This window comes from Lithobates pipiens, unplaced genomic scaffold, assembly GCF_037356315.1.
Source record: "Lithobates pipiens isolate NorthernLeopardFrog02 unplaced genomic scaffold, aLitPip1_a1.2 Scaffold_22, whole genome shotgun sequence".
In the NCBI taxonomy this organism is placed as follows: Eukaryota; Metazoa; Chordata; class Amphibia; order Anura; family Ranidae; genus Lithobates; species Lithobates pipiens.
The window spans coordinates 327,547,409-327,824,706 of record NW_027507784.1 but is presented as its reverse complement, the minus strand read 5'-3'; the positions used below and the strand labels follow the sequence as shown (position 1 = coordinate 327,824,706).

At 44.4% G+C, this 277,298-nt stretch overlaps 6 protein-coding genes and 1 long non-coding RNA gene across 12 annotated transcripts; 1 reads left to right on the top strand and 6 right to left on the bottom strand.

The window, feature by feature from the left end:
* Nucleotides 1-19,179: 19,179 nt before the first annotated feature.
* Nucleotides 19,180-47,226, top strand: LOC143925046 (uncharacterized). 3 transcript variants are annotated; one of them, XM_077449627.1, is made up of 10 exons: nt 19,180-19,297; nt 20,773-20,857; nt 22,577-22,698; nt 25,180-25,390; nt 30,478-30,584; nt 33,347-33,563; nt 35,704-35,808; nt 39,547-39,613; nt 42,844-42,924; nt 44,488-47,226. In XM_077449627.1, the coding sequence occupies exons 4-10, from the start codon at nt 25,198-25,200 to the stop codon at nt 44,663-44,665; spliced, it is 948 nt and encodes a 315-aa protein (XP_077305753.1). In that variant the 5' UTR covers nt 19,180-19,297; nt 20,773-20,857; nt 22,577-22,698; nt 25,180-25,197; the 3' UTR covers nt 44,666-47,226. The 3 variants fall into 3 exon arrangements, with proteins under 3 accessions (XP_077305753.1, XP_077305752.1, XP_077305751.1); XM_077449626.1 differs by lacking the exon at nt 22,577-22,698 and having other exon boundaries at nt 19,185-19,297; XM_077449625.1 differs by lacking the exons at nt 19,180-19,297; nt 20,773-20,857; nt 22,577-22,698 and adding an exon at nt 21,736-21,829.
* A 21,736-nt stretch (nt 47,227-68,962) lies between these two features.
* LOC143925043 (uncharacterized) lies at nt 68,963-82,461 on the bottom strand. Of its 2 annotated transcripts, none has more exons than XM_077449623.1 (5): nt 82,335-82,461; nt 76,372-76,707; nt 74,754-74,871; nt 72,217-72,290; nt 68,963-69,797 (listed from the first exon to the last, which is right to left on the bottom strand). In XM_077449623.1, exons 2-5 carry the CDS (start codon nt 76,667-76,669, stop codon nt 69,202-69,204), a joined length of 1,086 nt encoding a protein of 361 aa, XP_077305749.1. In that variant the 5' UTR covers nt 76,670-76,707; nt 82,335-82,461; the 3' UTR covers nt 68,963-69,201. The 2 variants fall into 2 exon arrangements, with proteins under 2 accessions (XP_077305749.1, XP_077305750.1); XM_077449624.1 differs by lacking the exon at nt 82,335-82,461 and adding an exon at nt 77,185-79,526.
* A 24,622-nt stretch (nt 82,462-107,083) lies between these two features.
* Nucleotides 107,084-126,086, bottom strand: LOC143925042 (uncharacterized). The gene is made up of 4 exons (XM_077449622.1): nt 125,637-126,086; nt 117,353-117,476; nt 113,047-113,120; nt 107,084-110,402 (listed from the first exon to the last, which is right to left on the bottom strand). Exons 1-4 carry the CDS (start codon nt 125,959-125,961, stop codon nt 110,062-110,064), a joined length of 864 nt encoding a protein of 287 aa, XP_077305748.1. The 5' UTR covers nt 125,962-126,086; the 3' UTR covers nt 107,084-110,061.
* A 19,643-nt stretch (nt 126,087-145,729) lies between these two features.
* LOC143925041 (uncharacterized) lies at nt 145,730-153,583 on the bottom strand. The gene is made up of 2 exons (XR_013261928.1): nt 152,356-153,583; nt 145,730-146,234 (listed from the first exon to the last, which is right to left on the bottom strand). It is a non-coding gene; the product is annotated as an uncharacterized LOC143925041 (long non-coding RNA).
* A 1,968-nt stretch (nt 153,584-155,551) lies between these two features.
* On the bottom strand, nt 155,552-204,046 carry LOC143925040 (uncharacterized). Of its 3 annotated transcripts, none has more exons than XM_077449621.1 (6): nt 203,966-204,046; nt 180,771-180,909; nt 176,388-176,735; nt 171,382-171,499; nt 166,044-166,117; nt 155,552-161,653 (listed from the first exon to the last, which is right to left on the bottom strand). In XM_077449621.1, the coding sequence occupies exons 3-6, from the start codon at nt 176,695-176,697 to the stop codon at nt 161,178-161,180; spliced, it is 978 nt and encodes a 325-aa protein (XP_077305747.1). In that variant the 5' UTR covers nt 176,698-176,735; nt 180,771-180,909; nt 203,966-204,046; the 3' UTR covers nt 155,552-161,177. The 3 variants fall into 3 exon arrangements, with proteins under 3 accessions (XP_077305747.1, XP_077305746.1, XP_077305745.1); XM_077449620.1 differs by lacking the exons at nt 180,771-180,909; nt 203,966-204,046 and adding exons at nt 177,001-177,137; nt 180,963-181,025; XM_077449619.1 differs by lacking the exons at nt 180,771-180,909; nt 203,966-204,046 and adding an exon at nt 180,963-181,061.
* Nucleotides 204,047-207,313: 3,267 nt separating this feature from the next.
* Nucleotides 207,314-224,346, bottom strand: LOC143925039 (uncharacterized). Its single transcript, XM_077449618.1, has 4 exons — nt 223,921-224,346; nt 220,300-220,444; nt 211,589-211,662; nt 207,314-209,654 (listed from the first exon to the last, which is right to left on the bottom strand). The coding sequence occupies exons 1-4, from the start codon at nt 224,225-224,227 to the stop codon at nt 209,335-209,337; spliced, it is 846 nt and encodes a 281-aa protein (XP_077305744.1). The 5' UTR covers nt 224,228-224,346; the 3' UTR covers nt 207,314-209,334.
* A 16,143-nt stretch (nt 224,347-240,489) lies between these two features.
* LOC143925038 (uncharacterized) lies at nt 240,490-271,423 on the bottom strand. Its single transcript, XM_077449617.1, has 4 exons — nt 270,787-271,423; nt 255,491-255,611; nt 247,584-247,657; nt 240,490-242,386 (listed from the first exon to the last, which is right to left on the bottom strand). Exons 1-4 carry the CDS (start codon nt 271,109-271,111, stop codon nt 241,968-241,970), a joined length of 939 nt encoding a protein of 312 aa, XP_077305743.1. The 5' UTR covers nt 271,112-271,423; the 3' UTR covers nt 240,490-241,967.
* Between the last annotated feature and the right edge of the window lie 5,875 nt (nt 271,424-277,298).

Sequence of the window (277,298 nt, the reverse complement as noted above, 5' to 3'; positions counted from 1 at the left end):
GAGGGGGGATGTCCATTCCCTTCAATCAGCTCTCAGAGCTCTCCTCACTAAGCTCTGTAGAGTGTAACTTCAGTTCTCTGCCCACTTTTTTCTGACAGCTTTGACAAGCTTTATAAATTCTGGATTTTGAATGGATGTACTGTACTTTAGACAAGAGAAGACCGCAGATAAACACCTTACACCGTACAACTTATGTAGGAGGATTTGTTTAATCTCTGTGTATCACCTGAGGCCTTTCACTTCACTGGGTGCAGGGGTTTACAACCACTTTAAGAAGTGATTGAGGGATTGGGGGTAACAAGGATGTTGTCTAATGATTGTGGATGGAGCTAATAGTGCGCTAATGGTGAAAGTTCTAGTAAGAGTATTAACGTAGTTGTCCCTTCTGAAGAAAGGGTTTCAGTTATGTCCTCTGATGGTGATAACATCAGTTGGTTTGTTGTTGGGGGTCTCCCTGAATGGAGAACTGATTGGATGTTTCTTGAGTATTATTGCTATTGCTGATGTTAAACTGGTAGACTTTTTGAAATTGAAAAATGTTTTATAATCGAGAAGAATTAAAAAAATTTTTTTTTAAGAAACTAGAACTCAATAGGCTATGTACAAGTAAAGACAAGGCCCTGGAAATACAAAAGAGCCATTAAAAATATGAAATACAAGGAACCTGGCCACCAGTCTAACATCAGCATTAATAATAATAATCAGATAAACATCCAATTGGTTCTCCATTTGGAAAGACCCTTTGTGAGAACTATGTTAATACCCTTATTCCTCTTTCACATGGGCTGTCTGATCGGGTCCGCCTGTCTGTTTTTCAGGCTAACCTGATCGGACACTGCATTGTCCTCTATGGAGCGGCAGATGTCAGCAGACACCTAACCGCTGACACCTGCAGCCATCTGATTCCGATCCTGTCCACCAAAAACAGATGGATGGTGGTCCTATTTTCTATCCCTCTGGTGGATCGGATTGATTGGCATCAGATAGAAACAGACAGGCGGTCCATTTCCATCCAATTCCCCTATAGAAGAGAGCGGGACTATGTCTGTGTCTGCTCTGCATAGCGGAGTGGACAAGAACCTGTCACCCGCCTGCTCAGTGGGGATCAGCAGAGAGATTCCCCGCTGAGCCAGCGGATTCCACATTGCGGAGGCGCCCGTGTAAATGGGCCTAAACAGAACTTTTACAAATAGCACACTATCACCTCCATCCACAATCAAGAGACAAAATCTCTGCTACACAAACAAGTCCACAATCACAAACAGTATTAAAAGTAAAAACAATGGGAACATTGCAATCCCACCCTCAGTGGATACAACTAAGGAAAATTACGACATTCTCTTCTCCAATCGGAACCAGTAACAAACTTCATAACAAATTCATGTGACCGCAGTGATTGGCTGTGTCTGCATTTCAGTACGCAAAAAATGCAGCGTCTCAGCGGGTGGGCCTTGGCGCCAAGCAGCTGTATATCTGCGTACCACAATGCAGACACATCTGTGGAGAGAGCGTGTTCCCTGCGCGCTCCCATCGCAGTTACTGGCAGATAAAAGAAAGCTTTGGATCACTGCTTGTAATTCTGTGTGCTGCCTTTCAGTGCCCATCAGTGCCTGCCCATCAGTGCTGTCCATCCATGCCGCCTATCAGTGCTCATCAGTGTAACCTATTGGTGCCACCTATCAGTGCCCATCAGTGCCACCTATCAGTGCTCATCAGTGCTGCCTATCAGTGCTCATCTGTGCTGCATATCATTGCCACCTATCAGTGTCCGTGAGTGCTGCATATTAGTGCCTCCTCATTGGTGCCACCCCATCAGTGCCGCTTCGTCAGTGCCCATCAGTACAGCATATCAGTGATCATCAGTGTCACCTCATCAGTGCAGATTATCAGTGCCCATTAGTAGGGGTGCAACGGATCAAAAAACTCACGGATCGGATTTCGGATCAGAGTCACGGATCGGATAATTTTTCGGATCAGCAAATAATAATTTAATTTGCAAAAACCTGTGAAAATTCCACCACCATATAGTCCCCACTGTAATATCCACAATCTCCCCCACTGTAATATTGGCTGAGTATGGCTGGGTACGGCTGAGCATAGCTGGGTACGGCTGAGTATGGCTGGGTACGGCTGGGTACAGCTGAGTACGGCTGGGTACGGCTGAGCATAGCTGGGTACAGCTGAGTATGGCTGGGTATGGCTGAGTACGGCTGGGTATGGCTGAGTATGGCTGGGTATGGCTGAGTTTGGCTGGGTACGGCTGAGTATGGCTGGGTACGGCTGGGTATCGCAGAGTATGGCTGGGTATCGCAGAGCATGGCTGGGTATCGCAGAGTATGGCTGGGTATTGCTAGAGTATTGGCAGGCAAGGTATCGCCGAGTATTGCAGGGTATCGCTGAGTATTAGCAGGCAGGGTATTGGCTGAGTATTGGCAGGCAGGGTATTGGCTGAGTATTGCAGAGTATTGGGGTATTGCTAGAGTATTGGTAGGGTATTGCAGAGTATTGCTAGAGTATTGCAGAGTATTGCTAGAGTATTGACAGGGTATTGCAGAGTATTGCTAGAGTATTGGCAGAGTATTGCTAGAGTATAGGCAGGGTATTGCAGAGTATTGCAGAGTATTGCAGAGTATTGCTAGAGTATAGGCAGGGAATTGAAGAGTATTGCTAGAGTATTGGCAGGGTATTGCAGAGTATTGCTAGAGTATTGGCAGTGTATTGCAGAGTATTGCTAGAGTATTGGCAGTGTATTGCAGAGTATTGCAAGGGTATTGCAGAGCATTGCAGAGTATTGCTAAACTATAGGCAGGGTATTGAAGAGTATTGCTAGAGTATTGGCAGGGTATTGCAGAGTATTGCTAGAGTATTGGCAGTGTATTGCAGAGTATTGCTAGAGTATTGGCAGTGTATTGCAGAGTATTGCTAGGGTATTGCAGAGTATTGCTAGAGTATAGGCAGGGTATTGCAAAGTATTGCAGAGTATTGCTAGAGTATAGGCAGAGTATTGCAAAAGTATTGCTAGAGTATTGGCAGGGAATTGCAGAGTATTGCTAGAGTATAGGCAGGGTATTGCTAGAGTATAGGCAGGGTATTGCAGAGTATTGGCAGGGATGGCTGCTTCCATCTCAGGATCTCTCCCCTCCACTGTACAGATTAGTACAGAGAGGGGAGAGAGGAACCGGCGTCGGAGCGATCACAGTGTAAACAGCCTGGGTGTAGAAAGATGGCCGCCGCTTCGGAGCTAGGCCGAAGCCGCGGCCTTTCCAAAGGCCGAGACCGCGGAGCGCTCCACGGATCACGGCATGTGCCAATCCGAGCGGGGTGACCCGTTCGGATCACGAATCGGTGACGATCCGTTGCACCCCTACCCATCAGTGCAGCCTCATCAGCACACATTAGATAAGTAGAAAAATTACTTATTTACAAAATATTCTGACAGAAACTAAGGAAAACTTATTTTGTTTCAAAATGTTTGGTCTATTTTCGTTTTTTTTAAGGGAAAACTAAAAAACCCAGCGGTGATTAAATACCACCAAAGGAAAGCTCTATTTGTGGGAAGAAAATTATAAAAAAAATGATTTGGGTAATGAGTTGCATGACCGCACAATTGTCATTCAAAGTTTGACAGCACTGAAAACTGGTCTGGGCAGAAAGGGGGTGAAACTGCCCTGTATTGAGGTAGTTAAAGTGGTAGTGTGCCATATTTATATATATATTGTTAGTATAGTGCCATGAAAAAGTATTCCCACCCCTTGAAATTTCCCACATTTTGTCATGTTACAACCAAAAACCTAAATGTATTTTATTGGGGTTTTATGTGATTGACCAACACAAAGTGTCACATAATTGTGAAGTGGAAGGAAAATGATAAATGTTTTTCACATTTTTTTACAAATAAATATGCGAAAAGTGTGGCGTGCATTTGTATTCAGCCCCCCCTAAGTCAATACTTTGTAGAACCACCTTTCTCTGCAAATTAAAGCTGCAAGTCTTTTTGGGAATGTCTCTACCAGCTTTGCACATCTAGAGAGTGAAATGTTTGGCCAATCTTCTCTGCAAAATAGCTCAAGCTCTGTCAGATTGGAAGGAGAGAATCGGTGAACAGCAATTTTCAAGTCTTGCCACAGATTCTCAATTGGATTTAGGTCTGAACTTTGACTGGACCCTTGTAACACATGAATATGCTTTGATTGAAACCATTGCATTGTAGCTCTGGCTGTATGTTTAGGGTCATTGTCCTGCTGGAAGGTGAACCTCCTCCCCAGTCTCATGTCTTTTGTAGACTCTAACAGGTTTTCTTCTAAGATTGACCTGTATTTGGCTCCATCCATCTTCCCATCAACTCTGACCAGCTTCCCTGTTCCTGCTGAAGAAAAGCATCCCCCCAACATGATGCTGCCACCACCATGTTTCACGATGGGGATAACGTTTTCAGGGTGATGTGCACTGTTTTCCCCCACACATAGCATTTTGCTTTTAGGCCAAAAAGTTAAATTTTGGTCTCATCTGACCAGAGCACCTTCTTCCAGATGTTTGCTGTGTCCCCCACATGGCTGACTGCGAATGGGACTTCTTATGGCTTTCTTTCAACAATGGCTTTCTTCTTGCTACTCTTCTATAAAGGCCAGATCTGTGGAGAGCACCACTAATAGTTGTCCTGTGGACAGATTCTCCCACCTGAGCTGTGGATCTCTGCACTCTTCCAGAGTTACCATGGGCCTCTTGGCTGCCTCTCTGATTAATGCTCTCCTTTCCTGGCTTGTCAGTTTAGGTGGACGGCCATGTCTTGGTAGGTTTGTGGTTGTGCCATACTCTTTCCATTTTCAGATGATGGATGGAACAGAGCCCAGTGAGATGTTCAAAGCTTGGGATATTTTTTTATAACCTAACCCTTCCTTAAACTTGTCCACAACTTTATCCCTGACTTGCCTGGTGTGTTCCTTGGCCTTCGTGATGCTGTTTGTTCACTAAGGTTCTCTAACAAACCTCTTGAGGGCTTCGCAGAACTGATGTATTTATACTGAGATTAAATTATACACAGGTGGAATATATTTACTAAGTTGGTGACTTCTGAAGGCAATTGGTTCCACTGGATTTTAGTTAGGGGTATCAGAGTAAAGGGGGCTGAATACAAATGCATGCCACACTTTTCACATATTTATTTGTAAAAAAAATGTTGAAAAGCATTTATCATTTTCCTTCTACTTCACAATTATGTGCCACTTTGTGTTGGTCTGTCACATAAAATCCCAATAATATACAATAACATTTTAGGTTGTAATATGACAAAATGTTGAAAATTTCAAGAGCTATGAATACTTTTTCAAGGCGCTATATGTGGTGCATACTAACACATTATGGCCAAACACTGTGGGGGGGGGGTTGTTGTTTCCATCTTTTGGGTGGAGTTTTCAAACACTTTAGAGCTACATTCATCACTCCTATAAGATCTAAATTCTTTAAAGACTGAAGATGAAAGGTGCCTACAAGGAATGAAGAAAACTGAGTGATGCTCCTCCTTAGTGTTTACAAATCTAGATTAAACATGCATAATTGTACTCTGGGAGTGTTTTAGTCTGATCCAGCAATTTACTATCAGATTTGGGAATGTTTATGTCTAACAGCCTTTCTCAACCTTTTTACTCCTGGGGAACCTTTGAAACAATTGTCAGGTCTTGAGGAGCCCCTTCTAAAAAAGGATTATACCTAGAGTTCATGCTATATTAACGTGATCAGAAGAAAGTTTAACCACTTGCTGCTAAATCATATATATATGTACAAGATTGGCTTCAACTGGTTATACCGGGTTTATGGCTACACCTGTATGCCATATCCTAGGTTGTTTTTTTTTTAAGCCAACGATGCTCTTTCATCTCATTACATAGACCCCAGATGTCTCTATAGAGAGGACCTGTCATGCTTTATTTCTATTACAGGGAATGTTTAAATTTCTTATGATAGAATTAAAAGTGATAAATAAGTAAAGGGACAATCTAAAAAAAAAAAAAAAGTAATAAAATAAATAATAATAATAAAAAATCTTTAACCACTTTCAGACCGGACCGATTTGCTGGTCAAAGACCAGACCACTTTTTGCGATTCGGCACTGCGTCGCTTTAACTGACAATTGCGCGGTCGTGCGACATGGCTCCCAAACAAGATTGACGTCCTTTTTTTCCCACAAATAGAGCTTTCTTTTGGTGGTAATTGATCACCCCTGCGGTTTTTATTTTTTGCGCTATAAACAAAAATAGAGCGCCAATTTTGAAAAAAAACGCATTATTTTTTACTTTTTGTTATAATAAATATCCCCCAAAAATATATAAAAAAACATTTTTTTCCCTCAGTTTAGGCCGATACGTATTCTTCTACATATTTTTGGTAAAAAAAATCGCAATAAGCGATTATTGATTGGTTTGCGCAAAAGTTATAGCGTTTTCAAAATAGGGATAGTTTTATAGCATTTTTATTAATAATTTTTTATTATTTTTTTTTTTACTAGTAATGGCGGCGATCAGCGATTTTTATTGTGACTGCGACATTGTGGGGGACCCATCGGACATTTTTGACACATTTTTGGGACCATTGTCATTTATACAGTAATCACTGCTATATAAATGCAGTGATTCCTGTGTAAATGACACTGGCAGTGAAGGGGTTAACCAGTGGGTGGCAGTGTAGGGGTTAAGTGTTCCTAGGGGTGTGTTACTAACTGTGGGGGGGTTGGGCTTTCATTTAGTGAACACTGATCTCTGCTCCAATCACATGAAGCAGAGATCAGCGTCACTAGTTGCTAGGCAGAATGGAGAAATGCTGTTTACTCGGCATTTCCTCCATTCGGCCGCTCCGTGAGACGATCGCGGGGATGCCCGCGGCGATCGTGTCCGCGGGTCCCGCGACCGGACTCACGGGGGTCCCGACCAGCGCAGCAGCGCGCCGCCGGCGGCGCGCTCCCGATGGCAGGGCGGCATTGAATATTGGATGTACCTGTACGCCAATATGCCTGCCCGTGCCATTCTGTTGACGTACATCGTCGTGCGCTGGTCGGGAAGTGGTTAAAGAGCCCCCGTCTATGCAGAGGCAATACGTAAGTTACTCACGCATATGTAAATGTACAGAAAAAAGGATGGACCCCTAACTGGACTTTTAGGTCCCTCAAATATGTGTAAGTAGAAAAATTTAAATATTTTACTGATAAGTACATATAGAAATACAGAATAAAAATGGCGGAATGTTAGACAGATATGCATTTGAACTGAAACAGTCAACACAATAATTGATGATATTATCTTATAATTCACCCAACGTGTTTCAGAGTTTTCATCTCCTTCTTCGGGGGTTTGTAAGCGAATCAATTATGTGTCTAAAATGTATTAACAAATAGTTTAGATATATATGCAAGAATAGTAACATACATTAATGATGTAAATATGCATATGACACATGTACTTACACGATTGCTGAGACTGTCATATGCAACACGTTCCACTTAGAATATTAAACGCCCCCTTTTCTTTCAGAAAAGTAAAATCTATAAAAGACAAACTCATTACGAGTGAATATAAGGGGGAAGCTCGACCGGACCCCTGTAAATACAAGAGAACCTATATGTGCAGTACCTGCAGGTATTGCAAGTACATGTACATCACTAGGAATCCCACACTCCCTAACGGCCAAGTATTTCGCCCAAAACATTTTGTGAATTGTAGAACTATCGGTGTCATTTATATGCTACATTGTGATTGCAGTTGCTTCTATATAGGCAAAACGAAGCTTGAGTTTTGGAAACATGGCTATAGACACATTAGAAGCATTCAAACAAATGACCCTGAGCTACCTCTGCGCCGCCATACACAAATAGTGCAAGGACTAGATTCCCAAGGATAAAATTTCTTATCCTGGATCGAGTCCACCCCAACCCCAGAGATGGTGATTGGAAGAAAACACTTCTCCAGCTTGAATTGAGGTGGATTTGTCTCCTTAAAGCCACCCAACCTCCCGGCCTCAATGAAGCTGTATGCTTCAAGCCATTCTTGGAAGTATTTTCATCTGGTGGCATGTAAAGACAGATCTACTAATCATTACTATACTTTCTATGATGGAGGGAATTCCTCTCCCCTCCTCCTTTTACAACTTCCCTTCCATTTTTTCCTTTGTCTTGAAAACATATTATTTTCCTATTTTAGGGATATTCATGCACCTTATTCCCATTATAATTTGTTGAGTATGATTTGACTCTGATTTCTATATTTAGCCTATATTTGGCTGAGGTAATTTTAGGACTAACAAAGAATCCAGTATATACCTACTAGCCTTTTAAATTTTGTAAGATCATATTGTCTCTCTTTTCTGTAATACTTTGTTAGTCTTATATATTTTATTCTCCTATATTAAATCATATATACCTTATTTGGATGTGTATGTTGTTTACTGAATACATTTTCGGAGCGAGGAAATCACTTTGTTTCTCATATTGAGAATCAAGGTGCCCCTTTGTGGTGAGCCCACCCGGGTCTCAAACCTAATCTGCCCGACACAAAAGCAACCCGGATTTGGCAATCCGTGGCGGCTTTTGATGACTGGCCGTTCAGACGGCTCGCTGTCCTTCCGCCCACCATCTTGCTTCTCTGGCATGCATTCGTTGTACGCCGTTGAAGCCAATGTGCCGGTGGGCCATGGGTGCAGGCCGTCATTCTGCAGCGCGGGACTCGCACATGTGCGGTCGGGATGGGGGCGTTGCATGCTCGGCTCAGGAAGCCGATGAGTGATGCGATGGCCCTGCACCTCCCACCCAGATTTCGGTCGCAGCTGATATCAATCGGCTGCGTCCGTGATTGGTGTGGGAGGCATTATAAATAAGAGGCTCTGGTTAGCACAAACCAACACTCACTATTGGGTTGAGTGCCGGAGTGTGCTCCTCCCACATGATTGCCCGTCTGGTTCAAGGTATGTTTTTGCCTATTTATCTGGCTCTCCTCCTGACTCTCCTCCTGACTGTACTGCTTGTCCATGGATGTCTTGGATGTCTCTTGATCCTCTCCAGCCGTGGCATCAGGAATTAACTTCAGTCAGATTATATATTTTCTCTCAAAGTATACATATTTAATAGTTCATGCAAACTCATTTAATAATTTTATTAATCCCAGTTTTAGTACGAGCAATCAACACTATTCATGATTATTTTTTCTTAAAGTGCATATATTTACATAATAGCTTGCTCAAATTTATCTATTAATCCCCCCTTTGATTGCTAATCACATATATGCCACCTTGTGGACATGAATTATATTGCAAACATATAGATTCACACCACTATTTTCTACTTAGATCTATGTTCACCAGATGTTTTTCCATGTGGTTAATCTATTGAAATTATCAAGCCGTGAGTGTCACGACTGTTTGGAGGACTGATTGTCTATATCCATTGACTTATCCTGGACATTCAGGCAATCTTAATTAATCATATGGCCATCACATTTACACACTTCCTACTTTTTATATTATATTTTTCAGTGGCCATTTATTTCTGAGCCTTTTATACCTACCTGCAAATTAATAAACATTAATTCACCATCATGAGGTACGATGCTGGAATAAAATATCTTATGTCTGGAAATATATATTATTTTTGGATAAATTATAACAATTATACATACCTCTTTATTGCCTTTACCTGCAGGGCTCTGCCTTACCTTGACTTCAGCAACATTGGGTGTTGACGTTTTCCCGGGTCTTTTAGGCCGCCTTTCAGCAAATAACTTTACACTTAAAGGCTAGCCATTATAGACAGGCATATCCGGGACATACCTCTGCTCCATTTTCTTGTTTTTAATATTCTAAGTGGAATGTGTTGCATATGACAGTCTCAGCAATCTTGTAAGTAGATGTGTCATACGCAAATTTACATCATTAATGTAAATTACTATTCTTGCATATATATCTAAACTATTGGTTAATACATTTTAGACACATAATTGATTCTCTTACATACCTTCGAAGAAGATGAAAACTCTGAAATGAGTTAGATGATTTATAAGATAATATCATCAATTATTGTGTTGACTGTTTCAATTCATAAGCATATCTTTCTAACATTGCGCCCTTTTTATTCTGTATTTTTTGCTACATGTACTTAAAAATAAATAATAAAATATTTTATTTTTCTACTTACACATATTTGAGTGCCTTAAAAGTCCAGTTAGGGGTCCATCCTTTTTTCTGTCTAGCTATTTTGGATGTGGCACATTTCAGAGACATCTTCCGACAACAATACATTGCATATGTAAATGGTGTTTGCACCATACATGTGAGGTATCGCTGCAAACATTAGAGGGAGTGCAATAATTCTAGCGCTAGAACTTCTCTGTAACTCGACACAGGTATCGTGCTAAAAAAATTAAGGCGTGGCCTACGGATATTTTTAAGTATCGTAGTTTGCTGCCATTCCACAAGCATGCACCAATTTAAAGCGTGACATGTTAGGAACCTATTTACTCAGCGTAACATCTTTTATGTTACCAAAAATGGTGTGTTCTGCATGCGGGTGCCAAAGAATAGTCAATATTACCTCAAATGCAGATTGTAAATGCAGTGTGTTTACAGGCACCAAATGGTCCTGCAGTACTGTGCAGTTTGGTGCAGTGCGCTTTGAAAAAGTAGTGCCTACACTACTTTTTCATTGCTCCAGTGCATTTTGCAACAAACTGCAAGGAAACTGCATAGGAACGGGTACGTTCTGGTGTGACCCGGCCATTACACAATCTTTTACATAATACATTATTAAAACATACCTGCTTCACCAAGAACTAAGGCCCCTTTCACACGAGATGGATCCCTTGATCCCTGCTGAGCCAGCGGATGACAGGGCGGTCCCTGCATGCAGGGACCGCCCTGTCAGATCTCTGCTCTCCTCTATGGGGGATCGGATGAACACGGACCGACTTTCCGTGTTCATCTGATCCGCTCTGCAGACGGATATAAAAATAGGATTTTCCTCCGTCTGCAGAATCGGACCATATCGGGGACGGGTGATATCAGGTGTCAGCGGATATTCATCCGCTGACACCCGCTATCCCATAGGGATACATGTATGTCCATATTTCATCCGAACACGGATGGATGTAATACGGACATATGGTCCACATGTGTGAAAGGGGCCTAAGGATCCATAATTCTGAAGAAAAGGCTATGTAGGTTTTAAAACAAACCAGATAAAAGCAAAACAAATCTTGCAAAGATAAACAAGGGCAACACAAGGTTTTAGGGCCACTTCAAACCACAATTTCTGCGTTCCGGATACATTTCAACATGCATTCCTCTTCTCAAAATGAAACGTTTGTGGAAAAGTACCGTACCTGTACATGCAGATAAACACTGTTTCCCGAAGCCATTGCCATTTACCCAACCACAGTTGTGTACAGAAATGTACCTGTATTGGTGACTGTACAGGGCACGTGTGGCTCCCTGGCCGGTCTGCGTGCACGAGGCTTTGTTATGTAAATGATTGTTGTTCCATAAAGAACTTGTATATACAGTATCTCACAAAAGTGAGTACACTCCTCACATTTTTGTAAATATTTTATTATATCTTTTCATGTGACAACACTGAAGAAATGACACTTTGCTACAATGTAAAGTGGTGAGTGTACAGCGTGTATAACAGTGTACATTTGCTGTCCTCTCAAAATAACTCACACACCCTCCCTCTTTGCTATTTCTCTTATACTCTTCCTTCTATTTCTCTTTCTTCTAGATATATTTCATCTCCCTGCTCAGACATTATGTGAAGATATGTGGTCAGGGCCTCTCGGGGCACTTTCCACAGTCATTGCTCTCCTTTGTAAATAATTGTACTATAATTGCCTGTACCACCTGTGTCAGATGGGAGTTTATTCTCCCCTACACTTCCTCTAATTATGATGTAATGTTATCACCCGGTTAACATGTACGACGGCTCACTGTTCTACATTCTCATTGTCTCTCATGCAATGTTTGTTATTATCTATCTACCTATAATATATAAAAAAAATATTGAACAAAAATAACTCAACACAGCCATTAATGTCTAAACCGCTGGCAACAAAAGTGAGTACACCTCTAAGTGAAAATGTCCAAATTGGGTCCAATTAGCCATTTTCCCTCCCCGATGTCATGTGAATTGTTAGTGTTACAAGGTCTCAGGTGTGAATGTGGAGCCGGTATGTTCAATTTGGTGTTATCGCTTTCACTCACTCATACTGGAAGTTCAACATGGCACCTCATGGCAAAGAACTCTGAGGATCTGAAAAAAGAATTGTTTCTCTACATAAAGAGGAGGGCCACCTTAAAAAAAAAATATTAAAAGTCAGCAGTTACAAATACTGCAGCTACTGACTTTTAATAAATGGACACTTACCTGTCCAGGGTGCCCGCGATGTCGGCAGCAGATGACGAGCAATCGCTCCTCACTCGGCTGCCCCCGCCGCCATCTTCTGTCAGGGAATCAGGAAGTGAAGCATTTGCGATGTCATTTTTTTTGTAGCTGCTGACTTTTAATAAACAGAAAAATAAGTGGAACTCCGCTTTAAGTGCTTGTGCCGGAAGTGACAAAAACATTCCATTGTTGGTAATGCATTCCTATGGGCAAAAATACACTGTAGATCCAAGTGCCCTAACAACAGACGTATTTTTACACTATATGCCCATACGCTGTTCTTTATGGCCCTGTGCAAGAGGCATAAGAAGTGATAATGGGACCCCAACCCCCCCCCCCCGACAGGAAAGTTTACCAAGCTTACCTCGTTAACATGAATGTTAATGGCTGACAGACTAATGTACTAAATTTACCTCATACACATGAATATTAATGGTGGTAAGGACTCTCTGATAAAGACAAATGTACCACAATAACCCCATAACAATGAATATAAATGGTGGTAAGGGCTCTCTGACACAAATATATACCCGGTTTACCTCATAAATATAAATGGTGGTAAGGACCGTCTGACAGAAAAATGTGCCAAATTTACTTCATAAATATAAATGGTGGTAAGGACTCTCTGACAGAAAAATATACCAAATTTACCTCATAAATATAAATGGCGGTAAGCACTCTGACAGAAAAATGTGCGAAATTTACCTCATAAATATAAATGGCGGTAAGGACCCTCTGACAGAAAAATGTGCGAAATTTACCTCATAAATATAAATGGTGGTAAGGACTCTCTGACAGAAAAATTTGCCAAATTTACCTCATAAATATAAATGGTGGTAAGGACTCTCTGACAGGAAAATATACCAAATTTGACTCATAAATATAAATGGTGGTAGGGACTCTGACAGAAAAATATACCAAATTTACCTCATAAATATAAATGATGGTAAGGACTCTCTGACAGGAAAATATACCAAATTTACCTCATAAATATAAATGGCAGTAAGCACTCTGACAGAAAAATGTGCCAAATTTACCTCATAAATATAAATGGTGGTAAGGACTTTCTGACAGAAAAATTTGCCAAATTTACCTCATAAATATAAATGGTGGTAGGGACTCTCTGACAGAAAAATATACCAAATTTACCTCATAAATATAAATGGTAGTAGGGACTCTCTGACAGAAAAATGTGCCAAATTTACTTCATAAATATAAATGGTGGTAGGTAGGGATGCACCAAATGGGTTTTTTGGTACCGAACCCGATACCGGAAATGAAAAATACACTAGGCCGAAAAACCAAAACCGATACCGAAACAGCACCGATACCGAAAATGACTGTTTTTAAAAAATATTTTTATACAGGAGGTGGTCAGAGACTGGGGACATGGTACAGGAGGTGGTCAGAGACTGGGGACATGGTATAGGAGATGGTCAGAGACTGGGAATATGGTACAGGAGGTGGTCAGAGACTGGGGACATGGTACAGGAGATGGTCAGAGACTGAGGACATGGTACAGGAGATGGTCAGAGACTGAGGACATGGTACAGGAGATGGTCAGAGACTGGGGACATGGTACAGGAGGTGGTCAGAGACTGGAGACATGGTACAGGAGATGGTCAGAGACTGGCCACTTGGTACAGGAGGTGGTCAGAGACTGGCGACATGGTACAGGAGGTGGTCAGAGACTGGCGACATGGTACAGGAGGTGGTCAGAGACTGGCGACATGGTACAGGAGGTGGTCAGAGACTGGCGACATGGTACAGGAGGTGGTCAGAGACTGGCGACATGGTACAAGAGGTGGTCAGAGACTGGCGACATGGTACAGGAGGTGGTCAGAGACTGCATGCATGGTACAGGAGGTGGTCAGAGACTGCATGCATGGTACAGGAGGTGGTCAGAGACTGGGGACATGGTACAGGAGATGGTCAGAGACAGGGGACACGGTACAGGAGATGGTCAGACTGGGGACACGGTATAGGAGATGGTCAGAGACAGAGAACGTGGTACAGGAGATGGTCAGAGACTGGGGATATGCTACAGAAGATGGTCAGACTGGGGACATGGTACAGGAGATGGTCAGAGACAGAGGACGTGGTACAGGAGGCATCCCCCATTGCAGGCCAGTGTCCCCCATCGCAGCCAGTGGCCCCCATCGCAGCCAGTGTGCCTGTGCCCCACTGCAGCCAGTGTGCCCCATTGCAGCCAGTGTGCCCCATTGCAGCCCATTGCAGCCAGTGTGTCCCATTGCAGCCCATTGCAGCCAGTGTGTCCCATTGTAGCCTGTGTGCCATTTTGCAGCCAGCCTGTGCAGGGAAGAGAGCCGCCTCCGCCGCCTGTTTGATCACAGCGCCGGGAACATCACAGCTTTCATTTCAATAGCTGTGTGTTCCCGGCCGCGCGCCGTCACACACAGCCCCTCCCCCTTGTCCGGGCACTTTGATAGACAGATCATCCGTCCAATACTGCGGATGATCTGTCTATCTAAGTGCCTGGACAAGGGGGAGGGGCTGTGTGTGACGGCGCGCGGCCGGGAACACACAGCTATTGAAATGAAAGCTGTGATGTACCTGGCGCTGTGATCAAACAGGCGGCGGAGGCAGCTCTCCTGCGCTATACACCCCCATGATGGGCGTCACCAGGGGCGGGGCCCGCCCCCACCCAGGCCACGCCCCATTTCGGCTCCATTATCGGACGTTTTTCTCTTTCGGCAAATTGCCGAAAAGGGCATTTTCGGCCGATATGTTTCGGCGGCCGAAATTTCGGGGCATCACTAGTGGTAGGGACTCTCTGACAGAAAAATATACCAAATTTACCTCATAAATATAAATGGTGGTAAGTACTCTCTGACAGAAAAATGTGCCAAATTTACTTCATAAATATAAATGGTGGTAAGGACTTTCTGACAGAAAAATGTGCCAAATTTACTTCATAAATATAAATGGTGGTAGGGACTCTCTGACAGAAAAATATACCAAATTTACCTCATAAAAATAAATGGTGGTAAGGACTCTCTGACAGAAAAATATACCAAAATTACCTCATAAATATAAATGGTGGTAAGGACTCTCTGACAAAAAAAATGCCAAATTGACCTCATCAGTCTCAGTTCACACGTGTGCGATACGGGAACCAGCGCGATTTCAGTGCGGTTTCCCACATCGCACCTGATTCACTGGCGGTTCATGCTACCCTCTGCAAACCGCTGTGGGTGTTAATACAAAGGTAATGACACCCCCAAATTGGTTCACAGATCACAGTGCATACTGTGAAATGCTGCAGGAATTGGATTGCATACATGTGAACACCGATGCGATTTGATTCCAGTGTGGATGGAAAAAAAGGATCCTGCACCATTTTGGTGCGAATGCGATGCGATTTCAGCCATACAGTTTGTGTAGCTGAATTTGCATCGCACAGACATCGCATGTGATCCGCACAGCAAAGCCGTGCCAATGATATACAATGTCTGACCATTGCACAAGTGGGAACCGGAACTCAATATGAATATTATTGTTGATAAGGACTCTTTGACAGAGAAATGTACAAAATTTACCTCATAAATATGAATATTAATGGTTGATCGAATGATGTACTAAATCTACTTCATAAATATTATTATTATTATTATTATTCAGGATTTATATAGCGCCAACAGTTTGCGCAGCGCTTTACAATATGAGGGCAGACAGTACACTTACAATACAAATCGATACAGGAGGGATCAGAGGGCCCTGCTCGTTAGAGCTTACAATCTAGAAGGGAGGGTCAAGTTGAAACAAAAGGTTTTAACTGTGGGGGAATGAGCTGATGGAGAAAATGAAAATACAGTTAGGTGTGGGAGGGGTAGGCTTCTCTGAATAGAAGTGTTTTCAGGGATCGTCTAAAAGCTAATAAAGTAGGAGATAAGCGGACAGATTGGGGTAGGGCATTCCATAGGATTGGGGAGGCTTTGGAAAAGTCCTGGAGGCGAGTATGGGAGGAGGTGATGAGGGAGCTAGAGAGCAGGAGGTCTTGAGAGGAACGAAGAGGACGAGTAGGTTGGTATTTAGAGACTAAGCCAGTGATGTAGCTGGGGGCAGAGTTGTGGATGGCTTTGTATGTAATTGTTAGTATTTTGAATTTAATTCTTTGGCTGAGTAGAAGCCAGTGGAGCGATTGACAGAGAGGGGTAGCAGACACCGAGCGATTGGTAAGGTGGATGAGTCTGGCAGCGGCATTCATAATGGATTGAAGAGGTGCTAGACTATGTAGAGGTAAGCCAATGAGGAGGGAGTTGCAGTAGTCAAGGCGAGAGATGACCAGCGAGTGAATTAAGAGCTTTGTTGTCTCATTGGTTAGAAAGGGGCGTATTTTGGAGATGTTGCGGAGGTTGAGGCGGCAAGATTTGGACAGTGATTGGATGTGTTGCTTGAAGGAGAGTTCAGAGTCCAAGACTACACCTAGAATCTTGGCATGAGGGGATGGGCTTATGGTTGTGCCATCAATTTTGACAGTGAGATCAGGGGAAGGGGCATATGGGGGAGGAAAAATTATAAGTTCGGTTTTGGATAGATTGATTTTGAGGAAGTGGTGTGACATCCAGACTGATATTTCTGATAGTAAATTAGTGATACGTGAGGAGACAGAGGGAGTGAGCTGAGGGGTAGAGAGATAGATTTGGGTGTCGTCAGCATAGAGGTGGTATTGGAAGCCATGGGAGGCTATCAGTTGACCCAGGGAGGAGGTATAGATTGAAAATAGGAGTGGTCCAAGGACAGAACCTTGGGGGACCCCAACAGAGAAAGGAAGAGGAGAGGAGGAAGTAGAGTTGTAAGAAACGCTAAAGGTAAATATGAATATTAATGGTGGTAAGGACTCCATGATAAGACAAATATACTCATAACAATGAATATTAACCCCTTCCCGCCGAGCGTACGCAGATCTGCGTACTCGGTTTCCGGGGGGTATACCGGGATGATGCCCGCACCTGCAGGCATCATCCCGGTACCGTTTTTTACAGCGGGCGATTGGCTTTCCAGCCATAACAACCGATGCGGCTAAAAGCGGGAGGGGACGTCCCCCCTCCCGCCGCCTCTCGCCGCTGTTACCGGTGCTCCCGCTCGATCGGGAGCAACGATTAGCGATCCGTCGGCTCTGGCTGCTGGGAAGGAACTGGAACAAAGCCGTAATCGGCTTCGTTCCAGTCTCCTCATCGTAAACACGGAAGCGACGTCATGACGTCACTTCCCGTTTACTCGGCTGCCAATGGCGCCGGTTTTAAAAAAATATCCGGTATTCAGAATCGCCGTTTTCGGCGATCTGAATACATTGAAGTGTAAAGGAGGGGTGGGGGGTCTTTTAGACCCCCGATCCCTCCATAAAGAGTACCTGTCACCACCTATTACTGTCACAAGGGATGTTTACATTCCTTGTGACAGCAATAAAAGTTATCAAATTTTTATTTATTTTTTTAAAACAATTTAGTCATTTTAAAATAAATAAAATAAATAAAAAAATAAAAATAAAAATTTTCAAAGCGCCCGCCGTCCCCGCGAGCTCGCGAAGCAAAGAAAACGCAAACGGAAGTCGCGCCCGCGTATGTAAACGGTGTTCAAATCACACATGTGAGGTATCGCCGCGATCGTCAGAGCGAGAGCAATAATTCTAGCAGTAGACCTCCTCTGTAACGCTAACCTGGTAACCGTAAAAAAAATTTAAAGCGTCGCCTATTGAGATTTTTAGGTACCGTACTTTGTCGTCAATCTACAAGTGCGCGCAATTATAAAGTGTGACATGTTTGGTATCTATTTACTCGGCGTAACATTATCTTTCACATTACGCAAAAAAAATGGGCTAATTTTACTGTTTTTTTTTTTTATTCATTAAAGTGTCCCTTTTCCCAAAAAGTTGCGTTTAAAACACCACTGCGCAAATACCGTGTGACATAAAATATTGCAACAATCGCCGTTTTATTCTCTAGAGCCTCTGCTAAAAAAATATATATAATGTTTGGGGGTTCCAAGTAATTTTCTAGCAAAAAATATGGATTTTAACTTGTAAACACCAAATTCCAAAAATAGGCTTAGTCATGAAAGGGTTAATGGCTGACAGACTAATGTACTCATAAACATGAATATATTAGCGGTAAGGATTCACCAACAGGAAAATGTGATAAATTTACCTCATAAATAGAAATATAAATGGTGGTAAGGGCTCTGACATACAAATTTACCTCATAGACATAAATATAAATGGGGGACAGACAAATGTACCTGATCAAGTTGAATGGATGTCCTGTGAGAGGAGAATCTCCTCAGATGAGTGCAGGCCGTGATAGAGAACAGAGGCCATAGCTGGGAATGAGACATGACGATGAGATCACACAGGGGACAGGAGAGGTCAGTACTGGGTCATATACTGAATATGGGAAATGATGGGACACCTCAGGTGACAGGAAAGTACCCGAGGATGTCACTGGAAATGCCCTTAGAGCTCTTAGTAATAAACAATACATGTATAAGGGGCTCACACACTGGACACATACCTCTGAGGGGCGGGGACAGCTCTGTCTGTAGGCGGTGACAATTCTGAGGGGCGGTGACATGGCGCTCTATGGTTATCACCGCCCAGCCCGCCAATTCCTTCCTCACTTTCTCCTCCGCGGGGCTAGATGGGCGGGGCTACACGCAGTGAAGGAGAGTCACATGAGCAGCTTCTCCTCACACTTGTGGGTCAGCAGTGCGCGACACATATAGACCACTCACATTGTCTATTGGTTAGGGCTTGTCTTCAAGGTAGCAGAGCCCGCCTCCCAGACTTAGCTCAGCTGAGTTGCCCCGCCCTTTTCTCTTCTCAGTCTGGACTGTCACTGTTGTAGGTAGGAAGGTGGAGAGGTGAAGGTGAGTTTATAGGGGCGAGAAGGGGGATGGGGGGTTCTGGTTATATACAGGTGGTATAGTGTGGGGAGCTGGGGTCCTGGTTATAGTACAGTGTGGGGGGCTAGGGTCCTAGGTATAATACAGTGTGGGGGGCTTGGCTCCTGGTTATAGTACAGTGTGGGGGGCGGGGCTCCTGGTTATAGTACAGTGTGGGGGGCTGGGGTCCTGGTTATAGTACAGTGTGGGGGGCTGGGGTCCTGGTTATAGTACAGTGTGGGGGGTTGGTTCTGGTTATAGTACAGTGTGGGGAGCTTGGCTCCTGGTTATAGTACAGTGTGGGGGGCTGGGGTCCTAGGTATAATACAGTGTGGGGGCTGGGGTCCTAGGTATAATACAGTGTGGGGGGCTGGGGTCCTAGGTATAATACAGTGTGGGGGGCTGGGGTCCTGGTTATAATACAGTGTGGGGTTCTGGTTATAGTACAGTGTTGCGGGGGGGTTGGTTCTGGTTATAGCACAGTGTGGGGGAGGGGCGTCCTTGTTATAGTATAGTGGGGGGTGGGTTCTGGTTATAGTACAGTGTGGGGGGCTGGGGTTCTGGTTATTGTACAGTTTGGGGGGCTGGGGTCCTGGTTAGAGTACAATGTGTGGGGGGCTGGGGTTCTGGTTATAGTACAGTGTGGGGGGCTGGGGTTCTGGTTATCGTACAGTGTGAGGGGCTGGGGTTCTGGTTATTGTACAGTGTGTGTGTGGAGGGGGGGTCCTGGTTATAGTACAGTGTGGGGGCTGGGGTTCTGATTATAATACAGTGTGGGGGGGGGGGGTTCTGATTATAGTACAGTGTGGAGGCGGCTGGGGTTCTGGTTATTGTACAGTGTGGGGGGCTGGGGTTCTGGTTATTGTACAGTGTGTGTGTGGAGGGGGGGTCCTGGTTATAGTACAGTGTGGGGGCTGGGGTTCTGATTATAATACAGTGTGGGGGGGGGGGTTCTGATTATAGTACAGTGTGGAGGCGGCTGGGGTTCTGGTTATTGTACAGTGTGGGGGGCTGGGGTCCTGGTTATAGTACAGTGTGGGGGGCTGGGGTCCTGGTTATAGTACAGTGTGGGGGGCTGGGGTCCTGGTTATAGTACAGTGTGGGGGGCTGGGATTCTAATTATAGTACAGTGTGGGGGCTGGGGTTCTGATTATAGTAGTGTGGGGGCTGGGCTTCTGGTTATGGTACAGTGTGGGGGGCTGGGGTTCTGATTATAGTACAGTGTGGGGGGGGGGGGTTCTGGTTATAGAACAGTGTGGGAGGGGGGTCCTTGTTATAGTATAGTGTGGGAGGTGGTCCTGGTTATAGTACAGTGGGGGGGGGGGGGGTGGGTTCTGGTTATAGCACAGTGTGGGGTGGGGGGGTTCCTGGTTATAGTACAGGTGGAATGGTGTAAAAGTTTATCACATTTCTATGGCACTGTGTCTTTAAATTGAACGGGAGTTACCTCTGTGTTTTAGTGACTCACAAGGAAGTCCCCATCCCAGTTATTCACATTGCAGCAGACACTGGAGGCAGCCGGGTCCTCTCTGACACAGAAGCCCTGTAAGTACAATTTATTTATTATAATCATTGTGTGTGTGTATTGATGTGTGTGTGTGTGTTGATGTGTGTGTGTATTGGTATTGATGTTTGTGTATTGATGTGTGTATTGATGTGTGTTTGTATTGATGTGTGTGTATTGATGTGTGTGTTTATTGATGTGTGTTTGTATTGATGTGTGTGTGTATTGATGTGTGTTTGTATAGATGTGTGTGTTTTCTTACCAGAGAGACAAGCTGCACTTATGTCCAACTAGCAGTCCCATTGACCAGATAGCAGCACACAGCTTCTATGGGACGTTCCAGTACTCTCAGTGTGCAACTAGCAGCAAACAACCAGTATGGAACTACCAGTCCCAGCAGTCCCATAGCAGCATGCAGCCAATGTAGAACTACAAGTCCAAGTATGCAGAAAGCAACATGCAGTCCATATGGGACTATAAGTCCCAGCAGTTCTAAACCACTTCTTTAAAACTCCTAGTCTCCTGCTGGTGTGCCCCTTTAACTATGGGTTCCTCTTGTACTCTGTGACTCTGTGTGAGCACAGGACTGTTGTGTTGTATTGGGAGTTCAGTAATCAGAGATCGGAGCCCCAGGTGTGGAGGTGTCAGTCCCAGTACAGGATATGAAGAGACCTGTGTCCCCCCACACCCCTATGTATACACAGGAACCCATTTATCAGCCATGTAGGTACACTAACTGATTTACACTCTGACTGGATTTTTTTGTAACATTTGTTATCTAGAGGCAGCTGATTTGACTTTAACATATAATGCAGATCTATGTCCCATCATCGACCATTAACAGATTCCTGGAAATGAAAGTAATTCTCATGTGACAGAAATGAAAGTGAAAGCAGTTGATGTCAAAGGGGTGTGGATCTACATGTATCTCTTCACGCACACTTATTTGTTATTTAGTCATCCGAAAAATTCCCTTCCATAAAGAAATGAGTAGCAGAGATTGGGTGATTTCTGTGAGTAGGGTCCAGCTCGATGGGGGGGCTATTTGTCTTCATACCAAAGACACACACAGTATGTGCCTTTTTGTAAGCTCTATTGTTGGGTACACTATATTACCAAAAGTATTAGGATGTCTGAAATTGTCCAAAATGTCTTGGTATGCGGGAACCTTAAGGGTTCCCTTCACTGGAATTAAGGGGCAAAGCCCAACCCCTGAAAAACAACCCCACACCATAATCCCCCCTCCACCAAATGATTTTGACCAGTGCACAAAGAAAGGACCATAAAGACATGGATGAGCGAGTTTGGGTCGGAGGAACTTGACTGCACACAGTCCTGACTTCAACCCGACAGGATGAATTAGAGCGGAGACTGCGAGTCAGGCCTTCTCGTCCAACATCAGTGCCTGACCTCACAAATGCGCTTCTGGAAGAATGATAAAACATTCCCAGAGACACACTCCTAAACCTTGTGGACGGCCTTCCCAGAAGAGTTGACGTTGTTATAGATGCAAAGGGTGGGCCAACTCAATATTGAACCCTACGGACTAAGACTGGGATGGCATCAAAGTTCTTGTAAAGGCAGGTGTCCCAATACTTTTGGTAATATAGTGTATTTGCGTAAAAGTGTGTTGGGGGTTTTTTTTTGTTTGTTTGTTACAATACAAAAAAAACATTTATTTATAGAGGTACATTGGGTGTTTACAAACACACATTCAATGATTACAGAGAAACATTTGTTATCTAAATATCATTTTTAAGGAAGTAGAAAAGTATGTCAGTGGAGAAAAATGGTTCCAGAATGACCGGTTTCTAACTTCTTGGAAGGATACTGATGGCTTCTTCCAGGCCTTAGCAGTCGTCTGCTTAGCTGCTAAGAAAAGGTACATGGCCAGTTTCTGATGATGAGAAGATAGTCTGAGGTGAAGTAGAACCAATTTAGCATCTGTACGGTCTATCAAATGGAAAAGGGTCTGAAGTAGCCCAAAGGTTCTAGACCAAAACGCCAATGGTTTTGGACAAAACCACTATGTATGGAGATCATCACCCCGCTGTCCACAACGCCTAAAGCAGTGGTTCTCAACCTTTCTAGTGCCCTGACCCTTTGATAAAATTTCCCAAGTTGTGGGGACCTCTAACAATAAAATTATTTTCGTAGCGTTGGTTGTCAGCACCCAAGACAAGTAATTTGCACCCCTAACCCACGGACACTTAGCGCTCCTTAAGTCCCTTCCACTCCCCATTTTAGGATGTACCACTCTTTCTCTTTGTTCTCCTATCTTTCCCTTTTATCCCTCTCTATCCTAAATTCTTGTTTTTTGTTCCCCCATCCCTCTCTCTAGCCGTTTTTTTTTTTGTTCTTTCTCTTATTCTTTCTCTCCCTTTTTCTTTGTTACTCTCCCTTCCATGTATTCTCTCTTTTTATTCCTTCTCTTACTCCTTGTTGGGGACGGGGGGGGACGGTGGGATGAGTGGCAATGAGGGGTGCAATGAGTGGCGGTGCTGGTGGGGGGGGGTGGGATGAGGGGCAGTGCTGGCGGGAGTTCTAATCACTTAACTATTGATCAAGGCCATTTTCTACTCAAAGAACTGTAGTGGAGACTTTTAATGGCAACTATAATCACAGGTAGTCTTACTCACTGTTTCAGCAGTGACACCTATGTTGAAATCAGGAGATGGGGTCTCCTCCAGCCCCTCTCACATCACTTTTTTCCCTGGTCAGCTGACCTGTAGTCTCCGCCCCCCAGCCATCCCGTGAACTGAATGGGCGGCTGCGAAGAGGCTCAGTGGGCAGTCGTGGGTTCCAGAAACAGCCCAGCTGAGGGGGGGGGGGGGGCACAGGCTCCAGGGACAGCCCTGCTGGGTGGCCGCAAAAAGGCTGGGAGAGCTGCATGTGCTTCAGGAACAGCCCAGGATTTAGTCACCCATGGCAAATCGTCATTCGACCCCCAGGTTGAGAACCATTGCTCTAAAGCCTCAATCATCGTAGGCAGGGTTTGCGTGAGTTATGAATGCAGGAACCCAGTATCACCTAAAGAGGGCGTTGTAAGAATCTTCTAGGCTGGTTGTATTGAAGGAACATTTAGCTATTGATGAGCAGGCCTTGCTCTAATCCTCCAGGCCCAGGTACTAGTAAAATTTTTATGCCTTTAGTCTTTAGTCTCTTTAGTACATTATGAGTTTACAATTGGGATGTTAGCACTCAAGTGCTGAATTTTTCTAACTGTATTAAAACAGTAGTAAACTGCTGGTGGTTAAAAAAATAAAATAAATTCCTGCAAGGCAATGTCATAATGTGCTACTATACATAATATACTAGCACATTATACGAAACTTACCTTAGAACTAAGCCCTCCTGGGCCGCAATGTCATTGCTGAGATGGCTGACATTTTCCCCCGGTCTTCCTTCTGGGTTTGCCGCCTCTGGGTACATGGGCAAAAGCCACCGTTTCCGGCACAGGTTCTGAAGGTCCAGCACTGTAAGCCGGACCTTCAGAGAGCATGCGCCCATGATGTCATTGGCTGCTTGCACTAAGAATATCTCCTAAACTGCACAAGTTTAGGAGATATTCACAGTACCTACAGGTAAGCCTTATTATAGGCATAAAAGTGTAACTTCCGCTCGTTGTACTCCTTCCTCCCTCAGGTGCCACATTTGGCACCCTTTGGGGGGGAGGGGGAGCAGGATACCTGTCTTTCACAGGTACCCTGTTCCCACTTCCGGGAGTCTCAGTCGCGGGTATTGACATCACCGCCCGGGCTTTCTCCTCCTTCCCCGGCCGCCGGGCCAGTAGGAGAGAGAAGCGGAGCCACGCACATGCGCAGTAGGGTTCCTGACATGAAGTCGTAAGGCTTCACTGTCGGGTTCCCTTACTCACAATGGAGGCAGCATGCACCTGACAGCTGATGGAAACATCGGCTGGAAACATCAGCTGCGGTGCCAACATCGCTGGACTCCAGAACAGGTAAGTGTCCGATTATTAAAAGCCAGCAGCTGATTGGTTCCCACTGTGTCCAATGATAGTGGGAGCGGGTTGCCGGCGGCGCGCACGCCCGAGGCCCTGAAGAAGATACAACATACAAGTACATAGTTAAACGCAGCTGGGCCTCCCTGCCGCAGTAAATTTGCAGTGGGTGGTCCGGAAGTGGTTAATTTTTGGTAGCATAATTATTATTGTGGAATGTATGTTCCATTCTAAAGAACATTATTTTTAACAAGTTGTTATGGGTAAAATTCCACTTTAAACAATACCCTTTTAACTTCCATTATCCAGTCTGCTGTGGAAGAATGAAAGTGAAAAGGTGATTCATTGTAGGCAGCTTTCAGTTACAAGGCCCTAATGTTCATTATATCTGTGTTGCAGCTGCATTTGCTGGAAATCATGGAGCCCTTGCTATCGAACCCCACGTGCAGGTGCCTCTACGAGGAGCTGGTCATCTTGTTCCACCATCACCAGTGTGAAGAATGTGAAGAGACAGCTAATGTAATACGGTACATCACTCTGCCTTTGTGCCGCAGTGTGCAGGCAATGTTGAGTCATATCAAGTATTGCAGAGCTGGGATGTCCTGCAAAAGTAAGATACCAGAAACTGCACTGACATAATAATGATATTCATAGAGAACTAGATATATTACTGTGTGCTTGAACATATGATCCCTGCGATGTGTTTGCAGTCTTGGAGGATGATAAACTGGTGACTGAGCATAGATTCAATGCCTTTGGAGTACAGGAGAGGTTTGTCACCCGTATTGCCTGTGGTCTCCCTGCAGCAGATCCCTCCACCATTACAGATTTACTATCCCTTTTTCTGCACTATATCTCTTGTAAGGGGGCAGGCTCAACTGATATATAATAATAATAATAACAATAAACAATGCATGGAGCAGTCCAAAAAGGTTTGTCCTGCACTTTTATTCAGCAAGGCAGCCAGCAAGAGTACATAGTATAAAACAAACAAAGCTCAAAGCCACTAACTAAACTCATGTCAGTTCCTAAATAACAGTACCACCTAATGGCTTCCCTAAACAAAAAGAAAGCACTTGCACCTTTTCTGTCAGCAGTAAGCCTTTTCACCCAGCATCAAGCTGTTAGCCCCCGTACACACGGTCGGACATTCCGATGGGAAATGTCCGATTGGACCGTGTTGTCGGATAATCCGACTGTGTGTGGGCTCCATCTGACTTTTTCCATCGGAATGTCCAACCAACAAAGTTTGAGAGCTGGATATCAAATTTTCTGACAACATTATCCGATCGGACTTTGTCTGATCGTTTGTAGAGAATTCCGATCGGACAAAGTGCTACGCATGCTCAGATCAAATTACGAGACCAAAGCTATTGGCTACTAGCCTGAACGTAGTCCCGTCATAATGAACAAATGTCATCACATTATGAACGATCGGATTTTCCGACAACTTTGTCTAACTGTGTGTATGCAACACCAGTTTTGGACAAAATCCGTCTGAAAAAATCAGACGGATTTTGTGGTCGGAATGTCCGACCATGTGTACAGGGGCTTAGAGCAAGAGAGAGCCCTGCACACCAGCCAGCCCACTTTTATAAAGGTCTTTTGCACAGCTTGGACAACATGGATGCACACCTCCCAACATTTTGAGATGGGAATGAGGGACACCTATCAGCAAAAGTATGCAGGCATAGGACACACCCCTTGACACGCCTCCTTAAAGGAGATTTGTACAAAAAAAAACAAGAGTGGTTAAACCCACAAGTGCTTTTTTTACCACAACTATTCCTTCATATTGGCTTTTGGAATTTACAAATGCAGCAATTTAGATGAAAGGTTTAGTGCTGGAAAACACTTTAAGATAGATAAAAAGTGCATTTTATATACAACTATATAGATCAGACCAAAATGAGGGACAATTGAGGAGGGATGAGGGACAGAGGGACATTGCTCCAAATCAGGGACAGTTGGGAGGTATGTATGTAGGAATGGAGACTTTTCCCAGCCTAAGTTCTACAAAGTCTTCTGGCTCCAGGATACAGAACAGCACTTACCAAGATTCTGAAAAAAAAAAAAAAAAGTTTTGTTTTATCCATATGAGATACAAACCTAGGAGCCCCTAATAATATGTAGGTGAGAATCCTAGGTGACACATGCAGTATACACCGTCCACAATCCTGCCAAGCAGTGCCTCACAATCTGTTTGGAGGCAGCTTTTTGGTACAGGGCTTAGTTTTCACATGTCTTGGCTGCCCCCTTATCACTGGTAATCTTATGACCAATAAGCATAATGATAAAGAAAGAAAGGCGAAGAAAGCAACTATCCACAAAATGAAAGAAGCAGGATGGTTCTAGCACTGCAGGTCCTCAGGTACAGCTTTGTCTCCAGTAACAAGCACAGTGAACAGCACGGTAATGACATCTCAAAATCTCACTCCAAATCTGGTGGGACTAGCAGTCCAACATGAAGATGATGGACACAACAAAGAAAATATATATTTTATTTTTTTCTGCCAAGATGTAATTGGGGAGATTTACTAAAACTGGTGTGTACAGCAGTGTTAATTTAGTTGACTAAAATATTTTTGTCAACTAAATTAGTACAAATTCAGTCGCCTAAAAATAAAACAATTGCGATGACTGAAATACAACTAAACCTAAAATGGCATTTTAGTCATAAGACTATAACTAAAAGAAATTGAAATTTGACGTCAAAATTAACACTGCACTACCACATAAAAATATGTAGGGTGCATCTACTAAGCTTCTAAAAGGGAAAAAAAAATTAAGAAAAGGGCTTTTCTTATTTTTTTACGTAATATTTAATGTTGGTAATATATTAACCACTTTCAGACCGGACCATTTTGCTAGTCAAAGACCAGACCACTTTTTGCGATTCGCCACTGCGTCGCTTTAACTGACAATTGCGCGGTCGTGCGACATGGCTCCCAAACAAAATTGACGTCCTTTTTTCCCCACAAATAGAGCTTTCTTTTGGTGGTATTTGATCACCCCTGCGGTTTTTATTTTTTGCGCTATAAACAAAAATAGAGCGACAATTTTGAAAAAAACGCATTATTTTTTACTTTTTGTTATAATAAATATCCCCCAAAAATATATAAAAAAACTTTTTTTTCCCTCAGTTTAGACCGATACGTATTCTTCTACATATTTGTGGTAAAAAAAAACGCAATAAGCGATTATTGATTGGTTTGCGCAAAAGTTATAGTGTTTACAAAATAGGGATAGTTTTATAGCATTTTATTAATACTTTTTTATAATTTTTTTTTTACTAGTAATGGCGGCGATCAGCGATTTTTATTGTGACTGCAACATTGTGGGGGACCCATCAGACATTTTTGACACATTTTTGGGACCATTGTCATTTATACAGTAATCACTGCTATATAAATGCAGTGATTCCTGTGTAAATGACACTGGCAGTGAAGGGGTTAACCAGTGGGTGGCAGTGTAGGGGTTAAGTGTTCCTAGGGGTGTGTTACTAACTGTGGGGGGGTTGGGCTTTCATTTAGTGAACACTGATCTCTGCTCCAATCACATGGAGCAGAGATCAGCGTCACTAGTTGCTAGGCAGAATGGAGAAATGCTGTTTACACGGCATTTCCTCCATTCAGCCGTTCCGTGAGACGATCGTGGGTATGCCCGCGGCGATCGAGTCCGCGGGTCCCGTGACCGGACTCACGGGGGTCCCGACCAGCGCAGATGGCAGGGCGGCATTGAAGATTGGACGTACATGTACGCCAATATGCCTGCCCGTGCCATTCTGTCGACGTACATCGTCGTGCGCTGGTCGGGAAGTGGTTAAGGTAATATGTGCAATGGCATTACAGCCAATAGTTTACAGTTTTCTCAAAAAGCAATATATTTGTTTGTTTATAAAACGTGGTTTTATTTATCGTGCAATTATAAAGGTAGTGGTGCTTGATGTGCTTATACAATTAATGAAATCAATAAATAAAACTAATATCCCAAAAAATATGAATACGTAGCAGGCAGTCATGGATAAAAATCATTGACATAATACGCAAAAATAAATTCTATAGGTGATAGATCCCTACACCAAACGAGTTGCTCCTATATATGGGTAACTACTAGTTCTTTTACCACAGGTGCTCAGGGGAAAGGTGGCAACTCACCAGAGGTGTTTGACCCCTTTTTACAGGATGGTCAAAAAACGCATTTGGAAGGCCAAGTAAAAATGACTCCACAAGAGACATGTAAAAAGTCTCATAGCGTAGTAAGTTTATTGATTAGTATAGAAAGCAATAGGCAAATATTGCAGTCACATGTATATGTGCCTGTTTCCTGGCACTAGGTGTATACAACATGTGCAGATATGGCTGTTTCCTCCATCTATAGTGTGCAGTGCAAGCATCTCTCTAGATGGTAAAGCCAGATGGGTATCTCGCAGGACCCGGAAGTGATGGATTCTTCGTATGCACGTTTCGCCATGCTTGGCGTCATCAGGAGGTGCTTCCCACTTCCTGACGCAATATTTACCTATTGCTTTCATACCAATCAGTAAACTTACTACACTATGGGGTTGATGTACTAAAGGCAAATCCACTCTGCACTGCAGATGCACTTGCAAGTGCAGTCGCTGTGGATCTGAGAGGAAGCTCTGAAATTAGGGGAAGCTCCGCTGATTTTATCATCCAATAATGTGCAAGCAAAAATGCTGTTTTTTATTTTCCTTGCACATCCCCCTCAGATCTACACCGACTGCACTTCCAAGTGCACTTGTAGTGCATAGTGGAGTTGCCTTTAGTAAATAAACCCCTATGAGACTTTTTACATGTCTTCTGTGGAGTCATTTTTACATCCTAGTTCTATCTATATTTTTGGGATATTAGGTTTATTTATTGATTTAATTATTTGTATGAGCACATCAAGCTTAAAATTAGGTGATCAATTCACTCTTAAAAGAGCAGCTACAGCATCGCTCCCTATTTTATATAGGGTGCCAGTCTTTGGTAATTGACACATACAGTACATTGGTTTTATTTAAAAAGACGTTATATATCACAATGGCTAAATCTGTGTCTGAAGTCCATGTTCAAACCTTAATACCATAAATAATAATATCTTATTCGATTTTTACACCAGGAGTATATAATGAATTTGTCAATTCTAAGGAAATGCTGAAATAATGCATTAAAATTTAACTAAACTCATTTGATTTTAATCGACTAAAATGTACTGGAGATTTTAGTGGACTAAAATACGACTAAAACTAAAACAATTCAAATGACTAAAATACGACTAAAACTAAAATGGCATTTTAGTTAAAAGGCTATAACTAAAAGGAATTCGAAATTTCATGTCAAAATTAGCACTGGTGCACAGAATCCAGTACATCTGTGCATAGTGCCCAATCAGCTTCTAAATTCAGCTTGTTCAATTAAGCTTTGCAAAAAAAACCTGGAACCTGATTGGTTACTATGCACAGCTGCTCCAGATTCTGTGTGCACCAGTTTTAGCAAATCACCCCCAATGCTTATTTTTATAGAAAAAAATCATTCACATATCAAGTGGTCGATTGCTGGAATATACACTCCATTAAAACAGTCATTATACTGAACAGTCATTTGGATGTGTGTATGGTTACCATTATCATGAGTTCTTTATTGAAATATATTTTTACTTACTCGTTCTGTTTTATAATGTCATGGTCAGTTGCCAGCTGCCGTGATTCTCGAATAATCGTGTCACATGGAATAACCTGCAAGAAGACTTGCCTCGTGGCTCTCAGCCTTAGCCCCAGACGCATGGAGTGGACTCGGGTAAGGAGGCTTTGTTCATGGATCAGTAACCCTCATTACAAAAATGTACTTTGTATGAAATTTGTGGTGTATTTGCTTTGTTGTGTAGCCCGTTGCAAGGTGCAGTTAAGTGGATACCAATGAATAAGCTGTAACATAGATACTTTAAAATTGTATATGGAGCGTTGTGTAGGTTGTGGACCGGGGGGGAGGGGGTAGATGTTTTAATTTGGGGAGTCTTAAGAATGGAAGTCCAGGTTAAACCTAAATCGAATCTTAAACCTGCTCCCACCCCCATGCTAAGTCCCACACTATCTAGCCTGGCCGTAGAGTAATGATGTCTATACTTATATATTCTCAGAGCGCTCCTGTCCAGTCACATGATCAGCTCCCAGCGCCGGCTCAAGCGGAGAGGAGGGACGGCCGACAACGGATGCCCCATAGTAAGTCTATGGGGGACATAAACATCCACACGTTGCAGTCGTTGTTGACAATCTCTCCTCTCCAGTGAAGCCAGCCGCTTGGCGGGAGATCTTATGACCGGACTGGAACGCTCTGAGAATAGGTAAGTATAGACATCCTTGCTTCCTCTACAGCAGTGGTCTGCAAACTGGCTCATGGGCCAAATGTGGCCCTTTACTTGTCTGTATGTGGCACTTGAGGCACAATTCCTTCCACTAACACAAATGATGGGCTTAATTCCATCCGCTGACACCAATGATGGCCTCGTTTCCTTCCACTGACACCATAAATGGGGCACTTTTCCTTCTACTGACACCAATGATGGGGCACTACTCCTTCCACTGACACTAGCATTGGGGCACTAGTCCCCGCACTGACACCTATGATGGGACACCAGTTCCCCCTTCCCCAACACCAATGATGGGGCACTAGTCCCCCCCCCGACACCAACAATGGGGCGCTATTCCCCCCCACTGACACAAAAAATGGGGCACTAGTCCCCCCTCCACTGACAATAACAATGGGGCACTAGTTGTCATGGTGTCCTTCCCGCTGATGCTAACAATGGGGCACCAGTGCCTCCAATAACATTTTTGATGGGCTGAATCTCCCACTGACACCAATTATGGGGCATTGATCCTCCCACTGATATCAATGATGGAGCACCATTCCTCCTACTGACCAAGCGCTACATAATTTTTTTTACTCCCACTGACCACCAAGCCAGAGATATTATCTACACTCACAGACACTAGACTAGGTGTATTGAATTCAATTTTACAGCCAAATTTTATGCCAGAAGTCTCCTTCACATCACCAACTCCCACCTCACATCACATATCCACCCCCCCTCCCCCCCACACACACACACACACACACAGTAGTGTGCTCTGCCGCCCTTCACATCACCTGCCCCACCCCCCTCCACATCACACCCCCCTCTGCCCTGCCCTTCTGCACATCATCTCCCCACATCACCAGCCCCCTTCACATCAACCCCTCACACAAACACATCACTGCCCCCTCACATCACAAATTCTGCTCGTTACATCACCCTTACATCACAAATCCCCTGTCCCCCAGTAATATGCTCTTCCCTGGTCACTCCCCTACAGTATGACCCCCTCTCAAATCACAATCCCGCCTCTTCACAGCCCCCCCCCACCGCACTGTCTACTTTCACAATCCCCCACAGCACTAACACCCCCCCCTTTTACCCCCCATTAGTGGACTTTGCCCTCTGGATATCCAGCCAGCCGGCCTTCCCCCTCCAGCACTGCCTCCTTTCACAGTGGCCGAGGCTGGGGAAGAGAAGCGGCTCCTAAATTACGAGACTGCAGGTCCAGGTGGGACAGTGCCTCGGTCCGGATCCAGCCCGGGCTCCACAATTCAGTGATACCTGCTCTAGACAGTATATCAGCCCTTTTTATAGAAAGTTTGTGGAGACCCCTGCTCTACAGGGTAGTTAGTATAATAGTTAGAAAGGGAGTGGGGGCAGGTTTAAGATTAGCCCGCTCTTCCACTTTAAAGTAGAGTTCCACCCAAAAAAATAAAAAAAGGCATTACTGTGCATGTAATAATATGAAAAAAAAACATTTGGACATTTTTCTTTTTCTTTTAGGAGATGTGTTTTTTTTACTCACCTCTTAATGCCTGTTGCTATGTGGTCCCTTAAAATCCTCCTCCTTCCTGACCGCGGCTCCTTGCGTCACTTCCCTCGGCGCCTCCGCTCGCTACTGCTCCTGGGAGATGTGTGTCATCATTTCTCAGGAGTCAGTGGGAAAAGCCGAGGGCTTCGTTGCCATCACAACGGGGTGGGCACTTCCGACGCCGCCGCCCGTTCTGATGGCAACCTGATTAGATGACGGTGTCCTGTCGAGAAATGCCTGCCCGGTACTACGCATGCGTAGCACTTGCACAGTACGGAGCCGCCAAACATTGGATTCCACTGTTTGGTGGCTTTCGCCGGCTCCATACTACGCAATTGCTGCACATGCGCAGTACAGGGCATTATTCGTCAGGGGGCATTTCTCGTCAGAGTGACGAGAACGGGCACCGTATCCCGAAACAGGATGCTTGTGGGCTTCACATGCCCACAATCAAAATGAAAACGGCCAGAACACCTTCATCAAAGTTCTTTTTACAGATAAAACCGAACATCGGGGGACAAATTTTAAAGAAGACGTGAGTGTTACAATGCCATTTGAAATGCTTGTGAAAGGTTAAATATAAAAATAAAATGATTGATTGTATTTGGAACTCCGCTTTAAGTCTACTATGATTTTCCTGTTTGACTCATACATATGCCTTGTTAATTCCAGGCACTGTTACAGAAGATTGGCAGGTGCCCCCCAAGCTCCGAAATTCATGGTTTGGATGTGGGAAACACTCGGCAGTTCTTGTTTGTCTTGTTCCACACCTGGACATGTATGGCATTCCACAATGAACCCAACAGCCTTTGTACTCTGCCTCAGTGCCACACCATGGTGAAAATTCTGGGCCACTTACAGTCATGTACAGACCTCACAGGATGCCTATGTAAGTTTTGGAACTTTAGGCAAAATTAAAAATAACATACAGTATATGCTTCAGTCTGTCACTCTCGGTAAAGTGTTTCTAAAGATAAACTTTTTATTTAGTTGTGGATGAAGAAGGATTGAATACGTACTCCGGCATTCCCTTCAGTCTTGCATGGTTGTACAGACTCCTCTCCTGGACTGAAATGGCTTACTCTGATTTCACTTCACACTGTGGGCTTCTCACAATATTCAGACGTTGTCTTTTGGAAGTAGACGTATGAGTGCTGCCAGCATTGCTGCAGAGGTTGAAGGGGTGGGGGGGGTCAGCCTGTCAGTGCTCAGACCATTAAAGCACCTTTAAAGCCAAACTCTGGGCACAATTACCATAAAGGATTTAGAGAAGTCAAACATCCCTGTTCCCGAGAAATCATTGCCATCATGCAGGCTTACTTCTACTGTATGTCCTGCAAATCAGTTAGTTTATATGTTGGGATTCATAGAGCTCCCACTGTACTTCCTGGCTGCTCGTAAGTGCTGCAGCTCTCATAGACCCCAGCACTGTGGTCCTGTCTCCACCCCTCTCCTCCTTACCATTCACAAGCACATGGCCTTAGGTTCCATTTTGTGAATGATGAGAGGGGGCAGAGACCCAACCACAGTACTGCAGTCAATGGGACCTGCAGCACTAACATCTTTAGTGGCCATGTCACATACTTGGTTGAGGCCGAGTTGACAAAGAGACTTCCCTTACACCTCCTGCCCAGTACAGCCTACAGCTGAAGACAGGGTGTAGCAAGGCGAGTAGTGGCAAATGCAGCAGAAGACAGTCAGGGATCTGCTATGCTGCTGGAAATACTTGGACTTGGTCTAGGCAGGGAGCTGGCAAACAGGTTAGGCACAGGAGCTTGCAGATGCGAGGAGAAATGTCATAGTCGGGACAAGCAGGGTCAGCAGCAGTCAGGCTGCAGCAGTACTAATTCAGAAGTAGGAGCAGAACCCAAGTCTAGACCAAGGTCATTAACAGATGAGCAACACTGGTACTAAGACAGCAGGTAGAAGGTGTACTCAGGAAACAAGGTCAGCAACAGGGAATCTACATGCAGCAGTCTTAAAAGGTAAGAAACACAAGGGTTGACCACCCCTCAGAAGCCTTCTTCCCCTGCGGTGTGCTTTAAATAGGCCAAGGCTAGTGCTTGACATGCATGCTCATTCATGCTAATGCACACACTTATGAGCACGCGGCTTAGCGTGTTCACCAGCAGATGTACGCACAGCTGTGACTCTTTGCAGTAGACCATGGGCAGTATTATGCAAACATGCAGATCTCTGGGCACATGCGTACACCCAAACTTCCTGATAGGCCCTTAGTACATCAGGATTATTCTAATCCCTGCATGTAAACTAAATGATTTGCAGGGATACATGTATGCCTGTGATGATGGCTATTGGTATTTGAGGAACAGGAATGTTTGTCTGCTGTAAGCCCAGAGGAGGTCATTCTGATCTGGTGAACTGCAGTCAGGTGGGTACTAGGATTGCACTGGGAAATCTCTAATAATAAACTTTAACATGTTAAAGCAGAACTATGCTCATCTTGGCTCCAGCGATGCAATGTACTGGAGCTCCCCACCAGCCACTGACACCAGACATCTTCAGACGAGCAGTTTCTGTGTTGATTTCATTGATCACTGGCTGCATGCATGGGAGTGCTGTCAGCGTCGGCATTGCTGAATTTTTACGGTGAGCTGCACGAGCGCAACTCACTGTACAGGGAGCGGACAGGCAGGTAAGTATTTTTTTTTTAATGTTTTTATTACCAGACAGTAAGGGTTACATACACAGGTGTGTAACTTTAATGCTTGTTAGCCCATTTTTATTTGTTAACATAACGTTCCAGTTTAATTTGTTTTCATGCTGTTTTAAAACTGCAGCTTTCATTTTCAGTGTCGCCGTCGTATTTATTAGTATGTTGAGAGCACAACACCATGAGGTTGATGTACTAAAGGAGTTGAAAAAATACCCAATCGTGTGCAGATGAAATAAATAATCGCAAATTTGCTTTTTACATGATTGAAGTGAATCTTCACAAAGACAAAAATGTCTTTACTGTATTCTTTTAACCATTAGTAATGGGATAAAATGTTCTCTGTTTATTTTAGATGCCGGGTGTTCTACTTTGCGATTCCTCCTCCAGCACTGTCACAACTGTAAGGGGAAGACCTGTATGATCTGTCACCCCCTCTGGACATTGGTGAAACAGCTGTGTATGTAGCTTTGTTTGCAAGACTTACTACAAAAGGGATATACTCTGAGATTAGTGCTAAGCACTCCAACTCAACTGATCCATTTCAGTCCATTTTTGAACTTGTGCTTAGTTGTACAGCAATCCTCAAGGTTACTGGGAAACTCTGAACAAGGAGAATCCATATCTAGTCAAACTTACAATCTGCTTTATTTGTGTTCCCCGGAAGCAGATGCCACCGGCCACATCCTTAGTGGGCTCACCCCTTCCTATCGTCTGTAAAAGTCGTCTGTAAAAAATCACATCTACATAACAGAGATTTGCCGGCTGAACATTTTGATACCGGGATTGTATCACAGCGGCAAGCTAAAATAGTTCATAAGCCCCCCACAGTGCCCACAGCTCACAAGTCTTATTTTTACGTTAAAATATTGCCACTATATTCCTTTTTGGATGATCTGTATACCACGGTCAGTGATAAACTGCACAGTTTCTCCAGTGCTGAGAGTTCAGGTGGGAGGAGATTTCCACTACAGCCTGTATGCACGCCCACATGTGTGATGTCAATATTATGTGACCTGGCTAGCTCTGAGAACAAGTTAATGTTCTCTCCAGTATAAGACACAACTGAGCATGTGCAGGTTGGCTACTGCCTGCGTGTTAGCTGGCTTTCCCAAGTTAGACAATGCAAGAAAGGAAGGATCTGTGCATACAGGGTAAAACAGCCTTTTTTTACACAATGCAGAGGATTAACCCCTTAAGTTCCACAGATAGTATAACAAGCATAATTTACTGCATATACAGACTGATTTTACTGTTGTGGGTTTGGTAACACTTTACTATGGAGCCTCCTTCAAGAGGAAATAAACCCTGATGGGTTTACTTCCTCTTTGTCTCCCTGCAAAGGTAAAGCATAATGGGCTACTATGCATCGCAGCCGTGCCTGTCTGTTAATATCTCCTAAACCGTGTAGGTTTAGGAGATATTTCTTGGACCTACAGGTAAGCCTTAATCTAGGCTTACTGTAGGTCAAAGTGGTTTGTAAGGGTTTACAACCACTTTCATATGGGTGATTACATGCATTCAACAAAACTCCAGTGTCAAAATATCAGCAGATTCTTGCAGCTGGAAAGACTGGTGTTTGTTAACTACTGTGTAATCACCTGTGAGAAAGAATCCTAACCTTTAATCATTTATACTGGAGATATTTGCCCACAGTTCCCAAACTTTGTACTGTTCCACCACAAGAGGGCAGCACAGTTCACATCCACCAAGCTGACTTTCATAAAGGAGAGCTATGTATGTGAGTCATGCAGACATATTTCAGAATACTTTCACTTTCACCTTCTCACGATTAAAGTAGTGATAAACCGTCAGCGTTTTTAGCATAATACAGAAACACATTTTTAGCTTGAGCACAATAAAATAAACATTGCTCAGTAAACTATTTGTTAAAATGTCTACTCCAGCACTTACATTTTACAACTTTTAGTGCTGCTGGCTCCTGCTCTCCTAGTGCTGTTTTCAGAATTGTATACACCATAAAATTGTGATCTGGTGTTCAGCGATGCCACACCCCCATCACCTAGCATTACATACTCAAAGCAAAAACATTTTACATGGGACTTTAAATAAGGCATAACATTTGCATTAAAAATACATTCATTAATTGTGTATTATTGGAGGGAGGTGCTCCAGGCGATAGTTAAGATTTCTAAGACTAGTATCCCTTATGACCTAAATATTGTCTGCTGGTGGAGCAAATGCCGATCCTCAGAGCTAGGAAGATACTCATATCCCTGTTATTGTATTATGCGCACAAGGCCATCACTATGAACTGGAAACAATCGACCCCCCCCCCCCCCCTCAAGTTTTGGAAAAACCTGGTGAATGCCAGTTTGCCCCTTTATAAAGCCACCTACTCGGGCAGGGGATGCCCGCAAAAATTTGACAAGGTGTGGTCCTGCTGGTTAGATGATGACACTACGGCAACGGATGCAGTAAACAACCCCTAGTTTAACATTGCGATTTTAATATGCGGATAGACTGACCCAAATACTCTTATGTCACATTATCCTGTCATTTTAACATTGAGCACAGAATCTCCTGAGCTAACCTCTCCCCACATTGGGGTATAGATAGGTAAGGTTAAGCTTGTGTTGCTCTGCCCTGTTGCGGTCTGTTGCTGCCTCAGATGTAGATTGTTTGTTAAATTATGTGCCCTGTTGGGTAATGTTTGGCCCACCTGTGGGCAGTTTGTATGCCAATGAAAAACTCAATAAAAAATATTTTACAAAAAAAAAAAATACATTCATTGCACAATAGATGAAAATCTTATACATAAACAACAGCATTAGTAAAAATAAAAAAAGCGTATTCATTACCACTATCATATATTGCAGAGCTGGGGAGCCACAGGCAAGAGTTTTTAGGCGGGGCTGCGGCTTGGGCCTAGTCCGCGGCGTCCGGCCTCGCGCACTAGGCCGAAGCTGCGGCCTCGCCTAAAAACTCCTGCCCGCAGCACCTCAGGACCGGCGTGGTGTCAGCGCCGGTCCTGGTGAAAATAAAAAAAATAAAAAATAAATGTTATCATAATATTGAATGAACATAGGATGATGGAGTTCCTGTTTGCGAAGGCAAATATGAACTTGGGTAAATTTTATGCATCTTGGCAATGTTGGATACAGGACTCTAGAGCTCAGTTACGCTCTTGATCTTAATATTTTCACTCAAGCTCCTCCACCAATGTTTTCTTCCGGGCGGGAGGGGGAAATTCATCTGACCCCTATAAGTGACGGGACTGAGCCTTCTGCGGTGTGCTTGCTAATAGCGTATAAGTATTTATTTATTTTTATTTTTTTCTTTTATTTTTGTTGGATAGATAGTCTTACAGTCTTTCTCAGGCCGGCGCTATCTAACCAACCTACTCTACACTAATGACATATTCATCTGTTTCTCCACTCTTCCTCCACCTTTTCTTTACTCTTCTTTGGATGTTCTGAGGGGGAGAGAATTGAGGCAGTCTCTCCCCGCCAGTTATGCTCTTTTTACTAGAGTATCATGCTCTACTGCCTGACACCTTTATATTCTATTCTTCTTTCTCTATAATTTGCTGCGCAGAATTACTCCTATGATATGTTAAGATTGATGGCATTGACAATACATTGTTTCTCACAACTCTTATGTGATTTGAGCTGTACATGCTGTTTTGTGTTCAATAAAACTTTAAAACTTAAAAAGAAAAAAAAAAAAAATTACAAAAAAAAACGATTTGCTGAAATTTTGAATCGATTTGACCTCTCAACTCAATTCAAGATTTAAATCGATTTTTTTTCCAGCCCTAGTATATTGGCATACAATCTACATCATATTCATATAATAATTAATGTTTATGTTCCACACTTCCAATTTCTTATAATAATAATCTTATAAAGCAACGCGTTATGTGAATATAGCTTTACTTCTTCAGGACTAGATGGTGAAAGCAGAATACCCTGTGTGCACAAATCTACCACAAAGTAGAAAACAGAATTATAAAATGCAATATTTAACAGTTGCTAATGTGCTATTGTGTAGGTTGGGGATCCCTAACAACAAGAAGCTCGGTCCCAAATGAAGGGGAACCTCCCTCCACCCGTTACCTGAATTTATCCTAGAAAGGGGAACGAAGCCCCCCCCCCCTCCCAGCACCATGTGGACCCACAGATGTAAGGTCTGTTTCCAGAATTACCTTGTCACACACGTGTGTCTCTTATTTCAGATTTGCGGCATAACACAAATACCTCTGATCTGCAGAACATCCAAGTGACTGTCCGGATCCCTACCAGGTAAGATAAAAGGGTTACAAACCAGAAGGTGATTTCAGAACAGCTTTTTGCTTTTACTTAATTACTATTTATGGGAGACTGTCTAAAAGTGGAATTTTACGCAAAACAACTGAATAAAAGTAATGTTTTTTTTTAGTAAGAAACATAAATTCCACACTAATAATTACCAAAATGAGTGTGTGCTGTAAATTGCCACCAGCATTGCAGGAGGCTGCCATTTTGCTGAAGCCCAGTGCCCCTGAGCAACAGTAAATTTTTAGGCTGTCAGCAGATCAGCTTCTACAAGTTCAGCACAGTGCCTAAAAATATAGAGCGACTGAGCATGTGCAGAGCAGGGGGAGACTGTGTATTACTGGATTTAAAAAAAAGTATAGGCACTTATACTTTTTTTACATAGCTATACCTGCAAAAGGGGCCAGCCTGGAGTAATCTAGCAGGACTTCATTTTCTGACTGAAGTTCCAGTTTAACGATAATACAGATTGTGGCTTTCTGTTTGCCAGCTGCTGCAGTCTGCACAACGTGCTGTACATTACATACTCCTAACTATTGCGTTCTGCATAATACGCTGCATACAACATAACCTGGATGTCTTCACTTATCTTCAATTATGTTGCATGTTGCATAGCTGCAGAATGTACACTACTTTGAATGTTACATAAAGTAAACTATTGCCATTGTACATTATGCCTGAAGTCCAGACTGCTGCGTTCTGTACACTTTTCTATATAATGCATACTGTGGGCTACTATAATCTGTTTTCTGTACTATGCAATATACTGTATGCCTCAAACTGTTGTACTGTGTACACTGGCTGTACATTACATTTCCCAGACCACAGAACTCCCCAGGATAGGTATGCTGTAATGTACATTCTTGTCTCTAGAAACTTATTTTAAAATGTGGTGTGTTACATTCAAAGAATAGCACAATTTGCTAGTTAAAGTGATTGTAAACCTCAGACATGAAATATGAACAAAACCTATCCCTCTACAGTGTGTACTTGTCTCAATTTAGAGTACTAAGCGTCATTTCTGTCTGCTGCTTCATTCCTCTGCTATCAGCATGAATCAGCACTGACAAGTCTTCCCCACACCAAGAGCTAAAAAGATGGCAGGGGATGGAGCTCCAGTTGATTGACAACCTCAGCTCTATTCCTGTGTGCTGTGTGAAGGGGGGGGGGGGGCGTGTCTCTTCCCTCCAATCAACTCTCAGAGCTCCCTTCATTGAGCCATGCAGAGTGTAACTTCAGCTCTCCACCCCCTTTTTTCTGACATTTCAGATAAGCTTATAAATTCAGTAATTGAGTGGATGTAGAGAAGAGAAGATTGCAGATAAACAGTTACAACTTATGTAGGAGGATTTGTTTAATCTCTGTGTATCACCTGAGTCCAGTCACTTATTCACTTGGGTTTACAAACACTTTATTAAAAAAAAAAAAAAAATCACAGCCTGTAAACTGTTGTTACCTGACAGGATTTCTAGCACTGTTTAGTTTACCAATTTATTCATGTCTTTGTGTAAATCGGTGGTTGCCTACTCTTTTCTCTTGGGAGTCGTGTATTGAATGTTGCCTCTCACATCACAAAAGGGCCACAAATACTATGAAGTGAAAGTAATTGTACATAAACTGCAGACAGTAGATGGTCAGAGACTATGGACCTGCTACAAGAGATGGTCAGAGGGTGCAGACAGGCTGCAGGACATAGGAGCTGGTAAAGACAGACTTCAGAAGACAGTCATAGACTGCGTACACATTACATGGGACTTTAATAGGGAAACGTGGACTACTGCCTGCAGGGGCCATGAAAAAAGTACCAGAGGGTGCCAATTTGGGCACCAAGGGTGTAGATGGTTTTCTGCAATGCCAGACCTAAATATCCACATCCACTATTGAGAAAGTGTACAGTAGAGTACTGTCATATGGTCTCAACTCAGACAAAGAGACCCCCAATCAGTTGTGAACTGGGCTCACAACTTACCATTACAAAAGAAGAATTTAGATCATTTTTGATCTTATATTATTCTTATTCTTATCTTATATTATTTGAAATGTAGGCATAATTGGGTTTGTTTGCTAAAACTTGAGAGTGCAAAATCCGATGCAGTTGTGCATGGTAGCCAATCAGCTTCTAACTTCAGATTGTTCACTTAAGCTTTCACATTAAAACCTGGAAGCTGATTTGTTACTATGCAGAGCTGCACCAGATTTTGCACTCACCAGTTTTATTAAATCAACCCCACTTTCCTGTGAACCCCTACTATTCTGTCCAGTACCCTGTAAATTGTTAAAATGTATGTCAGGGCAAAAAAAAGAAATGCATTTAATCTCTGTAATATGTGCCCAAGTCCCTACATTTTATAAATAATGCAAGTATAGAAATATATTGTGAATATGCCAGAACTTAAAGTGTTTGTTGTTAACCCAAAAAAAAAATCCCTTAAATGTCCCTTAAAGCTTGTTATACAGCACAGTGCTTGTGCTGTGTAATTTGGCCCCTTCTATCGCCTGAAAAACTTGACTGATCCTGCCTGGCTATACCCTCCCCCCTGTAAACTGACCATGATAAGCAGGACCGCTGAGCCCTGACACCATGGTCAGAGTACGTGCCCCTGTCTTCCGCAGCCTATATCCGCAGTACCTATATAAGTGCAGCTCCCGGCGCTCAGCTGAATGTTGGCTCACGCTCTCTCTCCTCTCTCCTCCTCATCCCCGGCTGATGTCGGCAGAGGTGCTCAGCCCTGCCCACTGCATCTATGAACCAGAGAGAGAATATAGCTGACAAGTCAGCTGAGCGCCGTGACCCAAGCTCATATATGTACAGATCGGCAGATTGTTTACATTATACAGACACAGGGACACTTGTTATTATGGTACAGAGGGGATTACAGGATTTAGTAAAAGTGGGCTAACGACCACTTTAAGTGAGCTACTGACTTCCTGTAGTGAACTGACAACTCTGCCTGTGCTGCACTGAAATGCCAAGCAGTGTTGGTACCCCTGTCTCTCCCCTGCTGAACTACAGAAAAACCTTCCCCTTGCAGTAAGGAGGAACAAAGAGATAAAAATGAAAGGGCAGAATAGATGTCTACAGACAGGTAGGAAACTAGTAAACAAGTAGATCAATAGGCTTTGGCGTATTTCAGCAAGGCACAAGATCTAGATTGAGGATTTGATACCAGAAATGCTGACAAAATCTATAGTTCATTTCTGCTTTGTTTTCATTCCAGTTTTTTACCCAATTGTCCAGGAGTGCCTAACACCCCAGACCCCAGCGCTATTGCCTTACAACTCTCTGCTGCCAGAATGAGGTAATATAGCAACACAGCATAATTCTTGATTGGGAGTGGGACTTTTCAGTATAAACACAACTTAGCTGTTTCTTTTAAAGGACAACTTCACGTTTAGGGATGAAACACTCCTTTGCGGTGCATTGTGGTAAGGCCCACGTTACTCCAACACTTATTATCAATGATACCTCAATGCACCGAGGCAATGCAGCTCTGACCTGCTTGTTGTTGCATACTGGGGTTGTTTTCCTAAAGCTGAAGAGTGCAAAATCTTGCAGCTTCCAGTTTTTTTTTTTTCCGTCAAAGCATAATTGAACAAGCTGAAGTTAGAAGCTGATTGGCTACTATTCTCAGCGGCACCAGATTTTGCACTCTCCAGTTTTAGTAAATCAACCCCACAGTGACAGAAAAAATGGTGCATGGTTTTTGGGCCATTCTTTTGCATGTACAGGCATACCCCACTTTTAAGTACACAATGGGGTTTATTTACTAAAGCTGGAAAGTTTCAAAATCAGGCTCATTTCTGCATAGAAACCAATGAGCTTCCAGGTTTCATTACCAAAGCTTAATTGAACAAGCTGGGGTTGGAAGCTCAGTGGTTTCTATGCAGAAGTGAGCCTGATTTTGCACTTTTCAGCTCGTTACCTCAAGTGGGGTATGCCTGTATTAGCAGAATGTACACGATCAAGCAGGTATGAATGGGCACTCATGGAAGTTGTCCTTTTAACATACACCCTACTCCCCTCAGTGTAGCCCGCCTATTATATTACCTACCTTCATCCCCACTCCAGAGTTCTTCATTGTTCAGCCCTGCACAGTCTTTGCAAGAAAAATGGCTGGGGATGCCGCCATGAATATGGCCATCCATAGGACTTTGCACTAGGCAGAGGACCCGAACTGAAAGTTCTTCTAGCATAGGCTGTGCAGCACTGGTCAGGGCCACTTAGTGACTAGGGATGAAGGTACGGTATTTAGTGAAGCAGCTACACAAAGTCCTATACTAATAACCTGTAGGAGCAGAGGGGACTTGACCCCCACCTACTCACTGCCCTGTTTCAGACAGAACTGCTCCTTCATCTTTACTAGCCCAACCCTGCTGGAACCATGCTATATCCCAAGTGTGCATAAAAGTACCACATAAAAAAGCATAAAGAACCTCCAGGAGGTGACATCTAAGATAGCCAAAAGAAGATGTTGGCCAATCGGTACGGAAAGTACTTTGGAACTAAGGTTTCATATTGGCCAAACAGATGTATGTTGCCCTTTTCTGGAAATCTTGTGTAATCCAGTTCATACCCTTAACCATATGAGTACAAAGGTTCCAGTATCCCCAACCAGCATCAAAATGCGGGATTTAGAAAGGTGCAGGGTTAAATATTTGCAAGCAAAGGACCATATAAATCATAATGTTTTCTATTATTTACAAATTGAAACTGTTGTTAATGTAAATTTAGATCTGACGTAAGAAAGGGTTTTATAGTTACAGATAGCAGTAGTGAATGCTGAGGAAGCTCCAGCTGCCATATATGAAGCAATTTTGCTTGCAGTCTGCAGTTCACCACTGACTCTTCTACATTCATGCAGAAATTCCCAAACAAAAAATTGGAGGAAAAAGTCAAGGAAAAGTTGGAGAAGTTGGAAAAGATGTGAAGGTCTCTGGATAAGAAGACATCCCTATAGAAACCTTGAGTCCAGATCCCGACCAGCACAACAGCAGCACCGACCCAAAGGAGGCATCTTGCAAGTCCCCTCTTCTCTGTAACTGATTAGAAGCTTGAAGTGACCCATGCCGGTCCTTTTGCTGTTGCATCTTATGGCACATGTGTATAGAGGCTGGTGAAGCCTCTTTATTGCTCTCCTTTTAATGTTACAGCTTTCTAGTTTTCCCTATATAGCAGCTGTAAAAACTCTGTGTAAAAATAGACTTTACCTCCTTTCCCTTGACCTTCCTGTATTCTTCCTTTCCTCATTGGCAGTAATTATTATTAATATTTTTTCATATTTGGTTGATATCAGCCAATAGCAAAAAAATAATTCCAGGCAATTGTGAAAGGAGAGATTATGATATTCTGTCCAGGAAAACTGAATGCAGAGGGGTTGATTTACTAAAGCGGGAGACTGCAAAATCTGGTGCAGCTGTGCATGGTAGGCAATCAGTTTCTAACTTCAGTTTGCTCAATTAAGCTTTGACCACCCAAAAAAAAAGCTGGAAGCTGATGCTATTCAGAGCTGCACCAGATTTGGTACTTTCCCGTTTTAATAAATCAATCCCAGAGATTGCTAATCACAATTGTAAAGGTATTATTGATTTTTGCAAAGATTTTTACAGCTACCAAGAAGAGATGTGTAGAGAGCTGTTTCATGACAGAGGACAAAAGCTTACAGCGGACTTTATGTATAGGGGCTGTTAGATGTGATAGCAAGAGAAGCTGTGTGATGTTAAGGGGAAATTATAAAAGTTTTGTTCAGTTAAGATTTAACATTTGTTTATCAGAAAAGGTTAATTAAAAAATAATCATTGCACTCTTTCCAGGTTCAAAATAACATACTCCAACAAATTCTAAGTCCAAATGCAGAGCTGTCTTTCCGGACAATGAGAATGAAAGCAAAAACCTGACTGGTTATTAGTAATGTACTTCAGTCATTGATGGAAAAAATCAGCAGACAATCTGATAGTGTGTATGGGGCTTAATACTTGCAAGTAAACTGACAGCGGGAAATAAAATGCAACCAATTTAAATACCATAAGGGACTTGGAAGCCCGAAACACATTCATGCATATACCAAGTTCTGCTCTAAAAGTTGACCTATGGCCCACCTCTAGTGTCCATCAACATACTCATCAAGTCAGGATTTGCATATCTAACAAGCTTTATTGCAAGCGGTGCAAACTCACAAAGCCAGACTGAGGCCCATCTCACCGCCATGACCTTGATGACTGAGCCCCTTTTGGAGAGAAACATGTTGAAGGAGTAGGAGAGGGCCTGGCGGTGCGTGATGTGTCAGTTTGGTTTTGTGAGTTTGCAACAAAGCTTGTTGGATAGCAAAGGTTAAAAACAGTGGAAGTGTAGCCTGTTTGTGCCTGGATACTGCAGGGAGAAAAGGATACCTGTAAGTTTCCCCCCCATAGCTGGCGAATGATCTGTATGACGGCCTAGAGTGGTAACATATGTATCTGTACTTGGGATTTGTATAGCTCAGTGCTGTTTCAAGTTTGTTCTTTTATTTGCTGTAACTTTACTACAGATACAATTTCTGTAAATATCTTTGTTTTTTTGGAATGGTGCCAATTTGAATTGTTTAAATAATTATTTGAATTATTTGGCTTAATTTATGCCTTTAGTACAAATGACAAAAGCTCTTTGAGTGTTCTTTATCCCTGTTGCACTATTTCATTTTCTTTCCCCATGATAGAGCCATGCAGCGAGACAGTAGGAAATGTCAGGTCGATGAAGTTGGGAGCTCACTGCTTGAGTACATAGGGTTCCCTTTACACTATGCTATTCTGTTATAGTGCACTACTGCATCCACAATAACATGCTACGTTTTTGCTTTTTAACCTGCGTTGTATGAAGGTAAACCATTAATTTAGAAGGGGTTGAGAATACATGGCAAAGGAACAAAAAACAGATCTAAACTTTTTTTATTTTTATGTTTTTCTTTTAATATTTACCGCAATGCGTGTTATGTGTATATAGTGCATTGCATTGCTAGAACGTCCCTATAAAATCCATTGGGATTTGGAAAAATGTGTACTTTACTGCAACTCATAGTTGAGAAACCAGCCTTAAAAAGATTTAAAAAAAAAAACACCAGTGATGCAGACCTTTCATAGTCACTCAAAGATGACATATCATTTAAGGCTCGGTTCACACATTTGTGTGTGGCTTTAGGTGCGGTAATTTCATCTGTTCCCGCATTGGCAGCCACCCGCAGCTAAATTGCACTTCTGGTGAGAGATGCGCATTCATTCTGAATGACACCCCCATGCTTCCTGCACCCGCATATGAGCTGCGTGCTGAGAACAGCAAGAAAATCACATGGTCAAAAAGACCATGCGATTTCCCTACGTCCACGTTTTTGAAAAGGTGCATGCACCATATTTTAGCGGAAACACAGGCACACCAGCCCGTTCATTTGAATAGGCTGCGGTGCCCATGCAAACACGGAAGTGTGGAGGATTAAGGTGGAACTCCCTCTTTAAAAGATCTTTGTGTGCAACTACACAATGACACATATATGTAGCATTCTGACATAATGATTTATATGATGCATATGGAACCAATGTGATTTCAGTAGATGTGTAAAAGTAAGGCTTATATATATGTAGGAAGGCCAGTATGGTGGCCTGAATTTATGGGAGGAGCCCGGGGGGTATTTAACCAGCCCGTTCGCCTGTGGTGGTTGTCGGTTTCCGGTGCGCAATACCACGTCACTAGGCCGACAGCTCGTGTTGATCACCATTTGATTACCATTCAGACAAACGTCTCCCTTCTTGGAAGTCTCGTAGTTTTCGTGTTCCGTCCGGTTTTGTACAAATCTCGCCGGCTCGACTGCCGCAGGTAGGGGTCTCGATTGACCTTCATTTCTATTCATTTCTACTTTATTTGAGTGTCGTAAACCCTAAAAAATGTCACATCGTTCGGGTTGATACCGGGTTGTTATCACTCATGTCGCACTTGCCCGCACACGCCCTTCATTTCACGGGCGTCGTTCGGTAGGTTGTCTGTGATACTTTGTTAGCTACCGGTTGCATAATCTTGTTCGTCATGTTCCGCAGTCATATCGTTGTCAGTCGTATCTTGCGGCACAACGACCCATGCCTCTGCCACAAACTGGCTCACGTAGGCCATTTCTTCATTTCACCTGTCACTTACTACGCTCCGATTCGAATCCAGTTGCATCACCTAAATGCGCCGATTCGTCCCGGGGTGCCCCTAGGTATTCGGCCTCATTTCGGTACATGCTCCAGAGTCCGCTCGTACCAACCGTCCGGGTCTCTGTCATGGGTTCATTTCACGTCACCTACTACGTTCGAATCGATACCAGTCGTTTGCCAAAAAATAAAAAATAAAAAACGCACAGGTTCGATTAAACGTGTCCCAAATAGCTTGGCCTCATTTCGGTACATGCTCCAGAGCCCGTGCGTTACCATTTCAACCCGGGCCCTGTCATGGGATTCATTTCACGTCACCACTACGTTTGAACCAATACCAGTCGTTTAAAAAAAAAAAAAAAAAACGCACAGGTTTGGTCGACGTGTCCCAGTTGTCGTTGGCCTCATTTCAGTACATGCGCTAGAGCCCGTTCGTTGACGGTTGCGAGTCGCGCCCTCTCCGAGTCGCAGCTCTACCATGGGAAAACATTTCATCCTCATCTAGTTCGCCCGGGTCGAATCCGGTCGCATTTCGTTTGCATCGATTCGCCCGGACGGTCCCACATTTTGTAGCTTTTTCGGCCTCATTTCAGTGCATGCTCCAGAAATCCGGGTTGGTTCCAGCCTCACTTTGGGGCCGGCCATCCCAGGCCTCTGTCATGACAGTAGTCCTTCATTCATTTCACTGTCACATTCCGCGCTCCGGTTCGAATCCAGTCGCACGATCGGATGCACCGATTCGTTCCGGTTCGCCCCCAGGTTGTTGCCCTCATTTCAGTACGTGCTCCAGAGTCCGTTCTGCTGTCAGTTGTACTAACGACACGACCAGTTTGTGCCTCTGTCACGGCAAATCGTGCTTCATTTCATGGTCACTTATAGCGCTCCGATCCGAATCCAGTAGCATCTATGATGCATCGATACGGTTCGGCGTGCCCCAGAGGGAACAGCCACATTTCATTTATTTTTTCCACAGGTTGTCTGGCGCTGGGCCAAAAAAAAAAAAAAAAAAAAAAAAAAAAAACGGAATCTCAAAAGGATAACAGAAACAATGAGGGAATAACGGCGTGATGGTTTAGGAATCATGGCGCAGAAATATCTACTCACCGGTGCACTTCAGTTGTGTTAGCCAACTACTTACGTCACATGCCAGTTTTCCTTGTTAGGCTCCTTCAAACAAATGTCATCTGTTGTTTCTCTCTCCAGGTCAGTCAAAGCTTAGTAGGTCCACCCTGCACCAGCTTGGACGTCGTCTCCCAGGTAAAAAAAAAAAAAAAAAAAGAAGGGCTAGGAGTGGAAAAGGCGTCAGCAAGACGGACCGGTACACATATGTATGTAGGCGAAGGAACGTCAGTATATATGTGTATTCGCGTTCGCTTCCGCCTTAGTACCCAAGCAACAGGTGGGCTCACTTGGAAAATAGAGAAACAGTCTTGACTTTGTCATCCTCTATAGGTTCCGGTCGTCCATCTATCTTCCCCAAAAGAGATAGGACATCACTCCCGGGGCTCGATCCATCAGGAACCATGTCCCAGACCAGCAGTGAAGACCTTACTGCCCCCCTGTCACCTCGCCCGCCTTCAGTGGGCGACAGCATTCAGTCTTTCAGGGGCTGGACTATCCCTAGGCTGTCAGCGGAGCTCAGACGCAGGGGCATTCCCTTCCCAGCCACAGCTAGGAAGGCAGAGCTGTTCAGGCTCCTCTCTGCCCCCCCAGCTACCGCCGGGCCTAGTACCCCGCCTCAGGCTACGCTGCAGTCCATCTCTTCGGCCATAGGTCAACTGCATACCATGGTGTCGTCTCTGGCCAGCTCGGTCACGGATGTTCAAACCAGGGTGACCCTCTTAGAAACACCTCCAGCTACAGCCACCACTGTTCCGGATGCAGTCCCGTCTCTTCTACCAACAGGTACCGAAGGCACATGTCCCGTGGTCTGTCCAGCACATCTTGTGCCGGCCAGCATTAGGAAGGACATCTTGGACGGCAAGGATGTTAACCTTGCCTCCTTGCTCATTTCGGTGCATGACCTGGCAGAGAACAAGGCTTACACCTGGGGGGATGTATCCGTAGTTCTCAAAGCTAAGGACCCCAGGCTAAACCGGAAGCTATCCATCCCCGAGTTTACCCTAGCCTTCGGCATGCTCAGAGATGTCGTTTGCTCAGCCTCTCCTGCCAGGAGGGTTGAATTAGATTTGTATCTCCACACGGTGGTGGACCTGGGGTACAAATATGGTGGCTTTGCATTCTACGACTACCATCGTTCCTTCTCAGCGAAAGCAGCCGCCAAACTGGCACAGTTCCAGTCTCTCACAGACTGGAGCCTGATGGACACGGAACTATTCTGCCGGCATTTTGCCGGCCTTCGTTCACCCCTGTGTGCCGTCTGCCAGTCCTCCACCCATACCGCTCCCTGGTGCGCCAACATACCGGCTACTCGCCCGATAGAATTTCCCTCCACCTCTGCCGCAGCCCCAGGCCCATCAGGCTCGGCACCAAAAAACCAGGTGGACAAGTTTGGACGCACGGTCCAAACCATTGGGGGCGCGGCCATCTGCAATAACTTCAACTACGGTTCTTGTAATTACAGCCAGTGCCGTCTACTGCATATCTGCGTTATATGCCACAGGGCGCACCCCAGGAATTTGTGCGAGGTCAAAGCGCACAAAGGTTCATGACTGAGCCGTATAGACATACTTTGCCTGGGCTTCTACCTCAACACGCACCCCACTCCTTCACTAACCACCTTCCTCATAGGCGGCTTCACCGCAGGTTTTCACACCGGCCTCATCTCCCTACCTCACCAAACCCACGAGTGCAGAAACCTCCGCTCAGCAGCCTCTGACGAACAGGCCATCGACCTGCTGCTGCAGAACGAGGTGGATCGAGGCTTCGTTATAGGCCCCTTCACTCAGCCCCCCTTCAATATGTGGAGAGTTAGCCCTATTGGGCTTGTCAAGGGCAAGTTTTCCAATAAAAGTCGTTTAGTGTATGACCTGTCTGCGCCTCATTTTTCTCACATCCCTAGCTTAAACTCATTGATCCCTTCTGAAGAATTCTCCTTAAAATATTCCTCAGTGGACATGGCAATCCAGGCCATCCTTAAAGTAGGCACAGGCGCATGGCTGGCGAAAGCGGACATATCCGACGCCTTTAAACTGTTACCTATCCACCCGTCCCTCTGGTGCTGGCACGGGATTAAGTGGAAGGATCAATACTACTTCGCCACGAAGTTGACGTTCGGCTCCAAAAGCAGCCCGTGGCTGTTCGACATATTTGCCCAATCTCTCGAGTGGATTCTCTTACACAAGGTCGGCTGTCAGCAAGTTATCCACTACTTAGATGATTTTTTATTGATAGAACGGCCAGGCGCACCTCCCAGAGATCTTGACAAGTTAAGGACCGTTTTCGGGAACCTCAATGTTCCCATCGCTGAACATAAGGTGGACGGACCCGCACATTCAATCACCTTCCTGGGTGTTATTTTAGACGCCGGCTCCATGAAAGCCAGCCTGCCCCTTGACAAACTAACCCGCATCAGGGCGGCACTTCACGAGTTCACTCGGACCAGGGGATGTACTAGGAGACAGCTGCAGTCACTGTTGGGCATGCTCAATTATGCCATGCGCATTATCCCACAAGGCCGTTCCTTTATCTCACGACTGTTGGTCTACCTGTCTCAGGCTCAAGACCCGGATCATATCCTTTGCCTAGACACCGCAGCTTTAGCAGACCTGGCAATGTGGGACGAGTTCCTGTCCAACTGGAATGGCATCTCCCTTTTCATCCCGTGCATTTCACCTCTCTCACCACAGGTAGTCACAGACGCCGCGGCCTCTACAGGGTTCGCAGCAATTTTTGGCCACCATTGGTTCGCCGGACCCTGGCCTTCTCAGATACTTAGCATCCCGGGCTTTAGTCAATCCTCTTCACTCTTCGAGCTCTACCCCATGGTTGCAGCCGCCCAGCTCTGGGGCCCTACCTGGTCCGGACAAACGGTAGGCTTCACCACCGACAATCAGGCCACAGCCGAAATTGTCAATAAAGGCAGGTCTAAATCCCCCTCCGTGATGTCCTTCCTACGCAGGCTGGTGCAGCTGTCACTACAGCACCAATTTAACGTCATCTGCATGTTTATCCCAGGGAAATATAACCGGGCAGCTGACGCCCTCTCCCGCTTTAATTTCCGGTCCTTCTTTCTACAGGTTCCCAGTGCAGATGCCGCATCAGCGCCTATCCCGCATTGGTCGCAGTTGACCCTGGACTAGAGCCGCATTTACTAGGAGCCACGCAGCTCATCAACCGTTCGTTATCGGACAATACTCTCAAAGCCTACCAGGTAGCCTGGAGAACCTTCAACGCATTTCTGGTCACCTCCTCAGTAGGCACCCCCACAGATACTAGACACATTCTAGCCTTCATCTCGTACTGCCACAACCAACTGGCCTTGTCTTTTAACACCATTCGCTTATACTTAGCTGGTGTTCAGCACTTCCTTTCAATCCAGGATCCTACCAAACCCTCTGTTTTCTCGTCCCACGCTGTCCGAGCCATATTACGCGGCATCCAAAAGCAACAGCCGCCAGTAAAAGTCAAGCGGCTCCCCATCACCAGTGCCATCTTCAGGGACATGTCCACCATACTCAACAGCTACCCCTTTGGTGTTCTCCCCAGTCTGGTCATACAGGCAGCCATTTACCTAGCCTTCTATGGCTTCCTTCGGCCCGGTGAGTTTACTCACAACAGCCTACACGGCCCAGTCCTCCGCAGATGTCATCTGCTCCGTCACCAGGACCATTTCATCCTCCACCTCCCGGTAACCAAGACCCAGCAGACAGGCACCGGCGTAGACATCCACCTCTACAAAACCAACAATGCTGCCCGAGCTCCCGGACTCTAGCCCACTTTTGCCCTTCCCGGTGAAACCACTAACTAACCAACAATTTGTTAAGCATATCAGGATTCTCCTCCGCAACCTGCTCCTCAATCCTAGTGAGTATTCCGGCCACTCCTTTCGCATTGGAGCAGCTTCATCCGCATCCCGGCATGGGGTCCCGGACCACGTCATCAAAAGGTTGGGCAGGTGGAAGTCGGCCTGCTTCACTCGGTACATCCCTAACCCACAGGTGGAGATGTCTCGAGCATTCACTCAACTGGCTCAATAAAATTAACCAGGAAACAATAAAACTCTCTTATCCCTACCTGACTGTTTTGCCCCCTTATTTTGGTATACCGTCCATTAGACCAGGGCACACTTTCAGGTCCATTTCATAAAAGGTGTCTCATGATAAGCTTGTTTTGTTCAGATACGTATCGGCCATAGGGCTCCAGCCATAAGTAGGAAGGCCAGTATGGTGGCCTGAATTTATGGGAGGAGCCCGGGGGGTATTTAACCAGCCCGTTCGCCTGTGGTGGTTGTCGGTTTCCGGTGCGCAATACCCTCCCTCCCATCCCCTTTTTAGGGCATTTATCAAAAAACATTTCTCTTCAATCATATTCATTCTGATTACTGGGTATGCCCCCTTATTTTGGTATACCGTCCATTAGACCAGGGCACACTTTCAGGTCCATTTCATAAAAGGTGTCTCATGATAAGCTTGTTTTGTTCAGATACGTATCGGCCATAGGGCTCCAGCCATAAATATATATATATATATATATATATATATATATATATATATATATATATATCAATAAGTTGTCTCGTAATTATAAAAAAAAAGTATTTCTCTTCTAAACTGAGTTCTGTTTAGGGAATCTGTTACTTTTTTCCATATGGTATGAGCAGCTTATCCCTTGGTCCTCATTCACTTGGGGCATACTAATGCGTACTACCCTGAAGGGCCATATTTACCTGCACAGAGATGCACAGGGGTCCTGTGCAGGCAGTCCCATTGGTGTTAAAGAGGAAGTAAACCCTCATGGGTTTACTTCCTCTTTCATTCCCTGCAAAGGCAAAGCATAATGGACTACTATGCATCGCATAGGAGTCCATTATGTGTCACTTACCTGACACAGGAGCCAACGATGTCACCGCTGTCCCCTGTAGTCCGGCGCATCCATCTTCTCGGTGGGGTCTCGCAGCTCCGCCGCTGTCATTCGGCGAAGCCGCGATGACGTCACTCCAGCGCATGCACACGGGAGCCGACACGCGCAGCATCTTCGTCGTTGACAGCGGTGCCTGTCTTCGGGCAATTATCTCCTAAACCGTATAGGTTTAGGAGATATTTCTTGGACCTACAGGTAAGCCTTAATCTGGGCTTACCTGTAGGTCAAAGTGTGTTGTAAGGGTTTACAACCACTTTAAATGATACGCAGCAGGTGCATGGACACAGACGCTGCTTCTAATCTGACATTTGTGCGAGTGAACGGCCCCGGGTACAGTGTATGTTTTGGGCCGTGCACCCACACAGATGTCTTTTTGGGAGACGTGTCTCTACCCATGCAGCCGCTGTGTCCCAGTTGACATGAGTGGGACTGCCTACAAGGAGATGCATGGGACACCAGTGCATCCCCATGCGGGTAAACACATCCCTCCAGGAGCGTACGCTTTAGTACACCCCATGTGAATGAGGCTTTGGTAACACTTTGTATTTTCTGGATGGTCGCAGGCTTGTGTTTGTTGTTTCTCTTTACATTATTGTTACTGTTGTTAATTTGTTATTCTTGTTGATTCATAACAAATAAATGTGTGTTTCATAAATATTAATGACTCTTATTTATCCTTCCTAGCAGTATTCCCGAGTGTGGCTCGGGGTGAGTTTTCTTTACCAAAAGCGGTAACCCGGAGCTACACTCGGGATCGCATCGCAGTATTCTGGTAAAGTTACTTGTCCCCAGGATCCAGCGATGTCCCCCCCGCTGTGTCTGCGGGCTGTGTCCTCCGCTCGATGTACTGTGTGCCGGGCTCGGCTCCCTGCAAGTATTGCGACGCATTGGGGCAGAGCCCGGTGGCAAATTCAAAAAAGTGAAAAATACATAACACGTATAACACACTGTAATCTGTAGATTACATTACTGTATCAAATCATTTAACATCCCTTTTGTCCCTAGTGCTTTGTCCAGTGCCCTGCCTGCACTTTTATATTATATATATATACTGTTCATTCTGCCTGGAAACTTTAGAAAGTCCATGACATCCAAAAAGTGTCCCTTTACGTCACAAGTGGTTTTAGACCAGCTAGAAAACGGCGATAGTGAATTAGAAAACTTGCAGAATTGAGCGATAGTGATTTGTGGGGAAATTCGTCATCAAACACTGAAAGTGACGACAGCGACAATTCTGCGACTGAGCAAATGTCTGTGTTTTTAATTTGATTACATTATTGAATACATTTTATTATTATTATATTATTATTTGTTTTAATTATTTATAGTTATTATATTATAATTTATGATTTCATGTTTCAAACTTTATCATACCTGGGCTGTCTACTAGACTATTGTTTGGACAGATTTAAGTGAGTTATTGCTAATGCTGCGTACACGCGATCAGAAATTGGGCCAGCAAATGACCGATGAGAGCTTTTGGTCAGAAAATGTGATTGTGTGTATGCTCCATCGGACTTTTGCTGGCCGAATTTCGGGCAGCAAAAGATTGAGAGCATGTTCTCAATTTTTCGGTCTGAAAAAGTTCCTATCCGTTTGTGTGTATGCAATTCCGACGCGCAAAAACTCCTGCATGCTCAGATTCAACTACGAAGAAGACGGAAGCTATTGGCTACTGGCTATTGAACTTCCTTTTTCTAGTCCCGTCATACGTGTTATACATCAATGCATTCTTGACGGTCAGAATTTGGTGTGACCGTGTGTATGCAAGACAGCTTGAGCGAAATTCCGTCGGGAAAACCATCAGAACCTTTTTCGACCAAAATTCTGATCGGGTGTACGTGGAATAAGAATTATAGGCCTACAATATAAACCGCCAAATTTCCATGCAAAATAATGTACTGCTTTGAGATTCAAAAATCCGACATACTCATACTGCCAGGGAGGTTAACAGCAATAAAAAAAAATAAGTATTTTTTTTTTCGATTTTAGTTTTGGATAGAGTGAGAAAAATGTGGTAAAATAATGCATGTGGTAAATCAGTTGTGAAAGTTCAATTCACTAAGAATTTAGCGTTAAATTACGAATGCGGTATTTTTTCAATTGTTCTGTAACTGCCTTATTTTCTAATGCGGTAATTTATTGCACGTGTCGGTGGTTAAGGGTGTCTACAAGCCCACTCTGTGTCATTACGCCTTCTGAATTTTCCATGTGATCAAGTTTTTGGAGATATCTCATTGAAGCTTATTTACTCAACCTTGTTGTAAGGTTACTCAACCTTTTCAACTTTCAAATAAATTCGTTATCAAGACAGCATCCGGCATACAACTAATAGTTGCAGCATTTTGAGCCCTGAAAGTACTTACCTCTGCAGGGGGACCACAGCTTTCACACAGAGAGCAAGGGTTATTTAAGGTCAATTCCTTATAACATTTTATGTTATTACATGTTTGTTTGTTTTTTTCTTTTGCAAAATCAATTTATTAATCTAATATTTTTTACAGTCTAAATTGTTAGATACCTCAAAATTAAATGGGATATTTTTTACAGTAATCTGTCTTTGGAGGCATTGAAATTGAACTACCTTCTCCAATTCATGTCTCCTGATGCTTGGTAATCCAAGCTTTGTCTTTTTCATGGGAATCTGTTACCTGCAAATAGCTGTGCTGTGTTGCACTCCTTTACTAAATCCATCGTGCCATAAATTCGTAAAAATTAGTTTTTTGTAAATGTGTGGCCTACTAGGGCTGTTGAAAGTGCTCTTTACTAGATTGTTCTATGTTTTTGGCCCAATTCTGTGCTGCTGCCTATAGTTATATTGTGGAAACAAAAGAAAACTTGACTATATTTTTTAATGATTTTTTTTTAAACATCTTTAATTTTATTTATTTATTTTTCATGTTCCTATCCAAGTTTAACTTGTTGTAATGGTATATAACCAAAAGTATCATAGTTTTGGTTATATTATAGGTCACTTCTAGCTGGAGTTTTCAGGGAACTCTTAAAGGTGGATAGGGTAGGGACTGAGTGGACAGACTGGGGCAGGGAGTTCCAAAGGATGGGAGAGGCTCTGGAGAAGTCTTGAAGGCGAGCATGAGAGGAGGTAACAAGGGAGCTAGAAAGCATATATATATATTTTATTTATTTTTTTTAGTTCTTGATGTTACATTTTAGCCAATGTTTGCATTTAGTTTGCACTGCACATAATGCCTTTTTGATTTAATAAAGAATAAAAATATTTGTGTACTTGGGATGTATAATGCCACATTTTTGTGTGACCCCTGGCTGGTGGAGTAGTGTTAACTATCTGTGGGTGGAATTAGGCTCTCTGTGGTTGGAATGCCCCTTTCTGAGGGCTTGAATAGGCCCTTCTTTCTGGTACAGAAATGATTAACCGCCACAAAACAGGTGGTGTTAAATATCGCACATTATTTTAGTTCCTGCTTCGTTTGTGAATTGGATTTAACAGATTACCGCATGATTTTTTGCAATATTTACTGCCAATTTTTTTTTTTTTTTTTGGACTTTATTTACCGCATGCAATAATTTATGCAAATGATTAACATAATACTCTTATTGCATGTGGTAAAGCTTAGTGATTTGACCCCTTTGTCCTGTTGGGAACATTTCCCTTCACCTCCTGTCTCATGTCTTCTCTTCCTGTTCCATGCTGAGAGTGAGAGCGATAACACCAAATTTAACACACCTGCTCCCCATTTACACCTGAGACCTTGTAACACTAACGAGTCACGTGACACCGGGGAGGGAAAATGGCTAATTGGGTCCAATTTGGATATTTTCACTTAGGGGTGTACTCACTTTTGTTGCCAGTGGTTTAGACATTAATGGCTGTGTGTTGAGTTATTTTGAGGGGACAATAAATTTACACTGTTATACAAGCTGTACACTCACTACTTTACATTGTAGCAAAGTGTAATTTCTTCAGTGTTGACACATAAAAAGATATAAAAATATTTACAAAAATGTGAGGGGTGTTCTCACTTTTGTGAGATACTGTGTGTATATAAGTCAGAGTAGCGCACCAAAAATGATTGCAATACAAAGTATTTTAATGTGAATAAAACCCAAAAGCAATAAATACATAAATGAATGTATAAAGTCCTCTGTGAATTGATTCTTCTAAATTTCTCCATCAACAATCCTTCACTATATCCAGTGACTGGCCAAAAAAAACAATGTGATAATCCTCCACCAGATAAAGTGACTACTCACCTCCGTGTAAAGAAAAATCGGCCAATGTCTCTTCACACCCCGATCAAGCGGCTCCACTCCTCGTTTCCTCATTAATGGGATAATAGATCACGCCCTCGCCTAGCTCTGTGTGAATAAGCAGGCTGGTGTCTCCTCATTAACAGAACCGACAGCTCCAATCCTTCTCTCCCATTTCTTATGATAGATGATCCTGTACTCAACTCTCATCGGATTATATGGATAAAGTAGGACAAACACAGTGTGCTCTGTATATGTATTTATTGCCAAACCCCGCTATGCAATAACACTTACAAGAATAAAAGAAATAACCAGTTCGGCTCACCACCTCACTAGGTGAGTCTTCGATACACTTCACTGAACTCTTTTCCTCCCCTAAACGTGTGTCACCACGTGATAGGCTTCCGCAGTAGGTGTGTGTGTGTGTATATATATATATATATATATATATATATTACCAAAAGTATTGGGGCACCTGCCTTTACACGTGCATGAATCAAAATTGAGTTGGACCACCCTTTGCAACTCTAATCACTTCAATTCTTCTGAGAAGGCTGTCCACAAGGCTTAGGAGTGTGGGAATGTTTGACCATTCTTCCAGAAATGCATTTGTGAGGTCAGACACAGATGTTGGAGAGAAAGCCTGGTCTGTGCTCTAATTCATCCCAAAGGGGTTCTGTTGGGTTCAGGCCAGGCCAGTCAAGTTCCTTCACCCCAAACTCGCTCATCCATGTCTTTATGGACCTTGTTTGTGCACTGGTGCGCAGTCATGTTGGAACAGGAAGAGGCCATCCCCAAACTGTTCCCAGAAATTTGGGAGCATGAAATTGTCCAAAATGTCTTGGTATGCTGACGACTTAAGAGTTCCCTTCACTGGAACTAAGGAGCCAAGCCCAACCCCTGAAAAACAACCTCACACTATAATCCCCCATCCACCAAATGATTTGGACCAGTGCACAAAGCAAGTTCCAAAAAGACATGGATGAGTGAGTTTGAGGTGGAGGAACTTGACTGGCCTGCTCAACCCTTAAAAGACCTTTGGTATAAATTAAAGTGGAGACTGAAAGCCGGTCCTTCTCTTCAATATCATTCATTAATAACCCTCTGGAATAACTGCCGAGTGACTGTTTCATACCTATTTGGGAATGTAACTTTTTGGTGCTAATTTAACTTGCGTTAATGTAATAAATATGCAAAATATATGTACCAGTATGTACACCTTTGAGATTAGTCTGGACCCCAGGAAGATACATTACCCTATGGTAACAGGTATTGTACCGAATAAAAACACAAAGTGGTAAGCTTAATTTCCAAATGTTCCAAATAGAAATAAAGAACTTTGCCTCTGTGAGGAGCTACAGTAGATTAAAGTCTGTTACATTCCTGTCTGGGAGTGGCAGAGAGTGATACAGGCAAATTGCAACAGTGGCTCCTGTGAATAGAGCATATTTCCCTTAAAACACTTGACCACTGCTACTGTGTGTCCCACAGGATGAGACTGAATGTATAATTGTCACCTTCTGGTGGCAGCTAAAGTATCCCACTAAATTGCAGTAAAGTTGCACGGAGGCTGGGTTCACACTAGTGCAAATTGGATGTGGGTTTCCCGGATTTCTCATGAGTGCATTACTTTTGGATTAAATCTTGTTATATTCATTGCTACACTCAGATTGGTGCTGCTCTTTGTCTCTTTATATGATTTATCTGTGTAGCCCTACACCCATCAGGTTTTTATTGCTGTCTGTCTCCCCATTGGGGAGATTAATCCTCCCTATTTGTTCTGGTGACTGCTATTATTGAGAGTAAAAGTGAAAGAAAATCCCAAATTTTGAGCTGTCACCAGAACAGGAGTAGGGACATTGGGGGGGATTTTCTCTCACTTCTTGTTGTGGCTATGGGACAGGAAGTGAAGGGAAATCTCCTCAGTGGGACATAGATGCCATTAAAACTGACAGGGGTTATAACCTTCCCTTTCTCTATCCAGAATATAAAAAAAAATGTTTTAGCTTAAAGTGTTACTAAACCCAGGAGCCTGCATTCACTATATCTGGTCTCCCTGTCATGGACGTACTGCACATGGCTCTGCAACTGCTCGCGGAAGCACGGGGCCATTGGGATATGTTCCAGCCCACAGGCATTCAGCAGGGAATAGACGTGCGCCAGTGCGCAGATCACAGACGCAGTAACGCAGCTTTGGTGCCCAGTGATCTTTAAAAGGGGCCTCTTCAGAATGCATCCTTGCTGTCTGATCTGCAGCTAATCCTGTACCCGATCCTGAACCTGCATCTGCTCCAGTGTTACCCAGCTTTCCTGACCTCGCTGCTGTCTCCATTTCTGACCCCTTGGCTTGCCTTTGACTTGCTCTGTGTTCCTGTTTGTCTGATCTCCCATTGCTGATCCTGCCTGAATTTGACCATTCTCTGCTGCTTCTGTCTGACTGATCTGCTGCTGTGACCTGGCTTGTCTGACCCTGCACCTGCCTACAAGTCCTGCATCCGTGCGCACCTGCCTACAAGTCCTGCATCTGTGTGCATCTGCCTACAAGTCCTGCATCCGTGCGCACCTGTCTGCGAGTCCTGCATCCGTGCGCATCTGTCTGCGAGTCCTGCATCTGTGCACACCTGCCTGCTACTTCACTGCATTCCTGCATCCGCAGCAATCAAGCCTGTTCCTGTCTCTGCCAAGTGGATACCATCTTCAGCCAAGCAAGCCCTGCATGCTCTCCTACCCGCTGTGCTCCGAGGGTCACTGTTCCCACTCCAGTGAACCCGGAAACCAGAGCCGTATGAGAGGTCTCTCTCTGCACGTCAGGCTCACCTCCAAGGTACATGTCACTCCCATAGTACACAGACCATGTAAATGCAATATTTTCCTAAATATAAACTGCTATCATCAGCAGTATATAGCAGTCTTGTGACTTCTATCAGTGTTTGGTTAAAGCTTTTAGGAGGAGTTTTTATTTTCCTCCGACTGTTCTATGAGGCTGCATGACCCCTGACCTGCTATCTGGACAGTGCTGATTGGCCCTGTGCTGATCATATGCACCCTCTCAAGAAAAAAAAATCTCTCTAGCAATACACACCAAACTGAGCACGTGTAAAGTGACTCCAAAGGCTCTGTTGTTTTAGGAGGTTGGGGACAGTGGAAGAATGGGAGGATCAGATAAGACAGGACCTAACAGCCTTTTTACACAATGCAGAGGATTAACCCCTTAAGTTCCGCAGTGAGGGTAACAAGCATGCTTTACAGACTGATTTTACTGTTGTGGGTTTAGTAACACTTTAAGTTCTAACTGAATTAGTTTGTTCATTATGATATTTTTAAGGAACACTTCACTGAGAGAATCACAAAGGCTTTTGAAAATGGTGGCCCTCTGGTTAGCTTCGCCCTAAACTGTTTTGGAGTCACTGACCTGGCACAAACATGCAGGCTAGAACATTTTGAAAGAGAAATTTCCCTTTAAAGGGTATCCAAACCTTAAAACATTTTTTTTTGCAGCTTACCAGTCCTTAAGATGTGGTGGCTGCATTAGATTTCTTTTTTTCGGTACAGAAAAATATCTGTTGATCCTACTACAATTTTATTGTCCTTGTAACTTTTCGCACACTGAATTGATATCTCAAAAAAACAAAAAAAAACAGCTATCCTCTTCTTGAATTGGACAACAAGACACCACCCCTATGTAATTGAGATAAGGATAGGGGATGTTTTTGTTTTCCAAATCAAGAAACAGTGAAGGGTGGCACTGAATACACCGCTCCTAAAGCGCCCCTTCCCATTGAAGTCAATGGGAAGCGCCTGCAAAGCGCTTTTGGCAGTGGCGTTTTGTGGGCGCTTTTAACCCTTTATTTGGCCACGAGCAGGGGTTAAAAGCGCTCCAATAACGCTTGAAAAACGCTGGTAAAGCGCTGCTAGTTTAAGCGTTTTTCGGGCGCTGACATTGTGAAAGGGCTCTTAGATCCCTTTCACACTGGGGCGTTTTTCAGGCGTTTTTCATGCGCTTTAGCGTTAAAAAAAGCACCTGAAAGAAGCTGCAACTGCAATCCCAATGTAAAAGCCCGAGTGCTTTCACACCAAGATCCCTTTCACACTGGGGCGTTTTTCAGGCGCTTTAGCGTTAAAAAAAGCGCCTGAAAGAAGCTGCAACTGCAATCCCAATGTAAAAGCCCGAGTGCTTTCACACTGAGGCGCTGCGCTGGCGGAGCGTCAAAAAAAAGTCCTGCAAGCAGCTTCTTTGCAGCGCTTTTGGAGCGGTGAATACAATGCTCCTAAAACAGCCCTTCCCATTGAAATCAATGGGAAGCGCTTGTAAAACGCCTGAAAAACGTTACTGGCAGCAGCATTTTGTGGGCACTTTTAACCCTTTATTTGGCCACTAGCAGGGGTTAAAAGCTCCCCATTTACGCTTGAAAAACGCTGGTAAAGCGCTGCTAGTTTAAGCGGCGCTTTACGAGCGTTTTTCGGGCGCTGACATTTCACATTGGGACTGCAGATGAGGCTTCTTTCAAGTGCTTTGCAGGCGCTTTTTTTAACGCTAAAGCGCTTGAAAAACGCCTGAAAAACGCCCCAGTGTGAAAGGGGTCTTAAAGCACTTGGGCATTCACATTGGGATTGCAGATGAGGCTTCTTTCAAGCGCTTTACAGGTGCTTATTTTAACGCTAAAGCGCCTGAAAAACTCCTGAAAAATGCCCCAGTGTAAAAGGGGTCATACAGTTAAAACTATACGAACCCTGGTCAGCAAAAAGTAAAAAAGTATGTAAATATATTTATTTATGTATATATATATATATATATATATCTATATATATATATATATATATAGATATATATAGATATATATATATATATATATATATATATATACACACAGACACACGTGTGTTTGAGCTTTGGTTTGAGGTGCACACCCTGATGCAATAGGCTGCGCACGCCTATGATTGTCACCTTAGGATAGAAGTTGTGCTATTGGCCGAATCACAGGGTGAAAATACAGCAACAAAAAAAAAATAGACCTAACTCAGTCACCACATTTAAAGAGGAACTGCAGTCTGCTCACATAATTTGTAATAAAAACATCTTAGCCATTCTGAAGCTTCCCTCCAACCACTTTGCATATAATTTTATATATGTTGCGATTCTATACTTGCCAAATATGCTGTAGAAATCTCCCTCCACTCAGTTTGGCTGCAATCAATTTAACTGTGGATAGCTGAAGCTGCTGCCTGTTCACTTCCTGGATTTACACAGAGGCACACTACCAGCTCTGCAGCCCTGCAGCTCTCATTGACCCTCTTATGACTCATCCCCCCTCCCTTCCTGGCAAACTCTCACCAGGGTGAGAGAAAGAGCTGTGTATGATGTCATAAGCCTAGGCTAATGGCCAGAGAAGAAAGAGGAAGTGAGCTGTATAAGGGATTTACTGGCAGAAAAAAAATGTTTTACTATCCAAAGTTAAAGCAACAAAGGCAGAGGATTTAATAGATGGAAAGCTGAAAAAATGACTGAAAGCGGAGGTCCATCCTAAAAACAAATTTAACATTAAAAGACTCCTTTAAATTTTTTAAAAAAACATTTAAAAACATTTTTTTTTTTACTTACCCGAAATGGCTGTTGCTAGGCAGTCTTCCTAATCTGCCACTTCCTATTCCTTCCGTGGTGTTCCGTGTCTCGTCCTTGTCCTCGCGTTGCCTCCTGGGAAATAGGGCGCGCTGTCTTCTGGGACCTCTGTGACAGCCGCCCATTCACAAAGCACCACGTGACTCGCGCATGCGCAGTAGGAAACGGACAGTGAAGCCACAAGGCTCCGCTGCCTGTTTCCCTTCATTAGGATGGCGGCGCCGACACCCGGGGGGGGGTGGCGACATCACGGGCTCTCTGGACAGGTAAGTGTCCTTATTAAAAGTCAGCAGCTACTGTGTTTGTAGCTGTTGACTTTAAAAAAAAAAAACGGCCGGACCTCCCCTTGAAGGTCTGCTTTAAGGACTGGTAAGCTGCAATATTTAAAATTTTTGTTATCATGTTTAGGTACACTATGGGGGTTATTTACTAAAGGCAAATCCACTTTGCACTACAAGTGCACTTGGAAGTGCAGTCGCTGTAGATCTGAGGGGGGCATGCAAGGAATATAAAAAAAACAGCATTTTTGCTTGCACATGATTGGATGATAAAATCAGCAGAGCTTCCCCTAATTTCAGAGCTTCCCCTCGGATCTACAGCTGTCTACAGCGACTGCAATTACAAGTGCACTTGTAGTGAATCAACCCCTATGTTTCTCCCATATTAATATTTACCATGTCAATTAAGTTAAAAGTATCAAAGTTTCACAAGGAAAATAAGTAGCAGGATTAGTACAGGGCTGTCCGATCAAGTTTTTATGTTAGTTTAAGCACAGCATTGTTTGGGTTTTCTAAAAACAGAACATGTCTGCTTTTTCAAAAGCTACCTTCCATATCCATGGGCTCCTTGAGGGTAGGGACCGATGTGAGTGTGCAATGTACAGGGATAGGGACAATTGTAGATACTCACTCAGGCTGAACTGGATGGACTGGTGTCTTTATTCAACCTTACTAACTATGTAACTATATATTCTTAGTTTCACTGTACCGTAAATCGTCTGACAGAGCTGTTTCATTGAAGCCAAAAATTGTTCCACCATTTTTTACGGTGCAATCTTTCGATCATTAAATTATTACTAGTGTAGAAAGAAAACTTTTTCCAATAAATCAAAAAAAGGGCAGTTTATTCTTAGTTTTCAGGGCATTTCTTTTTTTTTTTTTTAAAGCACAAGTTTATTGATAATAAAAGGTACATATATACAAACAATATGGTTACAGTACATTTCTTGAAGTATGGCAACAAGAACAGGGCATTTCTTTTTACATTTTTTTTTTTTTTTTTATTTCACAAAAGTTACATTTTTCACACACATGCTTTATAAAATCAGAAATCTTATTATTTCCAATAATTCTATTATTTTTTTTTTAAAGGCAAAGACCCTGTAGAATAAAAAGTGAGCAGTTGTGATGTTATCAAACACATCTTTTCAGAAAAAAATATAGTAAAATGATTTTAATTCAAACAAACACAATATAATACCCAATATTTGTAAAAAAATAAATAAAAAAATGGGATTGTGTCGAGTAAATACTATAGATACCAAACGTGCCTAGCCTTTACATTTAAAAAAACTAGGGTATCCAAAAAACCTTTCAACTCACACCAGAAACTACTCATTTACTGTGTGTTTTTGCATGCACAGTGATGTGCATTGTTTACACTTTTCACACTTTTTACATTTTCACATTTTACGTTTTCAAATTTTTCAAACCCTTTCCAAAGCTTGCATTTCTTCTGATTCACGTCTGTCTTCTTTGAGCTTTTATGTGCACTTCACTGCGTTACAGTGCATTTTTGTGTATTTACATGCATTTCTGTGCCTTTCTTTGCATTTGCAGTGCAGTAAAAAAAAAGGCATGTGCTTTTTTTCACTGCACTGTAATAATGTGAACTATGCGGATAGGAAAACCTGGATTTTGGACTATTTCCGCAGTTGGAGTACAGTCAAAAATGCATTCTACTCTATCTGGTGTTATTGAGCCCTTACAGGTCATCAGTTTAACCACTTCCATACTGAGTCTATTCTGGCACTCCTCTCCTACATGTAAAAATAAGACACCCTAGGGAATAAAATGGCGGTCGTTGCAACTTTTTATCTCACACAGTATTTGTGCAACAATTTTTCAAACGCGTTTATTTTGGAAAAAAAACAGTTTCAGGATTTAAAAAAAATAACAAAACAGTAAAGTTAGCCAATTTGTTTGTATAATGTGAAAGATGATGTTACGACGAGTAAACAGATACCCAACATGTCACGCTTTAAAATTGCACACACTCATGGAATGACACCAAATTTCAGTAATTAAAAATCTCCATAGGCGACGCTTTACATTTTTTTTACAGGTTACGTCTAGCGCTAGAATTGCTGCTCATGCTCTAACGCATGCGAAGATACATGTGTGGTTTGAGCAGCATTTACATATGTGGGCGGGACTTACGTGTGCGTTCACTTCTGAACGTAAGCTACCGGGAACAGGGGCGTTCTAAAAAAAATTGTTGTTTTTACTTTATTTAAATTTTTTTACACTTTCTCTTACATTTTTTTTTTTTGATCACTTTTATTCCTATTACAAGGAATGTAAACATCGTTTGTGACAGGTCCTCTTTATGGAGAGATACGCGGTCAGTAAGACCCCACATCTCTCCTCCAGGCTGGAAAGCATGAGATTGGAAAAAAATCCACAATCTAATGCTTACCAGCTGCGATCGTGGCTTTGTTTACATCCGCGGCCCAGACGTGACATAAAGTTGCGCTCGGGCCTCCGACAGTCATAGAGATGACTGGTGACCATCTGGCCACCGGAAATCTCTATAGTCATCATCTGGCGGTGGCCGATTCTTTCTCCAGGTTCCCAATGGCACGGGAGAGCCCGGCGAAGCACCGGATGGCGGCGGGAGGGGAGATGTCCCCTCCCGTCGCCTGTAAGAACGTTCAAGCGGTGGAACTACTGCTATGATCATTCTTATGGTGCACAGAATCGCCGTCTGAAAACAAGGTTATCTGAATGATGCCTGTAGTTGCAGGCATCATTCAGATATTCCCACTGAAAGTCAGACGTCATATGATGTCTTTGAGCGGGAAATTCCCCTTCACTTTCTGTCCCGTAGCCAAACAGGAAGTGAAAGGAAAGCCCTGCAAATTAAGGGGAATCTCTTGGGGACCCCCAGGTCACCTAAACTAGTGTCCCATTGGAAGATTTCTCTTTTAGAGAAGGGGAATCTCCTTAACGGGGCACAGACAGCAATAAACACTGACAGGTGTTCTCATCCGACTCCCCTCTATCCAAAACTAAAAAAAAAGTTTTGCCTTTAGTTATACTTTAACTTTATTGCTATCACAAGGAGGCTAACAAGCATTGCTATAGCATGTGATGGCTTTGGCAGGTGATATGTCCTCTTTATGGAGACACATGGGTCTATTAGACCCCCAATGCTTCCCCTACCCTCCAGTGCAGATAATCAAATGCATTGTTGACATTGCCAGCTTGCTTGGTGGAATAAGCTCTTGTCAAAACTGTTGAAAACACAAAGCATATTCCTCCTTGTCATGTCCCTCCAATCCTAACCCCAGCTGTCTCTGGCACACAATATAGAATGGGAATCCGCAGCAACGGTGGAGGTGATGAAACCTCTAGTGACCTCTTGTGGAACCCCAGTTGAGAAACCCCAATCTAATATGTCATTGATTCATCATTCTTTGATTTAAAAAAAAGAGTCTAGTCTAAGATAAAATCCTCTTATTTCCTCTTTTTTTACTCTTTTATATATTCTATTGAAAATATTTTGGTATATCTACTTAACCACTTAAACCCTTACAACACACTTTGACCTACAGGTAAGCCTAGATTAAGGCTTACCTGTAGGTCCAAGAAATATCTCCTAAACCTACACGGTTTAGGAGATATTTGCCGAAATACAGGCACCGCTGTATACGGCGCATGCGCCGTAGACAGCGGCGCACTGAGCGTGCCGCGGTCAACGGCGATATGCCGCGAGTGGCGGCTCCCGTGCGCATGCGCGGGAGTGACGTCATCGCGGCTCCGCCGAATGACAGCTGCGGGGCAGCGAGACCCACCGAGAAGATGGATGCGGCGGACTACAGGGGACATCGCTGACTTCGCTGGCTCCTGTGTCAGGTAAGTGACACATAATGGACTACTATGCGATGCATAGTAGTCCATTATGCTTTACCTTTGCAGGGAATTAAAGAGGAAGTAAACTCATCAGGGTTTACTTCCTCTTTAAGCCCCGGACCATTTTGCAGCTAAAGGACCAAGCCCCTTTTTGCGATTCGGCACTGCGCCGCTTTAACTGGCAATTGCGCAGTCATGCGACGGGACTCCCAAACAAAATTGGCATCCTTTTTTTCTCACAAATAGAGCTTTCTTTTTGGTGGTATTTGATCACCTCTGCGTTTTTTATTTTTTATGCTATAAACAAAAATAGAACGAAAATTTTGAAAAAAAAAGCAATATTTTTAACTTTTTGCTATAATGAATATCACAGTGATCTGTCCCAATGTTTTCATTCTCTCTGAATGGAGGTAGAGGTACATTGTGTCTCACTCTCTTTGCAAGGAGAAAGAAGTAAATAGACAAAAGTGTGTAGAAAAAACTAAATAAAGCTAAAGAAAAATTGAAGAAAAAAATTGCTAGATCAATGTTTGATCTAGGTCAGTGCTGGGGTTAATGTTTGGGTCAAATAAGGGTTAAAGGTCATGGCCAGACTCAAAGGTCATGCTCAGTCTATTTTGGCAGGATTTAAAAAAAAAATGTGTACCAGTGTCAGTGTGTTTTAGGTAGGATAAAAAAGTGAAATGCACACCATTGTTTCTGGGCTGTACTATGGGTACAAACAACAACTAACATACACATATGTGGCAATAAAAAGAAAACAAAAATAGGAGATATCCGTTACCATTTACCACCAAAAGAAAATCCAATTTGTCCTGAAAAAAACAAGGCATAATGCATCTGGATGCACAACGTAGTTGTGATATGTACAATTGTACTAACACATGTCAAAGTTTCAAAATTGTGTTCAAGTATTAACATTTGTTTTACCCTTAGTCACTAAGGGGTTAAGGAGAGTAATTTGACTTTCAATTCTTGTCTTAGGACTGCAAAATGAATAATCTTTACATTATGCAGATGACAGAGTGGGTGGGCATGAGTAGTTTAGCAAAAGAAAACCGGACAGGGCTGACACTCCTTGGCCCACAAAAATTCTGTGTTGGATCAACGGGTATTTTTCCTGTACTTGCAGGGTCTTTAAAGGGATGGAGCATAGGAAACTGTGCCCTGACAGGCACTTTAGCTACTGGCTGCCAGATACAGTCCCTAGCACAGATTCACAACTAACCTTTTTCAAAATATGTTGTTGCTGGTCATGCTATTACATATAGACTTCTAGATCCTGATGAAGGGTGGTGCAGCCTAGCCCCTGAAACATGCTGGCTTACTGATCCTTGGATTAAAATGACGTGCCCCTTTGATTCACCCCCTGATTCCTAGATAGTGAGCTCCGAACTGGCTTACATCAAGCTGCAGCGTGAGCTTTTTCTACGCTCTTTGTACTTTCTGGCCTGATTCTGTTCCCTCAGTTCTTGATTCTCTTTAATCTTCTGTTGAAGTTCCTCTTGCATTCTTTGATACGCAGCCTCATGTTGTACCTCCACATTCACAATCTGTTTAACTTGAATAATTTCCTTCTCTTTGACCTGATTCTGTTCCCTCAGTTCTTCAATCTCTCTAATCTTCTCGTCAAGTTCCTCTTGCATTCTTTGATATGCAGCCTCAAGTTTTACCCCAACTCTCTCAATCTGTGTAACTTTGTTTTCAAGTTCTATCATCATTTTGCTCTCAATAACATACATTGCATTCTTTAGATACTCTTGGTGAAGATCTTTCATCCGATTTTCTGATATCTGTCTATCTGCCTCTTGCAGGCATGTGTCCAGGAGTACCAGAATTCTGCTCTTTGTCTCTGGGTTCCTCTCATAGGTTTCCATTGTGTAATTCTCTATCTGAAAGATGTGTTTTGCTCCAAGTTCTTTAAATTTTCTGTGAAGGATTGCTGATTCTGTACCGACATTTTGAACCTTGGTCAGAACAATAATTGGATAGATGCCTAGAAGATAAAACGATAAGCAACTGTTAATGACCTCTATAGGCCTAATATTACAGAAGGTAAATGAAAGCGAAACCTGACACAATCTTAAAAACTTCACGTAAAAGCACAGAGAAATCAGGAACTTCCCTTTATAAGCACTCCTCGCCCCCCTTACATGCCACATTTGGCATGTAATTTTTCTTGGGAGGAGTAGAGGGTTCATTAGGAGTGGGACTTCCTGTCCCACTTCCTTCTTCCGCCCAGGGACCGCCAAGACGCCTTAGGCGGCCCCTCCCTCTAGGCCAGCCTTTCTCAACCTTTACAACAAAGAGGAACCCTTGAAATAATTCTTCAGTTCGGGGAACCCCTGCTAAAAAGAAATCTTAGAAATCTTAGAAATCTACAACTCATGATACATTAGTGTGACGGTCAGTGGGAAGAATGGTCCTTAGGCCGCGTACACACGAGAGGATTGTCCGTCCAACTTAGTCCGCTGAAACGTGTTTCAGCGGACAGTCCGCTCGTGTGTGGGCTTCAGCGGACTTTTTCAGCGGACAGTCTGGCGGACTAAGTCTTTCGGAATTTCCGTAATACAGTCCGTCCAATTTTGGTTTCAGCGGACAGTCCGCTCGTGAGTAGGCTAGTTGGATGGACTAAGTATGGCGCATGCTCAGAAAGGATTTACACGGCCGAAGGTTGCATTGCAGTGTATTGGACGTCGTATTTCTAGTCCCGTCGTACGTGCTGTACACGTCATCGCGCAAGCTTTCAACGGACTGTCTGTTCATCGTGTGTGGTCAAGTCCGTTCATTCAAAAGTAGGACGGACTGTCTGTCGGATTGTCTGACGGACTTAGTTGGACGGACAATCCTCTCGTGTGTACGCGGCCTTACACTTGTGGTCATTGGGAAGAATTACCTCCTCACAGATAGCTAAAAACATCAATGGTGTGAGTGGAAACTTATCTGAGAGGCAGAAATGGCCCAATGCTGAAGGAACCCCTAGCAACCACTGGAGGAACCCTAGTGTTTCACGGAACCCTGGTTGAGAATCACTGCTCTAGGCGATCTCCTGGGACACGTGACAGGTCCCAGGAGACCACCTGTCCACTCTGGGAGCACAGCGTGACTCGCGCATGCACCGTGCGTGCCCGGCCGTGAAGCCAAAACAGAATGGCAATGGAGGCGACGGTGGAGAGGAGGGGAAGAGGAGCGATGCTCCGTTCGGCCGCATCGCTGGACCATGGAACAGGCAAGTGTCTGTTTACTCTACACTTTTTGTAGCTGCTGACTTTTAATAAACATAAAAAGCCTGGAACTTCACTTTAAGTTCTTGCATTTTTTTTCTTTCAGTAAACTATGTTTTATTCCCTTGCAAATCTTCTCTTGAGCTTGCTTGAAAATATGACCATTCAAGAGAGAGTCATTCCCCTAGCACAGACTCTCTTTCCTTGCACATGATAGCCCTGATCTCTTTTGGGAGGGTATAATTATTCTCTGTGATGGCCCAGCTACTTAAACTGTTTTTTTACATATCTCCAGTTACTTCTTGTTTTCTTGGCCTAGGAAAATTATGTCAAACATCCCAGGAGACTTCAGGAGGGGGGCGAGGGGCTAAACCTACCCTCCTGCCTGCATGCATGAGCTAAGGGCAGATGGACTTCACTAAGCAAATGCTACATAAATCATCTGCTCTTATTCAAAATGTCCAGGGCCGGAAATGCTAGAGGGGTGTTTTTCAAAGTGATTTCTCAGCAAAATAAAGCATGGAGACATGGATGGATAGGTGAATTTGCTTTAAATATAAAAAATTAACTAAATAGCATATTTGGTTTGTGGTGCTCAGATGCAGTGTAGTTCCACTTTAACCTCTCCAAAATAAGGTTAACCCCTTCTTAGACAATTGTCACCAAAACAAGTGCCCCCTTCTTTCTATTCCAGTGATAACTCTAAATTGTATATCTTTGTAAGTTTTGGAGTTATTTGACACCAGGACACACACCGAGGGTGAATCTTCCCACTAGGGACACAGCCAGCAATTAAAAACATGACCGAGGTTCTAACTCTTCCACATTCTATACAAAAGCTGAGTAAAAATGTTTTGGATACATTTTAATGAGTGTCTGGAAGTTACTCTCTGAAGGATTGTTATGTTTTCCCATTGTGGACTGTTGCTTTCTTTCAAGGTTCTAGAATATGCCACTTCTGAGTTTTTCTAGTGTCTGCTAAGACTACTTTTAAAATCTTTGTGTGCCTTCTATGAGATCTTTTACCAGAGAAAAACAGACAGAGGCCTGCAGTAATGTTGTCAGTAGTCATTACTACCATCAGCATCCTTCTGCAATTTACACCTCCTAACCAGGGCCTCTGTCCTGACCCCAAGTCTTCCTGGCAACTAGAAAACGGAAAGGTTTCTTGCTAATGGCTTGACACTTTACCCGTGATTCTGTGGGCGTCTCTGATGAATGGTTCCAACTCTGTGTATCGTTCTGGTGTAACCAAATTCTCAGCACTGGGGCAATCAGAAGAGAGGAACAAGTTAGAAAGACTTCCTAACATTGCAGTAATGCTCATCTGACACATGTAAAAACTGTGGCAAAAAATACATTTTCAAGGTTTTTTTTCCTAGCCTGGATTACAGAATTTAAGCGTGTTTGGTTGTTGTGATCAGCAGTTCAATAATCCTTCTTTTTCAGTTTTCACATCTCAGTTGTGTCATGTCCAAATGTTCCCTAGTGTGGGCCACAGATAGTAGAGCGAACTAGCTGAACTAAAGCCGCGTACACACAGGCGGACTGTATGGCCAACTTAGTCCGTCAGACAATCCGACGGACAGTCCGTCCTACTTTCGAATGAACGGACTTGACCACACACGGATGGACAAACAGTCCGTCGAAAGCTTGCGCGATGACGTGTACAGCACGTACGACGGGACTAGAAATAGGAAGTCCAATACACAGCAATGCAACCTTTCGCCGTGTAAATCCTTTCTGAGCATGCGCCATACTTAGTCCATCGAACTAGCCTACTCACGAGCGGATTGTCCGCTGAAACCAAAGTACGACGGACAATATTACGGAAATTCCAAAATACTTAGTCCGCCAGACTGCACGCTGAAAAAGTCCGCTGAAGCCCACACACGAGCGGACTGTCCGCTGAAATGTGTTTCGACGGACTAAGTTGGCCAGACAGTCCGCCCGTGTGTACGCGGCTTAAGAATTGTAACTCATGTGGATTGATTTGTTGTCCCCTATAGACATACCCCTCCTGGCCAACAAACCTGACAATTCCAGGTTGTTGGCAAGCGTGTAAGTGTTGAAACAGCTAAAGAACATTTTCTGTGTAGGTATCTTGGCATCTGATGCCTGAGTGATAATTTTTCTCCGGGACCCCCTATCATAATTCCTGGTTCCCCTTATCATCCATCTATATAAGACTTAGCAATTGTGTTTGTGGTGGGGATGATGTAAGACAACCTAGATCAGGGGTGCCCAACCTTTTGAAGAGCAAGGGCAACTTTAGCAGCTTGGTAGCTGTTCGCGGACCACAGTGAGCAGAGCGGGCAGATGTCAGGTCCGTGTCTGCTCGGCATATGCAAAGCGGATACCTACACAGCCCACTCTACTCTAAGGGTCCTCCTATACTATCCACACAGACGGAAGGGGACGGATCCCCTTCTGTTCATTTTAGCAGATCGGATCAGGGGTAGGGGGATTTAGAAGGACACAAGCCCTTTACATCTGCAGCTCCATAGAGATGAATTGAGGGTCCGTTTGTTTCCACCTGAAAAACGGACAGGCGGACCCAATCGGACCTATCGTGTGAAAGAGGCCTAAGGCTGCTTTCAAACTGATGTGATGCGGTTTACCCGCACTGTTGGCTTTCCTGCAGGTTTAGCTGCACTTTGTCATAGACTTCTATTATATCCTGCAGGTTTGGCGCACTTTCTGAAAGCACACCAAACCTGAAGGTAATCACAGAAGTCTATGGCTTAGTGCAGGTAACCCGTAGGTACACTACGGTGCATCTGTGGATCGGCTTGAAAGCAGCTTGGTAACCACTGCAGAATAGATATGCCCATATATACAATGTGATTTTAGAATATAAACTGACCTTTAATAATAATCTTCCATTTAGGAATCCTTCTTGCTACAGGTATTTTCGGCTGTTGCTGTCCCAGGCGGAGTGCAATTATATTCACTCCGCCTGTGACAGGAGCCGGCGCTATAACGGAAGCATCCCTCCACAGCCATGCTTCTACTAGAGCTGGCTCCATTCGGAACACTGATGCTCTGGGATGGCGGTCGGGACCAATAATCTGGGCTTGCCATCCTGCCATCCCAGAGCAGGTGGTCGCAGGCCACATCAGAGGGCTGTGTGGGCCACATGTGGCCCATGAGCCAGCGGTTGGGCACCCCTGACCTAGATACTACACACAAATTCCAGTGTTGAGATTGAGATGGGCTACTGTAGCAAGGAACAGATATTTCTCCAATAGAGATCCTGGTAAACAAAAGTTTAATCCATTGGCATCCATCAAAACAAAAACAAAATCAGATGTGGATGCAAACAAGGGAGGACAGGTATTAAGAGAGGAATTTGTGTCTTGGACCAGTACTGATAATGAAATGTTGGGCTGCTCACCCTAAGTGGAGATACCTTACTTTACTCTGGTCAAATGTTAATTAAAATTAGATCTGCAATCACTCGACAAATGCTGGCCAAATTCTGGGAAGCTAATTCAGAAAGATGTGAAAAGCCCTGTCACAAAAAAAAAGCTGCATTTCACCATGTCCACCAATCAGTTAAGTAACAAGGCACTCTGCATGTACACACTCCGAAATCTGTTGCTACCATCAAAAAGCTAATTGGTTGTATTTGTTCCCACAGGCCAAAGGTTGCCAGTCCCCACCTGAATGTAATACAGTCTTTAGATGTGACTGAGTCCTTTGCATACCAAGTAAGATGCATTTACCTGTAAACAAAAATTGGAACAATCACTTCCTTATTCTGATACATGAAAGAAAGAACGGCATTTAAATTTTCTCTAAAGCTTTGATTCCATTCCACCCTATGCCGGCCTCGAATATGACCTATAAAAGAGAAATAGAAATATCTGTCAAACTAAAATTCCAAATTCTGCTGGAGAACTTTTGGGGTGTTCTTCTTTGCTCAACATTTAAGAGAGAGTCAAGGTAATTGAACTGATTTTAAGAGGACCCCTCGGCTAACCCCCCACATTTTTATTTTTTTATGACCCTGCTTACCTGAAGGTGGCATCTGCACATTTCAGACACTCACCCATCCAGGAGATCCAACGTTGCCCCGCCAAAATCCTTTCACGCCTGGCCACAGCTCCGTCCCATGCTACCATGTTCTCTCTGACTTCATCGAGAGGCTTGCCGACTCCTCCAGGCGATGACACGCTGATAGGCCCACCCCCTCCTACTTTCCTTGAATTAAAGTCTAAGGGGGTTATTTACGAAAGGCAAATCGCACTTGAAATTGCACTGAAAGTACACTTGGAAGTGCAGTAGCTGTAAATCTGAGGGGTTGATCTGAAATGAGGGGAAGCTCTGCTGATTTTTATTATCCAATCATGTGAAAGCTAAAATGCTGTTTTTTATTTTCCTTGCATGTCCCCCTCGGTTCTACAGCGACTGCACTTCCAAGTGCACTTTCAAGGGCACTTTGCACTTGTAGTTTGCACTTGTAGTGCAAAGTAGATTTGCTTTTTCGTAAATAACCCCCTGTCTCCTAGGATATGTGACATGCATATCCTGGGAGGCACAGCAAGCAGGATGCTGTGGATGACATGACGCTACTGTATATCAAGACATCGCTTGTATATCAAGTCAAAATTGTTTTGCTTGCCTTGTAGTGCCATCTCTGTGGAATTTTTCAGCCAGGCTTCAGGAGGAGGTACATAAATGGAATACACCTACATCAAGGCCATTACTCAACTTTGACCAAAGCTGCACAGCTTGATTTTACCTGCAGGCACCCTTTACCTGGCATAGGCAGTGTTTTTGTGAAGGTGAATTAACCCTTTAAAGCGGTTGTAAACCGCTGAAGAATAAAATAAACAACCTGTACGGCAATGGCATAATGTGCTAGTATGCATCTCATACTAGCACATTATGAAATACCTTAGAACAAAGCCCTTACAGCGGCACCAGCTCACCGCTGAGACCGCTTATATCTTCCCCTAGTGTTTCTTGCAGGCTCCAGCACTGTGACTGGCTGGAGCCACGATGACGTCACTCAATTTTACAAGTTTAGGAGATATTCACTGTACCTACAGGTAAGACTTACTATAGGCTTACCTGTAGGTACAAGTGACATAACAGTTTACTACCACTTTAAAAGCATGGGATTTGGCTTGTCGAGCATTTTGGAGCTTCAAGCTACAGAATGCTCAGGTGTGAATGGGGTTGCTATAAGGCTACTTTCACACTGGGGCGTTGCGGCCGCTGGAGGTAAAGCGGTGCTATATTTAGTGGCGCTTTACCGTCATTTTAGCAGCGCTATGCAGCCACTAGCAGGGCCGTTTTTTTCCCATTAAGCCATAGTAACCCTTCAGAGTCACTTACAGAACTGAGCTGTGATCTCCACCAACTCTTCCTTGCTCATTTTGTTCACTCCTCGGTTATCAGTGATGACAATTTTATCTGCCAGATGAAAATCTTTTCTCTCCATTGTGATGGGTTCATTGGATTTCCCAGCTCCGGCCACATTCTCCAGATCTCTGCCTTGGACCACGCACACACATGTGTTAATAAGGGAGGACTTGCCATGTCCCGGCATCCCACATAGCTGCAGGCACACCCACTCACACCCGTCACCTGGAATATAGGTGCGGAGCTTCTCCAGGATGTTACGGTCCTGCATGGTTCCTGGACCCACACAGACAGAGGATATCCAGAAAGCTGAGTGTGAGAAGAAATATCAAACAGTAAAAACAAAACTTTTATGGAGAATCTAGAACACCTTTGTGGAAACCTTAGACTGAATCCAGGGTAGTCATGTAAGTGAAGCCACCACTTTACTGTCCAGGACATGGATGATGCTAAAAGTATGGCCCTTCTGTTACAGGGTTCTTACATAGAAATTAACTCCAGCAAAAACAAACAATTTCATTTTGAATAAGGAAGGTTTTTATTGTTACCATTGACCATATTGGGGATTGTCAGTAGAGGAAGTGATCAACAATCTATCCAAGATGTCATAGACAAAAAAAAGGCATGGTAGAGAGAGGAAAGAAGTGGATTTTTTGCAGTTCCCAGTATTTCAGCAATTCCAGTGAGATTAGTTAGAGTTCCCTATTCTTTTCTTTTTATTGAGAGTTCAGCCCAACTGTGCCCTAACAGACAGATAATGTGCCCTCGTATTAGTATGAGACTTACCAGTAGATCCAGTGATTTAGTGTTCAGACATTTCCAATGCAAGCAACACTGACAACTGCAGCAAAGGAAGCCAAGGAAAATCACAAACATAAATCCTGAAAGGAATTTGTATGAGAGAGGATGAAGTGCCAAAGTCCTTAAGCGTTACCTTGTAATGATATGGCCCTGTATATTTCTTCCTGCTAATCACAGTCTGTAGCTATAAAACTACAGGTCACATATCACACCCTTCTGTCTGCATCCATGAGCTAAGGGCAGATAGATTCCAGGCAGTAAATGCTCCATGAATCATCTGCCCTTACTGAAGATGGCTATGACCAGAAATGCTAGGGGGTGTTTTTCAAAGTGATTTGTCAGCAAAATAAAGCATAGAGAAAAGGATGGAAGAGTATGGTCTGAATATTAAAGATGAAAAATAAAATATATAGCGTTTTGGTTTGTGGTGCTCAGATGCAGTGTAGTTCCTTTTTAAGGGAACCGAGAATCCATGGAATTCATGTTAAAACACACCTGAATCTTAAAGGTTTGCTTGTGGAATTTGAAATCCATACCACAGACAATCCATGAAGCCCATGTCAACATGGACCTGAATATCAAAGGAATGCGAAAATCCACACCATGGAAAATCTATGGAACCCATGTCAACATGGACCTGAATCTCAAAAGACTCATAGAAAAGTTATCTCTCACTGGACTTTGTTGCAGCAACAGAAAACACACAAATTGAAAGTATTTTTAGAAAAGTAAAAAATCTTTATTGTACAATGGGTTAAAATTGCTGGTCTATACAATCCATATCCTACTTGATTATAATCATCTCCTGCTGACCCTGCAGGGGGCAGGGATAATCAAACATCCCACCTTAAAAAATCTCCCTCACTGGAGGGGGATCATTTGACTGAGGGGGGCAATTGTGGCGAGTTTCCCACCCCTTCCATACAGGTATATATAGAGTGCCATTATCCTTCACAAATCAGCTGCTAGGGTCCCAGCCAGGCTGTCTGTGACACTTTTTCAACTCTTTAATATACTAATCCTATGACATGTGGATACATAGTAGTTCTTTGATTGTAGGGCTTACAAGGGGTCCTTCCCTCTGTCTTCTTTTTGGACGGTCTAGTCTATTTCTATATGGTCATCTATTTTAACCCAGGTATGCGCTCTATATATTACATTTTTTGCTGTTATACCCAAACATATCTGTTTAATATATTTGGTCGTGGCTATATTCTAATTTGGTCTACACTGGTTCATTTGTTTTTCAATTAAATCAACATGTGATAAACTAGTGCCATAGCGCCTTTGCCCTAAAATATAGCCCCTATGGTGGAACTTTCCCTAGCTTCCTCCTCCCACCGATGATCACTGATCCCCTGTGGGTTTGGGAGCCCATCTCAGGCTGGGACCCCAACGGGATGTGCTGTTAGCTGCTTCTGCTGGTCAAGACACTTGGTCATGTCCTTTTCTGTAAAGTCTAATAGGTTGAAATATTGTATAGACATTGTTGTTATTTGCAATTCAGTAAAGTAAACATCATTTCCACTCTGTGGTCTTTTTCTTTACATATGTAGGATTGCTTCCACCCCATTATACCCTGAGGAAGATTATGCAAAGTTTAAATGGAGATTTTGGTGGATATGCAATTTTTTTTAAATGAGATGTTTGATTATCCCTGTCCCCTGCCTGGTCAACAGACGATTATAACCAATTAGGACATGGGTTGTATAGAACGGAAAATCCATGGATCCCATAGCTCCCAACTGTGCCTGATTTTGAGGAACTGCCCCGGATTTGGAACAATGTCCCTCTGTTCCTCTTTCCTCCTCATTTGTTCCTCATTTTGGTCTGATCTATGTAGTTGTATATAAAATGCACTATTTATCTGTCAAAAAGTATTCCCCATCCCCAGTGCTAAACCTTTCATCCCATTTCTAAATTGCTGCATTTGTAAATTCCAACAGCCAATATAAAGGAATAGAAGTGGTTAAAAAAAGCAATGGTGGATTTAAGCAAAAAAAAATTTTTTGTCCAGTTCTACATATATTTTTTGATTACTCTAGGTCAAACTTATTTTTGGTGTCTTTTTTGTGTCCGTTTCCCCATTTGGACCTCTGTAGGGTCATTCCTTGTTTCAGTGGGGTGACCATCTTTGCGCCTTGTCTTTCCACTTTCCCTGGATTTAGGGATCCTCTCTAGGTCATTTTACCCATGCATGAAATCATAAGATACCATTAGTATGTTATTTTCATTTTTATTGAATGTATTTTGGTCTTCAGTTATGATTCATTTTGGTGTTTTTATATAAAACTCTGGGTGTTATTTACTAAAGGCAAATCCACGTTGCACTACTAGTGCAAACTACACGTGCAAAGTGCACTTGAAATTGCACTGAAAGTGCACTTCGAAATGCAGTCACTGTAGTTTCAAGGGGGACATGCAAGGAAAATAAAAAAACAGCATTTTATCTTGCACGTGATTGGATAATAAAATCAGCAGAATATCCCCTCATTTCAGATCAACCCCTCAGATTTACAGTGGCTGCACTTCCAAGTGCACTTTCAGTGCAATTTCAAGTGCACTTTGCACTTGTAGTTTGCACTTGTAGTGCAAAGTGGATTTGCCTTTCGTAAATAACCCCCTATATGTTTCTTTAATAGACATACTATACGACTACTGCTCTTTTTGTACAAACCCCTAAAGAAAGGTGTCAAGAAAGAAACATTGGGTACACCAGTAATGTCCTAAGTATCTGTATATGTATCATTACTACTTGTGATCAATTCATTTCTGTCTTTGTAGAGACATTTTTTTTATGGAATGTATTGTAAATAATTTTTTTCAATAAAATATTTTTGTACATATTGGTGTTCTCGTCACCACCAAAGTTCCATCTCCTGAAGGGGGTATCCTTTGTACAGTTCTCCTACGGAGGTGTGGCAGGGTGTGTGTCCTATACCTACATACTTTTGCTAAGAAGTGCCCCTCATTCCCATCTCAGAAAGTTGGGAGGTATGCATGTCAACATGGACCTGAATCTCAAAGGAATGCTTGTGGAATGTGAAATTGATACCACAAAGAACCCATGGAACCCATGCCAAAATGGACCAGAATCTCAAAGGAATGTTTGTGAAATGTGAAATTCATACCACAGAGAATCCATGGAACCCATGTCAATATGGACCTGAATCTCAAAGAAAATGTGGAATTTAGAATTTAACCACTTCCCACCCGGCTAATGCATATATACGGCCAGGTGGGAGCCGTCTACTTCTGACAGGACGTTCAGGAACGTCCTTCAGAAGTAGCGGGATTGCGCGCGCGCGTGCCCGCACAGCGGCGCGATCCCGATGTGCTCGTGTCACCCGGACACGGCACATCTCAGATTGGCAGGAGGGCTCTGTGATTGGCCCTCCTGATCACATGACGGCCGTGTCCAATCACGGCCGTCATGTGATGTAAACAAACAGCTGGTTGCTAGGCAATCGGCTCTCCTCTCCTCACATGGAAGTCATCGCTGAGGAGAGGAGAGCAGATCGCTGCAGCCGGCTGATGATCAGTGAGTATGAGCTGTTTTTTACAGCTTTTTACTCACTGATTATCAGTCTAGTGTAAACACACAACACACCACACAGTGTAAACACAGTCCCCACACATGTCCCCAAAACATACATGTCCCCAAATAATAAAAACACATGTCCCTAATAATAAAAACATGTCCCCCACATATGTCCCACTAAAATCACATGTCCCAATGATTATCTGCACACATATGTACGTGATCACCTGCACACATATGTACATGATCATTTGCGTACATATGTCCGTGATCACACAAACCAATTATTATACACTTAACGGAATTTTTTTTTACCAAAAACATGTAGCAGAATACATTTTGGCTTAAATTTATGACAAAATTTGATTTTATTGGATTTCTTTTAAAATAGAAAAAAGAAAATATTGTTTTTTTTTCCAAATTTCCGCTTTTTTTGCGCTTATATCACAAAAAATAAAAAACGGAGTCGTGAATAAATAACACCAAAATAAAGCTCTATTTGTGCGAACAAAATGATAACAATTTCATTTGGGTACAGTGTAGCATGACCACACAATTGTCACTGAAAGCGCTAGAGCGATGAAAGCTGAAAATTGGGCTGGGAAGTAAGGGGGCGAAAGTGCCCTGTATTGTAGTGGTTAAAGAGAAAAGAAAGGCCCAAACCAATATTGGTACTGGTTTAAGATTAGTTCCTAATAAATTGTCCAGTGTTCGAAAATCCGAGATATTCCACAGGGAAGCCCAGTGAAGTGTTCCCACTGGTCTCTGTCCTAGAGGAACTTTTAGGCCGCGTACACACGCGGGGACTGTTTGCTCAACTTTGTCCGCTGAACAGTGTTTCGGCGGACAGTCCGCTCGTGTGTGGGCTTTCAGCGGACAGTTTCAGCGGACAGTCTGCTGAACAAAGTTTTTCGGAAATTCAGAAAAACTGTCCGCTGAAACTTTGTTTCAGCGAACAGTCCCCTCGTGTGTAGGCTTGTTCGTCAAACTAAGTTCCGCGCATGCTCAGAAAGGATTTACACGCCGAAGTTTGCATTGCAGTGTATAGGACGTCGTTTTCTAGTCCCGTCGTACGTGCCGTTCACGTCATCGCGCACGGTTTCAGCGGACTGTTCGTTCGTCGTGTGTGGCCAAGTCCGTCCATGCTAATTTTGAGCGGACTGTCCGCTGAAACTGTTTGACGGACAAAGTTGAGCGAACAGTCCCCGCGTGTGTACGCGGCCTCACTCTTCTATCCCCGTTTCATGCATACGGACATTTTTAGTTACAAACAATTTTGGTACTAAACGTTTTGTCAATAACAATTGTACTAATCTGTACAGTAAAAACAATTATGTATATGAAAGAAATGGGGGGGGGGGGGGGGGAAACAGTATCCCCTTTTTTCCCCGGGAAAGTCCTTTGTAAAGCTGATTATCAGCTTTACCCTTCTCTGTCAGAAAAAGGAAAAGAACTTCTAATTTTACGTTGGCAGTTCGCAGTATTGCAGCGATTCATTAGAGCTCCCTCTTTTCTTCTTTTTTATTGAAAGTTCACTCAAACTGTGCACTAACAGACAGATAATAACGTTCCCTCGTATTAGTATATTCCTTACCAGTAGATCCAGTGATTTTGCGTGGAGAAATTTCAGAGACTGAAGAAACGCTGACAACTGCAGTAAAGGAAGCCAAGGAAAATCACAAATATATTTCCTGAAAGGAATTTGCATGAGAGATGAAGTGCCAAAGTCCTTAAGAATTACCTTGTAATGACATGGCACTGTATATGTTTTCTGCTATGCACAGCCTATTACAGGTCACATCACAAATCCCTTGCATAAAATCCAATGGCATTCTCACAGTGTGCATAGTGCCTAGGTTCTACATATTCATTAGAGATAAGTGTAGTTACAATGCCTTGAAAAAGTATTCATACCCCTTGAAATGTTCCACATTTTCTCATGTTACAACCAAAAAAAAAAGTATTTTTAGATTTTATTTGATAGGCCAACACAAAATGGCACATAATTGTGAAGTGGAATGAAAATGATAAATGTTTTTCAAAATCTTTTACAAATCAATATGTGAAAAGTGTAGTGTGCATTTATTTTCAGCCCCCTTTACTCTGATTCCCCTAGCTAAAATCTAATGGAAACAATTGCCTTCAGAACTCACCTAATTAGTAAATAGAGTCCACCTGTGTGTAATTTAATCTCAGGATAAATACAGCTGTTATGCGAAGCCCTCACAGGTTTGTTAGAGAACCTTAGTGAACAAACCGCAAGGCCAAGGAACACATTAGACAGATCGGGGATAAAGTTGTGGAGAAGTTTAACCACTTGCTTCCCCGCCCATAGTCAAATGACGTCCGCAGGAGGGATCTCCCATCCTGGGCGGGTGTCATATGATGTCCTCAGCTTCCCGGCCATCTAGGGGGCACGCGCGTGCCTGGCGGCCGAGATGTCCTCCGGGCACCCACGATTGCCTGTAACAGAGCAGGGACATGGATCTGTGTGTGTAAGCCACCCCCCATGTTGAGGGCACGCGGCCTGGGACGGTTCAGGAGGGGGGCTGCTCGCTCGTCCCCACCCCCTTTCCTGACCGCCCAGGCTGCATGCTCGCATAAGGGTCTGGTATGGACTTTGGGGGGACCCCCACGTCGCTTTTTTCACCATAGGGGGTTCCCCTTCAAATCCATACCAGACCTAAGGGCTTGCTATGCTCCCGGAGGGATTTTATTTAAAACTCCTTGAGAGCTGATTATTCTGTGAGAGAGGCGACATTGTCGCTTCAATATAGATGGAGATCTGACTTTGAGGCGACTTCCATTGAAATCAATGGGTACAAGTCACATAGAAGTCGGATTGAAGTAGTACAGGAACCTTTTCTGAAGTCGGAGCAACTTCAGTAGTGTGCATTGAGACAGCTCTCATTTACTTACATTGATTTTTACATGTAGCGCGACTTGATGCGACTTGGGGCGACTTGAAGTCGGATCCAAAGTTGCCCCTGTGTGAATGGAGTCTTAGGTGTGGGTAAGATAAGTTTCTCTGAAGAGGAGGGTTTTCAGGGATCGTCTAAAGGCTTATAGAGAAGGAGATATTCGGACAGATTTGTGTAAGGAGTTCCATGGGATTGGAGAGGCTCTGGAAAAGTCCTGGAGGCGAGCATGGGAGAAGGTGACGAGGGAGCTAGAGAGCAGGTCTTGACAGGAACAAAAACAACGATTAGGTTGGCATTTGAGACTAGGTTAGTGATGTAGCTGGTAGCCAAGTTGTGGATGGCTATATAGCAATAACATCTTTATTTAGTCTTTAGTAGAATAATGGACAAAACTTAATTTTTTAATTTTGGATAGAGCAAGGGAAGGTTATAACCCCTGTCAGATTTCTTTTTTTCGCCATCTGTATCCCATTGCGGAGATTTCTCTTCACGTCCTGTCTCATAACCAAACAGGAAGTGAGAGGCTATCCCTGCAAGGTAAAGTGGTTGTTTCAGCGGACAGTCCGCTCGTGTGTGGGCTTTCAGCGGACAGTTTCAGCGAACAGTCCGCTGAACAAGGTTTTTCGGAAATTCCGAAAAACTGTCCGCTGAAACCTTGTTTCAGCGGACAGTCCCCGCGTGTGTAGGCTTGTTCGTCAAACAAAGTTGCGCGCATGCTCAGAAAGGATTTTCACGCCGAAAGTTATAATGCAGTGTATAGGACGTCGTATTTTTCGTCCCGTCGTACGTGCCGTTCCCGTCATCGCGCACGGTTTCAGCAAACTGTTCGTCCGTCGTGTGTGGCAATGTCCGTCCATGCTAATTTTGAGCGGACTGTTTGCCGAAACTGTTTGACGGACAAAGTTGGGCGAACAGTCCCCGCATGTGTACGCGGCCTTAGAAACATAGAAAAATGATGGCAGCAAAAGGCAGAGTAGCCCATCAAGTATGCCCTTTTTTTTGGGGGGGGGGCGGTTCATTAGCTTTTCTGTCTGAGTATAGATCTATGTTTGCCCCAAGCATGTTTAAAGTCTTTTACTGTTGACTGTCTCACTAACTCTGCTGGTTTCATATTGTAAAAGCTGCCTTCCTGAACTTTATTCACCCCTTTTATGTATTTAAGGGTTTCAATCATGTCTCCCCTTTCCCTTCTTTCCTCCAGACTGTACATATTCAAGTGGAGCTCCACACCCCCCCCCCCCCCCCCCACCACCATTTTTTTTTAAGTCAGCTAATACTGTAGCTGCTGACTTAATATTGGGAAACGTACCTGTCCAGGGATCTCTCGATGTCAGCACCCCAGTCGATTTTTCAATCGGCTCTCGGGTGCTGCCGCTGCCATTTCCTGTAAGGCTTGCAGCTTCACAGCCGGTTCCCTACTGCGCATGTGCAAAGTGTGCTGTGCTTTGTGAAAAGCCAGGTGGCAGGGGAAGGTAGAGGAGGGGTCGAACTTCTGAGTAACTTTGCTCCGGCAAAGTCACCCAGAAGTAGGAGGGAGTACCTATCAAAAACAGATACCTACCACCCCCCCCCCCCCCCAAAAGGTGCCAAATGGGGCAGCCTGGGGGGGAGGAAGCAAACAAGCAGAGCTCCCCTTTTGCGTGGACAGAGGTGGCTCTAGGCTTTCATAGTTGCCAACATTGTAAAAAAGTTTTTAGGGACACTTTTTTGGCTGTGGGCGGAGTCTTATTATAATTAGGGGACAGGGCATGCGTTTGAATGTGTGCCATAGCAAAAACGGTTGTGGCTCCTAAAAGAGGGAGGGAGAGAGAAAGGAGAGAGAGAAGGAAGGAAAGAGGGATCGAGGGACAGCAGCCCCAGATCCTACACCACAATAGAAATGTGTATTCCAGAGTTTAACAAATCAGCAGATAAAGACACTCCAAACACCTGGTGTTAGGGCTTCAATCTTCCCAGCACCATGGTTGTTATGGTGTCAGCATGATTGAAGCGCATTATTCCTATTATTACATTGTAATATAGAATGAAATCATTCAACTCGCCATATTCCAGAATCAGTGGGACTCCTGAGCGTGTCACCCGCCACCTCGCCTGCCATCAGGTGCCCCCAGCAGAGTCTGTCCTTGCATCAGGAGCCCCCAGCAAAGTCCGTCCTTACATCAGGTGCCCCCAGAAGCAGAGGCCCTCCTACAGATCTGTGTCCACAGCAGTGGAGCCCTCCTTTACATCTGGTGTCCCCAGCAGTGGAGCCCTCCTTTACATCTGGTGTCCTCGGCAGTGGAGCCCTCCTTTACATCAGGTGTCCCCGGCAGCGGAGCCATCCTTTAAAATTGGTGTCCCCGGCAGCGGAGCCCTCCTTTACATCTGGTGTCCCCGGCAGCAGAACCATCTTTTAAATTTGGTGTCCCCAGCAGCCCTCCTTTACATCTGGTGCCCCTGGCTGCGAAGCCATCATTTAAATTTGGTGTCCCCAGCAGCGGAGCCCTCCTTTACATCTAGTGTCCCTGGCAGCGGAGCCATCCTTTAAATTTGGTGCCCCCCGCAGTGGATCCCTCCTTTACATCTGGTGTCCCCCCAGCAGCGGAGCTGTGGAGAGAGTCAAAAAGGGGCTGGCTTTACATTAGTATTGCTGGAATTTAGGGCCTCTCAAGTATAGCTATGGCCACCATTGCTCACTCACTACTAAAACAACCAAGCAGAGATGGAGAAGCAAGAAAAACTGGTATTGCTCATAGCACTAGCAGTATTTACAGATATGCGGTTGAAGTTATTTGTCATGCCTGTCACACATGACATTTTGGAGGATTATCCACTTGCCTACCAGGCCAATTCTGACATTTCTCTCCTACATGTAAAAATCATGATTTTTTTTTTTTTGCTAGAAAATTAAATAGAACCTCCAAACATTATATGTTTTTTTAGAAAAGACCCTAGAGAATATAATGGCGGTCATTGCAACTTTTTATCTCGCATGGTATTGTCACACCAATTTTTCGAATGCGTTTTTTTGAACAAAAAAACAGTTTTGTGCTTTAAAAAAAAACAAAAAAAAAAACAGTAAAGTTAGCCCAACATTTTTGCATAATGTGAAAGATGAAGTTACGCCCAGGAAATAGATAGCTAACATGTCACGCTTCTAAATTGCACACACTCGTGGAATGGCACCAAACGTCGCTACTTAAAAATCCCCATAGGCGACGTTTTAATTTTTATTTTTTTACTGGCTCTCGCTCTAACGTTCGTAGCGATACCTCACATGTGTGGTTTGAACACCGTTTTCATATGTGGGCGGGACTTGCGTATGCGTTCGCTTCTCCGTGCGAGCTTACTGGGACAGGGGCGCTTTAAAAAAAAAAAATTTATTGTTCATTTTACTTTATTTATTTTAGCTTGACACTTTTTCCCCCCCAAAAATTTTTTGGATCACTTTTATTCCTATTACAAGAAATGTTATCGGTGAGTCGGTAGAAGCACCGGAAGGTGGAGGGAGGGGGGGGAGTCCCCTCTCGCCTCCGGTAAGAACGATCAAGCAGCAGAACAGCCACTATGATCTTTCTTATGATGTTGTCAAGAAGGACGTTCCGGTAATCCGGCGGTATATGGAAGACCTGGCCGCAGAATCCCTATCCTAAGAGCTAACCGGCGCACATGGGTGCGCGTTAGCACGAACGGGCGCACGCGGGTGCGCGATAGCTTGAACGGGCACACGCGGGTGCGCGATAGCGTGAACGGGTGCATGATAGCGTGAACGGGCGCAGCACAGCACACACAGATTCCGAAAATAGCCGAAGATGAACCGCGCCTGCGCCGTGAGTCCAGGTTCTAGCCCCACCATCCAAGTGGACATAGAGTTGGCATAAAAAGAGCCCAGTGCAGCGAGGCCGAGCCCGAAGCGCGGCGAGCGAAGCGTGGCGAGCGAAGCAAGCCCGCGAGGGGCCCTCTAATATCGCCAGCCCTATGTCCGCTTGGATGGTGGGGCTACCATCTCGACTCATGGCGCAGACGCCAGTCATCTTCTGAGATTTTCCAAAGCTTCTTCTGCTTCGTACTGAGCAAGCGCTGTGCATGCGCAGTACGGGCGGACGGTATCCGATGGCAGGACACTATATGCCAGAACACCGGCCTGTTCCTGACAACGTCTGTTTGCTGCCTGCCTCCGACCCCGGCCTGTCCGACTACCCTTCTGCCTCTTCCTTTGGATTGATCGCTGCCCGCCTATTACCGACCCAGCCTGTACCTCGACTACCCTTTTGCCTCTGTTTGGTACCTGCTCTGCCCACTAGTATTGATCCGGCCTGTCTGACTCTGCCTGTGTTACTGCCTGACCTCTGAGCACCTTCCTGCAACCTGCCTATCCAGCCCTCTTGCTGTACTACAGGACACCTCCTCGCTGTCAACTGTTTCGGAGTTCTTGCCAAGCTCAGGCACCCCATACTTCCGCTGTTCCAGTGTTCCTGCCAGGTTCCTGTGCACCACTTCGCAGCCTGTAGATCCTGTGCTCCTGCTGCACTACAGAACTCCTCCCAGCTGTCAGCGGTGTTCCAGTCATCAGTTCCAGCTTGCTGTTCCTGCCTGCCTTTCTCCTGCTACTTCAGAGGTCCGGACCAGTCCCACACCTGCCATATATCAGGCACTTGTGCCCTCTGAACTCTTGAGTCCCTGTCTCCACTACCAGGAGTTCCCGAGCCAGAGGCTTACGAGAGACTGCTCCCTGCATTCTGGGCTCCAACACCAGGTACGTGACAGATGTACAGAATCGCCGGCTCTAAAAGACGATATCTGAATGATGCCTGTAGGTGTTCTGCCGAGAACTGTTGAGGGTGTGGTCTATTTTTACTGGCTGCTGGAGGATCTATTGATGCTGGCTGTTGGGAGATCTGTTGTTGCTGCTGGGGGGTATAATGTTGCTTGGGTGGATATTTTGTTACAGGGTGTGATATTTTGTTGTGGGTGGTTCACTGTTGCTGCAGGGAATCTGTTGTTGGGGTGGAGTCCATTGTTGCTGGGGGAGTCTATTGTTGTGTGTGATCTTGGTTCTGTATTTTCTAAAAGGGACAGTACTGGTAGGTGGGTAGGGGGTGGAATCAAGGGATGGTGGTCAGAGGTGGGTAGGGGGCAGAGACAAGGGCTGACTCAGGGCGGGGGGAGTTCCTGCACCTATTCTTCGATGGAAGAAAAGCCCTGTCTGAAGGTGTACTGAATGCTGAGCTCTGCATAATCCTGCAGTCTGTCATGTGTCACATTGCATGAAGGGAAAGCCTGCAGTTCTGCACACACAAGGGAAAATTCAAGCTCTGCAAGAACCTTCTTATCCAACACATGTCCACATGTGACAGAAATCAGAGGAGCCACAATGCAACTGCAAGGCTAAGATGATATGTTCCTACCCCAATGTGCACAGCATGAACATTATAAAGTATATTACATTTACAAATTTTAGTGTGCTGAATAATATAAATAATCACATAGTCATTTCACATCATTTTAAAATCCTGAATCCATCCTTGTATCTAAAATCAGGCTCAGTTCACTAAGTTTCTTTACCATTGCTTTCCTGTAAGGAGATGGAAGTCAAATCCATCCAGGGAAATATTTCGTTCCTCCTGGTCAGTGCAGAGAGGAGGGGCCAATCTGTGCAGCTAATCCCGGCTGGAGAATTGCGAAGAGAGAAGCCGATTCATTGGCTGCATGGATCGCCCCCCCCCCCCCCCCTCTCCACCAAACACGAGGAACAAGACGTGATGTAGCTGAAACACAAAAGGAAAGCTCTCACAACGTCCATTTTGTTGGAGCCAGAAAACTGCGGCAGAGCCAAACATCCCCATTTTTCCATGGACAAAAGGCAAAATCCCGATTCGGGACGGCCTCCGATCGGGACGAGGATCCCAAAATTGGGTTTCTCCCAGGAAAATCAGGATTGTTGGCAACTATGGGCTTTGTGAGGCCTTAGGCAAAACTTAGACAAGAGGCCCCACATCACGCCCATAATTGTAAAAATAATTCAAGAGATACAAGTTAACCGTATAAGGAGGGTGCAGCACAGGGGGGGGCAGGAGGGCACAGTACAGTGGGGGGGGGGGGGGGGTAAATGGGTAGAGTACAGAGGGTGGGGTAAAGTACAGGGGAGGGTAAGTGAGCACAGTACGGGGGGGCAGGAGTGTAGAGTACAAGGGGAGGGTAAGCGGGCACAGTACAGGGGGGTAGAGTACAGGGGAAGGGTAAGTGGGCTCAGTACAGGGGGATAGAGTACAGTAGGAGTGTAAGTGGGCACAGTACAGAGGGCGGGAGGGTACAGTACAGTGGGAGGGTAAGTGGGCACAGTACAGAGGGCAGGAGGGTACAGTATAAGGGCAGTATTGTATAATACAGATACAGTCTCCTCAAGCAGAGCTGCACAGGGAAGCTGCTGTCACAGATCCTACCTATTCTGGCAGGCTGTCACTGGGCTAAATCTACATTGGAATGACATCTCCTCTTCTACTTTCCTCTCCAGAGTTTCTGGCTTTCTTCCAGCACTTTGCATAGGTTAAGAAAGAACTCTGAAGCAGAGCATCTTATTATTGCTGCTGCTTGTGTTGGTGGAATGTGTACTGCACCAATCACATGGGATGAATAGGTGAGGAGGGTCAGCAGGAATTGGTGCAGTATACAACCTGGTACAACACAAGCAGCAGCAGTAATAAGATGTCTCGGGGGGTTCTTCACTGGCCACTAAAAAAATGGGGGTGGGGGACGGGGCTGAGAACCATGGGGTAGGGGAGAAGGAGGAGGGGGAAAAGGGGGGAATGGGTAGGAGATGGTGGATTGGTAGAGGAGAACTGGAGTGAAACTTGGGAATCCTGCTCTGTATAGGCATAAAAAGGGAGCAGGATTTATGCTGGTTTGAGGGAAGGAGGGGGAGAGGCAAATAAATAGGCATTAAAAGGACTGGAGAGGGGATGTCAGGGATGGGCATGGGAATACTGTCGCCTGGTGAGGAATACCACCAAAGAAAGAACTGGAGTGCCCCCTTACGTCAGCATCCAGCACAGTGCCCCCTTACGTCAGCATCCGGCACAGTGCCCCCTTACGTCAGCATCCGGCACAGTGCCCCCTTACGTCAGCATCCGGCGGAGTGCCCTCTTAGGTCAGCATCTGGCGGAGTGCCCCCTTACGTCAGCCAAACTGCTGGTTTGCAAGCTGAACAGTGGAGCCTTGAGTGGAGTGTCAATAAGTATTGCTTTTTGACTGCTGGTGACTGCTGGGTTGCATTTTTAGGTTCTTTTGGGGCTTTTTCTTTTAGCTTTTTAATACCCTTTTCTGACACTTTTTAAATAGTGTTTTTTTTTTCCTTTCCTTGCTTCAGCCTACTAATTAAGGGGAGGGTTTAATTGGGCAGGGGCCAGCACAGAGGTGGGTGGAGACAAGGAGGTGCAGGCACTAGCAGAGAGTAGATGGGTGACAGTCAGGAAGGGTAGAGGGGCAAGTGCCAGGGAGGCCGATCCAGGGCTGGAGCATCCCAATAAGTATGCTCCATTGAGTGACATTGGTGATCCCAGTCAGGGACCAGCACTGCTGGAGCTGAGGGATTCTCCTAGCTGCCAGGAGAAGAACTCCTCCAGTGAGAGTGGGTGGGGAGCGAAGGAAAAGGAAAGACAGATTCTGGTGGTAGGGGACTCAATTCTTAGGAGGACAGAGAGGCCAGTCTGTAACAACAACCTGAAGTGCCGAACTGTATATTGTCTGCTGGGCGCTCGGGTTCGACACATCACGGATCTGGTGGACAGATTACTGGGAGGGGCTGGGGAAGACCACGCTGTCATGGTGCACGTTGGCACCAATGACAAAGTCAGAGGCAGATGGAGTGTCCTAAAGAATGATTTTAGGGACTTGGGAGCTAAGTTGAGGAAAAGGACCTCCAAGGTAGTATTCTCAGGAATACTACCAGTACATCGAGCCACACTAGAAAGGAAGAGGGAGATTAGGGAAGTAAACAAGTGGCTCAAAAGCTGGTGTAGTAAGGAGGGGTTTGGGTTCCTAGAGGACTGGGACGACTTCTCAGTCGATAACCGGTACTATAGAAGGGACGGACTGCACCTAAATGAGGAGGGTGCAGATCAGCTGGGATTAAGGATGGCCAAAAAGTTAGAGGGGTTTTTAAACTAGGCGATGGGGGGGAGGGTTCAGAGATAGAGATAGTCAGTGTGGAGCATATTCCAGAGGGTAATATTAGGGGCATTAGTGGTAGGGTAACCAAAGCACATAAACCCAAGGTAAATATAGTAGCAAGTCCTAGTTGTAATCTTGGAACACCCAAGAGGATAGTATGTGACCGGTCAAAATATATTAATACATTAAGATGTTTGTTTGCCAATGCCAGAAGTCCGCCAAGCAAAATAGGCGAGTTGGAAGCTCTGGTGCATCAGGAGAGCTATGATGTAATCGGTATTGCTGAAACTTGGCTTCATTCCTCACATGACTGGGCTATTAATATTCCTGGCTATGCACTCTTTCGGAAAGACAGAGTAAAAAGGAAAGGTGGAGGGGTCTGTCTGTATGTGAGAAATGATCTGAAAGCGAGTGAGAAAGAGGACCTGGTGGACGGAGAGTGTGATGAGTCTGAGCCATTATGGGTGGAACTGAATACAGATGCGCGTAGTTCAAAGTTAATCATTGGAGTTTGTTATAGACCACCCAATGTTAATGAGGAGGTGGAGACTCAGCTCCTTGCACAGATAGAAAGGGCTGCAAGGGCTGGGACAGTGATAATAATGGGGGATTTTAACTACCCAGAAATTGACTGGGGTAATGGCACTGCTGGAACAGTTAAAGGGCACAAATTTGTAAACCTATTACAGGACAATTTCATGGTACAGTTTATTGAGGCCCCAACTAGGAATGATGCTCTGTTGGACCTGGTAATCTCAAACCATGCAGAACGTATTACTAATGTTCAGATAAAGGAACATCTGGGTAGCAGTGACCATAACATGATTTCATTTGATGTTAGCTGGAAGCAAAAATCACATACGGGTAAGATAAAAACACTTAATTTCAAGAGAGCAAATTTTCCAAGGATGAAGACTGCTCTCCAGGACTTAAACTGGGAGAGAATATTGGCACCAATGGGCACAGAACAGAAATGGGAATTCTTCAAAAAGCTTGTTTGTGATCTCACGGCAAAGTATATTCCCATGGGCAATACGTTTAAAAGGTTAAAAATAAAACCAAAGTGGCTCACGGCCAAAGTTAAAAAAGCTATAAACTATAAAAAAAGAGCTTTCAAAAAATATAAAAATGAAGAAACGCTAGTGTCATTTAAATGTTACAAGGAATATAACAGAATATGTAAAAAGGAAATCAAGGATGCAAAAATTCAAAATGAAAGACAGATTGCAAAAGACAGTAGGACAAACCCCAAAAAATTCTTCAAATATATTAATAGTAAAAAGGTTAAGTCTGAGCATGTAGGCCCTTTGCAAAATAATCTGGAGTGGGTGACTGGGGACAAAGAGAAGGCTAACTTATTAAATACTTTCTTCAGCTCTGTGTATACAAAGGAGCATGGGGGAGCTCATGTCCATAATGGGGGTGGTACTGACGCAGCCCCAAATCCACAATGGCTCATAAGTGATATGGTCCAGAAATATTTGGACAGAATAAAGGTGGATAAAGCACCTGGACCTGATGGCATCCACCCACGGATCCTAAAAGAATTGAGCTCTGTAATTTCAAAGCCATTGTATCTAATTTTTAGGGACTCATTAATGACAGGAATTGTACCACTGGATAGGCACAGGGCCAATGTGGTGCCTATATTTAAAAGGGGAACAAAGTCTTTACCAAGTAATTATAGACCCGTTAGTTTAACTTCTATAGCTGGGAAGATACTGGAGGGATTACTAAAAGACCACATAGACGAGTTCTTGCAGGAAAAAAATATTTTGAGCAACAGAAAGCATGGATTCATGAAAGACAGAAGTTGTCAGACAAACCTGATTTCTTTTTATGAGGTGGTAAGTAAAACCTTGGACAGAGGGGTGGCGGTGGACGTGATATATTTGGATTTTGCAAAGGCGTTCGATACAGTTCCGCACACTAGGCTCATGTGTAAGGTAAAGTCTACAGGTTTGGAAACATCAGTTTGTAGATGGATAGAAAACTGGCTAAAAGACAGAATTCAGAGAGTAGTGGTTAATGATTCTTACTCTGAATGGTCTAAGGTTATCAGTGGTGTACCCCAAGGTTCAGTGCTGGGACCCTTGCTTTTTAATATCTTTATAAATGATATTGGGTCTGGGATCAAAAGTAACATTTCCGTCTTTGCAGATGACACCAAGCTATGCAGTGCAATAGCGTCCTTACAGGATGTCACCAATTTACAAGCCGACCTCAATGCTCTGTCTAATTGGGCGTCTATGTGGCAGATGAGGTTTAATGTTGAGAAATGTAAAGTTATGCACTTGGGGGCTAAGAATATGCATGCATCATAAACGCTAGGGGGAGTACAACTGGGGGAATCCATAGTGAAGAAGGATCTGGGGGTTTTGGTAGATCATAAGCTCAATAATAGCATGCAATGCCAAGCTGCGGTTTCCAAAGTGAGCAAAGTCCTTTCCAGTATTAAGAGAGGTATGTACTCCAGAGAGAGGGATATCATTTTGCCCCTGTTCAAATCATTAGTAAGACCTCATCTGGAATATGCCGTTCAGTTTTGGGCACCAGTTCTCAAAAAGGATATCGGGGAACTGGAGAAAGTGCAGAGAAGGGCAACCAAACTGATAAGAGGCATGGAGGAACTCAGCTATGAGGAAAGATTAGAAGAACTGAATTTATTCACTCTTGATAAGAGGAGATTAAGGGGGGATTTGATCAACATGTACAAATATATAAGGGGTCCATATAGGGAACTTGGTGTCGAGTTATTCACTTTACAGTCAACAAAGAGGACAAGGGGGCACTCTTTATGTCTAGAGGAGAAGAGATTTCATCTCCAAATACGGAAAGGTTTCTTCACAGTAAGAGCTGTGAAAATGTGGAATAGACTCCCTGCAGAGGTGGTTATGGCCAGCTCAGTGGATTGCTTTAAGAAAGGCCTGGATTATTTCCTAAGTGTACGTAATATAACTGGGTACTAAAATTTATAGGTAAAGTTGATCCGGGGAAAATCCAATTGCCTCTCGGGGGATCAGGAAGGAATTTTTTCCCCTGCTTTAGCAAATTGGATCATGCTCTGCTGGGGTTTTTTGCCTTCCTCTGGATCAACTGTGGGTATAGAATTGGGTATATGGGCTGGTATGATATTTATTATATATATATATATATTTTTTTTTTGGTTGAACTGGATGGACTTGTGTCTTTTTTCAACCTGACTAACTATGTAACTATGTAACTATGTCAGCATCCGGCAGAGTGCCCCCTTACGTCAGAACCCGGCGGAGTGCCCCCTTACATCAGAACCCGGCGGAGTGCCCCCTTACATCAGAACCCGGCAAAGTGTCCCCTTACATAAGAATGCAGCACAGTGCCCCCCTTACATCAGAAGCTGGTGGACTGCCCCCTTACTTTAGAATACAGCACAGTATCCTCTTACATCAAAGTCTGGCTCAGTGCCCCCCTTACATCAGAATCCGGCTCAGTGCCCCCTTACATCAGAACCTGGCGGAGTGCCCCCTTACATCAGAACCTGATGGAGTGTCCCCTTACATCAGAATCCAGCACAGTGCCCCCCTTAGGTCAGAACCTGGCGGAGTGTCCCCTTGCATCGGAATCCAGCACAGTATCCTTACATGAAAGTTCGGCACATTGTCCCCTTACCTCAGAATCCAGCACAGTGCCCCCTTACGTTAGAATCCAGCACAGTATCTTCTTACATTAAAGTCCGACACAGTTCCCCCATACATCAGAGTTTAGTTGTCCCTAAGTTCTAGATGGGGGAGAGAAAGGAGGGAGATGGGGAGAGTTCGTGTAGAGCTCACTCACTCCAGGCTGGTCTCTGCAGGCTCAGACAGCGGCAATCATATAGCCAGATGGATCTGCCATCCGCAGTGCTTTAAATTTCCAGGCCCACGCCCCTTTCTCTGGGGCGGTACTATCTGGGGATTGGAGTGTGGGCAGGGCAGACATCAAGGAGAGGAGAGGGAGAAGGTGGAACAAATTGATATCTCTTTGCTCTCCTGTCCCTTGGCTGAAAGGGGGGTGGGGGTGCTGGCTTGGCTTGGCTGTGGGAGAATGTCAGACAGCCCGCCATGACAGCTTTTTTAAATTGACAGTTGTTAATTTTGGCAAACTAGGGCCTGTAAGTGCAAGGCCTTAGGCGACCGCCTATTTTACCTAATTAGAGAGCCACCTCTGTGGGTGGGGCTCCGTTTTAAGTTCCTGAAGTGACCCTTGATATGTTTTATCCCCTGCACCTTACACAATTTTCTGGGCTTGTTCTAGCTAATCAATATCTTTTTGTAAGTGAGGTCTCCAGAACTGGACACAGTGTTCTAAAACAGGTCTCACTAAAGATCTATATAGGGGAATCAAGACCTCCTCCCTCCTGCTAGTGGTCCCTCTATTCAGAGGAGGCAAATTAGGCGGTCGCCTAAGGCCTTGCACTCACAGGGGCCCCCGCGGCCGCCTAATTTGCCTATGCTCAATCACTGATGGGGACGCCGGTGGCTCTGCCTACCCTCGCTGGTACTCTGTGGCCCAGGGGCTAACTGACAAATTGGGTATTGCCCAAGAAATAGCAGCCTCATCACGGAGCGTCCCGATGTGGTGGCAGCAGGGACTGTAGAGGCCAGCACCTGACTGTCAGAAACCATGAAACAGACTGAGACAGAAGTACAATCAAATCACCCTTGTTTATTAATAAAAATAAAAATGTAAATAGAAAAAAGCGTATTCAAGCATAGCCAGAGTCCTGTAGCCAGATTGGGTAGTCAGCCAGTCCAGACCGGAAGTCAGGGATCCTAGGAGAGCAACCGCAAGCAGGATAAGAAGCCAGGTGGGATGTCAGCAAGCCAGTCTTGAAACAAACAGCAGGAGATGCTTCCCTGTGATGTGACCAACATGAAGGCAAAGCAAAAGTGAGATGGAAGGCTTTAAATAGGCAGGTCAGACGAGCATCATCGGAAACAGCTGGTAACTGTGGAAAGAGAAGAGAGCTGGCAATTAGCCGACAGCTGAGCAGCCAGCCCAGAGGAGGAAGGGCTAAGCCAGCCCGGACACTGACTCCATGTGCCATTTCTACAAGGCGTGCATGTGGCATGTCCATGTGGGACCCGCAGCTGGGCTGCTCCTTCAGCCTGCGCTGCTCACCCGACCTCTCCGCAGCTGCCTCCAGCTGAGCTGCCCCATGACTGAAGATGAAGGAGCTCCAACCTCCAATCTCCGGATGCTGCCTGGCCGACCAGAGAGAATGTAAGTCCCCGTGCAGCCTCCCTGTGTGCCTGGATAAGAGGAGCAGTGGGCAGCTGCATATAGACAAATTGATCAATCCATATTTCTCCTGTAGGCAGTGAATGTCTGCCGGAGGGAGAGAAGTGAGCATTTAGCGGCAGCAGGAGGAATATGGAAAAATCATATTCCTCCTGTAGCCGCTGAATGTCTGCAGGAGGGAGAGAAGTGAGCATTTAGCGGCTGCAGGAGGAATATGGAAAAATCAATTCCCCTATTTGCAGATGCCCACCGCTCCTTCTATCTAACTTCTTCTGCACCCCCATGCTCTCCGACCCCACCTTGTGCTCACTGACTCCACCCCCTGCTCTCCGATCCCTCAGTGTGCTCCCTGGCTCCGCCCCCCTAGTCACCGGCCCCTCATTGTGTTTACTGGCTCTGCCCCCTGCTCTCTGGCCCCTTCTTGTGCTCTCCGCCCCCTGCTCTCCAGCACCCCCGCTCCCAACTCCCATTCATTCTGACTCCCCTCCTTCTCTCAAGCTCCCCTCAGCGCTCTCCAGCCCCCACCCCTCTTATGCTCTCCACTTTCCCCAGTGCTCTCGGCCCCCACCTCATATAATGCTCTCCAGCTCCTCCCTGCTCTCTGCCGCAACCCCCCCAGTGCTCTCCAGAGCCTCCCTGCTCTATGCCCCCACCCAGTGCTCTCTGCCCCCACCCCACCCAGTGCTCTCCAACTCCTCCCTGCTCTTTGTCCTTCCCAGTGCTCTCCGGCTCCTCCCTGCTCTTTGCCCCCATGCTGTCACAGACTGGGACATGGGGTACAGGTGGGGCTGCAAACAGGGACAGGGCTAGGGATCTCTCTCACCCCCTTCCCCTCACCTCCTCCTATCTTTCTCTCCCCCTCGCTTCCTCTCTCCACCTCCCCCCCTCTCTCTCTCTCTCTCTGTCTCTCTTTCTCTCTCTCTCTCTCAGCCTCCCCTCTCTCTCCACCCTCCCTCTTTATGTCTACTTCTTTCTCTCACCCCTCGTCTCTGTCTCTCTCTCACCACCCCTCTCTCCCACAACCCTTTTCTCTATCCCTCACTCCTCTCTTTCTCACCTCCCTCCTCTGTGTCACACCCAGTTTTCTCTCTCACCACACTCCTCTCTCACCCCTTCCCACCACTCCCTCCTTTTCCTCTCTCTCTCTTTCTTCCCCCTCTCCCCCCTCCCCTCTCTCCATTCACTCCTCTCCTCTTTCTCTCTCTCTCTGTTTTGGGATCCCCCCACTCCCCTTCTTCCCAAGACATGGACAATTCTTAGAGGGGTGGGTCCCAGATGTTTTATTGACTGCATATGTTTGATGGGTTAGGAGGGTGTCCTGAAAGTGGTGCTGATGAACTGTTTCTTAGATCCGTATATCTTTCTGTAGCCATTTTCATTCCTTGAATTTTTTTCCCATTATGGGCGTGAGTGGGGCCTCATGTGGAAGTTTCTCCTAAGGCCTCACAAATCCTAGAGCCGGCTCGGCCATGCATCCTAGAATTCTATTCGCTTTTCCCACTGCTTTTTTATACACACTTTGAAAAGTGCAGATCCTGTTAGAAATATTTATTCTTTTCTACAGCACATAGGGTGAGGAGCCTGGATTAACACTGTGTGAGAGCTGATTGAAGGAAAGGGACACCCCCCCCCCCCCCCCACATAGGCAGATTAACAAAGGAATATGCAGAGCTGTATTGTGAATAGACAAGTTCCCTGCTTATCTCCCTCTAAGCTCCCTCCCTGACACAAATGTTCAGCTCCTGTTATCTCATGCTTGGGGGCACTTATCAGAAGTGAATCATGTTGATAACAGAGAATGAAACACCAGAGAGAAAGGACACTTAGAGCTTTGGAGAGAGATAAGTAAACACTACAGATATATGTGCTTAGTTAAAATTTCATGAATGGGGCTTACAACCACTTTAACCAGTTGCCGACCGCCGCACGCCGATGTACGTCGGTACAATGGCACGGGCAGGCATAAGGACATACATGTACGTCCCTTGCCTCCCGCGGGTCGGGGGCCCGATCGGGCCCCCGCCCGGTGCCTGCGGCGGTCGGTATTCGTTCGGGAGCGATCCCGGACGAGGGGACGGCCATTCATTCATGGCCACCCCCTCGCGATCGCTCCCGACGAATAGAAATCCCCGGTGACATCACTTCCTCTCCTGTAATGTAAACACAGGAGAGGAAGTGATGTATTCTCTCCTCCGTGTCGGTATTTTTCGTTCCGACACGGAGGAGAGCGGATCAGTAAGTTGCACCAACACTCTACACACACAGTAGAACATGCCAGGCACACTCACACCCCCCCTTTACCCCCCGATCACCCCCCCAATTACCCCTGCCCCCCAGTCACAGTGACACCAATGTCATTTTTTTTTTTTTTTTTTTTTTTTTTTGCATTGGTGTCATTTGTGACTGTAATAACTGTTAGGGCAGTTAGAGTTAGCCCCCTTTAGTTCTAATGTACCCCCCTAACCCCCCCAATAAAGATTTAACCCCGTGATCACCCCCCGTCGCCAGTGTCACTAAGGCTGGGTTCACATTGCAGCGGTTTATGAGAACGAATGTGATTCGCACCGCACTGCAGTGCAAATCACATCCGATCTCTGTGCGATTCGAGTTCAGCCATTCACCGCACCCGCCGCACCCACCACACCCGCCGCAAATTCGCACGGGACCCTTTTTTTGGCCCGCAGCAGAATCGGATCGCATGGGTGTTCACACCATGCGATCCGAGTTTGCAGATCGCACTGCGATATGCGAACTGATCTGGGGGTGTCAGTAACATTTCACTGACACTCCCATCAGTTCGCATAGGGCAGTGTGAACTGCCGCCGGGAGGCATGCGATGCGGGAACCCGCCGCGGATTCGCGGCGTTTCCGCATCGCTCCAGTGTGAACCCAGCCTAATAAGCAATCATTTTTCTGATCGCCGTATTAGTGTCACAGGTGACGCTAGTTAGGCAGGTAGGTATTTAGGTTCGCCGCAGCTTTTTATAGCGCCAGGGACCCCCATATACTACCGCATAAAGCCCCCTGATTGCCCCCTAGTTAACCCTTTCACCAGTGATCACCATATAACTGTTACAGGTGACGCTGGTTGGTTAGTTATTTTTTTATAGTTTCAGGGCACCCGCCATTTATTACCTAATAAAGGTTTAACCCCCTGATCACCCGGCGGGTGTCATTTGTGACTAATAACTGTTAGGGCAGTTAGGGTTAGCCCCCTTTAGTTCTAAGGTACCCCCCTAACCCCCCCAATAAAGGTTTAACCCCGTGATCACCCCCCGTCGCCAGTGTCACTAAGGCTGGGTTCACATTGCAGCGGTTTATGAGAACGGATGTGATTCGCACCGCACTGCAGTGCAAATCACATCCGATCTCTGTGCGATTCGAGTTCAGCCATTCGCCGCACCCGCCGCACCCGCCGCACCCGCCGCAAATTCGCACGGGACCCTTTTTTTGGCCCGCAGCAGAATCGGATCGCATGGGTGTTCACACCATGCGATCCGAGTTTGCAGATCGCACTGCGATATGCGAACTGATCTGGGGGTGTCAGTAACATTTCACTGACACTCCCAGCAGTTCGCATAGGGCAGTGTGAACTGCCGCCGGGAGGCATGCGATGCGGGAACCCGCCGCGCATTCGTGGCGTTCCCGCATCGCTCCAGTGTGAACCCAGCCTAATAAGCGATCGTTTTTCTGATCGCTGTATTAGTGTCACAGGTGACGCTAGTTAGGCAGGTAGGTATTTAGGTTCGCTGCAGCTTTTTATAGCGCCAGGGACCCCCATATACTACCGCATAAAGCCCCCTAATTGCCCCCTAGTTAACCCTTTCACCAGTGATCACCATATAACTGTTACAGGGGACGCTGGTTGGTTAGTTATTTTTTTATAGTTTCAGGGAACCCGCCATTTATTACCTAGTCTCACTAGTGTACCCCTAAATTTAGGGGTGTCTACTTTCCAAAATGGGGTCATTTGGGGGGGGTTTGTGCCATCTTGGCATTTTATGGCCTTCAAAACTGTAACGCCCTTAGAAAGCCTGAAGGCGGTGCTTGGTTTTCGGGGCCCCGTACGCGGCTAGGCTCCCAAAAAGTCCCACATATGTGGTATCCCCATACTCAGGAGAAGCAGCAGAATTTATTTTGGGGTGTCATTTCACATATGCCCATGGCATGCGTGAGCAATATATCATTTAGTGACAACTTTGTGAAAAAAAAAAAAAAAAAAGTTTGTAATTTTCCCGCAACTTGTGGCAAAATATAAAATATTCCATGGACTCAACATGCCTCTCAGCAAATAGCTTGGGGTGTCTACTTTCTAAAATGGGGTCATTTGTGGGGGTTTTGTGCCATCTTGGCATTTTATGGCCTTCAAAACTGTAATAGGTAGTGAGAAGTGAACTCAAAAATTTACGCCCTTAGAAAGCCTGAAGGCGGTGCTTGGCTTTCGGGGCCCCGTACGCGGCTAGGCTCCCAAAAAGTCCCACATATGTGGTATCCCCGTACTCAGGAGAAGCAGCAGAATTTATTTTGGGGTGTCATTTCACATATGCCCATGGCATGCATGAGCAATATATCATTTAGTGACAACTTTGTTAAAAAAAAAAAAAAAAAAAAAAGTTTGTAATTTTCCCGCAACTTGTGGCAAAATATAAAATATTCCATGAACTCAACATGCCTCTCAGCAAATAGCTTGGGGTGTCTACTTTCTAAAATGGGGTCATTTGTGGGGGTTTTGTGCCATCTTGGCATTTTATGGCCTTCAAAACTGTAATAGGTAGTGAGACGTGAACTCAAAAATTTACGCCCTTAGAAAGCCTGAAGGCGGTGCTTGGTTTTCGGGGCCCCGTACGCGGCTAGGCTCCCAAAAAGTCCCACATATGTGGTATCCCCATACTCAGGAGAAGCAGCAGAATTTATTTTGGGGTGTCATTTCACATACGCCCATAGCATGTGTGAGCAATATATCATTTAGTGACAACTTTGTGTAAAAAAAAAAAAAATTTTTTTTTTTGTCATTATTCAATCGCTTGAGGCAAAAAAATAAAATATTCAATGGGCTCAACATGCCTCTTATCAATTTCCTTAGGGGGTCTACTTTCCAAAATGGGGTCATTTGGGGGGGTTTTGTACTGCCCTGCCATTTTAGCACCTCAAGAAATGAGATAGGCAGTCGTAAACTAAAAGCTGCGTAAATTCCAGAAAACGTACCTTAGTTTGTAGATGTGACAACTTTTGCGCAAACCAATAAATATACAATTATTGACTTTTTTTTTACCAAAGACATGTGGCTGAATACATTTTGGCCTAAATGTATGACTAAAATTGAGTTTATTGGATTTTTCTAATAACAAAAAGTAGAAAATATCATTTTTTTTCAAAATTTGCGGTCTTTTTACGTTTATATCGCAAAAAATAAAAATCGCAGAGGCAATCAAATACCATCAAAAGAAAGCTCTATTTGTGGGAAGAAAAGGACGCAAATTTTGTTTGGGTACAACATTGCATGACCGCGCAATTACCAGTTAAAGCAGCGCAGTGCCAAAGTGTAAAAAGACCTCTGGTCATTTACCAGCAAAATGGTCCGGTCTGAAAGTGGTTAAGGGAATCTCTTGGTGACACCCAGGGATGCAGAACTAGTGTCCCTGTTGGAAGATTTCCCCTCTGTTACTTTTCAAGGGGCAACTCAAACTTTGGGATTTTCTTTTACTTTCACTTTCATTGATAATAGTAAACAGGACAGATAGAGAGGGTGAATCTCCTTAACAGGGGCACAAGCGGAAATAAAAAAAAACTGACAGGTGTTCTAATCCCACTATACTCTATCCCCCATTTTTTCCCCCTTAAAGTGGTTGTTAACCCATTTCTATGAAATCATCTTATCTCTTCTGTACCTTAATAAGATGTGTCCATGTAAAAAATCAGCTAATCTGTATTGATATAAGCTCTGCTCCAGGTGCAAGCTAATTCCTCTCCTCCATCTCTCTCCGACTCACAGATGCAGTGGGCGGGGCAGAGACGTCCCAGTGACATCAGTGGGGAGGAGGGGGAGAGAAGAGACAGAGAGCCAACAATCAGCTAAGCGCCTGTAGCCATGCTCATACAAGGTACAGATCTGCTGATTTTTTTACATTAACCCAACTGGCTGGCGTCTGTTTACACGGGTAGAACGGCTCCCCTGCGCAAAACCCCGTACCGGGTTTCCTTTGAAAAGCGTGACATAAAAATTTTAAGAACTCACTCACTCTGTTACAAAAATATATAATGTTTGGGGGAATCTATGTAATTTTTCTAGAAAAAAATACAGATTTTTACTTGTAAACAAAAGGTGTCAGAAGAAGGCCTGGTCTTAAAATTAATCATTCCTTAGGGTACTCCTTGGATGTTGGGTCTCTCTATGTGGCTGGGCTGTGAAAGTCTCACACATGTAGCACTGCCATACTCAGGGCGAGTATTAGTATGTATTTTGGGGTGTAGTTGCAAGTCTGCCTATGCTGGGTGTGAGAAATAACTTGTTAACCACTTGCCGACCGCCACACGAACATTTATGTAGACAGAATGGCGCGGCTGTGCAAAGGGACGTATTCACGCGTGCCCCTGCCGTAATCTCCTCGACCCTGCCTGCGGGACCCATGGACTGGATGTGTGCCGGTGTCCTGCGATTGTGTCATGGAACTGCAGAACAGGGAGTTGCCTGTGTAAACAAGGCATTTCCCTGTTCTACCTTGTGACAGGACACTGATCTACTGTTCCCTGTCATCAGGAGCAGTGATCAATGTCATGTCACTGGTAGCCCAGCCCCCACACAGTTAGAATCACTCCCTAGGACACACTTAAACCCTTCCTCGCCCCCTAGTGGTTAATCCCTTCCCTGCCAGTGTAATTTACACAGTAATCAGTGCATTTTTATAGCATTGGTCACTGAATAAATGACAATGGTCCAAAAATAGCATCAAGTGTTTGATGTGTCTGCCATAATGTCACAGTCATGATAAAAATCATAGATCGCCGCCATTACTAGTAAAAAGAAATAAAAATGCCATACAGTGGTGTGAAAAAGTGTTTGCCCCCTTCCTCATTTCCTGTTCCTTTGCATGTTTGTCACACTTAAGTGTTTCGGAACATCAAACCAATTTAAACAATAGTCAAGGACAACACAAGTAAACACAAAATGCAATTTGTAAATGAAGGTGTTTATTATTAAAGGTGAAAAAAAATCCAAACCATCATGGCCCTGTGTGAAAAAGTGATTGCCCCCCTTGTTAAAACATACTATAACTGTGGTTGTCCACACCTGAGTTCAATTTCTCTAGCCACACCCAGGCCTGATTATTGCCACACCTGTTCACAATCAAGGCATCACTTAAATAGGAGCTGCTTGACACAGTAAGGTCCACCAGAAGATCCTTAAAAGCTACACATCATGCCGAGACCCAAAGAAATTCAGGAACAATTGAGAAAGAAAGTAATTGAGATCTATCAGTCTGGAAAGGGTTATAAAGCCATTTCCAAAGCTTTGGGAATCCAGCGAACCACAGTGAGAGCCATTATCCACAAATGGCGAAGACATGGAACAGTGGTGAACCTTCCCAGGAGTGGCCGGCCGCCCAAAATTACCCCAAGAGCGCAGCGACGACTCATCCAAGAGGTCACAAAAGACCCCACAACAACGTCCAAGGAACTGCAGGCCTCACTTGCCTCAGTTAAGGTCAGCGTTCATGCCTCCACCATCAGGAAAAGACTGGGCAAAAATGGCCTGCATGGCAGAGTTCCAAGGAGAAAACCACTGCTGAGCAAAAAGAACATCAAAGCTCGTCTCAATTTCTCCACAACACATCTTGATGATCCCCAAGACTTTTGGGACAACATTCTGTGGACCGATGAGACAAAAGTGGAACTCTTTGGAAGGTGTAAATAAAAAGAACATTATACCAACAGTAAAATATGGTGGTGATAGTGTGATGGTCTGGGGCTGTTTTGCTGCTTCAGGACCTGGAAGACTTGCCGTGATAAAAGGAACTATGAATTCTGCTGTCTACCAAGAGATCCTGAAGGAGAATGTCCGACCATCTGTTCGTGTACTCAAGCTGAAACGAACTTGGGTTCTGCAGCAGGACAATGATCCTAAACACACCAGCAAGTCCACCACCGAATGGCTGAAGAAAAACAAAATGAAGACTTTGGAGTGGCCTAGCCAAAGTCCTGACCTGAATCCTATTGAGATGTTGTGGTATGACCTTAAAAAGGCCGTTCATGCTCGAAAACCCTCTAATGTAACTGAATTAGGACAATTCTGCAAAGATGAGTGGGCCAAAATTCCTCCAGGACGCTGTAAAAGCCTCATTGCACGTTATCGCAAACGCTTGGTTGCAGTTGTTGCTGCTAAGGGTGGCCCAACCAGTTATTAGGTTTATGGGGGCAATCACTTTTTCACACAGCGCCATGATGGTTTGGATTTTTTTTCACCTTTAATAATAAACACCTTCATTTACAAATTGCATTTTGTGTTTACTTGTGTTGTCCTTGACTATTGTTTAAATTGGTTTGATGTTCAGAAACACTTAAGTGTGACAAACATGCAAAGGAACAGGAAATGAGGAAGGGGGCAAACACTTTTTCACACCACTGTAAATCTATTCCCTATATTGTAGCTGCTATAACTTTTGCAAAATCAATCAATATACGCTTATTGCAATTTTTTTTTTTTTTTTTTACCAAAAATACATATCGGCCTAAACTAAGGAAGAAATTCATTTTTTTAAATATATTTTTTGGGGATATTTATTATAGCAAAAAGTATAAAATATAGCTTTTTTTTTTCAAAATTGTCACTTTTTTTTTATAGCACAAAAAAGAAAAACCACAGATGTGATCAAATACCACCAAAAGAAAGCTCTAAAAAAAGGATGTCAATTTTGATTGGGAGCAATGTCGCACGACCGCGCTATTGTCAGTTAAAATGACACAGTGCAGAATAACAAAAATGGTCCGGTCATTGGGCAGCCAAATCCTCTGGGGGCCGTTCTGCCTAGCAATCCATGTAATTGGAGCAGAGATCAGTGTTCACTAAAACAAAGCCCAGCCCCCCAAAGTTAGTAACACGCCCCTAGGAACACTTAACCCCTACACTGCCACCCACTGGTTAACCTCTTCACTGCCAGTGCCTGCATTTGTATAGCAGTGATTGCTGTATAAATGACAATGGTCCCAAAAATGTGTCAAAAATGTCCGATGTGTCCTCCACAATGTCGCAGTCACAATAAAAATTGCTGATTGCCGCCATTACTAGTAAAAAAAAAAAATCAATAATCGCTTATTGCGATTTTTTTTGTTTTTTTACCAAAAATATGTAGAAGAATACGTATCGGCCTAAACTGAGGGAAAATATTTTTTTTATATATTTTTGGGGGATATTTATTATTAAAAAAAGTAAAAAATAATGCTTTATTTTCAAAATTGTCACTCTATTTTTGTTTATAGCGCAAAAAATTAAAAACGCAGGGGTGATCAAATACCACCAAAAGAAAGCTATATTTGTGGGACAAAAAGGACGTCAATTTTGTTTGGGAGCCAAGTCCCAAGACCGCGCAATTGTCAGTTAAAGTGACGCAGTGCTGAATTGCAAAAAGTGGTCTGGTCTTAAGCCAGCAAAATGGTCCGGTCTGAAAGTGGTTAATATGACATTTTTGTGAAAAAAAATAAAATTGTATTTCTTTATTTACCAAAGAATTGTGGGGAAAAAATTACAACTTAAAAAAAACTCACAATGCCTCTTACTAAATACATTGGATGGTCCAATTTCCAAAAAGGGGTCATCTGGGGGATATATATACTGTCCTGGCTTGTTAGGGTGTCAAGAAATGATGATCAATTTTTAATGATTGGCACCATAGCTTTCACACAGACCAAATAATATACACTGATTTGGGTTATTTTTACCAAAGAAATGAAAAGCAGTATAAATTTTGGTCAAAGAAAAATGACTTATTTGCAAAATTTTATAACAGAAACTAAGAAAATATTTATTTTCAAAATGGTATTTTATTTGTAGCAAAAAACAAACAAATAAATAAAGTGGTGATTAAATAGCACCAAAAGAAAGCTCTATTTGCGTAAAAACAATGAATCAAATTTCATATGGGTACAGTGTTACATGATTAAGTAATTACCATTCAAAGTGCGACAGCACTGGAAGCCTGGGCAGGAAGGGTGAGAAAGTGCCCAGTATTGAGGTGGTTAACTGGCGCTGTAAGCAAGCTTTTTTGTACAATGTTATGAGAAACAGTATGAAATGATTATAATATATTAGGTAGGGAAAGATCACCACGATACAATCTGAGCATAAAATAATACAGAATGTATCTTATTTAAATGTATTTAATGATTAATACTAATTTATTACATATACATTACACTATTGTCAAAACTATGTGAGCTTGTTGGACGTCCCATTCCCAACCCATGGGCAATAATATGGAGTTGCCCCCTCTTTGCAACTTTAACATTTTTACATAAAATCTTTCTGTTCCCAATACTTTCTTAATTTTAGACTAAGGCCGCGTACACACGCGGGGACTGTTCGCCCAACTTTGTTCGTCAAACAGTTTGAGCGGACAGTCCACTCAAAATTAGCATGGACGGACTTGGCCACACACGACGAACGAACAGTCCGCTGAAACTTGCGCGATGACGTGAACGGCACGTACGACGGGACTAGAAATACGACGTCCTATACACTGCAATACAACCTTCGCCGTGTAAATCCTTTCTGAGCATGCGCGGAACTTAGTTTGACGAACAAGCCTACACACGGGCGGACTGTCCGCTCAAACCAAGTTTCAGCGGACAGTTTTACGGAATTTCCGAAAAACTTTGTTCGTCAGACTGTCCGCTGAAACTGTCCGCTGAAAGCCCACACACGAGCGGACTGTCCGCCGAAACACTGTTCAGCGGACAAAGTTGGGCGAACAGTCCCCGCGTGTGTACGCGGCCTCAGTGATGTTATAATTGGTTTTCTGTCTTTCTATGCAATGCAGGCAGATCATGGCTGGTGGTAGGGGCTGGCACTGTTCTCTAAATAGCTTCCTGAAAGCATCCCTGTACCCTGCCTCATTACTCCTCTCAAAAGAGCTCAGCTCTGTTGCAAGAAGTGGGCTGGCTCTTGAGAAAAGTTATGTATTTTTTATTTTTTTTGCAGAATCATACTTGCCTAGGTGAATGAAGCATGGCTCTAACACTGAGAACTGAGAGATGAAACACTGTGGATTACTCGGTCCTCAGAGCTCCCTGAGTAGAGAGCTGGTGACTGTCAGTCACTGTCTCTCTGCTACGTCCCCCCCCCCCCCCAGCTGGGCTGTGGAGGGGCAGCAACAGCCAGCTCAGGCTCTCAGTGGCTTGCTAAGAGGCTGAGCTGGGTGCCGATGTTCTGTCAGATAAGGCGACCTGTCAGAATTGGTAAAGGAAGTGACGTTCCTTCGCCGCCATCTTGCTACACCCTGCACTCCTCCACAGTAATGATACAGTGAGAAGGCATAGCTCCCAACTGTCCCTGATTTCGAGAGACTGTCCCTGATTTCGAGCAATGTCCCTCTGTCCATCGTTCCTCCTCATTTGTCCCTCGTTTTGGTCTGGTCTATATGGATGTATATAAAATGCACTTTTTATCTATTAAAAAGTGTTTCCCAGTGCTAAATCTTTCATCTGATTTCTAAATTGCTGCATTTGTAAATTCCAAAAGGCAATATAAAGAAATGGTAGTGGTAAAAAAAAGCACTTGTGGGTTTAACCAATCTTGTTTTTTTGTACAATTCTCATATAAGGGGGCATGGTAAGGGGTGTGACCTATGCCTGCATACTTTTGCTGATAGGTGTCCCTCCTTCCCATCTCAAAAAGTTGGGAGGTATGGAGAAGGGGGCAAGTGGACATCTTGTTACACCCATCTGAGTTTTGCATTTCACAGTTATTTTTAACAGAAAATTGAGCTTATAAGGTGAAATACAATATTTAGAAATCCGACAGACTGTTTAGATGTTGAATTTTATAAGGACCGGCAAACCTGCTGATCTCACAGGTTTGCTATGTGACAGAACACTGATTTTAAAATTCAACATGTAAACAGTCTGTCGGATTTCCAAATACTGTATTTCACTAAATATGTTCAGTTTCCTGTTAAAAATAACTGTGACATGCAAAACTCCGGTGGGTGTAACAAGATGTCCGCTTGCCGCCTCTCATGTATCATTACTGTGGAGGAGTGCGGGGTGTAGCAAGATGGCAGCAACAGAACGTCACTTCCGTTACCAATTCTGACAGGTCGCCATATCTGATGGAACACTGGTCCAGGCATTTGGGTGGATCCTGACAATATGATCGCAATCTTTCCTGAATCCGGACCAGCTTTGTGACATCAGCCAACAGCAGGCTTCAGCTGAAAATGTGTCACAGGAGTGCAAAAGGAACTGCATTCTTGTGATTCACAGGAGAATTAGGCCCCTTTCACACGGGCCGGATCAGTAATGATCCGTCCCGTGATGATCCGCTCGCTCAGCGGGGATCGCTCCATTGTCCCCGCTGAGCCGGCGGGCGGACAGGGCGGTCTCCGCACACTGTGCAGGGACCACCCTGTCAGCTCTCCGCTCTCCTCTATGGGAATCGGATGAGCACGGACCGTCTGTCCGTGTTCATCCGATCCGCTCTGCAGACGGATAGAAAATAGGATTTTCCTCCGTCTGCAGAATCGGACTGTTGCGGAGGCGGACAATAGCTGGTGTCTGCGGATGTTCATCCGCAGACACCCGCTGTCCCATAGGGATGCATGTATGTCCGTATTTCATCCGCAAACGGATGGATGAAATACGGACATACTGTCTGCATGTGTGAAAGGGACCTTACAGCCAAATGAGCTTTGGCTGTGTTTCTCCTTTAACTTAATAATTTGGAGGGGTGTCCACATTTTTGGCCATAGAATGCATCATGGCATTTACAAGTGGTGCATTATTTTAGGATGGACTGCACCACCTTCTGTCGGGAGCTGGAGAGGGACCTTCCAGCTCTTTCCTTAACAGGTCAGTATCAAGCTTAATCTGCTCGACAGCCTGGGTGACAAATCTGGTCTGGATGTCCTGGTTCTTCCTCATCCTGATTGCCCGTTCAGCTTCCTGAATACAAACATGGAGGAACTCCAGTATCTTCTGGTCTTTTTCCTCTGTACGGGTGTAATCATTCTCAGTGTAATTCTCCACCCAGAGACGCTTTGTGGCTCCAAGTTCTCCAAATTTCCATTTAATGGCATCGAAGTTCTGAGCACCACATTGGGTGATGACAACAACTGGGTGAATTCCTGTTCAATTAAAAAAAGTGGATGGTTAAAAACTGGAGATAGTGACCGTGTGTACTTTGAGAATGTCGTAATCTGCAGTAGACATGGGCATTGAAATTGGGCAATGTACTTCTTCTTATTATTATTAAAGGTTGGAGAGCATTCTGGGGGGTATGTTGTATAAGTGAACCAAAACTTTGATCTAAACTAGTGTCCTCGGTGTAGATTCACTGTACTTGTATATCACCATACTATCTTTCTCAAAGCCCTGATGAAGGGGGCGTTGTATGGCCCCGAAAATGTGTTGGCATTTGCACTTGATATATGGATGTGGAATGAAATCCTACTTTTTGGACTCTAAAATTCTTAGTGTGGAGCTTCAATTTTTAGACTCAAACATTGCATTGTTACATGTCTAATGCCTAGCCATAGACATGTGAGTTTTTTTAGATAGATACCGTACATGGAAGAGAATGAACAAGGTGAATGGAAGAATCCCCCTGCCGAGACATTGTATTCTTATAGGGGTACTCTCCGCTGTCAGAATACAATGATCACCAGCAGCAGTCTCTTGAGTAACAAATGTTTTCCAACATTCTCACATATAGTACTCCCACACATAATCCCACCTGAACCAGTCAAATTTCGATCCATCTATGGCCAGCTTTTTTAGGGTAATGAACACTTTAATGATAAAAGGAGCTTTTGATAAAATGTATTCTGTTGCTGTATATTTAACTTGTAAAGTTACATAAAGGTCCATTTCAAGTTCCTAGCAGAACTTTGGGGACATTCTTCATATATACAGTTTCTATATACAGCTCCACTTCTTTCTCCATCACATACTTGCTTGCAGAACCCAGCTTCATCACTGTGTGAAGATCTGATGGTCACTCAGTCAGATTAAAGGCCCATTACAGGCAGGAACCCACCCCCTGCCAACCCTTTACTGGGGATTGGCTGATGCCCTCATAAATATTTAAAACAGCCCCTCCTAACCTTCACCCACTATGTCTAGAACATTCTCCAGTGTCCCAGAAAACATAGGGAGGCACCAGAGAGGCTGCTAGGATGAGTTATCCAGCCCTGATTCACTGAACCCTGACCCAGATTCACAGCCCAAGCTTAGCCCCAAGCTAAAGAAATTTACCTGCACTAATACCTATCACACACTAGAGCATGCTACAGTTAAAAATGACCAATTCAGTAATGTATCCCTTATGCAGCATATTATACTATACAGTGCCTTCACTCCCTTGGCATTTTTTGTATTTTGTTGCCTCACAACCTGGAATTAACATGGAGTGTTTGAGGATTTGCATCATTTAATTTACAGAACATGCCCACAACTTTAAAGATGTTTTTTTTTATTGTGAAGCAAACAATAAATAGGACAAAATAACAGAAAAAGTCAATGTGCATAACTAGTCACCCCACTAAAGTCAATAGTTTGTAGAGCCACCTTCTGCGGCCATCACAGCTCCAAGTCGCTTTAGATGAGTCTATGAGTCTTGCCACATCTTACCACTGGGATTTTTGCCCATTTCTCCTTGCAAAACTGCTCCAGCTCCTTCAAGTTGGATGGTTTGCACTTGTGAACAGAAATCCTTAAGTCTGACTACAGATTTTCTATTAGATTGAGGTCTGGGCTTTGACTAGGCCATGCCAATACATTTACATGTTTCCCCTAAACCACTAAAGTGTTGCTTTAACAGTGTGTTTGGGGTCATTGTCCTGCTGGAAGGTGAACCTCCGTCCTAGCCTCAAATCACACACAGAGTGGTACAGGTTTTGCTCAAGAATATCCCTGTATTTAGCACCATCCATCTTTCCCTCAACTCTGACCAGTTTCCTAGTCCTGACTGCTGAAAGGGATGGTGTTATTTGGGTGATGTGATGTGTTGGGTTTGCACCAGACATAGTGTTTTCTTTGATGGCCAAAAAAGTTAAATTTTAGTCTTATCAGACCACAACACTTTCCTCCATACATTTTGGGAGTCTCCCACATGCCTTTTCGCAAACTCATAATGTGCCATTTTGTTTTCTGCTGAAAGTAATGGCTTTCTTCTGGCCACTCTGCCATAAAGCCCAACACTATGGAGTGTACAGCTTATTGTCACCTATGTACAGATACTCCAGTCTCTGCTGTGGAACTCTGCAGCTCCTCCAGCGTTGCCTTGTACTTCTCAACAACATTGTCCCTTACTTGTTTGGAGAGTTCCTTGGTCTTCATGGCAGTGTTTGGTTAGTGGTGCCTCTTGCTTAGGTGTTGCAGCCTCTGGGGCCTTTCAAAAAGGTTTGTATATGTAATGACAGACACTTAGATTGCACACAGGTGGACATCATTTCACTAATTATGTGACTTCTGAAGGCAATTGGTTGAGATGTTTTTATGGGCTTCATATCAAAGGGGAAGAATAGATACTCACATTGCCAATTATCAGTTTTTTATTTCTAAAAAATAGTTTTATGTATATATTGTTCTAATTTTACCTCACCAAGTTAGGCTATTGTGTTCTGATCCATCACATATAATTCAGATTAAAAAAAACATTGAACTAAAGGCTGTAATGTAACAAAAAAGGTAAAAAGCCAAGGGGGTTGAATACTTTTGCAAAGCACTGTAAGCAATGATGATAAAAGGGTAGAAGTTAAAAGTACAAACCTGTGATTCTGAAGGCATGCGTAATGAATTGCTGTATATCATCACCCTCGCTAGGACTCCAGTCCTGATTGGCACTAAAACATACATGAAAAAAACATATAATTAAAACAATCAAAATCTGGGATTGCTCCACTCAAAAATTGGTTGAGATTTAATATCACCAGTGTGATAGGGAGGTCTCATTCCCAGAAAAATGAGAATTAGACAGGCCATACGTTATACAATTTTCTTGAGGGTTGAAGGAATGAAAATTTCTTGAATACCTCCTGTAGCAATATTGTGTTCTTGCAGCGGGGAACCTTCCCCAATGACAGAATACAATGATCACTGCTGGCAGCTATAGGTGAAAAAAACACGACAGGCTGGTTGTACGAAATTGGATTAATAGATCCAGCCTGCCCATAGATGGATCGAAATTTCCGCCAGTTCTTGCTTTACTTCTATTCTCTTCTTATATACTATGTGTTACATAGGATTATTAAAAACATTGATTTATTTACAGGAACAATTATCAAACTATTACAGAATGTTATACTCCATTTTCATCTTTCCAAAAAGACAGACCCATATAAAATCGATTAGTGAGATCAGATCAATATTGTCCACCATTATCAGGGCCTACTTTCCTTGGAGCGCAGAACACCAGCTCCTATTCTTGTTTAAATTGTATTCAATGTGGTTGTATCATTAAAGGTAAAAGTTTTTCTCACCCACGCTGAGGTATTACCATTGACATCAAAGCTTATAATACCTGTCAATTATCTTATGTTGTGTATATTTTAATGTGAACGCCTCTATCTGGGGGAGACTACACAGAAAGTAAAAGATTGTATTGCCACACATAAGCATTTCATTCAGGAGCCCATGGCTCTTGCTGTTGCCTCTTTGTCCTGTGAGGAGAGAGAGAGCGGAGAGAGACGCTGCTCCCGGGCACAGTGCTGGATCGAGATCAGGCTTAGGTAAGTATTATTGATTTCCGAAAACATTTTATTAATTTTTTTCATAATATTTTCTTTACAAAAACAAACAAATTACATGTTAAAAAATAACAGGAAGTACAATATTTAATAATATCAATTATCCCAGTCTTTTCCTAATTTCTTCTCTTTTACCCATCACCAAACCAACTCTGACCACTAAATTCCATTATGCTTCATTCATTATTAATTTCTTGTTTCCACCACTCTCTCTTAGTATATAAGCTTTTTTTCCCCAATAAATAGAAATTTGGAGTCTTAGGCCGCGTACACACGGGCGGACTGTTCGCCCAACTTTGTCCGCTGAACAGTGTTTCAGCGGACAGTCCGCTCGTGTGTGGGCTTCAGCGGACAGTTTCAGCGGACAGTCTGACGAACAAAGTTTTTCGGAATTTCCGTAAAACTGTCCGCTGAAACTTGGTTTGAGCGGACAGTCCGCTCGTGTGTAGGCTTGTTCGTCAAACTAAGGATTTACACGCTGAAGGTTGCATTGCAGTGTATAGGACGTCGTTTTCTAGTCCCGTCGTACGTGCCGTTCACGTCATCGCGCACGGTTTCAGCGGACTGTTCGTTCATCGTGTGTGGTCAAGTCCGTTCATGCTAATTTTGAGCGGACTGTTTGTCAAACTGTTTGACGAACAAGGTTGGGCGAACAGTCCGCGCATGTGTACGCGGCCTTAGATGTGAAATATAGCATGTCAAAATTGTAACAAAGGAAAAAAAATTTTTTTTTACATTTTAATGCAGAGAATGCATTAAAGCGGTTGTAAACTGTAGCACTTTTTTTCCCCCCAGCTTACCTGCAAGGCAAAGGCATAATGAGCTAGTGTGCATCGCATGCTAGCTCATTATGAAATACTTACCTTAGACTGAAGCTGTTCCAGCGGCGCCTTCCCCGCTCGTCCCCCCCCTCCTCTCGGCGGTGCCGGCATTGCAACTGTGGGCACCCCGTCTGTGGCTTCACTGGTTGTGCAGTCATCTGGGACCTGTCACGTGTTTTTTTTTTTAGGAATTATAATCCTTTTTTTTTTTTTCTTTGTGTGGAACACCACTTTAAGGTTAAAAACCTGTATCCTTTAGTACCAATTTGAAGAAGAATAAAGAAGTAAACTCTCCCACTCTAATGCTTATTTTCATTTAATCCATTATAATAAATAATTATCAAACTATAGCCACTGTAATCCAGCCCAAATCACATATTACTTACTGTTTAAAGAGACTTTAAAAAAACTTGTTTCCAGGGGTAAGGCAGCGCCATCTAAAGTATTGTTTTCTGAGTCCACAGTAGAGTGTATTTCCGCCCTTACATTGAGCACTTCCTGTACTGTTAACCAAGCCTCCTTCTCAATCCAATGTTTCTATGGCAACCCTGCTTACCTCTTCATAGCTGACTTGTTTTATTTCATAATATTTACTTGTGCTGATTATCTAGTGTTTGCCTATGTGAGTCCTATCAGCTTCATCTGATAAGATTGCAGTAATGCTGTCCCATGTCCTGCTTTACACTGCATGTGATGTCACATGGTGTGTAGGAGGAAGCTCTGAATGATTCTGCAGCCTCCTGGGATATCAGTAGTGTGCCGTAGGAAGTCCTGATAACAGATAGATAAGCACATAGAGAGTGTGCCGTAAATCAGTAGAGATTTGGGCATGCTCAGTGACGTCGGTGACTAAAGAACAAAAAGGATTACAACAATACTAAGCAAGTAAGGAGATATCTACAATCAGTGTTCATTAGGGTTTTTATGCTGATTTACATGTGACAAAGTTGTGAGGGAGGATTTACAACCACTTTAAGGCCCATGACAAATTTTCCTGCCCTAGTCATTTATCGTTATTGTGATATTTTTGGAATCTAATTAACCAGACTGTGTCCCCAAAGGTCTGTGTCCCCAAAGGTTACACCCCCCCCACCAGTGACTTTATGACTTTACTCTGAGACAGGAAGTAAAGGTAAGTGACCCTATTCTTTACCAAAAACTAGAATTTAGGCATTAAATAAAATGTTTTAAAAAAAGAATGGCTGCGCTGCTATCAATCTATCCAATGACGAGCAGAGAAGCCGCGGAGAGAGCGACACGGGATCGCGCCCACGGAAATTCTGGGCTCAGGTAAGTAAAACGGGGGGGCTGGTGGGCACTGCATAGGATGCATTAAGGTGAAAAAACACAACGGTTTACAACCCCTTTAAATATAGATAATACATTTATAATCAGACACAAAGCTCATATAAACTAGTAGACCTCAAAACCAAGACAATTATTGGCATTGATTTCACAATTGATCATTAGATTGAGATGAAACCACACGCGTGTCCTGAGTCACTGGTTGGAAACCACATAAGCACACATGTTGAATTTTGGGTGTAATATACCCCTTCATGGTGGAAAAATGGTGATATGTGCTCCATGATTAACCACTTGCTGACCACCGCACAACGATATACGTTGACAGAATGGCACGGGCAGGCAAATGGGCGTACCTGTACGTCCCTTTAAATTTGCCACCCAGTGGGTGTGCACGTGCCACTACGTACCTCGTGATGGAGCCCGCTAGTCTTGGGAACTCGATGTTCCCGGGCGGCCCATGATTGCAGTCGGCAAAGGCATAACAGGGGGCTGCCTTTGTAAACAAGGCATTCCCCTGTTCTGCCTATTGACAAGTGAGTGATTTACTATTCCCTGTGTTCGGGAACAGTGATCGCTCACATGTCACTGGTAGCTCCTCCCCCTAACAGTTAGAATCACTCTCTAGGACACACTTAACACCTTCACCGCCCCCTAGTGGTTAACCCCTTCACTGCCGGTGTCATTTTTACAGTAATCAGTACATTTTTATAGCACTGATCGCTATAAAAATGACAATGGTCCCAAAAATGTGTCAAAAGTCTCAGCCGATAAAAATCACAGATCGCCGTCATTACTAGTAAAAAAATAAAAAGAATAATAAAAATGGCATAAAACTATAGCCTAAACTAAGAAAAAAATTATCATTTAAAAAAAAAAAAACGGGGGATATTTATTATAGCAAAAAGTACAATATATTGCTTTTTTTCAAAATTGTTGCTCTATTCTATTTTTATTATTTATTATTCTATACTACCAAAAGAAAGCTCTATTTGTGGGAAAAAAGGACGTGAATTTTGTTTGGGAGTCACATTGCATGCCTGCGCAATTGTCAGTTAAAGCAACGCAGCGCTGAATCGCAAAAAGTGGCCCGGTTATTTGCCAGCCAAATGAGCCGGCTGCTAAAGTGGTAAAGCTTTTGGCTGTCTCTTTAAGGGGGCTTCTGGCACTGAAGAGGCAAGCATAGAAACATAAATCTGGTACCTGTAAACCAGAACAGGCAGGATGAAGTCAGCAGGACGATTTTGATACTTAAGAGGAAACTGTTTTAAGGTCTCCTTCAGATTATCCTTTTTCCATGATACCTTTCCGAAGTCCCTCAGGGACCCTGTAAGCCCAACAAAGAGATAATAAGTTATTTTCAGCAAATAAATTCTTAGCCATAGCAAAAGCTAGCAAAAACATAGCAAAAACTAAAGCTGGCCATACACAGCGCAAATTTCATTCTGTTATTGATGAAATCTTTCTTGGGTTGCCCTGTCTGCGCTGTTTGGCTCAACGTCCTTTGAGAAACCAAAGGAGCGGAGTGGAAAAATGTTGGCTGAACAGCACCTGCGATCAATCAGATTCAGGCACTATTCAGGTATTATGACAGGCGGCAGGGCTGATGGTGAAAATACATTAAAACTGTATAAAAATAGATAAATATAGTATCATTGGTAATAACCAGCATGGATTTATGAAAGATCATTCTTGCCAGACCAACCTGTTAACATTCTCTGAGGACATAGGCTGTAATCTGCATAGAGGCAGGCCTGTGGATGTGATGTATCTGGATTTGACCAAAGCATTTGATACAGTACCCCATAATTAATAACAGAAAAAAACTTTGCGCCAAAGGAATAAATGATAAATATTAACCACAATTGCCAGCAGCTATGTAAATGTGAGCTGACTAGCGTCACTTCAATGTGAAAATAATGAAACAAACACTGCTCTTGGCTGGTGCAAAATTAATAACTCATATCAGAAATAAATCTTATCAAATGTTCATCCTTATAAAAAGTCCCACAATTGTGAAAAAAGGTGCTCGTACTTCAATATAAAATCAGCGCTCCACTGTTCAGTGTTCAGACAACGTGCCCCACACGGATGTGCACTCACCCTGGATGTTGACCACCTATCGCTAGAATGGTCCTTTGCGCTTTGTGGGGAAAAACCCCTAGATCAGTGATGGTGAACCTTGGCACCCCAGATGTTTTCAAACTACATTTCCCATGATGCTGTTGCACTCCTCAGTGTTGTTGAGCATCATGGGAAATGTAGTTCCAAAACATCTGGGGTGCCAAGGTTCGCCATCACTGCCCTAGATGGTATCCTTCAAGGTCAGCTTCACTTTGAGTAATCCTATATTTCTACTTTAATGTCCTCTAGGAGGTTGGATGTGTTTTTCTGTTCTGACATTTTCAAGACTTTATTTTCTTGAGGATTTTCTCCTTCAATCAACAGTTTCTTCCAGAGACATCAATATTATATGAGGTATATATGTGCCTGATGTATACTGGCTCCTCGCCTCTCCAGTGATCTCCCACCATAGACAACCAGAGTTACAGGATATTTTCCCTCTTGAGTTATTAAAAGCCCCCATAATTGCTTAATTTACTAAATGAGGTCTGTTGGCATTGATGATAATGTATGTACCTGGATAAAGAATTGGTTACAGAAGCGTGTCCAGAGGGTGGTGATAAAAAACATATTGTCCTAATCAGGGGTGTCAAACTCAATTTCATTGTGGGCTACATTAGCAGTATGGTTGCCCTCAAAGGGCCAGTTGTATCTGTATGGCTTTTTTTCTCAGAATAGAACTTAACCACATGGCCCCACCCCTTCTGAACTGCATCAAATGTTGGGTGTGGCCAAATTGCAACAGTGGGAGGATCTTAAAGAGGCAATAAATACCAGTAGTGCGTTATGTGCAGAGATCAGAGTTCAGGGGTGTGCTATGTATAGAGTGCAGAGTTTAGGAGTGTGTTACATACACAGAGTGTAAAGTTCAAGAGCGAACTGAGTAAAGAATGCAGAGTAGGGGAGTATATTACATACAGAGTACAGGGTTTAGGAGGTACAGGGTTTAGCTCTCTTTCACAGGATGTCCACATCTTGCTTCCATCTCTTCTCATCTCTGACCTCTGCACCACTCCCCTTCATCTCTCATTTACTCAGCGTGGTTCTAGCACTTGCCGAAAGTGTAGGCGGCTACGCCTCTCTCTCTCAATTGTAAGGGAGCTTATTGGTTGTCATCTATGCACCCAGGCACAGATGGAGATACAGTGCAGCTTACCACGTAATGTCCCATTCCACACTGCACCTCCCTTGTCCCCACCCTTAGTGCAAGGTAGGCAGGATTCTGTAATGCCCTGTACACACGAGCAGATTTTCCATTGGAAAAAACGTGGATGTTTTTTCGGACAAAATTCTGCTCAAGTTTGGCCTGCATACACACGGTCACACAAAAGTTCTCTGAACTTTCAACTGTCAAGAACGCAGTGATGTACAACACTACGCTGAGCCAAGAAAATTAAGTTCAATGCTTCCGAGCATGTGTCGAATTGTTTCCGAGCATGCGTAGGAATTTTGCGTGTTGGAATTTGTACAGACGATCGTAATTTTTCCGACCGAAAAATAGAGATCCTGCTCTGAATCTTTTGCTGGTGTGAAGTCGGCCAGCAAAAGTCCAATGGAGCGTACACACGGTCGCATTTTCCGACCAAAACCTCTCATCGGTCTTTTGCTGGCTGAATTTCCGATCCTGTGTACGGGGCTTTTTTTAAGAGCTTTTTTTTTTGGCTTTTTTTTATCAATGATGTTTATTAAGGTTTTCAAAGACAAGAAGAGAAAACAATTAACATTGCAAGGTAGTGACATACAGATACAATGCAACTGATCATCTCCCATACAGAATACATTGAAAATATAACAAAATTTTTAATAAGAGGTTACTAATGACAAATGTTTGTAACACAGAGAAACTAGGGGGTAAGGTAACTTCCAAATTGCAAATTAGACATTTAGTACAGTACAATTCTGACCGTTATCTAATTTTGGAATTCTAATAATCTTGCAAAAAAGGGGGGAACTGTGCCAGAAAATAAATATGAGCCAAGTACCTTGGCTTACCTAGTATGAGCTTCAACATACATAACCTCCTAATTGAGGGAGAATGATCATGCTTTCCAAATAGAAGAATTGGATGTCCCCCTAGAACTAATAGAGGCGTTCTGCAGTATAGAGAATAGACAGAAAGAACTAAAGTAAAGAAAGAAAAAATTAGTAAGACGGATTACCCGCGTGACCGCACCCCACTTCGGGTAATAGCCTAATGCCGCGTACACACGTATCAGACTATCCGGCGGACTTAGTCTGGCGGACTTTCCGCCGGACTGTCCGCCGGACTTTCCGAACGAGCTACTTGCCCACACACGGCACTTTTTCAGCGGACTAATACAGCGGACTATCCGCCGTACTTTTGAAATGAACGGACTCGCCCACACACGCGGAGGAAAGTCTGCTCATTTTGAGCGCGTCTCCAGGTAGCCGGGGCCAGCGAAGGAGGCGTCGCTGGCCCCGTCACCTGGTATGGACTTAAAGGGGAACCCCTATGCCGTAAAATCGTACCAGGCGTAGAAGACCCCCGGAGCTGTGCATTAAACTATTTTAACCCTTGTGTGTTGTGTTTTTTTTTTTTACTTTTTTCCACAGGTGAATGGGTAGGGGTACATTATACCCCATACTCATTCACATAGGGTGGGGGGCCGGAAACCGGGGGCCCCCTTATTAAAGGGGGCTCCCGGATTCCGAAAAGCCCCCCGCCCGCAGACCCCGACAACCAATGGCCAGGGTTATCGGGAAGAGGCCCTTGTCCTCATCCACATGGGGACAAGGTGCTTTGGGGTGGGGGGCACCCCCCCATGTTGAGGGCACGCGGCCTGGTATGGCCCCCTTTCCTGGCCAGCCGGGTAGCGTGCTCGGATAAGGGTCTGATATGGACCTGGGGGGGACCCCCACGCCGATTTTTCGGCGTAGGATTCCCCTTTAAGTCCATACCAGGTGACTGGGCCAGTGACGCCTCCTTCTCTGCCCCCGGCTACCTGGAGACGCGCTTAAAATGAGCGGACTTTTCTCCGGGCGGGAAAAGTCCGTTCATTTCAAAAGTGCGGTGGACTGGCACACACACGGCCAGATTGTCCGCCGAAATGCGAGTCCGGCGGACAGATTGGAGTGCAAAAATACTTACTTAGTCCGCCGGTCTTTTGGGTAAAAAAAGCCCGCCGGAGCCCACACACAGCGGGATTGTCCGGGGAACTGAGTCCGCCGGACTTTGTTTAATCGTGTGTACGAGGCATAAGCTGAACCAACCAGTTCAGGGATCACCTGTAAGATAATTGATCCAGAGGCTCCAGGCTTTCTCAAACAGTTTAACCACATCATTCAAAATGGCTGAAAGGCATTAATTTATCATAATTCAAGAGAGTTTCACCTCAAGTAAGTAAAAGGGTATGATAGCTGCCTGAAGCAGATGAAATGGAGAGAATATCTCTACCTGCTTCACTACACAGTATTGATTGATCAGCTGTGGACAGCATAGTTCCAGCTTTTCTCATTGTGTCTTATTTTTACCTCCCCTTCCTCCACTACATGGAAGTAAAGTCCTTTTCTGGTACAATCCCCTGAACCAAGTGACTCCCTGCAGTTTACTCCTGGACATTTTGGCATATGCAAGCCCACCATTTATGCCTCAATTAGGTGAAAGTGAGCGAAGCCCCTGAATATAAGGACTCTTACTCATTCCTTTTGGACTGAAACAAATGTCTAGTACAGGATTATAGGGCGGCCCTGAATAACCTATCTTCTCAGCAGCATCAACACCCAAACCAGCCACCTGATAAATTCTCTGAATAAGCAACTGGAACTATACTGGGAATTCAAAAGAGCTATTTGAAAACATTAGGAACTTGATTTATATTAATCCCCAATACCTGGAGCTGTTATGCCCTGTACACACGGTCGGACTTTCCGACAGAAAATGTGCGATCGGATCATGTTGTCGGAAAATCCGACCGTGTGTGGGCTCCATCTGACTTTTTCCATCGCATTTTCCGACACACAAAGTTTGAGAGCAGGATCTAAATTTTCTGACCACAAAATCCGCATAAATTCCGATCGTGTGTAGACAGTTCTGACGGACAAAGTGTCACGCATGCTCAGAATAAACTAAGACGAAAGCTATTAACTACTGGCCCGTTTATAGTCCCGACGTACGTGTTTGACGTCACCTCGTTCAGATCAATCAGATTTTCTGACAACTTTGTGCGACCGTGTGTAGGCAACACAAGTTTCGGCCAAAATCTGACGGAAAAAAATCAGACGGATTTTGGGGTCGGAATGTCCGACCGTGTGTACCAGGCATAAGAGTGTCAGTGTGATTGTCAGTGTGATTGTGTGACTGGGTGTGTGATGCACACGCAGCTGCGCTCCCTCTTTTAATGACAACGTTGTCTTTTTTAAATATTCTGGAAGGTATATACGTGTGTTTTTTCTACAAATAAATGTATTAAAATTAACCATAGTGTCCTGCAGTAATGACCTTCTTGGAGGGTCTTTCCCTTCCTTTCTTGATATATGATAGCTGCCTGATCTCCATGATCTGGATAATATAATCCTCGCTGCCACAAATATGAAAGTAATCTTTTGGAAAGTCTTGGGGCATTCACCACCAGGCTGCCCAATAATGTTTTGTAAGTCTAAGCTTTTTATAAAAAAAGGATTGGCAAGAAACCGGGAACTGTCCTAAACATCAAGTGAACTACAGTATGTACAGTCCTTTAATTTAGTCTTCTGCCATCTATGTTGGGGCCCATGAAGATGGTGCACTTGGGCTCCTTAGGACACTAAAGTGGGAGGGGCCAGGTAAAGGGTTAAATGTTCTGACTCTGGCCAAAACAGGACTAGCAGTGCTCAATAGTGGGTAAGTGCAAAGTAATAGTGAAAGGCAAAGGGTGATAGATCTTCACAGAGAATATGCAGTCAGCAAACAAGACAATAATGGGTCAATGACCCACTCACCACCTTCCCGTGATCGGTTGCAGATGGTAAGCCTTTATGTGAGACCTGATGACTGCATGTAGGTTCTGGCACTCTATAAGGCTCAGCCCAGCAACTAAAGTGAGCAGCTCCACAATTCTGCAGGCCTGTCGTCAGCTCAACATACAGTCACTAACCAGCCTGCTACATTCTCCCTCTCTTAGCAGCAGCTCCTTCCTCTCTGCCCTGGCTGATGGTGATCTTCCCAAAACTACCCACTCTTTCCCTGGCTTTTCTATTTATATGACCTTCTCTGGGCTTCTCTGGGCTCCTCTGGCCTTCAGGCAAATTGGGTATTATAGTTTTTTTTTTATCAACAACTGCAATGGCACTGATCATGGCCCAGACTACATCTCCTAGCATTCAGAGTTCTATGTTTTGAGAATCAGGAGCTCAAGGTCTATATTGGCCCCATTTTGTGATGGAAATAGGGAACAACATTTAGGAAAATTCACAAGAATACATTAAAGGAGCGTGCTGCCGGGTGGGGGGGGGGGGGGGGGGGGAGCAGAGTGACAGAGAGATGAGCTCATCAGTCTGTTCTTTTCACAAGCTGGGTGAGGGATAAGACCTATAAGGCCCCATGCACATGAGACGTCGGTGCAAACTCTGCTGCATGCATGTTTTTAAAAGCTGCAACCAGCCTTTAGAAACACCTGTTTTACAGCGTTTTTGTCTAGAAGCGTTTATAAGATAACCTCATAAGACCCTCCCCAAGCTCAAAAAACAGTATTATTTAACTATTTCAGTAATTTTGTGAGACCAGAGTGAGTAGCAGCAGCTGTGAGAGCAGCAGTGTATTTGTATTTAGCATGCCACGTCACCTGCCACAAGTTGCGGATTGTAATTTGCCACGTCACCTGCCACAAGTTGCGGATTGTCATTTGCCACGTCATCTGCCACAAGTTGTGGATTGTCCACTTGCCACGTCACCTGCCACAAGTTGTGGATTTTACACTTGCCACTTCACTTGCCACGTCACTTTCCACATCACCTGCCACAAGTTGTGGATTGTCTACTTGCCATGTCACTTGCCACAAGCTGTGGATTGTCCACTTGCCACGTCACCTGCCACAAGTTGTGGATTGTCCACTTGCCACGTCACCTGCCACAAGTTGTGGATTGTCCACTTGCCACGTCACCTGCCACAAGTTGTGGATTGTCCACTTGCCACATCAGCTGCCACAAGTTGCTTGTTCAAATCTAACATATGGGTCAAATTCCAATTATACTTCGAATAACAGCAATGCTAGTGGTGTATTGGATTGGATTAAGAGCTCACTAGGGTATATAAATGGTCTATAAATCATTGCAAGCAATGAGTTTTTTAATGTAAAAAAAATAGGGCACCTTTAAAAACGCTTATAAACGAAAACGCGGCAAAACGCAGGTAACGCATTTAGCCGCGTTTTAGTTTATATGCGGTTGGCGTCTGATACGTGAAAAAACAAGGTTAAACGCAACTGCCTAAAAACGCCAAAAAATTTTACTGTCTACATGGACACATAGGATAACATTGAGTTTGGGGCAGTTGAAAAAAGTGTCCAACTGCCTCTGAATGTGAGTTTAACAGTGTCTCGTGTGCATGGGGCCTTGGTGTTACCTACATAACTGCAGCAGAGGAAAAATCTGGTCTCCTCTCCTGCCAAGCAGGGCTATGCTACGTGGAAGAGCTGTGTTAATGTCAGGACTGGATGGACAGAAATACAAATAGCTTGGCAGGTAAAACGGTCCCCTTTCATGTAACATATACATACTGTATACCGTACACTTCATATGTGTATTTATTCATGTACACTGCAGTTGGTAAACGGAGGGAGGGAGAGAGAGAGAGAGAGAGGCCAAAAAAAGCTTCTAATAGCAGCATGCAAACATGGAAATAGTTAGGTTTTTAAACGTCGGTTACTAGTTATCAAGTTTCAGCGTTCATAAGAGGTTTTAAAATGTCCTGTGTACATGAAGCCTAAGCCCTTGTACACACGAGATTCTGACGGAATGTGTCCGATCGGAGCATTTTGTCGGATATTCCGACTGTGTGTGGTATGCATCGGACTGTTTCTGTCGGAATATCCGTCGGACCAAATTTTCCAACTTGTCGGAAATATTTTCAGACAAAATGCTCCGATCGGACATACTCCGATCATGTGTAGAGAATTCCGATCGGACAAAGTGCCACGCATGCTCAGATCAAATTCCTACACCAAAGCTATTGGCTACTAGCCTGAACGTAGTCCCGTCGTAACGAAATAACGTCATCACGTCGGATTTTCCGACAACTTTGTCCGACCGTGTGTATACAACAGTTTCGGACAAAATCCATCGGACAAAATCCGACGGATTTGGTTGTCGGAATCTCCGATCGCGTGTACAAGGGCTTAGAGTTAAATCTTAAAAGTGCCATACTTACTGATCTGGGCACAAGCCTCTGTGGTCTCTTGTGGTTTCATCTTTGAAAATCCTCGATTGTCAATTATGACCAGAGTGTTGGTCAGCTCATATTCTTTTCTTTGCTTTGTCAGGCCACCCTGCGTCATTCCGGCCCCGGCCAAGTTCTGGTACTCCTCGTCCTTTGCCACACAGACACATGAGTTGACAAGTGAAGACTTTCCATGCCCCATAGAGCCAAAGAGCTGAATGGCCATTCTCTGGAATCCATGTGTGCTGAAGTCCAGAGTATTTCCGGGAGTGTAACGAATAATTTGCTCTCTTATGTTTGCAGGTTCCACAAACATTGCGGCTAAAGCAAGTGCACTAATATAAATAACACTGGGTGGGATAACGATACTTTCACTTTCATTTAGGAAGAATTATCGTGTAGGTTAGCCTAAACAAACTGTTCAGAATGAGGAAGAAAACAGTACATGACTATTTATACCTGTACTACCAAAGGTGTGACTAGGGAAGGGCAGCAGAGAAGACAGCTCAATCCAAAGCCAAAACAATTGTTTTGACTGGAGTTGGGATTTAGGAAACCTAAAGAGTGCAACAAACCATTATGTACAATAGCAAGGTCCAGGGGCGGTCTGACAACTCATGGGGCCCCCGGGCAATAGGAGATTATGGGGCCCCCAGGCAATCCGAGATTATCAGGCCACACAGTATACACACACACACACACACACACACAGTATACAATCACACATTATACACATACATGTACACACAGTATACACAGACATGTTTCTATTGGCTGAGAAGGTACTGGAGAGGTGGGGCAGCTATAATCTCAGGATTTTTAGACCAAAAGGATGTCAGTAAGGGACATTTCAGAGACAGATGTAATAAAAACACAGATTTTTACATACTATCCCTGGTTTTACTGAGGCTGGTAACCCTGATGGGGCCCCCTAGTGGCCCGGGGCCCGAGTGGCCGAATGGTCAGTCCGTCCCTGGCAAGGTCCAGCTACATGTATCAATGAGAATGCAATGTGAACCTAGCATTAGATACAGTATATTGTTTCATATTCGGTGCATGCATACTAAGTAATGTGCCAGTGTAACACTTTCAGGTATTTATTTCCTTTCACAGAGATCACTGTACTCCCCCTTTTCTCTCCAGAAGGACAGAGGCATCTTTGTTCAGGTATCATTCAGAGTCCACATCGACTGTATATGAGGTGTGTGCAATGATATGAAAGGAATACTCCAGATGGCTGCACTCCAAGTTCCACCTTTATTAGTTCTTGTGGAAAAAGTAAGCAGAAACAGAGAAAGAAGGCATGAACAAGTTGATGCGTTTCACCTTTTCCCCAGTGCTTAAAAAAAGTTAGAGATTTAAAAAAATAATAAAAAACTTACATACTCACCTAGGTGGATGCAGCATCAGTCCGATGCTGCTTCTGTTTCCCACCGCCTCCAATACTGAGAACCGAGCGACCAAAGACCGCTGATCGTTTGGTTCTTGGTCATCAGTAAGAAGAGAGTGGTAAATTTCAGTCACCAGTAGGGATGAGCGAACAGACCTAAACTTCGTGTGAACTTTAGAACCCTATTAAAGTCTATGGGACTCGAACGTTCACAATCTAAAGTGCTCATTTTAAAGGGTAATATGCAGGTTACTTTCCTAAAAAGTGTTTGGGGACCCGGGTCCTGCCCCAGGGGACATGGATCAATGCAAAAAAAAGTTTTAAAAACTGCATTTTTTTCAGGAGCAGTGATTTTAATAATGATTAAAGTGAAACAATAAAAGTGTAATATTCCTTTAAATTTCGTAGCTGGGAGGTATCTATAGTATGCCTGTGAAGGGGCGCATGTTTCCCGTGCTTAGAACTGTCCCTGCACAAAGTGTCATTTGTGCAGGAAAAAAAGTCTTTTAAAATCACTTGCGGCTATTGTCGGGTCCCGTAATGCAGAGAACACTCAATGAGTGTTCTCTGCATTAGCCGACAATTCATTCATTCATTGATAAAAAAAATAAAAAATAAAAATAAAGCGTGGGGGTTCCCCTAAATTCAATTACCAGGCCCTTCAGGTCTGACATGGATATTAAGGGGAACCCCGTGTCAAATTAAAAAAAAAATTGACGTGGGGGTCCCCCTAAATATCCATAACCAGACCCTTCAGGTCTGATATGGATATTAAGGGGAACCCCGCATCAAATTTAAAAAAAATTGACGTGGGGGTCCCCCTAAAAATCCATATCAGACCCTTTATCCGAGCACGCAACCTGGCAGGCCGCAGGAAAAGAGGGGGGGACGAGAGAGCGGCCCCCCCTCCCTCCTGAACCGTACCAGGCCACATACCCTCAACATTGGGAGGATGCTTTGGGGGTCTGTGACCCCTCAAAGCACCTTGTCCCCATGTTGATGAGGACAAGGGCCTCATCCTCACAACCCTGGCCGTTGGTTGTGAGGGTCTGCGGGCGGGGGGCTTATCAGAATCTGGAAGCCCCCTTTAACAAGGGGACCCCCAGATCCCGGCCCCCCCTGTTTGAAATGGTAAGGGGGTACAAAAGTACCCCTACCATTTCACAAAGAAAGTGCCAAAATGGTTAAATAAGACAAACACACTTTTGAAAAATTCCTTTATTAAAAATTAAAAAAATTAAAAAAAGATTCCAGCGGTGCTAATCCACTCTTGCTATCCAGCGACGGGTCTCCGGGGTCCAGCGATGGATGATCATATCCAGCGACGGGGGATCTCTCAGTCCAGCGCTGTCCATACATCCTTCTTCTGTCTCCACTCCGGAGACACTGCAGAGAGCCCAGCGCTGACGTTTCTTATATTAGGAGGGCGCGGCCACCCGTCATCTGACCCCGCCCCTCTGACGCTGGTGAAGGGAGCCAGGGGTTCCCCAGTGACGTGTGGGTGACCCCGCCCCCTCTGATGTAACGGAAACCTGCGTTACATCAGAGGGGGCGGGGTCACCCACACGTCACTGGGGAACCCCTGGATCCCTTCACCAGCGTCAGAGGGGGCGGGGTCAGGTGACGGGGGGCCCCGCCCTCCTAATATAAGAAACGTCAGCACTGGGATCTCTGCAGTGTCTCCGCAATGGAGACAGAAGAAGGATGTATGGACAGCGCTGGACTGAGAGATCCCCTGTCGCTGGATATGATCATCCATCGCTGGACCCCGGAGACCCGTCGCTGGATAGCAAGAATGGATTAGCACCGCTGGAATCTTTTTTTTATTTTTTTTATTTTTAATAAAGGAATTTTTCAAAAGTGTCTTTGTCTTATTTAACCATTTTGACACTTTCTTTGTGAAATGGTAGGGGTACTTTTGTACCCCCTTACCATTTCAAACAGGGGGGGGGCGGGATCTGGGGGTCCCCTTGTTAAAGGGGGCTTCCAGATTCTGATAAGCCCCCCGCCCGCAGACCCTCACAACCAACGGCCAGGGTTGTGAGGATGAGGCCCTTGTCCTCATCAACATGGGGACAAGGTGCTTTGAGGGGTCACAGACCCCCAAAGCATCCTCCCAATGTTGAGGGTATGTGGCCTGGTACGGTTCAGGAGGGAGGGGGGGCCGCTCTCTCGTCCCCCCCTCTTTTCCTGTGGCCTGCCAGGTTGCGTGCTCGGATAAAGGGTCTGATATGGATTTTTAGGGGGGCCCCCACGTCAATTTTTTTTTAAATTTGATGCGGGGTTCCCCTTAATATCCATATCAGACCTGAAGGGTCTGGTTATGGATATTTAGGGGGACCCCCACGTCAATTTTTTTTTAAATTTGACACGGGGTTCCCCTTAATATCCATGTCAGATCTGAAGGGCCTGGTAATTGAATTTAGGGGAACCTCCACGCTTTTTAAAAAAAATGTTTTTATCAATGAATGAATGAATTGTCGGCTAATGCAGAGAACACTCATTGAGTGTTCTCTGTATTACGGGACCCGACAATAGCCGCAAGTGATTTTAAAAGACTTTTTTTCCTGCACAAATGACACTTTGTGCAGGGACAGTTCTAAGCACCAGAAACATGCGCCCCTTCACAGGCATACTATAGATACCCCCCAGCTACGAAATTTAAAGGAATATTACACTTTTATTGTTTCACTTTAATCATTATTAAAATCACTGCTCCTGAAAAAACGGCCGTTTTTAAAACTTTTTTTTGCATTGATCCATGTCCCTTGGGGCAGGACCCGGGTCCCCAAACACTTTTTAGGACAGTAACCTGCATATTACCCTTTAAAATTAGCACTTTAGATTTCTCCCATAGACTTGTATAGGGTGTTCCGGCTTTTCGAATTTGCTGCGAACAGCCCAAATTGTTCACTGTTCGCTGAACAGGCGAACAGGCAATGTTCGAGTAGAACATGAGTTCGACTTGAACTCGAAGCTCATCCCTAGTCACCAGTCTCTGTGCTCTACCCCTCCAGTGCTCACTGGAGTCCCAGGCAGAGGAGGGGGTGGGAACAGTTGGTTCAGGCTCTCAGCAGTGCAGTGAGAGCCTAAACCAGCTGCCGGTCAGACATCTGGGTGGAACCTGACATTAAAATTGGGATCCCAATACAGAGTCTGGACCGGTGTTCTATCGAATACTGCCTCCTGTTGGATAATACCACTGACGAGCTCCGCATGTGCAGTACGCAAAGTCACTCCAGCTGATATGTTGATTAGTTGGTGTGATTTCAACACTGCACATGCACCTAGGGTGAATCTTATTGCCAGATTAACAGCGGGTTCAGTGTGTTTAAGGGCAAGCCTTGGTGTGTTGATGGGTAGGTTTTACCCACCCTTCAACACAGCCAAAACCCTCCCTGCAAAGCAGCAAAACCCGCACTTCAACACACTGAACCCGCCCTGCAACACACCTAAAACTTGCCCTGCAAAAGCAACGTTGAATTAATTACAATTACGTTTTCCCTCAGCGTTTTGCAGATCATTGAATAATGCCTTAGAGGATCTGCGCATGCACCTCATTGGAGGCATTATCTGATGGGATCGATAGAACACCACCGGCTCAGTGACATCACCCAACAGTGGACTTTAGCCTGCTGTTGAATGAAAATGTGTCACAGAAGTGCAGAACTAAGTGCACTCCTGTGACCCACACTCTGGCCCTACTTCTCCTTTATTCATAACCCACTGGTCATTCTCTGCAGCCCCTCTGATATAACGTCCCTTAGGCTTCATTCCCACGAGGGGGATCCGCTGCCACGGAGTCCACCTCTGTCCGCCAGCTCAGTGGGAGATCTCTCTGTTGATCTCCGCTGAGCCGGCGGATGACAGGTCCCTCTCTGCTCACTGAGCGGGGAGGGGCTTGTCAAGCTCAGCTGGTTGCTATGGAGAGATTGGACGAAAACGGACAGCATGTCAGTTTATGTGAGTTTTCATCAGATCTCACCCAATCCGATCTGCTAGGGACGGATGCGAACGTAGGGCCATCCGTTTGATTTTAACGGATTGGTCCGGGTCAGATGTCAGCGGACATGTCACCGCTGACATCTGTTGCTCCATAGGCTAACATGGAGTGCCCATTGTCGGCGGACTTGAATGGTCCAAAAGTGTGAAAGGGGCCTAACTCACATACACATGTCTTATCAATAGACTAGTAAATGAGAATCCCCTCTCTATAGCAAAACATAACTATATAATATCAACATGTAGACAAATAAAGAAACACAAAGGAAAGCAGGAATAAAATCTAATCAAAACATCCTTAACCACTTCACATCCAGCCTATAGTCAAATGATGGCTGGGCAGGACATGTGTCGATCCAGGTGAATGTCATAGGATGGCCCCCCAGATCATACCTCGCTGTGGCGTAATCTGTCACCGACTGTGTCCACCAGACACAGCCGATGACTGATCAGTGTACCGGCCCGCATGTGACCGTTGTAACCAATCATAGCAGGTCATATGACAGTTGTAAACAATGGACGGCTTCCTTTCATGCCATCCATTGTGTACAATTGTGTTACTAGCTGTGACCGGTCACACTGATCACATGGTACAGACAGGGTCATGCACAGACCATCTGTACCATGTGATTAGCTGTGACAAATCACAGCTAATCACAACAAAAAAGGATACACAAATCAGATTAATTCAGTATAAACGGTTGCTTATACCCATGAAATGCAAAATTTTAAAATGGAAATGAAATGCAAAACCTTTTTGTATAGATATTAAAAAACATAAATACCTTTATTCCCTTTGTTATAAGTGATCACATTCCCTCTGTTCCCAGCATAGCTAGAGAACTGACCATAGTGTGCTCTCCTGCTTAGTGTGGTCAGTTTTCGCCAGGCAGGGGACTAGCAGGAACACCAGGGATTTCACATAAAGGAAGTGATACAAACAGAACAGGATACTTTTTCATACAAGTATGTGGTGCAGTAGCCACATATCGGTAATATGAAGTGTTGGGGTGACATGTTTTAACTTTATTATTGTTTATGTTTCAAGAATCAGCAAACTGTGCTGGCTGCTGTTTTTGTTTTTTGTTTGAGTTAGTGCATATATTCGTTCGCCCTGATTTAAATGTTTTAACTTGCAGGGAAGGTTTGTTTTTTACAATTTACTATCACTTTAACATTTTAAAGTTGGGTGATTGCTCTATATGCTTTTACTGTATGTCCAGCGTGCTGTGTACTGGGAGGTAATGCAGACTTCATACACCACTAGTGCCATCTCCATGAACAACCTCTGATCACACACTACTATATCATTCACTGCTCATCCATAGAATACCTAGGGTCGCCATCTGTTTAGGATTCAGCCGGACAGTGCAGGTTTTGAATCATGTGTCTGGGTTTTAGTGCCAAAGTGTAACGACATATTCGGCGACCCATCGCAATTTGCTACGGAAGTGACCCAACAGATTTTTGCATTTTACACTTACTTATAACAGTAAAGTCAGTTTATATAGTGAAATACAGGACTTACAACTCTGTTTGACTACTTAGATCTTCAATTTTAAAAGCAGGGGCAACTCTGATCATCTCACGGGTTGGCTAATCTTAAAATTCAACATCTAAGCAGTCAGACGGAGTTCTACAGTAAAGTGCCGTATTTCACTATATTTTACTGTTATAGATACGTCTAAAATGCAAAACTCCGTTGGGTGTAACAACATGTCCGCATTCCCCCTTCTTAGCCCTTGTACACGCGGTCGGAGATTCCGACGGAATGTGTCCGATCGGACCGTTTTGTCGGATATTCCGACTGTGTGTGATCTACATCGGACTGTTTCCATCGGAGTATCCGACGGACCAAGTTTTCCAACTTGTTGGTAAAATTTTCAGACAAAATGCTCCGATCAGACATACTCCGATCATGTGTAGAGAATTTAGATCGGACAAAGTGCCACGCATGCTCAGATCAAATTCCTACACCAAAGCTATTGGCTACTAGCCTGAACGTAGTCCCGTCGTAACGAAATAACGTCATCACGTCGGATTTTCCGACAACTTTGTCCGTCTGTGTGTATGCAACAGTTTCGGACAAAATCCGTTGGACAAAATCCGACGGATTTGGTTGTCAGAATCTCCGACCGTGTGTACAAGGGCTTAGTGTATCCTTAGCCCTTGAACACATGGTCGGAGAATCCGTTGGAATGTGTCCTATCGGACAGTGTTGTCGGATAATCCGACTGTGTGTGGTATGCATCGGACTGATTCCGTCGGACCCAATTTTCCAACATGTTGGAAATATTTCCCGACCAACTGGTTCGATCGGACATACCCCGATCATGTGTAGAGAATTTTGATCAGACAAAGTGCCACACATGCTCAGATCAAATTCCTACATCAAAGCTATTGGCTACTAGCCTGAATGTAGTCCCATCGTAACGAAATTACATCATCACGTTCTGAATGATCGGATTTTTCGACAACTAATGCCGCGTACACACGGGCGGACTGTATGGCATACTTAGTTTGTCATACAATCCGACGGACAGTCCGTCGTACTTTCCACTGAACGGACTTGACCACACACGGATACCCAAACAGTCCGTCGAAAGCTTGCGCGATGACGTGTACAGCACGTACGACGGGACTAGAAATAGGAAGTCCAATACACAGCAAAGTACCCTTCCGCCGTGTAAATCCTTTCTGGGCATGCGCCATTCTTAGTCTGTCGAACTAGCATACTGACGAGCGGATTGTCCGCTGAAACCAAAGTACGACGGACAGAATTTCGAAAAATCCGAAATTCTTAGTACGCCGGACTGCACGCTGAAAAAGTCAGCTGAAGCCCACACACGAGCAGACTGTCCGCTGAAATGTGTTTCGACGGACTAAGTAGGCCATACAGTCCGCCCGTGTGTACGAGGCATTAGTCCGACCGTGTGTATGCAACAGTTTCGGACAAGATCCGACGGACAGAATCCGACCGATTTGGTTGTCGAAATCTCCGACCGTGTGTACAGGGGCTTTCTGTGGACGAGTGTGGGGTGTAGCAAGATGGTGGTGATTTATCGTCACTTCCATAGCAAACTTTGATGGGTTGCCGAATATGTCGTTACACCTGCAACCCAGGCAAATTATTCAGACAGGGCATTGGCTTCCCAAGTAACCAAGAAAGTCACACAAAAATCTGTTGCTATCCGGGACCTGTGGGCGGCTGTCTGGGAGCAGGTTCAGCATCACTGGTGGCAGGGTGATGAAGTCAGCAAGAGCAATTTGGCCAAACACACTGTTTGCATACCACATTACTACTATCCTTGGGCCACTCAAAAGGTGTCCAAGGTCTTTTTTAATACTAAAGTTCAGGGATATGCAATTAGCAGACCTCCAGTTGTTCCAAAACTACAAGTCCCATCATGCCTCTGCCTCTGGGTGTCATGCTTGTGGCTGTCAGAGTCTTGCTATGCCTTATGGGACTTGTAGTTCTGCAACAGCTGGAGGTCCGCTAATTGCATATCCCTGCTATAGTTTATACTACGTGAAAAAAAATTGCACCGCTAAAGTGTTTGGGTTTGGGTTGAAGAAAAGGTGGCAACCCTATATGCACCACCTTTATGTATTGAAAGGTTTCAAGCATATCCCTCCTTTTCCTTCTTTCCTCAAGACTGTACAAATTAAGGGGCTGAAGTCACTCCTGATAAGGGGAGGCAAATGCTCACTGGGGACCCAAACCCTTTAGGCCCGGATACGAAAACTTTAACTGAAAGGACAGTGCAGCCAAAATCCTGTAGCACTTTTTTTCATGAGTGTACTATTGGTTGTAATTTAATGTATTAATAATGTCCAAATAAAATTTGGAGTTACAGTATGTGAGTGTTTGTCTAATAAAGTTACCAGCTAGAGACTGAGAGAGGTTTGACAATTGGAGGAAAACATGATAATTGATTCAGGATATACAGTATGTTAGCACAGTCGCCCCGTCTATAACATGTATTGCAGGTCACATTGCATCTGGTGGGTGCGTTTGCTTGTTCTCAGGGTGGTGAAAGAGGAAAATGTGTGAATCATGGAGAAGCGTTTAATCATACTATTTTGTGTAAATACACATTAGAAGAAATTCTACTTCTGTTTTTCAGGCTTTTGGATCATTTTATTTATTTACTTATTTTAAGAGATTATGATCTATGACCAGAGCATAGTGTTCCGCCATCCTTACAACATTCTCTCCACACTACCGAAAGGAATGCAGAGGAAGCAACCATATCCTTTCCGAACGTGTGTACGTGTGTACGGGGCATAACAGTGATTCTTAAGGCCCATACACACGATCAGACTTTTTGACAACAAACATGCAAATTAGCTGTTTTGGAGCAACATCCGACTGTGTGTACGCTCCATCGGACAAACTTTTTTGGTTTTCATCGGACTTTTGTTGGCTGTGCGAACGGACAAACTTTCTGGCAACAAAAGTCAGATGAAGCAAAGTCTGATCGTGTGTACAGAAAACCATAGGACTTTTGTACAAAGTACAAACAGGCATGCTCAGAACCAATGCAAAAGATCAGACAACAATACAGAAGTTGACCAAAGGTGGCGGTAAAGAGCAGAAAAACCACATGATTTGGTGAAAGTTGGCTGAAAAAGTCCTGCTGTGTGTATGCAATACAAGTTCAGGGCCGACGCCCTTTGTACAAAAATCCAAGGGAAAGTTTGTACAAAGTCCTATCGTGTGTATGAGGATTAACAGTGAGTCTTAAAGCGGGAGTAAACCCGCTGATATTTTATTTATTTTTTTCAGACCTGCAAGGGAAAAGGCATAATGAGCTAGTATGGACCGCATACTAGCTCATTATGAAATACTTACCTTAGAACGAGGCCCTGACATCTCACCCGATACACACCGAGGGAGCTGACATGTTCCCTCAGCGTGTCTTCCGGGTATTGTGGCTCCGGCGCCGTGAGTGGCTGGAGCAGCGGTATCGTCACTCCCGCATGCATGATTTCTTTCCGGCAGGGTCCAGCATCCAGTCAGCGGCTCATTGCGAGGGGAATATCTCCTAAACCATACAGGTTTAGGAGATATTTTTTTATAGGCTATTATTATAGGCTTACCTGTAGGTATAAGCAAAAAAAAAAGACTATACAACCGCTTTAAGGCCCGTACACACAATCGGACTTTTTGACAACAAACATGCAAATTAGCTGTTTTAAGGCAATATCCGACCGTGTGTACGCTCCATCAGACAAACTTTTTTGGTTTTCATCGGACAAATGTTGGCTGTGCGAACAGACAAACTTTTCGACAACATAAGTCCGATGGAGCAAAGTCCGATCGTGTGTACAGAAAACCATTGGACTTTACAAACACGCATGCTCAGAACCAATGCAAAAGATCAGACAACAATACAGAAGTGGAGCAAAGGTGGCGGTAAAGAGCAGAAAAAACACATGATTTGGTGACAGTTGGCTGAAAAAGTCTGTTCGTGTGTATGCTTAACAAGTTCACGGCCAATGGCCTTTGTACAGAAATCCACAGGAAAGTTTGTTTAAAATCCAATTGTGCGTACGAGGCTTAAGAAAGGACTCATATCCCAATCCCAACCCCAACTTCACTGTATCTTCCATGCTAAGTTCCAAGATTCCATTGACTTACTATCCAGGGTAAAAAATTGTGTACTTAAGCGCTGATGTGAACCAAAAATATTTAAAAGATAAATAAATGATTAAAGTTGCAGCTATTTCAAAAGTGTACTGATATCACCATATAGTGCTAGATTAATAAAGTAATAATGCGCTAAAATCAACCTTCCAATATTACATAAATGTATACACATTTCAATGGCATAAAAACAATAGGTGTAAGATATAAAATTGCAGCCGTGAAAGTCCAATATGTGAACAATTAATCACCACCACTAGTTAGTGGGTGAACTGCTCACCTAAGAGCCGGTTCACACAGGGGCAACACGACTTCCAACGCAACTTTTGTAGGCAACTTGGACACGACTTGTCAACACGACTTGGGGCGACTTACAACACGACTTTAAGTCGCCCCAGGCCAGGCGACTTTGGCCGTGGCCAATCAGAGAATGAGCTCTCAAGGGGGAACTCCACGCCAAATTAAAAAAAAAACGGCATGGGTTCCCCCTCCGAGAGCATACCAGGCCCTTAGGTCTGGTATGGATTTTAAGGGGAACCCACCAAGGTCCATTCCAGACCCTTATCTGAGCACGAATCCTGGTCGGTCAGGAAGGGGGTGGGTACGAGCGAGCGCCCCCCCCCCTAGACCGTACCAGGCAGCGTGCCTTCAACATGGGGGGTTGGTGCTTTGGGGAAGGGGAGCGCCCTGCGACCCCCCCACCCCTAAGCACCTTGTCCCCATGTTGATGAGGACAAGGGCCTCTTCCCGACAACCCTGGCCATTGATTGTCGTGGTCTGCGGTTGGGGGGCTTATCGGAATCCGGGAGCCCCCTTTAATAAGCCCCCCACCTTATGTGAATGAGTAAGGGGTACATCGTACCCCTACCCATTCACCTGGGGAAAAACACAAGTTTTAAAAGTAATTTATTAATCAGCTCCCGGGGTCTTCTTCCAACGTTAGGGGTCTTCTTCCGAATTCTCCGCTCTGTTCGGCCTCTTCTCCTGGTGTCCGGCCTCTTCTCCTGCTCTCCGGCGTCTTCTCCCGGGCTCCTCCGCTGTCTTCTTGGAGCTCTTTTACTAGCGAAGGAGCCCAGTCTCCTCCATCATCTGTCCTTCTTCCTTCTTCCCTCTTCTCTCTTCTTTCATCTTCCAATGTTGACACGGCGCTATCTTCCGCTGTACTGGCTTGTGCGACTTGTGCGTCGACTTATATAGATATAGGGCGTGGTCACCGGGTGATGTCACACGGTGACCCCGCCCATTCATGACATCACGTCCCGGGGCATGCTGGGACTGTGACATCATAAATACACATTCAAACCCCAATAAGCATATATAATTCCCAACCAGTGGTGACCGATGATATAGCACATGAATAAGGTAACTTACTACTGCCAGATTATGCAAAATAAAATAAAATACATAAAACACATTCTATTTTACCACTTGCCAACCGACGCACGAACATTTACATTGACAGAATGGCACGGACAGGCAAATGGGCGTACAGGTACATCCCTTTAAACTTGCCACCGCGTGGCCGCGCGCTCCGTGACGTGCCCGCCTGTGTTTCGCGATCGTGTCACGGAGCTGAAGAACGGGGAGATGTCAGTGTATACACAACATCTCCCCGTTCTTTCTAGTGACATGTCACTGATCGTCTGTTCCCTCTCATCGGGAGCAGCGATCAGTGACGTGTCACTCGTAGCCACGCCCCCTAACAGTTAGAATCACTCCCTGGGACACACTTAACCCCTTCCTAGCCCCCTAGGGGTTAACCCCTTTAATGCCAGTCGCATTTACACAGTAACCAGTGCATTTTTATAGCACTGATCACTGTATAAATGTGAATGGTCCCAAAATAGCGCCAAAAGTGTCCGATGTGTCCATCATAATGTCGCAGTCAGAATAAAATCTGCTGATTGCCGCCATTACTAGTAAAAAAAAAAAATTATTAATAAAAATGCCATAAAACTATCCCCTATTTTTGTAGACGCTATAACTTTTAAGCAAACCAATCAATAAACGCTTTTTGCGATTTTTCTTTTTTTTTTAACCAAAAATATGTAGAAGAATAAGTATCGGCCTAAACTGAGGAAAAAATTTGAATTTTTTCCAAAATTGTTGCTCTATTTTTGTTTACAGCGCAAAAAATAGAAACCGCAGAGGTGATCAAATACCACCAAAAGAAAGCTTGTAGTACAGCGTAATCATATAACTGGTGTGGCGGATCAGCAAATTTCTGTTTTGTTTTTTACGACTTTTTTTTTTAACACACTGTGACCAGAAAAATATAATGTTACCATAGTAACATTGTACTGCTCTGGGTAAGTGATCATTAATTTTTTTTACACATTATGTTTGCTAATAGCAATGTATTACATTGCTATAAGCAAGCATTTTACAGACTGAAACTGATCCAATCAGTCTGTTTTATTGTGATTAGTGGTGATTTGTCAAAGCTAATCACATGGTACAGATGGGCTGTGATTGACCATGTCTGTTCCATGTGATCGAATTTACCAATACCAACTAGCCACATATTTGTGCACATTGGATGGCTTGAAAGGAAGCTGTCCAATGTGTACAACTGTCGTGTAACCTGTTGTGATATGTCACAACGGTCACATGGTACGGGCAGCGAGCAGGGAAACTCGGATCAGTCATCGGCTGTGACCCATGGGCGCATCCAGTGACAGATTGCGCCAATGCGTGGCCCCGCGGCCGACCGATCCCCACATCCTGCCAGGAGATGACGCCCAGTCAGGAAAGGAGAGCCACTGCCTGGCCGTCCTTTTGCTATAGGCCAGGCGGCTCGTGGTTAAATAATTTGTTGGTTTTCGGATTATAAAACTTTGTTGTATGAAAATATCGTTCCATTTAGGATAGCTGGCATTAAAGGTGTGTCTGCTGAGAACAATAAAATATTCTCCAACACACCTCCTCCACACCCTGGATTCTTCAGGTAGATTTAGTTCTGCAACATGTTTTTCACAGACGTCAAATAGCTGTAGCATTTGGATCACGTATCATTGAAAGTATGAAGGAATGCTAAGAGTTATTTATGAGGGCCAGTGACTTTGATTGGGCTGAACATACTCTGCAAGCAAATTGCACTATGTACTGAAGCAAGGATCAGGCAAAGTGGAACTAATCCCATCTATTTAACTGTTTAAAAAAACAGTTACATTCAAGCGATGCTGTGAATGATAACCGTCGCATTTCCTTGTGCTCTCAACTGAACTGTCAAACCATCAAATGGCTGGTGTCATAAATGATTACATATGCAGCATTATGGCACCTGCAGATCAAATAGATTAAGATGGCAGCTTCCTTGGCTGTAAAGTAGGGATATGCAATTAGCGGACCTCCAGCTGTTGCAGAACTACAAGTCCCATGAGGCATAGCAAGACTCTGACAGCCACAAGCATGACACCCAGAGGCAGAGGCATGATTGGACTTGTAGTTTTGTAACAGCTGGAGGTCCGCTAATTGCATATCCCTGCTGTAAAGGATAGAATGGTTTAGTTTATTTATTTGTAACTTTTAATGTTTTATTTTACTGGCTGTTTTGTATTGTTTTTGTATTCTGTACACATTTCCAGCACCATCTTTTCTTTTCTTTATATTACAATTATGTTTTAAAATTGGTAAGCTGAATCTCTGAATGTTTCAAACAGAAATAAAGAACGTTGCCTCTGTGAGAAGCTACAGTAGTGTAAAAAGTGTTACATTCCTGTCTGGGAGTGGCAGCAAGTGATACAGACAAATTGCAACAGTGGTTTCTGTAAACAGAGCATGTGTCCTTTAAAGAGGGAGTAAACTTCCTTTACTGACTTTTACCTATAATAAAGCTTAACTATAGGTAGTGTAAATATCTTCTAAACATGTACCATTTAGGAGATATTTACCTTACATGCAGCCAGTGACATTACTGGTGCATGCGCTCTGAAGGAACAGCCACCCGTGCTGTTCCTTCTGAGCCCTGTGCTGTGAACAACGGCTCCTGCAAGCATGCGTGGGAGTGACTTTATCGCAGCTGCGGCCACTCACATCGCCATAGCCCGCGACCCAGGAAACATGATAGGTGAAAATAGAAGCAGCTGCAGGGCTTACATTGCGGCTCTGGAACAGCTTTGTTTTAAGGTTTCACATAATGTGCTAGTAGTAGTACTAGCACATTATGACTTTACCTTTCAGGGTAACACCCGCCACGGCGCTTGATTGAGAGAGGTGCCGCAGCTCTCTCCTCTTCCTCCTTTCCCTGGACACTCAGGTATCTCTGCTCTGCAATGTTCGGGGAGGGAGGAGGAGAAAGAATTGTGAGGCAGACAGCTCTGGAGTCTCATAGCCTAGTGCCCGGTGCCTGCATGTCCTCCAGGAACCGGTACTCACCTATTATTGTGACAGGCAGGCAGGGAGAGGTGCTGGCTGCCTATAACAATTACACTCCTCACAGCTGACGGAGCCCAGGCTCCCCCTCCACACTGACTGTACATCCACAACAGGAGGAGGAGCCTAGGAGGAAGAACATTTGTTGCTGATCTGAGGTCTGTGAATGTAGGGAGGGGCGATATAAACGAAATAGTCACAATGGGCAGATATACATGGGGGGGGGGGGGTTACATTGGTGGGATTACATTGGGGGGTTACGTTTGGGGATTACACAGGGGGTGGTTACACTAGGGGAATACATTAGGGGATTACATAGGGGGGTACATTGGGGGCAATACAAAGGGGGGTACATTGGGGGGATTACAAAGGGGGGGTTACATTAGGGGTAATACACGGGGGGTTACATTAGGGGGATTACATTGGGGGATTACACAGGGGGGGTTACATTGGGGGGATCACACTGGCGGTTTTACATTGCAGGGATTTACACGGGGAGTACAATGTTGTGGGTATTTACATGGGGGAGTACAATGGTGCAGGGATTTACGCTGGGGGAGTACAATGGTGCAGGGATTTACACAGGGGAGTACAATGGCTCAGGGATTTATGCTGGGGGAGTACAATGGTGCAGGGATTTACGCTGGGGGAGTACAATGGTGCAGGGATTTACACAGGGGAGTACAATGGTGCAGGGATTTACACAGGGGAGTACAATGGTGCAGGGATTTACACAGGGGAGTACAATGGTGCAGGGATTTACACAGGGGAGTACAATGGTGCAGGGATTTACGCTGGAGGAGTACAATGGTGCAGGGATTTACACTGGGGGAATACAATGGTGCAGGGATTTACACTGGGGGAGTACAATGGTGCAGGGATTTACACTGGGGGAATACAATGGTGCAGGGATTTACACTGGGGGAGTACAATGGTGCAGGGATTTACGCTGGGGGAGTACAATGGTGCAGGGATTTACGCTGGGGGAGTACAATGGTGCAGGGATTTACACAGGGGAGTACAATGGTGCAGGGATTTACACAGGGGAGTACAATGGTGCAGGGATTTACGCTGGAGGAGTACAATGGTGCAGGGATTTACACAGGGGAGTACAATGGTGCAGGGATTTACACTGGGGGAGTACAATGGTGCAGGGATTTACACTGGGGGAATACAATGGTGCAGGGATTTACACTGGGGGAGTACAATGGTGCAGGGATTTACACTGGGGGAATTTACACTATGGAAGATTAACCTGGGAGGATTTACATGGGAGAATTACACTGGAAGGATTACACTGGGGGGTGACACCATATTTTACCGCAACAGGTAACACCAACCCTAGTGACACCATTGTAAACCTATACAGTATAATGGAGAAATATAAAACTGGAGAATTCATTAAAGTAGTTACTGTATATTATGTATATCATATAAACAAATATATACCCAAAATAGGCCCAAAAAGCTTTGTACACAGAGGGAGGGTCACACACACGCTTAACAATGTCAGAAACATTCTCCATTTATGCCAAAAACAACAAAGACTTTTCAGGAAGCTAACAGGTAAATTATAAGTCACATTACTGCTAGCTGAAACAAAACAGTTCCATGCTTTAGTACAGGGGTGCCCAACCTTTTGAAGCGTGAGGGCCACTTGGTAACCGGTTGCTGGCCACAATGAGCGGAGCAGGTGATTTGCAGAGCGGACACAGACACACAATACTTTTTGGCAGATCGTATTGGAGGTAGAACACAAGTCGGTTTATGTCTGCCACTACTAAAGCCCCATACACACTATCAGATTATCTGCTGAGTTTTTCCTTTAGATTTACCAAAACGATGTAGTAGAAGGGCCTGCCTGATTGCATACACATTGAAACTCCTAAGGTTTGTCCTCATATTATATGGTTTTGGTAAATCTGAAGGAAAAACTCAGCAGATAATCTGATAGTGTGTATGGGGCTTTAGAGGTGAATGGAGAGTCCAATTGGTCGGACTGTCCAAGGCCGTTTTCACACTGATGCGCTGCGGTTTACCTGCACCATGTGTGCAACGCAGTGTTCCTTTGGCTTTCCTGGAGTTTGCAATAGACTTCTATTATATTCTGCAGGTTTGGTGCACTTTCAGAAAGCTCACCAAACTCGCAGGTAATAATAGTCTACGGCTCAGTGCAAGTAACCTGCAGGTAAACTGCTCTGCACCTGCGGATCAGTTTGAAAGCAGCCCAGTACCCGCTGCAGAAAATATATGCCCCATATATACACTGTGATTTTAGTAATAAACTGACCTTTAATAACAGTATTCTTTCTATTCTATCCCAGAGCAGGGCCACATCAGAGGGCTCTGCGAGCCACATGTGGCCCCCGGGCCTCTGGTTGGGCACCCCTGCTTTAGTAGATACATACAAGGTCTGTTGGTTATGTGCCCAGAAAGCTAAGAACATTCTGTGCATTCCCAAGAAAAAGACACTGTGTGAAGACTAATTTAAAAGGGGACTCTACATATATAACAGAGACAAGATGGAGTCTCCGATGCATAACTCTACACAAGTTCACTGATAAAACCCGATAGAAAGTGGCTGTAAAAGTAACACTGATAAAAGTGATTGTAAATAATCACCTTGTAAAAAAAAAAACATTCCGGTTAAAATAGAAATGAAAGGCAAAACATTTGTTTATAGATACAGTTCAATACTGTTCAATACACACCAAACTGAGCATGTGCAGAGTGACTCCAAAGAGTGACTGTATATACTTTACTGCATATACAGGCTGATTTTACTATTGCGAGTTTAGTAACACTTTAAGGCTGGGTTCACACTGCTGCGGCTACGAGAACCGGATGTGATTCGCACCGCACTGCAGTGCAAATCACATCCGATCTCTGTGCGATGCGAGTTCAGCCATACAGATAGTATGGCTGAATTCGCATCGCACCCGCCGCAAACTCGTACAGGAACCTTTTTTTGGTCCTCAGCAGAATCGGATCGCATGGGTGTTCACACCATGCGATCCGATTCCTGTCCGAGTTTGCAGATCGCACTGCGATATGCAAACTGATCTGGGGGTGTCATTAAGGTTTCACTGACACTCCCAGCAGTCCGCATAGGTCGGTGTGAGCGGGAGGCATGCGATGCGGCAAAACGCTGCGGATTCGCGGCGTTCCCGCATCGCTTCAGTGTGAACCCAGCCTAAGGCTGCATTCACACCTGAGCGTAGCATTTTCAAGCGTTTTTAGCGGCGTTTTTTGCAGCGTTTTTTACCGCGATTCGCTGCGTTTTTACCGTGTTTTTTACCACGATTTGCCGCGATTTGTGCAGGGCAAAAGGTCACGAATGTTAAAAGAAGAAAAACACCCAAATCTGCTCAATTCGAGTGAAAAAAAAGGGTCCGGAACTTGTTTGAGCTTCAGGCGTTCTGCTTCAGGCGACATGTAGTGGAGATGTGAACCATCTCCATTGAGAACAATATAATTTTTCCCCTCCAGCGTTTTGTAGCTTCAGGCTTCAAGCTACAAAACGCTCAGGTGTGAATGGGGTCTAAGTTCTAATTTAATTCGTTTCTCCATTCTGATATTTTAAAGGAACACTTCAAGGCGGCCTCCTTTTCAAAATGGTGGCTTTCTGGTTAGCTCCGCCCTAATCTGTTTTGGAGTCACTGACTGCAGATTAGAAAATTCTAAAAGAGAAATTTCCTTTTAAAGGATATCAAACTTAGATCTTAGAACAATAGTTTATTGCAGCTTACCAGTCCTTAGATGTGGTGGCTGCATTAGATTTCTTTTATCAATGCAGAAATACCTGTTGATCCTACTAGAATTCTATTGTCCTTGTAACTTTCCGAATTGATATTTGAAAAAAACAGCGATCTTCTTCTTCGTGATTTGGACTACAAGACACTTCCCCATGTAATTGAGATAAGGAGAGGGGATGTTTTTGTAGTCCAAATCAGGAGACCAGTCAAGGGTGGCAATGCTGCTCCTCCATAGATAGAGCACAGTGAGTGATCATTGTCACCTTATGATAGAAATTGTGTTATTGGCCGAATCACAGGGTGAAAATAAAGCAAAAAAAAAAAAAAAGAGACCTAACTCAGTCATCACATCTAAGGTGGGCTGCGATATTTAACATTTTTGTTATCGGGTTTAGGTACACTTTAAGATTCTCCCATATTGATACTTTCCATGTAAATTAAGTTAAAAGTATAAAAATGTCACAAGGACAATAAGTTGCAGGATTAGTACAGCCGTGTCAGATCAAGTTTTTCATGTTAGTTTTAGCACGCCAGTGTTTGGGTTTTTCTAAAAACAGGAAATGGTTTTTCAAAATCCACCTTCAATATTCTTAGTTTCATTGTCGTGTAAATCGACTGACAGAGCTGCTCCAGTGAAGCCAAAAATTGTGAAGTTTAACCATTTTTCTACCGGAGAAAACTTTTATTCATTTAATTTGTATTACTGTAGAAATAATTTTTTTTTTTTCCAATTAAAAAAAAGTCCAGTTTATTCTTTGTTTCCAGGGCAATTGTTTTACATTTTTCACACACGTTAAAACCAGCATTGTTCCTAGCAATTACTTTAAACCCCCAAAACAATCCTATTATTTCTCAAAGAATTGGGAAGAAAGAAGGGATTATTACGGCGGCAAAAAACATGTGTACACCATGATTTGTAAAACATTATATAATTATTTTTATTACATCACAATTTAATTACAAACAACAAAAAATAAAAAAAACAAAATGAATGTGGGGAACAGGATCCAGATAATAAAGGCCCCAGTGTGGTAGTAGGCCTTTAATAGGATATTCAAGTCGGGTCTTCCGTACATGTTTCGCCAAAGTATTGGCTTCCTCAGGGGAATAAGAAAGGAAACATACATATATATGTACATATATATAATTTACATGACCTGATATACATCATTGTGGAGCAACTCTTATTATTTCTAATAGTTGTATTATTTTTTAAAGGCAGAGACCCTAAATAATAAAATGGGAACAGTTGCAATGTTTTTGCACAATATTTGCGCAACTGTTTATCAAACACATCCTTTCAGATAAAATACAGGAAAATTATTTTATTTCAAACAAACACAATATAATATCCAATTTTTGGTAAAATATAAAAAAATGGGATTGCGTTGAGTAAATACTGTAGATACCAAACGTGCCTGTCAGGAATCCGCCCGTTCTGCACGATCGGGTGTCCGTTCGGGCACGCGCGTTCGTGCCGCGGGTCGTCGTGGGCACGCGCGTCTCCAAGCGCGAGCGGGTGCACGTCGTTCGGATGTGCGCGCGGCATACGCACGCACGTGTGCGCGTTAGCGCTAGTTGGCGCCAGTGGCCCTTTTTAAAGGAGCAGCTGCAGTCGTTCTGTGCTGTTCGTCTGCAGCTTGTGCCTGAAGAAACCTGTTGATCCGTCTGCTACCAATCTGATACCTGACCCGGCTCTGTCTGACTCTGTTGACCTCTCCTGCTCCGACCCCGGCTTGTTTGACCTCTCTTGGACTGTCTACCTGTTGCCGAACCTCTGCTTGTACCTGACACCTCTGCTAGTTCCTGCTTGCTCCTGCATCTGTACCTTGCATCCTGAAGAGCCTGCCATCCTGTTTCTACGGTCTGCAGCCTTCTCCTAGCTGCCTTCCTGCCACTGCGAGTTCCTGCTCCAGAGGATCCTCTCCTATCCAGTGCCTGCTGCTGCACCTGGCTGGACTCTCCTACCCCGCTGTGCTCCGGTCTCCCTGTTCCCATTCCAGTGAGACCAGAACCAGAGTCGTAAGAGTGGTCCCCTTCCACTAAGGCAGACTCACCACCTGAAGACCTTAACAGTACGAACAGCCTAAAATGTCTGAGTCTGCGGAAGGGGCCTCCGCCATGAAGGAGATCTGCTCGCATCTTGCGGCCCTGACTCAAGCAGTGAAGTCCCTTCAGGATGGTTACTCCAGGCTGGAGGAACGTGTGCAACACCTATCTACCTCCGGTCCTCCAATCACCGCTCCTCAGCCTCCTCCTGTTCAGCCTGCCATTCAACCAGCTGTGATGACGCTTCCACCTGAACCTAGGGTTCCCATTCCAGAGAGGTTTTCCGGGGACCGCTCCAAGTTCCGGGCCTTCCGTAACGCCTGCCAACTATACTTTGCCCTACAGCCTAGGACTTTTTCTCTGGAGGCTACTAAAGTGGGATTCGTTATCTCTCTTCTGCAAGGGGAGCCCCAGTCCTGGGCCCATCACCTCCTGGAAAATGACAGTCCTCTCACCCAGACCCTTGCTACCTTTCTCGAGGGAATGGCCCAGCTCTACGAGGATCCTCAGCGGTCCGCTACCGCGGAATCTGCATTAACTGCGCTCCAGCAGGGTCGGAGGTCGGCAGAAGACTATGTATCAGACTTTAGACGCTGGAGCGCAGATACCCAGTGGAACGAGTCGGCCCTAAGACATCAATTCCGCTTGGGCCTGTCAGAGGGCCTTAAAGATGAGTTGGCCCGTGTTGGAACCCCGGATTCCTTGGAGGACTTAATCGCTTCGGCCATTCGGATTGATAGGAGGCTCCGTGAGCGTAGGGCGGAACGCTCCACCCAATCCCAAAGACCAGCTTGGATGTCCGCCAGGACCCCTTCTTCAGCACCCTTCTTCATTCCATCCTCTCAAGGGAGACCTGCCAGTGCCGCCCAAGCATCTGAAGAACCCATGCAGCTCGGGTTACTCCGGCCTACCCTGTCACCTGAAGAGCGAGCCCGCCGCCGGCAGATGGACTTGTGCCTATACTGCGGCGGCCCCGGACATTACGTGGTCAACTGCCCTGTTAAGACACGTAAGTGCCTTTCTTCTGTGTCTCACAACCCTGTAACTCTGCCTTCCAACTCGTTCCATGTCGCTCTTCTGCTCTCATTCCAGCTGCAGGGAAGAATGATTCACGTCAGCGCTATCCTTGACTCAGGGGCCTGCGGCTGTTTCATCGACGCTGCATTTACCAGTCTTCACTCCATCCCCCTTCGGAAGAAACCCCATGAACTTTCCATCTTCCTGGCTGATGGTTCACAAATTAAGTCTGGCCGAGTTACCCAGGAGACTCTTCCGCTACCCACTACCACTTCCTGCCAACATGCCGAACTGCTAACCTTGGACGTTATCTCATCACCACTTTTCCCTGTGATCTTGGGTATTCCGTGGCTTCAGGCGCATAACCCCTCCATCGACTGGTCTTCCGGGGAAGTGAGTTTCCTCTCCTCTTACTGCCAGGACCACTGTCTGCCCGGAGCTTCGGTACAGCCCAGAACGCTCCTCTGTCTGGATCCAGACCAGGACTTGTGTCAGTTAGTTCCAGAGTCCTACCAAGAGTTTCTGGATGTTTTCCGTAAACGGGGGGCTGATTCTCTTCCCCCACATCGCCCCTACGATTGTCCCATCGAGCTCCTTCCTGGGGCAGAGATCCCATTCGGGCGTGTCTTCCCCTTGTCCGAGAAAGAGCAGGAAGCCCTAAAGGTCTACATCACCGAAAACCTTAAGAAGGGGTTCATCCGCCATTCCACATCTCCTGCCGGTGCCGGAATATTCTTTGTTACAAAGAAGGATCAGACCCTTCGGCCCTGTGTGGACTACCGGGAGTTAAATCGGATCACGATTAAGAACCGTTATCCCTTACCACTGATTCCGGAGCTTTTTCAAAAATTAAGGTCAGCCACTATCTTTACTAAGTTGGATTTGAGGGGAGCTTACAATCTGGTCAGAATACGAGCAGGCGACGAGTGGAAAACTGCGTTTCGGACTCGTTTTGGGCATTACGAGTACTTAGTAATGCCCTTCGGACTTTGCAATGCCCCGGCCACTTTCCAGCACCTGATTAATGATGTTTTCCGAGACTTTCTGGACATCTTCGTCATTGTTTACCTGGACGATATTTTAATCTTTTCCGGGTCTCTAGAACAGCATCGTGGGCACGTCAGCAGAGTGCTGCTCCGGCTCCGGCAACTCGGACTTTACGCTAAGGCCGAGAAATGTAAATTTGAGCAGCAGAGTATCCAATTTCTCGGCCTAGAAATCTCTCCAGCAGGCATCAAGATGGACCCGCAAAAGGTTTCTGCTGTTCTCGAATGGCCAGCTCCCACTGACAAGAAGGGAATCCAGCGCTTTGTGGGTTTCGCTAATTTTTATAGGAGATTCATAAAGGGGTTCTCGGCCATTATCGCTCCCATCACTCAGCTCACCAAACAAAACATACGTTTTCATTGGGGACCCGAAGCGCAGGCCGCCTTCCAGAGACTCAAGAATCTGTTCACCTCTGCCCCCGTTCTCAGGCACCCGGATCCATCAAGACCCTTTATCTTGGAGGTAGATGCTTCCGAGGTAGCAGTAGGGGCGGTGGTCTCCCAACGTCAAGGTAAAGAAGACCTGATGCACCCCGTGGGGTTCTTCTCTCGCAAACTTTCTCCGGCAGAGAGAAATTATGATGTGGGGGACCGAGAGCTACTCGCCATCAAGTCTGCGTTGGAGGAGTGTAGATATCTACTGGAGGGGGCGGTACACCCCGTACTTATCTACACAGACCATAAGAACCTCGAGTACCTCCGTACCGCCAAACGTCTGAAACCTCGGCAGGCCCGTTGGGCCCTCTTCTTCTCCCGGTTCAGCTTTCATATTACCTACCGCCCCGGGTCAAGAAACATAAAGCCAGATGCGCTTTCCCGCATGTTCGACAGCTCCAAGGACATCGCACCCCCTGATACCATCCTCCCTGCCAACACCTTCTTGCTTGTCCAGCTGGACCTCCTGTCCCTGTTAAAGAGAGCTTCCCTCGTGTCCTCCAGTCCTCCAGGAGTTACGCTTATTTCCAGAGAAGGTCTGCTTTGGAAGGACAACTTAATCTTTGTTCCGGAAGACGTCCGAATAAAGGTCTTGGGCCTCCTCCACGATCATCCTCTCGCCGGGCACTTCGGTGTCCGCAAGACTCTAGAGCTGGTACAGCGCTCCTTCTGGTGGCCAGGCATGAGGGAGTACTGTAAGAAATATGTGAATTCCTGCCCTGTGTGTAGCCGGAATAAGGTCCCCAGAAACCGGGCCTGGGGTCTGCTTAAACCACTTCCTGTACCCGACCGCCCCTGGCGGATGATTACGATGGACTTCATTGTGGAACTTCCCCCTTCTGAGAACTGTACAGCCATCTTTGTGATCTGTGACCGTTTGTCTAAGATGGCCCATTTCCTACCCTTGAAGGGAACACCCACCGCATCGGAGACGGCTCACATCTTCATCAAGGAGATAGTCAGGCTTCACGGGGTACCTTCCAATATTGTTTCTGATAGAGGGGTGCAATTCACCTCTCGTTTCTGGAGAGCCTTATGTGAGGCCCTGAAAATAGAATTGGCCTTGTCCTCCGCCTACCACCCGCAGACCAACGGACAAACGGAACGCACCAACCAAACCCTTGAACAATACATTAGGTGCTTTTCATCCTTTGTTCAGGACGATTGGGTTTCCCTCTTACCTTTGGCGGAGTTCGCCTATAACAATGCCAGCCATGCTACCACCGGCCAATCCCCGTTTTTTGCTAATTTTGGTTTTAACCTGTCCTTTCTTCCTGATATTCTTTCAGAATCCCACGTTCCAGCGGTACAGGACACCGTATCTTTTCTGCAGCGGAACAACCAAATCCTCCAAGAGACCATAACCAAGGCTCAGGCGGATAGCAAGAGAAACTTCGATCGGGGAAGAAGGGGAGAACTGATCCTTCAAGTCGGGGACCAGGTATGGCTTTCCACTTCTAACTTGAAATTAGCTTGCCCCTCTAAGAAGTTGGCACCCAAATTTCTGGGTCCATTTCCAGTTAAAAGGAGGATCAATGAAGTTTCCTATGAACTGTCTTTGCCTGTTTCCATGAAAATTCACCCGGTCTTCCATGTAGCTCTGCTTAAGCCTGCTGTACCTGATCCTTTTCCCGGTAGAGGAACAGGTCCTCCTGATCCTGTGTTGATCGATGGCAATGAGGAATATGAAGTGGAGGCCATTCTGGATTTTAGAAGACGTCATGGACAAGGTCAGTTTTTAATTAAATGGAAGGGTTATGGTCCAGAGAATAATTCCTGGGAACCTGCTGCCAACTTACATGCAGATAGATTAATTAAGGCCTTTTTTACTGCACACCCTGAGAAGAGAGTCGTTAGGGGCACCCGGAGGTTGCCCCTTGTGGGGGGGCAATGTCAGGAATCCGCCCGTTCTGCACGATCGGGTGTCCGTTCGCGCACGCGCGTTCGTGCCGCGGGTCGTGGTGGGCACGCGCGTCTCCAAGTACGAGCGGGTGCACGTCGTTCGGATGTGCGCGCGGCATACGCACGCACGTGTGCGCGTTAGCGCTAGTTGGCGCCAGTGGCCCTTTTTAAAGGAGCAGCTGCAGTCGTTCTGTGCTGTTCGTCTGCAGCTTGTGCCTGAAGAAACCTGTTGATCCGTCTGCTACCAATCTGATACCTGACCCAGCTCCGTCTGACTCTGTTGACCTCTCCTGCTCCGACCCCGGCTTGTTTGACCTCTCTTGGACTGTCTACCTGTTGCCGAACCTCTGCTTGTACCTGACACCTCTGCTAGTTCCTGCTTGCTCCTGCATCTGTACCTTGCATCCTGAAGAGCCTGCCATCCTGTTTCTACGGTCTGCAGCCTTCTCCTAGCTGCCTTCCTGCCACTGCGAGTTCCTGCTCCAGAGGATCCTCTCCTATCCAGTGCCTGCTGCTGCACCTGGCTGGACTCTCCTACCCCGCTGTGCTCTGGTCTCCCTGTTCCCATTCCAGTGAGACCAGAACCAGAGTCGTAAGAGTGGTCCCCTTCCACTAATGCCCCGTACACACGAGAGGGATTAAGTCTGACAGACCTCCAAAGGAGTTCCGCCGGAGTTCCGCCGGAGTTCCGACGGAGTTCTGGCGGACTTTTCGACCGAACGGACTTGACCACACACCATCACACCAAACTCCGACGGAGTCGAACGTGATGACGTACGACTGGATTCGACGTAGGAAGTTCCTAGACAGTAGCCAATAGCTGCCCTAGCGTCGGTTTTAGTCCGTCGGAGTAGCACACACACGAGCGGATTTTTCAAAGGGGACCGGGTCCGGCGGAGTTCCGTCGGGAAAATTTAAAGCATGCTTCATTTCTAAAGTCCGTCAGACTTTAGCTTCGCTAAAGTCCGTTGCAGCCCACACACGATCGGATAGTCCGCCGGACTCAGTCCGTCGGAGTTTGGATGTCGAAAAGTCCGCTCGTGTGTACGGGGCATAAGTCAGACTCACCACCTGAAGACCTTAACAGTGCCAAGCCTTTACATTGCAAAAAACAATGGTATCTAAAATACCTTTAGGGTTCAATTTCAGACACTATGCATTTTCTGCGTTTTTACATTCTCACATTTCACATGCCATCTGCAGGCGAGAGAGAGCATCAGCTATTATGTTTACCCTACTTTGAATGTATTTAGCCTTTAGCCAGATGTTCCATTTTAAACATAGAAAAACTAAAGGCCGCAATAAAGACACCACCTGCGAAGACTTGGAGGAAAGACAATTTACAGCAAAGCAAACAGTGTTCTGTCACCAGAACAGGAGTAGGGACATGGGGGGGGGGGGGGGGGCTTCTCTCACTTCTTGTTGTGGCTATGGGACAGGAAGTAAAGGTAAATCTCCTCAGTGGCACGTAGATGCCATAAAAACTGACAGGGGTTATAACCTTCCCTTTCTCTATCCAGAATGAAAAAAAAAAATTTGGCTTAAGGTGTTACTAAACCCAGGAGCCTGCATTCACTATATCTGGTCTCCCACAGTACGCAAAACATGGAAATCCAATTATTTTAGAAAATATAAACTGCTAAATACCTTTTCTCATCAGCAGTATGTAGCAGTTTTGTGACTTCTATCAGTGTCTGGTTAACCAGTTCCTGACCGGCGCACACAGATGTACATCGACAGAATGGCATGGACAGGCAAATGGGCGTACAGGTACGTCCCTTTAAATTTGCCACCATGCGATCACGTGCGTACGCCGGTCAGGACCTCCGTGAGTCCGATCGCAGGTCCCGCGGACGTGATCGTCTCACGGGGAGGAAGAACGGGAAGAAGCTAAAGTAAAAAAGCATCTCCCCGTTCTGCCTAGCAACAGTGTCACTGATCTCTGCTCCCTGTGATTGGAGCAGAGATCGGTGATGTGTAAAACACAGCCACGCCCCCCAAAGTTAGAAACACGCCCTAGGACACAGTTAACCCCTACACTGCCACCTCCTACTTAACCCCTTCACTGCCAGTGTCATTTACACAGGAATCAGTGCATTTGTATAGCACTGATTGTTGTATAAATGACAATGGTCCCAAAAATGTGTCAAAAATGTCCGATGTGTCCGCCATAATGTCGCAGTCACAACAAAAATCGCTGATCACCTCCATTACCAATAAAAAAAAATTATTAATAAAATTGCCATAAAACTATCCCCCATTTTTAAACACTATAACTTTTGCGTAAACCAATCGATAATTGCTTATTGAGTTTATTTTTTTTTTTAAACAAAAATATGTAGAAGAATACATATCAGCCTAAACTGAGGAATTTTTTATATATATATATATATATATATTTTTTTTTTTTTTTTTTTTTTTGGGGGGAATATTTATTATAGCAAAAAATAAAAAATAATGCGTTTTTTTCAAAATTGTCACTCTTTTTTGCTTATAGCGCAACAAATAAAAACCGTAGGGGTGATCAAATACCAACAAAAGAAAGCTCTATTTGTGGGAAAAAAAGGACGTCAATTTTGTTTAGGAGCCACGTCGCATGACCGCGAAATTGTCAGTTAAAGCAACGCAGTGCCGAATCGCAGAAAGTGGTCTGGTCTTTGGCCAGCAAGGGCTGAAAGTGGTTAAAGCTTGTAGGAGAAGTTTTTATTCTCCTCTGACTGTCCTATAAGGCTGCAGAACCCCTGACCCTCTGTCTGGACTATGCTGATTGGCCCTATGCTGATCACATGCACCCTCCAAAAAAAAAACAAAAAAAACTCTCTGGCAATACACACCAAACTGAGCATGTGCAGAGTGACTCCAAAGAGTGACTGTATATGCTTTACTGCATATACAGGCTGATTTTACTATTGCGAGTTTAGTAACACTTTAAGTTCTAATTTAATTAGTTTGTTCATTCTGATATTTTAAAGGAACACTTAAATGAGAACAACACAAAGGCGGCCTCCTTTTCAAAATGGTGGCTTTCTGGTTAGCTCTGCCCTAAACTGTTTTGGAGTCACTGACCCGGTACAAACATGCAGATTAGAAAATTCTGAAAGAGAAATTTCCTTTTAAAGTGTATCTAAACCCTAGAACAATATTTTATTGCAGCTTACCAGTCCTTAGATGTGGTGGCTGCATTAGATTTCGTTTATCAGTACAGAAAAATATCTGTTGATCCTACTAGAATTCTATTGTACTTGTAACTTTCCGCACACTGAATTGATATTTGAAAAAAACAGCGATCTTCTTCTTCGTGATTTGGACTACAAGACACTTCCCCATGTAATTGAGATAAGGAGAGGGGATATTTTTGTAGTCCAAATCAGGAGACCAGTCAAGGGTGGCAATGCTGCTCCTCCATAGATAGAGCACAGTGAGTGATCATTGTCATTATCAACAAATAAAAAAAATAAAAAAAGACCTAACTCAGTCATCACATCTAAGGCCGCGTACACACGCGCGGACTGTTGGCCCAACTTTGTCCGTCCAACAGTTTGAGCGAACAGTCCACTCAAACTTAGCATGGACGGACATGGCCACACACGACGAACGAACAGTTTGCTGAAACCGTGCGCGATGACGTGAACGGCACGTACGACGGGACGCAAAATACGACGTCCTATACACTGCATTATAACTTTCGGCTTGAAAATCCTTTCTGAGCATGCGCGGAACTTAGTTTGACGAACAAGCCTACACACGGGCGGACTGTTCGTTGAAACAAGGTTTCAGCGGACAGTTTTTCGGAATTTCCGTAAAACCTTGTCCGTCCAACTGTCCGCTGAAACTGTCCGCTGAAAGCCCACACACGAGCGGACTGTCCGCCCAAACACTGTTCAGCGGACAAGGTTGGGCCAACAGTCCGCGCGTGTGTACGCGGCCTCAGGTGGGCTGCGATATTTAATATTTTTTTATCGGGTTTAGGTACACTTTATGTTTCTCCCATATTGATACTTTCCATGTAAATTAAGTTAAAAATATCAAAACTTCACAAGGACAATAAGTTGCAGGATTAGGTCAGCCGTGTCAGATCAAGTTTTTCATGTTAGTTTTAGCACGCCAGTGTTTGGGTTTTTGTAAAAGCAGGAAATGGTTTTTCAAAAGCCACCTTCAATATTCTTAGTTTCATTGTCGTGTAAATCGACTGACAGAGCTGCTTCAGTGAAGCCAAAAATTGTGAAGTTTAACCATTTTTCTACCGGAGAAAACTTTCATTTAATTAGTATTACTGTAGAAAGAAATTTTTTTCCAATGAAAAAAAAGTCCAGTTTATTCTTTGTTTCCAGGGCAATTTTTTTTACATTTTTCACACACATTTTAAAACCAGCGTTGTTCCTAGAAATTACTTTAAAATCCAAAAACAATCTTATTATTTCTAATAATTGTATTATTTTTTAAAGGCAGAGACCCTAAAGAATAAAATGGGAGCAGTTACAATGTTTTTGCTGCACAATATTTGCGCAACTGTTTATCAAACACATCCTTTCAGAAAAAATACATTAAAATGATTTTAATTTAAAAAAAACACAATATAATATCCAATTTTTGGTAAAATATAAAAAATGTGATTGCGTTGAGTAAATACTGTAGATACCAAACGTGCCAAGCCTTTACATTGCAAAAAACGATGGTACCTAAAAAACCTTTAAGTTCCAATTTTCAGACACTACGCATTTACTGCACGTTTTTTATGTTCTCACATTTCACAATTTCAATTTTTTTTTTCAAACTTTTTACATTTTTCCAAAGCTTGCATTTCCTTTGAGGTCACTTCTGTCTTCTTTGGGCTTTTATGTGCACTTCACTGTGTTACAGTGCCTTTTCGTGTATTTACAGACATTTGCATGCTTTTCTTTGCATTTGAAGTGCAGAAAAATGCAGCGTGTACTTTTTTTCATTGCACCCCACTGCACTGTAGTAGTGTGAACTATGCCCATAGGATAACCTTGATCTATGCAGTTGGAGTGCAGTCAAAAATGCATTCCATTCCATCTGGGCCCTTACAGGTCATCAGTTTAAAGTTAATTTATCAGTATATGATATATTTAGCAGACTTTTAATGTACCCACACCAAGCAACCTATCCATAACACATGACTTTATCAATAACACAATAAAATATATTTTAAAAGTTTCCATAGTGTACATCAGTCACATCCTTGATATAATCCCAGACTTGTTTAGAACCTCCCTCCACTAGTACCTTTTACCTCTCATAATATTCTTAAATACACTTATATGATTCTACCAGGGTAAGGGAATGAAGGCTCGCTCTGGATGACAGAACTGGCCTGAGATATTGTTTTCAATGTTGGTGGACACAGTTATCGGCATGAAGAAGGAGCCAATTAACGCTCCGAACCGTGCCCCGCCCCTTTGACGTCACTGCCGGGCACCTGCGTTCCACGCTGGCCCTGGGTGCCTTCTACTGACATCACATCCGGGGTCCTGTATTCCATGCTGGTCCTGGCAGCACGGTCATCCTTCCTGGTCCTTTCTCCTGCGGTTCCCCTCTGCTGGTCAGTTGGGACTTACTCCATCAAGCTACATACTGCACTACCTCTGGAACCACCTGTCGCTGGACTCGCTGTCACATCTATATGATGAGCCTTGCTTTATTTTAATGCCATTAAGTGCATTTTTATCCATTGGCAATTAAAGTGGTTGTAAACCCACGAAAATAAAAAACCTGCAAGACAAAGGCATAATGAGCTAGTATGCATACTATGCATAGCATACTAGATCATTATGAAATACTTAGATCAAAGCCCCCTCAGTGCTCCTGGCACACTGCTCTGCCCGGCAACAGCTCCCAGAGTTATTTCCAGGTATCAAAGGCTCTGTCGCTGTGATTGGCCAGAGCTGCGATGATGTCACTGCGTGCAGGAGCCGCCGCTAACGGCACATCAGCTGAAGCAATGGCATGAACAAGCTGTTGCTTCAGTGCACATGTGCTGATGATGTCAGCACATGCTGATACACTGAGTATCCACGGTAGCTACAGGTAAGCCTTATTATATGCTTACCTGTAGTGAAAAGTGGTCTGTAAGGGTTTACAACCACTTTAAAGTTTTTGGTTTGCTGCACTTAGAGGCACCTTCTGTTTGCTTCTTATGATTCTATGACTCATTTAATTATTCAGTAGAATATACAAAAATGGCATTTGAGTAGACGTTCTACTCAACGCATTTCGCTTAAAGGGATTGTAAACCCTCACATTTTTTCACCTTAATGCATTGCACGCACCACTTTTCAGTTTTTTATTTGCTAAAAAAGTTTAAAATATCCAATAGATTTCGTTCCAACTTCACAATTGTGTCCCACTTGTTGGTGATTCTTCACAAAAAATTAAAATTTTATATCTTTATGTTTGAAGCCTAAAATGTGGCAAAAGGTTGAAAAGTTCAAGGGGGGCGAATACTTTCGCAAGGCACTGTATATATATATATATATATATATATATATATATATATATATATATATATATATATATATACAGTATATATATATATAAAAAACACCCGCTTTTTACCACTACTATTCCTTTATTATGGCTTTTGAAACTTACAAATGTAGCAATTTAGAAATTGGATGAAAGGTTTAGCACTGTGAAAAACTTTTTGAAAGATACAGTGCCTTGAAATAGTATTCATACCCCTTGAAATTTTCCACATTTTATCAAATGTTAACCAAAAAAGTAAATGTATTTTATTCGGATTTTATGTGATAGACCAACACAAAGTGGCACATAATTGTGAAGTGGAAGAAAAACAATAAACATTTTTTTACAAATAAATATATGAAAAGTGTGGCGTGCATTTGTATTCAGCCCCCTTTATTCTGACACCCCCAACTAAAATCTAGTGGAACCATTTGCCTTCATAAGTCACCCAAATAGTAGGTAGAGTCCACCTGTGTATAATTTTAATCTCAGTATAAATGCAGCTGTTCTGTGAAGCCCTCAGAGGTTTGTTAGAGAACCTTAGTGAACAAACAGCATCATGAATGCCAAGGAACACACCAGACAGGTCAGGGATAATGGTGTAGAGAAGTTTAAAGCAGGGTTAGGTTATAAAAAATATCCCAAGCTTTGAACATCTCACAGAGCACTGTTCAATCCATCACCCGAAAATGGAAAGAGTACGGCACAGCTGCAAACCTACCAAGACATGGCCGTCCACCTAAACTGACAGGCCAGAAGGAGGGCATTCATCAGAGATGCAGCCAAGAAGCTCATGGTAACTCTGGAGGAGCTGCGGAGATCCACAGCTCAGGTGGGAGTATCTATCCACAGGACAACTATTAGTCATGTACTCCACAAATCTGGCCTTTATGGAAGAGTGGCAAGAAGAAAGACATTGGTGAAAGAAAACCATAAGAAGTTCAGTTTGCAGTTGGTGAGAAGCCATGTGGGGGACACAGCAAACATGTGGAAGGAGGTGATCTGGTCAGATGAGACCAAAATTGAACTTTTTGGCCTAAAAGCAAAACGCTATGTGTAGCGAAAACTCACACTGTACATCACCCTGAACACACCATGTTTCACGGTGGTGGCAGCATCATGTGGTGGGGATGCTTTTCTTCAGCAGGGACAGGAAAGCTGGTCAGAGTTGATGGGAAGATGGATGGAGCCAAATACAGGGCAATCTTAGAAGAAAACCTGTTGCATTCTGCAAAAGACTTGAGACTGGGGCGGAGGTTCACCTTCCAGCAGGACAACGACCCTAAACATACAGCCAGAGCTACAATGGAATGGTTTAGACCAAAGCTTATTTGTGTGTTAGAATGGTCCAGTCAAAGTCCAGATACAAATGAAGAAATCAATCAGTTATATCAATCCTATAAACAGCAGCTGAACACTAAGGGTCAAAATGATCAAATTCCATACATGAATATAATAAAAGCAGAACAACGCAATAAACAAAGTTGATACACTAAAATTATTAAAAAATATTAAAAGTTCATGACGTAGATAAGTTGCAGAACACACAAGCACCAAAACAAGAGTGTCCAATAAGTGCTTCTATATAAGATCATAAGGTGATTCTGTGTCAACCTCCACCAATGAAAATGTTAGCAGGTCACCTCTTCGCGTGGACCCCTGAATTAACAGACCGATCACAAGCGCTTTTTCTCTCTCAAAGGGGTAGAAGATGCTGTATCAAAGATGCAAGAACCCCGGGGAGGAAGCATTCACTGATCTGGATTGGCAAATAAGGATAGCCCGCTCAGTGCTCTGAACACAGGACTCAGATTCACAGGATACATGCAACAAAAACAGGACTATATAGTGCTCTCTACATGTACAATCAATGTATTACTAAGAGAAGGTTCCACTTACAAGCATAACACTGAGACCAAGTGCTTAGTGAACAGGCATTATACATACATAAACCACCAAGATCAACGACGGACGCGGGTGATGGCATGAAATTCACGTAGTTCCTTCCATAAGCGTCATATAAAGTGGAGGATGGTAACCACGGATTCCGAGACACCTATCACATGATTTATCGCCAAGGTAACTCTGCAATCTCCCGGAACCAGCCAGGAATTGTCCATAGGTATCAGCCCTTTATAATAAAAATGAAGTCCGTAGCAACAAAGCCTGACATGACTTATAAAGTGCAAAATGCACATTTATATTTGCACATATACATCTTTATAACATCTAAGATATAAAAAGAGTTATTCCTATATCTCCAAACTACAAATACATCTTCAATAAGGGAATAAGGAATAAGGAAGTGAAGCCTTACGGCTTCACAACCTGGTTCCCTACTGCACATTTGCAAGTCACGCTGTGCGTTCCCACTGGTCCCTGCTGTCTTCTGGGACCTGTGTGTCTCCCAGAAGACAGCGAGGGGGACGGAGGGGCCAGACATGGCGTAGATCGCAGCAGAATCCGGCGCGATCTATCGTCGTAAGTGGGAGCAAATACCTGTATTAGACAGGTATCTGCTCCCCCCTGAAAGTTGCCAAATGTGACACCGGAGGGGGGGAGGAACCGGAAAAGCAGAAGTTCCATTTTTGGGTGGAACTCTACTTTAACGATCAGAAATAAAACAATTAACATCAAAATCAACATTCAAGCCCGTTGGCACTAAAACTTTAGTCTCATGTATACAATAAGATTCCCTGCGGTTTAGTTGACAAATAAAATGACCTCCCCTCCAGTCAAAGTCCAGAACTAAATCCAATTAAGAATCTGTGGCAAGACTTGAAAATTGCTGTTCAGAGATGCTCTCCATCCAATCTGACGGCGCTTGAGCTTTTTTGCCAAAAAGAATGGACAAAGATTTCACTCTCTAGATGTGCAAAGCTGGTAGAGACATCCCCAAAAAGACTTGCAGCTGTAATTGCAGAGAAAGGCGGTTCTACAAAGTACTGATTTCAGAGGGGGGCTGAATATTAATGCCCCCCCAAACTTTTCACATATTTATTTGTAAAAGAAAATTTTGAAAACCATTTATCATTTTTCTTCCACTTCAATTATGTGCCACTTTGTGTTGATCTATCACATAAAATCCCAATAAAATACATTTACATTTTTGGTTGTAAATGTGTAAATTTTCAAGGGGTGTGAATTTTTTTTCAAGGCACTGTAAATAATGCATTTTATATACAACTTTAAAGATCAGACCAAAATGAGGGACAAATGAGGAGAAAAGAGGGACAGAGCAACTTTGTTCCAAATCGGGGACAGTCCCTCGAAATCAGGGATGATTGGGAGCTATGCATATAGAGTTCTAGGTCCTAATGAAGGGTGGTGCAGCCTAACCCCATGCTGGATTACTGATCCTTGGATTAAAATGACGTGCCCCTTTGATTCACCCCTTGATTCCTAGATAGCGAGCTTGGAACTGGCTTACATGATGCTGCAGGATTTTCTATGCTTTTGCTTTATCAGTTTTATTATTTCTCTCTCTCTGGCCTGATTCTGTTTCCTCAGTTCTTCAGTTTCTTCATTCTTTCGGTCAAGTTCTTCTTTCAATCTTTGATATGCAGCCTCATGTTGTACCTCCACTCTCTCAAACTGTGTAACTTTGTTTTCAAGTTCTATCATCATTTTGCTCTCAATAACATACATTGCATTCTTTAGATACTCTTGGTGAAGATCTTTAATCCGATTTTCTGATATCTGTCTATCTGCCACTTGCAGGCATGTGTCCAGGAGCACCAGAATTCTGCTCTTTGTCTCTGGGTTCCTCTCATAGGTTTCCATTGTGTAATTCTCTATCTGAAAGATGTGTTTTGCTCCAAGTTCTTTAAATTTTCTGTGATGGATTTCTGATTCAGTACCGTGATCTTGAACCTTGGTCAAAATAATAATTGGATAGATGCCTAGAAGATAAAAAATAAGTAAGTTAATGACCTCCATCAGCCTAATATTGCAGCATTTACATTAAAGAGACCCTGACACCATCTAAAAAAATGTGTGTAACAATGCTGAAAAATCAAGTACCGTATTTATCGGTGTATAACACGCGCCAGCGTATAACACGCACCCCAAGTTTAGGAGGGAGGTTTAAGGAAAAAAACATTTAAATGCCCATCAATGCAGCCTCATCAGTGTCCATCTGCAGCCTTGTCCATCATTGCAGAATGATCAGTGTCCATCGCCTCCAGCCTTGTCCAGTATGATTGCAACCTTGTCAGTGTCATTGCAGCCTTGCCCAGTCTGATTGCAGCCTTTCCTAGTCTGATTGCAGCCTTGTCAGTGTCATTGCAGCCTTGCCCAGTCTGATTGCAGCCTTTCCCAGTCTGATTGCAGCCTTGTCAGTGTCATTGCAGCCTTGCCCAGTCTGATTGCAGCCTTGTCAGTGTCATTGCAGCCTTGCCCAGTCTGATTGTAGCCTTGCCCAGTCTGATTGCAGCCTTGTCAGTGTCATTGCAGCCTTGCCCAGTCTGATTGCAGCCTTGCCCAGTCTGATTGCAGCCTTGTCAGTGTCATTGCAGCCTTGCCCAGAGTCATTGCAGTCTTGCCCAGTCTGATTGCAGTCTTGCTCAGTGTCATTGCAGCCTTGCTCATTTTTAAAATGAGTGCAGCTGAGATACACAGAGACCCGGTTGTCCTGTGTACTCGGCTAGGCTCGGCTCCTCTCGCAGTCCCGCCCAGTCCCGCCCCTTGGCCCGGGTCCTATGATGGACATAACAAAGGTCCAATGGTGGGACTGGGCATGACTGCGAGAGGAGCCAAGCCTAGCCGAGTACGCTCCTCTCACCTCACAGTCAGCGGGGAATCGGTGGGGATCGGCGTATAACACACACCCATGATTTTTTCCTGATTTTAAAGGGAAAAAAGTACATGTTATATGCTGATAAATACGGTATTTTAATTGCTTACTTGCAGTGTTTTTTTCTTTTTGTAAACTTTCAGCTTTCAGTGTTGTCACACTTTAAATGACAATTGTGCAGTCATGCAACTCTGTACCCATATAAAAATTTTATCATTTTTTGAGACAGATAGAGCTTACATTTGGTGGCAATCTTTGGTTTAATCACCACTGGATTTTTTATTTTTTTTTGCTAAACAAATGCAAAAATTCTAAACATTTTGAAAAAAAAACTATTTTGCAAATAAGTAATTTTTCTTCTTCACTGATGTGCACTGATGAGGCTGCACTGATGGGCACTGATGAGGTAGCATGATGGGCACCACTGATGGGCACTGATGAGTCTGCACTGATGGGCACTGTTGAGGCTGCACTGATAAAACTGCATTGATGGGCACTGATGAGGATGCATTGATGGGCACTGGTGAGGCTGCACTGATGGACACTGTTGAGGCTGCACTGATAGGCACTGATAAAACTTAATTGATGGGCACTGATGGACACTGATAAGGTGGCACTAATGGGCACTGATAAGATGCACTGATGAGCACTTATAGGCTGCGCTGATAAGGCAACACCGAGGGGCACTGATAGGCAGCACTGATAGGTGGCACTAATATGATGCATTGATGGGCATTGATATTCTGCACTGTTGGGCACTGATATGCTGCACTGATGGACACTGATATGCTGCACTAATGGGGCTGCACTGATAATCAGTATAAATGTCCCCTGTAACAGCAAAGCCAGTTATCGCCTTTCCTTTTCCTGACTGCGCTGACGAAAGGATATGACATATGATAACCGATATTTGTTTACATTATGATAAGCTGTGATTGGAAAAGGCTGATCACATGGTAAAGAGCCTATGTCATCGGCTCTTTACCCTGAAGGGTGATGCACTACCAATCACTGTGCTGCATGCCCCCAGGGCGCACGAGTGGCGAGTTCTGAAGGACATCATATGACGTCAAATCAGAAGGATAAAGCCCCCACCCGGCCAAAGTGGAATATTAGAGAGTGTAATTTGGGTTGATTAGGGGTGACTGACATTACATTCAAGATGGCGGTGCCCAGCAGTAGTCAAATGCCACGTACACACAGCCTGAATTTGCGATGGAAAAAGTCCGATGGGAGCTTTTCATCGGATTTTCCGACTGTGTGTATGCCCATCTGTCTTTTTCTGTAGGCATTTCCGATGAACTTTAGATTGAGAGCCTGTTCATTTTTCAGTCGGAAATGCAGACGAAGTTTTGGACGGTGCAAAGTCTGGCTGTGTGTACGTGGCATTAGGGTTTTTGGATGTCTGCACACATTTTTTATAAGGTCTACAGATTCTACAGAAATGTTAAAACTTAGATAACATGCCTAACATGTATTAAATGTAGATACAACCTACTGCAAGATGTTAGTTGAACAACAAAAAATTATATATTTGAGAGGAATGCAAATAATGAACATTACACTGATATTTTTTGCATGGAATTGTCTTTTGTGTGAGTTTTACGAGCAATACTTCTGTCCCATTGGGCAAAAATAACTTTACTTCCTATCCTGTAGTCACAACAGTAAGTAAGAGGAAATCTCTCCAAAATAAGATATATTCCCTCTTAGCCCTTGTACACACGGTCGGAGAATCCGTCGGAATGTGTCCTATTGGACCGCGTTGTCGGATAATCCGACTGTGTGTGGTATGCATCGGACTGATTCCGTCGGAATATACCTGTCGGACCCAATTTTCCAACATGTTGGAAATATTTTCCAACCAACTGGTCCGATCGCACATACTCCGATCATGTGTAGAGAATTCAGATCGGACCAAGTGCCACGCATGCTCAGATCGAATTCCTACATCAAAGCTATTGGCTACTAGCCTGAACGTAGTCCCATCGTAACGAAATTACGTCATCACGTCGGATTTTCAGACAACTTGGTCCGACCGTGTGTATGCAACAGTTTCGGACACAATCCGTCGGACACAATCCGGATTTGGTTGGCAGAATGTCCGACCGTGTGTACAGGGGCTTAGACAGTTGTCACCAGAATAAGTGTCCACTCTGTTCCAGTGATAACTTAAAATGTTGGATATTTCCTCACTGTAAGTAAGAGAATGGTCTCCAGGCCACGCAGAGAGGACGGATCTTTCTATTGGGACACAGCCAGCAATTAAATACATGCCGGAGGTTCTGTTCTTCCACATTCTATCTAAAAACGAAATAAAAATCTGTTTACATTTTAAGACGTGTCGGAATGTTATCCTCCAATAGATTGTTATTTGTCTTCCCATTGTGGGCTGTGGCTTTCTCAAAATCTGTCAAGGTTTTAAAATATGACATTTTTGAGTTGTTCTGGTAAAACCAATAGTCTGTGTACTGTATGCTAAAACAACCTTTAAAATCTTAATTTGCCTTCTATGAAGTCTTCGACCAGAGAAACAGAGACTGAAGCCTGCAATAAAGTTGTGAGCAGCCATTACTACCATCAGCATCGTTCTGCAATTCTTCACCTCCTAACCAGGACCTGTCCTGACCAGTTGCAGCCTGCCCATTAGGGGTACAGTTGCGCCACCCCCCTAATCCATGCGCCCAGCCCCTAATCCACATGCAGAACAAAAGATTATAGCGCACACATACAAAAATGTCACTTAAATCCTACAAGGCTATGCATAATAAGCAAATATGGAAATCTGGTCGCACCATCTTTAATGTGATGCATAGTTAGGGTGTGCTGCCCATGTCTTTGTCTAATCTACATGCAGGGCATTGGACGCATGGATTACAATGGGGTTTATTTATTTATTTTTTTTAATAAGAAAAGGGTCTATTTACTTTTTTTGAAGCACATGATTAGAGCCTGAGGCTCTAATTGGCTTCAAAAAAGTCCTGAACCCACCCAGTTGTGTGACAATAACAAATTAATATTTGCTATTTTCTAATTGATTCTCCTCCCAGCCAATCAGAAAGCAGGTCCTGAGAGTCTTAGGACCCACTTCCTGTTCAGTCGTGAGGAGAAACAAGGACCTTGGAGCTTGGAAGAGTCAGAGAGCAGCTCAGCCAGCGGTCCTCTCCAGCCAGGACTCAGCTCCCTCTTCGAGGGCCAGCTCACCTGCAGCCACATCCAGCACCTCCCGCCTCGGACAGTGGAGGGAGGGAGAGGGCAGATGAAAGTGTCATCCTTGTAATCTGCCTCCTAAGGTAAGGAAGCCTCTGATCGCCGCATCCCCATCCTCCCATCTCCTGTGGGGAGGGGGCTGATCCCCCTTCTTCCCTTCCATCTTCCGTGTGGGGGGGGGGGGGGGTGGCATTGGTTGAGCACCAGCCACCACTGACCCAAAGTCCTGCTGGCAACTAGAAAATGGAAAGAAGGTTTCTTGCTAAGAGCTTGACACTTGTGATTACCTGTGATTCTGTGGGCATCTCTGATGAACGGTTCCAACTCTGAGTATCGTTCTTCTGTAACCAAACTCTCAGCACTGGGGCAATCAGAAGAGAGGAACAAGTTAGAAGGACTTCCTAACATTGCAGTAACGCTCACCTGACACATGTAATAACTGGGGCAAAAAAATTACATTTCAAGTTTATTTTCCTAGCCCGGATTACAGAATTTAAACTTGTTTGGTTGTTGTGATCAGCAGTTCAATAATCCCTCCTTTTCTTTTTCAGTTTTCATATGTCACATCCTGTCCAACCATTCCATAGTGTGGGGCCATAGAGTGAGCAAGCTTCCTATATGGAAGGTTCCACTACACATTCTATACCAGAAGTGAACTGGCAGCTAGTAAAGTGAACTAGCTAAACTCACTGAGAATTGTAACTCATGTGGATTGATTAGTTTACCCCTACTGGACATACCCATCTTGGCCAACAAACCTGACAATTCAAGGCTGTCGGCAAGCTTATGAGTTCTGAAACAGCTGTAGAAAATGTAGAAAATGTAGATACCTTGGCATCTGATGACTGACTGATCCTTTTTCTCAGTGACCCTCTATAATAATTCCTGGTTCCCCCTATCTTCAATCTATATAAGACTTGGCAATTGTGTTTGTGGCAGGGACAGGGCTGGATTAACGTAGGGGCTATTGGAGCTGCATCTCCAGGCCCCTACCTTATTATAGGCCCAGCCACCCAAAAAGGACATGGAAAGCAATGGGTCAATGGGAAGAGATCTCCCCTGACGGGCCCTGCATTCCACATGCACCGCCTGGGCATGGTGGTGGGATTGATAATGGGCAATTCATGAGCAGTCCTAACAGAAGCCTGGGGCACTCCAATGCAGGGCTCTTACAGTCTGGGGCTTCCATAGTGTTAGGCCTGCGCAGCTGCACTCTTTCAGCACATAGTGCATGCCAATGCCCTTACAGAAACTTGGCAAACCAAATGCCAGGCTTCCCTAGTGTTATGCCTGTGCAGCTGCGCACTTTTGAGTTTGGGCGCATGCCAGCACAGGCTCTTGGAAAGCAGAAGGGTGCCCAGTAAAAGGCCCACCAAAATCCTCAGCACCAAACACATGATTCTCTTAATCCGGCCCTGGGCGGGGATGATGTAAGACAACCTAGATCAGGGGTAGGCAACATTTCAGAGGTTGAGATCTACCTGGACAACATGGAGGAAATCAAAGATCCCCGGGGGTAGGGGGGGTGTCATCCTTTAAAAAATAAATAACTGTCAAGCGCCCAATAAAAAAACAGCATAGTGTCCTGTGGTCCCCCCCACATTTCCCGCACTCCCACTAGTGTCCTCCACTCCTCTTTATATCATTCCCCTCACAATAATGTCCCCTGCTCCCCCCACAGTACTCCCCCCCCCACAGTATGGACCTCTGCCCCCATACAATAGTGTTCTCTGCCTCCCCATAGCAGTGTCCTGCCCCGATTCAGCAGTGTCCTGCCCCGATTCACATCCCACCCCCCCCACTATAGTGTCCTCTGCCCCGCCTACCATTGCAATCACCTGTGCCCCCTCCCACAAAGCAGTGTCCTTTGTCCGCTTCACACACCCTCACTGTAGTGTTTTCTGCCCCCCTAAAGCAATATCCTTTGTCCCCGTCACACCTTCTCCGCACTGTAGTATCCTCTGCACCCCAACTAGCGCAGTGTCCTCTGTCCCCTTCACCCCCCCCCACTTTTGTGTCCTCTGCCCCCACCCCAAAGAAATGTTCTCTGTCCCCTTCACACCCTCCCCCCACTGTAGTATCCTCTACGACCCCCCCAATGCAGTGTCCTCTGTCCCCTTCACCCCCTGCCCACTTGTTTCCTCTGCCCCTCCCCAAAAAGCAATGTTTTGTCCCCTTCCCACCTCCCCCACTGTAATGTCCTTTGCGCCCTCCAATGCAGTGTCCTCTGCCCCCTTCATCCCCCCCCTCACTGTAGTGTCCTCTGCCCCCCCATGCAATGTCCTCTGCCCCCCAAAGTAATGTCCTTTGTCTTCCTCACACCCTCCCCCCACTGTGGTGTCCTCTGTCCCCTTCACTCCCTCCCCCTGTATACAGCTCAGCATCACTCTCATATTGTAAAGCGCTGCGCAAACTGTTGGCGCTATATAAATCCTGAATAATAATAATAATCACAGGACAGAGTATACAGCCCTAAGATCACAGGACAAAGTAAATAGCTCAGCATTACAGATACGTATATAGATCAGCATTACATATAGTATATAGATCATCACCACAGGTAGTATATAGATCAGCATCACTAGTATATAGATCAGCATCACAGATAGTATATAGATCAGCATCACAGCTAGTATACTCACTGACAGCAACCAGCACGCCCCACTCCCTGTGTGGGTGGCTCGGGGGAACGCTGACAGTAGCACATACCCCCCCACCCCCCGCACAGATGACTCGCGGCTTGGGTTGCCACCTTTTCTTCACGTTAAACCCAAACACTTTAGCGGCACACTGCAACTTTTTATAGTATAAACTATACACATATTTTGCTATTAAATAACAATTCTAATCATATGAAGTTAATAAAAAGAGTCCCCGTTTACATCCGAGTCCACAGAGTTCCCCTTTTACATCTGAATTCGCAGAGTTCCCTTTCACTGTAAGGGGAGACTCTGCAGACTCTGATGTAAGGGAGAACTCTGGGGACTCTGACATAAGGGATACTCTAGGAACCCGGATTTAAGAGGGAACACTGAGAACTCTGATGTGTGGAGAGGACTCTGATGTAACTGGGAAAACTGTGGCCAGGGAACTCTGATGTAAGGGGTGCTCTGAGAACCCTGAATTACTTTAGTGTACTCACTCAGAGGCAGGAGAGATAAGGAGAGAGACTTCAGTCACAGACAGGGATGGATGGTGAGCTCACTCACCTCTTGGCAGTCAGCACCTCTCATCCAGATGTATCTGGAAGTCATAGTCCAGTCTGAATAATGTGTCCGGGTTTCAGGCAGTGTGAAACCTGGATGCATGATTCCAAACCCGAACTGTCTGGGTGAATTTCCGGACAGGGGGCAACCCTACTCGCAGCACACTGACATACACACACCCCCCCTCGGGTGTCTCGTGGCACACTGACAGCAGCACCCCCCCCCCCCCCGCGGGTGCCTCCCGGCACACTGACAGCATATCCCCCCATGCAGGAGGTCTGGCAGTTACCAGGCTGTGGTGTCTCCTCCTCCTGTTCCTCCTCCAGGCAGCAGTGGCAGCCGAGGTGTCTGCTCCTCATACTTCCCCCGCTCTGTTCCTCTTCCTCCAAAGCACTGGGCATCCAATAGGATCACCTGGCGCTTTGGCCAATTGGGAAACGGGTCTCACTGACCTGCCTCCTGATTGGCAGGGAGGCACTGTGGTGTGAAAATAGCGAAAATTAATTCGCTATGGTCACAATTGGATGGGACCAGGGCGCACTCTCTGCACCCCGATCCCACACCCTTTTTTGAAGCCTATTAGAGCCTCTGGCTCTAATCAGGTGCTTAAAAAAACACCCCCTCCCATCCCCACCATAGGAGTCCATGCGTCCGGCATCCTGAAAGGGGCCGGGCGCATGCATAGGGAGGCGGTGGCAGGGATATGGGGGGGATAGCTTGAAGCAGATGAGCTACAGCAGCAGAAGACTACACCGGCTGCCACTCCTGTCAGCTAAGAACAGAAAATGGAGGCTACAATTTGCACAGGCTGACTAAACTTGGATAATAGAAGATTGGAAAAAACTTTGCCTGGTCTGATGAGTCTGGATTCCAGCTGCAACATTCAGATGGTCGGGTCAGAATTTGGGGTAAATAACATGAAAGCATGGATCCATCCTGCCTTGTATCAACGGTTCAGGCCGGTGGAGGTGGTGTAATGGTGTGGGGGATATTTTCTTGGCACACTTTGGGCTCCTTAGTACCAATTGAGCATTGTTTAAACACCATGCTCTACCTGAGTATTGTTGCTGACCATGTCCATCCCTTTATGATTACAGTGTCCCCATCCTTCCAGCAGGATAATGCCCCATGTCACAAAGCTCCAATCATCTCACCACTGGACAATGAGGTCCCTGTCCTCCAATGTCCTCCACACTCACCACATCTCATCCAATAGAGCACCTTTGGAATGTGGTGGAATGGGAAATTCTGCAGCAACTGCGTGATGCTATCATGTCACAATGGAGCAAAATCCCTGAGGATTGTTTCCAACATGTTTACAACACCATAAATCTATGCCATGAAGAACTAAAGAGGCGTTCTGCCTGTGGGAAACAAATGACAAATACTGTAGCTGCTGACTTTTAATATAAGGACACTTGCCTGTCCAGGGAGCCTGCAATGTCGGCACCCCAAGCCAGATCCATGCATCGGCTTCAGGTCCAGGTTCCGGCATTGCTAGTAAGGGAAACTAGAAGTGAAGCCTTCACAGCTGTTTTCCTACTGCGCATGCGTGAGTCACGCCTCGCTTTCTGAATGGTCCCGTCATCTTCTGGGACACACACAGACCCCAGAAGGCAGCGTAGGGGGGGGGGGGGGGGGGCACGATCCTATCGTGGAAATGACTACCTCGCTGCGGCAGTGCTAAACAGGGAGAAGACAGATTACCCCGTGGGAATGAGGCAAATCAAGCCAAAAAAAGAAAACGTTCAATATGGTTTTAGCTTGCTGCTATAAAGCAGATGGTGGAAACATGGAAATGTGGGTGGGACTCCGAACTTTAAGGCAGTTCTGAAGGCAAAAGGGGGGCAATCCCGATACAAGGAAGGTGTACCTAATAAACTGGCTAGTGAGTGTATTTCTTCAATAGATACTAGATTATATCTAATAAGATACAAGAGATACTGGAAAAGAGAGGTTTAATCTATTGGCATCCATCAAAAAAAAAAAAAAAAAAATCAGATATGGATACAGACAGGGGAGTACTGGTATTGAATGTAGGGAGGAATTAGCCTCTTCGACCAGTACTGATAATGATATGTTGGGCTGCTGGCACTGAGTGGAGATACCTTACTTTACTCTACACCAGGGATATGCAATTAGCAGACCTCCAGCTGTTGCAAAACTACAAGTCCCACCATGCCTCTGCCTCTTTGGGTGTCATGCTTGTGGCTGTCAGAGTCTTGCTATGCCTCATGGGACTTGTAGTTCTGCAACAGCTGGAGGTCCGCTAATCGCATATCCCTGGCCTACACCTACATTTGACCATGTCCACCAATCGATTAAGTAACAAGGCACCGTTTGCATGTGCACACTCTTTAATCTACAGTGTTTAGGTGTGAATGCTGAGTCCTTTGCATACCATGGAAGCTGCAATTACCTGTAAACAAAAATTGGAATAATCACTTCCTTATTCTGATACACGAAAGCGAGAACGGCATTTAAATCCTCTCTAAAGCTCCGATTCCATTCCACCCTATCCCGACCTCGAAGGTGACCTATAATCGAGAAATAGAAACATCTGTCAAACTTGCCTAACTAAAATGCCAAACTGTGCTAGAGAACTTTGGAGTATTCTTCTTTGCTCAACAGTTAAAGAATATGTAAACCCAACATTTCATATTCCTGATATGAGCCTGCTGTACCATGTACTTGTATGAGAAAGTATCCTGTTCTTTGTGTGAAATCCCTTGTGATCCTGCCAGTCCCTATGCGTTCCCTATTAAAAACTGACCACGCCAGGCATGAGAGCACAGCATGGTCAGTTCTCTAGCTGTGCTTAGACTTGTGCTGACACGCCTTCCCCCTTGCACAGCCATTCACTGGGAAGATCAGTGTGCTGCGGCTTCTCCTCCCCTAGCTCTCTGAGCTTCTGAGTGTTAATTTTCATAGACAAATATATTTTTGTTAGGGTTTTCATCAGCTGTTTTCCAAAATAAAATGCGAATCAAGTCATTTGATGGAGACGATGACGAAAATCAATTCAAATGAACGGAAACAGAACGTAAATGTGAGGGAGGGACATTATTTTTTTTTACTTTTTGTTCTTTATTTTGACACTGTCCCTTGAAAAAAAACAATGGGTAACTTTTATTCTTATTACAAAGAATCTAAACATCCCTTGTAATAGAAAAAAAGCACGACAGGTCCTCTTAAATATGAGATTTGGGGTTAAAAAGACCTCAGATCTCATACACTAAAATAGAATAAAAAATGTAATTTGTAAAAAAAAAAAAAAAAAAACATTTCTCCATTTCTCCTAAGAGCATTGGGCAGAATGACGTCGCTTCCGCCAGTCAATGCTATGGTGCTGAGTGGGGGCCATCTTCCCCTCACTTGGCTCTGGGCTGTTCACGTGAGAGGGCGCCTCTAGCAGCGGGTCCGGTAAGCGGCGGAGACCCCCGGAACACGGCGGGAGAGGGGGTCCCTTTCCCGCTCCGATAAAAGTGATCTTGCGGTGAATCCGCCGCAGAGACCACTTTTACCTGAAAACAGGCCCACTGAAGAAGAGGATACCGGGATTATGGTAGCTAACTGTTGCCATAACAAGGATGTTCCTCTTCAAAGAGCCGACGTATAAGGATGGCGAGCGGGTTGCAAGTGGTTAAACATGTATTGCACTACCGCATAAGAATAAGTAGGGGGCATCTACTAAGCTGCTGAAAGAAAAAAATAACAAAATGTCTTTTCTAAATTTATTTTTTTCTCGATATTTAATGTTGGTAATATATTTAGGCAACATGTATACATTACAGCCAATTGAGTTTACAGGTTTTTTTTTTTATATATATATATATTTTAAAGTTGCACTTCTGCTTGTCAAAAATAAATATAGTTGTTTTTTTATGAAACCTGGTTTTATTTATAAAGACGTTATATCTCACAATCTGCTAAATCTGTGACTGTAGTTCATGTTCAAACCTTAATAGCATCAATAATATGTTTGATTTTTACTCCAGGAGGATATAATGAGTTTGGCAATACTGGAGAAATGCTTAAAGAGGAAGTAAACCCCGGATTTTTTTTCTTTTTCTTTTAAAGCGGAGGTCCACCCTAAAGTGGACCTTCCGCTCATTGGAGCCCTCCCCCCCTCCGGCGCCACAATTGGCACCTTTCAGGGGGGAAGGGGGTGCAGGTACCTGTACAGTACAGGTATCTGCACCCACTTACGGCGTAGATTCTGCAGAAGCCACGCCCATTTCCGAAGATCCCCCGCTGCCTGCTGGGAAACACACGGATCCCAGAGACAGCGGGGACCATCCTTACTGCACAGCGCGACTCGCGCATGCGCAGTAGGGAACCGGGAAATGAAGCCGAAAGGCTCCACTTCCTGATTCCCATACCCAAGATGGCGGCGGCAGCACCCAAGAGATCGGCTTCGGGTGCCGACATCGCGGGCGCGCTGGGCGGGTAAGTGCCATTATTTTAAAAGTCAGCAGCTGCAGTATTTGTAGCTGCTGGCTTTAAAAAAAAAAAAAAATGGCGGACTCCCACTTTAATATTATCAAGCAACAATGTATATAGATGCCTTCCATATTAAATTGTTATTATTATGAGTGTTGGAAATATCTTTTTTGCTTTTCTAAAATATATCTTCTTCCTGAAATCGGCCACACCATCTTTACTACTAATTTCTTGTTCCTGTGTGGACGTAATTTCCACCCTTCCTATCTTTCCCTGTCTAAATCTCGCGCATGCGTGATCGCTGCTTGCTCGCATGGAAGTCGGTGTGCTGCTCTGGTTCACCCCACCTGTGTGACGTCTTATACAGTCACAAGGGGAGAACCAGGAAGCTGAAGAGCACACTATGGCGAGGCTTCCTGTATGTGCCGTTTTCAGTATAAGGAAATACCCCGGCATGCTGTGGCTATAGAAACAGCCCACATAGCGTGCCGTTAAAGAACATACGGACCGCGCATTCGCCGGTGATGTCAATAAAGATTGCAGGACAGATTATGAAGACACTGTACCAGTAAGTTAAAGCGTTTACTTATCTCTCTCCAAGGCCCTAAGCCCCATGTCTTTCTGCTGCTCCAATCTTCTGTTATCAGCATGATAACTTCTGACAAGTTCTCCGACACATGAGATAAAAGCAGCTGGAAATTTGTGTTGGGGAGGGAACTTAGAAATAGATTAGCAGAGAGCTTGTCTATTCACATTACAGCTTTGCAAGTTTCTTCCTGCCTACCAAAGACACTTCCTGTCCGTGTCTACCTCCACTCATGCCCTATGCGTTGCGTCAGTCACATGACTTCATCCTTCTGTGAATGCGATGTAACCTGTAGGGCAGGGGTCTCCAGACTGTGGCCAGAGGGCCAGATGGGGCCCTTTGTTAGCCTTTATGCGGCCCTTGGGGCACTATTCCTCCCACTGATATGAGGCACTATTTCTCCCACTGACACCAACAATGGAGCACTATTTCTTCCACCAATGCCAGTGATGGGATACTATACCTCTTACTAATAGGGACACTACTCCTATTGACCACCAACCCTAAGGCCATATTTATTCTCACTCATGTGTGTAATTTTCTGACCCTGCTGGCCACAATCCAGCCCCCCTCAAGTCCGAAGGACAATAAACTGGCCTTTTGTTTGAAAAGTTTGGAGACCCCTGCTGTAGGGCATGAGTGGAGGTAGACACGGACCGGAAGTGATGTAATAGGAAGTCTGGTATTAGGTTTCTACATGGTTTTAAAGCACTTTATCTTCTCTTGCTGTGCAAGTGTTATTTTAATAATAAATTGGCTGGTTTTACAAACTTACTACACTATGGGAGCTCTCTATCTATGCTTCTTCTAACATGAGCAAGGTATAATGGCCACATGGCGACGGTCACCAAAAGATGAAGTCATGTGACTGTGACGTAATGCATAGGAGGAGATCGGAGGTAGACGCAGACAGGTGATATAATAGGAAGTCCGGTATTTGTTTTTTTTTTCTCATTTTACTGTGTTTCTCCTTTTATCTGTTTCTTCTCCTTTATCATTTCAACTAAAGTTGGATAGTGCTCTTGCTATGGGTGTGGGCCATTTACAAATTTCTTGAAGCCCGGCCGAAAAACTCCCAGAGATGGCATCATCCCTTCCTGCCTTGTTACTAGGACATTGCGACCACAGGAGCGAGCAAAAATGCATCAGGGTGTGTGGTTTGGTGGAGACATACAGGCTGAGGTTGCTCTTTATCATGCATTGACCAGGTCTGATCAGGAGTAGTGGCGTTCTTTTCCTCTTTACAACAGCTGGAAGTGTCTTAGCAATGCCATCTCTGGGAGTATTCCAGTCAGGCTTTGGGAGGTACATAAATGGCCTACACCTGTAGAAAGGGCATTATTCAACTTTCATTAAAGATGCAGTTTGCACCCTTTACCTGCATAGGAAGTTTTTTTTTGTAAAGGGGAATTAACCCTATAAAAGTATGGGATTTGGTGTGTTAAGCATTTTGGAGCTTCAAGCTTCAAACTACAATATGCTATAAATGGGGGCTAATGGGTGTATTAAAAAAAATCAGCTCTTAGTCCTTTGAAATTCCTTATACATTCTGTGCAAACACCAGCAAAATCAAACGCTACTAGGCTATTTTCTCTTCAGGTTGGATGTTCTTCATTCATAAGAATAGAGTTGATCATGTATATACTGCATTATGGCCACTATATGGAGCTTATGATCTCAGGAAAAAGGTGCTTATTTACTATGATCCTCATCTCTATCTAGTGGCCATACTGCACTTTTTTTCAGATTTATGTGATTCTTATGAATGAAGAACATCTGACTTAAAGAGAAAATAGCCCAGTAGCTTTCCACTTTTTTTTTTTTGGAATTAGCACGGAGTATGTGTACACACAGTTTTACAGGACAAATGACTAAGAATTTTTTATAAATACACCTCTAATGCCCTGTACACACGGTCGGACATTCTGACCAAAGAATCATTTTTTTTCCGACGGATTTTGTCCGAAACTTGTGTTGCATACACATGGTCGCACAAAGTTGTCGGAAAATCCGATCGTTCTGAACGAGGTGACGTCAAACACGTACATCGGGACTATAAACGGGCCAGTAGCCAATAGCTTTTGTCTCTTCGTTTATTCTGAGCATGTGTGGCATTATGTCTGTCGGAATTGTCTACACACGATCGGAATTTATGTGATCGGATTTTGTTGTCGGAAAATTTTAGATCCTGCCCTCAAACTTTGTGCATTGGAAAATGGATGGAAAAAGTCTGATGGAGTCCACACACAGATCAGGTTTTCCAACAACATGATCCGATCGCACATTTTCCATCAGAAAATCCAACCGTGTGTACAGGGCATAAGAGTTTGCAGACTGTTTTTTTTTCATTTTTTTTTTTTTACATTAAGCCATAGTCGCCCTTCAAAGTCACTTACAGAACTGAGCTGTGATCTCCTCCAGCTCTTCCTTGCTCATTTTGACCACTCCTCGATTATCAGTGATGACAATTTTATCTGACAGATCAAAATCTTTTCTCTCCATTGTGATGGGTTGATTGGATTTTCCAGCTCCGGCCACATTCTCCAGATCTCCGCCTTGGACCACGCACACACATGTGTTAATAAGGGAGGACTTGCCATGTCCCGGCATTCCAAACAGCTGTAGGCACACCCGCTCACACCCGTCACCTGGAATATAGGTGCAGAGCTTCTTCAGGATGTCACGGTCAGTGGTACGGTCCTGCATGGTTCCTGGACCCACACAGACAGAGGAGATCCAGAAAGCTGAATGTGAGAAGAAATATCACAGTACAAAATAAAACTTGCATAGAAAATCTAGAACACCTTTGTGAAAACCTGATTCCAGGGTAGTCATGTAAGTAAAGCCACCACTTTACTGCCCATGACATGGATGATGCTAAAAGTATGGCCCTTCTGTTACAGGGTTCTTACATAGAAATTGTTCTTTAGAGCTTAAAGGGGTTGTAAAGGTTTGTTTTTTATTTTCTAAATAGGTTCCTTTAAGCTAGTGCATTGTTGGTTCACCTACCTTTTCCTTAGATTTCCCTTGTAAATGTTTTTTTTCTTTGTTTTCTTTGTCTGAATTTCTCACTTTCTGTTCCTCCTCAGTGTTCAATAAGCTGTTCTGGCTGACTAAACACCGCTTAGATGATGGTGTGAAGTTTACTGAGGAGAAACAGGAAGTGAGAAATTCAGACAAAGAAAAAAAACATTTAGAAGGGAAATCAAAGGAAAAGGTAAGTGAACCAACAATGCACTAGCTTAAAGGAACCTATTTAGAAAATAAAAAATGAAACTTTACAACCCCTTTAACTTCAGCAAAAAAAATGATTCAATTTTGAATAGGGAATATTTTTATTGTTATTATAGTCCCTATTGGGTATTGTCTATAGAGAAAGTGATAAAAAAAAATCTCTCCAAAGAAATCATAGACAAAAAAGCAAAAGCACGATAAAGAGAGGAAAGGTTTGGAACTTTTGACAATGTTTTATTGCTGTCCAAGTAACAACCGTTCTCTCCTCATTTTTTTTTTACAGATGTCACAGGAAGTGAGGGAAAATCTCCCCAGTTGGGTCATAGACAGGAATAAATAAAAACCTGGGAGAATATTTAACCGCTTGCCGACCGCCCCACGTATATGTACTGTGGAGCGACAGCTCCTACAGGCAGAATCATGTACAGGTACATGATTCTGCACTTCCAGGTCTGTGGCGTGCGCGCATGCCACCGGCGACCCACTCCCACTGTGATTAGACACAGCGGGAGCCAATCAGCGGGTCCAGCGGACCTGATGTCCACTGAGACCCGCCGATTGTTCCCACAGAGGCAAAAATGGCGGATAGCCAAGCCTGATCGCCGTTCTGTGACATGGAAAGACAGAGATCCTGTGTTTCTACTAAGCAGGAACACGAATCTCTGTAGTTTTCCACAGTACAAGCACCTCCCGCACACAGTTAGCAAGCATCTCCTAGGGACACATTTAACCCTTTGGTCGTCCCTGATGTTAACCCCTTCCCAGCCAGTGTCATTAGTACAGTGACAGTGTATACTTTTTAGCACTGATCACTGTATTGGTGTCACTGGTCCCCAAAAAAGTGTCAAAAGTGTCACTTGGTGTCCAATTTGTCCGCTGCAATGTCGCAGTCCTGCAATAAGTCGCTAATCGCTGCCGTTACTACTGAAAAACATGAATAAATAAAAATGCCATAAAAATATCCCATAGTTTGTAGACACTATAACTCTTGCGCAAACCAAGCAATATATGCTCATTGGGATTTTTTTTACCAAAAACACACAGCAGAATGCAGAACAATATTGACCTAAATTGATGAAGACTTTTTTTTTTACATTATTTTATTGGGCGTGTTTTATAGCGGAAAGTAAAAAATTGTGTTTTTTTTTCAAAATTGAAATTGCCTTATTTTTTGTTTATAGCTCAAAAAATAAAAACCACAGAGGTGATCAAATACCACCAAAATAAAGCTCTATTTGTGGGAAAAAAGGGCATACATTTTATTTGTGTACAGCAGAATTGTCACTTAAAGTAACACAGTGCCATATCTCAAAAAAGGGCCTGGTCAGGAAGGGGGTAAGCCTTCCAGAGCTGAAGTGGTTAATTCTTTCTGACTCTATCCAAAACTAACAACAATAAAAAAAAATTACAGATGGCTTTTTGACAGATGTTCCTTAATGGAGGTCTCCCATAAAAAACACTCAGAAGTATTTTAACCTATTGATATACATTTAGGCAGGCCATACATTATGCACGTTTTCTTTCCTTCAAACACAGGTTGCAATTGCATCAACACAGTCATTGTTGATGGGGGAATCCCTCCCGCAGCACTATTGTGTTCTGCCAGCAGGGAGTGCTGTGAGTCTTCCCCACCGACAGAATACAATGATGATTTGCTGGCTGCTATAACTGAAAAAACCCAGCAGGGGCAGTTGTTGGAAACCTCTTGTTGGTGAGAAATAGTTATATTTCCATTGCAGTAATTCCTGGGAACAGCCTTGAGTAAGAGGGTGCTGGAGCACCAATCAACTGGTTAAAGCGGTAGTAAACCGCTGCAATAAAAAAAAAAGAAACCTTAACCCTGCAAAATAATAGCATAATGTGCTAGTATGAATCGCATATTAGCACATTATGAAATACTTAACTTCAAACAAAGCCCTCCAGCAGAGCCTGTCACAGCTGAGAGGGCTTCCATCTTCCCTCGGTCTTTCTTCCATGCACGCAGGAGCCCTCAGTTATGGCACGGTGCTCTGAAGGTCCGGCTTGGTATGCCGGACCTTCAGAGCGCATGTGCTGGTGACGGGTCACCAGGTACATCCAGAGTGAATATCTCCTAAACGGTGCATGTTTAGGAGATATTTAGTTTGCCTACAGGTAAACCTTATTATAGGCTTAGCTGTAGGTAAAAATCACAAAGTGGACTTTACTACTGATATTGACAGAGGAAAGTATATGCCACCAGCAAACCATGGATCCTTATTCATTCCAGGTATTTATTAAAGCGATCACATCACAGTTTGGGGTCATGTAGGAAAACATCATCATATGCTTGATTAAGGGAACCCTCACAACCCCAGAATGTGGTATAAGCACTAGTTACACTGTGACGTGAGTGCTTTAATTAATCCCTGGATTCTATGATAATGATCCATGGTGCTCTGGCAACATATATTTTCCTCTTGTTGGTGAGGCAGGTCAGAGGTATGGGCCAGAATGGTCTAAGCTGTCAGAAAGGCTATGGTAACTCCGAAAAAGGCTGTTTACAACTGTGGTGAGCAGGAAAGCATCTCTGAAATCAGAATACCAAATCTTGTAATGCATGGTCTACCATAGCAGAAGACATTGGGTTCCGATCCTCTCAGCCAAAAAAAAATGAAACCTGAGGCTGCTGTGGGCACAGAAACATCAAAACTGGACAGCTGAATATTGGAGAAATGTAGTCTGGTCTGATGAATCCTGATTTCTACTGAGGCACACAGATGGTAGGCCAGTGAACCTTTCTGAAACTGCCAGAACATCTTTGAGATGTGGTAGAATGGGAGATTTGCAGTGTGAATTTGCAGGTGCAAGTATTAAGAAATATCATGTAATTGTGGACCGGAATCCCAAAGGAATGTTTGTGGAATGAGGAATTCATACATGAAGAATTCATGGTATCCATGTCAACATGAACCTGAATCTCAAAGGCATATTTGTAAAAAGTGAAATCCATACCATGGAGAATCCATAGAACGCATGCCAACATGGCCTGAATCTCATAGGAATGCTTGTGGAATGCGATATCCATACCATGCAGAATCCATAGAGCGCATGCCAACTTGGACCTGAATCTCAAAGGAATACTTGTGGAATGTGATATCTATACCACGGACAATCTATAGAACGCATGTCAACATGGACCAGAATCTCAAAACAATGCTTGTGGAATGTGAAATTCATAACACAAAGAATCCATGGAACCCATGTCAACATGGACCAGAATCTCAAAAGAATGTTTGTGGAATGTAGAATTTAAGAGCTACCAAAGTCATTTCTTAGACTGGAATGTAGAATTTAAAGAGCAAAGAGAAGCCCAAACCAATATTTGAACTAGTTTAGAATTAGTTCCTAAAAAAATGCCCAGTGATTGAAAATCTGAGATATTCCACTGTGAAGTGTTCCCACTGGTCTCTGTTCTAGAGGAGCTTTCACTCTTCTGTTCCCATTACATAACTTTTTGTCAATAGTAATTGTAGTAATCTGTATAGTAAAAACAATTATATGTATGTATAAAAGGCAAAAAGTACCACTTTTTTTTCCTTGGACAGTCCACGTAAAGTTGATCACCAGCTATACCCTTCTCTGTTAAAAGTAGTATTGCAGCGATTCCTGTGAGATTAGTTAGAGCTCCCTCTTTTTTTTCTTTTTATTGAGTGTTAAGCCCACCTGTGCAATAACAGACAAATAATAATGCACCCTTATATTAGTATGTTCCTTACCAGTAGATCCAGTGATTTAGTGCGCAGAAATTTCCAAGACTGACACAACACTGACAACAGCAGTAAAGGAAGCAAAGGAAATCACACCCACAATTACTGAAAGGAATTTGCATGAGAGAGAATGAATTGCCAAAGTCCTTGAGAATCACCTCATAATGATATGACACTGTATATTTTTTCCTCCTAAGCACTGGCTGTAGCTATAAAATTATAGGTCACGTATCCCAAATCACTTGGATAAAGTTCAATGGCATTCTCACAGTGTACGCAGTGGTAGGGTCTACATATTAATCAGAGATAAATGTATTTATACTGACAGATGAAAAATAAATACTGTATCAAATGATTGTGCATGCTCCAAAAAAATATGCTTAATACAAGTAATGTCGGGGCACATACGCGTCGCGATGCAGGACAGCAGCTCTTCATAACAGCTCCGCCGATCCAGGAGGAATTAAGCCGATTCGCAGGGCCTTAACATCACTAATCTGCCCCAAAAGTTCCATCACCCCTGCAGGACACCACCGTGCATGCCTGAGAATCACAGATCGCGTGGTCGCCGGTCTCAGCGCTCTCCTTCCAGCGTTTTACTTCGCTCCAGGGTGAAAGGCAAGATGTCTCAAAATGGCGCTCAGCCCTCTCTACATGTATCTCAGCATGTCTCCCCACCTGTAGCAGCAGTTACCTCGCGGGGGAAACCTCATCCATGCAAGTACGTGAATCCCTCTCACAGCTTACAAAAGCTGATTTGGATGCAAGTTTAACCATCATGTATGACAAGCTGGCTTTTAAATTTCACTCAGAACTTAGAGCTTCTACCAGCACACTACAACAGGAGATAGCTTCCCTGGGAGGGCACACTGACATGCTGGAGGCAAAACATGATGAACTCTCCATAGCTCATAATGATTTGAGAAAAGATTTTGAGCTGTTAGCAGAAAACCATTCCTATCTCCAAACACAAGTTGAAGATTTGGACAACAGGAACAGAAGGAACAATTTGAGAATTCGCAATGTCCCAGAATCTGTAACAGATTTGTTTTCTGCTGTATGCAAACTGTTCCAATCTCTGTTACCTGACACCCCATCACAGTCCTTCACATGTAACAGGATTCACAGGGCTCTGTGTCCCAAGCCTCCCACAGATAAACCACCCCGTGACATCATGATGAAGTCCGCCAGACTAAGTCCGTCGGATGGTCCGCTACGTGTGTACGCGGAATTAGATGCACTTCTTCCCCCGATTTGGTATAAATAATGAGTTTCAAAGCTACATGGTTTCAAAGCTCTTTATCATGATCCACACACTCGAATAATATAAACATTAAAGGATATACAAAAGGTTCAAAAGAATTTAAACTGAGTCTATATGCAGATGATGTCCTCTTGTTCCTTACTGAACCCTTGATCTCTCTGCCCTGTCTAATCCAGATCTTAGACACTTTTCATGACCTATCAGGATTGAGCATAAACTTATCTAAATGCTCAGCTCTCCCTATTAATTGTCCTCCAAATCTAACAGCCATACTAAAAGAAAAATGTCCTTTCCAATGGTGCACAGACTCATTTAGATATTTAGGCATTCATATAACCTCATCATATAATTCCCTTTATCACTCCAACTACCCAAAACTAATACAAAACAGTAGAAACCTACTTAATTTATAGTCATCGTATCATATCACATTTATGGGAAGTATAGTTGCATCTAAGATGGTTATATTGCCGAAACTCTTTTTCTTCTTCAGAGCTCTTCCTCCTTTACTGATTCCTAAAAATACTATAGACTCTCTGCAGAGAGAGATAAATAAGTTTATATGGAACTATAGAAAATCCAGATTCGGATACTCAATGATGTTTAGACCTCCCGCTTGGGGGGGGGGGGGGCTGGGCATCCCGAACTTATGGATATATTACCTTTCAGCGAGGTACACCCAACTCGCCCAATGGTATGCAACTTCTTTCCATATACCCTGGTTAATGTTTGAGGAACAATCTGTTTTGCCTTACCACCTACAAGGCCTTTTATGGTCTAAATCAATTAAAACTCAAAGGATTGGCCATTTTAATAAAGTGGTAGATCAAACTCTTTTATTATGGCATAGAAAAAAAAAATTCAACATCTCATCAGACATTCCCCCTCTTGCCTCTTTCTTGGGGGACCCTCTGTTCCCCTCTTTCAATCGTCACACAAATAAATTTACAGATTCTGAATTCACAAATTCTAATAATATAAAACATTTTTACCCAAAAAATTTCTTCCTAAAGCCCCGTACACACGAGAGAACTTATGTCCGACAGATTTCCAAAGGAGTTCTGCCGGAGTTCTGCCGGAGTTCCGACAGAGTTCTGACGGACTTTTCAACTGAGCGGACTTGGCCACACACAATCACACCAAACTCAGACGGATTCGAACGTGATGACGTACGACTGGACTCGAATAAGGAAGTTCATAGCCAGTAGCCAATAGCTGCCCTAGCGTCGGTTTTAGTCCGTCGGAATAGCATACACACGAGCAAATTTTTCGGAGGGACCGGGTCCGGCGGAGTTGAAGCAAAAAATTTGAAGCATGTTCCATTTTCTAAAGTCCGTCAGACTTTTGCGAATCAAAAGTCCGTTGCAGCCCACACACGATCGAAAAGTCTGACGGAATCATTCCGTCAGACTTTGGATGTCGAAAAGTCCGCTCGTGTGTACGGGGCTTTACTCTTCAAACACCCTTCACGGTATTTGAACAAATTTGTATCTCTTCACCCCGTGACAGGGGACTAATATCCAGAATTTACAAAAACCTCAACGAACATAACAAAACACTTCAAATGTATCAATGGGAGTCTGATTTGAATGAGTCCTTTGATTTAGAACAGTGGGATGTAATTTTCAATAATCTTCGTAAATGCACTAAAACAGCTTCCATCAGAGAATCTGCAATAAAGCTACACTATAGATGGTATCTCACCCCAGATAGAATAAACTCATTCTATCCATCAATTTCTCCCTTGTGCTTTAGAGGTTGCCAGGCTCAGGGCTCTATTACACACACCTTTTGGGATTGCACACAGATTACTACTACCTGGCAACTTGCTCAAAGTAAAATAGAACAAATTACAGGAAAGAAAATTGTGCTGACACCCAAATTGTGTCTCCTGTTCTTCCCAATCCCAGATATTCCAGTAGCACAAGCCAGACTTATCCATTCCCTATTTAGTGCTATACACTGGGCTATAGCCTATAGCCTATAATTGGCGCTCTCCTACGGTACCATGGTCCCAAATCATGAACCACATGCTTTCTATAAAGCTTTCAGAACACATCCATCATAAGATATCTGACACTATGATCATTTATGAAAAAAAATGGAAACCTTGGGAACTCTCTTTGCTGATGCCATGATTTACCGCATGATTTTGAATCTCTTTTCACCCTATTGCACACATATAAGTGTTCTGTAATCACATGACACTACTCCTGTGCCTTATATTTACATTGTTCTGATTTGTATCTCTTACTTGTATGCATTTGATACATATATTATATTTTTATATGTTATACATCCAAGGATATGTTTGTATTGTAATATCAAACTGTACAGAGACTTATTTTTCAAATAAAACGTTGGTAAACAAAAAATACAAGTAATGTCCACCAATTAGTCTTCCCCAAAGTAGAAAGGTATATGGTAAACAGTTGCCATTTTTTAATTGTGTTTGTGCACTTTTTTTTTAACTTTTACTTTTTTTTTTATCTCAGCACTGTTGATCTCGTTCAGCCACTTAGAAACATAGAAAAGTGTTGGTAGAGAAAAGACTAAGTGGTTCATCGAGACTGCCCATTTTTTTATATTTTTGTTTCTTTTTCGTTGCATGTACTCAGCATCAGTTGCCCATCATTGCTCTGGACCTTCTTCGTGATAGTGACAACAGTGGATGATGTCTGGGCAATGTGTTACACAAATGCAAATACAATACCAGTGTATGGCGCCCTAAAAAATGAAAATAATGTGAAAAAAATATGGCTGCCCCTTTATAGGTGAGCTGAACATCTCTAAATATGCAAATACCAATGTAAAGAAGGCACTCACATGTAGGGATGAGCCGAACACCCCCCGGTTCGGTTTGCAGCAGAACATGCGAACAGGTAAAAAATTTGTTCGAATGCGCGAACACCGTGGGACATGAACATGAAAAATCAAAAGTGCTAATTTTAAAGGCTTATATGCAAGTTATTGCCATAAAAAGTGTTTGGGGACATGTATCAATGCAAAAAAAGTTTTAAGAACGGCTGTTTTTTCGTGAGCAGTGATTTTAATAATGCTTGTGAAAATAAAAATAAACTATTCCTTTAACCACTTCAATACAGGGCACTTTTACACCTTCCTGCCCAGACCAATTTTCAGCTTTCAGCGCTGTCACACATTGAATGACAATTGCGCGGTCATGCTACACTGTACCCAAACAAAATTTTTATAATTTTGTTCCCACAAATAGAGCTTCCTTTTGGTGGTATTTGATTACCTCTGGGATTTTTGTTTTCTGCTAAACAAATAAAAAAAAGACCGAAAATTTTGAAGAAATTTTTTTTGTTTCTGTTACAAAACTTTGTAAATAAGTACGTTTTCTCCTTCACTGATGGGCACTGATGGGGCTGTACTGACTGGCACTGATAAGGCGGCACTGATGGGCACCCATGAGGTGGGACTGATGGGCACTGATAGGTGGCACTGATGGGGCACTGATAGGTGGTGCTGATATGCAGCACTGATGGGTACACATAGGTGGCACTGATGGGCACTGAAAGGCAGCACGGATAGGCACTGATAGGTGGAACAGATGGGCATGAATGGGCACTGATAGGTGGCATGGATGGGCACTGATAGGTGGCACTGATGTACTGTACACTAATGGATGGTACTAATGGATGGTACTGATGGATGCCAATCTGTGCCAAATAATAATGCCTGCCAATCAGTGAGGCCTATTGTGTGGGCACTGATTGGCATCCATTGGGGGCACTGATTGGCATCCCTGGTGGTCTAGGGTGGCATATCTGGTGGTGACTAGTGGTGGTTATCCCTGGTGGTGTCCCTGGTGGTCCTGTGTGGGCATCAATCAGCGCAGACCCCCCCATCAGAGCCAATCGGCTCTCCTCTATTCGTGTCTGACAGACGCGATTGAGGAAAAGCTGATCAACGGCTCTTCCTGTTTACATTCCTCTCTGTCAGAGACTCTTTACCTAGATCGGAGTTGCGGTGTGTCAGACTGACACACCGTAACAACGATCGGCAAGCAGCAGCTTGATATCCTTACAACGTCATCTGACGTCCGGTCAGAATAACGCGACCACTTTGCCAACGTCATATTGCTATATGGCGGGTGGCAAGTGGTTAAATATCGTGCCTGGGGTGTGTCCTTAATATGCCTGTAAAGTAGCACATCTTTCCCATATCTATAACAGCGCCACAGCAAAATTACATTTCTAATGGAAAAAATTTCATATAAAACTGCTTGTGGCTGTAATCTATTGTTGGATCCCGGAAATATAGATAAAAATATCAAAAATACCCCAAGAAATAACGTGGATGTCACCCTCAAAATCCATACCAGGCCCTTAAGGTCTGGTATGGATATTTAGGGGAACCCTACAACTAAAAAATTTTTGAAAAATGGCGTGGGGGGCCCCCAGGCACTATATGCTCTGAACAGCAGTGTATATATACTATACGGCCTGCACTATATACTCTGCAGAAAATTGGGCCTTAGGTGTTGGTGGTACCAGAACACTGTAAGCCCTCACAGTAACTCTTGGTGGACGCAGGAACGGGCCCTGTTGTGAAATATATCAAAAATTCTAATTACATGCCCCGTTAAACAGGGGCAGACAAAATTGGGCCTTTGATGGTGGTGGTGGTACCAGAACACTGTAAGCCCTCACAGTTACTGTTGGTGGGCACAGAAATGGGCCCTGCTGTGAAATATTATATCAAGAATTGTAATTACATACCCCTGTTATACAGGGACAGAGAAATTAAGCCTTGGGTGGTGGTGGTGCCACAACATGGTAACCTCTCACAGTTACTCTTGTTGGGCGCAGGAACGGACCTCGCTGTGAAATATTAGATCAAATATTTTAATTAAATGCCCCTGTTAAACAGGGGCAGAAAAATTGGGCCTTGGGTGGTGGTGGTGCTACAACACTGTAACCCCTTACAGATAATCTTGTTGGGCACAGGAACAAGCCCTGCTGTGAAATATTAGATCAAAAGTTTTAATTGCATGCCCCTGTCAAACAGAAAAATTGGGCCTTGGGTGGTGGTGGCGGTGCCCTAAACCCAAAAAATTGATGGAAGCTAGCACCATCGAGATTGAGGAGGAATAAAATAGTCCACATAGGCAGTCTTCAAGGAATCCCACATCCATAGCAAATTCAATCAGGTGCTTGATAGCTGCTGATCCAAGACTGATTCATTTTTACGAATGTGAGCCTATTAACGGAGTCTGTGGACAGGCGCACTCTTTGATATGTTACAAAACCTCCAGCAGCACTGAATATGCATTCAGAAAGCACGCTGAATGCAGGACAGGCCAGTAGCTCAATTGCATATTGAGCAAGTTCTGGCCAGTGGTCCATCCTCAAGACCCAGTAACCCAGTGGATGCTCTGTTGAAAAGGTCTCCAAGTCTGCTCTTGCCCCTAGATATTCCTGCACCATTTGGCCTCCTCAAATGGTGACAGGACAGTGCATGCATCCTTGATCAGTAGCCATTGACGTGGCGAAAAGAAGCCAAGCTCCCCTGACCCTGTCCTGGTGTTGAGTTTCATGTCACAAATGAGGCGTTTGGTGGGCAGGTTGCATTCCCTTTGAATGTCAGACAGCCGAGCACTGGCATTGTATGACCGGTGGAAATGACCACAGATTTTTCTGGCTTGCCTCAGAAGATCCTGTAAGCCTGGGTGCCAGCTCTCCAAATTCAGGACGTGTGCCAAACATGGAACATGGGTCAAGTGTCCCTGTCGGGGGGCAGAGAGAAGGTTGGTGCCATTGTTGCATACAACCATTCCTGGCTGAAGCTGGCGTGGCACCAACCACCTCTGAGCCTGCCTCTTAGGGGCTGACAGAATCTCTGCCCCAGTGTGGCTCCTGTCCTTTAGGCAGACCAACTCAACGCATGCCATCTTTTAGCCTGACTGCTTGCGTAGCCTCTTGAATGCTTACGGAGCACCGCTGGTTCAGAGGACAAATCTGCAGAAAGGGCCATAGGAAGGGGTGGAGGAGAGAGCTGTGGCAGAATAACCACTAGCATTTTGGAGGCATAGTGGCATAACAAGCTCCAACAACACTGAACCCTGTCCTGCATCCTTCCCAGCTGCCAGCAGAGTTCCCCAGTGCACCGTGAAGGAAAGGTAACGTCCCTGCCCATGCCTGCTGGACCATGATTCAGCGGTAATATGAACCTATCTGCTGACCGCCCTGTCCAATGAGGTCAAACCAATGCCTTCCACATTCCGATAGAGAGCCAGAATGGCCTTCCGTGAAAATAAATGGCGTTTTGGAACCTGCCACTGAGTTACAGCACACTCCACAAATTCACAAAAGGGAGAGGTGTCTACCAGCTGAAAAAGACAGCAGTTGCAGTGCTAGCAATTTGGCCAAGCTAGCATTTATACGCTGAGCATGTGGATGGCTGGGACCGAATTTCTTTTTACGGTTCAGCAACTGGAGAAGGGAAATTTGGCTGCTAAAATCAGATTGTGGTGTACTGCTAGTAGACTGGCTGCAAGTACTTGGGGCACCTATTGCTATACCTTCATTCCTTTCAGCGCAGGTTTTTGAGAGGACTATAGGTATAGTAGGTTTGGAGATCCCAGAAGAGGAGCAAGGAGAAGTTCGCCTTTTTCTTTGATGCGGGTCTTTCAAGTGCTGTTGCCAACAGACTGCATGGCAGGTTGTCATATGGCTGGTCAAGCATGTTGTGCCCAAGCGGCTGCTGTTCTGGCCACGCTTGATCCGCTTCAGACATAGGTTGCAAACAGCAACGATGCGATCTGTTGCACATGTGTCAAAAAAGGCCCACACCAAGGAACTTTTGAAAGTTGCGGGGAGTCAGAAGCGCCCTGCACCTGCAGAGCTCTGCGGTGTGATGCAATAGGGTGGCTGCCCCCTAGAGGACATCATTCCTCGTTGGAGTTGTGCCTCCTCCTCCTCTCTTCTCTCAGGCACCCAAGTACAGTCAGGGACCTCATCATCCCCTCCCTGCTCGTCAGTGGAGCAAACTTGGCAGTATGCTGCAGCTAGGGGAACATGCCAGTTTCTTGTCCTTCTTGTGCACCCCCTCTCTCTAGGCTCACGTTACTCCCTTCCTCAACCTGGGAACCAACATCAGAGCCTTCAAATCGCTGCACATCCTCCAGCAGCAAGTACCCGACACTGTGGTCAAATAATTCTGCGGACTCCTCCGTGCATGATGGTGGGTCTACGGAAGGAGTGACAAGGAGCCAGTGGAATAGGCCGCTTTGGCAGCTGCGTTGGAAGGCAAACTACTCTGAGCCCGGGTGACAGAGGATGAAGAGGATGAGGATGGCTTTGTTATCCAACTCTTCTGCATGTTCTGGCTCAATAACACGCCCAGCAGCAGAAAAAAAGGACAAGTGTGCCCCATGGCCACTTGCAGAGGATGCACCAAGTCCACGACCAGCACTGTAGACACAGAGGCTGCTTGCCTTCTTTTAGTGGCCTGCGAGCACCTGGCTCTCTTTGGTGGCCTTCAGGGCATGATGTATTTTTTGTTTTGCAACACCACACTTTATTAGATACTGTTTACACCACAGGAAGTGTATTAGAAACTGTACACAATGTATTGGATACTGTGTACACTGCCTGCACTGTATTAGCAATTGTACAATGGCTGCACTGTATTGTATACTGTGTACACCACCAGAAGTGTAGTAGAAACTGTACACACTGTATTAGATACTGTGTACACTGGCTGAAGTGTATTAGCAACTGTACAACGGCTGCACTGTATTGTATACTGTGTACACCACCAGAAGTGTAGCAGAAACTGTACACACGGTATTAGATACTGTCTGAAGTGTATTTGAAACAGTACCCCACAGAATTCACTGTATATAGATATAGGCTACACTGGATGCAGACTATATATATATATATATATATATATATATATATATATATATATATATATTGTGAGATTGGGGAATAAAAATGGTGGTTAGGAGGATGGTCTATGTAGACAGCTTTACCCGGATGGCCGCATACTGCCTGTTTTAATTATCAACCATGTGAGTTGCTGAATTTTGTACCTTTATTAAATGTAACCATATTACTACACTTAGAGCCACCTCTCTTCTCTTCTCTCTTTTATACTCAGTTGTGATGTGACGCAACTTGTATATCAAGACATTGCTTGTTTATCAAGTCAAAATTGATAAAAAAAAGTTTTGCTTGTCTTGCAAAACACTCTCAAACCAAGATACTCTCAATCCAAGCTTTTACTGTATGTCTGAAGAGAGACCATGTCATTAAAAAAGATAAAGATGAAATTAATACATACCCATACAAAAACTGTATGAATAAAGCTCACTTCCCAATTCCTATTGTTAAAAACCTGATACTCATACAGCAATGGACGAGTCTTAAATGTAGCAGGAACATTATTACATTTAAGACTCATCCATTTGTGTATGAGTATCATCACTTTAACAATAGGGTTTGGGGAGTGAGCTTTATACAGTGGTGTGAAAAAGTGTTTGCCCCCTTTCTCATTTCCTGTTCCTTTGCATGTTTGTCACACTTAAGTGTTTCGGAACATCAAACCAATTTAAACAATAGTCAAGGACAACACAAGTAAACACAAAATGCAATTTGTAAATGAAGGTGTTTATTATTAAAGGTGAAAAAAAATCCAAACCATCATGGCCCTGTGTGAAAAAGTGATTGCCCCCCTTGTTAAAACATACTATAACTGTGGTTGTCCACACCTGAGTTCAATTTCTCTAGCCACACCCAGGCCTGATTATTGCCACACCTGTTCACAATCAAGGCATCACTTAAATAGGAGCTGCTTGACACAGTAAGGTCCACCAGAAGATCCTTAAAAGCTACACATCATGCCGAGACCCAAAGAAATTCAGGAACAATTGAGAAAGAAAGTAATTGAGATCTATCAGTCTGGAAAGGGTTATAAAGCCATTTCCAAAGCTTTGGGAATCCAGCGAACCACAGTGAGAGCCATTATCCACAAATGGCGAAGACATGGAACAGTGGTGAACCTTCCCAGGAGTGGCCGGCCGCCCAAAATTACCCCAAGAGCGCAGCGACGACTCATCCAAGAGGTCACAAAAGACCCCACAACAACGTCCAAGGAACTGCAGGCCTCACTTGCCTCAGTTAAGGTCAGCGTTCATGCCTCCACCATCAGGAAAAGACTGGGCAAAAATGGCCTGCATGGCAGAGTTCCAAGGAGAAAACCACTGCTGAGCAAAAAGAACATCAAAGCTCGTCTCAATTTCTCCACAACACATCTTGATGATCCCCAAGACTTTTGGGACAACATTCTGTGGACCGATGAGACAAAAGTGGAACTCTTTGGAAGGTGTGTGTCCAAGTATATCTGGCGTAGAAGGAACACTGCATTTCAAAAAAAGAACATTATACCAACAGTAAAATATGGTGGTGGTAGTGTGATGGTCTGGGGCTGTTTTGCTGCTTCAGGTCCTGGAAGACTTGCCGTGATAAAAGGAACTATGAATTCTGCTGTCTACCAAGAGATCCTGAAGGAGAATGTCCGACCATCTGTTCGTGTACTCAAGCTGAAACGAACTTGGGTTCTGCAGCAGGACAATGATCCTAAACACACCAGCAAGTCCACCACCGAATGGCTGAAGAAAAACAAAATGAAGACTTTGGAGTGGCCTAGCCAAAGTCCTGACCTGAATCCTATTGAGATGTTGTGGTATGACCTTAAAAAGGCCGTTCATGCTCGAAAACCCTCTAATGTAACTGAATTAGGACAATTCTGCAAAGATGAGTGGGCCAAAATTCCTCCAGGACGCTGTAAAAGCCTCATTGCACGTTATCGCAAACGCTTGGTTGCAGTTGTTGCTGCTAAGGGTGGCCCAACCAGTTATTAGGTTTAGGGGGCAATCACTTTTTCACACAGCGCCATGATGGTTTGGATTTTTTTTCACCTTTAATAATAAACACCTTCATTTACAAATTGCATTTTGTGTTTACTTGTGTTGTCCTTGACTATTGTTTAAATTGGTTTGATGTTCCGAAACACTTAAGTGTGACAAACATGCAAAGGAACAGGAAATGAGGAAGGGGGCAAACACTTTTTCACACCACTGTATATATGTTTTGCACTTTTTCTAGGCCTGGTTGTTTATTTGGGAGAGGGGAGTGCTAGAATAGAGGGGGGTGTGGCCACCTATACTCTGACTCAAGGAAGTCCCCTCATCCTTTCAGTGGAAATGTTCTGGAAGGGAGGCAGGATTTGGGACCTGAGTGGCAGGCAGCTTATGTGGAGAGCTCTGGACCAATCATTAAATTGCACTGTCAGGGGCAGGACTCGAATATAAGCTGGGGGTCACATGCTTCTGGGGGGAGAGAGAATCCAGTATGTAGAGCATGGAGCAGGCTTGAAGGCCTGGGGGTTCAGAGACCACAGTGCTGGATAGCAGAAGCAGGCTTGAAGGCCTGGGGGTTCAGAGACCCCAATGCTGGATAGCAGGAGCAGGCTTGAAGGCCTGGGGGTTCAGAGACCACAGTGCTGTATAGCAGGAGCAGGCTTGAAGGCCTGGGGGTTCAGAGACCACAGTGCTGGATAGCAGAAGCAGGCTTAAAGGCCTGGGGGTTCAGAGACCCCAATGCTGGATAGCAGGAGCAGACGTCACCATGTAGATCAGGGAAGAAACCGGGTGAATTAGGCGGTGAGGCCCGGGACTTAGGAATCTACACCTACAGCATTATTCAGAGTGATGCTGGTCGGTTCATAAAAGGAGAGTATGCAGGATCAGAGACCGGGAACCAGAACCAATATAGAGGTATCTCATATCTTCTATTTACTTGTTCCACTAACACAAGTTAAAGAATAAAGCTTTGGGTGGGAAGGAAGAATGGGGCCTATTAACATAAAGGTAATGAACAACATTTGCAGCTCCCAAGGGAGTAGTGCACTACAGTCGGATAACAAAAAAAATCTCTAGCTCACCCCTTCTTTCTAAATGGCTGTGACTCTTGAGTAAATGCAGCTAATAACAACCAGTGGAGTCTGGTATGATTAAAATGAACATTAAAAAAGAAGGCTCAAAATAACCAGTGTCAGTTGTACATGATAAATCAGGAATAGCACACAGAAACAATGGTGTCACCAAATCAGTAACTGAAAGCAGTTATTGCCAGATGAATGCCAGCAGTATTCCTCTCTCCTCTCCTCCCCCCCCCCCCCCCCCGATTGGCCATGAGTGGGACAGTGTTGGGTCCCATACCACTGGCTACAGAATGCGCATTCAAAGTCACTTACAGAACTGAGCGTTAATCTCCACCAACTCTTCCTTGCTCATTTTGATCACTCCTCGATTATCAGTGATGACAATTTTATCTGACAGGTGAAAATCTTTTCTCTCCATTGTGATGGGTTGATTGGATTTTCCAGCTCCGGCCACATTCTCCAGATATCCTCTTGGACCATGCACACACATCTGTTAATAAGGGGGGACTTGTCATGTCCCGGCATCCCACACAGCTGTAGGCACACCCGCTCACACCCGTCACCTGGAATATAGGTGCAGAGCTTCTCCAGGATGTCATGGTCAGTGGTACGGTCCTGCATGGTTCCTGGACCCACACAGACAGAGGGGATCCAAAAAGTGGATTGTGACAAGAAATATTAAACAGTAAAAGCAAAACTTCTATAGAGAATCTAGAACACCTTTTTGGAAACCTTAGACTGAATCCAGGGTAGTTATGTAAGTGAAGCCACAGCTTTACTGCCCAAGACATGGATGATGCTAAAAGTATGGCCCTTCTGTCTAAGGGCTCTTATATGAGAATTGTTCCTTGGAGCTTAAATCCAGCAAAAACAAAATGATTTCATTTTAAATAGGGAAGGTTTTTCTTGTTACCATTGTCCATATTGGGGATTGTAGGTAGAGGAAGTGAAATAAATCCCACCAAAGAAGCCATAGACAAAAAAACAAAAGCACAGTAGAGAGAGGAAAGGTTTGGAGAGAGTTCAGCCCAACTGTGCGCTAACAGGCAGAAAATAATGTGCCCTCGTATTAATATGTTCCTTACTAGTAGATCCAGTAATTTAGTTTGCATACATGTCCAAGACCGAACCTACACTGACAACTGCAATAAAGGAGGCCAAGGAAATCACAAACACAATTCCTGAAAGGAATTTGAATGAAAAGGACGAACTGCCAAAGTCCTTAAGAATTAACTTGAAATTATATAGCACTATATATTTCTTCCTGCTAAGCACAGCCTGAAGCTATAAAATGACAGGTCACATATCACACCCCTCCTTCTGCATCCATGAGCTAAGGGCAAATGGATTCCAGGCAGTAAATGCTCCATGAATCATCTGCCCTTAATGAAGATGGCTACAACCAGAAATGCTAGGGGGTGTTTTTCAAAGTGATTTCTCAGCAACGTAAAAGCATGGAGAAAAGTATGGAAGTGTATGGTCTGAATATTAAAAATTAATTAAACAACGTTTTGGTTTGTGGTGTTCAGATGCAGTGTAGTTCCTCTTTAAGGCTGCTTTCACACTGGGGCGGTATTCAGGCGTTACAGCGCTAAAAATAGCGCCTGTGTAGCGCCTGAAAAAAAACGGCCCCTTTCACTCCAGTGTGAAAGCCGGAGGGCTTTCACACTGGAGCGATGCGCTGGCAGGACGGTGAAAAAAGTCCTGCTAGCCGCATCTTTGGAGCGGTGAAGGAGCGGTGTATTCACCGCTCCTAAACCGCTCCTACCCATTGAAATCAATGGGACACCGCGGCAATACTGCGGGTGGGTTTAACCCTTTTTCGGCCGCTAGCGGGGGTTAAAACCACCCCGCTAGCGCCCGCAGACTGCTGCTAAAACGACGGTAAAGCGCCGCTAAAAATAGCGGCACTTTACCGCCGACGCCGCTCCCGCCCCAGTGTGAAAGCAGCCTAAGGAAACAGAGAAGATGGAATTCATGTCAACATGGATCTGAATCTCAAAGGTTTGCTTGTGGAATGTGAAATCCATTCCATGGATAATCCATGGAACCCATGTCGACAAAGAGCCGAATCTCAAAGGAATGTGAAATTCATACCACCGAGAATGTATGGAACCCATGTCAACATGGTCAAAATCTCAAAAGAATGGTTGTGGAATGTGAAATTCATACCACAAAGAATCCATGGAGCCCATGTCAACATGGACCCGAGTCTCAAAGGAATGTGAAATGCACACCACAGCGAATCCATGGAACTCATGTCAACATGGACTTGAATCTCCAAAGAATGATTGTAGAGTGTGAAATCCATACCCTGGAGGATCCATGGAACAAATGTCAACATGGACCTGAATCTCAAAGGGATGTGAGATTCATACCATGGGCAGCAAACCCACAAACCTCATGTCAACATGGACCTGAATCACAAAAGAATGTTTGTGGAATGTGAAATCCATACCATGGAGAATCCATGGAACCCATGTCAACATGGACCTGAATCTCAAAGGAATGATTGTGGAGTGTGAAATCCATACCCTGAAGAATCCATTGAACCTATGTCAACATGGACCTGAATCTCAAAGGAATGTGAGATTCATACCACAGCAAGTACATGGAACTCATGTCAACATGGACCTAAATCTCAAAAGAATGTTTGTCGAATGTGAAATCCATACTATGGGTAGCCAATGGAACCCATGTCAACATGGACCTGAATTTCAAAGAAATGCGAAATCCATGCCACAACCAATCTATGGAACTCAGATCAACATGGACCTGAATCTCAAAGGAATGCTTGTGGAATGTGTAATCCATACTCTGCAGATTCCATGAAACCCATGTCAACATGGACCTGAATCTCAAAGGAATGCGAAATTCATACCACTGCAGATCTATGCAACTCATGTCAACATGGACCTAAATCTCAAAAGAATGCTTGTGGATAGTGATGGACGCGAACGCGGCCGATAGTTCGCGAACCGGAACGTTCGCGGCGGGCCCCATTGACTTCAATGGGAGGCGAACTTCGCAAACCTATAGGTCAAATTTGCAGCCACAAAATAATTATTAGCTGTGCAAACATAGTCCCACCACATGGCCAATGACATAACACATGTATGAGGTGAATCTGGGATCGACAACTACAAGCATTCTTTTTTTATATGGGAAATTGTTGTGACAATTCAGGACTGTGGAGCGCATGAAAGCAATGGAGGAGAGGGAAGGTCAGGGACCAGGGTAGGCAAAGAAGAGGGTGCAGGAGATGATCACCAGTAGCGTGACATACAGCAATGACACCTGCACCGGGATAGAGTCACCTGACAGCAGCACCATGATACAGAGCACTGACATCAGCAGCGTGACATACAGCAATGACACCTGCACCATGATAGAGTCATCTGACAACAGTACCGTGATAGAGAGCACTGACATCAGCAGCGTGACATAAAGCACTCACACCAGCACCGTGATATACAGCACTGACAGCAGCACCGTGATATAGAGCACTGACATCAGCAGCGTGACATAAAGCACTCACACCAGCACCGTGATATACAGCACTGACAGCAGCACCGTGACAGAGAGCACTGACATCAGCACCGTGATATACCGCACTGACACCTGCACCGTAAGCAGCCCCAGGAGGAAGTCAGCATAGCAGAGGGATGGTGGGAGCCCCTCATAATGAGCATAGCACAGGGATGGTGGGAGCCCCTCATAATAAGCATCCCCAGGAGGATGTCAGCATAGCACAGGGATGGTGGGAGCCCCTCATAATAAGCAGCCCCAGGAGTAAGTCAGCACAGCACAGGGATGGTGGGAGCCCCTCATAATGAGCATAGCACAGGGATGGTGGGAGCACCTCAAAATATGCACAGCAGAGGTACAGCCCCAGGAGGAAGTCAGCACAGCACAGGGATGGTGGGAGCCCCTCATAATGAGCATAGCACAGGGATAGTGGGAGCACCTCAAAATATGCACAGCAGAGGTAAAGCCCCAGGAGGAAGTCAGCACAGCACAGGGATGGTGGGAGCCCCTCATAATAAGCAGCCCCAGTAGAAATATGACACCGCTCAACCTCTTCAAAGAGGAGGATATGGGCATATAGTACAGTGTGCTTTTTTTGGACAAGGAAGTGAGCCAAATGAAGAAAGAAGGTCTGTGTGCTCGACTAAAAAAAATGTTTATAGACATATACATGGTCTACTGGTCACATGTGTTGAATTCCTCCGAGATCCATGCCTCATTCATTTTTAGAAATGTGAGGTAGTTAACACTGTCGTGAGCTAGGCGAGTACGCTTATCGGTCACGATCCCCCCTGCTGCGCTGAACGTCCTTTCGGACAGGACACTGGATGAGGGGCAAGCCAACAGTTCTATTGCAAATTGGGCAAGCTCTGGCCAGAGGTCAAGCCTGCCCACCCAGTAGTCCAGGGGTTCATCACTCCTCAGAGCGTCCACATCGGCCGTTAACCCGATGTAGTCGGACACCTGACGGTCTAAGCGTTCCCTGATGCTGAATCCGGATGACACCTGTCGATGGGTCGGCTGAAAGAATGACCTCATATCCGAAGTCACCAACACATTTCAACCGGCCTCTTCTTGCAGGCGATGTTGGATTGGTACCCGCAACTCCTTCTCTGGGAGTGGGAATTGCTCCTCTGCCAGCGCACGCAAAAGCAGAATGCAGCATTTCTCGAAGCAAGGCCTGGAAGTGCTGCATTCTGACAGCCCTCTGCGACGGCGGTAACATTTCCGCCATTTTGTGTTTGTACCGGGGGTCTAAGTACGTTGCCACCCAGTACTGGTCCTTGACCCTTATGCTTTTTATACGGGGGTCCCTATTAAAACACTGGAGCATGAACGCCCCCATTTGCACTAAACTGGAAGCGGTGTGGTGGCCTGGCTCCTGCTCATCATCCAGGATAATGTCGTCCTCTTCATTCTCCTCTCCCCATCCACGCACAACAGGGATCCCAGAAAGGTTTAAAGCATGCTCTTCTTGCTCCTCCTCATCCGCCCCGGCACCATCCTTCTCTGACTCCTCTTCAGACTCCTGTTGTTGACTTGTCTCAGATAGAGTAGCCCCCCCTGGGAATTCATCCAGCATTGCGACTTCCTCATCTTCCCGCTCCTGCTCCTCCACAGCTTGATCAATGACACGACGCAATGCACGCTCCATAAAAAAGGCATAAGGTACCATGTCACTGATGGCGCCATGGCTGCGACTGACCAGTTTGGTGATCTCCTCAAATGGGCGCAGAAGTCTGCATGCGTCGCGCATGAGCAGCCACTGGCGCGGTGAAAAACACCCCAGCTCCCCAGAACCGGTTCTGCCGCAGAGTTCATACAGGTAGACGTTAACTGCACGTTTCTGCTGGAGCAGCCTATCAAGCATATAGAAGGTTGAGTTCCATCGCGTCGGGCAATCGCAAATAAGACGTCTGACCGGCAGATTGTGTCACCGCTGAATGTCAGCAAGGCGAGCCATGGCCGTGTAAGATCTTCTGAAATGGGCCGAGATTTTCCTTGCCTGCCGCAAGATGTCCTGGACCCCAGGGTATTTGACAAGGAATCGCTGCACGACCAAGTTTAAGACGTGTGCCATGCATGGCACGTGCGTGATTTTGCCCTGTTTCAATGCGCTAAGCAGATTGGCACCGTTGTCACACACCACTTTACCAACTGTCAAATTGAGCGGTGTTAGCCACTGATCTGCCTGTGAACGCAAAGCTGAAAGGAGTGCCGGGCCAGTGTGGCTCTTGGCTTCCAGGCACAACAGACGCAGCACGGCATGGCAACGTCTCACCTGGCATGTCGAATAGGTTCTGGGGAGCTTGGGCGGCGCAGCGGAAGAGACGCTAGCAGCGGAAAAGGAGGAGTCAGCTGAGGAGGAGAGGGAGGAGGATGGAGTAGGAGGAGGAGGAGAAGAAGAGTCAGGCCTGCATGCAATCCGTGGCGGTAAAACCAAATCTACACGGGTGCCACGGGTTACATGCTTGACGGCCGTCAGAAGGTTCACCCAGTGGGCAGTAAAAGTGATATACCTTCCCTGCCCGTGTTTGCTAGACCACGTGTCTGTGGTCATATGTATCTTGGCACCGACACTGTGTGCCAGAGATACATTCACTTGCCGCTGAACATGGCCATATAGCTCTGGGATGCCCTTCTCTGAGAAATACTTCCTTCCTGGGACCTTCCATTGTGGTGTTCCAATGGCCACAAATTTGTGAAAGGCCTCCGAGTCCACCAGTTTTTATGGCAGTAGTTGGCGGGCTATGAGTTCTGACAAGCCAGCCGTCAACCGTTGGGCAAGAGGGTTATCCGGCGTCATCATTTTTTTACGCTCGAATATTAGGCCCACGGAAGCCTGCCTTTTTGCAGAAAAACGTGAGCTTGGCGTGATGGAAGGTGGAGTGGAGGACAATTGTGAGGAGAGAGGAGAAGGAGAAGTAGAAGACGAGGCTGGACGGTGAGAGCCTGCAGTGTGGCTTTGTGTGTTCCGTTGCTCCCACTCGGCTCGGTGATGGCTGCCCATGTGCCTTCTTAAGGCGGTCGTCCCTAGGTGAGTGTTGGGCTTACCGCGACTAATGTGTTGACTGCAAAGATTGCAGATGGCAACGCTATTGTCAGCAGGGGCACGTTAAAAAAAGCCCACACTGTGGAGCCATGTGCCCGTGTCCTGGGAGCGCCAGATGTGACCGTACATGGTCGATGACTCGCTCCTGATACATTTGCAGTCTGCTTTGTCCCTCCTGTGCAATGTAAGTTATTCCTGCTTCTCCTCCCTATCTGCTGGTCCATATCTCCCTCTGAACTCCCCTCCTCTTCCTCTCTTGTGGGCACCCACGTGACATCACTAGACACGTCATCATCAACGTCACCTTCCCCACCGCTATAAGTAGAGATCTTGGAGTAGGCAGCAACACCGGGGACCAACCTCCTCCTTGGGCTGATCTGGGTACTGTCGTCAGACTGCTGAGTAGCGGTTGTTGCTACCTCCTCTTCCTGATCCAATACCAAGAGTGGCTGCGCATCAGAAATGTCCTCTTGATATGGATCGGAAAATAATTCCTGTGACTCAAGCGGAAGGTATGTGGTGGTGGTGGTGGTGTTGTTGGTGGTAGTGTCTTTGGGGGTGCACATAGCAGAGAGTGAAGAAGAGGGTGCAGATCGAGAGGATGAGGAGGGTGCAGAAGAGTAAGGCTGAGCGAGCCATTCAACCAAGTCTGGTGCATCCTTTAAAGTAATTGAACGCACCTTCTGCAACTTCCCACTTTGGCTCAAGCCTGTTGCTCCTGCCCTACCCCTACCACCCCCGTGGAAGGGCCTGCCTCTTCCTCTGCCTGTCATTTTTTAAATGACCCTGTGACAAAACTCTCAGTCCCTATACCAATGAAGGACTGCTGCAGTATAGGGCAGCGGTCAGCAGTAGTGCACCTCAACCCTATGTATTGTGGACCGATACCTGTCCTTATAAAATAGCAGACTGTAACTCACTCAACCCTATGTACTGTAGCACCCTATACCTTACCAGTCCTTATAAGGACTTTTGTGGACCAAGTAGGTTGTGTGTGAGTGATTAGCAGACTGTACGTCAGTCCCTATACCGATGAAGCACTGCTGCAGTATAGGGCAGCGGTCAGCAGTAGTGCACCTCAACACTATGTATTGTGGACCGATACCAGTCCTTATAGAATAGCAGACTGTACCTCACTCAACCCTATGTACTGTAGTACCCTATACCGACCAAGTTACCAGTCCTGATAAAGAGCTTTGTGGAACAAGTGAGTTGTGAATGATTAGCAGACTGCAGCAGAAGGGCAGCAGTCAAGTATAATATTCTTTCTATATTTGGGTGAAAGAATATTATACGTGTACAAGCCTATTACCATACCACTGATACCAGTCCTGAAAAGAACCTTTGTGGAACTAATAGTAACAGCTACTGATTAAACTGACCCTCACTGCCTGACACATTGCTTCCTGCCTGTCCCTATATAAACTGACAAAACAGAGGCTGCTGGAACAATAACTGGTTACTGGAATAGCACTTTTGTGGACCTTATAGTAACAGCTAATGATGATGACTAATCTGACTGTCCCTACAGCAGCACACACCGTCCTGTCCCTTTCTCTAAACTGACAAAAGACACTCAGGCTGCTGCAACAATCACTAGCACTGCACTGCCTATCCTGAACTACACCTAACACCTATACCAGTCCTGAAAAGAACTTTTGTGTACCAAATAGCTAGCGATTTGGGTCACTGTAATCTCTCCCTGCTCCACACAGCAACCTCTCCCTATAGTGACAGAAGAAAGAATGTAAAATGGCCGCCGGATCGGGTGTATTTATAGGTTAGGGGGAATGTCCAAGTGTCCATGTGCTGTAATGTCTCAATTGGCTGTCCTGTACCCCATGATGGATGTGTCATCATAGGTCAAAGTTCTTTTACACAGTAAACGCAGAAGTCCGCCAGGCGAACGGCGCCAATAGTCCGCCAAACGGGCGGACCGAGAACAGCCGAAATTCGCCGCAAAACGACCGCCGGGCGAACCGTTCGCCCATCACTACTTGTGGAATGTGGAATTCATACCACAGAGAATCCATGGAATCCATGTCAACATGGATCTGAATCTCAAAAGAATGTTTGTGGAATGTGAAATCAATAGCACGGAGAATCCATGGAACTCATGTTAACATCAACCTGAATCTCAAAACAATGTCTGTGGCATGTGAAATCCATACCATGAAGAATCCATGGAACCAATGTCAACATGGTCCTGAATTTCAAAGGAATGCAAAATTCATACAATGGAGAATCTATGGAACCCATGTCAACATGGACCTAAATCTGAAAAGAATGTTTGTGGAATGTGAAATCTATACCACAGAGAATTCATGGAACCCATGTCAACATGGACCTGAATCTCAAAGGAATGTGAAATCCATACCATGGAAAATTCATGGAACCCGTGTCAACATGGACCAGAATCTCAAAAGAATGTTTGAAGAATGTAGAATTTAAAGAGCAAAAAGAGGCCCAAACCAATACTCGTACTGGTTTAGGATTAGTTCCTAATAAATTGCCCAGTGATTGAAAATTTTAGATATTCCATAGTGAAGCTCAGTGAAGTGTTCCCATTGGTCTCTGCTCTAGATGAGCTTTCACTCTTCTGTCCCCATTACATACATACAGACACTTTTAGTCTGGGCTTTTTTTCAGCAGGAAGGTGGGGGAACGCAGTTGCGGCACCTCCAGCACTGAATGTATATACTGGAAAGGGGTGCTGGAGGGTCTGTTGATGCTTGCTGCTGGGGTATCTATTATCGCTGGTGGGGATCTGTTTTGGGGTGGGTGTCTATTGTTGCTGGTTAAGTCTACTGTTTCTGGTGGGGGGGGGGGGGTCTATTGTTGCTGGGGTGGTATTTTGTTGTGGAGGGTCCATTGTTGCTGGGGAAAAGTCTTTTTTGTGTGGGGGGTCCATTATTGCTGGGGGAGAACTATTTTGTTGTGTTGGGGGTCCATTGTTGCTGGGTGGAAAGTCTTTTGTTTTGTGGGGGGATCTATTGTTTCTGGGTGGATCTATTGTTTCTGCGGACAGTCTATTGTTTCTGGGGTGGGGTCTATTGTTGTTGGGGTGGGGTCTATTGTTGCTCATTGCAAGGAATGTTTTAATATCTTTCTTGTTTTCATCACCAAATTTCATAGAAATCCCAGAGTAGCACAAAATTTTTGGTTCTGTATTCTCTGAAAGGTGCTGGAATCAAGGGATGGTGCTCAGAGACGGGTAGGGGGCATAGATGAAGTGTGACTCAGAAGGGTGGAGTTCCTGCACCTATTCCCTGAGAAAAAAAAGCCCTGCTTTAAGTTATGGACAATTTTGGTACTAAATGTTTTGTCAACTGTAATTGTAATAATCTGTATAGCAAAAACAATTATACAGTATATATGAAAGAAATGGTAAGAAAATATCCCTGGACAGTCTATGTAAAGCTCATCACCTGCTATACCCTTCTCTGTCAAGAAGAAGGAAAAGAGCTTCTAATTTCATATTGGCAGGTCCCAATATTGCAGTAATCCCTGCAAGATTAGTTAGAACCCTCTCTTTTCTTCATTATTGAGAGTTCCACCCAGCTGTGCCCTTGTACACACGGTCAGACATTCTGACAACCAAATCCGCTGGATTTTGTCCGACGGATTTTGTCCGAAACTGTTGCATACACACGGTCGGACAAAGTTGTCGGAAAATCGGATCGTTCAGAACGTGATGATGTAATTTTGTTACGATGGGACTACGTTCAGGCTAGTAGACAATAGTTTTGGTCTAGGAATTTGATCATGCGTGGCACTTTGTCCGATCGTAATTCACTACACACAATAGGACAAAGTCCGATCGGATCATGTTGTCGGAAAATTTTATAGCCCAGCTGGAAAACTTGGCCCATCGTATACTCCAACGGAAACAGTCCAATGGAGCCCACACACAGTCGGATTATCCGACAACATGGTCCGATCGGACATTTTCCGTCGGAATGTCCGACCGTGTGTACAAGGGTTTAGGGATGTATTTATACAAATTTTTCAGTCATTTGTCCTGTAAAACTGCTTATACATACTGTGCATTTTACTAATTCCCCCAAAAATGCAATGTTACTAGGCTATTTTCTTTTCACAACACAGTCATTGTCCATCGGAATATCCAACAGTGTGTACAAGGGCTAAGAGACAGACAATAATGTGACCTCATATTAGTATGTTCCTTACCAGTAGATCCAGTGATTTTGTGTACAGACATTTCCAAGACCGAAGCAAAACTGACAAGTGCAGTAAAGGAAGCCAAGGAAAATCAAAAACATAATTTCTGAAAGAAATTTGCTTAAGAGAGAATGAAGTGCCAAAGTCCTTGTAATTATATGGCCCCGTATATTTCTTCCTGCTAAGCACAGCCTGTAGCTAGAAAATTACACGTCACGTATCATAAATCACTTGGCTAAAACCAAATAGCATTCTCACAGTGTACACAGCACTATGGTCTACATGTTAATCAGGGATAAGTGTATTTATACTGACAGCTAAAAAATAAATACTGTATCAAATTATTGTGCATGCGCCAAAAAAATATGCTAAATATAAGGGGCCTCAGGCCTTAGTAATGTCTGCCAATTTGTCTTCCCCAAAGTATAAAGGACTTCTGGGTTATGTCATACCTAAAGTGCCTTGAAAAAATATTCACACCACTTGGAATTTTCCACATTTTTTCATGTTACAACCAAAAATGTAAATGTATTTTATTGGGATTTTATGTGATAGACCAACACAAAGTGTCACATAAATGTGAAGTGAAATTAAAATGATAAATGTTTTTCTATTTTTTTTACAAATAAATATGTGAAAAGTGTGGGGTACATTTGTATTCAGCCCCCCCGAGTCAATACTTTGTAGAACCTCCTTTTGCTGCAATTACAGCTGTAAGTCTTTTTGAGGATGTCTCTACCAGCTTTGCACATCTACAGAGTGACATTTTTGCCCATTCTTCTTTGCAAAATAGCGCAAGCTCTGTCAGATGGGATGGAGAGTGTCTGTGAACAGCAATTTTCAAGTCTTACCACAGATTCTCAACTAGATTTAGGTCTGGACTTTGACTGGGCCATGACTGGGCCATTCTAACACATTATTATGCTTTGATCTTAACCATTCCATTGTGGCTCTGGCAATATGTTTAGGGTCGTTGTCCTGCTGGAAGGTGAACCTCCACTGCAGTCCCAAGTCTTTTGCAGACTCTAACAGGTTTTCTTCTTAAGATTTCCCTGTATTTGGCTCCATCCATCTTCCCATCAACTAATAGTTGTCCTGTGGACAGATTCTCCCACCTGAGCTGCGGATCTCTGCAGCTCCTCTAAAGTTGTCATGGGCATCTTGGCTGCTTCTCTGATTAATGCACTCCTTGCCCGACCTGTCAGTTTAGGTGGACGACCATGCCTTGGTAGGTTTGCAGGTAGGTTTTGGTCTTGGCCTGTCTGGTGTGTTCCTTGGCATTCATGATGCTGTTTGTTCACTAAGGTTCTCTAACAAACCTGAGGGCTTCACAGAGAAGCTGTATTTATACTGAGATTAAATTACACACAGGTGGACTCTATTTACTAATTAGGTGACTTCTGAAGGCAATCAGTTCCACCTGATTTTAGTTAGGGGTATCAGAGTAAAGGGGGCTGGATACAAATGCACACCACACTTTTCAGATTATCATTTCCCTTCCATTCCACTTCATAGTCATGTGCCACTTTGTGTTGGTGAATCACAAAATCCCAATAAAATACATTTACATTTTGGCTTGTAACATGACAAAATGTGAAAAATTTCAAGGGATATGAATACTTTTTTTAAGGCACTGTATCTACAAGGTGGTCCTGTAAGTGAATTTCATGCCCTCTGGGTGTTTAAAGTTCCTTCCAAGATGGGGCGGAGCCAAGCGCGGCATGTGAGAGGTCCTGCTTCTCTGAGCTCCTATGTGCCGATCCTTCAAAGGTCCAGCTCACATCACCGCTTCTCCCGCTCCTGGCATACTCTAAATACTCCCTGGAGCCCACTGCACCTGCCAACCCACTGGACTGCAGAGATGACCAGATCTAAGAGGTATGATGTTGCAGGCCCCTGACTCCAAATATGGTGTCACTGCCCTGTCACAGCGGACGCTACAAGGGGAGGACAAGTCTAAGTCCCTGTACACACGGTCGGAGATTTCCACAACCAAATCCATCGGATTTTGCCCGTCGGATTTTGTCCGTCGGATCTTGTCCGAAACTGTTGCATACACACGGTCGGACAAAGTTGGCAAAAAATCAGATCTTTCAGAACGTGATGACGTAATTTCGTTACGATGGGACTACGTTCAGGCTAGTAGCCAATAGCTTTGATGTAGAAATTTGATCTGAGCATGCGTGGCACTTGGTCAGATCAAAATTCTCTACACATGATCGGAGTATGTCCGATCGGCCCAGTTGGTCAGGAAATATTTCCAACATGTTGGAAAATTGGGTCAGACGGAGATTCGGACGGAATCAGTCCGATGCATACCACGCACAGTCAGATTATCCGACGACACAGTCCGATAGGACACATTCCGACGAATTCTCCAACCGTGTGTACAAGGCTTAAGGAGAAGGAGCCTGGAGCTTTCAAGCAGAATGGAGCTGAAGTTCAAACATAGCATCAGAATGGGGAAGAAAGGTGATTGTCTGAGTCTGAGTATTTCAAAAACTGCTGATCTACTGCAATTTACGCACACAACCATCTCTAGGGTTTACAGAGAATGGTCTGAAAAAGAGAAAATGTCCAGTGAGCGGAAGTTGTGTGGAGGAAAATGCCTTTTGGATGTCAGAGGTCAGAGGACAATGGGCAAAATGGTTTGAGATAATAGAAAGGCAACAGTAACTCAAATAACTACTCGTTACACCCAAGGTATGCAGAATACTATCTCTGAATGCACAATACATCGAAACTTGAAGCAGATACAGGAGCAGAAGAATACACCGGGTGCCACTCCTGTCAGCTAAGAACAGGAAACTGAGGTTACAATTCACACAGGCTCACCAAAATTGGACAATAGAAGATTGGAAAAATGTTGCCTGGTCTGATGAGTCTCGATTTCAGCTGCCAATTTAAGATAGGTAGGGTCAGAATTTGGCATAAACAACATGAAAGCATGGATCCATCCTGCCTTTTATCAACGCTTCAGGCTGGTGGTGGTGGTGTAATGGTGTGGGGGATATTTTCTTGGCACACTTTGGGCCCCTTAGTACCAATTGAGCATCTATGGTGTGGTAGGGGGCACTAGTGGTAATATAACAAGTTATGACAAAACTACAAAACAGTGAAAAAATAAATAAATACACAAATATAGAAAAATTCCAAAAAATGTTAAACAAATAGCATTGAAGCCAAATGTGATTGCATGAATGTGTAAACAAAAAGTCCCAAGCACAAAAGTTAATTAAATTCAAGAAAAAAAAATTCTTTCAGTGTGGAGATTTCTTCCAAACAAGTAATCAGTGATCCTTCAACAAACACTAGAACAACACCCAAAGTGTAGCAGATAAGTGATCTCATTACCAGAAGGATTTAAGTTCTTTAATTAAAAAGCAAGTCAAATATCGCTTTGGCAGGATAATGCCTGCTCGCATATGATAAGACAGGAGATGTATAGGAACCTTCCTCCTCATTGTGAAAGTCAGGATATGTAAAAACAATGATAGACATCCATAGTGTAATACTGTTTAATTAAAATGTTATAAAAGAGAAAAAGCCAAATGGCTGCTTACATATAAAAGTGCCATTGACCCGGCACTGGGGCTGCTGGCTTGTCTCAAAGTGATGACTACATGTGCCTGCATGACTCCTGGAATATCGGTTTATATGGGCTAACTTTATTGGCTTTTGGGTCTGCATTCATTTTTTAGTGTGAACTCTTGGCGCCACCCTAACACAGGCATCTACTCTAATGACCAGCTATCGGGCACATCCCTGCTGATGCCTAACCCGCACATTACAGGCGTCCTGGAATTTTCTGGTCTGTTTCTTTGCTAATTCTTGGGGGTTCCTCTGGAGTGATTTTCCTCGATAATTCCATCAATGAGGCTCATGAGGTAGCAGCACCTGACAAGCTTGAAATTCATTTTTGGTTTTTTAAAATGAGGCTCCTGAGGAAGCAATAATATTGCGAAACATGTCGAGCAATCTTCTTTAATTTTAAGTGTGATCTTCAGGACCCGTGACCATACTTCAGCAATCATCGTTCTAAACGAGTGGGACTATGTAATTATATTATCAACAATTTCCCACAGGAACCAATAATATTTTTGATGTTATAATATTGCTTGTTAAGGATAAAGTCATGGGCCTGTTGTATATACAATAATTTTGTAATAAGTGTAGTGTCTTTAAAAAAAATATTTGTAGACTGTGTAATATGAACTAATAAAGAAATTGTTATATTTTTGTATCTGTGCCTGAAAAGTCCATATATTTCCATTTCCATAATTTTTGACTATAAAGAGGACGTGGCACAATATATAGTAAGGGTGTTCTGATTGCCACCCAAGGGCTTTAGCAATCAAGAAATTCTTTCTACATGTGCCTGACATTCACCTACGTGGATGGCATGCGTTCCACCGACTGGAAAGACAACCAGAGGGACCGGAAATTATGTGGAAAAAGCGAGACCAGGTACCGACTCGACGTACGCTACGTGATTACGTCTTCAGGAAGCCTGGTCACTGGGGAACGTAATACTTATAGTCTAAGCCCAGACTAATTAAAGGGAAATTGTAAATTAGCAGCCGCGGTGCCGGTTTACATTGCTGGCAAACTATAAAACATTATGGTTAAAATAAGGTGCACAATTGGCAATAATATATTGAACCCCCTAAAATACTGCAGGACAGTCTAGGTGAATAATAAAACTGCGTGAAAGAGTTATAGCGGAATGAACCAAATTAGATAGAATGCTTGAAGAGGGTAATAATATAAGAGAGATAATTCAGATAGCTCAAAAATAGAAGAATCACCATACTTCCACCAAAGGGCAGAAATATGGCAGAATACATAGCTCTAGTAATCATTTGATAAAAAGCAGTTCAAATCCAGCTCTGTGTTCATACCATAAGGCTGCATGGTCCGCATGTATAAATTGCATATCAACGAAGGAGAAAAATTTGCTGTTTGCTAAATTTTATAACGAACTATGAAAACTTTATTTTTTTTCATAATTTTCCATATTTTTTCATTAGTTTAGCAAAAAATAAAAACCACAGCAGTGATTAAATACCACCAAAAGAAAGCTCTATTTGTGTGAAAAAAATGCTAAAAATGTCATTTGGGTACAGTGTAGCATGAACGCGGAATTGTCATTCAAAATGTGACAGCGCTGAAAGCTTAAAATTGGTCTGGGCAGTAGGGGGGCATAATTAATGTCATTTTCTTTTAAAAAGCAACCTTTGAATGTATTACATTTTTGCGCAAAAGTTTAGTTTTAACTATGCTTGTTAAATTATTATAATAATTAATAATATTATTATACACTGATATTTTATAGAAAATCTCAGAACACAAAAACATCAGTGAGGTGACTGTTGCTTTCAGCACAAAATATTTTCATATTTTAACTTGGTCTTTCTCAACAGTTCTAAGTCTTGGTCAATTTGCCCCATCATCATTTTGATTGGTCTCCTGGAAGGATCCTGATTTGCCAATTTCCCAATTTCAGTCTCGGCCTCCTCAATGCACATTGTCAGAAGTTTCAGGACATTCTCATCGGTCTCTCTGGTTCGTGTCCGGTTATTTTCCGTGTAATTTTCCATGGCCACAAAGCGTGTGCAACCAAACTCTACAAATTTGGCCTCAATTTTCTTCCAATTCCCTGAGGAACAGTGCGTGATCACAACAATGGGTTGGATGCCTGTAAATCAAAATTAAATTGTTTATCTGAGTATGTGCGTGTCCCTATTTTGAAGAGAAATATGTAACCAAAGCAAGATCCCACTTTTCTCAAAAATTGTTTGGCGTTAAAATAACTTGTAAGCTACTAAAATATTTATTCCCAAAGCAACATAACCCAATGTTTGTTTTAATTCTCTAAATTGTCCTAAGAACATTATGAGATTTAGTCTGAGTCTGAATAACAAAACTATTGTTGAACCCATTACACACATACATACTGTATGTAGTTACATACATAGATTGAAAAAAGATACATATCTGTTGAATTAAGCCAAAAGACAAAAATGTATAAATGACAGCCCACATCCTCAGTAGGGATAAGCTCAGTGTTCTTTCTGAATGTAAGTTTGGATCAAACACTGGCTCTTTGGAAGCTCATCCAAACATTGAACCTTTAGGGCGTTAGGCGTGGATGAACATAACAGCTTCCAGCTGTACATGGTTACTAAGGAAGCATCCTTACCAGTCACGTAGGCCATTCACTTACATGGTTTTGTTTCACTGGCAGTGATCAGAGGGGCTACATCATTGTCTAAATATAGCCAGATGGCCATATTTGGCCAATACCTTTTTTCAAATATGACCATGGCTATACATGGCCAATTATGTCACCACTTCCATTATAGAGCTGATGATAGCTCGGGAAGCATAAAAGCAAGTGGTACTTTTGGGATCGGTCATGTGCGCATTGTCATTGGGTTTTTGTTTCAATGGGCAGTGGACATCGAGATTGACAATTGACTTATTAGTAGAGGGGCTTCTGGATGCCAATAAACCCCCTGCAAACTCCCACAACCACTGGCCAGGGTTGTAGGGAAGAGGCCCTTATTCGCATCAACATGGGCACAAGATGCTTTGCCAGGGAGATTCCTTCTTGGCAAGGTATCCTCCTATGTTGAGGGCTTGTGGCCTGGTATGGTTCAGGGAAAAGGTTGCACATTTGCCCCCCCCCTTCTTTCCTTGCCATCCAAGTTGTGTGCTCAGATTTGTATGGATTTATTGGGGTACGTCACACTTTTTTTTGTGGTTCTTTGGTCCAGTCATGGGTCCTTTTCCCCATATCATGCTCCTGTAGATGGGCAGGTCTGAATGATGCTGCATTCTCCTGTTAGTCTATGTGGGTGTGATTATGTGTTCCAGGGCAGATCCACGAAGGCTGGGCGCCAAGGTGAATGATACTGGCTATCATTCAACCCAAAAGACTAATGGTGGAGAAAAATACTGCAGTACAGCTCCAGATGAAAGGTAATGCAGCAAATGCTTCTTTTTCATTTTTAAATGCCAAAGCTTTTTATTTTTTTTTAATGATTAAACTTCAGCTTTAAGCCTGACCATTTGTATGCTCCATTCTATCCATACAAGCTGTAGGAGCTGTATACAGGCTCTATATATAGAAATTAAAAATAGCTGGGGGTGTTTTTACATTTGTTAAATATTTACTTACTTTATTTAATTTTTTTTTTACTTTTTATTTGTATTTTCTCATGTAATTTTATTGATATCACAAGGGGGCTAACAGCTTTAGGTAGTGAAAAATCTTCTTTATGGAGACATCAGGGGATCTATTAGACACCTGAATTCTCCCCTTCCCTCTAATTCAACTAACCAATCACAGAGCGTGGAGGAGGCAGAATTTCACAACACTGTACAAGTGATCACTTTGGCAAAACAGCACAATGCCAGTTGAAAAAAATGCTGCAAAGGTCAATGACCATGTGCTAATGCATTTACGTTAATATGTACGTCAGTTAGCCAGTAGTTAAATAATGACGGGAAATCTGACTTTGGGCAATATTTGCGATCACAGTTATTTGTATTGTCAGGAAACTGTCAACATCTTTTAAAGGTTGCTGCAAAACTTCAGAGACCCAGAAGTGCATGGACTGGGATTACCTGTGATTTGGTGCACACTGGTCAAAATGTTTTCTATCTCAGAGCCTTCCATGTCATTCCATCCACGATAACAGCTGAAACAGGAAACAAATCAGCAATGCTGTTATTCAAGTTCGTTAAGAAAATAAACATGTGCTCACATACTCATATCTGCTTTGTACAGCAAGCTTTATGCCAGGTCCAAAGGTAGCCATATAGGTAGAAGACACATAAGGTAGGACCCAAGGTCTTGATCAAAGCTGCCAATAGTCAAGTGGGGTGCCTTGCCCAAAACACAAAGCTCATACTTAGCTGGGAACCTCCCCAGTTGGAACAGTTAAGCCGCGTACACACGGAGAGGACTGTCTGGCCAACTTAGTCCGTCAGACAATCCGACGGACAGTCCGTCATACTTTCGAATGAACGGACTTGACCACACACACCACTTTTTGAGCGGACTAATACGGCGTACTAAGTCTGCCATACTATCCGCCCTACTTTTGAAATGAACGGACTCGCCCACACACGCGGAGGAAAGTCCGCTCATTTCGAGCGCGTCTCCAGGTAGGCGGGGCCCGCGAAGGAGACGTCGCGGGCCCCGCCGCCTGGTATGGACTTAAAGGGGAACCCCAACGCCGAAAAAAATTGGCGTGGGGGTCCCCCCCAAGTCCACAACAGACCCTTGTCCGAGCACGCTACCCGGCCGGCCAGGAAAGGGGGGCGAGCGAGCACCCCCCCTCCTGAGCCGTACCAGGCCGCGTGCCCTCAACATGGGGGGGTGCCTTGGGGAAGGGGGGGCCGCGCGGCCCCCCCACCCCAAAGCACCTTGTCCCCATGTTGATGAGGACAAGGGCCTCTTCCCGACAACCCTGGCCGTTGGTTGTCGGGGTCTGCGGGCGGGGGGCTTATCGGAATCCGGGAGCCCCCTTTAATAAGGGGGCCCCCGGATACCGGCCCCCCACCCTATGTGAATGAGTATGGGGTACAATGTACCCCTACCCATTCACCTGTAAAATAAAAGTATAAAAAAAACACAACACACGAGATAAAATACTTTATTGCACAGCTCCGGGGGTCTTCCGTCTTCGGGGGTCTTCTCGCCGGACTCCGCCGCTATCATCTTGTAGCTCTTTTGCTAGCGGAGGAGTCCGGCTTTCTTCCTCGCCGCCGGCCTCTTCTCCCGACTTCGGGGGTCTTGTCCCCCTCTTCGGTTCTTCTGCCGGGCCACCGCGCCTTCTTATAGCTCTTTTACAGGCGGTGGCCCGGTCTTCTGTCGCCGCCGTCGCCGCCATCGCCGCCGCCTTCCGTTCTTCTTCTTCTTCTTCTTCTCCAGGAGATGTTGCCTTGACGATCTCTCTGGCCGGAATGCCAGGGACGCACTGCGCGGCCACTTATATAGGGACAATGGGGCGGTGTCACATGGCTTTATGTCACATGGGTTGGTCACATGGGTTGATGTCACATGGGGACTATGACATCGTAAGGGGCGGGGTCACCATGTGACACCAACCCATGTGACATAAAGCCATGTGACACCGCCCCATTGTCCCTATATAAGTGGCCGCGCAGTGCGTCCCTGGCATTCCGGCCGGAGAGATCGTCGAGGCAACATCTCCTGGAGAAGAAGAAGAAGAAGAAGAAGAACGGAAGGCGGCGGCGACGGCGGCGACAGAAGACCGGGCCACCGCCTGTAAAAGAGCTATAAGAAGGCGCGGTGGCCCGGCAGAAGAACCGAAGAGGGGGACAAGACCCCCGAAGTCGGGAGAAGAGGCCGGCGGCGAGGAAGAAAGCCGGCCTCCTCCGCTAGCAAAAGAGCTACAAGAAGATAGCGGAGGAGTCCGGCGAGAAGACCCCCGAAGACGGAAGACCCCCGGAGCTGTGCAATAAAGTATTTTATCTTGTGTGTTGTGTTTTTTTTGTACTTTTATTTTACAGGTGAATGGGTAGGGGTACATTGTACCCCATACTCATTCACATAGGGTGGGGGGCCGGTATCCGGGGGCCCCCTTATTAAAGATAAGCCCCCCGCCCGCAGACCCCGACAACCAACGGCCAGGGTTGTCGGGAAGAGGCCCTTGTCCTCATCAACATGGGGACAAGGTGCTTTGGGGTGGGGGGGCCGTCTCCTTCGCGGGCCCCGCCTACCTGGATACCCGCTCGAAATGAGCGGACTTTTCTCTGGGCGGGAAAAGTCCGCTCATTTCAAAAGTACGGCGGACTGGCACACACGGGCGGATTGTCCGCCGAAATGCGAGTCCGACGGACAGTATTACGGAAATTCCGAAATACTTAGTCCGCCAGACTGCACGCTGAAAAGGTCCGCTGAAGCCCACACACGAGCGGACTGTCCGCTGAAATGTGTTTCGGCGGACTAAGTAGGCCAGACAGTCCGCCCATGTGTACGCGGCTTTAGAAGGATGGTGCATTGAAACCTTAAAATAAGTAGGTGGCTTTGTGACTTGGTGCATAGGATAAGTGGGTGGCAGAGGGCCCAGAGGGAGGGGAGATCTAAGGAGAGAATGGATTATGTAACACTTAGTTGGGATCATATAAGTTTAAGAGAAATATAAGTAGTTTTGTTATTGAATTACCATCTTTATTTGGAAAGATTTCCATATCAGTCTTAAAGAAGCAGCAGCTGTTGAGAAAATTGTTGGGTTCCACAATAGAACTGTCCCGCCAAAGAAAAAGAGCATTTGGAAGCCATAGCTCCCACCACAAAACCAGGTTCCACTCTCTCAGTAGCAGTTGGGGGAGTCTCAATCTTGATGTTGCAAGTTTCATAAAGCTACATAATATATAGGTTTAACCCTTTCATGACTAAGCCTATTTTTGGTGTTTACAAGTTCAAATCTATATTTTTTGCTAAAAAATTACTTGGAACCCCCAAACATTATATATATATTTTTTAGCAGAGACTCTAGAGAATAAAACTGTGATTGTTGCAATATTTTATGTGACACAGTATTTGCGCAGCGGTGTATTAAATGCCACTTTTTTGGAAAAGGGACACTTTCATGAATTTTTAAAAAATGAAACAGTAAAGTTAGCCTGATTTATTTGCACAATGAAAGATAATGTTATGCCGAGTAAATAGATACCAAACATGTCACACTTTATAATTGCACGCACTCGTGGAATGACGACAAACTGCGGTACCTAAAAATCTCAATAGGTGAAATTTTTTAAAAAAAATCCGGTTACCAGGTTAGAGTTACAGAGGAGGTCTAGTGCTAGAATTATTGCTCTCGCTCTGATGATCGCGGTGATACCTCACATGAGTGATTTGAACACCGTTTACATATGCGGGCACGACTTCCGTATGCGTTTTCTTTGCTGCGCGAGCTCATGGCGACAGGGGGGGGGCTTTAATTTTTTTTTCTTATTTATTTTATTTATTTTACAATTAATAAATTGTTTTTTTGTTTTTGTTTTTTATTTTGATCACTTTTATTGCTGTCACAAGGAATGTAAACATCCCTTGTAACAGTAATAGGTGGTGACAGGTACTCTTTATGGAGGAATCGGGGGGCTAAAAGATCCCCGATCCCTCCTTTGCACTTCAAAGTATTCAGATCGCCGTTTTCGGCGATTCTGAATAGTGTATATATTTTAAAATCTGGCGCCATTGGCAGCCAAGTAAACCGTGTTTACAATTAGGAGACTGGAATGACGCAGCTTACGGCTTCATTCCAGTCCCTCCGTAGCCGCTGGAAGCGGCGGATTGTGCATCGGTGCTCCCGATTGAACGGGAGCCCCGGTAAGAGCCGCGGGAGGTGGCGGGAGGGGGGGGACATGCCCTCCCGCTCCTCTGGCATAACAGCCGAGCGGCTTTTAGCCGCATCGGTTGTTATGGCTGGAAAGCCAATCGCCCGCTCTGAAAAATGGTACCGGGATGATGCCTGCAGGTGTGGGGTTAAAGATTTAAGATTAATTTAAAATTAATTTATTCTCGTTGTGAATAAACACCACAACAAAATTACAAACAATGAGAGGAAATTCATCCCAAATAAAATCACAACCAACTACACACACATCACAAAAAAAACATTTTTTACCTAACCTAAAGTTAACCTCTTCACTTGCGCGCTATAGCCAAAAGACAGCTACAGAACGGGCTTAAAATTGGCAGGAGGGCATCCATGTACGTCCTCCCAAATACAGGGGGCGTGCGTGGCATGCTCTGTGATCAGCGAGTCCATGAGAATCAGCTGATCATAGATCGGAGTAAGGGGCCGATCCCGACCCCTTACCAGGTGATCAGCTGTCAGCCAATGACAGCTGATCACGTGATGTAAACAGAGCCGGTTATAGGCTATTTTTACTGGCTTCTGTCAGGGGGACATCGGTCCTGAACAGAGCCACTGCCGCCTCATCTGTGCCCACCAGTGCCACCTACCAATGCAAATCATTACTGCCCATCAGTGCCCACCAGTGCCACCTATAAATCCCCACCAGTGCCACCTACCAGTGCCGATCAGTGCTGACAATTAGTGCCCATCAGTGCCTCATCATCAGTGCTGCCTATCAGTGCCTACCAGTGCCGCCTATAAATCCCCACCAGTGCCACCTACCAGTGCCGATCAGTGCTGCCAATCACTGCCCATCAGTACCTTATCATCAGTGCTGCCTATCAGGGTCACCCACCAGTGCCTATCAGTGCCACCTATCAGTGCCACCTATTAGTGCCCTTCAGTGCCGCCCATCAGTGCTACCTATCAGTGCCACCTATTAATGCCATCTATCAGTGCCACCTCATCTGTTCAAAATTGAAGATTCCAGCGTTCTTATGTTTAGGTTAAATCTTTTGTAAAGGCACTTTAAAATAATAAACATGTTACACTCATCTGCAATAGTATTGCACAGAGCAACCCCGAATCTCTTCTTCTGGGGTCCCCCTGTTGGTGATCTTGTCTCCTCCTCTTATGTGTCTGCCCCATAACAAGCACTTGCTATGATAGCAGGCATCCATTGACACACACACAGCATTGAACCATGCTATGTGTGTGTCAATGGACATCTGCCACCATAGCTGAGTCACCCCAACGCTCACAGAATTTGACTGTGGGCCAGTTCACACCATAGAAATGCAGTTCGGATGCGTTCCAGATGCTTTTCTGAGTGCGCGTTTTTGACTAGTTTTTGATGCATTCCAGTGCGTTTCCGACGCAGTCCAGTGCATTCCCCCCTCCCCTCTTTTTTCTTAACATTAAATAAAGACATGAGTGTTCCAGTGCATATTTGGTTCGTTTAGGTGCGTTCCAGTGCGTTTTTGATGCTTTCTACAGCGTTCCAGTACAGTCCAGTGATGGTAGAATGCAGCATGTTCTACTTTCCTTCTGGAACTGAAAGGCACTGGAACTGCAAGCACTGGTGTAAACTATGCCATTGGAAATCATATAACCTACTTTCCATGCATTTTGATGCAGAAAAAAAACGCACTGGACTGCATGTGGTGTGAGCTAGCCCTGACAGCAGCAGGAGCCAATGACTCCTGCTGCTCTCAGCCAAGCTTGTGAGAGCGGAAAGAGGGGAGAGAAGACCGGCAGACTCGCACATCGCCGGATCGCTACAGGTAAGTATTTGGGGGTGGGCAATGAACACCAAATGGCTAACCATAACCGTAAGTAACTCCTGCGCTGTCAAGATGAAGGTGAAGATAGGGGGCTAAATACACTGCAGCAAGCACCTGAATAACTGATCCTAAGCAGAAAAAAAAAATATATATATGTATACGTGATGGCGTTGCGCTGTGTGTGGTATACAAATGCGTATCAACTCAATATACAAAATATATAAAATACCATGTGATGAAAAAAAGTCTAGAGACAAATATATGAAATCTATATAACAAAAGGTGACATCGAACGAATAAGTGAACAAATAAATAAACAGTGTGATAAAGTCCAACATGCACCACTGAGTGTGCAATAAAGCTGGATAAAACCAATATAGTCCGGTAGTGAGAGTGATAAAACAAGAAACAAATTCCACCGTAACAGTCTGAAATAATGTTCCACACAAATATTGAATCCCTCCACGGTGAGCAATCAATTGATCGGTGCCCAGCTAATCTTCTAATGGTGGCACCTCTGTGTGCACAAGCCTTTTGACCAGCTCCAGTGAACTTAAATGATCGTGGTCTCAGTATGTGGGGTTTAAAGAAAAAAAGGCAGCCCATAGCGTAATCCCCCATGAGGTAGTTTGTGGTGACACACATAATAAATTAACTCACTTATTATATATAATAGCTGCCATCAATCCATGAGTGCCAAGCTCATATCCTTCTGCCCAGATTTTGTAGGTTATTGGAAAAGGTTAGTGTGATGCCACGTACACACGACCGGACTTTCTGGCAGACTAGTCCGATTGTTTAAAAAAAAATAAAAAATCTGACGGACCTAGAAATAGAACATGTTTCAAATCTATCCGACGGACTCAATTCCGACAGACTAAAATCGGGAAAACCGTTTGTCTGTGTGCTGGTCCGACGGACCAAATACAACACAAGGGAAGCTATTGGCTACTGGCTATTGAACTTCCTTGTTTAGTCCCGTTTACGTCATCAAGTTCAAAACAGACTTTCGTGTGTGGTCAAGTCCGTTCATACGGAAAGTCCGTCGGAACTCCGACAAAAGTCCATCGGGAAGACCATCGGACCTAGTCTGCCGGAAAGTCCGGTCGTGTGTGCGCAGCATTAGGGTTACAGGGAGGGTAAAGGCCTGTGTCAATGGGCTTTGGTCTTGTGTTGATGGCATTGGTTTGACATCAGGTTGAAATGCTTCAGAGATCGTTCAGACTTCACTGACAGGTGCAGTTAACTTCCTTCTGACCTGTTAATGCAGAACTCATTAACCACTAGAAATCAGCGCTATAGCCGAATGAGGGCTACAGCGCGGATCTGCTTTGCTATTGACGTCGTCCCGTGCACGAGAGGCCTGCGCCCCCCCCCCCCCGAGGGGCTCGCGCGGCTCACTCTGTGATCAGCGAGTCTGTGAGATCCCGACCCCTTACCACGTGATCAGCTATCAGCCAATGACAGCTGATCATGTGATGACAACAGAGCCGATCACTGGTGGCCGTGAGAGGGACATCAGTCCCGATCACGGTGAGCTGGCGCCAGCTCATTAGTGCCCACCTGTCCCCTGCCTGTGCCACCTAAGAATAGGCAACAGTGCCGCCTATCAGTGCCCACAGTGCCACCCATCAGTGCCCATAGTACCACCCATCAGTGCCCACAGTGCCACCTATCAGCACCCACAATCTGCCTTAAAAACAGTGCTGCACCTCAGTGCCACATATCAGTGCCCATCAGTGCCACCCATCAGTGCCACCTATCAGAGCCACCTATCAGTGCCCATCATTCCTATCTATCAGGGGTACCTATCAGTGCCCATCAGTGCCACCCATTCGTGCCACCCATCAGTGCCATCTTATCTGTGCCCATCTTTTCCCATCAGTGCCGCCTTATCTGTCCCCATCAGTGTCACCTTATCTGTGCCTATCAGTGCCGCCTTAACTCTGGCTATCAGTGCCCATCAGTGCAGCCTATCAGTGCCCATCAGTGGCCACCAGTGCCGCCTCATCAGCGCATATCAATGAAGGAGAAAAATGACCTGTTTGCTAAATTTTATAACAAACTATTAAACATTTTTTGCATCTTTTTTTGTTTGTTTAGCAAAAAATAAAACTCCCAGCTGTAATTAAATACCACCAAAAGAAAGCTCTATTTGTGGGAAAAAATGATAAAAATGTCATTTGTGTACAGTGTTGTATGCCCGCGCAATTGTCATTCAAAGTGCGTCAGAGCTGAAAGCTGAAAATTGGTCTGGGCAGGAGGGGGGTTTAAGTGCCCAGTAAGCAAGTGGTTAAAACAAATAAAAGCCCTAAGGCCGCGTACACACGGGCGGACTGACCGCCCAACTAGGTTCGTCAAACAGTTTGACAAACAGTCCGTTCAAAATTTGCATGAGCGGACTTGACCACACACGACGAACGAACAGTCCGCTGAAAACTTGCGAGATGACGTGAACGGCACGTACGACAGGACGAGAAATTCGGCGTACGATACACTGCAATGCAACCTTCGCCGTGTAAATTCTTTCTGAGCATGCGCGAGACTTAGTTTGCCGAACAAGCCTACACACGAGCGGACTGTTCGCTCAAACCAAGTTTCAGCGGACAGTCTTACGGAAATTCCGAAAAACTTTGTTCGTCAGACTGTCCGCTGAAACTGTCCGCTGAAGCCCACACACGAGCGGACTGTCCGCTGAAACACTGTTCAGCGGACAAAGTTGGACGAACATTCCGCCCGTGTGTACGCGGCCTTAGTGTGCAGGTTAATGAAGAGTTCAGTGTGAGAATAAAGATTGAGTACTAGTGTAAAGATTGAGTACTAGTGTAAAGGTTAGTGTCAGCTTTACAGAAAAAAAAATAGTGCTAGGTTTAAAGGGGGCGAGGATTTGGGTTACAGAAAGGGTTATTGTTAGGCTGCAGGGAGGATTACTGTAAGGGGAGTCATCCAAAATACTTGATTTAAAGCTAATCTATCATATCATAATACCTCCTAATGCAGGAGGGAAGATTTGAGCATTGGACTATGTGAAACATATACAATGGCAGGGGGATAACCAAAGCATCACCCTTTAAGTTATTTTTTCATGCTGTCATATATTTACCCTGCAACGTAAAACAATGCCATCATGAAATGTATTGTCTCACTACATGCTTACCTGTAAACAAACACAGGAACAACAAAATCCTCTTGTCGGGTTCCTTGCTGCTGCTTCCTTGTTTCTTTCTGCTGCTTAAATTGCCTAATGGATTCTATAAGATTCTTCTCACGCCAGGTCACTTCCCCCAAACTCCGCAGCTGCCCTAATATGGGAGGACACACACACACACATAACACAATAGGAATACCTGATTGTTTTGTCCAATGCAAAACTAGATGATATTTTTATCAGACACATTTCATAAGACATAACTTAGAATGTAAATTGCATGATTTCATTCCAAAAACGTTCTGACCACATGGCATTCGGCTTTAAAAGGTACAGCTCAGATATTTTTTGAGAAAGGCACACTTCATGACCTAAATACTCTCAATGTCCTCAACGAAGACAACCCAAGGCTTTATTGGATGTATTTTAAATACACTTCCTGCACTCCCTACAACACAGACAACTTTATGCATGTACACTCAACTGATTCAATATCACTGATTCAATATCACACCTGATATCATTATTATATGCAGGTCTGCCCCAATCCACTTCCCCTAGTGACATATCCAACTCCCAAGAATGGGAAACAGATCTTGCCCTAAACCTTAAAACCTCAAGATGTGGCCAATGACTGGAAGAGTATCAAAAGCTCTACCAGCATCAACATGCAGGAGACTAAACTACAAGCTCAGGTCCCAATGGTACTGAACCCCTACAGTGCTACATCAAATATCTCCGAACATCCCAGACAAATGTCAGAGATGCCACGATGAACTGCAGGGTATCCTTTTCCACAATTGGTAGCAATGTTCGCTGATACAACCATACTGGGTTGAGATGCACTGCCTCATCAGCAAAATGACTGACATCACAATACCCAGCCCTGTCTCTATTACAGCACACTAACACGACCATGAAACAATACAAACATTTACCGATACTCCATTTACTGAACGCAGCTGTTGAAATGACAATACCTTATAACCGTTCAATTGGTTTTCCCAGATAAATTCACTACCACCATGGAAGAACTAACTAACATTAGTCATGATAACATGACCCACTTCATCCAGTCCTGGTACAAATGGCATCTCTATAAATATACAGCTTTTTACCAACACATAATGTACCACCCTTCTCAGCTTCCTCATCTTCCTAAACCATTATCAGATTTCAGATAATAAAGGACTAAAGCCAAGATAAACCCAACAACATGCTCTGGGGTCCACAATCTTGCCAATATACCCTAATGCAGTCAGATCGTAGACATGTCTGGGGTACCTGTGTCTTCACAAAGGCCCCCCCCCAAAACCATCCCCATCCTCTCCCTGAACACCCCCCCCCCCCCCTTCCCACTCCTTGTCTTACCATATTTTTATCACAAGATTTTCCTGTCTTTTCTTTGTCTGGTGTCTTTCTTTCCCCATACCCTCCTAATTTGTATATCTTCCATATCCCCCCTCCCCAAAAAAGCCATCTACACTAGATTTCCCCTATTATTCCTCTTCTTCTCAATTGCCCCCATCTTATAGCCCATCCCACTCTTTCAGGTCATTCTCATGTATCTGAATGAACACCCAGAACCTCATCAGCACACTTTGATGACTATCAAAGCAATGGTGATAATATGTATTATTGTCATTATCCTTTTAATACTATGTAACTCCTTGCACTGATAAGTTTCTTGTCAAAAATGTTTTGAAAAGGTTTTGTTTCCTAATAAAATATCTTGGAAATATCACCCAATCAGCAGTCATCATACTACACAGAAATGTAATTGGTTGTTTTAGATTTGGGAACATTGTGATGTATGTAACGTTGATGGTCTCAAAAAACAAATGGCGCAAAACAAGTGCATAAATGGTTTCATAGCTGGTAAGGTCAAATAAAGACACCAGTCCATCTATATCAACCTGAGTGTGTGTGTGTTTATGTTACTACTATTTTCAATATTCCTGGACTTTGTGTTCGCTGAGAAACACATCTAAACATTTTTTTTATTTACCCACACTCCTAACTATGGAAGGGAATTCCACATCCTTACTGCTCTAACAGTAAAGAACCCTTTATGCAGTTTAAGCTCTAAAAGAACCCTTTACGCAGTTTAACCTCCCTGGCGGTATGATTATTTCTGATTTTATGTGCTGAAAGCGGTACAATTACTTTGCATGAAAACTATCTTAAATCTGTTCAAACCAGAGTCTAGTATGGAATAGTTTATAATATAATAAATAACTATAACAAATAATAATAAAAATGATTCAATAATGTAATCAAATCCAAAAATACAGAAATTTGCTCATTTGCAGAATTGTCGCTGTCATTAGATTTAGTGTTTGATGACGAATTTCCCCACAAATCGCTATCCCTCAATTCTGCAAGTGATTCTAATTTATTATCGCTGTTTTCTAGTTGGTCTAAAATCACTTTTGACATAAAGGGACACTTTTTGGTTGCTATGGACAATCTCCAAATTCCAGGAAGAAAAAACAGTATTTATAATGTAAAAGTGCATGCAGGGCACTGCACAGAACACTAGGGAGAAAGGGGATGTGTATTTTTTGTATACAGTACAGTATACTGTATGTGTTTTTTTAAAAACGTTTTTGAATTTGGCGCCGATCTCCGCTCCCGCACGTCGTAACGTTGCAGGGAATGGAGCTCAGCAGCACTCGGGCACTGTGTCAATCGAGCGGAGGACAGCTCGCACACACAGTGGGGGGGCTATCGCAGGATCCAGGGGACAAGGTAACTAAATTTCCCTGTATCCTGCAATGCGATCCCGAGTCTGACTCGGGGTTACCGCTAGTGGTACTGACATTCCACCCCGAGCCAGACTCGGGAATACCGCCAGGGAGGTTGAGATTGAACTGCTTCTCATCCAACTTCATTGTGTGGCCTTCTTTAGAGACCTCAGGTTAAATTGTTTCCAAGATTCACCATTCAAGGATTTTCATATCACTATCCTATCTCCTCTTAAAGGTTTACTAAACCCTTTTTTTTTTATAACAAACATGTCATACTTACCTCCACCTCCACTGTGAAGTTGGTTTTGCACAGAGTGGCCCCTGAGCCTCCTCTTCTGGGGTCCCTCAATGGCGCTGGTGGCTCCCTCTCTTCTCGAGTGCCCCATCAGAAAAGCTCTCTCCTTCAGGACACCCACGTTCCCGTGTCCTGCTGCTGTAAAAATATTGACACAGACAGCAGGACTCGGCCCCGGCGCCCACGTCATTGGATTTGATTGACAGCAGCGGGAGACAATAGCTGCGCAGCTATCAATCTATCCAATCAGGACACGAGACACCAGCCATAGCTGGTGTGCTCGTCCCCGGGGCAAGAAAGACACTACTTGAGTAACATCTTACACATTATTCAAAAGAATTGGGTTAACTTTACTGTTCATTTTAAATTAATTTAAAGTGTGTGTGTGTGTGTGTGGGGGGGGGGGGGGCAGATATAGGATCTGACCCAGGTGCCAAATAATGCTCTAGGTACACCCCTGCTGACAGGGGTTCTAATCCCTCTCCACTCTATCCACAAGTTTAAAAAAAATAAAAGTTTTTCCATTAGTGATACTTTAATGGAGTGCTGAGAGAGGCTAATTGTAGTACAGTATGATATACTCACTGAACTGAGCATTGATCTCCAACTTCTCAGCTTCATTCAGCTTATTAAGCCCTCGGTTGTCCAACATGACCAGGTTGGGTGTCAGCGGATATTCCTGTCTGGCTGTGGTCACTTCTTCATCATTGGATGCAGATCGTGCCAAGTTCTGGTACGCTTGATCCCCCATTACATAGAAGCAGGAGTTGATCATGGCAGATTTCCCGTGTCCTGCCATTCCAAACACCTGAAGGAGAACCCTTCTTCTATGGTTGGGATTCTGCAGAGTGTGACCTGGAACATAGCCCAGGATCCTCTGCCTCTGATCCATTGCAGGGTCGCCAAAGAGCAAATAAAAAAAAATTGTAATAAACACTTCAAATGAAAGCAGAAAGAAGAACTAATAATAAAAGAATGTAAGCACGTAAACTTTTAGAAAGCAAAACTGAAAGTAAAGTCCAAAATGAAAGTAAGGATTTGAAGTGTGGGGGCTGGGTGTGGAAGGATCGTCAAATCCTGTTGTTGAATGTGATGACAGTTTATTTTGCAGAATTCAGCATTAATAGAAACATATTAAGGGAGATTTACTAAAACCGGTGAGCTCGGAATCTGGTGTTGCTTTGCATGGTAGCCGATCGGTTTCTAACTTAAATTAAGCTTTGGCAATAAAACCTGGAAGCTGATTGGTTTCTATGCAGAGCTGCACCAGATTTTTCACGCTCCCGCTTTAGTAAATAACCCCCATTGTGAACAGACTTCACATTTTCTCAATGTAAATTGCATTTAGGGGAGGATTTACTAAAGGAAAAAAGACTGTACACTTTGTGCTTGCCTTCTGCAAGTGCAGTTGCTTCAGAGCTTAGTAAATGAGGCAAAGCTTTACTTTGCAAAGAGTGTCCAATCACAAGCAAGGAAAAATAAAAAATAAAACATTTTTGCTTGCACATGATTGGATCATGGACCTCAGCACAGCTTCTGCTCATTTACTAAACTCTGGAGCAACCGCTCCTGCAGAGTGCACAGTCTATTTGCCTTTATTAAGTCAAGCCCTTTAGTTTCAAAAAGCACTCTGTATTATCAACAGTTGTCAATATAAGATAATGTATTTCTCTTTTCCCTCACCCTCTTTGCAACCACTTCTAGTCTTCTAGTCTTTGTGTGCACTTCAACAGCAGCTGCACATCCTTGCTCTGGACCATGATGGTGACAATGGTGGACCATGCCCGTGTAAAGCTGGCCATACATTTTACAATGTAATAATTAAATTTCTTTTAGGTTTACCTTCAACTATGTAGGGCAAGAGACTGCCTGATTGCATACAGTTTGAAAATGTTTATGTCTGACCTCTTATTTTATGGTTTTGGTAAATCTAAAGGAAAATAGTACAAGAAGATTGTATAATTATTGGCCAGCTTAATGTATTTCAGTACAGCTGCATATAATCTTAATAAATGTGACGGGGTGACATTGCAAAAGAGTCATTTGGCGACAGTTGTCGGCCCATAACTGAGGGGCCACATTATTTTGAACCTTTATATACGGATGAGCTTTCTGTTCGACGAAGATCAAACATTATGGAGCTTTTGTGCCAAATTCAAACGGTGCGTTACGCCCCATAATGCACTGCGTCATCGCAGTGCATTGCTGGCTGATGATTGGCCAAGCATGCACTATGACCCGCATGCTTTTGCCAATCACAGCGCCATCAGCAAAGAGAGCCATAATTGGCCAAAGGCAGGGTGCAGTGTATATATATATATATATATATATATATATATATATATATATATATATATTCACTGTATCCAGTTTAGCTAGATCTCACTGCAGTCCATTTTCCCGGTGTACTGTTTCTAATATACTTCAGGCAGGCAGTTGATTCAGTTAGCTGGAGTGTATTTAGTATATATATATATATATATACATATATATACATCTCGGCTTTGTATCCTGTGTAACTAGATCTGACTGCAGGTCATTCCTGGTGTATGTATTCAAATACACTTTCAGAAAGGCAGGCCAGGCTGGTTATTCAGTGATCTGCAGTGCATATAATATATATACAGTCTCCAACATATATATTCTCTGCATTCCAGTCTAGCCAAGCCTATATCTGACTGCAGGCCATTGCTGGTGTACGTTTTCAAATACACTTTCAGGCCGGCTGGCAAGTGATTCAGTGATCTGTAGTGCATTAAATATATATATATATACAGTCTCCAACATATATATAGTCACTGCATTCCAGTCTAGCTAAGCCTATACCTGACTACAGGTCATTCCTGGTGTACCTTTTCAACTACACTTTCAGGCAGGCAGGTGATTCAGTGATCTGCAGTGCATAAAGATATATATACAGTCTCTTACATATATATCCACTGCATTCTAGTCTAGCCAAGCCTATACCTGACTGCAGGCCATTCCTGGTGTAATTTTTCTAGTAAACTTCAGGTGGTGTTTTGCTAATCCAATTTTACAGCATGTCTGGAAGGCCACCAAGGAAAGGCAGATGCTCTTAGGCCACTAAAAGAGGGCAAGCAGGCTCTGTGTTTACAGCCAACAGTGCTGGTTGTGGACAAGATGCATCCTCAGCATGGGGTGGTGGGGCACGCATGTCCTTTTTTTCGACAGCTGGTCATGTTGAGCCACAACATGCAGAAGAGTTGGTAGAGTGAATTACAAAGCTGTCCTCATCCTATTCATCCTCTGTCACCCAGGCTAAGACAAGTTTGGCTGCCAATGCAGCTGCCAAAGTGGCCTATTCCATCGGCTCAATGGCATCAGTCACTCCTTCCCTAGCCCCACCATCATGTCCCGAGGAGTCCCCCGAACTGTTCGACCAGTGTCGGGTACATGCTGCAGGAGGATGTGCAGCATTTTGAAGGCTTCGATGATGGTACCCAGGTTGAGGATGAAGGCAGTAACGTGAGCCCAGAGAGAGGGGGTGCCCGAGAAGGACAAGAAACTGTCAGCCATGTTCCCCCAGCTGCAGCATATTGCCAGGTTTGCTCCAGTGGCAAGGAGGGAAGGGATGATGAGGTCACTGACTCTACCTCGGTGCCTGATAGAAGAGAGGAGGAAGAGGAGGAGGCACATCTCCAACGAGGCAGGATGCCCTCCAGGGGCCAGCTTAAGGACAGCCAACCGACTGCATCACACCACAGAGCTCTGCATCTGCACGCGTTTTTTCAAAAATTCTTTGGTGTGGGCCTTTTTTGAGACATGTGCAACAGATTGCACCATTGCTGTTTGCAACATATGTCTGAAGAGTGGCCAAAACAGCAGCCGCTTGGGCACCACATGCTTGAACAGACATGTCCAGCTCCCATGCAGTCCGTTGGCAACAGTACTTAAAAGACCCACACCAAAGAACAAGGTGGACCTCTCCTTGCTTCTCATTAGCTGGGATCTCCAACCCCACTATACATTCAGTCCTCTCAGAGACCTGCACTGAGAGGAATGAAGGTGTAGAATTAGGTGTCCCAAGCACTTGCGGGCAATCTGCTAGTGGTACACCTAAATCCGATTGTAGCAGGCAAATTTCCCTACCCCAGTTGCTAAACTGTCAAAAGAAATTTGGTCCCAGCCAACCACATGCTCAGCGGCTGAATGCTATTTTGGCTAAATTGCTGCTGCCTTTTCAGCTGGTAGAACCTACTCCCTTTTGAGAATTTGTGGAATGTGCGGTACTTCAGTGGCAGGTTCCCAAACGCCATTTTTTTTCTCGGAAGGCCATTCCGGCTCTCTACCAGCATTTGGAAGGCAATTTCTTGGCCTCGTTGGACAGGGCGGTCAGCGGTAAGGTGCATATTACCACTGACTCATGGTCCAGCTGGCATGGACAGGGATGTTGCCTTTCTTTCACAACGCACTGGGTAACCCTGCTGGCAGCTGGGTAGGATGCAGGACAGGGTGCAGTAATGTTGGAGCTTGATCCGCCACCACGCCTCCAAAATGCTGGTAGTGGTGATTCTGCCACACCTCTCTCCTCCACCCCCTGTTTCTGAACTCAACTGCCCAGCTGACGCCCTTCATAATTAGCAATGTGATTGGCCTGGTGCTCCGTTACAGGCCATTTTATACCAGCACTCCTGGCATTTATTTTAGATGCTGAAGTAGTTCATGGTTGAAGAGCAGCACAACTTTATACATCTAGTATATCCCAGGTATACTCACTATTTTTACCCCTATCAATTATAGACCCAACTTATGCATCTTTGTTGATGCTGCCAGGTCTTATTGTTTAGTGCTTTATTAAATGCACTTAATACCCCTGTTAATGACCTTGCTATTCTTTACATTTCCAACACAGTTACACTGGCCAAGTTCAAGCAGGAGTTTTGGCTCCCCAGTCTTGAGTCCTTGCAGTGAAGCATTGGTTGTCTTCTGTTTTTCTGAACTTATTGTGTCTTGGAGGGGATGTCATTTGCTGTCCATGATGATCCATTGTCTATTCCTCAGACTTATTCCATGTGGATTATTTTTTTAATTTATTTTATGTAAGTAGTCCACACACATGGCTGAACACGTATGATTAGAGATTTTTTGTATACGGTACTTTGTAATCGCTATAATATTCATACTAATTATTGTATACTAATATTGTACTATTTGCACATTTTCTCTGTTATAGAAAATCTGTGCCCATCTGAACCAACTTAACCTCTAAAGAAGGACAATTAGTCCATAACATGTAAGGTGTTTTACATCTGTATTGATCATCACTAGTCGGTCCCGCACCAGGACAGTAGTCAGCTCATACAATTGTACAAATTGGGTATCAGATACTGTTTTTATGTATTGATTCATATGTGTATTATTGTTATACGAAAATAAATGTATACCTTTTATACTCAATCTTTTGGTCTGCCTATAATAGACCCTTAGGGGTTTCTAACCGTTCCTTTGGGAACCAGGTTTTCTTTTTTTGTTCTCCCCTCCTCTGCTTACTAGGGGAAGAGATGGATCCCTGTTTTGCAAAGACACAAGATCCATGCCTTTCCCTACTGACAGAACTGCATTCTGTCTTGTTTACATAGGTAGACTGCCGTTCTGCCTCTGTATGGAATGATCGTCGGGTGGCGGCAGACAATGAGTCTGCAGTACCCACTGATCGACTCCCACTGTGTATAATCGCAGCAGGAGCAAGCTGCCAGAGGTGCGCATTCACGCCTGCTACCCGGAAGTGCAGGATCATGTGATCCTGTGCACAGAAGCCACCCTGTTGTCATCAAGTGGTTTTCGTTTTTTAAAACCTTAACTTTATAGTAAAATCATTGCTAACTCTAATTATTTTTTATTAACGCCTTAATTTTTTTTCACATAGCTTTTTTTAAAAGTGTTTATGTATGAGGGTTCTTCAAAAACACTGTGGAAACTTTTTGAAGATGTACATTTTACTTTTCTGTTAGTTTTTGTAATGCAAAATTAAAGAGCTCAGGAATGGGCCTTAGATGCCAGAGGGTGGTCTCCCAAAACTGTACACAGTGGGATTGATTTACTAAGACCCCTTTCACACTGGGGCATTTTTCAGGCGTTAAAAAAAGCACCTGTAAAGCGCTTGAAAGAAGCCTCATCTGCAATCCCAATGTGAAAGCCCAAGTGCTTTGAGAGCCCTTTCACACTGCCAGTGCCCGAAAAACGCTTGTAAAGTGCCACTTAAACTAGCGATGCTTTACCAGCGTTTTTCGAGCGCTAGTGGGGGTGCTTTTAACCCCTGCTAGTTGCCAAATAAAGGGTTAAAAGCACCCACAAAGCGCCGCTGCCAAAAGCGCTTTGCAGGCGCTTTTCAGTCGTTTTGCAGGCACTTCCCATTGATTTCAAAGGAAAGGGGCGCTTTAGGAGTGGTGTATTCACCGCTCCAAAAGCTCTGCAAAGAAGCTGCTTGCAGGACTTTTTTGATGCCCTGCCAGGGCAGCGCCTCAGTGATTGGCTAGAGCCGCGATGATGTCACTCTGCCGCCGGTAAGGGCACACTAGCTGGAGCTGATGACATCGACATGTGCTGATGACATCGGCACATGTTGATACAGAGGATGTCTTCTAAAACGTGCAGGTTTAGGAGATATCCAAGGTAGCTACAGGTAAGCCTTATTATAGGCTTACCTGTAGTAAAAAGTGGATTGTAAAGAATTTACAACCACTTTAAGCCAGTGTGCATGGAGCCTTAAAGCGGGAGTTCCACCGTTTTTTTTTTTTTAAGTCAGCAGCTACAAATACTGCAGCTGCTGACTTTTAAAATATGGACACTTACCCATCCACCGCGCCCGCGATGTCGGCACCCAAAGCTGATCTCTGGATCGGCTGTCGAGTGCTACGGCCGCCATCTTTGGTATGGGAATCAGGAAGTGAAGCCTTGAGGCTTCACTTCCCGGTTCCCTACTACGCATGCGCGAGTCGCGCTGCGCAATAAGGACGGTCCCTGCTGTCTCTGGGATCCGTGTGTTTCCCAGCAGACAGCGGGGGCCCTGCAGGAAGTGCCGTAATAGCCGCAGAATCTGCGGCTATCTATGCCGGGAAGTGGGTGCAGATACCTGTATTATACAGGTATCTTCACCCCCTTCCCCCCTGAAAGGTGCCAATTGTGGCACTGGAGGGGGAGAGGGTTCCGATGAGCGGAAGTTCCACTTTAGGGTGGAGCTCCACTTTAAATGCTCCTAAAACGCTACTACACAAAGCTATTACCAGTGTTTTTTATCCAGCATTTTTGTAGCTTAAAAAAGCGATAGTGTGCATGGCGCCTTAATGTATCTCTGGCTAAACTTGCAGTAAAATGATCATCATTGCTACACTCTTACTGAGCTGAGCACATGCTTCCAAAATCTCTTCTGGCTTCATCTTTCCAAACCCTCTGTTGTCCTCATCCAGATGATGTTGGTGAGCTGGTGTGGTGTCCTTTTTTCTGTCATCCCTCCTTCATATTTCCCAGCTCTGGCTTCATTTTTATAATCACCATTCAACGCCATAGACATACAGGAATTGATGAGGGATGACTTTCCTTATCCTGTGATCCCCCTTCTCCTGCCGCTGTAATCTTCCAGTGCAGCAGGGGTTAATTCAGATAATGAGCTGTTACGATCTCTTATCAAGAGAGCCAGACTATGCCCACCCTTTCCGCCCAGATTCTCCATTCATAGAAGTAGTATTATCAAAAGTTGGAGGTAATTAATATCTGCTTAAACAGGCAAACATCCCTCTAGTGTTTGAAAATGCTATTTTCCCCTTGTAATGGGACTTTAAAGACACAGGCGTGTAACAAACTGTTATAAAAATTCAATTTTAATAATATCAAAAAGTACATATAATAGGACAAAGATATAAAAGAGCAATTTAAGGACGGGTAATGGTCTGCATTCACAGTTCCAACACGTTTCGGAGTGACCTTGACTCCTTCTTCAGGGCCAATCCGTTATGCAGTTTAATGTGACTATAGTCTAGAACAGGGGTATGCAATTAGCGGACCTCCAGCTGCTGCAAAACTACAAGTACCATCATGCCTCTGCCTCTGGATGTCATGCTTGTGGCTGTCAGTTTCTTGCTATCTCTCATGGGACTTGTAGTTCTGCAACAGCTGGAGGTCCGCTAATTGCATATCCCTGGTCTAGAAGATAAAGAACGTATTATACATCTGTTATGCATTAAATGGCAGCCCAAAATGGCGGTGATTTAAGCAGTTGTTGACATAATACTCACAATGCCCACAACTCCATTAATCACACTCAGCACATGAAGACAGTAAAAAGATATGAGTGACCACAAGAGGCCATATGCAGAGCATATGGCGGGTACACCCAGAGACAAATAGTGGATATAAAAGAGTAAAAACCATAATCATGTATACTGGGACCAAATGGCGTCCCTGAAGAGGGTAAAGATAGGGGGGTAAACAGTTTGTATAAGTATATTGGTAAGACATGTCTGTATAGGGGTATACAAAAGGTGCAAAGACATATAGTTTTACTTCCACATGTATACATACCTTAGATGGAAAATAAGCGCAGGTTTCCACAAGATATTTGATATAAGGTTGTGTGATGACCTATGCTAAGTAATATATTTCATGGACCAAGCAATCATCAACTGAATTCTACCTGAGAGTCCCTGATAGGGAAAGGAAAAATGCATGATAGATATGCAATAGGTAATGATGTCTGTATAGTATTAATAACGTAAGTATGGACAGATGCTCATGCAAAGTATAATGCCTCGTACACACGATCAAACAATCCGGTGGAAAAGTCCGGCGGACTCAAGTCCGCCAGACAATCCGCCCGTGTGTAGGCTCCGGCGGACTTTTTTTACCCAAAAGTCCGGCGGACTAAGAAAGTAGTTTTGCACTTAAATCTTTCCGCCGGACTCGCATTTCGGCGGACAGTACGGCCGTGTGTGTGCCAGTCCGCCGTACTTTTGAAATGAACAGACTTTTCCTGCCCGGAGAAAAGTCCGCTCATTTTGAGCGTGGCTCCAGGTAGCCGGGACCAGCGAAGGAGGCGTCGCTGGCCCCGTCACCTGGTATGGATTTAAAGGGGAATCCCTACGGCGAAAAATCGGCGTAGGGGTCCCCCCCAGGTCCATATCGAGCGCCCCCCCACCTCCTGAGCCGTACCAGGCCGCATGCCCTCAACATGGGAGGTGCCTTGGGGAAGGGGGGGCCGTGCGGCCCCCCACCCCAAAGCACCTTGTCCCCATGTTGATGAGGACAAGGGCCTCTTCCTGACAACCCTGGCCGTTGGTTGTCGGGGTCTGCGGGCGGGGGGGTTATCGGAATCCGGGAGCCCCCTTTAATAAGGGGGCCCCCGGATCCCGCCCCCCCACCCTATCCCGGTGACTTATATAGGGACATCACTGGATGATGTCCCCGCCCATTATGATGTCACAGTCCCAGAGGATGCTGGGACTATGACATCATAATGGGCGGGGACATCATCCGGTGATGTCCCTATATAAGTCGCTGCATGCCGAGCATCCTGTCATAGTGACCGGAGACAGTGACGAGGCAACATCTCCATAAGAGAAGAAGAGAAGAACAGAAGGCCAGAAGACAGCGGCGACAGAAGACCGGGCCACCGCTTATAAAAGAGCTAGAAGAAGGCGTGGTGGCCCGGCAAGAAGAACCGAAGAGGGGGACAAGACCCCCGAAGTCGGAAGAAGAGGGCGGCGGCGGCGAAGAAGAAAGCCAGTTTTCTCCACTAGTAAAAGAGCTAGCAGAAGATAGCGGAGGAGTCCAGAGAGAAGACCCCCGAAGACGGAAGACCCCCGGAGCTGTGCAATAAACTATTTTAACCCTTGTGTGTTGTGTTTTTTTTTTGTTTTTTTCACAGGTGAATGGGTAGGGGTACATTGTACCCCATACTCATTCACATAGGGTGGGGGGCCGGGATACGGGGGCCCCCTTATTAAAGGGGGCTCCCGGATTCCGATAAGCCCCCCGCCCGCAGACCCCGACAACCAACGTCCAGGGTTGTCGGGAAGAGGCCCTTGTCCTCATCAACATGGGGACAAGGTGCTTTGGGGTGGGGGGGCCGAGACACCCCCCATGTTGAGGGCACGCGGCCTGGTACGGCTCAGGAGGTGGGGGGGCTGCTCGTTCGTTCCCACCCCCTTTCCTGGCCGGCCGGGTAGTGTGCTCGGATAAGGGTCTGATATGGACCTGGGGGATTCTCCTTTAAGTCCATACCAGGTGACGGGGCCAGCGACGCCTCCTTCGCTGGTCCCGGCTACCTGGAGCCGCGCTCAAAATGAGCGGACTTTCCTCCGTGTGTGTGGGCGAGTCCGTTCATTTCAAAAGTACGGCGGATAGTCCGGCGGACTTAGTACGCCATATTAGTATGCCGCAAAAGTACCGTGTGTGGGCAGGTAGCTCGTTCGTAAAGTCCGGCGGACAGTCCGGCGGACAGTCCGCCAGACTAAGTCCGCCAGATAGTCTGCTACGTATGTACGCGGCATAAGGCTACATACCTAGAAAGCTTCCCAGTCCTAGTATAATTGCAAAAATTTACATAAAGCTATAAAAACAGCCCACTGCAATTCCGATGCTGAAAAGACAACCAGTTTTGTACAATCTAAAAACATAGAAAGTAAACAGATAGATCTCTGTCACGAAACATGGTAATACAAAACCCATATTCAGTACATCCGGAAATATAGCCAAAGGAGAGACATACCTATATGTGTTTGTTGAAACAGTTTGCATCAAGGTGTATGGAGGCACGAGTAGCCATAGAGAGAGATACCAGCTCCCCTGTACTTACATGGCTATTTGCCAGGTGAGAGGAACCTCCCCAAACAGGGGTGGAGACAGTGCTCCACGTGTGGAAGCTCGGGCTTCCTGTGCCCGCCAAATAGGAAGGTCCCCTGAGTGTGTGGCGCACAGCATCACCCCATGCCATCAACCTACACAACCACAAAAAGTCTACATTTATGCTGCATGTCTCATAACTAAAAAATCATACAGATTAATGCCCAATTTTTTCTTTTGGGGGGGAGGAGATTCCCAGCTCCATCAATACCAAATGGCCTCTTTCTCTGATTACCTCCTAATCATAAATCCCCCCCTTCCTCCAGTACAAATCCCCCCCCTCCCCGCTGAAGTCCCCTCCTCCCAGCAGAAACCTCTGACCTCCGCCATCCCCCAAATACCCCCAGTGCAAATTTCCCCCCCAGAAAAAAAAATCACCCCCTCTTAGCACATATCCTCCACCCCTCAAATGTCCCCCGTGAGTACACATTGGTACATGATTGTAGGAAATATGTCAATATGGTATATTATGGAAATGTATTCACATTTGGATTTTAAAACTGTGTCATTTTAATAGCATTTTGTATCTTAAAATGTCGACAATTCCATGAATCACACTCCATGTTTCTGGTATCTCCCATTGAGGCACGCCTTAAAGTCCTGTTTTATAAAAGGGGTTTCCACTCTACTTTGGGTCTTGACTCATGGGGTGGATGGACCTATTAGATAGAATTATTTACCTTCATTTATAGTTCCTCAGGCTTCCTTCCCATCAGCCTTGATAGTGGCAAATGGTCCCACAAAGCTCCTCCTCTTTTCTGGTGGTGTCTCCACCTTCTCGCCAAGGTCATCACGTAAGGTGCAATGCAGAAGCAGGACCAGCGCTAGCAATCAGAGTCAAGGTACAATTTAGATCTGTCAGATCTAAATTGGAAAAACCGCACTAATGTCCATACTGTGCTCTAAGATAACAGTGTAAGACAGCAAAATAATAGTGCAAAGCAGTGATTTAACCATGTGATATCAGCAAGTAAACAAATCCATATCAACAAAGTCACGCTATATATAAATTATTTTAAAAATGCAATATACAGGCATACCCCACTTTTAAGTACACAATGGGGTTTTATTTATTAAAGCTGGAAAGTGCAGAATCAGGCTCACTTCTGCATAGAAATCAATGAGCTTCCAGGTTTTATTACCAAAGCTTAATTGAACAAGCCGAGGTTAGAAGCTCATTGGTTTCTATACAGAAGTGAGCCTGATTTTGCACTTTCCAGCTTTAGTAAATAAAACCCCATTGTGTACTTAAAAGTGGGGTATGCCTGTAATGAATAGAGTCCACATTGAAAGGTAAAAAAATATTAAAGCGATCTTCTTTAAAAGTTCATTCAGAGCTCCTGTACCTCAAGTGAAAAAGACTCTTTATGTGAATACCACCACCTCTGATAATAAGGGTGCTTACCAGATCGTACTGACCTTCAATCTTTCTAGAAGGGTCAAGCAAGCAATAGTCACAACCATCAGTGAGATGTTGTATGCCCCTATGGACCTTGGACCATCTCTCCTCAACTGCAATTCCCATGGATGAATGTATATAGGCAAAGAGATCATTCAATAGTGTAAATCGTTTACTAGTTTATTAAACCAATTAAAAATTGCACTTACATCTAATAAGAGATATAAATGCCAACTGTACAGTCATTCCTGTCGGTAAGATTAAGATAAAGAAGATTGCTTTAATATTTGTTCACCGTTTCACGTAGACTCTTTTCATAAAATTGGCATTTTTTTAAATAATTTATAGGTAGCGCAACATTATTGATTTATATTACAAACTCCTAACTGACTCTAGTCTCTCTATCCTTTCCCTGCAACAGCTTCCAATACACCACTATGGCTGCTGCCTTTTATATTGAGGGGGGTTGGCACATAACAAAGCCCTCATTATTTGCTGTTCTATGCCAGCTGTACTTCCAAAGGCCCTTGCAATTAATTATGATTACAAAGCATTCAGCTTGTGAAATCCCACAGAACCGCAAACAGGGAGGGTTTGCCTCATCCTCACAGTAGACCTCAACCCAAACGTCATTCGTAAAAGCAATGTATTAATTCTTTTTCTGATGGTATTACCTCCAGAAGTAGTAGTGTGAAGTATGATGGAAATACTTTTTGTGGTTGACATCCATGACAATAGATAGACATCTAACTCTTGTTTTCATTTTTAAAAACAATTTTATTGAAGAACATAAATACAAATGCATTTATATCATCATACGTGGACTGATTTACTAAAGAAGTAGACACTATGTATAGCCATAACATGTTTTTTGGATGGAGTTGGAGAGAATTAAAACACCTGATTGTTTCTTTGATTTATTTTTTATTTTTTTGCCATCTGGGTACCGTTTGGGAAATTTCTCTTCACTTCTTGTCAAAGAGATGCAATAAGAAGTTAGAGGAAAAAGAGCCAACGTCCCCTGACTCCTACCGGCCTATCTCCCTACTTACAACGGATGTTAAGTTGCTGACTAGAGTCATGGCGACCAGATTGTCTCACGTTATTCAGAAGTTAGTGCACTATGACCAGGCGGGTTTTATACCCACGAGATCCACGGCACAAAACATACGACGTCTTTATCTAAATATTCAAGTCCCTGTATTAAACCCTGGTAACCGAGCCATCCTTTCGCTGGATGCAGCTAAGGCCTTCGACAGTGTCGAGTGGCCTTACCTGTGGAAGGTTTTGGAAAAGATGGGCCTAGGCAGACGGTTTATTGGATGGGTCAGACTACTTTATGCTAACCCTGTAGCTAGGATTAGGGTTAACTCTGCAACATCGGAACCCTTTCCCTTGTTTCGTGGTACCAGGCAGGGTTGCCCTTTATCTCCCTTGCTCTTTGCTCTGGCTCTTGAGCCTCTTGCTGCTAGGATCAGGGGAGATGCTGATATTAAAGGTTTTATTCGTAACACGGGTGTGGATGTAGTATCGCTCTATGCAGACAATACTTTGCTATACCTAGGTGACACGCAGGGCTCCCTGTCGGCCGTTATGACCCTAATTACGGACTTTGGTGCTCTTTCTGGCTTTTCTATTAACTGGAATAAGTCAGTACTCTTACCCCTAGACCCCATACCGACCGCCCTCCCTGACTGTGCAGCTATGATTCAAGTGGTGTCCACTTTCAGATATTTGGGGGTGCAGGTTTCCCGAGAGGTCACACACTATATTCAATTAAACCTGGTCCCCCTGCTGACTAAATTTAGGGAAAAATGCAAGGCTTGGTGCAAATTACCGTTATCAGTGGTGGGGCGGGCTAATCTTATAAAAATGGTCTGGGCTCCCCAATTATTATACGTTTGCCACAACTCCCCGGTGTGGATACCCAAGTACTGGTTTGACAAAATAGACTCCCAATTCAGAGAACTAATTTGGCGTAAAAAAGCTGCCAGGATTAGTTTGCGAACGTTACAATATGGTAAAGAGGACGGGGGCCTGGCTGTTCCACATGCCAGGGCCTATTTTTTGGCGTCTCAACTACAGCAGCTTATGTGGCTGGGGACTGGAAGATTCACTGGACCCTGTTCGCAAGTTGCTGAGCAATACGGCTCACCACCGTGTAGCGTTCTCAAACTTAGAGGCGGGCTTCCCTCATCTTCCTAAGGGAGCTCCGACTGTGGTCTTATTAAACACACTCTGGAAATATATTAAGCGACTGTTGAAAATCCAGGGCTTTTTTTCTCTAACCCCTATTTGGGACAATGGTTTTTATTATCAGCTGCTGAGACTCAAAGGTTTCCGCAGCTGGCAAGTGAAAGGTCTGGAATACTTGACCCAATTATACAATGGCCCCACCCTTAAGTCTTTTTTGGAGCTACAGAGGGAGTTCGCACTACCACGCACTGATTTTTTTAAATACCTTCAATTGAGACACGCTTTACAATCTCAGTCCAGAGCTACCCCACTTGCCTTGGTTGACCATGCAATTATACACTCTATAATGATGACGGACAGTAGGAAGGGTATGATTTCTAAGGGGTATGCCATTATTACCGGGGTGCTTCAAGACTCGGCTATGTTGCCGTGCAGGCGTGGATGGGAAGGGGACCTAGGACCTCTAGATGGTGAGACCTGGGATCTCTGTCTTATGTCTGCCCACAGGGTATCGGTGTCGGCCTCCCAGAGACTTTCCCATCTTTATTTGTTACATAGAGCCTATAAGACACCAGCTAAATTGTATGCTTGGGGCCTCCGGGACTCCCCCCTGTGCCCTAAATGTAAGAGAGACCACGGTGACCTTCTCCATATGTTCTGGAAGTGCCCTAAGCTGACTCGTTACTGGACTACGATTCTGGAAACTATTCATCAGGTATTTCGAATCATGATTCCCACAAGCCCGGTGATATGCCTGCTGGGGGCCCTGGACGAGGAGTCCCTTACCCCGGCCGTTTGCACAGCGATTCTCAGGCTGCTTTATATGGCTCGTAAACTGATAGCCCAGATGTGGATCGCACCCAGGGTACCCAGCAGGCAACAGTGGATTGATCGGGTTAACAGGATGTTGATACGTGAAAAGCTGGCATACCAACATAGAAATACCCCCCAAAAGTTTTATAATATGTGGCAGGACTGGCTGGACGTCCCAGGTCTGGCACCGCACCAGTTGATTCAGAATAGGTTACTGCAGGGCTGATCTGTCCTTGATATTTCCCATGGGTCCTGTCTTACCTGTTTGGTTTGGATGTATACAATTGTTGAAGAATGCTTTTGAATGCCAATAACTGTGGGTATTGCGTACGGTACTGGTTCTATATGTTCCGTGGCTCAGGGATCTCTGACTATCTCTCCCTCCCCCTAGTTTATTCTGCTTTCTTTTTCTGTTACTTCTTTTTTTATTTTTTTATATATTTTTTTGTTCCTATTGACTAAGAAAATGTAAAATTTGAATACTGTAACTGCACAATAGTTTTCTCCTTTTTCCCTCTTGCTTCTTATGCTGAGGACAGATTTGCTGACATCCTGTCTATTATCCGGTCTCCCTTATTCTTATTTACTGCACCTCCTTGATATGCTGGTTCTGGGAAGATTATGTTTGTTACTCTGATTTCATATTGTGTGTGTTCTCATTATGTGAGGCCATTGTATGGATGTCTTGTACCATTATGTTTCTCTAATAAAAACTCTTTCTGATTAAAAAAAAAAAGAAGTTAGAGGAAATGTTCAAAAGTGAGGGGTAGTTCCCGCTTAGATATTTGTTTCCAGAACAAGTGGCCCCATTGAAATATTTCCCCTTACCCTTTGCTCTAGGGCCAATGGCAAAATTATGGATTTAGCCCAATTTTTTTTTTTTTTGGTAAAGTCATCACCAGTACAAAGAGAGAGGTGAATCTCCCCAAAAGGGACACAGACAGCAATAAAAACTTGTATATCAAGTGATTTTTAGTAAAAAGCTCATAGAGCCAAATCACTTGACTAAACATTCAGTAGCTTTAATAGATATAAATTACCACCGTTTAAAATTATTAAAGTGGAATTCAATTATTCTTTAAAATGCCCCCCCCCCCCATCTATCATGCTACCCTGTAAAAAAAAAAAACGGTATACTTACCTTTTTTTGTCTGCTTCGGTCCAGTCTGGTGATTCGGCAGCTCCAGTTCCCATGTGTCAGGAAATGCTCAACAGCAGCTGGGAATTCCGAGAGCAGTGACATCACCCATAGGTTTCCATAGCCCAGCCATTGTCGGTGCTCCCTCCTCTCCCCAGCATCAGCCACTTACTGACACAGAGCAGCCGGAGCTGCAGTGACCTGAGTGGATTAAATAAGGGTAAGTATACAGATCTTTTTTACACAGGGTAGGTAGGATAGGTGGGAGGACTGCGTTGGATCATTTTAGAGAAAGGTTTACTGTTAAATTCCACTTCTATTACAAAGTACAGATACAACATCCTACTACATCCTACTACACAGCCTCCATACATCTATCCTTATATTGTAAATAAAGCATGGGAAATGTATATCAGAATGTAAAAGGAGATCACAAGCCCTCCATTGTGGTTAGAATCCAACAATTAACCCCTTGGCGCTGGCCACATGCAAATATGCAACCTCTCGGCGCCTGGTGCTTGGCGCTGAGGGGCCATATATTTGCAAGAATTGCTGCCCAAACAGCTGTGCTAAGAGCGCACGCACTGCACGATCTTGACACAGTTACCGACGCCTAACTTAAAGCTTCTGATCATTGCTTGCGATCGGGAAAACAGCCAATCACGGCAATCATGATCCTAAGCCCCCCCCCTCCTGGCATCATAAACCTCTTAAAGGGCAGGGAAGGTTAAAGAATTGAATAAATTGAGCGAAGATTCCCAACCCCTTTAATAAATCTGTCACAACAAGCCAATACAGTACATCTAGATATATACAAGAGGTATTTAAAGGCAGCCAAGCAAATATACAGTACATCTATGTCATATTGGTAAAAGTTACATACATAGTAGGTGAGGTTGAAAAAAGACACAAGTCCAACCTATGTGTGGGATTATAAAAGTTAACAAATACACATATATTACAGTTTGGAGATATGACTTATCAAAGAATCAAAGTCCATGTCTTGTTGTTTAGACTGAGATTTTATTTAGTTCATGTATCAGTGATTAAATCATTAATACATTAAGAACCTTGGATCTATTCCTGATTGCTCTGTTATACATTATTCTAGATTAGAGGATTAATTTTACTATCTAGAGCTCAGGAGCCCAACAGAAGGTCCTCTGCACCCTAAAACTCAATTCAGATCTGGAACAGAATTCTGAGCGCCATCCACTGACCAGATGCAGACCACCCCTCCTCCATATTGAAGTTAAAAAAGAAATGTTTAAAAAAAAATCCTGTTTTTGTGAATTTATAACAAACGTATCCCCATTAATTCACAGGCTCCAAATTATAAATTGAGAGATTTGAATGACAGTTTTAGTAAAGCACCGGTACCGTCACTTTAGCGGCGCTTTTTGGCCGATAGCGGGGCGATTGTAATCCCCGCTAGCAGCCAAATAAAGCATCTGCAAAGCGCTGCTGCCAATGGGGAACTCCCCAAATCCAAGCTTATCTATAAGAGTAGAAGATGTTCAAAAAAAATTGCTAAAGTGTGGTTAGATGTTTCCAACTCCTTCTGGGGTGTAGTTCTATCCTCCCAGCTGAACTGATTAATCCTGATCAGCAGGGGATCGAAGGACCTGGAGAAGGACTTATAACAAAGTAGATAAGAAAATGTTTCGCAAGCTATGAGGTATGTTACATTTCTGTAATGGAGGCGAGGTCCAAGGCACCTCAAGATATTGGTGTGACGGAGGTGGGTATGAATGGATGAATGAGTGATTTGTGTGTTTGTTGTTGTTTTGGTTTCAGTTGGTTCATTGGAAAAGTACCTCTTTTGAGTATGGCTTATCCTGATTCCTCTCCCCAACTACAACTAATTTGGTTGTGGGGGGATCGGGTGATATTGTCTTCTTTTCAAGAGTTTCAGTAAAACCTGTTTGCCCTACATGATAGGAAATATATATATCTTTGCATTATACACATGTGTAATCTCCATGTAGGACACTGTAATGTTTTATTCTGTTTTGCATTGCTGAAAACGAAATAAACACCTTTCAAAAAAAAAAAAAAGGTGGAGGGTGAGTCACCATAAGTACTGAGTATTTCAGTTGTCGCTGAATGGAGAGCAGAGGAGAGAAGAAAGGGAAAGTATGCACTGGGGAGGTTGAAAGTTCAGCCTTTTCCCCAAACATGCACGGGGCACCACTTATTATTACCCCTCTGACATATCTTCCAGTTTCATTACAAGATTGAACATCTTTTATGCCATGCCTTTGCTTCCTCTTTTCTCAAACATTCTTCCAAGTCTCTCACTTTAGTCTGTGTCTCTTCCAGTTCTCTCTTTAGCAGTCTCCTCTGTCTATCATCCTCTTCTTTCTCTTCCTTGATTTGCTCAGCCACATTCTTAGCAAATATGTCTAACGGGTCCCGCCTCCCCCTTTGCTGGATGACATGTTCTGCCTCGTTCATACAAACTTCAAGGAAGCAGAGGAATTGATCATCAGCCTCTTGGCTCCTCTTTGAGCTGTTTTCAGTGTAATTCTCCAGACAAATTCTGTTAGTGCACCCCATATCTCCAAATTTTTTTATGAATTCTTCGCCATTTCCAGATCTGGTGTTTGGGGGGCCTACATTGGTGATCACAAGAATAGGTGGGATTCCTGTTTATCAAGACAAAATGACAAAACATTAAAGTGTGTGTGCAGTCAAAACTTTTTTTTTGGGTTAGAGTAGAGAAGAGTTGAAAACCCCATCAGTTTATTTTTTGCCTCCTGTGTTTCATTGAGGAGATTTTCCTAACCTTCTGCTCCAGAGACGCAATCGAGTATAAGAAATTCCTATGAAATTCCTACGAATGTGGAGAATTTCCCTCTTACTTGTCACCAGAACAGGTATTAATGTAATAAACACAAATCAAAATAACAATTAGACAAACAAGACAAGGCCAGTACATATCTTGATGGTGAAACCCTCGTGGGTAAACATCACATTGAGCAAGGAACAAGATACAAGTAAAAAGGGCTACACCATGTATTTTGAGGGTGCTGCTCATACTATCAGACATTATTACATGAAAAACAACAATCAAAGTAAAAAAATATATAAGAGATGTCAGAGAAACTAACTAGGCTTATTAAGTATGGTGTCTTTGCGATATGTCCGAGACAGTCTAGGGCTCCGCTAACCATTTAGGCCATACCTTGTCATATTTTTTAGGGAAACCTCTATTTGTGTAGGTGTCTTTGTTCAGAGGTAGGCTGTTGTTCATAAGCTGTTTCCAAAAGGAGAGGTATAGGTGAGAGGGTTTTTTCACTGCATTGTGATGGTCTTCCTGGCATAAAACAGGAGGGGACTAACCAGAGTTTGCTCCGTTACAGTTGGAACTAGATTGTTAACAAGGCCTAACAAGCAAACACCCATAGAGGGTTGTATTGATATAGATATAACTAGGTTAATCAAGCACCTCCTCCCAATATCCCACAACCCTAGGACAGGACAAAAATATGTGTGAGAAATCTCCCGGAGAGTTACCACACCTCCAACACTCAGACGATATGGATGGGTTCATCTTGTGGAGTCTGTAGGGGGTTAAGTAGGCTCTGTGTACTATTTTAAATTGTACGAGTTGATCACGTAATGAGACCAAAGTATGGAAGGAGAGATCCCAAATATCATCTCAATTATCATTGTCCAATTCTGGAATGTCGAGCTGCCAACGGGTCCAAAGCCCTTCTAAGGGGGGTAAGGACACAAAAATTAAATGGGTGTAGAGATGAGAGGTAGGTTTCTCATCCCACTCTGAGCGGACCAACAGCTTTAATTCCAATTAGACAACCATACAGGAGGATTGCGGGAACTGAATGGTGAAGGCATGAGTGAGCTGTAGATAGCAAAAAAGATCATTTGTGGAAATATTACAATTGGAGGAAAGTTGAGAGAGGGGAACTAAAGAATACTGCGAAACCACTTGAGAAATCATCTTAATATTATACTTAGTGCAAGCATATAGATCTGGTAGCATATAGAAATGGGGCAGGGTAGGGTTAAGCCATATTGGAGCATTTGGGGATCACAGCCAATTTCTGATAGCCCTCACAGGCTAGACCGACTTTTCAGGCACGCCTAGTAGTAAGCAAGGAAGGAGTTAGGGCATAGGGGGCCTGTAGACCTCTAAATGTAAGAAATTTGAGGGCTTCCAGGGAACGGACCACCGCATCCTCCAAGAAAGTAGAAGTGTTAGATAAGTCAGGAATCAGCCATTATGCCACTGTTACCAATTGAGCAGCCAAGAAATATTTATGGCAGTCAGGAAAGGCAAGGCCTCCCTGTGTGTTAGGAAGCATTAAGGTGGTCAATTTATAACATGGCGGAGGAGAAAAGCTGATTCAGCTTTGCAAAAAAGGACTTTGGTATCCACCATGGGGATTGCTGAAAAAATTTGGTAAATTTAGAGATAATTTTATATTTATAAAGTTAATACGTCAAAGTAAAGACAAGGGCAAGCTCTCCCCTGCCTTCAGCTTTATCTTTACCTCTTGGAGAACTGGAAGCAGATTTAGGGTAAGGAAATCTGAGGCTTGGTGAGTGATTGAATGAATGAATGAAATACTTATATAGCGCACAATGCGAACTGAATCGCCTCCTAAATAATTAAAGGTATCTATCCACTGCAAGGGAATAATCGGGGAGGCCATGTATTTAGCTGCATGGTCTACTGGAAATAATAGTGACTTGGCTCAGTTTACCCTGGGTCCAGTAACTGATCAAGGGGCCAATAGCAAAATTTTGATGGGACCCAGTGACGACCTACCTACTGTCATTTATCTTAACATAAAGTATGTCTGAATCAGGGCAGGAAGCAAAATAGCTGCTGTCAGCATAATCAGTGCATTACTAGGGGCCAGTGCTGTGGTTAGGGAATAGGGGGCATCAGTTGATGGAACTAAAGTAGTAATGGAACCCCTTGCATAATGGATACGTGAGGAGGCCAATGTAACTGGGATCAGACGCAGTACAGGCACTGATGTGGTGTCAATGTACGCTGATGATACCCTACTTTACCTGGGTGATACCCAGAGTACGTTGCGGACCGTCATGACCCTTATTGAGGCATTAGGCTTTTCCATTAACTGGTACAAGTCCATACTGATGCCTTTAGATCCTATAACCACCCCCTCCCTGACTGTGCAGAAATGCTACAGGCGCTATCTGGGCATTCAGTTACCCCCGACCCATCTCACTATATTGAACTTAAATCATTTCCTTCATAAATTCCATAAGAAATGTACTATTTGGTGTAAACTGTCATTATCAGTAGTGGGGAGGATCAACCCTGATCAAAATGGTCTTGGCATCACAATTGTTATATGTATTCAATAACTCCCCCGTCTGGGTTCCCCACCAGTGGTTTGCCAGGATAGACTCCCAATTTAGGGAATTGATTTGGCATAAAAAGATGGCTAGGATTAGTCTGTCGACATTACAATATAGCAAAGATTAGGGGGGACTGGTGGTCCCTCACTCTAGAGCCTACTACCTCGTACTTAAATCCTAGGGCCCCCACAGTGACTCTATTAAAGACTTTATGGTCATATGTTAAACGGATGCTAGGAATACAGGGTTTTCAAATACACACTCCATTATGGCAAAATCTGAACAATAGAGAGCTATTGAAACTCAGAGGGTTTAGAGATTGGGAAAGGGCAGGACTACGCTTTATCTCACAGCTATGTAATGGGCCAACTCTCATATCCTTTATGGAGGTACAAGCAGAGTTTGCCATCCCATGTAACCATTATTTCAAATACCTACAACTGAGACACGCCCTACAGATGCAATCAAGATGTGCTCAACTTAAGTTAACTGATCATACCTTAATACAGGGGATTCTTATGGAAGGAGATAAAAAGGGAATGATTTCCAGACGTTATAATATCCTCCTTAATGCTATACAGGATTCCTCCAAACTTCCATGCAGACGGGGCTAGGAAAGGCATGCAGTTGCCATAGATGGGGAGACATGGGATTTCTGCCTGACCTTTGCCTCTTTGGTGTCTGTATCTGTCTCTCAAAAATTATCTAATTTATATCTGCTACACAGGGTATACCAAACACCTGTACAACTTCATAAATGGGGGGACTCACAATACCCTCCTATGCCTGAAATGTGAGAGAGATCATGGCGACCTCATTCATATGCTTTGGAAGTTCCCCAAGCTTTTTCGGTACTGAAAGGAGGTCCTTGGACGTGATCTCTCAGGTATTCATGTTTAATATCCCACAAAACTCGGTTGTGTGCCTGTTGGGTGCCCTGCATCAGGAGTCTTTAACTCCACAAGCTCATACTGCTGTTTTGTGACTGCTATATGTTGTGCATAAAATGATCACACAATTTTGGAATGTTCCCAGGGTGCTCAAAAGGCGACAATGGATAGATGATGTCAATAAACTATTGATACAGGAAAAGTTGACGTACCAACATGGAAATGTTTCACGTAAATTGTACTCAATGTGGAAGGCTGGTTGGATGTCCCGGGTTTGGCTCCACATCAGCTAATTAGGGACAGGCTCCTACAGGGGTAAAGCATGTAAAAAGCCCAGAATAGTGGCTGAATGGGTCATACACTACACAAGATTCCTTGTGGCATTGGCGGCTTTGGTGGGTCGTGATTGTTTTTGTTTTTTTTCTTAGTTTACCCTTGGGGCTCTGAGGATCTGGATAGGTTCAACTGTTAGTTTTCTTTTTGATTGCACTATGTCTTCATACATAAGTTATTCTTTGTAATTCTGGTTTAAATGGTTCTGTATGCACTATATTGACTAGCAGTATATCATTGTATGAGAACTTTACTTTACTTTCTTATGTTTTTAATACCAATGCTATGTTTCTTTTCTCTACTGTGTACTGAATGACATATATTCTGTATTGTGGATGACAAAAATAAATATTTTTTCTGATTTAAAAAAAAGCAATAAATGCTAAATTAATTTTTTTTTTTATGTATGCACACTAAGTAACCTCTTAAAGCTTCCCCATTACTCGGTTCTATTAAAATGTTGACACAAACAGTTCCTTTAATGTCTTCTCATCACAATTGGCTCCAGGTTGCACATTCGAGTTCACTGAACTTCTGGTAGGTTGAGCATACTCTCTAATGCCGCGTACACACGACCGGACTTTTCGAGGGACTAGGTCCGACGGTCTTTCCGACAGACTTTTGGCAGAGTTCCGACAGACTTTCCGAATGAATGGACTTGGCCACACACAATCACACCAAAGTCAGACGGATTCGAACGTGAAGACGTACGACCGGACTAGAATAAGGAAGTTCATGGCCAGTAGCCAATAGCTGCCCTAGCATTGGTTTTTGTCCGTCGAACTAGCATACACACAAAGGGATTTCTCTGTCCGGCGGAAAAATTTAAAACATGTTCTATTTCTAAAGTCCGCCGGATTTTTGGCAAGTAAAGGTCCGATGGAGCCCACACACGATCGAATTGTCCGACGGACTCGTTCTTTGCTGTCAAAAAGTCCGGTCATGTGTACGCGGCATCAGTGCTTCACACACACAGTGAACTTGGGACCGTACAGGTGCAGAGAGGAGGGGGGCTGGCCACCAGGGTTGTTTTTATGGATGCATGAGACTCATTCATAGTGACCCTTCCCTTCCATTGATTCTTATCTTTGCTGAAATAAGAACTTGACAGAGGATCTAACCACTCATCTTTCTATTCAAAACGAACTAAAACCTTTTGGCTGGTGTTGGGATTTAAAGGAAAGTTTTTTTTCCCATACAGAGTAGGGGAAATCTTTGCATGTGCTCATGATTATCACTCATCATCCTAAAGAGGACCTACCTGTGATTTCTTGGCATTTTGTTATTAGCTTTTTCATTGAAGTTTCTTCATCAACTTTGAAATTATGTAGACAGCTAAAAGAAATAAACAGTAACATCAGTTATGCAAAGTTTTATATAGCTCCACACCAGACAAAGAGCTGAAAACAATACAAAGCTGAAATACATAGGGGGTATTTACTAAATCTGGAGCATGTAAAATTAAATGCAGCTCAGAATAGAAACCAATCAGCGTTCAGGTTTTATTGCTAAAGCTTAATTGAACAAGCTGTAGTTAGAAGATGATTGGCTACCATGCACAGCTTTACCAGATTTTGAGTGAAACCATTTTAGTAAATCCCTCTCTATTCTGCATGAATAGATTCCTGGCATGTCACAATTGAAGACAACAGTAAAACTTTTCAGTGAAGCTCCATCTTTTATCATTAAAAATATGTCACTAAGCTCCAGTTAGGTGCCAATGGGCTCCATTCACTAAACAGAATATAACGCTTTCAGAAATGCTGTAAAATACTACTTAGCGTTTAAAAAAAAAAAGTAATTTACTATGAAATGTTACTAAAATGCCGCATGTGGTAACTTATTAAGTGATGCAGTATTTTAGTAGTGAAAGCCTGTGGTACCTTAGCAAGCAGTAAGTAGCTGGTTGTTAAGGAGCGGGTGGCTGCTGCATCCTTCACAACCATGACTCATCTGCTGTCCCCCCCCCACAAAGCCAATTGTCCCTATGTTGATGAGGACAAAGGCCTCTTCCCTACAATCTTGGCCTGGTGGTTGTGGGGGTGCGGGGGGGACTTATCGGAATCTGGCCCTCGCTCCTTACCAACCAGTTAAATTTAACACATTCCTTAAAGCGGAAATAAACCCATCGATCTAACAGTCTGAAAAAACAGTTACATTCCCGGCATGCCGGAAATGTTAACTGTCACATTGAATGTGCTCTCAACCAAACTGTCAAACCATCCAATGGCTGGTGTCATAACTGATCACATGTGCAGCTTCATGGCAGTTAAAGATTAAAGGGAGGCCAAGATGGCAGCTTCCTTGGCTGAAAACGATAGGAGGGTTTACTTCCACTTTAACTATCACATGCCTGGACAACTACTTAATTACAACATGCATTTATTTATATATTTCCCTTTGCGAATATACTTTAGTGCTGTTTTATGTGGTAGTCAACAGATGTTTTTGCTGAATGCAGTAAATACCACATACAGCAATAGTGAACTGACATTTTCAGGATCGCATGCAGTATTTGGAAAAACACCTAAATACTGCATGCAATCTGCTTTTGCGAATGGAGCCCATTGTCTAGGATGGGATTATGCCATCAGCCTGCTACAGGAAGGAGGAAGCATTTCCTTAGTCTATTCTCCTCCAGTGATCAGATTGCAATGATGTTAAAAATGGTGTTTATTAGAATAGGTTGCTCTTTATGTCATGAAGTTTGAAGTTGTTCATTAGGGTATGCTATCTATATATTAGATAAATATATTTTAAAAAGTCTGTGACTATGGAGTGGGTAATGAAAGGGTTAATATGAATTGGGTTATGTAATGGTTATTGTTTGGTGGGTTAATAATAAAATTGATTTAAAGCTGAATTCCAGGTATAGATTTTATTGCATAGTTACATTGGTCCAGCTTTGATCAATGTAAATATGCATATACCATCTCTGTGGGATCCTTGGAAAGCTGTAAATTACTGTAGTAATTGCTGCTACTACAATGATCAAAACTGTTGTCTGGGTCCTGTACCAAGCAGTTGTCCTGCTGCATAGTAACCAGACGGGGTCGTCCTTTTGGCAGAGGCACCATTCACAGAATGCATTGCATTTGTCTCAGTGAATGTAAAGCCGCATACACACGTAGCCGTCTGTCCGACGTACTTAGTCTGGCGGACTTCCGCCAGACTGTCCGTCGGAATTTCCGAACGGGCTACTTGCCCACACACGGCACTTTTTCAGCGGACTAATATGGCGCACTAAGTCCGCTGTACTTTCGAAATGAACGGACTCGCCCACACACGCGGAGGAAAGTCCGCTCATTTCGAGCGCGTCTCCAGGTAGGCGGGGCCCGCGAAGGAGACGTCGCTGGCCCCGTCGCCTGGTATGGACTTAAAGGGGAACCCCAACGCAGAAAAAAATCGGCGTGGGGGTCCCCCCCAAGTCCACAACAGACCCTTGTCCGAGCACGCTACCCGGCTGGCCAGGAAAGGGGGGCGAGCGAGCGCCCCCCTCCTGAGCCGTACCAGGCCGCGTGCCATCAACATGGGGGGTGCCTTGGGGAAGGGGGGGCCGCGTGGCCCCCCCCACCCCAAAGCACCTTGTCCCCATGTTGATGAGGACAAGGGCCTCTTCCCGACAACCCTGGCCGTTGGTTGTCGGGGTCTGCGGGCGGGGGGCTTATCGGAATCCGGGAGCCCCCTTTAATAGGGGGGCCCCCGGATACCGGCCCCCCACCCTATGTGAATGAGTATGGGGTACAATGTACCCCTATCCATTCACCTGTAAAATAAAAGTACAAAAAAAAACACAACACACGAGATAAAATACTTTATTGCACAGCTCCGGAGGTCTTCCGTCTTCGGGGGTCTTCTCGCCGGACTCCTCCGCTATCTTCTTGTAGCTCTTTTGCTAGCGGAGGAGTCCGGCTTTCTTCCTCGCCGCTGGCCTCTTCTTCCGACTTCGGGGGTCTTGTCCCCCTCTTCGGTTCTTCTGCCGGGCCACCGCGCCTTCTTATAGCTCTTTTACAGGCGGTGGCCCGGTCTTCTGTCGCCGCCGCCGCCGCCGCCTTCCGTTCTTCTTCTTCTTCTTCTTCTTCTCCAGGAGATGTTGACTCGACGATCTCTCCGGCCGCAATGCCAGGGACGCGCTGCGCGGCCAGTTATATAGGGACAAGGGGCGGTGTCACATGGCTTTATGTCACATGGGTTGGTGTCACATGGTGACTCCGCCCCCTTACGATGTCACAGTCCCCATGTGACATCAACCCATGTGACCAACCCATGTGACATAAAGCCATGTGACACCGCCCCTTGTCCCTATATAAGTGGCAGCGAAGCGCTTCCCTGGCATTGCGGCCTGGAGAGATCGTCGAGTCAACATCTCCTGGAGAAGAAGAAGAAGAAGAACGGAAGGCGGCGGCGACGGCGGCGACAGAAGACCGGGCCACTGCCTGTAAAAGAGCTATAAGAAGGCGCGGTGGGGAAATAACTTCACAGCAGGATCTATAAACTTTACATGAAGACCTCAACAAAATAATGGGTTACGCAACTACATGGCAAATTAGGTTTAATGTTGAAAAATGTAAAGTCATGCATTTGGGTGATAAAAATAGGAATGCAAATTACTCGCTAGGGGGAGAACCTTGGGAAATCAAGGGTGGAAAAAGATCTGGGGGTGCTACTAAATGACAGACTCAGCAATGGCATGCAATGCCAAGCTGCTGCAAGCAAAGCCAGCATTATATTAGCATGCATTAAAGGAGAAGTACAGCCAAAGCTTGTTTCGTTACTTCCCCTGTGGATCACAGGAGTGCAGTTTGTTTTGCACTCCTATAACCCTTTTCAGCTGACAGTTAGCTGAAGCTACTGTCAGCTGACATCACAGAGCCAATCCAGGCTCAGGAAAGCTCGTGACCACATGGTTGTGATCCATCCACATACCTGGAGCGGTCACCTGGCTCAGCCTCTCAGCGAGCCACTGAAAGCCTGAGCCGGAAGCTCCTCTGCAGCCCAGCAATCCAGTGAGTGCAGAGTGTGGTGGAGGAGGCAAAGCAGAGAGGCGGTGACTGACAGTCACCCTCTCTTTGCTCATGGAGCACTAAGAACTGAGCAGTGTTTGATCACTTGATTCTCAGTCTTAGAGCCGGCAGGGGACAGATGACCGATGTGACATCCATCTAGGTAAGTATGATTCTCAAAAAAAAAAAAAAATCCCATACTTCTCTTTTAAAAAAGGGATGTATTCAAGATATAAAACAATAATTCTGCCACTCTACAAGACTCCAGCCACATCTTGAGTATCTAGTTCTGGTTACCAGTCCTCAGGAGGAATGTGCTGGAACTGGAGAAAGTCCAGAGAAGGGCAACAAAGCTTATAGGGAAAGACTACATGCATTAAACTTATTCTCTCTGGAGAAGAGATGCTTCAGAGGGGATATGATAGCAATATACAAATATCTTAATGGTGACCCCACAATAGGGAAAAAACTTTTCAGTGGGAGGGAGTTTTAAAAACATTCAAACTGGAAGAAAATCGGTTTAACCTTAACCACGTCCGGACTGGCTCACAACAATATACGCTGGTACTTTGAAAAAAATATCGTTGTTATGGCAGCAGCTAGCTACCGGTATCATCTTCTTCAGTGAGCAGTTCAGTTTCAGATCAAAGTGGTCTCTGTGGCGGATTCTCCGTGAAATCACTTTTATCAGTGGCAGGAGAGCCCCCCCCCCCACTGCGCTCCGGTGTTTCCTGGAGCCGTCGGCAGTGGCAGAGGTGACCGGATTCTTCTCCCTGTGTGGTATTTTTTTCCCACAAATAGAGCTTTCTTTTGGTGGTATTTAATTACAGCTGGGAGTTTTATTTTTTGCTAAACAAACAAAAAAAGATGCAAAAAAAAAAAATCATGTTTAATAGTTTGTTATAAAATTTTGCAAACAGGTCATTTTTCTCCTTCATTGAAGTGCGCTGATGAGGCGGCACTGATAGGCTGCACTGGTGGGCACTGATAGGCTGCATTTGTGGGCACCGATGGGCAAAGATAAGGCGGCACTGATGGGCAAAGATGGGCACAGATAAGATGGCACGGATGGGTGGCACAGATGGGTGGCACGGATGGGTGGCACTAAGGGGCACTGATAGGTACCACTGATAGATGGGACTGATGGGCACTGATAGGTGGCTCTGATAGGTGGCACTGCTGGGCACTGATGGGCGGCACTGCTGGGCAATGGTAGATGACACTGATTGGCACGGATATGTGGCACTGGGGTGCAGCACCTTTGTTGAGGCAGATTGTGGGCACTGCTGGGTGGCACTGTGGGCACTGCTGGTTGGCACTGCTGGGTGGCACTGTGGGCACTGCTGGGTGGCACTATGGGCACTGCTGGGTGGCACTGACGGGGGGCACTTATTTTTTAATCATCTTTATTGATGAGGGGGCAGGTGGGCACTGGCAGGGGGCAGGTGGGCACTGGCAGGGCTGGCCGTGATCAGGACTGATGTCCCGATCACGGCCGCCGGTGATCGGCTCTTTTTTTTTCTCCTCGCACTGTCAGCGCGAGGAGGAATAATAGCTGATTACCGGCTCCGTTATATCACATGATCAGCTGTCATTGGCTGACAGCTGATCACGTGATAAGGGGTCGGGATCGACCCTTTGCTCTGATCGGTGATCAGGCGAGTCTCATAGACTCGCCGATCACAGAGCGCGCCGCGCGCGCCCCTCAGGGGGCGCGCAGGCCGCTCGTGCACGGGACTACGTCAATAGACGTAGTCCCGGAAAAGGAGATCCGCGCTGTAGCCGTCATTCGGCTATAGCAAGGGTCTCAAGTGGTTAAAGCAATCCACTGAGCTGGCCATAACCACCTCTGCAGGGAGTCTATTCCACATTTTCACAGCTCTTACTGTGAAGAAACCTTTCCGTATTTGGAGATGAAATCTCTTCTCCTCTAGACGTAAAGAGTGCCCCCTTGTCCTCTTTGTTGACTTTAAAGTGAATAACTCAACACCAAGTTCCCTATATGGACCCCTTATATATTTGTACATGTTGATCAAATCCCCCCTTAATCTCCTCTTATCAAGAGTGAATAAATTCAGTTCCTCTAATCTTTCCTCATAGCTGAGTTGCTCCATGCCTCTTATCAGTTTGGTTGCCCTTCTCTGCACTTTCTCCAGTTCCCCGATATCCTTTTTGAGAACTGGTGCCCAAAACTGAACGGCATATTCCAGATGAGGTCTTACTAATGATTTGAACAGGGGCAAAATGATATCTCTCTCTCTGGAGTACATACCTCTCTTAATACAGGAAAGGACTTTGCTCGCTTTGGAAACTGCAGCTTGGCATTGCATGCTATTATTGAGCTTATGATCTACCAAAACCCCCAGATCCTTCTCCACTATGGATTCCCCCAGTTGTACTCCCCCTAGTATGTATGATGCATGCATATTCTTAGCCCCCAAGTGCATAACCTTACATTTCTCAACATTAAACCTCATCTGCCACATAGTCGCCCAATTAGACAGAGCAATATAAAAAAGAAATTAGGCTAACTTTATTATTGTCTTATTTTTTTATTCAAAAAAGTGTATTTTTTCAAAAAAAGTGCACTTGTAAGACCGCTGCGCATATACGGTGTGACATAAAGTATTCCAACGACCGCAATTTTATTCTCTGGGGTGTTAGAAAAAAAAATACCGTATTTGCCGGCGTATAAGACGACCTTTTACACTTAAAAAAACTGGCCGAAAATCGGGGGTCGTCTTATACGCCGGATCAGCCCCTCCGATGCCTGCTGAGGGTTCGGTAATACTGTATGTAGCTTCGGCTACATACAGTATATACCGCTGAGCCAATCCCAGCGAGCGATGTATTCAAATGAATACAGAGCCTGCTCGGATTGGAGCAACAACCTCTGCCAATCCGAGCAGGCTACTCTGTAGCCTGCTCGGATTGGCTTTGAGAGTCAGAGAGGCGCGGGCTGATGATGATACAGCCTCTGCCAATCCAAGCAGGCTTTGTATTCATTAATAGAATACATCGCTCGCTGTGATTGGTTCCAGCAAAAGCAGGAAGAAGGATATGGCGCCAGCTCCTGCTCCAGCAAGAAGGACGGAATATCAAGCGTCGGAAGCCTTGGAAGGGGGTAGTATTATACGGTAAGTACAAGAAAAAAATGTAAGATTAACAGTAAGATTAGGGGGTCGTCTTATATGCCCGGTCGTCTTATACACCGGCATATACGGTATATAATGTTTGGAGATTCTAAGTAATTTTCTAGCCAAAAAAAAAAAATATTTTAACTTCTAAACACCAAATCTCAAAAAGAGGCTCAGTCCTTAAGTGGTTAAGCTGCGTAGAGGTTTCTTTTCTGTCAGAACGTTGAGGACTTGGAACTCCCTTCCACAAGCAGTGGTATCAGCAAGGAGTATCGCTAGTTTCAAAAGACTTTTAAATGGGCATCCTAACGATCGCAACTTACAGGGATATGGGATTTAATATTGACATAAACCCACACACACCACAGGTTGAACTGGATGGACTGGTATCTTTATTCATCCTTACCAACTATGTAAATTGACGTTGTTCTGACTGAGGCTGTTCTCATAGGGTCTCAGATACTGGCTATTCCCTATCCTCAGCAGTGTCCTGGACTGTAAACTTAGAGAAGAATGCCCTCCTGTACTGCGCAGTGTTCCTGGTATGGCACTGGCTACCAATATCTGTGCAGTGGTGCAGGGTAACCAGATGCCAAAGAGACTTACCTCATGGTCCCCAGCTGTGAGGCCTTAGACTGTCCAATATTCACACTGGCTCAAGGAGAAGGCTGTTCTCTAGACCAAGACTGTACATGGATTTGTGCCCTAAAAGAGAATGCTCTGTTTTCCTCATTCAACTGTGAAAGGCTAAACTTCAGTGGGCAGTATAGGCTCTGACAGAGCCAAGTCAAGGAGTAGGAAACAGAAGAGGCTGCCTTGGGTGCTTCAGCATGAGGAGTTGAAGGGGGAACAAAGAGGGCAGGACCTGTAGCCAATACTGATGAGGTAGTTCACAGTGCTAAGGACCTTGTCCTGGCACTGGTAGTTCTTCTACATAAAGCCCTTTTCTTAGGTTTAGTTCTTTATACAGTATGTGAAAATGTATTGGTAACCATTAGATAGAATACACGTCATGCCAAATGACAAACCTGTGTACAATAACGGGAAGAATGAAGTCCTTTGGTCGTTTATTGACCTCTGGGATACATCTTATAGTCTCCTGTAGATTGTCTTTGTCCCATTCAATATCTCCCTCTAGCCGCAAGTTTCCTGGAAGAGAAAAATAAAAAAATTATATTTAAAGTGGACTTTTTCTTAACTTTTTAGGTCTGCATGAATAAATACCTTGAATGTCACCATAGTCAGCAATAGTATAATTTGAAAAAGTAATTTTATCATTAAAAAATGCATCCTTAAAGCGGAGTTCCACTCAAAAATGTAACTTCCACTTTAAGTGCAGGTGACCCCTGACATGCCACATGTGGCGTGTCATTTTTTTGGGATAGGAGCGGGAATCCTGTTTTTATGGGCACCCGGCTCCCACTTCCTCCCCTGGCTCCACGACGCCGGAAGGGAATTCATCTCTCCCCCCTCCCTCCCTGCAATCTTCTGGGACATGTCACAGGTCCCAGAAGATTGCCCGGCCATTTACAGTGCGCAGCACGGCTCGGCACCCGGCGCTCACAGTTAAAATGCTGGCGCCTCAGAGAGGAGGGGGAGAGGAGCGAGGCTTCCTGCCCGTCAGTGATTATCCTAGCCTGAGATGTGATCAGTGTGCTGCAGACAGGAGGAACTATTTCCTGAATCTTCTTCCTACAGTAAAATCTTCTTAGGCTAGAGTACCTTAAGGGGAATCTAACAATAAAAGTTAAGTACTTAAGCTGCAGCTTTTTTTTTAAAGGGTAGGGAGGTTGGGGAGAAAGTACCTTTTTCGGTACCTGCTCCCACTTTTTCAATCTTCACCTAGTGGCAGGGATGGCATTGCCTCCTCTCACCCTCAGCTCACCGCCTCCTGGGATAACGTCACACAACCCAGGAGGCTGCAGGACCAGTCACCATGTGCCACATGGGCTTGCACGTGCCTAGTGAGGAGCTGACTGCAAGACATCAGGAAATTCCATCCAGCTCCCAAATCCAGGATGGTGCCAGGGATCTGCAGAGGTGAGAAGAATCATCTGCGGGTAAGACATCACTGAACTCCATGGGCTGGTAAGTACCAGTTTTCTTAAAGTCACCAGCTACAGCCATTGTAGCTATTTATATTTAATTTGCACAACGCTGGGTGAAGTTCTTCTTGTATTTGGAGATCAAGACATCAATCCTGGTATGTAAAATGATATGCAAAAAAAGGGGAATAATACTGCACTAAACCCAAAACAAATAGGGAATAGAAAAGTTACTTTCTGTAGCAGCTAACACTCAAAGTCAAACAAATTTTGGAAAACATATGTGTAGCACTTAAACATTTAGGGTCATGGAAGACACATGCCAAACAAAATAAAAACAAAACATGTGATTGTGCACAACATTCAATAAAAAGTCCAGTGAACAGTATTAAAACTAATTTGTGAAAGTCTCTCTTTAAAGCGGGAGTCCACCGGGACTCCGCGTTTTTTTTTTTTTTTTTAAAAGCCAGCAGATACTGCAGCTGCTGACTTTTAAAATAGTGACACTTACCTGTCCAGCGCGCCCGCGATGTCGGCACCCGAAGCCAATCGCTAGGTCGTCTGTCGGGTCCTGCCGCCGCCATCTTGGGTATGGGAATCAGGAAATGGAGCCTTTCGGCTTCATTTCCCGGTTCCCTACTGCGCATGCGCGAATTGCGCTGCGCAATAAGGACGCTCCCCGCTGCCTCTGGGAGCTGTGTGTTTCCCAGCAGGCAGCGGGGCACTTGCGGGAAGGGGCGGGCACTTGCGGAAAGGGGCATAAGTTACGCCCCTTTCCGCAGAGAGCTGTCCCGGAAGTGGGTGCAGTTACCTGGATTATCCAGGTAACTGTACCCCCCTCCCCCCTGAAAGGTGCCGATTGTGGCACCGGAGGGGGGGAGGGTTCCGATGAGTGGAAGGTCCACTTTAGGGTGGACCTCCGCTTTAAGGACTCGGATATAAATGGGACTATATAAATAATATCTCAAAGACGATGTATGCAAAGAGATGTGTTGCTTGGATCCTGGGGTACAGTAGGCACACAGTGGGGTACTCTTACCAACAATGGTGGACGCACATACCATATGGCAGTGAGTCAAATGTGCTTATGGTTCTCCTGTTGGATATGGAAGTACAGGTCCTGGTCCAAAGGGCACACCATGAAGATGTAAACACATGGCCAAGGATTATCTCCAGCTCATCCGGGGGTTCTCCGACTCAAAACTCATCCAAGGTCACAAATGATGGAATGTAATATAAAAGGTAGGAGAAAAAAGCTCCATATGGTGCAGATCAACCAATAATGTTTTATTGGAATATATTCTCACAACAAAGGAGACATAAAAAAGGAGCAATAGTCCAAAAAAGATATGGTAGCATAAAAACAGTAAAAAAGCAATGTGAGAATCTCAAATAAGCAAGCCCGACGCGATTCAACACGAATGGTCTTCAACAGGGACATCAGTCCATAAAGAGAGACTTTCACGAATTAGCTTTATCACTGTTCACTGGACTTTTTATTGAATATTGTGCACAATTACATGTCTTGTTTTTATTTTGTTTGGCATGTGTCTTCCATGACCCTAAATGTTTAAGCGCTACACATATGTAAAATTACATGTCCATGCACAATAATTACAGTTAAGAACATTTTATTTCCCTAAAACTAAACTAAAATTAAGAAACACAAGAAAGGCAAGTATATGTGATCTCTTGGACAGTTAGGCCAGATGGTCTGTCAGAGTCTCTCTAAAAGCAACAAGTTCAGCAAAAATGTAGAACAAGATAAAAAAAAAACACCAGTGAATGTGTATCAACAGAGCTGACACTCGATCACAGTGATATACGGTAGAAAATCTAAGGTAGCACAGAGTAAAATGACCAATATATACCTTATGGGTATCGACAATGAAAAAAATTGGTGAAATATTCAACATATGCAAAATATACAAGTATATAAGAATGACATAGCTAACACTATGCCAATGTGAAAACCTGTAAAGAAAATTAGAGTTACGCTTACCGGTAACGTCTTTTCCAGTAGTCTTTCAGGACAGCCACTATGAGAGATAGACTCCTCCTCTTCCTCTGGAAACACTGCGCCAGCCCATAAATTCTTACTTCCCCTGCCGGACCTCAGTTTATATCGAGAATACCTCCGGCCAGCTGGGGAGACACAAGAACACATTAATAACATATTTATCAAATACCATTATCTTGCTGCGCTCTGGTCTTTTGTAAGACTCCCCCCAATTTTCGGGTGGGAACTAGGGCTGTCCTGAAAGACTACTGGAAAAGACGTTACCGGTAAGCGTAACTCTAATTTTCCCTAATCGTCTTTCAGGACAGCCACTATGAGAGGATAAGCGAGCACTTACCAGTTAGGGTGGGACTACAGCTTGCAAAACCTTTTGCCCAAAGGTCTGCTCACCTGCCGACACCAGATCCACTCTGTAGTGTTTTACAAAAGTGGAATAGCTGGACCATGTTGCTGCTCTGCAAATCTGCTCTGGCGTTGCTCCCGCTCTTTCTGCCTGGGAGGCTGCCATAGCTCTAGTGGAGTGTGCTTTAATACCCACTGGGATTTCTTTCCCTGCAACTAAATAAGCCTGCTCGATGGCTACTCTGAGCCACCTAGCAATAGTGCGCCGGGACGCCTTACAACCTTTCCTGGCCCTGGAAAACAAAACAAATAAGGAATCTGACTTTCTAAATGACTTGGTCAGTTCCAGATAGTGTAGGATACATCTCCTAACATCCAAATAATGGAATTTTAGTTCCTTCTCACCGGAGGGATTGGGACAAAAAGAGGGCAAAACAATTTCCTGGCTTCTATGAAAGCTGGATGCCACTTTCGTCAAAAAGGCTGGATCGGTCTTTAAAACTATCCGATCCGGAAAAATAATGCAAAAGGGAGCCCTGACTGATAAGGCCTCCATCTCACTGACCCTCCTGGCAGTTGTTACTGCTACCAGAAACACTGTCTTCAGAGTAAGCTCTCTCAGAAAACACTCCTTTAAAGGCTCAAAGGGGGGTCCAGTTAAGCTCTGCAAAACTAAAGATAAATCCCATCTGGGAAAGGACAGACCCTGGACCGGTCTCTGTCTGGACAGGGCCCTAAAGAACCTGACTACCCATGGGTTGGCAGCCAAATGATCTTCTAAATAAACACTGAGGGCTGATACTTGACCCCTAAGGGTACTAATGGATAAGCCCTTATCTGCCCCGCATTGTAAAAATTCCAACACTGCGGAGGAGCTCTGTACTGGGAAAGAGCTCTCTGCGCACCACTTGTTGAAACGCAACCAGACCTTTTCATAGATCTGGCGAGTTTCCTTTTTCCTACTGTCCAGGAGGGTAGAAACTAGTCTCTGTGAAAATCCCTTAGATTTTAATAAACCCTCCTCAGTAGCCAGGCCGCTAACTTCCACTGGCGTACCTGTGGGCAGAGGACTGGCCCCTGAGAGAGGAGATCGTCCCGAGGGGGCAAGAGTAAGGGAGGTTCTACCGCCAACTGCTTTAGCATTGAGAACCATGCTCTCTTGGGCCAATGTGGAGCCACCAGAATCAGAGATGTGCTTTCCATCTGAAACTTTCTCAGAACTGCTGGCAACAACGCTGGAGGTGGGAAGGCATAGCAAGTTCTGAAGTGCCAATTCTGGCTCAAAGCGTCCACCCCTAAGGCTCCTTCTCCCCTTTTTAGGGAGAAAAAACAGGGGGTTTTTGCATTGTTTCTGGACGCGAACAGGTCCACCTCCGGAGACCCCCATCTATTTATTATGAGATTGAAGACCTCCTGGTTGAGAACCCAATCGCCCTCCCTCAGCCTCTTTCGGCTGAGAAAGTCTGCTACCACGTTTTTCTCTCCCCTCAGAAAAACTGCTGAGAGCGAAAGGGTGTAGGTTTCGGCCCAGGATAGGATCTCTGTCGCTAAAGACAACAGGGCTCCGCTTCTCGTGCCACCCTGTTTGTTCAAATAGGCCACTACGGAAGAGTTGTCCGACGGCACCTGAATGTGGTGACCCCGGAGCTCTTTTTTGAAGAATTTGAGGGCTAGTCCCACTGCCCTTAATTCTTTCCAGTTGGACGATCGAGTCAACTCGCCGTCCTCCCAAGTGCCCTGGGCTAGAAGGGAACCCAAATGTGCCCCCCAACCTTTTCCACTTGCGTCTGTGGTTACTACCCGAGAAATCGCGATGAGCCACAGACGACCTTGCGACAGATTTGTCACTTTCCTCCACCACCAGAGGGATCTCTTTACCTGGTGTGGAATATGTACTAGGGTGTCTAGGGCCTCCTGACTGTGGTCCCACACCCCTAGGATGAAGGTCTGTAGGGGACGAAAGTGTAGCCCTGCCCACTGCACTGCTGGAAGGGTGGATGTAAGGAGACCCAGTGCTGACATCAGAACCCTTATGGAAACCAGCTGGTTGCTCTGAAGAGAGGCCACCGCACTGTCCAGTTTTTGTACCTTTTCTCTTGGTAGAAAAACTCTCAACAGTGTAGAGTCCAACAGGAAACCTAGATAGGAGATCTGTTGTGAGGGGATCAGGCTGGACTTTTCCAAGTTCAGAAGCCACCCCAGGTCTGTAAGGACCCCCTTGGTTAGATCGAGATCCTTGACCAACTGTGTTGGGGATGCTGCAAATAAAAGCAGGTCGTCCAGGTAGGCAATTATACATATCCCCTGGAGCCGAAGAAAGGCCATGGCTTCTGCCAGGACTTTGGTAAAAATGCGGGGTGCAGAGGATAGCCCGAATGGCAGGGCCTGAAACTGAAAGTGTACTGTTTCTCCGCCCAGATCTATGGCAAGGCGTGGAAACCTCTGCGAGGCTTCCGCTATAGGGATGTGTAAATACGCGTCCCTTAGGTCCAGAAACCATTAAACAGTTGTGGGGCAGAAGCGCTTTTACTGAAAAGATCGATTCCATGCGGAATCTTTTGTATGTCACTGAAGCGTTCAGGGGCTTTAAGTTCAGAATCAACCTGAACTTCCCTGAGGGTTTTTTCACTATGAAGATGTGAGAATAAAAACCCCTTCCCTCTTCTGCTTTTGGGACCCTGAGAATAACATCCTGATTCTCCAATTCCCTCAGAGCTTCTAGCAAGGCCTCGGCCTTTACCATGCACCTGGGTAGATGCGTGACAAGGAGCCTTTGAGGGGGTGGTCTTAGGAATTCCAAGAGGTACCCCCTTCTTATTACCCCTAAAATAAATTGATTGGGGGATATTGTCTCCCACTGTGGAAGAAAGGCCCCCAGTCTTCCTCCCACTGTAGCTGGAATGTCACTGGGCTTTACGGGGCTGGATAGGAGGGCGAAAAATCGCCCCTCCTCTGCCCCTGCCTTTTTGGGGCCAGGTTTTCTTTTTCCCCTCTGGTTTAGAGGTTTCCCTACGCCCCTGCGGACGAAACCCCTTTTTTGTTGGTACGGGGGTTTTCCGTTTGAGAGGAAAGGACTTTTTCCTGTCCGCTGTCCGGTCTAGAACCGTCTCTAGCCCTGGGCCAAAAAGGAGGTCCCCCGTGAGGGGTATCCCACATAGCTTTATCTTGGAAGCATTATCCCCTGGCCATGTTTTTAACCAGAGGGCCCTTCTGGCCGAATTGGCTAGAGCCGCCGTTCTGCCCGACATGCGGACGGACTCAGCAGAGGCATCTGCTATGTAAGTGATCCCTCGCAGCATAGTAGGGAAGGATGACAGAATGGTTTCCTTATCTGTGCCTGCCTCAATATGTTGTTGGATCTGTGAGAGCCAGTTCTCTAAATTGCGAGCCACAACTGTAACTGCCATTTCAGGCTTAAGATTGCCGATAGCCGAGTCCCACGTTTTTTTAAGCAGAGAGTCAATCCTTTTGTCCATGACATCTGCCAAAGCCCCCATGTCTTCAAACGCCAAATCTGTGTGTCTGGAGACCTGGGAGAAAGCGGCATCCAATTTGGGACTTTTATTCCAAAGGCATGCCGGGTCCTCTGAAAATGGGAACCTTCTTTTGAGGGATCTAGATAAAAAGGGTTTTCTCTCCGGATCCTGCCACTCCTTTTTAACTGTTTCCATTAAAACTTCGTGCACTGGAAACACCCTTCTTTTTGGCTCCCCCAAACCTGAATACATTTGGTCATGCAGGGTTAGGGGCTTTTTATCCGTCTGGATACCGAGGGTTGCATAAATTGCCTTTAAGAGGTCCTCTACCTCATCAAGGGATAATTTATATCTGGAGGCTTTCCTGGACCCATCCTGGTCCTCCCCCTCGGAACCCTCCTGGGAATCGGAAGAGGAACTGTCTGGAAGTTCCCTACCTGTCCCTGAAGGGCCTGCAACCTCTGTCCCCCCTGTACTAGCAGGTTGGACCGGAGCAGAGCTCTGTGCTAGAGGTGGGGTTGTATCCTGGGGAGATGGACCTGTGGGAAGCTGAAATTTTTCAAAAAGGGACCTAAAAGAAGAGAAGGTGGACGAGAGCTCTTTAACTGAAGCTGCTAGTCCTGACTCCTGCTCAGATTCCCTTTCCCTAACGAGGGAGTCAATACACCCCTTGCACAACACTTTGGTCCAAGATTCCCCTAAAATGTCCCTACAGGAGGCACACTTCTTTTTAGAGCTATGCGTAGACCTAGTTTTTTCCGTAGCTTTCTAAAAAAAAGGAAAAAAGAAAAAACAAAAAAGACAAAGTCAATCAAAAGCTCGGGATACAACCCTGGGAGTGCACTAGACCCTTTTTTAAACAAAGGGATCTGAGCCTCCCCTCCCCCCTGGCCACCCAGGGGGTCTGTCCCCCCCCCATTATAGAACCATACATTGGGGTGGGGGGAACCTAGATAGAGAGTACCCCTCCCCAGGGTGCTCTTACCTTAGGAATGCTGGAGATAGAGTCTGTCGTTTGAGCCTCAGCTTCCGACATGACTGCAGGTGGCTGCTTACTACAGAGTTCCACGCTGCCTGTGCGCATTCTGAACTCATCTCCAGCTTGTGCCCAGCCCTCCTATCAGCTCCACGACCCGGAACCGGAAGTCGATCGTATTCGAGGTCAAGCCTTCGTTTCCGCCGGATACGACGTCGCCCGTAGTTCGGCCCGCTCGGTTCAAAGAAAAAAAGGGGCGGACTGTACCCATGTACAGGGAAATCTTCCGAACGGCTTGCCAGCTGCGTCCCTGTAGACGCGATAGGAGTCCCCCACGACCTGAAGCCGCGCTCGACTCGGAAGGGGTGGCAGTACCTGGTGAGGTAAGTAAACCGTTCGACCCGTCCGACACGCGGACGTTGGTTTCGAACGGTTTGAACCCAGCTTTCTCCAAACGAAGCCCCTGCTTCTTTCAACTGGGTTCTTTTAACGACAAAACGGCCACAGCCTCCCCGACTGATCGGCCTGGTTCCTTGCACAGTGTCTCCCCGCCGGAGGAAACACTAATAACTGAGGTCCGGCAGGGGAAGTAAGAATTTATGGGCTGGCGCAGTGTTTCCAGAGGAAGAGGAGGAGTCTATCTCTCATAGTGGCTGTCCTGAAAGACGATTAGGGAAAATATGATTATAGTGATAAGCGAATGAACACCCACAATGGGGAATAAACAAACTGGGTGGACATAGATATTTTAAATTGTGCAAAAATATATAGTTCATAAATAATCAATAAAGTCTAATATGTGGAAACAAGTTTTCCCACTTACAAAGAAATGAAGTGTCTATAATTTTTATCACAGGTGTATTTTAAATGATAGAGATAGACTATTAACAAAAAATCCAGAAAAAACATGATATAAATGTTATAAATTGAGTTGCAGTTCAGTGAGTAAAATAAGTATTTGATCCCCAAGCAACCAACAATAATTCTGGCTCCCACAGACGGGCTACGGTAAGTGTTCATGTGGTACACAGATTAGTCCTGTCATTTTAAGAAGATTTTCCTAACGATAATTTGTTAGTGTCCACAGAATCTCTTTCTTCCATTCAAACCTCACCATCATAGGCAAGACCAAAGAGCTGTCCAAGGATGCCAGGGACAATATTGTAGACCTGCACAAGGCTGGAATGGCCTACATGGAATGGGTAAGAAGCTTGGTGAGAAGGAGACAACTGTCTGAGCGATTATTCGCAAATTGAAGAAATACAAATATCCATCAATTGTCCTCGGTCTGGAACTCCATGCAAGATTTGGCCTCATGGGGTAAGGATGATCAGGAAAAAAATTGAGGGATCAGCCCAGAACTACAGGGGAGGAGCTTATAAATGATCTCAAGGCAGTTGGGACCACAGTCACCAAACAAACCATTGGTAACACAATACGCTATCATTGATTAAAATCCTGCAGCTCCCGCAAGGTCCCCCTCCTCAAGAAGGTACATGTACATGCCCATATGAAGTTTTCCAATGAACATCTAAATGATTCAGAGAAGGATTGGGTGAAAGTTCTGTGGTCAGATGAGACCAAATATTAGCTCTTTGGCATTAACTTGACTCGCCGTATTTGGAGAAACAAAAATGCTATGACCCTAAGAACCCCATCCCTACAGTCAAGCATGGAGATAGAAACATTATGCTTTGGGGCTGTTTCCCTAATAAAGGTACAGGCTGACTTTGCCACTATGAGGGGCCAATGGATGGGGCCATGTATTGTAAAATCTTGGATGAGAACCTTCTTCCCTCAGCCAGAACACTGAAGATGGGTCTTCCCGCATGACAGTGACCCAAAACTTACCGCCAAGGCAACAAAGGAGTGGCTCAAGAAAAAATATATTAAGGTCATGGAGTGGCCTAGCCAGTCTCCAGACCCTAATCCTAGAAAAAATTTATGGAGAGAGCTGAAACTTCGAGTTGCCAAGTGACAGCCAAGAAACCTTAAAGCGGAGGTCCACCCTAAAATGGACCTTCCGCTCATCGGAATCCTCCCCCCCTCCGGCGCCACATGGATAATCCAGGTAACTGCACCCACTTCCGGGATAGCTCTCTGCGGAAAGGGGCGTAGATTACGCCCCTTTCCGCAAGTGCCCGCCCCCTTCCGCAAGTGCCCCGCTGCCTGCTGGGAAACACACAGATCCCAGAGGCAGCGGGGACCGTCCTTATTGCGCAGCACGACTCGCGCATGCGCAGTAGGGAACCGGAAAATGAAGCCGAAAGGCTCCATTTCCTGATTCCCATACCCAAGATGGCGGCGGCAGCACCCGAGTACCGATCTAGAGATCGGCTTCGGGTGCCGACATCGCGGGCGCGCTGGACAGGTAAGTGTCACTATTTTAAAAGTCAGCAGCTGCAGTATTTGTAGCTGCTGGCCTTTAAAAAAAAAAAAAATGCGGAGTCCCGGCGGACTCCCGCTTTAAGGATTTAGTGAAGATCTGTAAAGAAGTGTGGATTAAAATCCCTCCTGCGATGTGTGCAAACCTGGTAACCACCTACAAGAAACGTCTTACCTCTGTGCTTGCCAACATAATTTTTTCCAAGTCATGTTTTGCTTGGAGATAAAATACTTATTTTACTCACTGAACTGCAACTTAATTTAAAACAATTGTATCATGTGTTTTTTTCTGGATTTTTTGTTGATATTCTGTTTCTATTATTTAAAATGCACCTATGATAAAAATCATAGACCCTTCATTTCTTTGTAAGCAGGTAAACTTACAAAATCTGCAGGGGATCTAATAATTATTTTCCCCGCTGTATGCAAAGTCGTAAAAGTGCAAAAGTGATAGTCCAATTAAGGAAGAAAAATAGCATCCCAAGTTAAAAACCCGAATGAGCTTCTGAGTTAATCCACCTTCTGTGCAGAAAAGGGATCATAAAAAACACTTACCAGAAGGCAATGACCATAAAAAAATTTTAAACGAGAAGTCCAGCCTGCGCTCGTTTGCCTGGGCTTCTCCTATGGATCACAGGAGTGCAATTCGTTTTGCACTCCTGTGACCCCGTTTTCAGCAGAAAATGGGCTGAAGTCCACTCTCTGCTGATGTCACAGGAATCACCCGTCTCAGCCTCTCAACGGCCTTTGAGATGGCCGCTCCCCTCCCCTCCACAGCTCAGCACTCCAGTGAGCGTGGAGGAGCAGAGTGGAGAGCTGTTAATTGACAGTCAGCAGCTCTCTGCTCGGAAAGCTGTAAGAACCGAGCCATCAGCGATGTACGATCGCTCAGTTCTCAGTGTAGAGGTGTCAGGGGATGCAGCATCGGACCGATGCTGCATCCACATAAGTAAGTATGAAGGGGAAAAACCCCCAAACCCGTACTTCTCTTTTAATGGTCAGATTGGACCAGTGGCTATATGAAAAAGGAAGGTCCACACATAGTGTAATATTGTCACAGAAGCTAATTTAATTAGGTTATATTGCACTTACATAAGCAGTCTTCATAAAAGCATTTAGATAAGCAAGTCCAGCCGGCAAGAGTATAAAAGGACTGGATCGACGTGCTGACATACGTGGAGTAGGCTGCATCCCTAAATGTTTCGTCACAAAATGACGTCTTCGGGGGTTGTATTACAAAATTACAAACTTTATACACTTCATACACCTGAATGAAAGCCTTTTATTCAGAATGGAACTTCACACTCTCAATCAACTTTGACTATTTTTAATCCTTAAGCTGCTAGCATTAGTAAATAAGTAGAAAGGTATATTAAATTTACTTGATTCTTACATTTCTTCAGTTGCTTCCTGGTTTCCAGGCCTATGCAAATGATGTCATACATCCCAGGAGTCTTTAGGAAGGGAGGAGGGGTTTTCTCAGCTAAGCACACCCAGTTGCCTGCATGTATAAGCTATGGGCAGATGGATTCCAGGAAGTAAATAGTACATGAATCCTCTGCCCTTACTCAAGATGGCCATGGGCAGAAATGCTAGGGGGTTGTTTTTCAAAATTATTTCTTAACAAAATAAAGCATGGAGGCATAGATGGTTGGGCGAGATTGCTTTGAATATTAAAAATGATTATTTTTATTTTTGCCTTCCTCTGAATCAGCTGTGGGTAAAGGATTGTGTATATGGAGGTTTTATATGTGTGTGTGTGTTTTTTTTAATGTGTTGGTTGAACTGGATGGACTTGTGTCTTTTTTCAACCAGATTAACTATGTAACTATGTAATTAAATAGTGTTTTTGGTTTGCCGTGCAATGCAGTTCTGCTTTAACTAAGCCCTGGACTGTCAGCTCTTCCAGCCAAACTGCATGAGTTCTACTCTGTAAGGGTTTCTCTGCAATACTGTGAGCCAGCTCTTGATACCCAAGACTGGTCCAATAAACTTAGACCTCCTGATCCTTCCATCTGCTGCCCTGCTATACATCACGCTGTACTGAAGCATGCCACTGGAAGTTCTTCTATATACACAGAAATAAGGGAGAACACAGTAAGAAACACCTATGTGCAGTATTAAAAGCAGCTTTAATGGCAAGGTATAAAAACACACTTACAAAAAGTAATAACATCATAGGCTCATCTGTATATGTTCCAACCTTTTCCTGGTGGCCACAGAACATGCTGCAGATTGACCAGACCATCACACAGCCTCACACAGGGACTGGATCCAGACATAGGGACCTTCCCAGGGACTCCATATATACAGATGAGCCTACGACGTTCTTACTTTTTGTAAGTGTGTTTTTATATCTTGCCATTAAAGCTGCTTTTAATACTGCACTTAGGTGGCTCTACTGGGTTCTACCTTTTGTCTCCTTATACACACAGCCAGTTCTCTGAGGACAGCAGCTGCCATTGCCCTGCCATTATTTTATTTTTAACCCTTGAACTATCTGTGTTTCCTATGGACTAATGACACAATAGTTGTGATTACTCTGCATGCACTGTATTTGCGCTTACAGTTATTGTTACTTTTTTTATATACACAGAAATGACAGGCCGCTGCCGGTCCACTATCTTGAATGTCTTAGGAATTTCCCATGTCTTGGGGATTTCCCATAGTTCTTGATTGTTCCTTCACACGCACAATGTCTAAATTTATCCTGCATGTAACATAAATGAACAACTCAAGAAAAAAACATCACTTGGAATTGGGGGAGCTGGGAACCTGGGTCTCTCCACACTAGTCCCCCTTAATGAGACCTCTGCTCACAGCCACAGTGGGGAACCTTTCCAAGTGTGGGAACAATGTGTGGAGGACCTCCACATTCTGAGACACTGTAGCCTCTGCCTCCACTCTACTTTTACTCTCAAGTGACACAAGTAGCAGATTCACCCATGCAGTATCACGTACAAGCGGGCCAGGGCCGTCTTTAATGTTGATTGGACCCTGGGCAAAAATTTGCTTGGGGCCCCCCCCATGCAATTTCACTCTCTACCTGCTCTGAGACATTCAATAAATAGCAGCTAGACTTAAAATCAGTTTACTGTATCAGATTAGGCAGCAATTGTGATTGGTCGCCAGAGGTTACAGCATATCATTACTGCTTACTGACTGGTTGCTTAAGGTTACAGCACACATTACGGCTCACTGATTAGTTACTAGAGGTTACAGCAAATGGTTTCTGCTTGTTGATTGGTTGCTAAAGATTACTGTACAGTATTACTGCTCATTCATTGGTTGCTAGAGGTTACAGCGCATTATCTCCTCACTGCAGGGGGGCATGATATACATATGAATGCCTCCTTTATTTACATATCAATGTCACCGGCCGCCGCTATTTACATATGAATGGCAGTTATTTACATGTAAACACAGGGTCTGCAGTCATCTGTACACAACAATAAGGCAGAGCTGGGCAGCATTAGTAGCAGCACTTCACACTGAGATTTCGGAACACAGCACGGGACTAAAACTTCAAAGGACAAGGGAATTTAAACTGGGATAGTTGGCAAGTATGAAGCAGCTGCTTTGGGCCCCACAACAATGACAGGGCCCAGCGCAGCTGCCCCTTTTGCCCTGCCTTAAAGACGGCCCTGAGTGGGGCCAGAACAAGGGGTGGGCACTGTGGTATCATGTAAAGTAGGGGGGCACCTCGAGGAGATGGGGGGATCTGTGCTGAGAGGGGGAATTTGGAGGGGGGCAGGGGACAATAATTGCTCTAGGAGGGGAAATTGGGGGTGTGCTAGGAATGGTGATTGGGGGGGCTTTGTATTGGGAGGGGGGGTTTGAGGAAGAGGATTTGTGCTAGGAGGGGGGATTTGTGCCAGAAGAGGTGATATGGTACAGGGGGAGGGAATTTCTTCGAGAAGGAGAATTTTTTTTGGGGGGGGGTTTGTGCTAGTAGGGATGATTGGGGGGTATTTATGTTAGATGAGGACATCTGGGAGGGCGGATTTAGAGTGGGGGGAGAGGATATGTGCTAGGAGGGGTTATGTTTTTGGAGGGTTGTGCTGGGGGGTTTGGAGAGAGAGAGGATTTGAGCTTGGAGGGGGAATTTTAGCAGGGGGCAGATTTGTCATGGGTGAAAGGGCAATTTGTTGCTTAGGGGGTAAGCATGCATATTAGTGCTTGAATTAAAAAAAAAAAAAATTGGGGGGGGGGGGATTTTTGCTGACACAATGCTCATATATCTTAGGGGGGGGCATGCAGTTTGGTATGTTTGCCAAGGGCTCTAGATAACCTTGTCCTGGCGCTGCGCACAAGGCAACCTAGGCCTTATGTAGTCTGGGAACAATGTGTGGAGGACCTCCACATTCTGAGACACAATAGCCTCTGCCTCCGCTCTACTTTTATTCTCAAGTGACACAGGTAGCAGATTCACCCAAGCAGTATCACCCACAAGGCAACCTAGGCAGAAGCCTACAGCCTGGTGGATGGACAAAGGGAGCATCTACAACCTTTATGTTCCTGCAGGTAAAAAGGAGAATAGTTTGGTAAAGCTGTGCAGCTGCCAGTACAATGCTAATGAACGGTTTATTTGTGCTTACTTCAACCCTTATAATTGTGAATTAAAGGGATGGGGTAGGCAAAGCCACTATCCTGCCTAAAGACTGGTATGCACTACTAATTTTTGTTTTTCATTCAACCCAGTGGGTTGAACAAAAAAAACTGACAGCTCATGTCGGAGTCGCTGTACTAACTATCTAATATTAGTACAGAGATCTTCCCTGCTGTGCTATTGTGTTATGAGAGGGGGCGACCCCCCCCCCCCCACCACCACCAGAACACTCCAGTCTGAGTGCTGATCAGAAGTCATTCAGCTGCTGATTTTCCAGGATGCTCGTTCGACAGAAGCCAGCTTCTGTTGGATCGGCTGCCATACACACAGGCCGAATGTCGGATGTTTTTTTATTGAACTGGCTGATGTTGCCCGACATTCATCCCGTGTGTACTAGGGTCAAGGCCCCATTTGACCTTAATTTATTAGCAAGCTTGCAGGTAAAGACTAGCATTGCTGTACTCTACTTACTTTGCTGAGCACACACTTCCAAAATCTCCCCCGACTCCATCTTTTTGAACCCTCTGTTGTCAGTTATCCAAATAGTGTTGGTGAGAGAGTGTGATTTCCTCTTCCTTGTTCTCCCTCCTTCATCTGCCCCGGCTCCAGCCAAGTTCCGATATATCTCATTCTTCATCACACACATACAGGAATTGATGAGGGACGACTTTCCATGTCCTGCAAACCCCAACAGCAGTATAATGAGTCGTTCAATACCATGTTGAGAGTTGTTAGCCCTGATACCCGGGACATATCTTTTAATTTTCTCAATGAGGTTTTCGGGACCCTCAGACATGATGCGACCAATGAAAGATGGCACAATGGGACAAAAGAAAAAGTAAACGCCTTTTCAATCTTAGCACAAACTGAAAGTGAAAATAAGTTCAAAGAATGCATCAATGAAATGTTCTAATTAACCCGAGAGGGGAGGGGGTAGAGGCGGTAGAAAAAGAAGGGGAGAAGTCAAGAGAGCAGAGAGGAGAGGAAAGAGGAGAAGAGAGGGGAGGGGGTAGAGGATGTAGAAAATGAAGGGGAGAAGTCAAGAGAGCAGAGAGGAGAGGAAAGAGGAGAAGAGAGGGGAGGACAGGGAGAACAGAGAGAAAGGAGCGGAGAAAGAAGAGAGAAGAGGAGGGATAGCAAAGAAGGAGGAGATGAAATGGAAAACAGGGAGAGAAGAGAGAAGGGAGAGCTGAGCAGAGAGGAAAAGAAGGCAGGGAGAGAGGAGAGTAAGGCCTCTTTCAGACGGACAATCCGTTCAGGCGGACCTGAACAGATGCTCCATAGATGTCTATAGAGCGTCGGATGTCAGCAGTGACATGTCCGCTGACATCCGACCCGCTCCGATCCGAAAAAGTGTGATGGAGAAAAAAAACTACTTTTCCATACATCTGTGGATCGGATCGGGTGACGACGGACACTACGGTTCCCATAGGGGAGAGCGACGCTCTGACAGGGAGAGAGGGGAGGATGGAGAGCATGGGGAGATGAGAGGAGATTAAAGGGAAAAAAATAATAATAATAATACAATGAAATGAAATAAAAAAATGTAAGGTTTGATCTAGGTCAGTGCCAGGGTTAGTGTTTGGACTAAGGTCAAAGTCAAAGGTCAGTGTCTGTATTTTTTGGACATGATTTAAAAAAAAATTGTATCAGTCAGTGTCAGTGTGTTTTAGATAAAAAAAAAAAAAGTAAAATGCAAACTATTATTTCTGGAATGTACTACGGGTACAAACAACTAACATACAGATATAGGATGTGGTATAACTGTGTTCTTTGTTGGTAGGTTGTGGTAGTAGCAAAAACCTAAGGCCGCGTACACACGGGCGGACTGTTCGTCCAACTTTGTCCGCTGAACAGTGTTTCAGCGGACAGTCCGCTCGTGTGTGGGATTCAGCGGACAGTTTCAGCGGACAGTCTGACGAACAAAGTTTTTCGGAATTTCCGTAAGACTGTCCGCTGAAACTTGGTTTGAGCGGACAGTCCGCTCGTGTGTAGGCTTGTTCGGCAAACTAAGTCTCGCGCATGCTCAGAAAGAATTTACATGGCGAAGGTTGCATTGCAGTGTATCGGACGCCGAATTTCTCGTCCCGACGTACGTGCCGTTCACGTCATCGCGCAAGTTTTCAGTGGACTGTTCGTTCGTCGTGTGTGGTCAAGTCCGTTCATGCTAATTTTGAACGGACTGTTTGTCAAACTGTTTGACGAACCTAGTTGGGCGGACAGTCCGCCCGTGTGTATGCGGCCTTACAGTTAAATTCTTAAAAAATTTAATTTTTTTTACTATTTTAGGATAGTTTTTCTTTGCTAATAAAAGAATAATCAATTTGTCCTAAAAAAAAAAAAACAAGGTATGATCTACCTGGATGCACAAAGTAGTTGTGATGATACGCAATTATGCAGCCCCATGGAAAAAACGACTAGTCCAGTGGAGCCGCATATTTAGATATGCTTGCCGCCGAGGACTGAAACAATCTCCTTTAAATATGCAATATAAGGCCCTATGCCATTGGATATTATTATTATTATACACGATTTATATAGCGCCAACAGTTTGTGCAGCGCTTTACAATGTAGAGGGGGGACAGCACAATTACAGTTCAATACTGAAGGGACAGGAGGGCCCTGCTCGTAGAGCTTACATTCTAAAGGGAGGGGGTATCACAAAGGGTATTAGATGCTGGGATTTGATGGGGGTGGCTCGGGGACAGTTGTTAGGTGGGTGTGGGATAGGCTTCCCTGAATAAGTGAGTTTTCAGGGATCTCCTAAAGGTGGACAGGTTAGGGGCTGTGGTTAGCATTTTGAATTTTATACAGTGGGGTAGGGGAAGCCAGTGAAGGGATTGGCAGAGAGAGGCAGCAGTCACGATAGAAATTGGATAGAAATTGATTGTATAGGTTTGTCCTCATATTTTGGTAAATGTAAATGAGATCGTACAAGGATTGTACAATCAGATCCTAGTGTGTATGGCAACCCTTATAGAACCAACCTGAGACCAGGGCACTGTTATTTCTTTCAAAACGTTCTATGCTCCAAAAGTAGAAAAAAAAAAAGGTTCATACGCATATAATAAAAGTATGAATATGTAAAATGCGTATTTATATATGCACTTGACCCTTGAAGCTTAGAATTTACCTGGCAACTTCGAGCCTGGCCTTCCAAAAACCCTTACTGGACGATCTAATTGGGTTATTGGAGAGGAGAGCCCGATGTACAAAAAGAAGGTCTCATTGATGTCAAAGACATGCAGGTAGGTTAATTGGCTTCTGTCCAAAATTGGCCCTAGTATGAATGGGGACCATGGATTGTGGGCTCCTTGAGGGTAGGGACCAATGTGAGTGTGTTATGTAAAGGGATAAGGACAATTGTAGACACTCAGGTTAAACTGGATGGACTGGTGTCTTTATTCAACCTTACTAACTATGAAACTATGAAACTATTGATGATTGATAGTTGTATCGGGTGCTCCTCTCCAATTCATAAAGTGGGACCTTCTTCTTTTTGGACATCGGGTGCTCTCTGATCACCCAAGTGTTCACTGTGGTAACACCAACATTGTTGTTATCAGAATGTTAGCGGTCCTAGACTCTAACTGACTCTATTACAACCTACAATTGGGATATAACTCATTGGAAGCAATTCCTTCTACACCTGCTACACAGTTACTTGCCGCTAGGCAGCCCAGTCCAGGGATGTCTTTCACTCAAACTTGGGCAATCTAATGGCCTGGAGGACAAGCACTAGTCCAGTGAATGCTTAGGTCCATTTTGATTAGCAGGGACAGAGCACTATCTAATAGCTGCAGACTAGTATTACAGCAGTTGTGTCTATGCTGTGTGACAGCAGTAGCTTTCTTAGTAGACAGGAATCCTGGCAGGAGAGAGGCCATGAGCTGGCAGTAGGCTGTGGCCTGATAACTGAGAACCACTGACCTAAAAAGTGAGGACTGGAAGAGTGAACTTCCCATCCCTTCCCTTTAAAAAGATGGGAAAATGTAATCAGGCACATAAGACAACAGCAATGTTTTGGAGAATAAAGCAACCCCTTCCTAAAGCCTCATACAGACGGTACGATTGTTAGTCAACCAAGCATCTGATTTTTGTCTTAAGGGCGTGCACCAGGACCTTGTCTTTTGTACTAACAGTACACAATTGTCGTGCCACAAACACGAACGCAGTGATCTACTATGAGGAATTTGAGCTCTTGAGCACCACCCTTTGGGCCCTTCTGATAATTTAGTGTTTGGTGAGCACTGATTCCGAGCATGCATGTTTGTACTTTTGACTTTTGTGTGACGGATTTGTGTACTGACCATACGAAAATATGATGTCAAAACATCCACCGAAAATTTACTAGCCTGCCATCCAACATTTATTGGCCAAAAGTTGGACAACAATTGTCAAAAGGAGCGTACTAACGGTCAGATTTTAGGACAACAGTCTGTCAACAGACAATCCCCTGCCAATAATCGGATCGTGTGTACGAGGCTTAAGGCAACAGTGACCATTGACCATGGCCAACCCATGCCCATTTTTCTGGGCTTTCCATTTGAAATGTGTCTCTTCAAACAGTACATTATCAAATGCTTTGATGATTGATCTTTCTGGTTTAACTTTCAAAATGAAATTCTACCTTTTGTATGGCCATTTTTCGAAACTGATCCTTTTGGTTAGGCCAGCCCATGAACTTAAAGACAGAGTCAGCTGTTGTCAGAAATAGGATAAACCGAAGTCATGCAACTTTAACTCTCATTTAACACACCTTATGCTTGTCATGCACACATTAAAGAGAAAGTAAAGGCACTTTAAAAAAAATAAAATGCAACCTGCAAGGCAAAGGCATAATGAGCTAGTATGCATAACATACTAGCTCATTATAAATAACTTACCTGAGAACGAAGCCCCCGAAGTGGCCCTCCTCCTTTATCTTCACCGCTGCCATGTATCCCCGAGTGACTTCCGGGTCTCGCTGCTCCGTCACTGTGATTCGCCGGAGCCATGATGACGTCACTCCCGCACATGCGTACGGGAGCTGACACGAGCGGCATATCGCCGTGATCTGCGGTGTGCTCAGTGCGCCTGCGCGCCACTGTCTATGGGGCATGCACCGTAGACAGCGGTGCCTGTCTTTTTGTAAATATCTCCTAAAACGTGTAGGTTTAGGAGATATTTCTTGGACCTACAGGTAAGCCTTAATCTAGGCTTACCTGTAGGTCAAAGTGGTTAGTAAGGGTTTACAATCACTTTAAGTGCTGGGCCAAATGGGAAAGGGTGGGGGGACACACATTGGTCTTTTCAACTTAGATGCTAAGGGACCTTCTGGCACTGGTAGCTCAGTTTAGTCCTTTATAAATAGAATAGGCGCTGTTTGTGGTAAAATATAAAATACACACCTAAATACAATAAGAAGGATGCATTTCTTTGGTTGCTTGTAACTCCCTGTGATATTTTTTACAGTCTAGCCTGAATGAATAAATCACTGACGTCTCAAGATACAGAACAATAAGAAAAGAGCTTTTAAAAAATATAAAAATGAAGGAACACTTTAGTGTTGTTTAAATGTTACAAAGAATATAACAGAATATGTCAAAAGGAAATCAAGAATGCAAAAATTCAAAATGAACGAAAGATTGCAAAAGATAGGTCTTTAAGTAAGGCAAACCCCCAAAAATTCTTCAAATATATTAATAATAAAAAGGTCAGGTCTGAGCATGTAGGCCCTTTACAAAATAATCTAGAGTGGGTGACTGGGGACAAAGAGAAGGCTAATTTATTAAATACTTTCTTCAGCTCTGTGTATGCAAAGTAGAGTGGGGGAGCTCATGTCCATAATGGGGGTGATATTCACACAGCCCCGAATGATCCACAATGGCTCAAAAGTGATATGGTCCAGATATATTTAGACAGAATAAAGGTGGATAAAGCACGTGGACCTGATGGCATCCACCCACGGATCCTAAAAGAATTGAGATCTGTCATTTCAAAGCCATTGTATCTAATTTTTACAGACTCATTAATGACGGGAATAGTACCCCTGGATTGGCACAGGGCGAACATGGTGTCTATATTTATATTTATTTAAAAAGGGAACAAAGTCTTTACCAAGTAACTATAGACCTTTTAATTTAACTTCTATAGTTGGGAAGATACTGGAGCATTTAATAAAAGACCACATAGATGCTGGAAATAAAACATTTTAAGCAACAGACAGCATGGATTCATGAAAGACGGAAGTTGTCAGACAATCCTGATTTCTTTTTATGAGGAGATAAGTAAAACCTTGGACAGAGGGGTGGCGGTGGACGTGGTATACTTGGACAGAGGGGTGGCGGTGGACATGGTATACTTGGACAGAGGGGTGGCGGGGGACGTGGTATACTTGGACAGAGGGGTGGCTGTGGACGTGGTATACTTGGATTTTGCAAAAGCGTTCAATACAGTTCCGCACACACAGCTCATGTGTAAGGTAAAGTCTACAGGTTTGGAAATATCAGTTTGTAAATGGATAGAAAACTGGCTAAAAGACAGAATTCAGAGAGTAGTGGTTAATGATTCTTACTCTGAGTGGTCTAAGGTTATCAGTGGTGTACCCCAAGGTTCAGTGCTGGGACCCTTACTTTTTAATATCTTTATAATTGATATTGGGTCTGTGAATAAAAGTACCATTTCAGTTTTTGCAGATGAAACCAAGCTATGCAGTGGAATAACATCCTTACAGGATGTCTCCAATTTACAAGCCGACCTCAATGCTCTGTCTAATTGGGCGTCTATGTGGCAGATGAGGTTTAATGTTGATAAATGTAAAGTTATGCACTCGGGGGCTAAGAATATACATGCATCATACATACTAGGGGGAGTACAACTGGAGGGATCCATAGTGGAGAAGGATCTGGGGGTTTTGGTAAATCATAAGCTCAATAATAGCATGCAATGCCAAGCTGCGGTTTCCAAAGCGAGCAAAGTCCTTTCTTGTATTAAGGGAGGTA

Excerpts from the sequence above, each read along its gene's own strand:
- LOC143925039 (XM_077449618.1), bottom strand. The coding sequence starts at position 224,227 with ATGGATCAGAGGCAGAGGATCCTGGGCTATGTTCCAGGTCACACTCTG. Across the intron at positions 220,445-223,920 it reads GGAGATCAATGCTCAGTTCA|GGCAGCTGCGGAGTTTGGGG; the intron begins GTGAGTATATCA and ends CTCCCATATTAG. Across the intron at positions 209,655-211,588 it reads CAGTGTGCACCAAATCACAG|GCATCCAACCCATTGTTGTG; the intron begins GTAATCCCAGTC and ends TTTGATTTACAG.
- LOC143925038 (XM_077449617.1), bottom strand. The coding sequence starts at position 271,111 with ATGTCTGAGGGTCCCGAAAACCTCATTGAGAAAATTAAAAGATATGTC. Across the intron at positions 255,612-270,786 it reads GGAAGTGTGTGCTCAGCAAA|GAAACTTGCGGCTAGAGGGA; the intron begins GTAAGTAGAGTA and ends TTTCTCTTCCAG. Across the intron at positions 247,658-255,490 it reads CTTCCCGTTATTGTACACAG|CTGTCTACATAATTTCAAAG; the intron begins GTTTGTCATTTG and ends TATTTCTTTTAG.
- LOC143925040 (XM_077449621.1), bottom strand. The coding sequence starts at position 176,697 with ATGCAGGACCGTACCACTGACCGTGACATCCTGAAGAAGCTCTGCACC. Across the intron at positions 171,500-176,387 it reads GGAGATCACAGCTCAGTTCT|GTCACCTTCGAGGTCGGGAT; the intron begins GTAAGTGACTTT and ends TCTCGATTATAG. Across the intron at positions 166,118-171,381 it reads ATTCCAATTTTTGTTTACAG|TGCTGAGAGTTTGGTTACAG; the intron begins GTAATTGCAGCT and ends TGATTGCCCCAG.
- LOC143925046 (XM_077449625.1), top strand. The coding sequence starts at position 21,803 with ATGAGTAGCAGAGATTGGGTGATTTCT. Across the intron at positions 25,391-30,477 it reads AGCTGGGATGTCCTGCAAAA|TTGCCAGCTGCCGTGATTCT; the intron begins GTAAGATACCAG and ends TGTCATGGTCAG. Across the intron at positions 42,925-44,487 it reads CTCTCTGCTGCCAGAATGAG|AAATTCCCAAACAAAAAATT; the intron begins GTAATATAGCAA and ends ACATTCATGCAG.
- LOC143925042 (XM_077449622.1), bottom strand. The coding sequence starts at position 125,961 with ATGTTTGTGGAACCTGCAAACATAAGAGAGCAAATTATTCGTTACACT. Across the intron at positions 117,477-125,636 it reads AGAGGCTTGTGCCCAGATCA|GGTCCCTGAGGGACTTCGGA; the intron begins GTAAGTATGGCA and ends TTGGGCTTACAG. Across the intron at positions 110,403-113,046 it reads GCATGCCTTCAGAATCACAG|GAATTCACCCAGTTGTTGTC; the intron begins GTTTGTACTTTT and ends TTAATTGAACAG.
- LOC143925043 (XM_077449623.1), bottom strand. The coding sequence starts at position 76,669 with ATGCAGGACCGTAACATCCTGGAGAAGCTCCGCACCTATATTCCAGGT. Across the intron at positions 72,291-74,753 it reads GTTCCAATTTTTGTTTACAG|TGCTGAGAATTTGGTTACAC; the intron begins GTAAATGCATCT and ends TGATTGCCCCAG. Across the intron at positions 69,798-72,216 it reads AGACGCCCACAGAATCACGG|GCATCTATCCAATTATTGTT; the intron begins GTAAAGTGTCAA and ends TTTATCTTCTAG.